This window comes from Salvelinus fontinalis, chromosome 8 (genome assembly GCF_029448725.1).
Source record: "Salvelinus fontinalis isolate EN_2023a chromosome 8, ASM2944872v1, whole genome shotgun sequence".
Classification (NCBI taxonomy): Eukaryota; Metazoa; Chordata; class Actinopteri; order Salmoniformes; family Salmonidae; genus Salvelinus; species Salvelinus fontinalis.
In genome coordinates, this window is record NC_074672.1 from 30,286,730 (window position 1) to 30,575,087 (window position 288,358).

Here is a 288,358-nt window from a genome sequence, read left to right on the forward strand (position 1 = left end):
ATTAATTAAAAATATACATTTTCCCATCTCAAAGAGATTACATTTAAAAAAAGACTAAGTGCCAAATAAAGTAACAGGGTTGACCGTAACGGGGTTTACGATTTAATCTTAAATCAGCCATAAATCCCCTTGTGATGGGGAATGGAAGCTTGTTGTGTGCAGCAAGGAATGGCCATTGAATCCAAGCTTCACAATAACAAAAAAAAAGCTAAAACATTTCTAGCCTGTCTATCTATGGGTAACAGTATTGACGTGTTATGCTTGACCAACTTCGTTTTCCACCACAAAACACCAGTAAATTGCCAAAAAGAGTAGAACCAGCTTACCTGCTTTTACACTGATATAACTATTCCGATGTTCAATGTTTCTTTTGAAAATTAATCGTTCAGTTCACGTAACAGGGTTGACCTTAAAATGAAGGACAGTTGTAAATGAATCACTAATCACATGACATAAATTGACTGTCAAAGCAACAAAATAACTAGGGCTTTACATTAATGGTCAAACGTTTAAATTAAGTAGGTTGAAATCTTCCAAGAAGTGACACAGGGTTGACAGGGAAATGTCAAAATGCAGTATTTTGGCACTTTAGCAATCCTTTATTCATATATATATATATATATTTTTTTTTAAATCAGATTTATTGAATTTTCCATGTGGTCTATATTAAAGGGCACTACATTTAGCAGGCATTTAACATACAATATTGGTGCACAATTTCTACATAACTAGCAAAGGGATGCAAAAGGCACTCTTCGTGGAATGACCCAATCGTAGTGAAATAACCCAGTTCAACACACACACGCAGCTACTTCAGTTACATATTTTTGTCGGCCACATGCTGTATCTACATACTGTATAAGGGCTATTAGCTACTTACAGTTGAAGTTGGAAGTTACATACACTTAGGTTGGAGTCATTAAAAATCATTTTTCAACCAATCCACACATTTCTTGTTAAACTATAGTTTTGGCAAGTCAGTTAGGACATCTACTTTGCATGACACGTACTTTTTCCAACAATTGTTTAAAGACAGATTATTTCACTTATAATTCACTGCATCACAATTCCAGTAGGTCAGAAGTTTACATACACTAAGTTGACTGTGCCTTTAAACAGCTTGGAATATTCCAGAGAATGATGTCATGGCGTTAGAAGCTTCTGATAGGCTAATTGACATCATTTGAGTCAATTGGAGGTGTACCTGTGGATGTATTTCAAGGCCTACCTTCAAACTCAGTGCCTCTTTGCTTGACATCATGGGAAAATCTAAAGAAATCAGCCAAAACCTCAGAAAGAAATTGTAGACCACAAGTCTGGTTCATTCTTGGGAGCAATTTCCAAACGCCTGAAGGTACCATGTTCCTCTGTACAAACAATAGTACGCAAGTATAAACACCATGGGACCACGCAGCCATCATACCGCTCAGGAAGGAGACGCGTTCTGTCTCCTAGAGATGAACGTTCTTTGGTGCGAAAAGTGCAAATCAATCCCAGAACAACAGCAAACGACCTTGTGAAGATGCTGGAGGAAACAGGTACAACAGTATCTATATCCACAGTAAAACGAGTCCTATATCGGCATAACCTGAAAGGCCGCTCAGCAAGGAAGAAGCCATTGCTCCAAAACCGCCATAAAAAAAGCCAGACTACGGTTTGCAACTTGTGGTGGCATATTTCTGCATTACCAAATGAGGAGAGTTACAAACTTCACACACCAGTCAGAGTTATACTTAAACTACATCTTTAATAATAAGAGATTTGCAATAGCCTTTTTTTACTTTCAATTCGCTATCTCTAATGATTCATTGAAAAAGTGCCAACAGAAAAGTACACAGATCTTTTATAGCCAAGATACACCCCTCTCAACCTACATGTCGAACCACAGATCTTAGGAACAGTTCACAAAGGTTAAGATTTTTATGAAAGATATCTATAAAACAAAGCAGACAGTTACTGCTGTGTCAGCAGTTTTCATTGTAAAGACCAGTGTCTGGACCTCTTACTCCAAAAGGGAACCGTCTCTCCATGGTACGGCATAGAACAGAACCATTAGCTCATGTTCTCTGGAATGCTCTTTAGGTTTTATCACCCAAAGACATCGTAAATCTCCTCTGTCAGTGCTATCTCATAGAGGCCCATCCTCAGTGGAACACACACACACAATAGTTAACAGAATACTCTATTCTGTCGAATAAAACAACCATTATAATGTAATACAAGCATTATAACATAATCTTGCAATTTTCCACGACAAACTGCACATGGGGACAAAGATTCTACTTTTTGGAGAAATGTCCTCTAGTATGATGAAACAAAAATAAAAAAAATTGGCCATAATGACCATCGTTATGCTTGGAGGAAAAAGGGGGGGGCTTACAAGCTGAAGAATACCATCCCAACCGTGACGCAGCATCATGTTGTGGGGGTGCTTTGCTGCAGGAGGGACTGGTGCACTTCACAAAATAGATGGAATCATGAGGTAGGAAAATAATGTGGATATCTTGAAGCTACATCTCAAATCAAATTTATTGATAGCCCTTCTTACATCAGCTGATATCTCTAAGTGCTGTACAGAAACCCAGCCTAAAACCCCAAACAGCAAGCAATGCAGGTGTAGAAGCACGGTGGCTAGGAAAAACTCCCTAGAAAGGCCAAAACCTAGGAAGAAACCTAGAGAGGAACCAGGCTATGAGGGGTGGCCAGTCCTCTTCTGGCTGTGCCGGGTAGAGATTATAACAGAACAAGGCCAAGATGTTCAAATGTTCATAAATGACCAGCATGGTCAAATAATAATAATCACAGTAGTTGTCGAGGGTGCAGCAAGTCAGCACCTCAGGAGTAAATGTCAGTTGGCTTTTCATAGCCGATCATTAAGAGTATCTCTACCGCTCCTGCTGTCTCTAGAGAGTTGAAAACAGCAGGTCTGTGTGCAGAACGGAAAAAACGTGTGCGAGCAAGGAGGCCTACAAACCTGACTCAGTTACACCAGCTCTGTTAGGAGGAATGGGCCAAAATTCACCCAATTTATTGTGGGAAGCTTGTGGAAGGCTACCCAAAACGTTTGACCCAAGTTAAACAATTTAAAGGCAATGCTATCAAATACTAATTGAGTGTATGTAAACTTCTGACCCACTGGGAATGTGATGAAAGAAAAAAAAGCTGAAATAAATCATTCTCTCTACTATTATTCTGACATTTCACATTCTTAAAATAAAGTGGTGATCCTAACTGACCTAAGACATTGAATTTTTACTAGGATTAAATGTCAGGAATTGTGAAAAACTGAGTTTAAATGTATTTGGCTAAGGTGTAAGTGAACTTCCGATTTTCCAAAATGTTTAAAGGCACCGTCAACCGTCCAGTAGACCTTCTGACCCACTGGAATTGTGATAAGTGAAATAATCTGTCTGTAAACAATTGTTGGAAAAATTACTTGTGTCATGCACAAAGTAGATGTCCTAACCGGCTTGCCAAAACTATAGTTTGTTAACAAAAAAATTGTGGAGTAGTTGAAAAACGATTTTTAATGACTCCAACCTCCACCTTTGCTATGAGACTCAAAATTGAGCTCAGATGCATCCTGTTTCCATTGATCATCCTTGAGATGTTTCTACAACTTGAATGGAGTACATCTTTGGCAAATTAAATTGATTGGACATGATTTGGAAAGGCACACACCTGTCTATATAAGGGCCAACAGTTGACCGTGCATGTCAGAGCAAAAACCAAGCCATGAGGTCGAAGGAATTGTCCATAGAGCTCCAAGACAGGGTTGTGTCAAGGCACCGATCTGGGGAAGGTACCAAAACATTTCTGCAGCACTGAAGGTCCCCAAGAACACAGTGGCCTTCATCATTCCTAATTGGAAGAAGTTTGGAACCACCAAGACTCCCTAGAGCTGGCCGCCCAGGCAAACTGAGCAATCGAGGGAAGAAGGGCCGTGGTCAGGGAGGTGACCAAGAATCCGATGATCACCCTTACAGAGCTGCAGAGTTCCTCTGTGGAGATGGGAGAACCTTCCAGAAGGTCAACCATCTCTGCAGCACTCGACCAATCAGGCATTTATTGTAAAGTGGCCAGACGGAAGCCACTCCTAATTAAAAGGCACATGACAGCCCGCTTGGAGTTTGCCAAAAGGCACCTAAATGACTCTCAGACCATGAGAAACAAGATTCTCTGGTCTGATGAAACCCAGATTGAACACTTTGGCCTGAATGCCAAATGTCACCTCTGGAGGAAACCTGGTACCATCCCTACGGTGAAGCATGGTGGTGGCAGCATCATTCTGTGGGGATGTTTTTCAGCGGAGTACAGCGAGCTCCTTGATGAAAACCTGCTCCAGAGCGCTCAGGATCTCAGACTGGGGCAAAGATTCACATTCCAACAGGACAGCCACCCTAAGCACACAGCGAAGACAACACAGGAGTTGCTTCAGGACATGTCTCTGAATGTCCTTGAGTTTCCAAGCCAGAGCCAGGACTTGAACCCGATCGAACATCTCTGGAGAGACCTGAAAATAGCTTTGCAGCGATTCTCCTCATCCAACCTGACAGAGCTTGAGAGGATATGCAGAGAAGAATTGGAGAAACTCCCCAAATATAGGTAATCGCTGAAAAGGGTTCTTCAACAAAGTACTGAGTAAAGAGTCTGAATACTTATGTAAATGTTATCACTTTAATGTGAAAATATTTATAAATGAGCAAAAATGTCTATGGGGTATTGTGTGTACTGTGTAATCCTGACAGGTGTGGCATATCAAGAAGCTGATTAAACAGCATGTTTATTACATAGGTGTACCTTGTGCTGGGGGACAAAAGGCCACTCTAAAATTTGCATTTTTGTCACAACACAATGCCACAAATGTCTCAAGTTTTGAGGGAGTCTGCAGTTGGCATGCTGACTGCAGGAATGTCCACCAGAGCTGTTGCCAGAGAATGGAATGTTAATTTCTCTACATAAGCCACCTCCAATGTTGTTTTAGATGATTTGGCAATATGTCCAACTGGCCTCACAACCGCTGACCACATGTAACCATGCCAGCAGAGGGCCTTCATAAGTGCTTCCTCACCTGCTGGATCGTCTGAGACCAGCCACCCAAAGAGCTGACGAAACTGTGGGTTTGCACAAGGAAAGGATTTCTGCACAAACTGTCAGAAACGTCTCAGGGAAGCTCATCTGCGTGCTCGTCGTCCTCACAAGGGCCTTGACCTGACTGCAGTTTGGCGTCATAACTGACTTTATTGGACAAATGCTCACCTTTGATGGCCACTGGCACGCTGGAGAAGTGTGATCTTCACGGATGAATCCCAGTCTCAACTGTACCGGGCAGATGGCAGACAGCGTGTATGGCATCGTGTGGGCAAGTGGTTCGCTGATATCAACATTGTGAACAGAGTGCCCCATGGTGGGGTTATGGTATGGGCAGGCAGGCAGGCAGAAGCTACACACAACGAACACAATTGCATTTTATCGATTCCAATTTGAATGCACAGAGATACTGTGACAAGATCCTGAAGCACATTGTCGTGCCATTCATCCGCCACCATCACCTCATGTTTCAGCATGATAATGCACAGCCCCATGTCGCATAGGATCTGTACACAATTGCTGGAAGCTGAAAATGACACAGTTCTTCCATGGCCGGCATACCCTCCAGACATGTCACCCATTGAGCACGTTTGTGATGCTCTGGATCGACATATTTGACAGCGTGTTACAGTTCCCGCCAATATCCAGCAACTTTGAACAGCTATTGAAGAGGAGTGGGACATTCCACAGGCCACAATCAACAGCCTGATCAACTCTATGTGAAGGAGATGTGTTGCGCTGCATGAGGTAAATGGTGTTCACACCAGATACTGACTGGTCTTCTGATCCACTCCCCTACCATTTTTGTTGTTGTTGGTATTTATGACCAACAGATGCATATCTGTATTCTCAGCCATGTGAAATCCAGGGCCTAATGAATATACACTGCTCAAAAAAATAAAGGGAACACTTAAATAACATAATGTAACTCCAAGTCAATCACACTTCTGTGAAATCAAACTGTCCACTTAGGAAGCAACACTGATTGACAATAAATTTCACATGCTGTTGTGCAAATGGAATAGACAAAAGGTGGAAATTATAGGCAATTAGCAAGACACCCCCCAAAACAGGAGTGATTCTGCAGGTGGGGACCACAGACCACTTCTCAGTTCCTATGCTTCCTGGCTGATGTTTTGGTCACTTTTGAATGCTGGCGGTGCTCTCACTCTAGTGGTAGCATGAGACGGAGTCTACAACCCACACAAGTGGCTCAGATAGTGCAGTTCATCCAGAATGGCACATCAATGCGAACTGTGGTAAAAAGGTTTGCTGTGTCTGTCAGCGTAGTGTCCAGAGCATGCAGGTCGCTACCAGGAGACAGGCCAGTACAGCAGGAGACGTGGAGGAGGCCGTAGGAGGGCAACAACCCAGCAGCAGGACCGCTACCTCCGCCTTTGTGCAAGGAGGTGCACTGCCAGCGCCCTGCAAAATGACCTCCAGCAGGCCAGTGGTGGCGGATGTAGGTATGTCTTGCTAATTGCCTATAATTTCCACATTTTGTCTATTCCATTTGCACAACAGCATGTGCAATTTATTGTCAATCAGTGTTGCTTCCTAAGTGGACAGTTTGATTTCACAGAAGTGTGATTGACTTGGAGTTACATTGTGTTGTTTAAGTGTTCCCTTTATTTTTTTGAGCAGTGTATTTCACTTGACTGATTTCCTTATATGAACTGTAACTCAGTAAAATCTTTGAAATTGTTGCATGTTGCATTTTATATTATTATTCAGTGTAGTTTCCTGGACAGAATTCAACATGTGTGTGTATGTATTTTGGTCTGTATGAGAGTGTGTGATTGGGAGAGCTAGGGTATGTGTGTGAGTCTGTGTTATGCTGAAAACAGGCGGGATAGTGTCTGCCTAAGTGTAGGAGAGGGAGCAGAAATAAATGCATTTTTCTGTCTGTGTGGGTGTTGTTGCAAGCAGAGGCTATTTTGTTTGAATGAATTTACTTGCTGTATGAGAGGAAGAGATGGAGGACCGATGTATGCATTAGTCTGTGTGTCCATAAGAGAGTAGCATATAGTGTCTGTGCTGCAGGGGCGCAACTTTGGTTTTAGAAGTGGGGGGGGGGGTATTATATATATTTTTTAATGCAGTCGGATAAACATTCCAAACAGCCTACCCAACCACTCGGAGGCATCCGCATGGTCCTAAAGCACCCCGTTGCCCCGTTTTGCATCACATTCCAATTATAAAACTGGGGGGGACAAAAATGCCATTTCGGAATGCCATTCCGTCCCCAGTGAAAGTTGCACCCCTGCTGTGCTGTGTTTGATCAGAGGTGTGTGTGTGTGAGAGAGATTTTAAACTGGAGGGCAAAGCATGACTTGAAGAGGTGTGTGTTGCATGTGTATGAAAGAGAGATGGAGAGCGAGAGCTGAACTGTGTATTTGTGTGAGAGAGAGCTGCTGTTTGTGTGTGTGTGTGTGTGTGTGTGTGTGTGTGTGTGTGTGTGTGTGTGTGTGTGTGTGTGTGTGTGTGTGTGTGTGTGTGTGTGTGTGTGTGTGTGTGTGTGTGTGTGAGATGGAGAGTTGGAGTGGCTGTAGGTAAATGATTGATGAGGAAGCACTGCGTGGTTCTTACTACCTCCCCCTCTGGCTTCCGTGGTATGATGGAATGGAGGGTGTTGAAACTGATATCACCTCTTGCTGTGGTAGACATTCCCAGTGCCCATAGACCAGTGATCCACACAACCCTCTGGTATACAGAGTGATAAACATTCCCTCAGCCAAACGTATCAGGGGAAACAGTATTAAACTATACAATAACATCTGTAAAACATCTTTCAAGCAAGACGTTCATCAGATGTAGGTAATTGTTTGGTAATTACCTTGTAAATACTATTACATTGATTGAAGTTCATTTTAATTGAGTTTATTCCCTTGCACCTGTAACTAAAATACCAGGTTTGCTGTTCCCAGATGGTGCAGTATACCACTCTCTACCATACCATCTTCTCAATGACTGTCACTAACCAACCAATGTTCAACAGAATATTATACAGTGGGGCAAAAAAGTATTTAGTCAGCCACCAATTGTGCAAGTTCTCCCACTTAAAAAGATGAGAGATGTAATTTTCATCATAGGTACACTTCAACTATGACAGACAAAATGAGAAAAAAAAATCCAGAAAGTCACATTGTAGGATTTTTAATGAATTTATTTGCAAATTATGGTGGAAAATAAGTATTTGGTCAATAACAAAAGTTTATGTCAATACTTTGTTATATACCCTTTGTTGGCAATGACAGAGGTGAAACGTTTTCTGTAAGTCTTCACAAGGTTCACACACACTGTTGCTGGTATTTTGGCCCATTCCTCCATGCAGATCTCCTCTAGAGCAGTGATGTTTTGGGGCTGTTGCTGGGCAACACAGACTTTCAACTCCCTCCAAAGATTTTCTATGGGGTTGAGATCTGGAGACTGGCTAGGCCACTTCAGGACCTTGAAATGCTTCTTACGAAGCCACTCCTTCGTTGCCCAGGCGGTGTGTTTGGGATCATTGTCATGCTGAAAGACCCAGCCACGTTTCATCTTCAATGCCCTTGCTGATGGAAGGAGGTTTTCACTCAAAATCTCACGATACATGGCCCCATTCATTCTTTCCTTTACACGGATCAGTCGTCCTGGTCCCTTTGCAGAAAAACAGCCCCAAAGCATGATGTTTCCACCCCCATGCTTCACAGTAGGTATGGTGTTCTTTGGATGCAACTCAGCATTCTTTGTCCTCCAAACACGACGAGTTGAGTTTTTACCAAAAAGTTATATTTTGGTTTCATCTGACCATATGACATTCTCCCAATCTTCTTCTGGATCATCCAAATGCTCTCTAGCAAACTTCAGACGGGCCTGGACATGTACTGGCTTAAGCAGGGGGACACGTCTGGCACTGCAGGATTTGAGTACCTGGCGGCGTAGTGTGTTACTGATGGTAGGCTTTGTTACTTTGGTCCCAGCTCTCTGCAGGTCATTCACTAGGTCCCCCCGTGTGGTTCTGGGATTTTTGCTCACCGTTCTTGTGATCATTTTGACCCCACGGGGTGAGATCTTGCGTGGAGCCCCAGATCGAGGGAGATTATCAGTGGTCTTGTATGTCTTACATTTCCTAAGAATTGCTCCCACAGTTGATTTCATCAAACCAAGCTGCTTACCTATTGCAGATTCAGTCTTCCCAGCCTGGTGCAGGTCTACAATTTTGTTTCTGGTGTCCTTTGACAGCTCTTTGGTCTTGGCCATAGTGGAGTTTGGAGTGTGACTGTTTGAGGTTGTGGACAGGTGTCTTTTATACTGATAACAAGTTCAAACAGGTGCCATTAATACAGATAACGAGTGGAGGACAGAGGATCCTCTTAAAGAAGAAGTTACAGGTCTGTGAGAGCCAGAAATCTTGCTTGTTTGTAGGTGAACAAATACTTATTTTCCACCATAATTTGCAAATAAATTCGTTAAAAATCCTACAATGTGATTTTCTGGATTTTTTTTTCTAATTTTGTCTGTCATAGTTGAAGTGTACCTATGATGAAAATGACAGGCCTCTCTCATCTTTTTAAGTGGGAGAACTTGCACAATTGGTGGCTGACTAAATACTTTTTTGCCCCACTGTATTTACATTGTGTTCAAATCGAGATTTATTTATACAGCATTTTTCAGACATGGAATGCAATGCAATGTTCTTCACAGGCAAAAACTCATAAAAACAATGAAAATAAAATATTTACAACAAAAAAACAATAGAATAACAATAAAAACTGAATGACTAAAAAGCTACCCAAGGAAAAACAAAGCTAAAATTATGTTTTAAGATCTCTTTTAAATATGTCCACAGTTTCGGCCCCCTCGGGTTCTCTGGCAGAGGCTGGGGGCATAAGAACTGAAGGCTGCCTCTCCATGCCTATTGGTTATAGGCTTTGGGATAGTTAAAAGGCCAGTGCCAGAGGACCTGAGGGAACTACTGGGTACATAAGTTAAAAGCATGCCTGACATGTATTGTAGTGAAAAATCGTGGATTGATTTAAAAACCAATAGAAGAATCTTAAAATGAATTCTAAAACTCACAGGTAGCCAGTGTAATGTGTGCCCCCCATCTGTTCTTGGTCAGTACCCATGTGGCAGCATTGTGTATGTTTTGGAGTTGACCAATGGCTTTCTTGGGTAGAACAGACAGGACAGTATCCATAAAAGCATGGATGAGTCTCTCTGTACATGGATGAGTCTCTCTGTATCACCCTTAGAGGGAAACGGCCACACCGTGGCAATGTTCCTCAGGTGGTAAAAAGGTATTTTGGTCACATTACTAATGTGTGATTCAATATTGAGTTCAGAATCTAAAAAAACACCTAGGTTTTTTACCTGGTGTTTTATCTTTATTGTCTGTGATGTAGCTGGAGGAAGTGTTGAGCCATCCAAGTATTTGAATCACCAATACAGTTTAATAATTTATCTGTGGAGCTAAAATCCTCTGGTGACATGGAAATGCAAAGTTGTGTATCGTCTGTGTAGCAGTGAAAATCAATGCTGTGCTTTCTGATAACGCTGCCAAGGGGTAACATATATAAACGGAACAGTACTGGACCCAAAATTTAACCTTGTGGAATACCACATGTATTTTCTCTGTTATGTTCACCAAGGGTGACAAAAAACTCCCAACCGGTTAAATAGGTCCTAAACCAATTTAGAACGAGACCGGAGAGGCCAAACCACCTCTCCAGTCTGTCCAGAAGGACATCATGGTCAGCATGGTCGAATGCAGCACTTGAATCCAAGCGCACAAGGACAGAGAGCTGTTTGGTGTTGGCTCTAAGATCATTTGCCAATTTATCTAAGGCTGTCTCTGTGCTGTGGTGGGCACGAAAACCAGATTGGATTTTTTTTAAATACAGTTGGCACTTAAAAAGGCATTTAGTTGTTTGAAAACCAATTTTTCCAGAATGTTGCTTGGAGATTGGTCGAAAATTGCTAAAAACTGAAGAATCTAGATGACTTTTCTTCAGAAGGGGTTTCACCATAGCAGTTTTTAGTACAGTGGGGAAAATGCCTGTGAACAGGGAGTGATTAACTATAGCTTGCACTTCTTTAGATATGCAATTAAAAACTGTTTTGAAGAAGGTGGTGGGGTGGGGATAGGATTGAGAAGGCAAGCAGAAAGCTTAAGTTGTGATATCACTTTCCTGAGAATGTCTGTATCAACCAGGGAAAATAAATCCGTAGTGACTTTGCATAGTAGGCTAGGGCACATATCAAACTTCTCATCAGGTCTTGTTTGTCTGATACCCAGCCTAATGTTTCATCTTTGAAATATGCTGTAAACTCGTCACATTTACATGTGGAGGAAACACGTTTGCAGTGTTGACATTTTCACATGTTTGTCTATAAGAGTAGGAATCATATGTCAAGCTAGATGTTTACATTTCATTTCTACACATTTGTATCAGCTAAGACCCGTGCTGTAGTGCTAAACCTGCACACACACTCATCCAGTTTTATGTATGTGATTAAAACACCGCCCACAGTGTTCCACTTGAGATGAATGACGGATGGGAGTCAGTATGGAGTCTCTGTGATGAGGACATAGCACTGCACAACACTGCCCTTCCTCCTACTCAGCATCCAACACACTAGTTACTCTATGGAACTGAACATCAGAGATAGATTTATTTGTAATTACAAGACACATTCTGAGACGGTCAATCATCAGATAATAACGTTCTATAAATCTGTTTAATTACACAGGAAACAGCTTTATCTACAGTAAAACAAATGAATCAGGAACATATTTTTTTCTCAATATACAGCACTACATTCTGCTGATCATACCATGCTCTGACCCATCACCCAGGACAATGGGGTGATGATGTAATACTCCAGGTAGCTGTGTTGGTTTTCAAGCACAGAAATATTAGATTGTTTTCCCTAGAAATATAATTTCATGAGGATTAGTCTGAGTTGATTTTTAATAGGTTTCAATACTGGCAAGCAGGCAGCATTCTTTAAAACCTTTGCCTTTCTGAATCCACTAAGCGATGCAGTAAGAGCAAGCACTGGAGAGAGGGGCAGACTAGATTCAAGAACCCACTGAGATGTTGGAGGCTATTGAGGGCAACAAGGATCACATTGTACAGCAATGCAGAAGAAGGAACTAGTCTTTAGATTCTGAGAAAAACACAGGCAGATGAATAGACAAAACCGCAGGTGTCATCCTGGGGAGAGGGTCCATTTGGGTATAGGCCTGCATACAGCACAGTAGCATTTTCAACACCCACCTGCAACAGCCCACGCTAAGTGCACAATGGTGTATGGCGTTTATCTGTGAGAACGTTACATGCAGGTTACTATCACACTATATCCTCTGACAAGGGGTTGTTTCTGAATACAATCTAGGCTACCAGTTGATCATAACTTAGGCCTATGCCCTCCAAACCAGAAGACATTGCCAATGTGATGTGAGGAATAGTTTTTTTTTTAGGTTTTATTGAGTAGGCTATGCACTGTAATTAGAGCAAGTTCACATTTTTGTATTAATTCATGTGAATTAAACATAGACCAAAATCCAAAATGTATATCCCAAGGAGTATGTTCAGTGTTTATTGGACCAATAGAGGTTCTGCAACCATTTTCTGATGGTGGTTGGCCTATTCTTCTGTAATTATCGGCTAGAGAAGCCTTACCACACCTGTCTTGGTTCCAGTAACTGATGTAGTCTAATAGCATATGCAGCTTGGTTCAGCAGATTCAATTTTAAGCGCAGTGAAATCAGATGCTGCCGAGGTAGCCCATGACCGTGAAAGCGCAGTTAGTGATAGATGCAATTGCCATCGAGTTACTCTCCGACAGTCCAATCTACATTTGCAAATGCTTGACACATCGGTATTGACTAAACGAGTCGTGATGACCATGAAGATGGCGCATTTTACGGTATATCGCAGTTTCTGAATTGTTCTTGCACCCCAAGACCAGTTTGGACCGGCGGACAATATCACGACTGCTAATTATCATCTAACGACTCAACTCTTCCGCCGGGAGTGGGACCCGATATCTGATTTGGTAGCTGAGCCATAGGCTAATGACTAACTGGGAAATAAATAAATAAACCTTTAAAAAAACTATTCCCGTTCCTATCGAGATGCTGCTGCAATAATAGCGTTCAGAGATTAGATTACCGTGTGTGTTGGGTAGGTGGACACAGAGACTGCATCAGTGTGTGACTAGGAGACGGCGAGCAGAGCAGACCCGGGAGATAAAGAAATCGCGGGTTAAGACATTTGTGGTCCTTTTTATGTTATAGATTTCTATGGAGATTATCCCGTTCGTATCGAAGGAGTCGGGGATATTCTTATAGCTTTCATTTAGCTACATTCTCCCACGATATCGACAGAATGAGGCTTGGTCTCCTGGTGGGAAAATAACAAAAAAATCCAAAATGTGGATACCAACAGAAGATGAAAAAATCGGAGTTGGTGAGTCCATTCTGTATTTATATAGACATTTGTCATTTTTGATTGCTTGTTTTCAATTTCATTGACTTTTCTCATTCAAAGCTGCTTATTTTCTAATGAAGAAGCGTTGTGATGATATCATGTTTGGTCATACAGGTTATTATAGGCTAGGCTACTGTAGGATATTCTCAGCTAACGATCACAATGTCTTTCAATTAATGTTTCATATATCATTAAATCATGTGAGCCTAATTATAGTTTACAAACCATATAGTTTATCAGCTGTGCTTAATGGCTGAAGATAACCGGTCAAAAATAAGATAATGCAAAGCCTAGGTTATTGCGTGGGATGATAGCCTTATACCCTTTTATGGGCTAGATGGGCTACCTCTATTAGACTGTATCACCAGTGTCTATACCCATATAACCTATAAGGCTACAGTATCCTTATCATTCATTCATATACTACATTTAATTTTTAGAGTTCTGTAAATGCGTCAATCATACTGTTCTATCCATGTGTTGAAGAGCGGCAGAGCCTATATCGCTGAAAAGGCTATTCGACTGGAAACCACGAGGGGGCAATGAGATAGCGTTCTGCCAACAGGTGTAGCTTACGTTTTAGAGTCTGACAATGCGTAGGCCATATACTTGTCGGCATTTATAACATAGCACCACGACTACCTCGCTACTACAATAGTTGCTACTTGCATACTACAACCAACGCTACCCCATCCCTCGTCTTCATGCTCGGTCCATGTAGGCCGAATTATTTGGAAAGTGCTAGTAGTGGTGTAAAGTACTTTAAGTAAAAATACTTGAAAGTACTACTTAAGTGTTTTTTGGGGGGGTAACTGCACTTTACTATTTATATTTTGGACAACTTTTACTTCACTACATTCCTAAATAAAATAATGTCGTTTTTACTCCATACATTTTCCCTGACTCCCAAAAGTACCCGCTACATTTTAAATGCTTAGCAGGACAGGAAAATGGTCCAATTCGCACATTTATCAGAGGAACAACCCTGGTCATCCCTACTGTCTCTGATCTGGCGGACTCACTGAACACATGCTGCGTTTGTTAATTATGTCTGAGTGTTGGAGTGTACCCCTGGCTATCTGTAAATAAAAAGAAACAAAATAAAATGGTGCCGTCTGGTTTGCTTAATATAAGCAATTTAAAATGATTTTTTACTTTTACTGATACTTTGGTATATTTTAGCAATTACATTTACGTTTGATACTTAAGTACGTTTAAAACCAAATACTTTTAGACTTTTACTCAAGTAGTATTTTAATGGGTGACTTTTACTTTTACTTGATGAATTTTCTATCAAGGTATCTGTACTTTTACTCAAGTATGATAATTGTGTACTTTTTCCACCACTGGTAACCCTAGAGGTAGTGGACAATCGTATCAGTAGTATTGGAGAAGTCTGTTCCTGGCAATTTGAATGAGTCATGTTGAATCAGTTCGCTCAAAATGCACGCACGGACGCGCGCGCGCGCACACACACACACACACACACTCTCACACACACACACACACACACACACACACACACACACACACACACACACACACACACACACACACACACACACACACACACACACACACACACACACACACACACGGCTTTGCATGTTTGTATTACACTGTAGATTCGAAAAATACCCAGACTCCAGAACTATTGATTGGTGTTCAACAAAGAGGAAACAAAGGCTGAAAACTATTGATTTGACATTGGAGGAGGAGAGAAGCAACAGTTTGATGAGAGCACGCAGCGTACTGTAGCCTACCCTTGATGCTTCAAGTTCAAACAGATGCTTTTTTTTGTCGATGTTCACGGAGCTGAAAATGACACTTAAACCAACTTCTGGCCGAGCCGCGTTTAGCGTATCGCTGTCCGTGGTGCTGAAAGTGCTGAAATGTGGAAGGCAGAGCATTTAAACCAGAGCCCGTTTCACAAAAGCATTTTAAGGCTAAATTGGTTAGGATCCTATGGTTCTAACGAAGCTTTTGGGAAGCCGCGTCCAGGTCATTTCCATATAAAATGACCCATGATCACCAACATGTGAAGTTCATAGGTGAATTTCAAATTGGGTGTCAAATGAAAACAAGGAGTCTATATTTTTGGGAAATGAAGGCATTGATATATTTTTCAACCATTTTCCATCTTAAAAAAGTAGGCATATGTAATGGCTTTGATTCCTGGTCAAACAGATGGAAAAGGGATCTACCAGAACATTAAAAAAAAGTTATTACAAACACAATAATGTTGAAGTAAAATTCTCCTACCAACTAATATCAACACTTCTAATTCATTTTGGATAAATTATTTGCCTTCTGTAAGTTAAAGAAACATTGCCTTGTGCCTTGTTATTCCGTTACCAAAAACCCACATATCTTTAAAATATTTTCAGATTTCTCTCCCTCATAAGGAGGATAATGAACGTTCACAGAAGTAAGTCGAAGTAAAGGGAGACTTACCATTTATTTAAATTGTTACTGATATCAATTTTGTTTATGAATTATTAAGTGATTCAAATGTGTAATGCTGTTACCAAATCGGTAACGGAATTACTGCAATTGAATTGAATACAATGGGAAATCATAGTAGTCACAAACGACAGTTGGGTCACCTGTTACTGCCCTTTTTTCAAAGTGTCATGTCATTTACATTTAAGTCATTTAGCAGACGCTCTTATCCAGAGCGACTTACAAATTGGAAAGTTCATACATATTCATCCTGGTCCCCCCGTGGGAATTGAACCCTGGTCCCCCCGTGGGAAATGAACCCACAACCCTGGCGTTGCAAGCACCATGCTCTACCAACTGAGCCACACGGGACCACACGGGGATGTCATAGCGGACACCCCATTCTTTCTGCAGAAATATTTTAATCTAAATTCGGAACAGATATTTAACAGAGTTTTTGGAAAACGTGGTCTCATAATAAGGGAAATTTTACCGTAATTCTGTTAACAAACTTTGCATCTGCATAGTTCTTTTAATAAATGTGTTTTTGTGAAATGTTTTGTGTAAATTGTTAAAAGTATTCCTTGTGCATAGATTTGTATGTTCTGTTAAACTTTTAAATCATTGTTTGTTGTTTGTCATATATTTTAGAGTGAAATATCTGAGTCTCAGTGTAATTCTGTTACCAAGGAATTGCCCAGCAGCGTTTTTCAATTCCGGTTGCACAATTTTGCTATCACAACATGGCAGTGCACAGACCTGATTCAGATAATCAACTGATAGTCACGTGTTAATGGTGTGGTGGGTTAGAACAAAATGTGCAACCCTGTAGGTAGGCCCACTTGACTTGAATTGATAAGCACTAATGCAGATGATTATGTAGGCGACAGCCGGAGGCATACACACTGTTAAAAGACCTGTCCATTTTGTTTTACTGCTCTGAATTTTGCCAGAGTAATCAAAAGGCACATCATATTCTTCAGATTGGTGGGCTGATGCTGAGGGTTGATGTTTGAAGCTGTTAAAACAATGTCCCATGTTGAAAGCTACAAACTGAAATTGAGATATCAGATTTGATTGGAAGCATCTCTAAAGAATCTACGGGCTATTTTAACAAACCTAATGCAATGGTAAATATTTGCGTATATAAGTCTGGGGGTGTGGGGGTGTGCCAGAAATATTTTTGCTATTTTCACTGCAGGAATTATGAGTGCAAGAGGTGGCAGTGGCGCGAAAGGGCTGGGTTTTGATGAATACATTAGTTGTAGGTGTGTCGAGGCATGACTCCTCACTGGCCAATCAGAACATGCTCCATGGCTAAATATGTGGTTGCTTCAAGTTGTTTATTTCCGTTTTGTTATGTATTGCACTGACAACAACTCCAATTCGAATGTTATTCCTTATAGGTTAGTTTTTTAAAAAGCCTACAGAAAGAACATTTCAAAATGTAAGCCTATCCCATCTTTGCTAAATATGTTTAACATGTTAGCAGTTCACATTGTTCTAAGTAATTGCATGGCTTCAATATGGAATTAGAGTTGAAGTCGGAAGTTTACATACACTTAGGTTGGAGTCATTAAAACTCGTTTTTCAACCACTCCACACATTTCTTGTTAACAAACTATAGTTTTGGCAAGTCGGTTAGGACATCTACGTTGTGCATGACACAAGCAATTTTTCAAACAATTGTTTACAGACAGATTATTTCACTTATAATTCACTGTATCACAATTCCAGTGGGTAAGAAGGTTTACATACACTAAGTTGATGGTGCCTTTCAACAGCTTAGAAAATTCCAGAAAATTATATCATGGCTTTAGATGCTTCTGATTAGGCTAATTGACATAATTTGAGTCAACTGGACTTGTACCTGTGGATGTATTTCAAGGCTTACCCTCAAACTCAGTGCCTCTTTGCTTGACATCATGGGAAAATCAAAAGAAATCAGCCAAGACCTCAGAAAAAAAATTGTAAACCTCCACAAGTCTGGTTCATCCTTGTGAGCAATTTCCAAACGCCTGAAGGTACCACGTTCCTCTGTAAAAATATTAGTACGCAAGTATAAATACCATGGGACCACGCAGCTTTCATACCCCTCAGGAAGGAGACGCGTTCTGTCTCCTAGCGTTCTTTGGTGCGAAAAGTGCAAATCAATCCCAGAACAACAGCAAAGGACCTTGTGAAGATGCTGGAGGAAACGGGTAAAAGTATCTATATCCACAGTAAAACAAGTCTTATATCGACATAACCTGAAAAGGCCGCTCAGCAAGGAAGAAGGCACTGCTCCAAAACCGTCATAAAAAAAGCCAGACTACGGTTTGGGGACAAAGATCATACTTTTTTGGAGAAATGCCCTCTGGTCTGATGAAACAAAAATAGAACTTGTTTGGCCATAATGCCCATCGTTATGTTTGGAGGAAAAAGGGGGAGGCTTGCAAGCCGAAGAACACCATCCCAACCGTGACGCACGGGGGTGGCAGCATCATGTTGTGGGGGTGCTTTGCTGCATGAGGGACTGGTGCACTTCACAAAATAGATGGCATCATGAGGATGGAAAATGATGTGGATATATTGAAGCAACATCTCAAGACATCAGTCAGGAAGTTAAAGCTTGGTCACAAATGGGTCTTCCAAATGGACAATGACCCCAAGCATTCTTCCAAAGTTGTGGCAAAATGGCTTAAGGACTTAAGGGCTTAAGGACAATGTCAAGGTATTGGAGTGGCCATCACAAAGCCCTGACCTCAATCCCATAAAATATTTGTGTGCAGAACTGAAAAAGCATGTGCGAGCAAGGAGGCCTACAAACCTGACTCAGATACAGCAGCTCTGTCAGGAGGAATGGGCCAAAATTCACCCAATTTATTGTGGGAAGCTTGTGGAAGGCTACCCAAAACGTTTGACGCAAGTTAAACAATTTAAAGGCAATGCTACCAATTAAGTGTATGTAAACTTCTGAGCCAACGGGAATGTGATGAAAGAAATAAAAGCTTAAATAAATAATTCACTCTACTATTATTCTGACATTTCACATTTTTAAAATAAAGTGGTGACCCTAACTGACCTAAGACAGGGAATTCTTACTTGGATTAAATGTCAGGAATTGTTAAAAACTTTAAAGTTTAAATGTATTTGGCTAAGGTGTATGTAAACTTCTGACTTCAACTGTATATACATAACATTTACACTGATGTAGGCAAAATACTTTTTTATCAAGTTCTAATAAAAACGAAACCACAACTTGTTTTAAGTAGACTATGTCTCAGTTAGGCCTACAGGCACCATAATTGCTGCCCATGGACATATAATATTAAGGCAACTTAGACGGGAGGGTTTTACACACATCCAAAGCTTTGACAGAAGCTGAACAAAAATCTAGGAGATGTAAAAAATAAATTAAAAACATTTTTACACATACGTATTTACCCCTAACCCCTTTTTTTGGGTAGGCACAAAACTATCTTCATACTTTCATTTGTTTTTTTAAAGCCGGTACTGGTTACCTTCAGAGGAGTCCTATGACAAGTGTGTGGGTCATAAAGCAAAAAGGAGAACACCATTGTGTTCAGGAGAATCTACCCTTTCCACCGTGGTGTCCCATTAGTAGCCCAAATGGTTCAGATGGTACAAAACAGAAGTTGGCACATCGACGAGTCTCCTGACAATTGTAGGGGTCATAGAAACAGAGAACACCATTTCCATAGAGTAGTCATAATAGTTTCTAGGTCAAACTGTTTGGACGCTACAGACGTTTAGTGAGAAGAAAGATTTTCAGGATGTCTCATGGTCTGACAAACACCTCTCTAGCTCTGTCACCTTTCACCGCAGATGCGGAAGTGTGACACTGGCCGGCGGCAGTGGTGATTTTAGCATGTAAATCTTGGTGGTGCAAACTCCCCAACTTTTTTTTTTAGATGCATGCCAGCAAAGCCACTACACAACACTAAACAATACATTAATTGCACTATAACGGCAACAAGCGATGCGCACAAACGTTTAGGGCTCACATAAAGCTGTCCCAACAGCAGAGCTTTCTTTTCATCACCATGGAGTGAATCCTTACCACTGCTACACCTGGCTATCAGCGGAGCCTTGTCTGGCAGCTAAACAGTTCATTCAGCCTCATATACTGACTTTTTAAAAAACATAGCTGATATGACTGACCATATCTCCCCGTCATATTACATCATTTCTGAAGCTGCATATAAGACATTTTTGGACTCAACTTGTTGTGCGCGACGGTCTTTTTATGGCAAATTTTGTCATCAAAGAAAAATATTTACAATTCCGAGTTGAATGATTGTTCAAAATATATTTTCCCAGTCTGACTTCCCAGTTGCAATGCTTGCACTTAGCCACTGTCACCGATTCCTTCCAAAGAACTCATTGTTGAATTTGCGATTTCCAACTTGTTGTGTAATGTTTATGTCTGCCACCGTCTCTTATGACCGAAAATAGCTTCTGGATATCAGAACAGCGATTACTCACCTCGAACTGGACAAAGATTTTTTCTTTAACAAGTCGGACGCAAAGGATTTACTCCAGATACCCAACCAGGCCCAAATTCCCACCATTCGCATGAAGAGAAGACACCGATACAAGGGACGCAGGTCAGGGTACATCCTGAGAATTAGTCAGCGAGATGAAATGAATATCCTACGTTTCACTGAGTCGTGGCTGAATGATGACATGGATAATATACAGTTGGCTGTTTTTTCCGTTGATCGGCAAGACAGAACAGCTGCCTCCAGTAAGACAAGGGTTGGCAGTCCATCTCTATTTGTCAATAACAGCTGGTGCGCGAAATCAAATATTAAGGAAGTCTCAAGGTTTTGCTCACCTGAGGTAGAGTATCTCATGATAAGCTGTGGACCACACAATTTACCAAGAGAGTTTACATCTATATTTTTCGTAGCTGTCTAATTACCACCGCAAACCGATGCTGGCACTAAGACCACACTCAGCAAGCTGTATAAAGCCATACGCAAACAAGAAAATACTCATCCAGAGGCGGTGCTCCTAGTGGAAAAACTAAAGCAGGAAGTACTAGTGACTCGCTCAATACGGAAGTGGTCAGAGGATGCAGATGCTAAGCTACAGGACTGTTTTGCTAGAACAGACTGGAATATGTTCCGGGTCTCATATGATATCATTGGAGTATACCACATCAGTCACCGGCTTCATCAATAAGTGCATCGATGACATTATCCCCACAGTGACTGTACGTACATACCCCAATCAGAAGCCATGGATTACAGGCAACATCTGCACGGAGCTAAAGGGGAGAGCTGCCTCTTTCAAGGAAATCCCGCTATGCCCTCAGACTAACCATCAAACAGGCAAAGCGTAAATACAGGACTAAGATTGAATCCTACTACACCGGCTCTGACACTTGTCAGGGGTGGCAGGGCTTGCAAACTATTACGGACTACAAAGGAAAGTCCAGCCACGAACTGCCCAGTGACACAAGCCTACCAGATGAGCTAAATTACTTATATGCGCACTTCGAGGCAAGCAACACTGAAGCATGCATGAGAGCACCAGCTGTTCTGGACGACTCTGTGATCACGCTCGCCATGGCGGGTCAACATTCACAAGGCCACAGGGCCAAACGGATTACCAGGACGTGTACTCAGAGCATACGCTGACCAACTGGCAAGTGTCTTCACTGACATTTTCAACCTGTCCCTGGCCGAGTCTGTAATACTTACATGTTTCAAGCAGACCACCATAGTCCCTTTGCCCAAGAACACCAAGGGAACCTGCCTAAATGACTACCGACCTGTAGCACTCACGTCAGTGGCCATGAAGTGCTTTGAAAGGCTGGTCATGGCTCACATCAACACCATCGTCACAGCAACCCTAGACCCACTCCAATTTGCATACTGCCCCAGCAGATCCACAGATGATGGAATCTCTATTGCACTCAACACTGCCCTTTCCCACCTGGACAAAAGGAACACCTACATGAGAATGCTATTCATTGACTACAGCTCAGCATTCAACACCATGGTGCCCTCAAAGTTCATCACTAAGCTAAGGACCCTGGGACTAAACACCTCCCTCTGCAACTGGATTCTGGACTTCCTGACGGGCGGCCCCCAGGTGGTAAGGGTAGGCAACAACACATCTTCCACGCTGATCCTCAACATGTGGGCCCCCCAGGGGTGCGTGCTTAGTCCCCTCCTGTACACCCTGTTCACCCATGACTGCGTGGCCAAGCACGACTCCAACACCATCATTAAGTTTGTTGACGACACAACAGTGGTAGGCCTGATCACCAACAACGATGAGACAGCCTGTAGGGAGGAAGTCAGAGACCTGGAAGTGTAGTGCTAGGACAACAAACTCTCCCTCAATGTGATCAAGACAAAGGAGATTATCATGGACAATAGGAAAAGGAGGACCGATCACGCCCCCATTCTCATCGATGGGGCTATAGTAGAGCAGGTTGAGAGCTTCAAGTTCCTTGGTGTACATATCACCAACAAACTATCATGGTCTAAAAACACCAAAACAGTCGTGAAGAGGGCACAACAACGTCTATTCCCCCTGAGGAGACTGAAAATATTTGGCATGGGTCCTCATATCCTCAAAAGTTCTACAGCTGTACCATCAAGAGCATCCTGACTGGTCTTATCACAGCCTGGTATGGCAACTGCTTGGCCTCTGACCGCAAAGCGCAACAAAGGGTAGTGCGTACGGCCCAGTACATCACTGGGGCCAAGATTCCTGCCACCCAGGACCTTTATACCTATCAGGAATCAAGGTATGACCCAGATGCAGACGCGTCGAATTGACAATGGTTTAATATTCCAACAGGGACAAGCAGCAGACAGGTCAATGCAGGCAGGGATTAGTGAACCAGAGGTGGGGCAACGGTACCGGACGGCAGGCAGGCTCAGTGTCAGGATAGGCCGAGGTCAACAATCCAGAGGTGGGGCAAAGGTGCAGGCAGGCTCAGGGTCAGGAACAGGCAATGTGATCAGGCAGGCTGGCTCAGAGTCAGGACAGGCAAGGGTCAAAACCAGGAGAGCGAGAAAAAGAGAGACTGGAAAAAGCAGGAGCTGATAACAAAAACACTGATTGACTTGACAAACAAGACAAACAGGCAACAGACAGACAGAGAACACATAAATACACAGGGGATAATGGGGAAGATTTGCGACACCTGGAGAGGGGTGAAGACAATGACAATGACAGGTCAAAACAGGTCATGGTGTGACAATACCCCCCCATCTAGGGTCGCCACCTGGGGTCCAGGTGAAAATCCGCGATGAGGCTTGGGTCCAGCATCTCCCTGGCGGGGACCCAGCACCTCTCCTCCGGGCCATAACCCTCCCAGTCAACCAGGTACTAGAACCCCCTGCCCCGAGGTCGAACCTTCAGGAGACGCCTCACCGTATAAGCCGGTTGGCCATTGATGAGATGGGGGAGACGGGTGGGCCATAGTCATAAGTCTGCTGAACAGTTAATCAAATGGCTACCGGACTATTTGCATTGACCCACCCCCCTTTTTTTCACGCTCCTTCTACTCACTGTTCATTATCTAATATCTATGCATAGTCACTTTAACCCTACCATGTACATATTAACTCAATTACCTCGACTAACCTGTACCCCCGCACATTGACTTGGTATCGGTACTCCCTGTATATAGCCTCATTATAGGTATTTTATTGTTGCTATTTTATTTTTTACTTTAGTTTATTTAGTAAATATTTTGCTTAACTCTTATTTTTCTTAAAACTGCATTGTTGGTAAGGTCATTTCACGGTAAGGTCTACACCTGTTGTATTCTACGCATGTGACAAATATCATTTGATTTGATATGGTAGGGGTAGAGATAGCTGTTGATATGGGAGGGCTAAAGATTGCTGTTGATATCGTAGGGGTAAAGATAGCTGTTGATATGGTAGGGGTAAAGATAGCTGTTGATATGTTAGGGGTAAAGATAGCTGTTTATATGGTAGGGGTAAAGATAGCTGTTGATATGGTAGGGGTACAGATAGCTGTTGATGTGTTAGGAGTAACGATAGCTGTTGATATGTTAGGAGTAAAGATAGCTGTTGATATGTTAGGAGTAAGATAACTGTTGATATGGTAGGGGTAAAGATAGCTGTTGATATGTTAGGGGTAAAGAAAGCTGTTGGTATGGTAGGGGTAAAGATAGTTGTTGATATGGTAGGGGTAAAGATAGCTGTTGATATGTTAGGGGTAAGGTAACTGTTGATATGGTAGGGGTAAAGAAAGCTGTTGGTATGGTAGGGGTAAAATAACTGTTGATATGGTAGGGGTAAAGAAAGCTGTTTATATGGTAGGGGTAAGATAACTGTTGATATGGTAGGGGTAAAGATAGCTGTTGATATGTTAGGGGTAAGATAACTGTTGATATGGTAGGGGTAAAGATAGCTGTTGATATGTTAGGGGTAAAATAACTGTTGATATGGTAGGGGTAAGATAACTGTTGATATGGTAGGGGTAAAGAAAGCTGTTGATATGGTAGGGGTAAAGATAGCTGTTGATATGCTAGGGGTAAAGATAGCTGTTGATATGGTAGGGGTAAAGATAGCTGTTGATATGTTAGGGGTAAAGAAACCTGTTGGTATGGTAGGGGTAAAGATAGCTGTTCATATGGTAGGGGTAAAGAAAGCTGTTTATATGGTAGGAGTAAATACATTTGTTGATATGGTAGGGGTAAAGATAGCTGTTGATATGGTAGGGGTAAAGATAGCTGTTTATATGGTAGGGGTAAAGAAAGCTGTTTATATGGTAGGGGTAAAGAAAGCTGTTTATATGGTAGGGGTAAAGAAAGCTGTTGATATGGTAGGGGTAAAGATAGCTGTTGATATGGTAGGGGTAAAGATAGTTGTTTATATGGTAGGGGTAAAGAAAGCTGTTTATATGGTAGGGGTAAAGATAGCTGTTTATATGGTAGGGGTAAATATAGCTGTTTATATGGTAGGGGTAAAGATAGTTGTTTATATGGTAGGGGTAAAGAAAGCTGTTTATATGGTAGGGGTAAAGAAAGCTGTTTATATGGTAGGGGTAAAGATAGCTGTTGATATGTTAGGGGTAAAGATAGCTGTTGATATGGTAGGGGTAAAGATAGCTGTTGATATGGTAGGGGTAAAGAAAGCTGTTTATATGGTAGGGGTAAAGAAAGCTGTTTATATGGTAGGGGTAAAGAAAGCTGTTTATATGGTAGGGGTAAAGATAGTTGTTTATATGGTAGGGACAAAGAAAGCTGTTTATATGGTAGGGGTAAAGATAGCTGTTTATATGGTAGGGATAAAGAAAGCTGTTTATATGGTAGGGGTAAAGATAGCTGTTTATATGGTAGGGATAAAGAAAGCTGTTTATATGGTAGGGGTAAAGATAGCTGTTTATATGGTAGGGATAAAGAAAGCTGTTTATATGGTAGGGGTAAAGATAGCTATACACATACTGTACTGTATGACTGCCACTTCTCACTCTGCCTCAGAAACATCTGCCCCTCGTGGCTCTGACATTGGCCTGCCCTTGCACCTCCACATGTAATGGCTCAAGTGCAACACAATACAGCAATAAACTTGAAAGTCATGGAAATTTGGAGCAATGCCATCTTGGACAATGATGTGGATGGACAGCCATAAGCAAGTACATAATGCAGGACATACAGCTACTGTTCCATTGTGAGGGGGATTACAGAGATTAGAGTACCCTAAGCACCATTTTTTCATGGTTTTAACCCCCTGAGGACACAACCATTGATTCTCTCCACCGCTGCAGGTTGGCCAGGCAGCCTTGTGGTCATCTAAAAAGTAATGAAAGGTAATGAGGTCATCATCAAGTAGTCATGTGACCTCCACTGCAGATGGGTGCCATGCTCACTCAGATAGCTGTGGCTGCTGTTCTGGAATCAGATCTGACAGAAGCGCTAGGGCACTCATGTGGCACAAGGTTAGCTTAGCAGAACCTGCGAACAGCGATACAATGTGTGTCTGAGTGAGTGAGCGTTCATTCAGGTCATGCTGAACAACATGACTCATTGGCGCCAAACAGAAAAGGCCCATTTGTAATTTTTAACTGAGCCATGTGGATCTGGGAAAGGGTTTCTCAAACTAGGAAAGAAGTAGAACTGGAAATTACCAGTATGTGATACAAGGAGCTGATATGATATGTATTGCAATTCTCACGATTCTATAGTGCGATTTTATATTGCTCACTATATGTCTTCTGCAGAGACGAGAGAGCATGAGAAAACAAGTTTTGATCAGTCAGGGAAATAGAAGTGCTGAAAACATGTTGGCTCACTATTTAAAAAGAAGATGGTGAACAAGCTATAGAATGAAAAATACCAGAGTTTTGGCGCAGGTACAGCTGAAAAACTCTAGCTAAGGTTACCTACAGTAGCAAACATTTTAAAATAAAATTGTATATATCATCTGTATAAAATTGTATAATCATCTGTATATATACACTATAAATACAAAAGTATGTGGACATCCCTTCAAATTAGTGGATTCGGCTATTTCAGCCACACCCGTTGCTGACAGGTGTATAAAATCGAGCTAACAGCCATGCAATCTCCATAGACAAACAATGGCAGAAGAATGGCCTTACTGAAGAGTTCAGTGACTTTGGCACCATCATAGGATGAAACCTTTCCAACAAGTCAGTTTGTCAAATTTCTGCCTTGCAAGAGCTGTCCCGGTCTGTCCTCGGTTGCAACACTCACTACCGAGTTCCAAGCATGCCTCTGGAAGCAAAGCATCATCAGCACAAGAACTGTTCGTTGGTAGCTTCATGAAATGGGTCTCCATGGCTAAATAGCTGCATACAAGCCTAAGATTACCATGTGTAATATCTAGCGCCGGCTGGAGTGGTGTAAAGCTCGTCACCATTGGACTCTGGAGCAGTGGAAACACATTCTCTGGAGTGATGAATCACCCTTCGCCATGACTGGTACTGTGTGTATGTATATATATATATATATACACACACAGTACCAATATATACATACACACAGTACCAGTCTCAACCAGCTTCATGAGGTCCCTACCTTGTCACCTGGAATGCATTTCAATTAATAGGTGTGCCTTATCAAAAGTTAATTTGTGGAATTTCTGTCCTTAATGCATTTCAGACAATCAGTTGTGTTGTGACAAGGTAGGGATGGTACACAGAAGATAGCCCTGTTTGGTAAAAGACCAACTTCATATTATGGCAAGAACAGCTCAAATAAGCAAAGAGAAACGACAGTCCATCATGACTTTAAGACATGAAGGTCAGTCAATCCGGAAAATGTCAAGAACTTTTAACGTTTCTTCAGGTGCAGTCACAAAAACCATTAAGTGCTATGATGTTACTGGCTCTCATGACAACCACCATAGGAAAGGAAGGCCCAGAGTTACCTTTGCTGCAGAGGATAAGTTCATTCGAGTTACCAGCCTCAGAAATTGCAGCCCAAATAAATGCTTCACAGAGTTCAAGTAGCAGACACAGCTCAACATCAATTGTTCAGAGGAAACCACTACTAAAGGACACCAATAATAAGAAGAGACTTGCTTGGGCCAAGAAACACGTGCAATGGACATTAGACCGGTGGAAATCTGTCCTTTGGTCTGATGAGTCCAAATTTGAGATATCTTGTTCCAACCGCCATGTCTTTGTGAGACGCAGAGTAGGTGAACGGATGATCTCCGCATGTGTAGTTCATGGAGGAGGAGGAGCATGAAGTAGGAGGAGGTGTGATGGGGTGCTTTGCTGGTGACACTGTCAGGGATTTATTTCGAATTAAAGGCACACTTAACCAGCATGGCTATCACAGATTCTGCATCGATACGCCATCACATCTGGTTTGCACTTAGTGGGACTATCATTTGTTTTTCAACATGACAATGACCCAAAACACACCTCCAGGCTGTGTAAGGGCTATTTGACCAGCAAGGAGAGTGATGGAGGGCTGCATCAGATGACCTGGCCTCCACAATCACCTGACCTCAAACCAATTGGGATGGTTTGGAAGGAGTTGGACCGCAGAGTGAAGGAAAAGCAGGCAATAAGTGCTCATCATATGTGGGAACTCATTCAAGACTGTTGGAAAACCATTCCAGGTGAAGCTGGTTGAGAGAATGCCAAGAGTGTGCAAAGCTGTCATCAAGGCAAAGGGTGGCTACTTTGAAGAATCTAAAATATGTTTTGATTTGTTTCACACTTTTATGCATACTACATGATTCCATGTGTTATTTCGTAGTGTTGATGTCTTCACTATTATTCTACAATGTAGAAAATAGTAAACATAAAGAAAAACCCTTGAATGAGTAGGTGTACAAACTTTTGACTGGTGCTCTATATACTGTATATAAACAAAGCAAAAAAAGAAACGTCCTCACACTGTCAACTGTGTTTATTTTCTGCAAACTTAACATGTGTAAATATTTGTATGAACAAAACAAGATTCAACAACTAATACATAAACTGAACAAGTTCCACAGACATGTGACTAACATAAATTGAATAATGGTCCCTGAACAAAATCAAAAGTAACTGTCAGTATCTGGTGTGGCCACCAGCTGCATTAATTACTGCAGTGTATCTCCTTCTCATGGACTGCACCAGATTTGCCAGTTCTTGCGTGAGATGTTACCCCACTCTTCCACCAAGGCACCTGCAAGTTCCCGGAGATTTCTCGGGGGAATGGCCCTAGCCCTAGCCCTCACCCTCCGATCCAACAGGTCCCAGACGTGCTCAATGGGATTGAGGTCCAGGCTCTTTGCTGGCCATGGCAGAACACTGACATTCCCGTCTTGCAGGAAATCATGTACAGAACGAACAGTATGGCTGGTGGCATTGTCATGCTGGAGGGTCATGTCAGGATGAGCCTGCAGGAAGGGTACCACATGAGGGAGGAGGATGTCTTCCTTGTAACGCACAGTATTGAGATTGCCTGCAATGACAACAAGCTCAGTCCGATGATGCTGTGTCACACCGCCCCAAACCATGACAGACTCTATACCTCCAAATTGATCCCGCTCCAGAGTACAGGCCTCGGTATAACGCTCATTCCTTCGACGATAAACGCGAATCCGACCATCACCCCTGGTGAGACAAAACCGCGACTCGTCAGTGAAGAGCACTTTTTGCCAGTCCTGTTTGATCCAGCGATGGTGGGTTTTTGCACATAGGCGACGTTGTTGCCGGTGATGTCTGGTGAGGTCCTGCCTTACAACTGGCCTACAAGACCCCAGTCCAGCCTCTCTCAGCCTATTGTGGACAGTCTGAGCACTGATGGAGGGATTGTGCGTTCCTGGTGTAACTTTGTTGCCATCCTGTACCTGTCCCACAGGTGTGATGTTCGGATGTACCGATCCTGTGCAGGTGTTGTTACACGTGGTCTGCCACTGTAAGGATGATCATCTGTCCGTTCTGTCTCCCTGTAGCGCTGTCTTAGGCGTCTCACAGTATTGTAATCTGTAATGTAATATGATTACTTTCCTGTTAAGAGGCATTAGAAGACATAAAGGATTTATCAAATGCATTCGTTGTGTCATCATAGTGGTCACTGACTTGTGGTCAGACTCGCTCAGGTGGAAAAAACTTTAACTTGCATCTTTTTTCAATGCTGAATTAAACATCATTGAGAAAACATCCTTTCTGAATTTAAAGGTAATCCTCTAGTTTTACATAAGTATCTGTAATCTTATTACAATATTTTTGCTGGAAACGTAACTGATTACAGTTTGTTTTTTTGTATTCAGATTACTCCCCAACCCTGTCTGTTAGTATACTCCCTTGTCTACATTCATCATGGTACCATAACGCCCCCTTAGAAACAATGTCCACCCTCACTGTACTGTCCTTACGCTGACCTTTCCAATATAATTACTATGTAAATACATTGCTTTAGCTTCTGATTTAGCTTCAATTCATATTGTACTGTTGTTATGCTGTCCCTGTCAATATAATTACTATGTAAATATTGCTTTACCTTAAATTCATATGAGGTAGGCCCAGCAGTTCTAAAATAAAGAGGGTTGTAATTTACTCTTGCTGGTGGGGTTTGATGCTTGCTGCCCTTTACACTGCAGAGTATGTCAGGTCTACAGGGCATATACAGTACAGTCTTGTACAGTCTCTCTCTCAGCTGCATGTTCTCCTGACCTGGTGTGCTAAATTATTCCATAATCAACACAGAATAAACATTTAACAGAGAAAACAGTAATCTAACTCCTGCATTTTCAATAAAGCTGTCTTTACAATGAGTGATGTCTGTCTGTGGTGAAAGAATAGATCATTCTTGGAAGACTGTGACTTCAGTCTGGAGTTCATTATCTATCTAATCACCAGAGAGGCTACTTTGATTTTCATTTTGATTTATCATTTTGTATTTCACAATTTTTCCACGTTGTGGCATTTTGATGACCACAAAAATTGTTGGATAATAATGATGATTTTGTGCGCGGTGCATATTTAAGTGAAGCTATTTGCATGGTTGATTGAGCCTGGGGACTAAGAGAGTGACACACACTGTAAAGGCCTAGATTCACTGGGTTGAAGAGATAGAGTCAACTGTACAAATGGCTTTGTAGATAGTCACTGTGATAGAAAAGTGAACAGTTCATGCACTGTTTTAAAAAAGAAGGTTCACCTCAAACTGAGCTTCTTTTTTTTCTCGTTCACTTTACAAACCTAACAAAGGATGACAGATAGGAGTCTGTAACATCACACCATGAGCTAACTCATTTACAAAGCATCACTGATGTAACCTTGATCTCTGTCTTCCGTGTAACCATGTCTCTCTCTCTGTGTTTGTGTGTGTTTGTGTGCATGCCCGAGTGTGTGTGTGTGTGTGTGTGTGTGTGCGTGCGTGCGTGTGTGTGTGTGTGTGCGCGCCCCTGTTTTTGTGTGTGTGGCTTATTCCGTGTCTGTTTTCACACAACAGGGAGCACAAAACTGCAGCATCTGCCATCATCGTACATTGTCATGTGGGCCCCACTGAAATTTTACCCTTAAAAAATAGCTTCAGCTGAATCTCTGCAAAAATAAGCTGTACTGAATTCCAAAGTTGAGGAATTAGGAACAACTCCCAAACAGAGTTATGCCATATTCAGACTTAATAGCTATCGTAAAGAGGCTCATGAACTAACACCGGTTGTGGCAAATCATCAACACTTCATGCAACCTAATACTCCATAACTTGTTCATCAATATAAATGTTTAGGCTATAAGAAGCCCATTTAGATATCATTGTTTCACTTTATTACTACTTTTAGTATAAGACTAACATTTCCTTTATTGTTTGTGTTTTTGTATGAGCAAGCCATTACTGTTCTGGTTGTCCTTCTTTTACTCACTCCACTTGATGATTATCATTGTGGAAATGCCTTGTAGGGCTGCACAATTAATCACATTTGAATCTAAATTAAAATATTATGATGTGCAATATCCACGTCGTTTCACTTTTTTTTATGCCATGAATGTAACATTCAAATGAAATAAGGGTCCCCTGGGAAACTGACCAACACTTTGGATCTTAAACTGTCACAACAACCTCTACTATACCTGTCTTTTTCATTAGTTGTCATGCCAAACGACACCAACCATAGAAATAAAATGAGTACTCCGATTCTATGATTCCCACAGTGTTTTGATCTAAATCGCAAGTACAATCGCAATAACAATATTTGGTAAAAAAAAAAAAAAAAAAGATTATTTGCCCATATCGTGCAGCCCTAATGCCTTGCTTTCGACAAAACTAACTAATCACACACCATAGTGTATCTTATTCACACCATCAACATTTTCAGTAAGCATCTGAACTCTGGCTGAACTCAACTGTTTGAGTAATTGTGACACTGCACACTGAGTGAAGTAACTGTACTGTTGGGGTGTTGACGGCCGGGAACTTTGGTGCCACAGACCATGTGATCCATTAAGGTTATGGCCTCTGATCAAAGACAATGTGTGTTACTAGTAAAGCAGCTTGAGGCAATTATTACAGTACATCATCATATATAGTAGGCCTGTAATAGAAAAGTGAAGTGAGTTCAATACTTTTAAACAATGCAGATTTGTTTGTTTGCTTGTTTTTGGGTCTGTGTCTCAAATGACACTCAATTCCCTATATAGTGAAATACGTTTGAGGCATAATATGGGGAATGGTGGTGAAATTGGAGATATGCTTTGGAGATAACTTCGCTCCAGATTTCAGCGAGTGAATCAGTGAGAGAGTAGTGTCAACATGGTCTGTGAAATAAAACCACACTCTACATTGAAACAGTACCATCTTGTTCTGACATGGGTGTCTCTGTTGAGGTTCTCATAATGGTTCCACTGTAATTTAGCCATTTAAATGAAGTAGAGGATGTTAATAGAAGAGGACTTGTAAGTAGAGAATGTTTATCCCTGTTTGGTAATAGCCTGAAGCAGAGTTTAAAAAAAGGTGACAAGCCCTCTTCAAGTCTCTTTCTCTCTTGTCACTTTTAGATGGTTAATGTTCAGATTCTCTCTCTCTCACTCCTTTCTCCATCTCTGTCTCCATCTGATCTATGCCCTGTACTCATGATTACATCACATCTATATTCCTGCCATTTTAAAATGCCCAGATCCCTGCAGCAGTTATACATTGAAGAAACCCCTACAGTTTTGTATGTGATCTGTTGCCATAACTACCGTAGCAGAGGAACTAAGCACTCATTTCCCATAAACAGAACAGGCGCCCTGCCCCCCCCCTCCCCCCCCTCTCCCATTGGGTCCCCTGACTGGGTCATTAGCATAATGACTCACACAGAACTCTCCTCCAAGGGCCACCATTTGTGGGTTTTGGAATCATCAATGGAGCCCTGTCATCGTCAAACATGTTTGTCTTATACTGAGGCTTTGTAGAAATTACAGCTATGTTCTGCTGTTAAGTTACTCTGCTACTCGACTGACATACCATTTAGACATATTAAGAGGTAGTACACTATACTGCCCTATCAAGCAAAAGAGTAGTAACTGCTCAGAGTGAAACTGAATAAAAAAAATTTGTCCAGACAAATTAACTGTAAGCTGATCAGAGATGTGGTTGTCTTACTATGAGTTATTTTTTTATTTATATTGACCGTGACCTTTGACCCTAGACGGCAGTTACTGCCTTCTTGCTTGATACACCCACTGTATACATTTCCATGAGGATTTTTTAAAACAAACTTGTGTTCATATATTTATATGTGACTGTCAGTGTCATAGTTTGATACTTGTATCAGCAAAGAACAGTAAAAAATACCAAGGTAAACCGTAGACACTGCAGCACAGAGCTCAGTGAAACCAAGGTTTTCCTTGTGTAACGAGTGCGCTGGGAGTCGGGAAGCAAGTTCAGGGAGTGAATAATTTAATAAATGAACAAAACATAATACAAAACAAGAAACACAAACGATGCACAGACAAGAAACAGAAATAATGATGACTGGGTAAGAAACCAAAGAGAGTGACATAGGGCAGGTAATCAAGGAGGTGATGGAGTCCAGGTGAATGTCATTATGCGCAGATGCGCGTAACGCTGGTGACAGGTGTGCGCCATAATGAGCAGCCTGGTGACCTAGACGCCGGAGGGAGCACACGTGACAGTACCCCCTCCCCGACGAGCGTCTCCGGCTGCAGGACGCCGACCAAGATGACCATCCCGGGGATCAGGAGCTGAGCGGTCACCTCTGCAAAGGCGCGGGAACCTGTCGATCCAGCTGAGGCACGGGAGCATGGCGACCTAGACCGCCGAGAGAGTATAAGTGACAGCACCCCCTCCTCGGCGCGGCTGGCCCCAGCCGCAGGACGCCAACCACAGGGTCAATCGCGGGGATCAGGAACGGACCAGACGCCTCCGCTGAGGTGCAGAAACCTGATGAACCGGCTGAGGCATGAGAGCCTATTAAGCCCGCTGAGGCATGAGAGCCTATCGAGCCCGCTGAGGCTTATGAGCCTATCGATCCCATTGAGGTATGGAAACACGTCAAACCTACCGAGGCAGGGGAACCCGTCAAACCTACCAAGGCATGGGAATCCAACAAACCGGCTAAGGCTTTCCAGGTAGCTCCGGTTCTGACACCTGGACCCGACAGCACCGCCAAAACAAAAACACTCCCTGATGCTTCACTTTGGTGAGGCGTCATTCTGTAACGATATGTGCTGAGAGTCGGGAAGCAAGTTCAGGGAGTGAGTGTTTTAATAAATGATTGAAACATAATTCAAAACAAGAAACACGAACAACACACAGACAGGAAAATGAAACAGAAACAATGACGCCTGGGGAAGGAACATAAGGGAGTGACATACAGTTGAAGTCGGAAGTTTACATACACCTTAGCCAAATACATTTAAACTCAGTTGTTAACAATTCCTGACATTTAATCCTAGTAAAAATCCCCTGTCCTAGGTCAATTAGGATCACCACTTTATTTTAATAATGTGAAATGTCAGAATAGTAGAGAGAATGATTTATTTCAGCTTTTATTTCTTTCATCACATTCTCAGCGGGTCAGAAGTTTACATACACTCAATTAGTATTTGGTAGCATTGCCTTTAAATTGTTTAACTTGGGTCAAACATTTTGGGTAGCCTTCCACAAGCTTCCCACAATAAGTTGGGTGAATTTTGGCCCATTCCCCCTGACAGAGCTGGTGTAACTGAGTCAGGTTTGTAGGCCTCCTTGCTCACATACGCTTTTTCAGTCCTGCCCACACATTTTCTATAGGATTGAGGTCAGGGCTTTGTGATGGCCACTCCAATACCTTGACTTGGTTGTCCTTACGCTATTTTGCCACAACTTTGGAAGTATGCTTGGCGTCATTGTCCATTTATAAAACCCATTTGCGAACTAGCTTTAACTTCCTGACTGATGTCTTGAGATGTTGCTTCAATATATCCACATAATTTTCCTACCTCATGATGCCATTTTGTGAAGTGCACCAGTCCCTCCTGCAGCAAAGCACCCCCACAACATGATACGGCCACCCCCGTGCTTCAAGGTTGGGATGGTGTTCTTCGGCTTGCAAGCCACCCCCTTTTTCCTCCAAACATAACAATGGTCATTATGGCCAAACAGTTATATTTTTGTTTCATCAGACCAGAGAACATTTCTCCAAAAAGTACGATCTTTGCCCCTATGTGCAGTTGCAAACCGTAGACTGGCTTTTTTATGCCGGTTTTGGAGCAGTGGCTTTTTCCTTGCTGAGCGGCCTTTCAGGTTATGTCGATATAGGACTCGCTTTACTGTGGATATAGATACTTCTGTACCTGTTTCCTCTAGCATCTTCACAAGGTCCTTTGCTGTTGTTCTGTGATTGATTTGCACTTTTTGCAGCAAAGTACATTCATCTCTAGGAGACAGAACGCGTCTCCTTCCTGAGTGGTATGACGGCTGCGGGGTCCTATGGTGTTTATACTTACGTACTATTGTTTGTACAGAAGAACGTGGTACCTTCAGGCGTTTGGAAATTGCTCCCAAGGATGAACCAGACTTGTGGAGGTCTACCATTTTTCTTCTGTGGTCTTGGCTGATTTCTTTTGATTTTCCCATGATGTCAAGCAAAGAGGAACTGAGTTTGAAGGTAGTCCTTGAAATAGATCCACAGGTACACCTCCAATTGACTCAAATTATGTCAATTAGCCTATCAGAAGCTTCTAAAGCCATGACATAATTTTCTGGAATTTTCCAAGCTCTTTAAAGGCACAGTCAACTTAGTGTATGTAAACTTCTGACCCACTGGAATTGTGATACATTGAATTATAAGTGAAATAATCTGTCTGTAAACAATTGTTGGAAAAATTACTTGTGTCATGCACAAAGTAGATGTCCTAACCGACTTGCCAAAACTATAGTTTGTTAACAAAAAATTAGTGGAGTGGTTGAAAAACGAGTTTTAACAACTCCATCTTAGGTGTATGTAAACTTCTGACTTCAACTGTATATAGGGCAGGTAGTCAAGGAGGTGATGGAGTCCAGGTGAGTGTCATAATGTGCTGATGCGCATAACGATGGTGACAGGTGTGCCCATAACCAGCAGCTTGGTGACCCAGAGGCCGGAGAGGGAGCATACGTGACTCCTTGTTTTCACTGTAACTTTTTGCAGTTACTGCAAACATGAACCCCCATTTTCTCCATAACACAACACAATGGAGGCAGAATATTTGTCCACATGAGAAAGCATGTATTTAATGTATACATTTTTTAAATATTCAGCGAGCAGTACTCTGTATAATTTAAAGGGCATTGGTTGAATTTATGCTGCTGCAAGAACACATTGTAGGCACACAGTTCAATTCAGCATTCAGCTTTTACCCCTACTACTTAGCAGCAGAATGTGTGCTTTGTGTGTGGGGTCTATATTTGGAGACAGTGTAATTAACTTAACATTGCATTAAAATCAGGACTTTTTAATAATGAATTGCCTATTAAAATGCCTACACTCTTAAGGGAGGGGAGTCTGTTTACAGTTGGGTGAGCTGTGTTGTTTAGATGTTTGCACAAAACAGCTTATTAAAAAAGCTGTGATCACCGCTCAGCAACAAACCAAAACACATGACATTGATGGGGAGGGATGCACCTTGTGGAAAGTAACATAAGGACAAAGCCAAGGACAGGGTACTGTATCTCATCCTCAGGCTGGGTACCTGTCTACCTGATGTTTACCTGATGTTTACGGGAAAGGGATATAGGGATGAACAGAGCTTTGTGTAATTTGAGCTTTGAGAAATCTCTTTTCACTGAAAAATAAACAATTGATCACAAAAAAAACAATGTCACAACTTTACCTTGACAACATGTTGGCTACAGCAGAAACGGAGATGACTTCATGAATGTAACATTGTTGACCCTTTACTTTCTCCTCTCAGTGATCTGCAACTTCCGGAGCTCAGTATGTCAGGCCCTGGTTCTGGAGATAGGAGAGACTGTGCAGATCCTGGAGAAGACTGAAGGTAAGAGCTGCTGAGTAACCCTTTATAGAGAATACTAGTGAGTAACATTGTAAAGTTTAACCACTTTACCTTAATCTAAAAACAGCACTTCAAGTTCAAAGTGTGTGTATGTGTATTAAGGGTAATAGTCATAGTCCTTGTTCAGCTGGTTGATATGCATCTTTAATCTGTCTTTAGGCTGGTACAGAGGGTTTTCCACCAAGAAGCCTTCCATCAAGGTAAACATATCAATCAATCAATCATATTCTCTTCATTTTGCAGAGGGGTCCTTTTAGACCAGGTAGCAATCAGACATCGTTTGTTTGAAGCTATTTATTTACAGCAACGTGCTTCCTAATGAAAACCTCCATACCAGCACAACAAGCTAAGAAAAGTAAGCATGTTTGGGTGCAGCAATTAGTATGTGTTGTTAGGTGCAATCAAGGATATTTTGTCTCTCTTTCCTCTATGCAGCAAATAATACAATACACATTTAGATTTCTGGAGGCGTTGTATTGGACGAGTAGTGGTTAACGTACAATAAGAGTTACACAATTTATTTTCTCAGTTCACCACCTTACAGAGCCACCCACATATACTATTAATTTACTACAGAGCAAGGGCTCGATTTTTGTCTGGTGTTAGACGGTGCCAGTGTCAAATGCAGGTTAGTTTGCAATTTTGTCATGTAAAAACTGTCGCACGGACATTTTCCAGCCCTAACGCCAGGTTCGGCAATTTACCTGTCTTACAGTATATCAGTTCCTGAAAAACGGATATACTGTTCCTATATAGTGTATCCTTAAAAACATGATCAAAAGTGCTAATGTCAGGCAGCGCTGATGTGGATATTTAAGACCAACCAAAAGCTGGTTTTAGCGGTAACGCAGTTGGTTATGGCATGAATTTGGACAGCGGAAACACAGCCTATCCAACCGTGACGCACACTGCACATGTGCGAGTAGTGCTTTTGGTGCCTGTATACTTCTTACTTAGAAACCCATTTCGTTTGATTTTATTAAAAAGCAAGCATAGCCTCCTCTCTTCTCAATGAAGGCTTTTTTTGTCTGCCCAATGCAATCGCGAAGTAGTCAAGACTGTCGATAAAGGAAGGGGTTGGCTCCTGAGACAGCTTGGAAATACATCTTAATCCCCAAAGCTTTATTAAAATATCAAATTTGAGAGGTGTAAAACAGTGAGCTGACGTTCCCTTTTTATCTATGTATTGTAGGCAGGCCAACATTATTTTTGCCATGCAGGTCCCGTTTTGGACGTGCGTAAAACCCGCTCCATGATGTAGGCTACGTGTCTATGCCCATCATGAAACAAAAGATGAGAACCTCGGTGAATACCGGTGAACCTCAGTATTTAGAAGTTATCTGTAACCTGTCAAAATAGCTTGTTTTCTGTTTCATATGTTCAAAACCCAAGCCCTCCCTTAGACCTACTATAACAAAGGCTGGTTCATCAGCAACGCGTGTCTTTTAGATCCTGGCGATTCTATGATATCATGAGATTTTACATACATTTCTTCTTGTTGTTGTCAATAAAAAACGCAGCTTGTTTTTCGTTTAATTTTATTACAACCAAACTTATTAGAATGATTCACCTTCCTGATTTTATGGTGACAATGTCCGTGAATCGCTTGCAATGCAACTCTCGGAGATGTGTGAATGCGATCTGATGTGTAAAATGGTTCCGATTATGTTCAGAAAACAGGCCTATTTGTGAGCAGTATAACGGGGAGTGGACGGGTATAACGGGGATTGGATCTTTGTCCAGCTACTGTGAAACGTTTGGATGTGTGTAAAACCCTCCATAGTCTGCGTTGTTTTAATGTTATATGCCCAAGGGGAGAAATGATGGTGCCTGTGAGTGAGACATAGCCTATTTAAAACAAGTTGTTGTTTTGTTTAGAATTTTATTCGAATTATTCATTATTTTTAGGCCTCATCAATAATTCATGTAATTTTGCTTATTGACAATGTTTGGCTGGTCCATGCTCAGCAATAATGCAATTTACAATAGGTCTAGGTGCCTCATAAGGATCCGGAGAAGGCGAGTGGGAAAGCTGCCGTTATCGTCAATATCACTCGGCAACGTACAATCATTGGACAATAAATTAGACGAGGTACGATCACGAATATCCTACCAACAGGACATCAAAAACTGTAACATCTTATGTTTCATGGAATCGTGGCTGAATGATGACATGAATATTAAGCGAGCAGGATATATGCTGCACCGGCTAGATAGATCAGCACACAGACGTGCATATTTGTAAACAACAGCTGGTGCACGGAATCTGAGGAAGTCTCTAGATTTTGCTCCCCTGAAGTAGAGTATCTTATGATAAACTGTAGACCACACTATTTGCCAAGAGTGATTTCATCTATACTTTTTGTGGCTGTTTACTTATCACCACAGGCAGACGCTGGCACTAAGACCGCACTCAGTCAGCTGTATGAGGAAATAAGCAAACAGGAAACTGCTCACCCAGAGGCGGCGTTCCTAGTGGCCGGGGACTGTAATGCAGGGAAACTAAAATCAGTTTGACCTATTTTCTATCAACATGTTAAATGCGCAAGCAGAGGGAAAACAATTCTAGATCACCTGTGCTCCACACACAGAGATGTGTGCAAAGCTCTCCCGTGCCCTCCATTTGGTAAATCTGACCACAATTCTCTACTACTGATTCCTGCTTACAAGCTAAAATTAAGGCAGGAAGCACTAATGACTCAGTCTATAAAAAAGTGGTCAGATGAAGCAGATGCTAAACTACAGGACTGTTTTGCTAGCACAGACTGGAACATGTTCTGGGATTCTTCCGATGGCATTGAGGAGTACACCACATCAGTCACTGGCTTTATCAATAAGTGCATCGAGGACGTCGTCCCCACAGTGACTGTACGTACATACCCCAAACAGAAGCCATGAATTACAGGCAACATTCGCACTGAGCTAAAGGGTAGAGCTGCAGCTTTCAAGGAGCGGGACTCTAACCCGGCAGCATAAGAAATCCTGCTATGCCCTCAGACGAACCATCAAACAGGCAAAGCGCCAATACAGGGCTAAGATTGAATCGTACTACACCGGCTCCGACGCTCGTCTTATGAGGCAGGGCTTGCAAACTATTACAGACTACAAAGGGAAGCACAGCCACGAGCTGCCCAGTGACACGAGCCTACCAGAAGAGCTAAATCACTTATATTCTCACTTCGAGGCAAGCAACACTGAGGCATGCATGAGAGCATCAGCTGTTCCGGATTACTGTGTGATCACGCTCTCTGTAGCCGACGTGAGTAAGACCTTTTAAACAGGTCAACATTCACAAGGCCGTTCGGCCAGACAGAATACCAGGACGTGTGCTCCGGGCATGTGCTGACCAACTGGCAGGTGTCTTCACTGACATTTTCAACATGTCCCTGATTGAGACTGTAATATCAACATGTTTCAAGCAGACCACCATAGTCCCTGTGCACCAGAACACTAAGACAACCAGCCTAAATGACTACAGACCTGTCGCACTTACGTCCGTAGCCATGAAGTGCTTTGAAAGGCGCTGGTAATGGCTCACATCAACACCATTATCCAAGAAACCCTAGACCCGCTCCAATTTGCATACCACCCAAACAGATCCACAGTTGACGCAATCTCTATTGCACTCCACACTGCCCTTTCCCACCTGGACAAAAGGAACACCTACGAGAGAATGCTATTAATTGACTACAGCTCAGCATTCAACACAATAGTGCCCTCAAAGCTCATCACTAAGCTAAGGACCCTGGGACTCAACACCTCCCTCTGCAACTGGATCCTGGACTTCCTGACGGGCCAACCCCAGGTGGTGAGGGTAGGTAGCAACACATCTGCCACACTGATCCGAAACACGGGGGGTCCCTCGGGGCATGCTCAGTCCCCTCCTGTACTCCCTGTTCACCCATGACTGCGTGGCCAGGTACAACTCCAACACCATCATTAAGTTTGCAGACGACACAACAGTGGTAGGCCTGATCACCGACAACAACGAGACAGCCATAGGGAGAAGGTCAGAGACCTGGCCGGGTGGTGCCAGAATAACAACCTATCCCTCAACGTAACCAAGACTAAGGAGATGATTGTGGACAACAGGAAAAGGAGCACCGAGCACGCCCCCATTCTCATCGACAGACCTGTAGTGGAGCAGGTTGAGAGCCTCAAGTTCTTTGGTGTCCACATCACCAACAACCTAGAATGGTCCAAACACACCAAGACAGTCATAAAGAGGGCATGACAAAGCATATTCCCCCTCAGGAAACTAAAAAGATTTGGCATGGATCCTCAGATCCACAAAAGATTCTACATCTGCAACATCGAGAGCATCCTGACTGGTTGCATCACTGCCTGGTACGGCAACTGCTCGGCCTCCGACCACAAGGCACTACAGAGGCTAGTGCGTTCGGCCCAGTACATCACTGGGGCTAAGCTGCCTGCCATCCAGGACCTCTACACCAGGCGGTGTCAGAGGAAGGCCCTAAAAATTGTCGAAGACCCCACCCACCCCAGTCATGGACTGTTCTCTCTACTACCGCATGGCAAGTGGTACCGGAGCGCCAAGTCTAGGACCAAAAGGCTTCTCAACAGATTTTACCCCCAAGCCATAAGACTCATGAACAGGTAATCAAATGGCTACCCGGACAATTTGCATTGCCTCCCCCCCCCCAACCCCTCTTTACACCGCTGCTACTCTGTTTACCATATATGCATAGTCACTTTAACTATACATTCATGTACATACTACCTCAATTAGCCCGACTAACCGGTGGCCCCGCACATTGGCTACTCGGACTATCTGCATTGTGTCCCACCACCCGACAACCCCTCTTTTACGCTACTGTACCTTAATATGGTTCCCAATCAGAGACAATGACAAACACCTTCCTCTGATTGAGAACCACATCAGGCCAATTGACAATCCCCACATAGAAACACAAAACATAGAATGCCCACCCAGCTCACGTCCTGACCAACACTAAAACAAGGTAAACACACAAGAACTATGGTCAGAACGTGACATGTTTACCATATATGCATAGTCACTTTAACCATACCTACATGTACAGTTGAAGTCAGAAGTTTGCATACACCTTAGCCAAATACATTTAAAATCAGTTTTCACAATTCCTGACATTTAATCCTAGTAAAAATTCCCTGTCTTAGGTCAGTTAGGATCACCACTTTATTTTAAGAATGTAAAATGTCAGAATAATAGTAGAGAGAATGATTTATTTCAGCTTTTATTTGTTTCATCACATTCCCAGTGGGTCAGAAGTTTACATACACTCAATTAGTATTTGGTAGCATTGCCTTTAAATTGTTTAACTTGGGTCAAATGTTTTGGGTAGCCTCTCACAAGCTTCCCACAATAAGTTGGGTGAATTTTGGCCCATTCCTCCTAACAGAGCTGGTGTAACTGAGTCAGGTTTGTAGGCCTCCTTGCTCGCACAAGCTTTTTCAGTTCTGCCCACAAATTGTCTATCGGATTGAGGTCAGGTGTAACGATCGACCTGTGCTTCATGGTTGGGATGGTGTTCTTCGGCTTGCAAGCCACCCCCTTTTTCCTTCAAACATAACGATGGTCATTATTGCCAAACAGTTATATTTTTGTTTCATCAGACCAGAGAACATTTCTCCAAAAAGTACGATCTTTGCCCCCATGTGCAGTTGCAAACCGTAGTCTGGCTTTTATATGGCGGTTTTGGAGCAGTGCCTTCTTCCTTGCTGAGCAGCCTTTCAGGTTATGTCGATATAGGACTAGTTTTACTGTGGATATAGATACTTTTGTACCTGTTTCCTCTAGCATCTTCACAAGGTCCTTTGCTGATGTTCTGGGATTGATTTGCACTTTTCGCACGAAAGTACGTTAATCTCTGGGAGACAGAACGTATTTCCTTCCTGAGCGGTATGACGGCTGCGTGATCCCATGGTGTTTATATTTGCGTACTATTGTTTGTACACATGAACGTGGTACCTTCAGGTGTTTGGAAATTGCTACCAAGGAAGTACCAGACCCTTTTTTTTCTGATGTCTTGGCTGATTTCTTTTGATTTTCCCATGATGTCAAGCAAAGAGGAACTGAGTTTGAAGGTAGGCCTTGAAATACATCCACAGGTACACCTTCAATTGACTCAAATTATGTCAATTAGCCTAATCAGAAGCTTCTGAAGCTATGACATCATTTTCTGGCATTTTCCAAGCTGTTTAAAGGCACAGTCAACTTAGTGTATGTACATTTCTGACCCACTGGAATTGTGATACAGTGAAATAATCTGTCTGTAAACAATTGTTGGATAAATTACTTGTGTCATGCACAATGTAAATGTCCTAACCGACTTGCCAAAACTATAGTCTGTTAGCAAGAAATTTGTGGAGTGGTTGAAAAATAAGTTTTAATGACTCCAACTCCAAAGTGTATGTAAACTTCCGACTTCAACTGTACATACTACCTCAATCAGCCCGACTAACCGGTGCCGATAAATAGCCTCGCTACTGTTATAGCCTCGCTACTATATATAGCCTCGCTACTGTTATAGCCTCGCTACTATATATAGCCTCGCTACTGTTATAGCCTCGCTACTATATATAGCCTCGCTACTGTTATTGCCTTGCTACTATATATAGCCTCGCTACTGTTATAGCCTCGCTACTGTTATAGCCTCGCTACTATATATAGCCTCGCTACTGTTATAGCCTCGCTACTATAAATAGCCTCGCTACTGTTATAGCCTCGCTACTATATATAGCCTCGCTACTGTTATAGCCTCGCTACTATATATAGCCTCGCTTCTGTTATTATTCACTGTCTTTTTACTGTTGTTTTTTATTTCTTTAGTTATCTATTGTTCACCAAATACCTATTTTTTACTTAAAAATTGTACTGTTGGTTAGGGCTTGTAAGTAAGCATTTCACTGTACGGTGCATGTGACAAATTAACTTTGATTTAATTTAGCCCCTGTATCAGTGTGAATGCCATGTGATTCCTTAGAACAAATGGGTTCAAGTTAACATATTTAGCAAAGATAGGTCTACATTTTGTTATTTTCGTTTCTGTAAGCCATTTAAGAAACTATAAACTAACATCTGAAATGGAGTTAATTCCAAGGCAATACATTAAAAAGTACCATAAAATACACAACTTGAAGCAACCACATATTTCGCCATGGAGGACGTTCAGATTGGCCAGCGAGGAGCCAAGCCTCGACACACCCACAACCCAGCCCTTTTGCGCCAACGCCATCAAGTGCGCGGGTAATTTCTGACAAAACTATTTCTGACACACCCCGCTACCGCCTGCACTTAGATTTACCATTACATTAGGTTTTGTTAAAATACAGCCACACGTGTTTTACCGCTCATACAAAGAGGCCTATATTGTGGCATCAAGTGTACTTTTCACCATTCATCTCTCTTCCAATGAGATGAGTTATAGGGTTGTTAAATTCCTGGAATTTAAATTTCCTGGTTTTCCCCGAAATCCCAGTTGGATGGTTCCCTGAATCGGGATGGAATATGCATGAAATCCGGAGTCCTCTAACCAAGATTTCTGGATAACCAGGGAATTTATTGAAAATTCCAAGAATTTTGCCACCCTACATGAGTGTAGGAGGAGAGTATGTTGGAGCATCTAAGATTAAAGTCTGCAGCAGTTTGTGTTTAGCTGTGAGATGAGTTAGAGGGGAGGAGGACGTGGTCTGAACCAGCAAGTATCTCCTGCCATCCCATCCAGAGAGCTGCTGTTCTGACATGCAGCTCCATGTAAATTGGCACACTTCTCCTCCAGATTGAGCTCGATTAACACAAGGCCTAGATAGGTACAGTAAAAAGAAAATACCCTTACAGCTGCTAAAATGATCCTATATTTTAATAGCAATGTTTTGATTGCTAAGTGTCTCTTTGTCAGGCTGACCACATTACTTTCGAAATCAAAGAGCATTCAAACATTGTGCAAGTATTCATCTTATTTTTTCTATGGTATCATTACATTTTACATTAACATTTTAGTCATTTAGCACAGTAGTTCCCAACCGGGGGTGCAAGGACCCCTGGGTGTACTTCGCCTATCCACAGGAGGTACAGTACTTAAGAAGACTCTTGAGACCATAGACCTACTGGTAAAATGCACAGGAGGGGGTACTTCAGGAGTACGCCAGTCAGAGCAAAATTCAGTTTGTGCTACAGTAACCAAAAAATGCTGGGATCCACTGATTTAGTAGACACTCTTATCCAGAGTGACTTACTGTTAGTGCATTCAACTTAAGATAGCTAGGTGAGACAACCACATATCACAGTTGTAGTAATACATGTTTTCCTCAAAGAAGTCAGCAAAGTCAGTGCTAGTAGGAAAAGTCAAGTGCAAGTTTATTTGTTATTTTTTGGGGATAGGGATAAGACTGAGATTTCTTATTTAAGATACTCGTTGAAGAGGTAGGGTTTCAGACATTTTCAGAAGATGGGTAGGGACTTTACTCCCCTAGCATCAGGGGGAAGCTGTTTCCACCAATGGAGTGCCGGGACAGAGAAGAGCTTTGACTGGGCTGAGTGGGAGCTGACCTCTGGTTGGGGTGGGACAGCCAAGAGACCAAAGGTGGTACTATACCTGCCTGCAGCTGTGGAAGTTTATTGGATGTGTGTACCTTGCGTACACTATGTTTGAACTAAATATGTACAGTACCTCCAAGCAATGCACCACCTTGGTTGCTGCCAATGATCAATATTCTGCACTGCAGTAAATTATTATTAAATATTACTGACACATCCTCTTCCGATCCAAACGATTGTTTAGTAAACCATGTCTATTACCGTACCCGTTCCTCCGGCTTCATATTCCAACTCAAAATGTCTGACATCTGATACCAGTCACTCAGTCAGTATCTTAATAAGCTGGGAAACCAGTGATGCCTTAGCCTGGCCCCGGTCCCCGATCTGTATGTGGTTTACTCGTCTACAATGTCATGACAGTGCTGGACAGAGGGATAAAGCACTAACCTACAGATCTGGGACCAGGCTACAGATACCTCTTTTGTCTCATCATTCTTTGAAACCGACCTGAAGTCAAAGGTCAGTAAGATTTAGAGTTATGTCAGAAAACATACTGTTCCAGAAAGACACACAAAAACTTCTCACAATCCTGGCAGATCTCTCAAGGTCTTATGTGATGCTAATGCCCGTCCTGCTTTCACTACTTTCATGAGCTATTTACAGTTCCCCACCAACATGCCTCCATTTTGTTATGTACTCTTCCTCCCACGCTCCCTCGCTCATACTCTCCCTGAGCTGCCACAATCAGCTGTGCTCACTGTGGCCAATTTATCACATCTGTCAGATTATAGCAAAAAGAGGAACTGCACGGGGGGCAGTTTGCACTGTTCTGTCGTCCCCAGCTCAGCTACAATTGGGCTGGCACTTCTGCATATGCAGCTTGTGTGTGTGTCTGGGTTTGTGTGTGTGCATGCGTGCTAGTGTATGTGTGTATGTCAGAGAGAGTTAGAGCAGTATTAAAATAGCCACAATCTAAGAGTAGCTTGTTGCTACAGTAGTCTGTCTCTGTCAACACAGCTCTATTCCTCTAACAACTGCTCCACATTACAGTTGACCAAAGCATAACAAGTACAACATAGGACACACATGCAACATGTGGGACATACTATTTACATGCATGTATAACACAGGACTATGGTCTTCAGTTGCAGGACCTTGCTACTCTCTTTTTAACACTTCTGCCCTATCCATCCAGCAGGGTATATTCCCAGCCAGCTATGTCCACCTGAAGAAATCCACAGTCAGCAACAGAGGGTGAGTCTCTTCCTGTTAAGTCATAAGACCACTGTGATAGATGAGATAAGTGGAACAGGAGCATTGGTTCATGGAGGTCAAAGGAAGCGTTGTCTTTCCCACAACATACTGTCGTGCTGCCATTGGGTCAGATTCAATGATGGGTGGTGTGTGCATGTCTTGCCCATTTCTGTTGCCTAATTTCCCTCATCACTGATCTGTGAGGATCTATACTTAAACAGCATTAGTTCTGCTTTGCCAGCGAAGCATGCCAGCACACACACACACACACACACACACACACACACACACACACACACACACACACACACACACACACACACACACACACACACACACACACACACACACACACACACACACACACACACACACACACACACACACACACACACACACACACACACCCTCCAATGGACACACAAGACAGCAGTGGTCATCAGAGCTGTTCAAGGCACAAAAGCTGTTCATGGCAGTGGAAGCAGAGAGCAGGCAGAGCAAAGACAGGCAGACAGGCAGGCAGCTATTTATCAGCTAGTGTTGATGGAGATTAGGATAGGATCAGTGACTTTACAGTGTGGACTGGGAGGATATTTCACAGTGTGGACAGGGAGGATACTTCACAGTGTGGACTGGGAGGATATTTCACAGTGTGGACAGGGAGGATACTTCACAGTGTGGACTGGGAGGATACTTCACAGTGTGGACTGGGAGGATATTTCACAGTGTGGACTGGGAGGATACTTCACAGTGTGGACTGGGAGGATACTTCACAGTGTGGACTGGGAGGATACTTCAGTGTGGACTGGGAGGATACTTCAGTGTGGACTGGGAGGATACTTCACAGTGTGGACTGGGAGGATACTTCACAGTGTGGACTGGGAGGATACTTCACAGTGTGGACTGGGAGGATACTTCACAGTGTGGACTGGGAGGATACTTCACAGTGTGGACTGGGAGGATACTTCACAGTGTGGACTGGGAGGATACTTCACAGTGTGGACTGGGAGGATACTTCACAGTGTGGACTGGGAGGATACTTCACAGTGTGGACTGGGAGGATACTTCACAGTGTGGACTGGGAGGATACTTCAGTGTGGACTGGGAGGATACTTCAGTGTGGACTGGGAGGATACTTCAGTGTGGACTGGGAGGATACTTCAGTGTGGACTGGGAGGATACTTCAGTGTGGACTGGGAGGATACTTCACAGTGTGGAATGGGAGGATACTTCAGTGTGGACTGGGAGGATACTTCACAGTGTGGAATGGGAGGATACTTCAGTGTGGACTGGGAGGATACTTCACAGTGTGGACTGGGAGGATACTTCACAGTGTGGACAGGGAGGATACTTCACAGTGTGGACTGGGAGGATACTTCACAGTGTGGACTGGGAGGATACTTCAGTGTGGACTGGGAGGATACTTCAGTGTGGACTGGGAGGATACTTCACAGTGTTACACCAACGCCCTCCAGTGCCGCTATAGCACATAGGACCTAGTCAGTGAGCTCTCGTTTGCTTTTAAAACAATTACATTTTAACATTTAAATTCACATTTCTGTCATTTAGCAGCCACTCTTATCCAGAGCAATTGGGGTTTAGTACCTTGCTCAAGGGAACATCGACAGATTTTTCATCTAGTTGACTAGGGGATTCGAACTAGCAACTTTTCAGTTACTTGCCTAACGCTCTTAACCGCTAGGCTACCTGACGCCCAATCATCAATTAACGGTGTAGAAGTTGGTATTGTGACACTTCCCCGCTCAGAGTTGCACTTGAGATATGTGCATTGCTGTTCAGTGTGGTTAATGATATGAAACACCCACAGATGTAGGAACTTAATTTGATCACTCTTTTGTTGCTGAGAACTTTCCTACACAGCATGAAATTGGAACTTGTAGTGTATTCAAGGTTTAAGAAGGCTTCTAAAGTTTGTAATTTCCACTTTAAAATGTCAGACTTGATTTGCCCTAAAGAAAAATGTATCAACCCCAACAAATAATGTCCATGAATTAGAAACCACATAATAATTCACATTTCATATTGCTGCAAGATTCTTTTCCTACTGTGGAAAACTGGCTCAAATTAACATCATACATCTGTACGGTTTCTCCTCAGTTCTCCCAATGCATCACATCTATGCTGGAGATATATAGTATCATTCTAACTTGTTATGTAATGGATGGACTGTCTTATGATTTTAACTAGACCCATTTTATAAAGAACAAAATGTAAAGGTAGGCAATGCATAGTTGTACATTATGGAATACAAAACCACAGTGCAGAGAACCACATCTCACAACAACCTGGTGTCTTCTCTCTTTGTCTTGCTGAAGGTCTTTCTCTTGTCTTACATGTAGTCAGTCTCATGGTTGGCACTCTGAACAATAAATGTCTATTGTGTTTTTGCTCTAATGATCCATTGTAATCCTCATTTCACAAAGTGAAAAGCTCATTACTGTGTAATGTTTTATTATTTTGAATCATGAGTTATGTCATTACAGTGTCAGCTCAGGGCAGTGATCTAAATGTCTGTGTATGTGTGAGTGAGTGTGTGCATACATGCTTGAATGTGTGTATGTATCCATGTGTGTTAGTGCGTGCGTTCAATCATTTGTGTTTTTGTTTCTCTATTTGTTTCCATCTCTGTCAAATCTGAATGTTTCTGAGTGTCTGACTCTGTTTCTATAACTGTGTGTCTCACCCTAGGGTGTGTGAGACGGTGGTGCCTCTGGAAGACCCTATCATCACTGAGACCACCTCCACCCTGCAGGAATGGGGCGTGCTGTGGAAGCAACTCTACGTGGTGAGTACCGTTTCACCTCTCACTGCGAGACCTCTGTCTAGTGGCGAGGAAACACTGGGTCCGTTTAGATGCAATATGCAGGGTTAGAAGATCATCAGAAAGGGAACAAGAAAAGAGCTGCATCCATCCTTGCATTACATACACAGCTCAGGGGATTTGATGAGAGACATTTTTAGCTACAGTATGCAGTTTTCATCCACCTCATTCAATACCTGAAAAACCCATGTCTATTTGCAAGATACTGTGGGATAGTAAGAAACAATTGCGGTTGAACACACTGTACTGCAAATACAGCCCCTTCCCATGAATCCCCATAACATGTCCTAAAGGCTGTCACTCCACTCTGTCTTCATATTACTGTAAAACCAAAAATAGTCATTGGCCATAAATAATGTCCTAGATAGCTAGCTGTCATAGGCAATTTCACTATATGTCACTCTGCTCTTACCACAGCTCTTTGTCTAGCCTCGTCCCAGATCTCTATGTGCAGTAGCCAACTCCTCTATCATTGGCATGCCATTCATACCAATGATAGTCAGAGGAGATAGCTAAAGCCCACACAGATCTGGCCCAGGCTAATGTTTACCTGTCATGGTCTATTATAACATCAACTTAAATCCCAATACAGTTCTGTACATTCAGCCAGCATCCTCATCCTCCTCTCACTTTATAAATGTTCCATGAGACCTAAATAAACCCTTATCATGCTAAGTGTAGAGGGGGCAGGAGCCAGGAGGATGTAGCTACATTCAGTAGCTGCAGCTTGAGCTGAGAGGAGGGAAATGTTGTCGAGCTGGCAGCGTGTTTTTACGTAACCTCTCACTGAGGACTGCTCATGCTCAGAGGAGCCAAGGAGCCTGGGGCAGGACTGTGGTGATGTAACTTCCTGTCAAGCACGACTAATACAAACCATTGATTTAACACTGCACTCATTCTGCCCCCTGTTTGGTAGCCAGTGTAGCCAGTCACCACCACGGTTACCATCCATAAAAAGCAGGATGTATCATTGGCTAGATGTTGACACGTTTATTCGATTTTTCCTTGAATGTTTTGCCCTCGAGGCATTTTGCTGTCAATTAGAATTCATAGTGGTACTTCAGGGAGCGATGGCTTGAGCATTAATGTGTATCTGTTGTAATGTACATAATTAGGCCTTACAGAACAGCCGTCCGAGATGCCTCATCAACTCTGACTAAAATCTTTGTTTTCCTACAGCCAGGAGCAGTTTGAGAACATGGAAGGTTTACCCTCATTAAATGTACATGAACGTTGTGGATGCGCTTAATCTTTGCACTTATTTAAACAAACCTTGGAAGTAGTGTGCGCTGCTCAATTAAAAGTGATGTCCTTGGTCATGGAGAAAAGTTTGTTCCATGAAGCTGTGGCTGATGAAACCCTGTATCACCTGTAGGTCAGCTGAGTAGGACTTAAAAAATATTATTTTCCTAATTAATTATGTTTGAACTCATATGGTAACTAGGTAGCCTCCAATGGAATTTATATGGTAACTAGGTAGCCTCCAGTAGAGCTCGTATGGTAACTAGTTAGCCTCCAGTGGAACTCGTATGGTAACTAGTTAGCCTCCAGTGGAACTCGTATGGTAACTAGTTAGCCTCCAGTGGAACTCGTATGGTAACTAGGTAGCCTCCAGTGGAACTCATATGGTAACTAGGTAGCCTCCAGTGGAACTCGTATGGTAACTAGGTAGCCTCCAATGGAACTCGTATGGTAACTAGGTAGCCTCCAATGGAACTCGTATGGTAACTAGGTAGCCTCCAATGGAACTCGTATGGTAACTAGTTAGCCTCCAATGGAACTCGTATGGTAACAAGGTAGCCTCCAATGGAAGTCGTATGGTAACTAGGTAGCCTCCAATGGAACTTGTATGGTAACTAGGTAGCCTCCAATGGAACTCGTATGGTAACAAGGTAGCCTCCAATGGAAGTCGTATGGTAACTAGGTAGCCTCCAATGGAACTTGTATGGTAACTAGGTAGCCTCCAATGGAACTCGTATGGTAACTAGGTAGCATCCAGTGGAACTTATATGGTAACTAGGTAGTCTCCAGTGGAACTCGTATGGTAACTAGGTAGACTCCAATGGAACTCGTATGGTAACTAGGTAGCCTCCAGTGGAACTTGTATGGTAACTAGGTAGCCTCCAATGGAACTCGTATGGTAACTAAGTAGACTCCAATGGAACTCGTATGGTAACTAGGTAGACTCCAATGGAACTTGTATGGTAACTAGGCCGCCGCCAGTGGAATTCATATGGTAACTAGGTAGTCTCCAGTGGAACTCATATGGTAACTAAGTTGCCTCCAGTAGAACTCATATGGTAACTAGGTTGCCTAGTAGGACTTAAAAAAAAATATATTCTTAATTGATTATACTAGTATTTTAGCTCTATCATATGGTATCATATGTAACCTCTAGTAGAAAGAAAGATCCTTGTTGGTTGTTAATAACAGAGAAATAGGCTTCACTGAACCATTTTCCTCAATAGTTGCATAATTCCGGCATAATTATTTCATGACACAGCCATGTCACAGTGTGTTTTATTAACACTCATTACACTTTCATAACCCTGACCTTCTACTCTCAGGAGGAACACCTGCACTCTGACAGTAGCTAGTTGGTTAGCTGTGTGTTTCATAATGGAAGTATATTTAAAACCAGGGATCGAATCATGAGGCTGCCTGGAGCTGGAGGTACTGGGTTCTCCCATAACAGACCAGTGAACTCTCATCAACATAGAGGTACTAACATGGAAACGTCATTGTTCAGACCAATATACAGTAGGCATACTATAGTGTGAGAGTCTCCAAGACTCAATGTGTATTGAACCATGTAATGTCATATGCAATGTTCTATGTTTTGATCATATTGTTGTGTATGTGATCCACACAGAAGCACAAGGTGGACCTGTTCCACAAACTGCGTCATGTGATGAATGAGCTCATCGACCTGCGCCGGCAGCTCATCCAGGGTCACCTGGCCCAAGACCAGACCAGAGAGATCAAACGCCACATCACTGTGCGCCTGGACTGGGGCAACGAGTGAGTTATTGTACTGTATTGCATAGGCAAGAGACCATATTGAGTGTGACCGCGTGTGTGTGTATAACACTGTATCATGTTACAGTATATAATGTAGATGTAATGTAATGACAGTCATTTAGCAGATGCGTCTATCCAAAGAGACTTCTAGTACCTATCATAGTACTTATGCAGTACTCTATAGTTGGCCCCAAGGGGAATGAATTGATCCCAGGTCCTTGGTGTTGCCAGCAACATGCTCTAACCATCCGACGGGTGCTCCTATGTTGTGCTCCTATCTTTTAAAAGTTTGGAGCACCAGTGCTACCAACGAAAATTGTAATTTAGAGCCCTGGACATGATGCTGTGCTGTTGATGAGAACATTGTCAACATCAGATATAAATTTCTGCTGTGCCCATAGAAGAGGAAGCAATGTGAATGATATTGCGCTTACTGAATGGTGTAAAGTGAGCTGTCCTTACTGATTGATCCTACGTTATCAACTAGATTAGTAGCCACCCGTAGAGAGAGCTCTCTGGGCTCCGTCCTCATCATCCAAGGAAGAGCTTAAAATGAAAAGGCCATCTGTTGGGTCAACTTGAACTTTTCCCTTAATCTTAGTTAAATGGATTTGGGTGAACTTTAGATACTTAAAAAATATGTATATTTAGCTAAACTGCATACAACATAAAAACACTGTTTAGTTGGGAAGTTGTATGAATGTTAACGTGCTGCCAATGAGCTAATTAGTTGTTCAGACAGTGCTTATTAATGAGGGTATTTTTTCGATGAGGAAATGCTTTTTGAAATAATTTTTTTGAATGTCAGTTGTGTTTTCTTGGATGGTTAATGTTATGATTTGTGGACTCCCCATCTCTCTCTCTCTCTCTCTCGCTCGCTCTCTCTTGCTCCTCTCGCTCTCTCTCGCTCTCTCTCGCTCTCTCTCGCTCTCTCGCTCTCTCGCTCTCTCTCTCTCTCTCTCAATAGGCACCTTGGCTTGGACCTTGTTCCTAGAAAGGAGTTTGAAATGGTGGATCCGGATCATATCAGTATATCTGAACTCTACAAATTGGTACTGTGAACATATGAAACTTTATCTGTAATTGGTGCATTCTGTACATGGCCATATTATGTGGGTGTTATGTGTGAATGCAAATGTATTACACATCGTTACCTCTGTCAACCCCCTGGCCATTATCGTTACCTTTGTCAACCCCCTGGCCATTATCATTTACCTTTGTCAACCCCCTGGCCATTATCGTTAGCCCTGTCAACCCCCTGGCCATTATTGTTCTCCCTGTCAACCCCTGGCCATTATCGTTACCTTTGTCAACCCCCTGGCCATTATAATTTACCTTTGTCAACCCCCTGGCCATTATCGTTATCCCTGTCAAACCCCTGGCCATTATTGTTCCCCCTGTCAACCCCCTGGCCATTATCGATATTTCTGTCAACCCCCTGGCCATTATCTTTACCTCTGTCAACCCCCTGGCCATTATCGTTATCTCTGTCAACTCCCTGGCCATTATCGTTAGCTCTGTCAACCCCCTGGCCATTATCGTTATCTCAGTCAACCACCTGGCCATTATCGTTATCTCAGTCAACCACCTGGCCATTATCGTTAACTCTGTCACCCCCTGGCCATTATCGTTATCTCTGTCAACTCCCTGGCCATTATCGTTATCTCTGTCAACCCCCTGGCCATTATCGTTATCTCAGTCAACCACCTGGCCATTATCGTTAACTCTGTCACCCCCTGGCCATTATCGTTAACTCTGTCACCCCCTGGCCATTATCGTTAACTCTGTCACCCCCTGGCCATTATCGTTATCTCTGTCAACTACCTGGCCATTATCGTTAACTCTGTCACCCCCTGGCCATTGAGAAAACAGTGACCCTCAAGATGCAGGTCACGAATCTTGTTCTAGAGGCAGCTCTGGTCACTAGCTGGCACAGCCACAAAGTCATCAATTATTACTATTTTTTTTAAACCTAACCCTAACCACACTGTTAACCTTAATGCCTAACCCTAACCTTAAATTAAGACCAAAAAGCAAGTTTTTTTTCTTTCATGAATTTTTACAATATTGCCAATTTTGTCTTTGCAGCTCAGTTCTGCCTCCAGGACAAGACTCATCCCAATAAAAGTCAACCTGCCCTCAAGATGTGCATTTACTATGTATATACAAGCATAGTGTTCTTCCACATATATTATACATGCATAGTGTACTTCCACAGATATTATACATGCAAAGTGTACTTCCACAGATATGACTCTTGTGTGTGATAGTATTTTAATAGAAGTGTGTGGGTGTTAATTATTTATTTGTATGGTACACTGACACAGAGAGTGTTTATGCAAATTAATGTTGGATTCTGTTTGTGTGTTTGTGTGTGCATGTACGTGTGCGTGTGAGTGTGTGTGTGCATATGCTTGTGTGCTATATGATTTTGTGTGTGTCTGCCTTCTTATGAACGTGTAAATGTGTGTGTGTGTGTCTTGTATGCATTTTCTGAGTGAGGGTTTTGGAGTGCATGTGTGTGCGTGTGTGTGTGTGTGTGTGTGTGTGTGTGTGTGTGTGTGTGTGTGTGTGTGTGTGTGTGTGTGTGTGTGTGTGTGTGTGTGTGTGTGTGTGTGTGTGTGTGTGTGTGTGTGTGTGTGTGTGTGTGTTAGGGAATGTGCCGATTTATCAAATCATCCATAGGAAGGTGACTCATGAGAGGCGCGACTCCGCGGTTGTCGATCTAACCATTTCATCCCCCCTATTCTTTAAGCGCACGTTGCTGTCATATTGAGTTTGTCCCTCTCCCAGCACGCACGTGACTCTCACAAGCGAGAATGCGCTGTGACAACCTAGAAGAGGTTTTGTAAAAACACACACGTTGAGTTATTGTAAATTAATTACATGTTACAGTCTGGGTTACGTAAACTAATCCCATCTCCAGTTAAGAAATAATAAATAAATTATATCTAAAATGTTCTCTTGGGATTTTCAATAAGCTGTAGTAACGTAGGAGGGAGTTCTAAGCTGTAGTAACGTAGGAGGGAGTTCTAAGCTGTACTAATGTAGGAGGGAGTTCTAAACTTTAGTAACGTAGGAGGGAGTTCTAAACTATAGTAATGTAGGAGGGAGTTCTAAACTATATTAATGTAGGAGGGAGTTCTAAACTATAATAATGTAGGAGGGAGTTCTAAACTATAATAATGTAGGAGGGAGTTCTAAACTATAGTAATGTAGGAGGGAGTTCTAAACTATATTAATGTAGGAGGGAGTTCTAAACTATATTAATGTAGGAGGGAGTTCTAAACTATAATAATGTAGGAGGGAGTTCTAAACTATAATAATGTAGGAGGGAGTTCTAAACTTTAGTAACGTAGGAGGGAGTTCTAAACTATAGTAATGTAGGAGGGAGTTCTAAACTATAGTAATGTAGGAGGGAGTTCTAAACTTGAGTAATGTAGGAGGGAGTTCTAAACTATAGTAATGTAGGAGGGAGTTCTAAACTATAATAATGTAGGAGGGAGTTCTAAACTTTAGTAACGTAGGAGGGAGTTCTAAACTATATTAATGTAGGAGGGAGTTCTAAACTATATTAATGTAGGAGGGAGTTCTAAACTATATTAATGTAGGAGGGAGTTCTAAACTATATTAATGTAGGAGGGAGTTCTAAACTATAATAATGTAGGAGGGAGTTCTAAACTATATTAATGTAGGAGGGAGTTCTAAACTATATTAATGTAGGAGGGAGTTCTAAACTATAATAATGTAGGAGGGAGTTCTAAACTATAATAATGTAGGAGGGAGTTCTAAACTATAGTAATGTAGGAGGGAGTTCTAAACTTGAGTAATGTAGGAGGGAGTTCTAAACTAGAGTAATGTAGGAGGGAGTTCTAAACTATAGTAATGTAGGAGGGAGTTCTAAACTATAGTAATGTAGGAGGGAGTTCTAAACTATAATAATGTAGGAGGGAGTTCTAAACTTTAGTAACGTAGGAGGGAGTTCTAAACTATATTAATGTAGGAGGGAGTTCTAAACTATATTAATGTAGGAGGGAGTTCTAAACTATATTAATGTAGGAGGGAGTTCTAAACTATAATAATGTAGGAGGGAGTTCTAAACTATATTAATGTAGGAGGGAGTTCTAAACTATATTAATGTAGGAGGGAGTTCTAAACTATAATAATGTAGGAGGGAGTTCTAAACTATAATAATGTAGGAGGGAGTTCTAAACTATAGTAATGTAGGAGGGAGTTCTAAACTTGAGTAATGTAGGAGGGAGTTCTAAACTGTAGTAACGTAGGGTAGGAGGGAGTTCTAAACTGTAGTAACGTAGGGTAGGAGGGAGTTCTAAACTGTAGTAACGTAGGGTAGGAGGGAGTTCTAAACTGTAGTAATGTAGGGTAGGAGGGAGTTCTAAACTATAGTAATGTAGGAGGGAGTTCTAAACTGTAGTAACGTAGGGTAGGAGGGAGTTCTAAACTGTAGTAACGTAGGGTAGGAGGGAGTTCTTAACTGTAGTAACGTAGGGTAGTAGGGAGTTCTAAACTGTAGTAACGTAGGGTAGGAGGGAGTTCTAAACTGTAGTAACGTAGGGTAGGAGGGAGTTCTAAACTGTAGTAATGTAGGGTAGGAGGGAGTTCTAAACTGTAGTAACGTAGGGTAGGAGGGAGTTCTAAACTGTAGTAACGTAGGGTAGGAGGGAGTTCTAAACTATATTGACGTAGGAGGGAGTTCTAAACTGTAGTAATGTAGGAGGGAGTTCTAAGCTATAGTAATGTAGGAGGAAGTTCTATACTGTAGTAATGTAGGAGGGAGTTCTAAATTAGGTTTACACCTCCAGTGAAATAATACTCAGCCAGATCCAGAATTAGCTAAGTGTAGTCACTGCTCAGATAGATGCCCATGTCATGTTTTGGGGGAAGCCATCTTGGAAATGGTAGAGCCAGTCTGACCAATAGTAAAGGGTCCAACTTCCCAGCGGTCGCCTATTATACCTGTGCCGTTTTTTGCGGCTTTGCAGGAAGATTGTTAGTGCAGTAAGTGCTTGGCCCAGAAACAACAGTGTGGAGCATCCCTGCCAAAAAGCCTCCACACTCTGTCGATGAAAGTGAGCTTATTTTTGGCGGGATACACAGGCCGTGGCGCCTCTTCAGGCAGGAGTAAAGGAGAGCTCTAAGGTTGCAGAGCACAGTGGTGTGTGTGTGTGACTATGTGTGTGTGTAGGTGATACAGGCTTTGTCCTCTTGTCTCCCACGGGCTAACGTTCTACCTCGTGGGCTTATTTTAGTGATACAGCTCACTGAAGCAGCCTCTTGGCAAAATTGGTGGGCGCCTTTTTATCAGATTTCATGCATCAATTGCACTATCCTACACAACAGGTGTGGGTTCTTTGTGAGGCCCGATTTGAGGTGTACACACAGAACTAGTTTATTGATCATGAGTAAGAAGGCAATAAAATGGGTTGACTAAACTGAAATCTCTCTCTCTTTCCCTCTGTGTACCCCACAGCATGCATCCAGCCGACACAGTGGCCAGCCAAGCACAAACCAGGTATGACCTCAATTAAATCTACAACGCTAGATAACCAGTGGAGATACAGCATATGAGAACTTGACACGTCACCATTTTTTATGATTACCAACACTTTGTCACTCATTCAATTGAAAATATAATTTTACTGATAAAACACATGGCACCATTTTGAATGATCAACTTCGCCATCAACACTGCCATAAACACAAGACAAACACAAATCCATTCAATGTGAACGATCACCTACCTTGCAAACCACATCCACTATAATGTCTACTACACGGTGACAACCTTCACAGGGTAGATACACGTAGCATGTGTGCAGCGCAGTCGGAGCTTTGCCCCGCAATAAGGACCTGTCTTGTTAGTGTTCGTCGTCCGTTCGTTCTCAGGGCGACAGCATGCGTCAGCGTCATGGAGACGGTTGCCATGTTCCGGTGCAGCACCACCTCTTCATCAACTTGAAGAGCTTCACCTATAACACCATCAGCGAGGACGCAGACGTCTTCTTCTCCCTCTACGACACCCGCGACAACAAACAGATCAGGTCACTACATGCACAGTCAACACTCTATACACACACAGGACACACACACAAAGGACACATTCACACACAGGACATATTCACACACCCATTATTTTAGAGAGGGCATGAATTACACACGGGTGGGGGGATGATAGGATATCAGAGAATTTAGAATTTTTCAAACAAATGAAACAGCTTTTTCCAGCACTCTTAACGCCATAATCATTGTGGCTAATTCTATGTAAAAGAAAATATGACAATTGTTCAATGACAATTGAACTTTGCCTGTTCAATTGTCATTTTAATTTATCAATCAAATTGATTCTTTAGCAACTTGTATGCCTAGGAGTTTCTACAACTGCCACCCTTGTATATAGTCTCATAACCCAAGAATTAAAGCACATTTTGTATTTTCTAAAGTCTAGCAACCTTGCCAGCAGGCATGGCAGCTAAGATAATTAGACAAGCTACTCTAACTTGATTGATAGTCTGAAATGGCTTGATAGCTAGTTATGAGATTGGGAGATTGGGAACCTATCTGGGCTAGCTAAAGCCACGAGGCTAGTATTATAGAGAGACAACCAAACATTTGAATTTGATTTATTCATCAAGAAGGTGTCATTGGCTAAATCAGGAATTCCAAAACTTTTTGGGCCAACGACCCCATATCTGAATATTCTCGCGACCCCATCCATGTGAAAGAAATTATGTAATTAACAGCCGGTGTTTACTTTTTTATTTGGGGCTATTGCAGCCAATTGAAAAACATTCTAACAGTATTTCTGATTTTCTCAACTCATACTCACATACTTTTAATGTTGGGCAGTTAATTGCAAATTAGTCTGACATAATGTCTGTTATCTCACCACCACTAATGAGATGGGTGTGTTTGATGCGTGTCGCATCGGAGCTTCTCAAAGTCAGGGGGCGTGGTCGACAATGTGCACCTCATCTTTGCTGTCACATCCAGCCTGGATCAATATTTGGTATTAATGCAGATGAGAGCACTGAATCCAGCTTCACACAGATATGGGCTGGCAAAGGGTAGCCTACCATTGCATTTTTTATTTTATTATTATAATTTTTTTAACCTTTATCCCTTTTTCTCCCCAATTTCGTGATAGCCAATTCGTAGTTAGTCTTGTCCCATCGCTGCAACTCCCCTACAGACTTGGGAGAGGAGAAGGTCGAGCGTCATGGGTCCTCCGAAACACGACCCTGCCAAGCTGCGCTGCTTCTTGACACACTGCTCACTCAACCCGGAAGCCAGCCGCAAGAATGTGTCGGAGGAAACACCAGCTTGCAGGCGCCTGACCTGCCACAAGGAGTCGCTAGAGTGCGATGGGATAAGGAAATCCCGGCCGGCCAAACACTCCCCTAACCCGGACGATGCTGGGCCATTGTGCGCCGCCTCATGGGTCTCCCATGAGACCAGGTATCTTTAGGTTGGAAAGTCAGAACTCTAGAAAGAGGCACGAGTTCCCGAGTTGGAATTCCGAGTTGGGTGACTGTTCAAAAGGATTTTCTTTCCGAGGTCCCAGTGGTTTCAAGTGCACTGAAGTCAGAAGTCAGATATTTTCTAGTTTCCCAGTTCTTTTTGAACACTATTTATTCCCTTTGTGTCAGGAATTGAAAATCCTCCGTAGTGACCCTTGAATGCGTTGTCTACATCATTTGGTCCAATGACATCTCGATCAGCTGTTCGATTTCACTTACCGGCATGTCAACTGAGCCAGGATCACAGTGAAACGTATTGGGAAGTAGGTCCGTCCCAAAGTGGTCTTCAAAGCGTTGGATTTGAGCAGTCATCATACTGATACTGTTTTCTGTTATTTTCTATTCATTACACAGAAAGTCAACCAAGTCTGTTTAAAAAAAATCCATTGTGAATAACAACAGTTCCTCTCTCAATGTAAAAAATATTTCCATCACCCCCCCCTCAATAACCACCAAGCCTCAGTGTGAAATAGAACATTATCATGCTCTGATCCCATGTTTCCACAGAGTTTTGTGAACAGGCGTGCGCTCAGTGGATGTGGTTTGATGTAGTTTACAATCAAAGTTACCTGCTGTAGTATATCTCCCAGTTCTGTGCTCACAGCTCTTTTGCCACCAGTTGCTCTCAGTGGATCATACAATGCGTCCATATGGGAGAACTTGAGTGCAGAGGACTGGCCGCTCTCCCGTGATAGATGGAACCCCATCTGTGTAAAAGCCCACCATTCGATCCCATATGGAATCAGTTTTTTGTCAATATAGCCATCCAGCACACTGAAAATCCCATATGCGTTTCATGCTCAGGAATCCTGACACAAAACAATATGTCCTTGTGAAAAGCATCCCACGACATGTACAGTGCCTTCGGAAAGTATTCAAACCCCTTGAATTCTTTCCACATTTTGTTATGCTACCACCTTATTTTAAAATGGTTTAAATAAAACCATTTCCTCTGCAATATATACACAATACCCCATAATAACAAAGCAAAAACACATGTTTTTTACATAAGTATTCAGACCCTTTGCTATGAGACTCTAAATTGAGCTCAGGTGCATCCTGTTTCCATTGATCATCTTTGAGATGTTTCTACAACTTGGAGTCCATAGGTGGCAAACTCAATTGCTTGGACATGACTTGGAATGACACACACCTGTCTATATCAAATCAAATGTATTTAAATAGCACTTCTTACATCAGCTGATATCTCAAAGTGCTGTACATAAACCCAGCCTAAAACCCCAAACAGCAAGCAATGCAGGTGTAGAAGCACGGTGGCTAGGAAAAACTCCATAGAAAGGCCAAAACCTAGGAAGAAACCTAGAGAGGAACCAGGCTATGAGGGGTGGCCAGTCCTCTTCTGGCTGTGCCGGGTGGAGATTATAACAGAATATACAAATATGTTGACATCCCTGTTAGTTTACATTTCTCCTTTGCCAAGATAATCCATCAACCTGACATGTGTTGCATATAAAGAAGCTGATTAAACAGCATGATCATTACATAGGTGCACCTTGTGCTGGGGACAATCAAAGGCCACTCTTAAATATGCCGTTTTTTCACACAACATAATGCCACAGATGTCCTAATTTTGAGGGAGTGTGCAATTGGCATGCTGACTGCAGCAATCTCCACCAGCGCTGTTGCCAGAGAATTGAATGTTCATTTATCTACCATAAGCGGCCTCCAACGTCGTTTTAGAGAAATTGGCAGTACTTCCAACCGGCCTCACAACCGCAGACCAGGCCCTCCACGCACAGCTTCTTCACCTGAGGGATAGTCTGAGACCATCCACCAGGACAGTTGATGAAATTGAGGTGTATTTCTGTAATAAAGTCCTTTTGTGGGGAAAAACTCATTTTGATTGGCTGGGCCTGGCTCCCAAGTGGGTGGGCCTATGCCCTCCTAGGCCCACCCATGGCTGCGCTCTGCCCAGTCATGTGAAATCCATAGATTAGGGCCTAATACATTTATTTCAATTGACTGATTCCCTAATATGAACTCGAACTTAGTAAAATCGTTGAAATTGTATCATTTTTCTGTTCAGTATATATATATATTTAAATATATACAGTAAGAGTCAAACGTTTGGACTTACCTACTCATTCAATGTTTTTTATTTATTGTACTATTTTCTACATTGTATAATAAATGTAAAGGCATCAGAACTATGAAATAACACGTATGGAATCATGTAGTAACAAAATAAGTGGTAATCACATCAAAATACATTTTAGATTCTTCAAAGTAGCCACCCTTTGCCCTGGTGACAGCTTTGCACACACTTGGCATTCTCTCAACCAGCTTCATGAGGTAGTCACCTGGAATGCATTTCAATTAACAGGTGTGCCTTGTTCAAAGTACATTTTTAGAATTTCTTTCCTTAATGCGTTTCAGCCAATCAGTTGTGTTGTGACAAGGTAGGGATGGTATACAGAAGATAGCCCTATTTGTTTACACCCCCCCCCCCCCACCCACAACATGTCATCTTTACTAGAGGGCATAGTAGACATCCCCCCCTACACACAACATGTCACCCTTACTTAGTGCAAGGCCACTTCGCTCATGTGTCATATTTACACACGATACAGGACTGCTCAGGGTTCCTTTCACTTTGTAAATAGATGATTTATCTCAATGGGGCTTCCTGGTTTTAATAAGGATTAAATTAAAAACAATGTGCCTTAATTCATGTTATAATCTGTATGTTGTATCTCCCTTCTTAGTGAGAAGTTTATGGTGAGACTAAACAAAAATGGAGGGCCAAAGAACCCAGAGAAAGTGGACCGTCTGTGTGCTCTCTTCACGGTAACACTTCGCTCTCCTCACTCACATGATGCCACTGATAGACACTCATAGGATTTTAGTTTTGGATTAGCTATTCATGGATTATGTGATTCAACAGCAATAACAGTAAAACAGCAATAATCCAAATAAATAATGTAGTTACCTAATGTGGGAACATCCATGCACTGTAAGTCGGCTACAGTGTTTTGTGTTAATGGTTGTTTTGTCCTTAGGATCTGAGCAGTAAGGACTTGAAGAGAGACCTGTACATTGTGACACATGTCATACGAACTGGTAAACCTTGTGAAACGGAGTAACAGAAATATCCCAATGTGATTTCCAGGAAAGCTATTACTCATATGGAGCTAATGCATTGTTGTTGTTGTTGTATCCAGGTCGTATGTTGTTGAATGACTCAAAGAAGGGTCTGCCCCACGTGCAGTACAGGAGACCGTACGGCTGTGCTGTCCTGGCCATGAGTGACGTGTTCCACACCATCACTGACCTCAAAGAGGAGAAGGACTTTGTACTCAAAGTTTACACGTGAGTCACAGTCTACATTTTAGTCATGATCTTATCCAGAGCGATTTACAATTAACCAGCGTTTTTCTAAATACTAAAGCAATATTTAGCTGACACCACATACTACATGTAGCTGGAGTCCTGGTAAATATGGACGCCATCTAAATGGATGTTAGTAGCCAGAATAACTGACTACTAACAATGTAATGTGTCATCAGCCTTTTACAAAGATATCTCCATTAAAATGACTGTGAAAAGACTCCAAAAACAGCGCCATTGGTTGGAATTCCACTGTGTTTACTGAGGCATGATGTTCTACCAATGTTCTGTGAATGTTCCCAACCAAGTGCTTGACTGTGTTGATGCGCTTTGTTTTTGGACCAGAATGATAATGAAGTGTCCTCTGGAAAATCAATATCTGTTCAACCAGGGCCTAAGATTGTGCTCCTGGCGTGATGGGAATCTGGCTCCCTCTGTTAGGCACCATGCAAGAGACACTCCTGTAACCCGCCAAGCAATGAAGGCATGAGTGAGCAACAGAGAAAGAGAGTGTGAGAGTGCAAGTCAGAGAGATAGACAGAGAGAGTTAGAGATAGAGAGAGTGTGTGTGTATGAGAAAGGAGGGAGATGACACTTAGACAAATGCACTTAGACAAAGTTAGAGGACAAAGTTTGAGGAGTAGTAGAAGGGAAAATAACACTGAGCTAAGCATTCTGAGGCAGTGACTCAACAGATAGCTATAACGCATGTGTGTCCTCCTATCCTCCTTCCCTCTTTCCCCTCTCCTCCTACTCTCCTCCTCCTCTTCCTCAGCATTCGGCCTCCTCTGTCAGGACTCTGTGTCAGGGCTTTTGGATGTGGTCTAGATAGCCCGACGCTACTGATATCTACTTTTTTCGATGCCCTTTTATCCACATTGCAGAAGGACATCCAAAAGAGCTTGCCCTACACTAAATTAATTATAGAAATGATTTGCAGTATAACGTTAACTATTGTTATGATGCTGATTATTATCAGCCCTATGCACGTCTCCTCAGAAGAAAAAGCGAGCAGCGTTTTGAGTGTAGAGCAGAGCTGCCACTAAACTGTCCTCCCTATAAGGGTCTCCCGAGTTGCGCAGCGGTTTAGGCACTGCATCTCAGTGCAAGAGGCGTCACTATAGTGACGAATCCAGGCTGTATCATATCCGGTTGTGATTGGGAGTCCCATAGGGCGGCGCACAATTGGCCCAGCGTCGTCTGGGTTTGGCCAGGGTAGGCCATCATTGTAAGTAAGAATTTGTTCTTAACTGACTTGCCTAGTTAAATAAAGGTTATATAAAAAATACAAATAAATAAGGCTCCAGCCAGTGCTTTCCCCCCATTCCTCTCCCGGGGGCCCACGGGCCTACAGTAATGAAAAAGCCTGGTGGAGAGGAAAGGAGAGGAGGAAAGGAGAAGACAGAGAGCTGTCTGTCAACTCAGCTTAGAGGCCTGTGCTTTTGGGGTAATGTGCTGCTTGATAGCATGTCCCCCCCACTGGTATCTTTTCTCCAGGAGGAAAACGCTTCAGGGACACAACCGTCCACATCTGTCCATCTCTCCCCCTCTAATGTGTGTGTCATTAATGCTTCTCTCTATTTTCTCTCTATTTTCTCTCTTCTCTGTATCTTCTCTGTATCTTCTCTCTATCTTCTCTGTCTTCTCTCTACCATCTCTCTATTGTCTCTTTGTCTTCTCTCTGTCTTCCCTCTGTCTTCTCTCTATCTTTTTCTCCAGATGTAACAATGAGAACGAGTGGTTTCAGATCCACGAGAACATCATACGCAAGTCCAGCACAAAGTACTCGGCCCCTAGCACCAACTATGGTACATATGATGATCATTCATCCTCTGGGGCCAGGGTTTTGGTCCGTTCCATTTCAATGGCAATCAATTCAGGAAGTAATTGGAATTCCATTTCAAGAACTTGAGAAATCCTCATTGAAGAAAAATGGCAGTTTTCCATTTTTTTAAATTGAAATGCCAATTAGTCTCCTAAATTGACTGAATTGAAATGGACTTCTAGGACATTACATGTTAAAGGATGTGAATAACCAACTGACAAAGAAGGTAAAGTATATAGAACGTTTCGTTTCAGCTTTGAGACATAGACGTTACTGGCCATATCTGTCTTAGAGGTCCTCCAAGGTTAAATCAGATATTCAGTGTCATAATGGCGTCTTGATCACCATGACTATGTCAATCAGCATTAAGGACAAGCTGAAGGAAAGGGCTCTCATTATTGACGTTTCACTGCACATGTACAGGATACATCCACAATGTGATGATGCAGAGGAAATGTGCTCTGTGGTTCCACATGTCAGTTCAAACAGACCTCCATTTTAGTTAGACTGATAGAATGTCTGTGTTGCATGCATCTTCATGTTGCTCAGCGTTGTCTTTCTTGTGTTTCACACTGGTATATTTCTGTAGCATAAATGAGTCACTGAATTCCGTCATCTTGTCTTGTTCCATACCCTTTTCTCTTTTTCTATTCCTAATGCCACCCCACCTTTTTTTCTCTCTCCTTTCCTCGCTGTGACTTTATCTCTCCATCCATGCTCCTGTCTGTCTCTTCCTCCCCCGCACTCTGACTAATGTCCCTTAAATACCCCTCTATTCCTCCCTCCCCTCGTTCTCTCTTTCATTCTCTCTCTCCTCTCTCTTTCTCTATCCCTTATCCTTCTCCTCCTCTTCCTATTTCCCTCCCTCCCTCCCCCCTGCCCCTGTCCATGCCTCCTCTCTCCATCCCTTCATTCCCTCCCTCCCTCCCCCCTGCCCCTGTCCATGCCTCCTCTCTCCATCCCTTCATTCCCTCCCTCCCTCCCCCCTGCCCCTGTCCATGCCTCCTCTCTCCATCCCTTCATTCCCTCCCTCCCTCCCCCCTGCCCCTGTCCATGCCTCCTCTCTCCATCCCTTCATTCCCTCCCTCCCTTCACTCCCTCCCTCCCTTCACTCCCTCTCCATCCCTTCATTCCCTCCCTCCCTTCACTCCCTCCCTCCCTTCACTCCCTCTCCATCCCTTCATTCCCTCCCTCCCTTCACTCCCTCCCTCCCTTCACTCCCTCTCCATCCCTTCATTCCCTCCCTCCCTTCACTCCCTCCCTCCCTCCCTTCACTCCCTCTCCATCCCTTCATTCCCTCCCTCCCTTCACTCCCTCCCTCCCTTCACTCCCTCTCCATCCCTTCACTCCCTCCATCCCTTCACTCATTCTCTCTCTCCTCTCTCTTTCTCTCTGTCCCTTTTAATTCTCCTCCCTCTCCCCTCTCTTCCTCTTTCCCCCTCTCACTTCCTTCCCCCTTCCCCCTGCCTCTCTCCATCCCTTCACTCCCTTAAATCCCTCTCTCCCTCCCTCTCCATCACTTCCCAGGCCTCATCATCTCTCTACAGCTGCTGCGGGGGGAACTGGATCAGATCAGGAGGGAGAACCAGGCTGTGTTCAGCAGGTCTCTGGCCATCACACGCAAACTGGGCTTCCCTGATGTTATCATGCCAGGTGAGGGGTAGGGGATAGGGAGTAGTTGGTAGGGGATAGGGAGTAGAGGGTAGGGTGTAGGGGGTAGGGAGAAAGGAGGAGTTCCAGAAAATATGGCTTGTGTTTCATTCAAGGGAAGTGATTATTTAAGGGGGAATAAGCAGATGTTCAGAAGGACACCAGTTGCATTGACACAGTTGGACACCAGTCTCAGTCCAAAATGCTCAAAATCAGATGTTTCACTTGAAATAAACACTCAGCAGGAGTTAGGCCTGTACTGAAGAGAATGTAGGCTAGGTGTTTCCTACTTTCGACAACATTTGGGTCAGAGGCTGAAAGAGATTCTCTGGTGCTTTTGTATACTTTTTAGCCAGTAGTTCTGACAGTAGCACCCACGAGCCAAAAGTGGTCTCGGAAAATTGCGTACTATGTCACATATATGCAGATATGTTCTCTCTCTTTCTGTCACATATATGCAGATATGTACTCTCTCTTTCTCTCTCAATTCAATTTGCTTTATTGGCATGACGTAACAATGTACATATTGCCAAAGCTTACTTTGGATATTTACAATATTAAGATAATAAGAATCATAATGGTCAACAGGACAACAGTAACAACAATAACCACGGGTCAAAATAACCATACATTGAATAATAACAATAAGCATACAATAGAGGACATGTGCAGGTTGATTGGTCTGTCAGACACTGTCCCTCATCTTATGGCAGGCAGCTCCCTCTCTCTCTCTGCTGTGTCCATTGAGCCGTTGGGCCTGCCCTGCAACCTCATTGGATAACGCTGGGCAGCCCTCTTGATTACTGTCACTCAAATTCTGTCACTCAATGGCTATAACTCAAATTACTAGGGGGCTGGCCCACGTGGGGGGGAACGTAGGGTAACTGCGTGGCACAGCTTTGGGAAATTAGTTGCTTTCAAACTAGGGATTTTGTGGCTAAATGAGGTAAGACAGTAATTATTATTATGGATTATGCATGTAGGAACAACACATTGACACATCCAGCCCAAAGCGGGAGATTTAAAAAAGTATTTCTTAGTCTCCAAAGTACCGGAGCATGTCTTTAAACTGTGACCATTTGTAAACAAACAACAAAGATCTTCAAAGATTCTGTAAAAGGAGTGAAGGGCCATAAAGTGTGTGTTTGTTTCATTATTTGGCATCACTCTTTTAGGGTTCCACTTGGATGAATACTACAGTGTACACACACACACACACACACACACACACACACACACACACACACACACACACACACACACACACACACACACACACACACACACACACACACACACACACACACACACACACACACACACACACACACACACACACACACACACACACATACACCCCTCCACTTCCTTTCACTCCGATTTAAAATACCTCCCAATACCCCTGTCAGTGACTCATCTGTCCCCAAGGAAATGAGTAAGATATAAATAACAGTAATCTGATCTTATAAATAACTGCAATATCTTCTTTCACTGTAGTCATTGATATCTTTTCCATTAAGCACTGACTCACATAGGGTGCTGAGACAGTTATTATGAGCTACTGTGTATATTAGAACTCAGGAGGGCCATTTTTTATTGACAAGAACAATAATGTTTGGTGTCAGCGCCGCATCCTAATTCATAATGTCCACACTCATCTGAGCTACCCCAGGATCCCTTAGTTCTTCCAGCCAGATGGCTTACTTCCGCAATTTTTTAAAGACGTTGCCTATAGGCATGCGTAGCTCCACGTTCGGGGATATCCCAGACTTAGGATCACTTGAGGCTGAGGTAAATTATAGAAGGCAAAAACCACAGAGTATAAAGTAAAGATAAACTAACAATTCCGTGCACATGAAACATTCATTTGGTTCTGTCATAGGCTTGGAACTTGTGGAGATGTTATTGTCTCGTGAGCATTCTAAGGCCTGTTCCTCTGAACTGTAGGGACACTGTAGAGAGAGAATTCTCTAGAACAGAACACTGTCATTGCTTGACTGTGTGTCCTTATCCTAGGTGACACTCGTAATGACCTGTACCTGACCCTGGAGCGAGGGGACTTTGAGAGGGGGGGCAAGAGTGTCCAGAAAAATATTGAGGTCACTGTGTATGTGCTTTACGCCGATGGGGACACACTCAAGGTAACAGAGAACATTTCTGTTGGTTTGTCGTAATTGATTTGGATTTCATGATTTCAACCATTTGTCAGACCATTACACCATTATCCATCTATCTATCCATTCACCCACCCATCCATCCATTCTAAAGAGTGCCTGTCCTCTCTCTATTCCCCACATCAGGACTGTATCAGTCTGGGTAGTGGGGAGCCCAACACCAGTGAACACCGCTCTTTTGTCCTGTACCACAACAACAGCCCTCGCTGGAGTGAGATGATTAAACTACCCATCCCCATAGACCGCTTCAGAGGATCACATCTGCGCTTTGAGTTCAGACACTGTTCCAGTATGTCAACAACACTGGACAGGATTTAGAAATTAAGTTATTATTGTTATCATTATTGTTAACTTGATAGCAATACAGAATTGTGTCTGTTATTGTTTATGCTGTGTAGATGGCATAAACTATACAGTAATTCCTTTGTGTCTCTCCTCAGCTAAAGACAAAGGGGAGAAGAAGCTGTTTGGTTTTGCCTTCACTCCTCTTATGAGGGAGGATGGGACCACGTTGTCAGACGAGAGCCATGAGCTCTATGTCTATAAGGTGGGGTCATAGGCGACACAGACATGCACACACAGGCTTACATATTCTACATTATTCTCTGTAATTTCTATCTAACACGTTTCTCTGTTGTGCCTCTGTTGCCCAGTGTGATGAGAATGCAACGTTCAGCAACCAGGGCCTGTACCTGAGCATGCCCTGCTGTAAAGAGGACTTCAACAGCTGCCCCAACCTGCCCTCCACCCTGCCCTTCCAGAGGAACCCCAAGGAGACCTTCTGGGTCTCCACACAGCTCTGCTCCACCAAGCTCACTCAGAACGGTAAGGCCAGCTCACTACACTGTATTGTACATCCCACCACACTCAATAACAGAGAATTCACTAGCCTAGCCTCGAACTTTACCCAGAGCTTCACACATGTTTTTGTGTCTATTCTATTCTGCTCTTTTTCCAGTGGACCTCCTGGCTCTGCTGAACTGGAAAGCCCACCCTGACAGGGTGTTAGACATCTTGGGTCAACTACGCCACATCAATGGAGAGGAGATTGTCAAGGTAACTCTTATTCAATCAATACATCTAGGAAAGACTCCTCTTTGTTGTTTGGCCAAACACTAACAGATCTGTGACTAGCCTATGTTATTGGGTTTGGGGAACTATGATGGTGTAATGCACGTGTCAAACTCATTCCACGGATGGTGTCTGCAGGTTTTTGCTCCTCCCTTGTACTTGATTGATGAATTAAGGTCACTAATTAGTAAGTAACTCCCCTCACCTGGTTGTCTAGGTCTTAATTGAGAGGAAAAAACAAAAACATGTGGACACTAGGGCCTCCATGGAATGAGTCTGACACCCCTGGTTTAATGATTGAGCTGGCTCTTCTCCCCTGCAGTTCCTACGAGATGTCCTGGATACACTATTTTGTCTCCTGGATGACAACACAGATAAATACGGACCACTGGTTTTCCAGTCATTGGTATGTCAAGATGGAGAGACCAACCTCATTCAATGTAATGGAATGTCGTGTGTGTGTGTGTTTATGTGTGTGTGTGACTCACATGTGTGAGTGTGCACACATGCGTGAATGCATGTGGTGTGGCTGCAGCATACTCACATTTTCTCCAGTATGTTTAAACCCTATCTTTTTTTTTTTTTTTTTTTTTTTTAAACTAGCCCCTTTTTCTCCCCAATTTTCGTGGTATCCAATCGCTAGTAATTACTATCTTGTCTCATCGCTACAACTCCCGTACGGGCTCGGGAGAGGCGAAGGTCGAAAGCCATGCGTCCTCCGAGGCACAACCCAACCAAGCCGCACTGCTTCTTTAACACAGCGCGCCTCCAACCCGGAAGCCAGCCGCACCAATGTGTCGGAGGAAACACCGTGCACCTGGCCCCCCTGGTTAGCGCGCACTGCGCCCAGCCCGCCACAGGAGTCGCTGGAGCACGATGAGACAAGGAAATCCCTACCGGCCAAACCCTCCCTAACCCGGACGACGCTAGCCCAATTGTGCGTCGCCCCACGGTCCTCCCGGTCGCGGCCGGCTGCGACAGAGCCTGGGGGCGAACCCAGAGACTCTGGTGGCGCAGTTAGCACTGCTATGCAGTGCCCTAGACCACTGCGCCACCCGGGAGGCGGTTTAAACCCTATCTTATGTTTAAACCCTATCTTATGTTTAAACCCTATCTTATGTCTGTCTGTCTTTGTGCACTCAGGTGTTTATCATCAACCTGCTCAGGGACAGTCGTTTCTACCACTTCCGGCCTGTTATGGAGGCATACATACAGAACCACTTTGCAGGAGCTCTGGCCTACAAGTAATGTACCACTTACGGTCAGGTCCAAAATTATTGGCACCCTTGATAAAGACGAACAAATAAGACTGTATAAAATAAATTATTAATATACTGAGCTATAGTGCATTAGGAAAGTATTCAGACCCCCTTGACTTTTTCCACATTTTGTTACATTACAGCCTTATTCTAAAATGGAGTAAATTGTTTGTTTTCTCATCAGTCTACACACAATACCCCATAATGACAAAGCAAAACCAGTTTTGTAAAAACATTTTTGCACATTTACAAAAATTTTTTTTTTTTTAAATATCACATTTACTTCGGTCTGTTGACAGACCCTTTACTCAGTACTTTGTGAAGCTCCTTTCGCAGCGATTACAGCCTCGAGTCGTCTTGGGTATGACGCTACAAGCTTGGCACACCTGTATTTGGGGAGTTTCTCCCATTCTTCTTTGCAGATCTTCTCAAGCTCTGTCAGGTTGGATGGAGAGCGTCGGTGCACAGCTATTTTCAGGTATCTCCAGAGATGTTCGATCGTGTTCAAGTCCAGGCTCTGGCTGGGCCACTCAAGGACATTCAGAGACTTGTACCGAAGCCACTCCTGCATTGTCTTGGCTGTGTGCTGAATGTCATTGTCAGACCAGAGAATCTTGTTTCTCATGGTCTGAGAGTCTTTAGGTGCCTTTTGGCAAACTCCAAGCGGGCTGTCATGTGCCTTTTACTAAGAAGTGGCTTCCATCTGGCCATTCTACCATAAAGGCCTAATTGGTGGTGCTGCAGAGATGGTTGTCCTTCTGGAAGCTTCTCCCATCTCCACAGAGGAACTCTGGAGCCTTGTCAGAGTGACCATCGGGTTCTTGGTCACATCCCTGACCAAGGCCCTTCTCCCCCGATTGCTCAGTTTGGCCGGGCAGCCAGCTCTAGGAAGAGTCTTGGTGGTTCCAAACTTCTTTCACTTAAAAATGATGGAGGCCACTGCGTTCTTGGGGACCTTCAGGTCCAGGTTTTTGGCTAAAATGTCCGGGTACAGGCTGATATCTCCTAGCATGTTCCTAGCATGTAGACAAAGGGCATTGCCAAAATCCTGAAGTATCCCTTTAATAAGGGCCCCAGGACCAGTGGAAACAAAAGAGCCCAATAACATCAAATATCCAACACCATATTTTACAGTAGGTATGGGGTTGTTTTCTGCTCATGCGTTCTCATTTCGATGCCTTACCCCCCCCCCCCCCACAGGGCACAGACGTCAATTCAACACAGACGTCAATTCAATGTCTATTCCACATTGGTTCAACAACAATTTCATTAAAATGACGTGGAAACAACATTGATTCAACCAGTGTGTTCCCAGTGTCATCCAACAAATATAAATGCCTGGAGTTTGCTAAAAGGTATTGGCACTTGGATTCGAAGCGGTGCGTGCTATGGTCAGATGATATGAAAATAGAGCTCTTTGCCCATGCAAAGACTGATGGATGCCAAGATTTGGCATCAACATGAGAATGCATGAGCAGAAAACAACCCCATACCTACTGTAAAATATGGTGTTGGATCTTTGATGTTATGGGGCTATTTTGCTTTTTAAGGTCATGAACTCTACTCTGTACCAGGACAAAAACCTGATTGCCTCTGCCAGGAGGCTAAAACTTGGCCGCAATTGGATCTTCCAGCAAGACAATAACCCCAAGCACACATCAAAATCCACAAAAAAATTGTTCATTGGCCGGAAAAATAACATTTACAATGACCATCTCAGTCTCCGGACTTGAAACCCCTTGAAAACCTGCGGTTTAAATTGAAGAAGGCAGCCGGAGGAAATCAAGGATCTGGAAGGATTCTGTATGGAGGGAGGGTCTAAGATCCCTCCCAACGTGTTCTCCAACTCAGAAAACTTTAGACATTATAATCTAAAGTCACAGTGGATCAGAGGAGGTTTCCAGATGGAGGAAGAGTAGAGATATCTTATGACAGAGAGTCATCAATATGTATTGATATGTTTGCATTGCAGAATACTGACATGAATTATGATACAAAGGTTTGCGCTTTGATACTGTAATGGTCATGTAAAGGGATATTGTAAGGCCTAAAGAAAGCACACAACCAAACTCAAACCACCACACTACACATAATATATAATAATATCTTTATCAAGGGTGCCAATAATGTTGGACCTGACTATGACACCAGTGTACATTTTCTTTGTCTTATATGGCCATGAAATACCCCATGTTTAACACTCTTTACTCTGTGCTCTTGTAGAGAGCTGATTCGCTGTCTGAAGTGGTACATGGACCGCTCTGCTGAGGTTGTCAGACAGGATCACATCCAGGAGGCCATGAGGGTAAGGCTCACATCACATCTGAGGTTGTCAGACAGGATCACATCCAGGAGGCCATGAGGGTAAGGCTCACATCACATCTGTTGTCAGACAGGACCACATCCAGGAGGCCATGAGGGTAAGGCTCACATCACATCTGTTGTCAGACAGGATCACATCCAGGAGGCCATGAGGGTAAGGCTCACATCACATCTGTTGTCAGACAGGACCACATCCAGGAGGCCATGAGGGTAAGGCTCACATCACATCTGTTGTCAGACAGGACCACATCCAGGAGGCCATGAGGGTAAGGCTCACATCACATCTGTTGTCAGACAGGATCACATCCAGGAGGCCATGAGGGTAAGGCTCACATCACATCACATCTGAGGTTGTCAGACATGATCACATCCAAGAGGCCATGAGGTTAAGGCTCACATCACATCTGAGGTTGTCAGACAGGATCACATCCAGGAGGCCATGATGGTAAGGCTCGCATCACATCGAAGGTTGTCAGACAGGACCACATCCAGGAGGTCATGAGGGTAAGGCTCACATCACATCGAAGGTGGTCGGACAGGACCACATCCAGGAGGTCATGAGGGTAAGGCTCACATCACATCGAAGGTTGTCAGACAGGACCACATCCAGGAGGTCATGAGGGTAAGGCTCACATCACATCAGGACATGAGAGGAGGTCTGGACAAACAGAGTGAACCCACACACTGTTAGACACTCCCAACATGTATTTCTTTACCAAACATGGAACGTTTAGACCTCACACCTATAGATGAAAGGAAATATGACATGAATGTCAAAATAGACAGTATAATCTAAAGCCACGGTAGATCAGGGGCGGTTTCCAGATGGATGAAGACTAGATATATCTTATGACAGGGAATCATCAATATGTATTGATATGTTTGCATTGCAGAATACTGACATGAATTATGATACCAAGGTTTGCTCTTTGATGCTGTAGTGGTCAAATAAAGGTATATTGTATTACAAGGCCTAAAGAAAGGAACACAATCCAACTCAAACCACCACACTACAGATAATATAAAGATACTTGTATTTTACAGGTAATTGTATCCTGTTTCGTCCTCTGTCCACCCTCCAGGCTCTGGAGTACCTGTTGAAGTTTATCGTCCAGTCTCGGATCCTGTACTCGCGAGCGACCTGTGGTATGGAGGAGGAGCTGTTCAGGGCCAGCATCCAGGAGCTCTTCCAGTCCATCCGCTTTGTGTTGAGTCTGGACAGCCGCAGCTCAGAGACCCTCGTCTTCACACAGGTCAGAACATCAGCACTTCCGGTCTGTCTCTAGCTTGTCTTTATCCCCGAAGGCCGAGATGCCCTCATATTCTACATAGACAGATCAGTGCATTTTGACTGGACTATTATGAGCTTATCGGCTCCTTTGTTCTATCTTTGTGGTAATTTAGCTTTGATTCAATTGATTCATTTATTACTAATTTGTCATTAATTTAATGTAGTTTCATTTCTTTCTGTTGCTTTCCTGTAAAGCACCTTAAAGGTTAAATCTGGGAACGAAAAACGGTCCACCTCTTTCTCCAATTGTATTTTTTATATTTTAATTGTATTCTGTAAAAAAAAAAAAAATCCCCCTTCTTGTGATATCCAATTACGATCTTGTCTCATCGCTGCAACTCCCCAACGTGCTTGGGAGAAGCAAAGGTCAAGTCATCAGTCGTCCGAAACATGACCCACCTAAACAGCGCTTCTTAACACCCACCCGCTTAACCCGGAAGCCAGCCGCACCAATTTGTCGGCGGAAACACCATTCAACTGACAACCGAAATCAGCCTGCAGGCGCCCAGCCAGGCAAAATCGAGTCGCTAGAGCGCGAAGAGCCAAGTAAAACCCCCCCGGCCAAACCCTCCCCTAACACGGATGACGCTGGGCCAATTGTGCTCCGCCCTATGGGACTCCTGGACACGGCCGATTGTGACACAGCCTGGGATCGAACCCAGGTCAAGCACCTCGATGCAGTGCCTTAGACCGCTGAGCCACTCGGGAGGCCTCTCTTTCTCAATTTTCAAACAGAAATGTGGTGTGCCTTTGTCTATGCTATGATCAACATAGCTAGTTCATTATCTACCCTAGCCACTGTAGCTAGCCAGTAACTCCTCCAGTATGTGTTGATGTCATTTCACAGGATTTGTTTTTGAACAGAAGCTGTAGAGATCGATGTGACACTTCTGTAGCCAAATATCTTATTACTCTTTTTTTTTAAAGCATTAAATTACCTGGTCTAATGGTGCATTGATCAGTTATACAGTTTAAAGCTGTTATTTTTGAATTTTTGCCCAAAGTCGACCTTTAATGCATATATAATTCAGTGGAGGCTGGTGGGAGGTCGATATAGGAGGACAGGCTCATTGTAATGGCTGAAATTGAATAAATGGAACGGTATCAAACATATGGACACCACATGTTTGACTCCGTTCCATCAATTCCATTTCAGCCATTACAATGAGCCTGTCCTCCTACAGCTTCTCCCACCAGCCTCCGCTGATATACTTTGTATAATTTTATTTTTGTTCTGATCCCTCTTTTTAATGTTGTGATCAACTGCATGCTTTTCTATGGTAGACATGCTCCAGGTCTCTCTCGTCTCAGTTAGCAGTTGCTCTCTGTCAGCTGTCAACCTCCCTCGATAAGATATTTGTTACCCTGCCCTGTTTTGGCTTACGTTCTTCTTATGGTCCATTTAAGACGTATGTATCCCTGTTTGGATGTTATAGTCCTATAACTCCCTTATGGCATAGTGTCATTTATAGAATGGAGGAATACAAAATGATCTAGACCTGCTTCTCCCTGTCTCTCTGCCATTCTCTCTTTGCCTCTCTGTCTCCCTCTGTCTGTCTGTCTGTTCTCCTTTTCTCTCCCTCCCTTCTTGTCTCTTCTCCTTGACCCTGTCAGGCGGCGTTATTGAACAGTTTCCCAGACATCTTTGACGAGCTGCTGCAGATGTTCACAGTGCAGGAGGTGGCTGAGTATGTCCGGGGCACCCTGGGGAGCATGCCCAGTACGGTGGACATCGGTCAGTCTATGGACGTGGTCAAACTGCAGTCTATCGCCCGCACCGTCGAGAGCAGGCTCTTCTTCTTCCCTGGTAAGACTGAAGACTACAGGACAACTTTACTAACACCAAATGAAACTGTGAACACTGTTAGATGCTCCTAAAGTGGGAATGTAATAGATTGTTTTACCTGTAACTGGTTCTTTGTCAGGACAAAGAATCTAAAAGGCAAAGGCTAAAGCTGGTTAAAATCTTTCTACAATTGATCCTTCACTCTCTCCCCCTCTCCCTCTCTCTCCATACTCCTCCCATTCTCTTCCCCTTTTCCTCTCTCTCCCCCTCTCAGAGTCTCGTAGTATTTTGCTGCCGGTGGTCCTGCATCACATCCACCTGCACCTGCGCCAGCAGAGGGAGCTGCTGATCTGCTCAGGAATCCTCACTAGCATCTTCTCCATCATCAATACCAGCGCTATGGTACATCACATCACCACTGAATCTACTGCAGTAGAAGAGATTGGAGTTGAAGTTGTCCTAATCCTCATCATTAGGGGGATGAAATTATGTCTGACCTTGTATCAGTGGTTAGGGGCTACTTCTCTGTAACGAAAGCTGGTACCATAACTGGTTACTAGAACACCTACAGTATTGTATCTATAGTATCCCAGCTAAACAATGTTTTCACATTTCTTGTATCAAATGGAATTAAAGATGGGATGACAGACTAGTTGGTAAAACTTTATACACTGCCAAGGCTGGTTAAGGCAATTATAATACCATGTCATTGTTCAGACATTATTGTCAAGACATTATTTTGTAGGCCACTTTACGTTGTGTGCTGAATTAATATTTTATTTGGTCTGTCGAGCGGCTTATACAAATTAATGAATTATTCATTCAATTCCTTCTCACTCGACCTCTCTCTCTCTTTCCTCCTCTTCCACCCTTCTCTCTATCTCTCTCTCTGCCCCTCCCACTCTCTCCTTCCTATTTCCTCACCTCTCCCCCATCGTTTCTCTCTCCCCCTCTTCCTAGGAGTCTTCTGTTCAGGAGGAGGTAGAGATGATGGTGGAGAGCCTGTTGGATGTTCTGCTCCAGACTCTGTTGTCCATCATGTCCAAGTCTCAGTCTCTGGAGACAGCTAGGGGGCAGCGCTGTCCCCAGTGCACGGCTGAGATCACGGTCAGAGACTCTCCTCTCCTACACTACATGAAAAATATCATGTTTTGTAATGCATGGAACCTCACTGATATGGAAGTGTTTCTGCCTGTCCAGGGGGAGTATGTGTCCACTCTGCTGTCTCTACTTAGACAGATGACAGAGGTCCACTTCCACCACCTGCTCAACAACTTCCACAGCAAAGAGGAACTCAAGGTGAGAGCTACAGTCTCAGTCTGATTTAGGAACCCGGGGCTGAGCTATAATATGTAGATGATAATGTACACAATACTCACTACCTCCATTGACTTCCAGGAGTTCATGTTGAAGATCTTCTGTGTGTTCCGGAACCTGATGAAGCTCACCATCTTCCCCCGAGACTGGAGTGTTATGAGGCTTCTGACCAGTCAGTAAGTCTGACTCACATTAGCTGTAACACTGCCTTCATATGGCCTCCTATAGGAGATAAGGGAAAATATGCAGCTATGAGATGAAAGTCCTTACGCTGATAGCACGGGACGTTTGTGTAGACGTTGCATCGTCTTTTTTTATCCTAAAGTTTTGCTGTGACTTCTTCTGCAGTGTCATTGTGGTGACAACACAGTACCTGTCCCCAGCGTTACACAATAACTTCTCTGAGGCGGATTTTGACTTCAAGGTGCGTGCCTCAGTAGAGAAACGAGAAGTGTCATGTTGAACAACAGCAGTAAGCAAGTAAACAATAGAGCCTTAAATATCCCGGAGAAGTCGACCCTGAACCTGCTGTTCTTTCCATGTCTTTCTCTGTTCACAAAGGACTCTGTCTCTCCATGGTTTCCTAACAACATTATGCTGCCATTCTGTGTTGCACCTGTCTCCAGTCTTATGTGTCTGAGTTGGTTCAACCTGGATTTATGACTGCAGAGAAACTATGGAAATGCATAACCTGATGGTGAAATGTATAAAGTGACAACCCTGCTAAGATGTAGGCCTACATGGATAGATGGATAGATTAACAGATAGATAGATCTATGCCATTAAAGGGAATTTGAACACGTGTCTGATGTGCATGTTCTCTCTCAGGTGTGGAACTCTTTCTTCAGCCTGACGGTCCTGTACATCAACCAGCCCAGTCTGCAGCTGGAGCCTCTCACACAGGCCAAGAGGAAGAAAGTCCTGGACAAGTAAGAACCTCTCCATCACGTGTGTTTGTATTTATCTGTGTGTGTGGTCAGTAGTTATATGTTTTCTACAATACCCCCCCTCTTCCTTCCTCTGTAGGTATGGAGACATGAGGGTGATGATGGCCTTTGAGCTCTTCAGCATGTGGCAGAAGCTTGGTGAGATAAAATGACATTCAGATGCTTTGTTGTCATTCTAGCCTTCATGGGTAATGTTGTGTGTTTCTATAACATCTGTGTTGTGCCCTCTCTGTGTGCTCCAGGTGAGAATAAGCCCCACTTTATCCCTGGAATGATGGGTCCGTTCCTGGGAGTGACGCTTGTGCCTCAGAGCGAGGTCCGGAATATCATGATTCCCATCTTCCATGACATGATGGACTGGGAGCAGAGGCAGAACGGCAACTTCAAACTGGTCAGTGCTGTCTGTCCCCTGCTGTGTGCCACCACTCATCCTCTGTAGGCCTTGTTTAACTTCATGTTATAACCCAATACCATATCTATGTTATGGATCTATGATTTTAGTGCTACTGTAGAAGTGTGGTGGTTGGTTCCTTATGCACTAACCTCTCTCTCTGTGTGTGTGTGTGTGTGTAGGTGGAAGCAGAGTTGATGGACAAGCTGGAGAGTATGGTGTCAGATGGGAAAGGGGATGGCAATCACAGAGAGCTCTTTGGTCTGCTGTAAGCACCAACAACCTCAGTCGTATTCATACACAATATTACCTGAGTCAGTGTGCTGTAGTAGAGATGTAGGATCTTCAGTTGAGTCAGTTTGCTACAGCAGGAAAATTATCTTGCAGCAACAGTGTATTATAATTAATGGCATTTTTTGTAAGAGTTGATACTTTTTCATTAGGGCAAATCAAGTCAGACATTTCAAAGTGACAATTACAACATTTAGAAGCCTTTTTAAACATTGAATACACAAAGTTTGCATATCCTTCTGTACAGGATAATTCTCAGAAACAAAAGAGTGATCAAATGAGTGATTCTACGTACAATTCTACGATTGTAATGTTCTTTTGTATGCTCCTGACTTCTTGTGTCTTTTTCTGCTGCGTCTTTCAGGACCCAGTTGTTTGGGCCTTACCCCAGGTAAGATATCAGTTTCCCCACAGCCCAAGCTTTTAGCTCTACCACTATCATGGTCCTCAAACAAATAAGTATTTATGGTTTACTGTCCTTATAATAATGTGCACGTGTAACATAGAGCTTGTTTGTCTGTAGCCTACTTGAGAAAATTGAGCAGGAGACGTGGAGAGAGACGGGCATCTCATTTGTCACCTCCGTCACAAGACTGATGGAGCGGCTGCTAGATTACAGGTAGATTGGATTACTCATCACAAGCAACATGTTAATATCATAACATTGACTGTTGATACATGGATGTACTGTAAAGACTGGAGAGACATTAAAACCCCTCTCTACTTTTAGGGAGTGTATGAAAGGAGATGAAATGGAGAACAAGAAAATTGGTGGCTCTTCCAACCTCATGGTGAGACATCGTATGATTTATTATACCTTATAATTGATATACCAGTTATGCCAGAGATGTGTTGAGACAAGTGCAAATGTACTTTGGTTTTTGGTTCTTGGTTCTTGTAGTAATCTTGCTTCCTGATAACATTTCCTGCCCTCCCCAGAATTTCTACAAGTCTGAGATGAACAAGGAGGAGATGTACATCCGCTACATCCACAAGCTGTGTGACCTGCATCTGCAGGCAGAGGACTACACAGGTAACACACTTGTCAACCTGCTCACACTGTATAGTATTGGAACCCCGTGACAGTCAGGATTACCACGTAAGGTCAATGTGGTGAATTGTGATGACCTTTGTGTTCCCCACCAACAGAGGCAGCGTTCACCCTGCTTCTGTACTGGGAGCTGCTGCACTGGGAGGACCGCCCCCTCAGAGAGTTCCTCCACTACCCCACACAGAGCGAGTGGCAACGCAAGGAGGGCCTCAGTCGCAAAGTCCTCCACTATTTCAACAAGGGAAAGGCAAGTCAAGCTAAAAGAAGTCAAGCTAAAAGAAGTCAAGCTAAAAGAAGTCAAGCTAAAAGAAGTCAAGCTAAAAGAAGTCAAGCTAAAAGAAGTCAAGCTAAAAGAAGTCAAGCTAAAACAAGTCAAGCTAAAACAAGTCAAGCTAAAACAAGTCAAGCTAAAACAAGTCAAGCTAAAACAAGTCAAGCTAAAACAAGTCAAGCTAAAACAAGTCACGCTAAGTCAGGTCAAGCAAAAAAATACAAGTCAAACTAAAACAAGTAAAAATAAGTAATTCAACAAAGGAAGTGCAAGGCTTTGTCTAGCCACTTCAGGTAGTACTTAAATGTGAGATCCTTGAATTTGGCCCAAATTAAACCATCATTTTATTTGATAAAGTCCCAAATGGATATACATCTCAAGTCAAAATCTCAAGTCTAAGCACTTCTGCATGTGTCATGATTTCCCTTCAAAACCTCCTGAGATTGATATTCCATAGACATGATATTGTATACCTATAATGAGAGATTCCATATGAGAGCTCTGTCTCTGTCACTTTCCAGTGTTGGGAATATGGAATATCACTCTGTCGGGAACTGGCTTTCCAGTATGAAACCTTATATGATTACCAGAGTCTGAGCTGGATAAGGGTGAGTCTGCCTGTATGCCTGTCTGCCTGTCTGCCTGCCTGTCTGTCTGTCTGTCTGTCTGTCTGTCTGTCTGTCTGTCTGTCTGTCTGGCTCTCTCTCTGGCTCTCTCTCTGGCTCTCTCTCTCTGGCTCTCTCTCTCTGTCTCTCTCTCTCTCTCTCTGGCTCTCTCTCTCTCTCTCTGGCTCTCTCTCTCTCTCTCTGGCTCTCTCTCTCTCTGGCTCTCTCTCTCTCTCTCTCTGTCTCTCTCTCTCTCTCTGTCTCTCTCTCTCTCTCTGGCTCTCTCTCTCTCTCTCTCTCTGTCTCTCTCTCTCTGTCTCTCTCTGTCTCTCTCTCTCTGTCTCTCTCTGTCTCTCTCTCTCTGGCTCTCTCTCTCTCTCTCTCTCTGGCTCTCTCTCTCTCTCTCTCTCTGGCTCTCTCTCTCTCTGGCTCTCTCTCTCTCTGGCTCTCTCTCTCTCTCTCTCTGGCTCTCTCTCTGTCTCTGTCTCTGGCTCTCTCTCTGTCTCTCTCTCTCTGTCTCTCTCTCTCTCTCTCTCTCTCTCTCTCTCTCTCTCTCTCTCTCTCTCTCTCTCTCTCTGGCTCTCTCTTTCTTTCTTTCTCTTATTCTCCCCTTGTCTCTCTGTGTTCTCCCTGTCTCTTTAAAAAAATTGTTGCATCAGAGCCATTACTTTCTCTCCCAGTCACTACTCATCATCACAAAGATGGAAAGTAAATAGAAAGGAATGGAATATAATATCAATATTTTATTGTCCTCACGTTGTGGAAATATATTTACATTGCAATACACTGACAAAATATCAAAACCATTATGACCACTTTGTCATCAAGGGAACCTCGTTGATGTGTGTTGCTGAGAAAGATCAAGACGCTCTCTGAGGGTTGAATCAAGTATTTTTGTCTTTATAGAAAATGGAAGCTGCGTACTATGACAACATCATAGAACAGCAGAGGATTGAACCAGAGTTCTTCAGGATGGGCTTCTATGGCAGGAAGTTTCCTTTTTTCCTCAGGGTGAGATGAACACACACACACGCATGCGCACGCACATTGTCTTGTTTAACTAACCTTGTGGTTTTCCTATACCCTAACCCTAACCTTAAACCCAAAACCTAACCTTAACCCCAAACCTAACCCTAGCTCCTACTCCTAATTCTAACCCTAACAATAATTCTAATTCTAACCTTAACCCTAAACCCCCTAGAATAACATTTGACCTTGTGCGGACTAACAAAATGTCCCCCATTGGTCCAATTTGTTTGTTTACTATTCTTGTGGGGACTTTTGTTTTTGTAGGGACATCTGATCCCCACAAGTATAGTTAAAACATGTGCACGCACGCACGCACGCACGCACGCACGCAGGATCTTTTATCTATTTGCTATTTTTTTGTACCTATCAATTGGATGACAACTCTTCTCTCCAGAATAAGGAGTTTGTGTGCCGGGGTTATGACTATGAACGACTTGAGGATTTCCAGCAAAGGATGCTGGGAGAATTCCCACAGGCCATTGCCATGCAGCACCCCAACCAACCAGATGACGCCCTCCTACAGAGTGATGCTCAGTGTATCCTAACCTAACCATGATCTGTGTGTGTGTGTGTGTGTGTGTCAACTCAACTGTCAGCCTATTTGGCTATGTTTACCTTAACACGTGGCCTCAGACCTGCAGATCTATGCGGTGACCCCAGTGTCAGACATTACTGACGTGCCTCAGCTGGAGCACGTCCCAGAGAGGATCAAGAGCTTCTACCGCATCAACAATGTCACTCGCTTTCACTACGACAGACCCTTCCACAAGGGACCCAAGGACAGGGAGAATGAGTTCAGAGTATGTGTGTGTGTCTTTTATGTCCAAGTTGTTGCTTTGTAGGTCTAAATAGAATGAATGACAATGGAAGGTAATTATATTGTCTATATACTATACAGAAGGTGATTCAGTGTTTTATGTGTGTGTTTTCAGAGCCTGTGGATTGAGAGAACCACCCTGATTCTGTCTCGTCCCCTCCCTGGAATCTCCCGCTGGGCTGAGGTGGAGAGGAGAGAACTGGTGAGGAGCACTGTCATCTCATACTGTCGTCTCATAGGCTATTGTCATCTCTTGCTGTCATCTCATGATGTCATCTCAAACTGTTGTCTCATACTGTCATCTCAAACTGTTGTCTCATACTATCGTCTCAAATTGTCATCATCATACTGTCGTCTCAATTGTCATCTCATACTGTTGTCTCAAACTGTTGTCTCAAACGTCGTCTCAAACTGTCATCTCATACTGTCGTCTCATATTGTCATATTGTCAAACTGTCATTTCATACTGTCATCTCAAACGTCATCTCATACTGTTGTCTCAAACTGTCGTCTCAAACTGTCGTCTCATACTGTTGTCTCATACTGTTGTCTCAAACGTCGTCTCAAACTGTCATCTCATACTGTCGTCTCATATTGTCATCTCAAACGTCATCTCATACTGTTGTCACAAACTGTCGTCTCATATTGTTATCTGAAACGTCATCTCATACTGTTGTCTCAAACTGTCGTCTCAAACTGTCGTCTCATACTGTCATCTCAAACGTCATCTCATACTGTCATCTCATTCTGTCGTCTCATACTGTCATCTCATACTGTCGTCTCATACTGTCGTCTCATACTGTCGTCTCATACTGTCGTCTCATACTGTCGTCTCATTCTGTCGTCTCATACTGTCGTCTCATACTGTCGTCTCATACTGTCGTCTCATACTGTCGTCTCATATTGTCATCTCAAACGTCATCTCATACTGTTGTCACAAACTGTCGTCTCATATTGTTATCTCAAACGTCATCTCATACTGTCGTCTCAAACTGTCGTCTCAAACTGTCGTCTCATACTGTTGTCTCATACTGTTGTCTCAAACGTCGTCTCAAACTGTCATCTCATACTGTCGTCTCATATTGTCATCTCAAACGTCATCTCATACTGTTGTCACAAACTGTCGTCTCATATTGTTATCTGAAACGTCATCTCATACTGTTGTCTCAAACTGTCGTCTCAAACTGTCGTCTCATACTGTCGTCTCATACTGTCGTCTCATACTGTTGTCTCATACTGTTATCTCATACTGTCGTCTCAAACTGTCGTCTCAAACTGTCGTCTCAAACTGTCGTCTCATACTGTCGTCTCATACTGTCGTCTCATACTGTCGTCTCAAACTGTCGTCTCAAACGTCGTCTCATACTATCGTCTCATACTGTCATCTCATTCTGTCTTCTCATACTGTCATCTCATACTGTCATCTCAAACGTCATCTCATACTGTCGTCTCATACTGTCATCTCAAACGTCATCTCATACTGTCATCTCATTCTGTCGTCTCATACTGTCATCTCATACTGTCGTCTCATACTGTCATCTCATACTGTCGTCTCATACTGTCGTCTCATACTGTCGTCTCATACTGTCGTCTCATTCTGTCTTCTCATACTGTCGTCTCATACTGTCATCTCATACTGTCGTCTCATACTGTCATCTCATACTGTCGTCTCAAACTGTCGTCTCATACTATCGTCTCATACTGTCATCTCAAACTGTCATCTCATACTGTCGTCTCATACTGTCATCTCATACTGTCGTCTCAAACTGTCATCTCATACTATCGTCTCATACTGTCGTCTCATTCTGTCGTCTCATACTGTCGTCTCATACTGTCGTCTCATACTGTCGTCTCATTCTGTCGTCTCATACTGTCGTCTCATACTGTCGTCTCATACTGTCGTCTCATACTGTCGTCTCATACTGTCATCTCATACTGTCGTCTCATACTGTCATCTCATACTGTCGTCTCAAACTGTCATCTCATTCTGTCTTCTCATACTGTCATCTCATACTGTCATCTCAAACGTCATCTCATACTGTCATCTCATTCTGTCGTCTCATACTGTCATCTCATACTGTCGTCTCATACTGTCGTCTCATACTGTCGTCTCATACTGTCGTCTCATACTGTCGTCTCATTCTGTCTTCTCATACTGTCGTCTCATACTGTCATCTCATACTGTCGTCTCATACTGTCATCTCATACTGTCGTCTCAAACTGTCATCTCATACTATCGTCTCATACTGTCGTCTCAAACTGTCGTCTCAAACTGTCATCTCATACTGTCGTCTCATACTGTCGTCTCATACTGTCGTCTCAAACTGTCATCTCATACTATCGTCTCATACTGTCATCTCAAACGTCATCTCATACTGTCGTCTCATTCTGTCGTCTCATACTGTCATCTCATACTGTCGTCTCATACTGTCATCTCATACTGTCGTCTCATACTGTCGTCTCATACTGTCGTCTCATACTGTCGTCTCATTCTGTCTTCTCATACTGTCGTCTCATACTGTCATCTCATACTGTCGTCTCATACTGTCATCTCATACTGTCGTCTCAAACTGTCATCTCATACTATCGTCTCATACTGTCGTCTCAAACTGTCATCTCATACTGTCGTCTCATACTGTCATCTCATACTGTCGTCTCAAACTGTCATCTCATACTATCGTCTCATACTGTCGTCTCATTCTGTCGTCTCATACTGTCGTCTCATACTGTCGTCTCATTCTGTCGTCTCATACTGTCGTCTCATACTGTCGTCTCATACTGTCGTCTCATACTGTCGTCTCATACTGTCGTCTCAAACTGTCATCTCATTCTGTCGTCTCATACTGTCGTCTCATACTATCGTCTCATACTGTCATCTCATACTATCGTCTCATTCTGTCGTCTCATACTGTCGTCTCATACTATCGTCTCATACTATCGTCTCATACTGTCATCTCATACTGTCGTCTCAAACTGTCGTCTCATTCTGTCGTCTCATACTGTCGTCTCGTACTATCGTCTCATACTGTCATCTCATACTGTCGTCTCATACTGTCATCTCATACTGTCGTCTCAAACTGTCATCTCATTCTGTCGTCTCATACTGTCGTCTCATACTATCGTCTCATACTGTCGTCTCATACTGTCATCTCATACTATCGTCTCATACTGTCATCTCAAACGTCGTCTCATTCTGTCGTCTCATACTGTCGTCTCATACTGTCGTCTCATACTGTCGTCTCATACTGACGTCTCATTGGCTTCTGTTGTCTCATACTGTCGTTTCATGCTGTCATCTCATAGGCTGTCGTCTCATACTGTCGTCTCAAACTGTGACATCAGACTCCTTAGGGAGATGATGCAAGCGAGTGCATCATTTGTGTTTGTCTCTCTCTCGTGAGTGTCATTATGGATTAAAATCTATGTGTGTGTGTTCAGGTGGAGGTGAGCCCTCTGGAGAATGCCATCTACGTGGTGGAGAATAAGACCCAGGAGCTGCGGACCCTGATCAGCCAGTACCAGCACCGGCAGCACCATGGCAACATCAACCCCCTCAGCATGCTGCTCAACGGGGTCATAGACGCTGCAGTCAACGGGGGCATCGCCAGATACCAGGAGGTACTGACAGAGAAGGATGGAGGGAACATTCAGTGTTATCTGCTATAGACCCAGTTGGTATTCGATAGAACGTTGCGACCCTGCCCGCCTGTGGGGAAACCAGGCAGGTTTTGAAACTGCAGTAAAAGTGCAGTTACTGCAGTCGACTGTAGTATTTTGGATACTGTAATTGCAGAATAACTGCAGTGTACTGCAGTTGAAGTACAGTTGTACTGAACTCTAACTGTAGTTACACTGCAAAATTACTGCAGTAAAAAAAGGTGTTGTTTTGGATGCAGTATTTGTAGCATACTGCAGCTAGTGGACTGAGTGGAGTTACAAACGGACTGTACTAAACAAGTTAAATGTCTTACTTGTGGTGAAATGTTTTCCACACACATAGATACGTGCAGTCTACTTCGACACAGCGTCCCTCCATTTCCCACACCGAATAGCTTGAAGCCACAGGGCTCTTCTTGCAGGCTCTATTTCCCTATGTGGGAGCATTCGAACCATTGGTCGAGATTTTTGACCTGGCTTCATGTACATTGAACAACACAGCAGCTTTTCGGCATGTTTTGTTCTTTCTGTACAACAAAAAAATCTACGACCAAGTTGGCTCTTTTACAATAGGGGCTAATAGGAAAGAATGTTTGTTTCCCCAATTTGTGGGCATATTATTATTATTATTATTATTATGTGAATATCGACTTGGAGTATGCCTTGTAACTCATTCATATCCCATCTTCCTCCTCCACAGGCATTCTTTGATAAGGAGTACATCAACAGTCAACCAGAGGACACAGAGAGGATAGCTCAGCTAAATGACCTGATGCAGGAACAGGTCAGACGCAACTCTTAGCTCCTCACTGCCCACTGGTCAAGGGTCCATACAGTGTACATGGGTATAGAGGACAGATAAACCATATGTTCTCTCTTTCCTACATGTTGTTTCATTGTCACAGGTTCACATCCTTGGAGTGGGGCTGGCTGTCCACGAGAAGTTGGTGCACCCAGAAATGCGTCCTCTGCACAAAAAGCTGATAGATCAGTTCCACATGATGAGGGCTGGTTTACACCAGGTAAGTGGTTCTACATGCTCTTCTGTTCGTGTGTGTGTGTGTGTGTGTGTGCGTGCGTGTGTACGTGCGTGTGTGCGTAGTCAGTGTAAATATTCAGAGCAGTCTTTATATGTGGCCCAACAGGGGTTGCCAGCGGCCTACACAGGGGTCAACTCTCCCAGAGGCATCCTGACCACTCACAGCCACATGAGCCCAGAGAGCGTTCGTCTGATACACAGACACAGGTCAGTCACACATTATACCAGGTTTCACTTGAGAAAGAGATGTTACAGTAATCTCAATGTGACCACCTTTTAAAACATGATTTTCTCTCTCTCTCCCTCTATTTTAGCCCTATGAACCTGCAAGGTTCTATCCGCCAGTCCTCCTCCTCCCTCTCTTCTCACACCTCCAGCGAGGCGGGAGGAAACTTGGTCATCCTGACAGATGGCCTGATGGGAGAGCCCCCTGAGGATACAGCACACATGCAGGTGGGTTTAACATGCACGCATACACACACGCAAGTTTTGTACATTTTGAAATACGTTTGAACAGATGTTTTATTTTCCAGCCAAGCCCCTCCTCCTCCAGTCTGAGCTCCATTCGCTCTACCTCCTCCCAGATAATCAACTCCACCCCTTCCAGCGCTAGAGGTGAGTGACTCCTGCACCAGAAAGTAAGTATTTTATTTAGGAAACATGCTAATTCACAGTTGTGACTATAACTGTCAGTCAGTGTATATCCAGTGTTTATCAGTAGGTCTCTGTTGTCCATACAGTCTACAGCAGACCTGTCCTATCCCCCTCCCTCCCCCAGGCTCTCCGTCCCTACCGGATAAAACCAAAAACAACCGGGAGGTGATGATTCTGCTGCCCCCTCACCAGAGAACTAACAACACCATGTACTACAGCATGACTGACAACGGACAGGTACTGACGTTACAGGCAAAACCATTCAATTACTGCTGCCAAATGGACTGACGACATTGCTGCATTAGTTATTTAAGGAGAAGAAGACAGTTAGTTCACTGAAGCATTGGAGCAGCAAATTGGCCCGAAGCAGAAATATACTGGTACTGAGACTACAGAGCATACGGTTTGTTCTTCTACTTTACCCTTATCTTTAGCCTCTGTTGTCTCTCGGTTTGCAGAGCAACAATCTGCAGCGTGCCTTACTCCAACAAGTGAGCCCCTGTAAGCCATGCATTGACCCTCACATGGGCTTGCCAGAGAAAGGCAAGTATACTGAATGTATGTGGTAATATTGGTTAATGATGCTTTTCTCTAGTGTTGAGCTAAGTAGGACACAACTACACATACAGTAGGAGGATTTCCTAGCTCTGTAGTGAACATGTGGTTTTCTGGTGTTCCCCCAGTGTTCCCTAGTGCCCCCAGCAGCTGGAGTCTAGATGGGGAGGGTAGGGAGACAGTACCCTACATCCAGGGACCTAGTGTTATCATGCCCCCCGTCCCGCCCAGGTCCTTCCCACCAGGTAAGAACAATCATGTCATAATATACACCTTATTTATGGGTAAGAGTCCCTTAGCTGTCATGTACACTAGATAGGAGGTTTTCTAAAGTACATGGGAAGTTTATTCTGATGTGAACGTTTTTACTTCCTCTCTCTAGGTCACTTCCTGATGCACTTTGATGCGTTCCACCACCAGAACAGTGACCCACCCCCAGCACTGCCCATTCGCTCTCTCAGAAAGGTTAAAGAGTCATGCATACTGCAGCAGTAAATAATGCTATCCTCTTAACTTGGTCAACAGATGTCAACTCATTTCGTATCTTCCTCTCTCTCTTTATCTAGTCTCCTCTCCACCCCATACCAGGCTCCCCTACCAGTCCTCAGTCAGCCCTGGGGGGCAGTAACTCCACCCTCTCGGGCAGTGCCAGCAGTGGCGTCTCCTCTCTGAGTGAGAGTAACTTTGGGGGCCAGTACCCTGATCCCCCCGTGCGAAATGATGCCATGGAGCCCGTCCCCAGCCACCTGTGGACCCCTGATGAGTACTTGGACTCTCCTTACCTCCACATCCACTGCAGCGGGCCAGAAGCAGAGTCCCTCGACCAGGTCCGACCCTTCCACTACCGCAACCCTGTCTCACACCTCCACCCTCACTCCCACCCCCACTCTCATCCCCAAACAGCCGGCCTCGACGGTCACTCCCACCCCCAGTCTCACCCCCAACCGGCCGGCCTTGACGGTCACCCCCACCCTCACTCCCACGGGCCCACCCACCACCAGGTACCACTCCACGGCCCCCACCGCATTCCTTACCGGCGCCCCCAACCCCCGGCTGTGCCCCCCAAGCCCTACCTGAGGGAGGGGTGCATCCCTGAGGAGGACCTGAGCTCTCTGTTGCCCCAGCCCATCCCCCTGCCTCGTAGGATCTTCCACTCCCCCCACAGCCACAGAGAGGAGCAAGCTAAGGCTGCATGGGAGCAGTGCATCAGCGAGGAACACGAGGAGACACCATGAGGAGACCATCTTTGGCTTCATCTTAATAGTCTATTATATTATAGTACTAAAGTTCTGGGCCTCTTGGAGATTTCAGTCACCTCGGTGCATCTAAATAGTCTGAAGTGACTCCCTGTCTCCTTTCCTTCAGCTGCATTGATGTGAAAGATCATGGGCTGTGGAATCATGCAAATACATTGTAGTCATTGACTATATTTCTTTCATGCTTACATCCATCCCATGTTTTCATATCAGTACAGGTAAAGGGGAGGAAACAAGGAGAGGAATCCACTTTAGACTATTGAGATACGCCCTCACTCTTCTCACTGTATTCAGACGGTCTGATTCTGAATGGAGGAAGCAGCCTCATAGGAATTAATAAGGGAAATATTATCTGTTGGACAGTGTGACCGATAATAATGACTTTGTTTAAATTAATATTGATTGTACACTCTTCTACAACTAGTATGTGAGCATGTTTAGTTTTTTTTCATTTGAGAACAATATACAGCCGTTTTGTGAAACATGACGATCTCGATCAACATGATCAAACGATACAAACTCCGAAAGGACCTCCCCTCTTTTCCACAACAAAAGGCACCTACAGAAAGTTATATTCTTAGTAAAGTGATGTTGTCTTTTCTGCTTTCAATGCTACATATATCTAACCTATTATTTCCATAGCTTTGCTACAGTATGTATGGGGTTTTCACGTACACTTTCCATGCTCTTTTTTTACAAAACACTGTTTAGTCCTTCACCATATGGCATTCTCCAATACTCTGTTCTGATACCTGGTTCTCATTGAAAGCAAGTCTGTTGTTTGACCAGGGTCGCTGTTCTCAACCCAAACCTCAAAGGACATATAAACCTCAGTTTAGGAGTATTCATCCTTACGGTACGTATGGAAAACCAATGGGAATGTATTTAAACAATATGTGCTATTTGTATTCCACAAGTGGCAGGTCTTATTTTCTGTTCAAGTGCATTTATATTTAAGTTATGTCTCTATTCCAGTCTTCTCATCTTTTGTGTGCCAGATAGAAATATCTCATGAGAGGAGCATGAGTGTTCTCTGACTGACAGATCTGATCAATCCTTGGGAGGAGTACAAGGAAGGGGTAAAATTGTCAGGTGCTGGAACAACAGTGAGTTCCAATTTCAGTTGCATAGGTTGAGCTGGATCCAATAGGACTGGATTGATCCCTGAAAGTAGATGGTGATGGAGACTAAGATGCAGTAAGAGGAGAAGTAACGAAGAATAACGACTTAACAGTACCTCAATCACCTATTGGACTAACTATACTCAGAAAACCAGTATCACACCCTCTCTCTGCCTCTATATGTTTCAGGCCAATGTCAACCAACAAGTACTAAATATGGACCGTGTGTAAACGGACTGATGGCAATGACATTGCTTCTGTCTGATTTACAGTACATCTTACCTGTTCTACTCACCCCCACACCCTCTGCGCACCCCCCTCCACCCACCTGCCTTAAGTGCACTGAATTGCAGTATCAATCTCTCGCTCAGACAACTCACTTGACTGGTTCTGAGACACTCATGAAAATGACAGCTCTCCTTTCTCGTCACTTTCTCAACACTCTCCGAACAAAGCAGATAATATCAATGTGTGACATCTGTTTTGTCCTGCCTTGGTTGACGATGTGGTGCTACAGTAATACTTTCTGCCTGCATCTCCTCTTCACCCTGATCTGCAATATGGACATGTTTGTGTATAGAAGATGAGTATGAGAAGCTCAGACAGGACCATGAGTTTGATCTCCTTGGGGAATGAAGGTACAGACAGTTACGAGATGTAACCCCAGTGGATTGGAAAGTGGAGGTCATTGTTCCAACGACAGCTCTTTGTTTCACACAGTCGTTTTCTGCAGGTAAATGCTTGGTTTTGTGTTCTTGTAAATCAGGTTCTCCACTGATCAGACAACATCTATTTTTGTATGCAGGTTCATCAGTGTTGACGTTTTTCACTGAAGTACCATGAAAGGATGCAGGGTATGTTTAGCAGTGGAATTAGTATGGAACAGCAGAGCTATAGATTAAATAAGATGAATATCAGGTGTAGGGGCAAGCTGATGTTGAGAAGTGTGATACTCAATCAAATATAGGTACAATAGAATTGTTCAATATAAATTATGTTACTGTACATACAGCGGTATTGTGAAATATTTTTGAGAATTATTGCAGACTCCCCTAAAATAAGTGTATTGTTGTTTTGTGTAAATACATCTACTCCAGAAATGGATATAATTGATGAATATCTATAATCAATGTTTAAAGAAGACCAATCCATTAGACTGTGGTTGTCTGCATTGTTGACTTCGTCTTCAAATATAAATACTTTATACACTTTTCAATGTGCTTTCTTGTACATATGGTGTTAGCATGATCAAACAGTGTTTGGTTGTAAAAGTGGTTTGCCTACTCCCATAACTGCTGTGGTATGGATTCATTAACAATGCCAAACATTAAAGACAATCTTTTATCATCCTCATCTCTGTCATTTCCATTGCTTGCTGCTCTGTGGAAAATAGCAACAATGATTGGCAGTATGTTTGGCTGGGAATGGAATTTGACAGAGGCAGATATATACACAAAGGCAGGGTAAAGTGTCTAGGCATCCGGATAATAATACGAGTAAAATAAGAGTAGCAGTAGCAAATGATGAGTGTACAAGTGTGGTAGTTTCTCCTATTCTTTTCTGCAGATCCTCTCAAGCTCTGTCAGGTTGGATGGGGAGCGTTGCTGCACAGCTATTTTCAGGTCTTTTCAGAGATGTTCGATCGGGTTAAAATACGGATTCTGGCTGGGCCACTCAAGGACATTCAGAGACTTATCCCAAAGCCACTCGTGCGTTGTCTTGGCTGTGTGCTTAGGGTCCTTGTCCTGTTGGAAGGTGAACCTTCACCCCAGTTTAAGGTCCTGCAGCAGGTTTTTGTCAAGGATCTCTCTGTACTTTGCTCCGTTCATCTCTGCCTCGACCATGACTAGTCTCCCAGTCCCTGCCGCTGAAAACATAGCCACAGCATGATGCTGCCACCACCATGCGTCACCGTAGGGATGGTGCCAGATTTCCTCTAGACTTGACGCTTGGTATTCAGGCCAAAGAGTTCAATCTTGGTTTCATTAGATCAGAGAATCTTGTTTCTCATGGTCTGAGAGTCCTTTAGGTGACTTTTGGCAAACTCCAAGTGGGCTGTCATGTGCCTTTTACTGAGGAGTGGCTTCCATCTGGTCGCTCTACCATAAAGGCATGATTGGTGGAGTGCTGCAGAGATGGTTGTCCTTCTGGAAGGTTCTCCCACCTCCACAGAGGAACTCTAGAGCTCTGTCAGAGTGACCATCGAGTTCTTGGTCACCTCCCTGACCAAGACCCTTCTCCCCTGATTGCTCAGTTTGGCCAGGCGGCCAGCTCTAGGAAGAGTCTTGGTGGTTCCAAACGTATTCCATTTAAGAATGATGGAGGTCACTGTGTTCTTGGGGACCTTCAATGCTCCAGAAATGTTTTGCTACCCTTCCCCAGATCTGTAAGTCGACACAATTCTATCTCGGAGCTCTATGGACAATTCCTTTGACCTCATGTCTTGGTTTTTGCTCTGACATGCACTGTCAACTGTGGGATCTTATATAGACAGGTGTGTGTCTTTCCAAATCATGTCCAAGAATTTGAATTTACTACAGGTGGACTCCAATGAAGTTGTCTAAACATAAAATATGATCAATGGAAACAGGATGCACCTGAGCTGAATTTCGATTCTCATAGCGAAGGCTTTAAGTACTTATGTAAATAATTGATTTCCATTTTTAAAAAAATGTCATTGTGGTGTATTGTGTGTGTATTGTGTGTAGATTGCTGAGATTTTTATTTATTTAATCAATTTTAGAATAAGGCTGTAAAGTAACAAAATGTGGAAGAAGTGGTCTGAACACTGTACGAACTGTATGTATTTAGGGCAGCAGCCTGGTGCAGGGTTGAGTAACCGGGTGGTAGCCGGCTAGTTAAGGCTATTTAAAAGTCTGATGGCCTTGAGATAGAAGCTGTTTTTCTGTCTCTCGTCCCAGCTTTGATGCACCTGTACTGACCTCGCCTTCTGGATGATAGTGGGGTGAACAGGCAGTGGCTCGAGTGGTTGATGTTCTTGATGATCTTTTTGGCCTTCCTGTGACATTGGGTGCTGTAGGTGTCCTGGAAGGCAGGCAGTGTGCCCCCAGTGATGCGTTGGACAGACCGCACCACTCTCTGGTGAGCCCTGCGTTTGTGGGCAGTGCAGTTGCCCTACCAGGTGGGGATACAGCCTGACAGGATGCTCTCAATTGCGTATCTGTAAAAATGTAGGGGCCGAGACGAATTTCTTCAGCCTCCTGAGGTTTAAGAGGCGCTGTTACGCCTTCTTCACCACACTGTCTGTGTGGGTGGAACATTTCAGATTGTCAGTGATGTGTACGCCAAGGAACTTGAAGCTTTCCACCTTCTCCACTGCGGTCCCGTTGACGTGGATAGGGACATGCTCCTTCTGCTGTTTCCTGAAGTCCCCTGTGTTGAGGATCAAATCAAATCAAAGTTTATTTGTCACAGGTGTAGACCAAACATTGAAATGCTTACAGCGAAGTGGAGGTGTTGTTTCATAACTTCACCACCTGGGGGCGGCCCGTCAGGAAGTCCAGGACCCAGTTGCACAGGGCGGGTTTCAGACCAAGGGCCCCAAGCTTAATGATGAGCTTGGAGGGTACAATGGCTTTGAAGGCTGAGCTATAGTCAATGAACAGCATTCTTACGTAGGTGTTCCTCTTGTCCAGATGGGATAGGGCAGTGTGCAGTGCAATGGCGATTGCATCGTCTGAGGACGATAAGCAAATTGAAGTGGGTCTAGGGTGTCAGGTAAGGTAGAGGTGATATGATCCTTAACTAGCCTCCCAAAGCACTTGATGATGACAGAAGTGAGTGCTACGGTGCGATAGTCATTTAGTTCAGTTACCTTTGCTTTCTTGGGTACAGGAACAATGGTGGACATCTTGAAGCATGTGGGGAGATCAGACTGGGATAGATATACTCTGGTACCATTTGTCAGATGGTAGCAGAGTGAACAGTCTATGGCTTGGGTAGCTGGAGTCTTTGGCAATTTTAGGGGCCTTCCACCACCTGATATAGAGGTTCTGGAAAGCAGGGAGCTCAACCGCAGGGATGTAGTGGGCTGTCTGCACCACCCTTTGTAGCGCTTTGCGGTCAATGGCGGTGGAATTGCCATGCCAACCGGTGATGCATCCAGTCAAGATGTTCTACTATAGATCAGGGGTGGGGAACTCCTTGAGGGCCTGATTGGTGTCACACTTTTTTTCTCCATCCCTAGCAAACACAGCTAATTCATCAAATTGCATTCTAAACTGAAGATCATGATTAAGTGATCATTGGAGTCAGGTGTGTTAGCTGAGGTTGGGGCAGAACTGTGACACCAATCAGGCCCTCAAGGAGTTCCCCACCCCTGATCTATAGTAGAACATCTTGACTGGATGCATCACCGCTTGGCATGGCAATTCCACCGCCCACCCCTGTTCTAGATGGTGCAGCTGTATGACTTTTTTAGGATCTGAGGGCCCATGCCAAATTTTTTCAGCCTCAAGAGGGGGAAGAGGTGCTGCCGTGCGGGTGTGTTTGGACCATGTTAAGTGATGTGGACGCCAAGGAACTTAAAGCTGTCGACCAGCTCCACAATAGCCCTGTCGATGTGGATGGGGGCGTGCTCTCCCCTCTTTCTCCTACAGTCCATGATCAGATCCTTGGTCTTACTGACTTTGAGGGAGAGGTTGTTGTCCTGGCACCACACTGCTAAGCCTCTGACCTCCTCCCTGTGGTCTGACTCAAAACAGGAATGTCTAAAGTTGTCCCAAGTGCGCCAGGTTGTATGCGAGGGAGAGGCAACTGCTCCGACAACATACCTAGGGAGAATCTATTACATACTCATCATGTCCTCCCTCTCAACGGAAACGGTACTGTACCGAATGAACAGTTGAAAAACTTTATTATGGTGGCCCAGAGGGTGATTACCGTATGGTGTGCTGCCTGAGTTTTGCGATTTCAAATGGTCACACCCATATTGCACATGCCACACACACAAAATGAGACCAAACCAATGTGTATATATAATTCACTGGAGGAAACGTACCTCAAAGCAGGGAGGATGAGGCGAAGGCAGAGTATTTACTCTGCCCAAACTCTGTCCAAGTGAGAGAAGCCCTTTTTTTGGAAGTCTATGAGAGTGTTGAATTACGTGAGGCTTGTTTGATCAAATAGAAGTTTTGTAATATTTAGGCTGTTACAAACGTACTGATATAAGTGGATGCAAGTGGCAATCCGGCAACTTTGAGAAAAACAACTTAGTTGTAACTCCTGTTCACACAGGTATCTGCCCTCTGATTGGCTAGAATGTTCCCACCTGATCTCACCTTCCATAGTAGAGGACATACTTCCCCTTCCCCTTAGAGCGATCTCTTGAATATCTTGTCAATATAATAGATAATCTTTGCTCAAAGACTGTTGAAGAACGGTGCGTACCGTTTTGGGAAAACGTGCTGTTCAGTTGGCTACAAAACATCACAACGTTACAAAGGCTGAAGCAAACTAAACGCACCCCAGGTAAATAAGTCACATGATTACATCTAAAGCCTTTACTTAATACCCATCCCAGATCCGGGATCCTCCTCATCAAAAAAGCTGACTAGCAAAGCCTAGCCTAACAGGACAGGGATATCGTATAATATAATTTTCATGAAATCACAAGTCCAATACAGCAAATGAAAGATAAACATCTTGTGAATCCGGCCAATATTTCCGATTTTTTAAGTGTTTTACAGCGAAAACACAATATAGAATTATATTAGCTTACCACAATAGCCAAACACACAAACACATTTATTCACCGCAAAGGTAGCTTTCGCAAAAACCGGCAAAAGATATAAAATTAATCACTAACCTTGAACAAATTCATCCGATGACAGTCTTATAACATCATGTTATACAATACAATTGTGTTTTGTTCGAAAATGTGCATATTTAGAGCTACAAATCCTGGTTATACATTGTGAATACGTAGCATCGATTCACCAGAATCTCCGGAGATATTTTGGACACTCACCTAATCTGACCAAAGAACTCATCATAAACTTTACATAAAAATACTTGTTGTATGGCAAATGAAAGATACACTGGTTCTTAATGCAACCGCTGTGTTAGATTTAAAAAAATAACTTTACCATAACACACTTTACCATAACACATAATACAGCTTGCGTTATTGTGAGACAGCGCTCACCAAAACGGCGGAGAATAGGAGTCAACATTTTACACAGAAATACGAAATAACATCATAAATGTTTTCTTACCTTTGCTGAGCTTCCATCAGAATGTTGTACAAGGAGTCCTTGGTCCAGAATAAATCGCTGTTTGGTTTTAGAATGTCCATTTCTTCTGTCGAATTCGCGCCACAATGCTAGCCAAGGTTGCTAACATTCCCATTCTCTCTTGACGCAAAGAACGGAAAACTCCAAAAGTCCCAATAAACGTTGAATAAACTGATAAAACTCGGTTGAAAAAACCTACTTTATGATGTTATTAGCATATGTATCAAATAAAATCAGAGCCGGAGATATTCGCCGTGTATACCAAACGCTTTTCAGAACACAATGTCGAGCTCCGCCGCGCGCCTTCGAAGACAAAGACAATTCCGGACCTGTCACTCCAAAAGCTCTTGTTTGGCCTCAGATCAAGCTAGACACCCCATTCCACCTTCCACTGCCTGTTGACATCTAGTGGAAGGCGTATGAAGTGCATGCATATCGATAAATAAAAGCCAGTTGAATAGGCAGGCCCTGAAACAGAGCCTCGTTTTCAGATTTTTCACTTCCTGTATGGAAGTTTGCTGCAAAATGAGTTCTGTTTTACTCACAGATATAATTCAAACAGTTTTAGAAACTTCTGAGTGTTTTCTATCCAATAGTAATAATAATATGCATATTGTATGATCTAGAAAAGAGTACGAGGCCGTTTCATTTGGGCACGATTTTTTCCAAAGTGAAAACAGCGCCCCCCCCTATTGACAAGAAGTTTTTAAACAAGAACATTTCCACAACATAGAATGCATTTTAAATTCTCTTTATGTTTTAAATATACATTATTGATCATTTATTCCATATATATAAATGCAACTTGCTTTAATGGTCATATTAGACAAGACAATGAAAACAAGGGTTAACTAAAACATTTTATAAATAAATTACTGCGGCTGCCGCTTAGAGATGTCTTGTGAACTGTGCACAGTCAGTGGAGGAAAGTTATAGGCCTAGCTTCTCCACAATCTCCACCTATAAAATTGATCAATACATTATGTAAAGGTACATGATGTAAAGGTTTTTTATATTTGTTAAAGCAGCAATGACCAGTTGAAACAACAACAAAGCCACTCCCCGCCCCTGTTTCGGTAAAAAGCTGAGGAATGGTACTGGAGAATATGTAACCACTCTCAAATTCATAGACAGAGCTATGGATGCAAGGATTGACCATCCATGATATCAATATGATAGTTTTAGCCATGGTTTGAGGCTATACAGTGTTTATTTACATCTACTTTGCTTACAAACATTGGAGTAAAACAAGCTTATATTTTGGGTTCTGATGGGGTATGGCAGTTGAAATAAGCTCATGAGGCATTTACACGTTATATTCTTCAGGAATCAATAGGTACATATAATTAATTGTCCAAAAGTGGATGTAGCAACTGCAGATTGCCCCTTCATGGTACACATTTCACGATATATTCAATACAAAATTTATACTAGATCCCCCATCAGAATAGAGAGAAGGAGATTAATAACATCTATGTTCTTCCCTCTTATCTCATTCTCCTTCTCCTCCATGAAGACTTCTCTGCCTGGCTGCCTTTTCCAACTCAGTTTGGCATCTTGACACCTCTTCTCTGTCATTTTCTCCAGGATCTGCTGTAAAATTGCCTCTAACAAAGCCAGATAAGTCATGGTCACAGAGGAGTTAGCTTCACTCTCACTACATACTGTATCTGTTCATCATACAGAGGGCACCATGGGTATGACATTTCACATCAACTTCCCATTGCCATGTGTCTGTAGAAGACGCAACACATTTGTGGGTCACTTTGAATTGAGGTTGTCCTTGCTTCCAGTTTTTGAATGAGTAGGCATTCTGATTTGACCACTTGAAAGAGTCTCTGTGCACAACCTGGTCTCAGAACATTTCGTATAATATTCTGTATGTAAATCAGGACACGTTTGGTATGGTTACATAAGACAGATGGTTACTTAAGGCAAAAACAAAAGTAGGGTGGTTGGTCGGGTGTATTCCGCAAACTTCTAACAACCCAAAGGTTGCGAGTTTCAATCTCATCACGGACAACTTTAGCATTTTAGCTAATTAGCAACTTTTCAACTACTTATTACTTTTAGCTACTTTGAAAATACTTAGCATGTTAGCTAACCTTTCACCTAACCCTAACCTTAACCCTTATACCTAACCCTTCACCTAACCCTAACCTTAAGCCTTTTAGCTAACCCTTCACCTAACCCTTATACCTAACCCTTCACCTAACCCTAACCTTAACCCTAATTCAAACAACACAAATCTCATAATTAAAATTCCTCAAACATACATGTATCTTATACCATTTTAAAGGTAATCTTGATGTCCCACCAAAGTGTCCGATTTCAAATAGGCTTTTCAGCGAAAGCACCACAAACGATTGTTAGGTCACCACCAACTCAAAGAAAAATTCAGCCATTTTTCCAGCCAAAGAGAGGAGTCACAAATAGCACAAATAGAGATAAAATGTATCACTAACCTTTGATAATCTTCATCGGATGACACCCATAGGACTTCATGTTACAAAATACATATATGTCTTGTTCGATTAAGTTCATATTTATATCCAAAAACCTCCTTTTACATTGGTGCCATGTTCAGAAATGCTAAATGCTACAAGATACATGTTTTACATAGAATTAAAGATACACTTGTTCTTAATGCAACCGCTGTGTCAGATTTCAAAAAGCTTTACGGCAAAACACAATATTCAATCATCTGAAAACAGCAGTCACAAAAGCAAGCAATACAGTTACCCGCCCAAATTGTGCAGTCAACAAAACTCATAAAAAGCATTATAAATCTTCACTTACCTTTGCTGATCTTCGTCGGAATGCACTCCCAGGACTCCCACTTCCACAAGAAATGTCCGTTTTGTTTGGTTTTGTCCATCATTTATGTCCAAAAAGCAATTTTTGGCGCGTGTTTGGTATACAAATCCAATGTCAGGGAAGCGCGTTCACTAAAACCTGACGAAATGTCCAAAAGTTCCGTAACAGTCCGTAGAAACATGTCAAACGATGTATTTAATCAATCTTTAGAATGTTTTAACATAAATCTTGAATAACGTTCCAACTGGAGAATTACATTGACTTCAGATGAGCGATGGAACGGAGCTCCCTCTCATGTGAACGCGCATGGTCAAAGAATGGTCACCTCATGGCAGTGGTGACTCATTCCTGTCTCCTTCGTCCCCCCTTCACAGTAGAGTCATCAGACAAATTTCTACAGACTGTTGACATCTAGTGGAAGCCGTAGGAAGTGAAAACTCATCCATATCTCGCTGTAATTTCAATGGGAGCTTGGTTGAAAATCCACCAGCCTCAGAGTTTCAACTTCCTGATTGGATTGTTTCTCAGGTTTTTGCCTGCCATATGAGTTCTGTTATACTCACAGACATAATTCAAACCGTTTTAGAAACTTCAGAGTGTTTTCTATCCAATACTAATAAAATGCATATATTAGCAACTATGACTGAGGAGCAGGCCGTTTACTCTGGGCACCTCTGTGCACATTTCATCCAAGCTACTCAATACTGCCCCTGCAGCCATAAGAAGTTAAACTTTTGAAATAAAGCCTACCTACATGTACAAATGACCTTGACTAACCTGTACCCCCGCACATTGCACCCACTGTATGTAGCCCTGTCATTGTTCTTTTATTGTGTATTGTTTTTTTAGTTCAGTTAGTAAATATTTTCTTAACTCTTATTTTCTTAACCAACATTGCAGTTTTAAGGGCTTGTAAGTGTCACGCCCTGACCTTAGAGATCCTTTTATTTCCCAATTTGGTTAGGTCAGGGTGTGATTAGGGTGGGCATCCTAATTTCTCATTTTCTATGTTGGCCTGGTATGGTTCCCAATCAGTGGCAGCTGTCTATCGTTGCCTCTGATTGGGGATCATATTTAGGCAGCCTTTTCCCACCTGTTGTTTGTGGGATCTTGGTTTTGGATAGTTGCCTTAAGCACTGCAATACTGCACGTTTGTTATATTCTTTGTTGTTTTGGTTGTAAATTTCATTATTAAATATAATGTGGAACTCTATGCATGCTGCGCCTTGGTCCACTCATTTCAAGAAGCGTGACAGAAGATCCCACCACCCACGGACCAAGCAGCGTGCCCAGGAGGAGCAGGGATCCTGGGCCTGGGAGGAAAGCCAGGAGTGGAGGACATCTTGGACGTGGGACGAGATTATGGCAGGAGACAGAAGCCTGCCATGGAAGCAGGCGGAGGCAGCGAAGGAGCAACAACAACGACACCGGGGTTCGCGGCCATGCCGGAAGCCCGAGAGGCAGCCTCAAGAAAATTGTTTTGGGGGGGCACACGGGGTGGTTGGCAGAGCCAAGGTGGGAACCAGAACCAACTCCCTGTACTCACCATGTAGAGTTGGTCACTGTTCAGGTGCCATGTTTTCCGGTTTTTACGCACCATGTTTCCAGTTCGCCTCTACAGCCCGGTGCATTCTGTGCCAGCTCCCCGCACTTGTCGTGCTAAAGTGGGTATCTGTCCAGGACGGGTTGTGCCGGCTCAGCACTCCTGGTCTCCAGTACGCCTTCAGGGTCCAGTATATCCTGCGCCGGTTCTACGCACTGTGTTCCCATTGCGCCTTCACAGCCCAGTGCGTCCTATGCCAGCTCCCCGCACTTGCCGTGTGAAGGTGGTCATTTGTCCAGGACGCGTTGTGCCAGCTCTACGCTCAAGAACTCCAGTGCACCTCCAAGGTCCAGTACATCCTGCGCCGGCTCCACGCTCCAGGCCTGCTGTGCGTCTCCCCAGCCCGGTACGTCCTGTGCCAGCTCCACGCACTAGGTCTCCAGCGACAGTCTGCAGTCCAGAGCCTCCAGCGACGGTCTGTGGCCCGAAGCCTCCAGTGATGATCCATGGCCCTGAGCCTCCAGTGATGATCCATGGCCCTGAGCCTCCAGTGAAGATCCATGGCCCGAAGCTTCCAGTGAGGATCCATGGCCCGGAGCCTCCAGTGATGATCCATGGCCCAGAGCCTACAGAGACAATCCAAGGTCCAGAGCCTCCAGCGACCGTTCCCAGTCCGGAGCCTTCAGCGAAGGTTCCCAATCCGGACTCTCCGGCGACGATCTACGGTCCGGAGTCTCCGGCGACGATCTACGGTCCGGAGTCCCCGGCGACGATCTACGGTCCGGAGTCCCCGGCGACGATCTACAGTCCGGAGTCCCCGGCGACGATCCACGGTCCGGAGCTTCCGGCGACGATCCACAGTCCGTTTCCTCCGGCGACGATCCACGGCCCGGTTCCTCCGGTGACGATCCACGGTCCGGAGTCTCTGGCGACGATCCACGGTCCGGAGCTTCCGGAAACGATCCCCGCACCAGAGTCGCCACCTAAGTTGGCGGATCCGCGAGCGGAGCGGGGTCGACATCCCGCACCGGAGCTGCGTGCCCACCCGGACCCTCCCCTATAGAGGTCAGGTTTTGCAGCTGGAGTCCGCACCTTTGGGGGGGGCACTATCACTGACCTTAGAGATCCATTTATTTCTCTATTTGGTTAGGTCAGGGTGTGATTAGGGTGGGCATTCTATTTTTTTGTTTTCTATGTTGGCCTGGTATCGTTCCCAATCAGATGCAGCTGTCTATCGTTGTCTCTGATTGGGGATCATATTTAGGCAGCCTTTTCCCACCTATTGTTTGTGGGATCTTGGTTTTGGATAGTTGCCTTGAGCACTGCAATACTGCACATTTGTTATATTCTTTGTTGTTTTGGTTGTAAGTTTCATTATTAAATATAATGTGGAACTCTACGCACGCTGCGCCTTGGTCCACTCATTTCAACAAGCGTGACAGTAAGTAACAATTTTACGGTAAGGGCTACACCTGTTTTATTTGGCATGTGAAAAATAACATTTGATTTGATTTGGAACTCCAACATATAGATTGGATAATTCTGAACATAGTTTAATTTAGAAATTACTAACTACTTGTGTATGCTCAGGTCGACTTTAACACAGAAGCGCCCAGCTTTTCTTCTTCAGTGGAAGATTATTAAGCTTGTTCCCATGCAATGAGTACAGAAGGAAAATGACAGCCACTTTACATGTAGGAAGTACCAGCTAAGGCCTCTCTAATCAATGTCACAGCACTAGCACACTGCCTCATGGTGGGCTGGTAAAAAGATGTGCAACCCTAGGCGTCTCCAAGGGACAGATTGGGGAAAACTGACTTATACATCAATGTATACGTAATACTTTAATGGGTCGTTGCGGACAAGTTTCCATCATATGTCATTCTTTAATTTAATCAGCAACTTAATAAGAGCTGCTATCCATAATCATTTTGGAAAACATTTTTATTGACTATTGACTAACAGAAACAGCAACCCGTTATCTGTAATTTAAGGCCTTTGTAAAGGTGTGGTATATGAATGTTGTACATCCAATGTTGCTCAAGAAAATGCAGTCTCTGTCTCAAGTTCAAGCTGACCAGTAGCCTATGCAAAACGACATCGGAACTCTCCTATTGGACATGCAAAAAATTTGCTTTGCATAAAGCAAGATGTTAGTGGAAATGTCCTTAGCTACTCAACTCCATTCACCTTTTAAAGTTTGCTATGCTTTGTGTTTGCAGGAACAGTGGAGAATCTGTCAGGTCTCTGATAAATAGGCAAAGCTGTCATTGATGCTTTTGTGATGATGATGCCATTTTTGTGATGGTGGTGCTTTTGTGATGATGATTCCATTTGGTGGTGGTTATGCTTTTGTGATAACAACTACACAGCGGTTATAGCCGCCCATCAGTGGAGGCTGCTGAGGGGAGGACGGCTCATAATAATGTCTGGAACGGAGCAAATGGAATGGTATCAAACCATGTGTTTGATGCATTTGACACCATTCCACTGATTTTACTTGTGCCATTACCACAAGCCCGTCCTCCCCAATTAAGGTGCTACCAACCTCCTGTTCCACCCATACTGCCTGTGTGCGTTGCGCAATCATAAGAAAGTATGTGTGTGTGTGTGTTATAGCAGACATGAGAAGGTTCACGTCAGGCCTCTGGGTCCATAGCAGACCCTAGAACATGAAAGGGAAATGACAAACGCCTTTCCACTCAAGGTCACTACAATCTGCCTGGAAATTCTCACTAGGACTTGCATTGCTGTTTCAAATGCTTGAGAGAGAGATCAAACGGAATTAGGCTATGTACTGTAGCAGAAGGTACAGTGAATTCAATGGTGCTATGTGCACTTGTTCCTGCAGGTGGCACAAGTGTATGAGGGAACGTATTGCTCCTGTGCTTTCTCATTCATATCTAGGCAAATGTACAGAGTATACTGTATGAAATACATTTTCAATGTTTGTTGATGATGTAGAGTGTTGGGATGTAAACATAATCAAAGATAGAATCGTGTCTGATAAACATTAGATACTGTAGATAACACAATATAATCATGTTTTGCCTTCAGCGTATGTATGAATAGATGTTTTGTGTAATTATGTGTAGTGAGAGATCTTAGTAAGAGGATGAGAGAGAGGAAAATAAAGAGGGTTTGAGTGAGGAGAGAGAGAGAGGGGGGAGAAGAAAGAGGGAGAGCGAGAGAGATGCGGGAGGTACAGAGACCCCTACTGAGGGCATGGATATTTTAGGACCTTTTTTCAGGGAGCTGCATTAGGCAGTAAAGAGGAGAGAAAGAGACACAGAGAGAGCGAGGGAGAGGGAGGGAGAGACAGAGAGAGAGGGAGGGAGATATCCTTTTCTACAGTAGGCAACTCAGCCCACACTAACAAAAGCTCCTTCATATCAGAGGTGTAAAGAGACAGAATTTGAAAACTCTAACGACCCTTGCATATTTAGCATAGAAATTCCGCTGTTGTGATGTCAAAGTCTGGTGAAAGGGTAATATTGTTGCATGCCTCTGAGACCACATGTAAGTGAATATCTATGGCAACAGCAAGGACACGTTGCTGTCAAGGCCTCCTGTCGTTCCCACTGAGGTCTTCTAAGAGTGGAAGGAAATAAGGCTGGCTTTCTCTCCAGAGGATGACGATGCTGTGGTGCATGTTGATGCTGTCACTGCATGTTCCCTTATCTTCCATACTCTCTCTCCCTTACCTTCGTCTCTGAGCGTCAGTTACTGTGTGTGTGTGTGTGTGTAGGATCTGAGCATGTGTGTGTGCTTTTGTGTGTGTGGACACAGTGTCTGAGTGTGTGTGTGTGTTCAGTATCAGAATGTGTGTGTTTACGCACAGTGTGTGGGTTCAGCATCTGAGTGTGCGCACACAGTGTGTGTGTATATAGTAACTCTGTGTGTGTGCCCTGTATTTGTGAATGCAGGCGGAGCCCTCTGCTCCAGTGGGGTTGTGGAGGAGCCTGCCTGCCTCACACTGCAGTTATTGTTCGGGGACAAAGAGCACTATGATGTGAAGAGCATCCCTCATAAAACCTGCCATTTGGAATGACGTGCCACCCACCGGCTCGTGACAGCTAGGGGAAAATAAAAAATAAGCTGGCAGGAGGAGAACTGGTGTTGCGTCACTTTTAATATGATGTGTATTTTCAAAGTGGCTTTACAAGTGCAGTCTTCACTGTGGTTTCAAATAGATGACTTATCTCTAAAAGAAAGAAAGACACTCTTTGGGTTGTTTCATGTATTGTGCAATATGTTTGAAGCGCGCTGATTGGCTTACATTTGATTTTGAGTGTGTGTGTTCTCGTTCATTGATTGAGCATTTCATCTCGTGTCCACAGGCGACAAAGAAGTTGCAGATTTCCCCTTTAAAATGGACAAAGGTCAAATTTAAAGGGAGACTCAAACCTGCAGCCATTTCAAGAAAAAAAAAGTTTAATAAACAAATCAATATACATAAATAAAACAAGTTGCACATTTCAAACATAACAAACATAACACTCAACATTAGATTCCTATAGCAGAAAACACTTAACTTTTTCCTCCCAAGCACTTACAGATTTTCTTAAAAACTTCAAGAAGCAAACATAGACATTGTATAAAAGCATCATACAGTGAGCATCCATCCGCATCAGAGTATAATTTATAAACTTACTGAAGGATAAATACTTTTGGGCCTATTCCTAACTTGAGAGACAAAAACATACCATCACATCAGTGCATGATTTACATGAAAATCCAAGTTAGTGCATTTCCCAAGTTAGGACTGTGCCCTTTATTAGTGATAAATAACAGTACAATGAAGTGGAGGTGAAAGCAGTCCATAATTTCATGGGGAACTCACAAATCATCTATATATGTAATGTATAGTATACCTTATGATAGTTATCCTTTCTTCCATGTGGTGAATCATAAAGTCAAGACCATCTCTGGCAGCAGATATGGCGTGAGTGGATGAACATCTGACATGACACCCTATTCACCATATAGTGCACTATGTAGGGAATAGGGTGTAACTGGAGATGGAGCCATTATAGAAAGCTGTCCTTCATCCAGAAGAAGGCTGAGACTAGCCTGGTGTAGCATGTAGCATCAGTAGGGTGCGAACTTCTGTCTGTCGGGTTTCTTGATGCAGTTGGCTGAGGAGATTTTGGTAGTGTAGGCTGCCAGGGTGGTGTGGGAGGGGGCTGCGGTGACAGCGACCTGGGGCGTGGGGCTAGAGAGAGTCAGGAAGGGGACAGACTTGACCCCTAGCAGGCTAGAAAAGGGCAGAACGCCGTAGGGGTGGCCCATGACGGGGGTTGGGGAGAGGGCACTCATGGCTGCCAGGGTGGAGGCGGAGTGGGGGGAGGTGGCCTGGGAGACGGGCTGGGTGAAGGCCATGTTGAGGTCAGCCATGTTGGGGGAGGCCATGGGCGCTGCTTGGGCCGTGGATTTAGCTGTCTCTAAACTATGGAGAGAGAAGAGTAGAGGACGAGTGGCTTTCGATAGAATAGAATACAGTACAATGCAATACATTGCAATACAATACAGATCTATGAATTCTCTAAGGGATTATTACCAGAACAAGAGCACAATGACATCATTACCGCATATCACCATGTTATTTAAAGGTCCAATGCAGCCATTTTATCTAAATAAACAATGGTTGCAACAATGAAGTACTGTTATTTTTTTCAATTAAAATGGTAAAAAAAGATCCCAAAAAAATACTGCATGCAACAATGCAACAATTTCAAAGATTTTACTGAGTTAAAGTTCATATAAGGAAATCAGTCAATTGAAATAAATGAATTAGGCCCTAATCTATGGATTTCACATGACTGGGAATACAGATATGCATCTGTTGGTCACAGATACCTTAAATAAAAGGTAGGGGCGTGGATCAGAAAACCAGTCAGTATCTGGTGTGACCACCATTTGCCTCATGCAGCGCAAAATATCCTTTGCATAGAGTTGATCAGGCTGTTGATTGTGGCCTGTTAAATGTTCTCTCACTCCTCTTCAATGGTTGTGCAAAGTTGCTGGATATTGGCGGGAACTGGAACACGCTGTCATATACAACATTCCAGAGCATCACAAACATGCTCAATGGGTGATATGTCTGAGTATGTGGGCCATTGAAGAACTGGGACATTTTCAGCTTCCAGGAATTGTGCACAGATCCTTGTGACATTGGGCCATGCATAATCATGCTGAAACATGAGGTGATGGCAGTGGATGAACGGCAAGACAGTGGGCCTCAGGATCACGTCACGGTATCTCTGTGCATTCAAATTCAATAAAATACAATTGCGTTCATTGTCCGTAGCTTATGCCTGCTGATACCACAACCCCACCACCACCATGGGCCACTATGTTCACAACGTTGACAAAAGCAAACCGCTTGCCCACGACACCATACACGTGGTCTGTGGTTGTGAAGCTGGTTGGACGTACTGCACATTTTGGTGGTGGCTTATGGTAGAGAAATTAACATTAAATTCTCTGGCAACAACTCTGGTAGACATTCCTGCAGTCAGCATGCCAATTGCAGTCAGCATGCCAATTGCATGCTCCCTCAAAACTTGAGACATCTGTGGAATTGTGTTGTGTGACAAAACTGCACATTTTAGAGTGACCTTTTCTTCAAATCAAATCAAACTTTATTTGTCACATGCGCCGAATACAACAAGTGTAGACTTTACTGTGAAATGCTTACTTAGAAGCCCTTAACCAACAGTGCATTTCAAGAAGAGCTAAAAAAAAATATTTACCAATTAGACTAAAATAAAAAGTAATAATAAAAAGTAACACAATAAGAATAACAATAACGAGGCTATATACAAGGGGCACCGGTACCGAGTCAGTGGGGGGGTGGTCAATGTAAATTGTCCGGAGACGATTTTTTAAATGAATTGTTCAACAGTCTCTTATGGCTTTGGGGTAGAAGCTGTTGAAGAGCCTTTTGGTCCTAGACTTGGCACTCCGGTACCGCTTACCATGCAGTAGTAGAGAAAACAGTCTATAACTTGGGTGACTGGAGTCTCTGACAATTTTATGGGCACCCCTCTGACACTGCCTATTTTATAGGTCCTGGATGGCAGGAAGCTTGGCCCCAGTGATGTACTGGGCCGATCGCACTACCCTCTGTAGGGCCTTACGGTCAGATGCCGAGCAGTTGCCATACCAGGCGGTGATGCAACCGGTTAGGATGCTCTCGATGGTGCAGCTGTAGAACCTTTTGAAGATCTAGGGACCCATGCCAAATCTTTTCAGTCTCCTGAGGGGGAAAAGGTTTGGTCGTGCCCTCTTCACGACTGTCTTGGTATGTTTGGACCATGATAGTTTGTTGGTGATGTGGACACCAAGGAACTTGAAACTTTCGACCTGCTCCACTACAGCCCTGTCGATGTTAATGGGGGTCTGTTCGGCCCACCTTTTCCTGTAGTCCACGATCAGCTCCTTTGTCTTGCTCACACGGAAGGAGAGGTTGTTGTCATGGCACCACACTGTCAATTCTCTGACCTCTTCCCTATAGGCTGTCTCGTCGTTGTCGGTGATCAGGCCTACCACTGTTGTGTCGTCTGCAAACTTAATGATGGTGTTGGAATCGTGTTTGGACACGTAGTTGTGGATGAACAGGGAATACAGGAGGGGACTAAGTACACACCCCTTAAGGCCCCCAGTGTTAAGGATCAGCGTGTCAGACGTGTTGTTGCCTACTCTTACCACCTGGGGGCAGCCCGTCAGGAAGTTCAGGATCCAGTTGCAGAGGGAGGTGATCAGTCCTTAGCTTAGTGATGAGCTTCGTGGGCACTATGGTGTTGAACGCTGAGCTGTAGTCAATGAACAGCATTCTCACATAGGTATTCCTTTTGTCCAGGTGAGAAAGGGCAGTGTGGAGTGCGATTGAGATTGCGTCATCTGTGGATCCTTTGGGGTGGTATGCGAATTGGAGTGGGTCTAGGGTGTACGGGAGAATGCTGTTGATGTGAGCCATGACCAGCCTTTCAAAGCACTTCATGGCTACCGATGTGAGTGCCACGGAACGGTAATAATTTAGGAAGGTTATCTTCACTTCCTTGGACACAGGGACTATGGTGGTCTGCTTGAAACATGTAGGTATTACAGACCTGGTCAGGGAGAGGTTGAAAATGTCAGTGAAGACACTTGACAGTTGGTCAGCACATGCTTTGAGTACACATCCTGATAATCCGTCTGGCCCAGCGGCTTTGTGAATGTTGACCTGTTTTTGTTCACATCGGCTACCGAGAGCGTTATCACACAGTCATCCAGAACAGCTGGTGCTCTCGTGCATGTTCACTGCATGCTTCAGTGTTGCTTACCTCGAATCGAGCATAAAAGGCATTTAGCTCGTCTGGTAGGCTTGAGTCACTGGGGAGCTCGCGGCTGTGCTTCCCTTTGTAGTCTGTAATAGTTGTCAAGCCCTGCTACATCCGACGAGCGTCAAAGCCGGTGTAGTAGGATTCAATCTTAATCCTGTATTGCCGCTTTGCTTGTTCGATGGTTCATCTGAGGACATAGTGGGATTTCTTATAAGCGCCCGGATTAGTCTCCCGCTCCTTGAAAGCGGTAGCTCTACCCTTTCCGTGCAGATGTTGCCTGTAATCCATGACTTCTGATTTGGGTATGCACGTACAGTCACTGTGGGGACAACGTCGTCAATGCACTTATTGATGAAGTCGATAACTGAGGTGGTGCACTCCTCAATGTCATTGGATGAATCCCGGAACATATTCCAGTCTGTGCTAGCAAAACAGTCCTGTAGTGTAGCATCCGCGTCATCTGACCACTACTGTATTGAGCGAGTCACTGGTACTTCCTGCTTTAGTTTTCGCTTGTAAGCAGGAATCAGGAGGATATTATTATGGTCAGATTTGCAGATTTGTGTGTGGAGTAAAGGTGGTCTAGGATTTTATTTTCTCTGGTTGCACATGTGACATGTTGGTAGTGTGATTTAAGTTTGCCTGCATTAAAGTCCCCGGCCACTAGGAGCGCCGCTTCTTTGTGAGCATTTTCTTTGCTTATGGCCTTATAGAGTTGGTAGAGAGCGGTCTTAGTGCCAGCTTCGTTCTGTGGTGGTAAATAGGCGGCTACAAATAATATAGATGAGAACTCTTGGTAGATAATGCGGTCTACGGCTTATCATAAGGTACTATACCTCAGGCGAGCAATTCCTCAAGACTTCTTTAATATTAGACATCGCACATAAGATGTTGCAGTTTTTAATGTCCCGTTGGTAGGACAATCTTAATCGTAGCTCATCAATTTTGTGCACAAAATTTGAGAAATTAGCCTTTTGAGCTTCTGGGATCTTTTATTTCAGCTCATGAAACATGGGACCAACACTTTACATGTTGCGTTTATATTTTTGTTCAGTGTAGATTCTTAGCAAATAACAATTTCTCATGCAATAATTTAGCTAGGACTGTCTGAGAGTGGTCTGAGTGGAGAGGGGGAAACTGAAAACTAGCCGTTATTGGCAGAGAGGTTTGGAACTCTTTCTTATTGGTCCCTTAACTAATTTAGCGCCTGGTGATGTCACAAAGCAGGCCAAAACTCTACCCAATCAAAACAGGTAGAAATTTCAGTCGGTTTTACAAACAGCTCTTACACTAAAAGGGCATATCACAATTTTCACCCTATTAATCCTCATAGCGTGAAAATATATATAAAACACAGAAAAATCACGTTTAACCTTTGCCCTTAACAGTTATGGAGACAGAATCCCCTCTCCCTCCCCCGGCACTGATTGGTTAGCCTGGATCGCATCGGCCAATGGCCTTACCAGGAGGTGATGAGGTACTGGGCCAGGTTGATGCTGATTGGTGTGCCTGTAATGGTGACGTGACGGTCACTGGTCCCTTCTAGCTGGCTGCCAATCTTGATCTGAGCCCCCGACATCTGCCTGATCTCATTGATCTTAGCGCCCTGCCGGCCGATGATCGAGCCTATCAGCTGCAAGAGATAGATGGATGGAGGAGTGGAGGGGTGGATGGGTGGACAGCTATATGCAGTGGATATCTGTGCAGAGTCTCAGCACTTGATTGCATTCAGATTGTCTAAGAGTTATTTATTACGTTGCAATTGTTTCGAGAGTTGTTTCAAAAGTCTCAATATTGCAATACATCAAACAAAGCTACTGTAGGCTATATGACAGTGGTGTTGATGATGCTTATTATGCTAACTATTAATAATGATAAACTGCAGACAATACTTGTGAAAGCTTGTGCTGAGAATGTGTATACATGTTATTATTGGCCTTCTACAGTCAGTGTATGAAATACACACCTCTCTAAACATTGTGATCACATTGTTTGTCTGCAATGGCCCCGTCATCTATCATGTATGCCAAACACACAGTTTTTCCAACCTCTTCCTTAATTGCAGTGCTCCATGCCCCAGTAAAACAAACAGGAGAGAGAGAGGGGGCACATTTGCCTCTCATTAATCTGAATGGCTAAAAGGTTATTGATTTCCATCACCGTGGCGACTTCGCAAACAAATCACTTCCCGAACACGACCCAGAATAGAGGTATCTCTCGGCTAATAGAAAACCTAATGGGAAAATAATTCAAAACATAACACCCGGCTGGTTTGTGTAGTCTCTTTTTATCTGACATTAGATTATAAGATGCTGACATTAGTTTATATGATGCTGACATTAGTTTATAAGATGCTGACATTAGTTTATATGATACTGACATTAGTTTATAAGATGCTGACATTAGTTTATAAGATGATGACATTCGTTTATATGATGCTGACATTAGTTAATAAGATGCTGACATTAGTTAATAAGATGCTGACATTAGTTTATAAGATGATGACATTAGTTTATAAGATGATGATATTAGTTTATAAGATGATGATATTAGTTTATAAAATGCTGACATTAGTTTATAAGATGCTGACATTAGTTTATAAGATGCTGACATTAGTATATAAGATGATGACATTAGTTTATAAGATGATGATATTAGTTTATATGATACTGAAATTAGTTTATATGATACTGCAATTAGTTTATAAGATGATGACATTAGTTTATAAGATGATGATATTAGTTTATAAGATGCTGACATTAGTTTACATGATGCTGACATCAGTTCATTCGGGGTCTTAGCTGATTTTTAAAATTGGTTTCTGTTGTCTTGGAGCTTTGCTCTGTTGGAGAACAATACATTCTCAGCAGGGCCAAGGCCAGAGAATAATGCTAGGTTTAGGTTAAAAGAAATTGCACCAAAGAAAATAAATGATAAACAACAATACAGATAAAATAAAGTTTTTAAAAAAGGGTGCAGGTGTGGTTGGAAGCCCAAGGGCTTATATGAAAACCACACCACAAAAAAACTATTTACAATATACAGTACTAGTCAAAAGTTTGGGCACATCTAATCATTCCAGGGTTTTTCTTTATTTTTACTATTTTCTACATTGTAGAATAATAGTAAAGACATTAAAAATATGAAATATCACATATGAATTCATGTAGTAACCGAAAAAGTGTTAAACAAATCAAAATATATTTTATATTTGAGATTCCTCAAAGTAGCCACCCTTTGCCTTGATGACAGCTTTGCATTCTCTCAACCAGCTTCATGAGGTAGTCACCTGGAAGGCTTTTAAATTAAAAGGCCTTGTTAATTTGTAGAATTTCTTTCCTTCTTAATGCGTTTGAATCAATCATTTGTGTTGTGACAAGTTGGGGGTGGTATATAGAAGATAGTCCTATCCTGAGTGGCGCAGCGGTATAAGGCACTGCATCTTAGTGCTAGAGGCGTCACTACCGGCCGTGATTGGGAGTCCCATAGGGCGGTGCACAATTGGCCCAGCGTCATCCGGGTTTGGTCGGTGTAGGCAGTCATTGTAAATTAGAATTTGTTCTTAACTGAGAGTTGCTTTAACTCTTTGCCTCGTTAAATAAAGGTTCCATTTTAAACTTAAAAAATTTGGGAAATTGGCTAAAAGACCAACTCCATATTATGGCAAGAACAGCTCAAATAAACAAAGAGAAACGACCGTCCATCATTTCTTTTAAGACATGAAGGTCAGTCAATCTGGAAAATTTCAAGAACTTTGAATGTTTCTTTAAGTGCAGTCGCAAAAACCTTCAAGCGCTATGATGAAAATGGCTCTCATGAGGACCGCCACAGGAAAGGAAGACCCAGAGTTACCTCTGCTGCAGAGGATAAGTTCGTTAGAATTACCAGCCTCAGAAATTGCAGAAATTGAAAATAAATTCTTCACAGAGTTCAAGAAACAGACACATCTCAACATCAACTGCGTGTATCAGGCCTTCATGGTCGAATTTCTGCAAAGAAACCATTACTAAAGGACACCAATAAGAAGAAGAGACTTGCTTGGGCCAAGGAACACAAGCAATGGACATTAGACTAGGTGGAAATCTGTCCTTGAGTCGGTATTTGAGATCACAACTGGTTTGCGCTTAGTGGGACTATCATTTGTTTTTCAACAGGACAATGACCCAATACACCTCCAGGCTGTGTAAGGGCTATTTGACGAAGAAGGAGAGTGATGGAGTGCTGCATCAGATGACCTGGCCTCCACAATCACTCAAACTCAACCCCAAGATGGTTTGGGATGAGTTGGACCGCAGAGGGAAGGAAAAGCAGGCAACAAGTGCTCAGCATATGTGGGAACTCCTTCAAGACTGTTGGACAAGCATTTCAGGTGAAGCTGGTTGAGAGAATGCCAAGAGTGTGCAAAGCTGTCATCAAGGCAAAGGGTGGCTACTTAGAAGAATCTCAAATATATAATATATTTTGATTTGTTTAACACTTTTTGGTTACTACATGATTCCATTTGTTTTATTTCATAGTTTTGATCTCTTCACTATTATTCTACAATGTAGAAAATATAAAAAATTAAGAAAAAACATTGATTGTGTAGGTTTGTCCAAACATTTGACTGGTACTGTGTAAGTATATAAAAAAGGGATGTTAAATCAGATAACAAAACCTACTAATTATAAAGGTACAAATGAACTGATCAGCAATCACCCACCCCCCAAAAAACAAACAATACATGTTTGTTTAAATAGTCTGGTTCTTCAGGTTGACCCCCAGTTTGGCTTGAAGTTATTGAAAGAGGGTGAGGTTTTTGCAACGTGAAGATAAGGATTCCAGAGTATGGTACCTCTGTATCTGATAGATAATTGACTATGTGAGGTGCGGCAGTGGGGAGGGTGAAGGATATCGCAATGTTTTGTGTTATATAGATGGGTTTCAGAAATAATCTGTCAAACTCCATTGAAGGATTTAGGTAAACTGTCTGGGAGGTATCCGTATTTGTCGATGAAAATGCACAGTTGGCGTACATTGATGTCGTAAATAGACAAGATATTGAGTTTCTTCAACAAAGGTGCAGATGGAACCAGATAATTAGAGGAGGTGGCATATGTAGGTAGGAGGCATATGTAATGGCCCAGACAATATTACAGCAAATGAGATATGGGTAAGTTAAGCTATAGTAAAGAGTTAGGAAGCAAGCCTCATAAACCAAACCACTAATCTTTCTGATGATACCAACAACATTTAATCACTTTGTTGCAGACAAATGTAATATGATCTTTCCAGGATAACTTTTCATCAATTAGAACATCAATTAGGAATCTAGTGGATGTGACTTGTTCCATTTCATTCCCACCAGTTTGTTTATCTGGAACCATTCTGAAACCTAGGCTTAAGGATCAGTGTATAGGCCCAGGGTCTAAGCCTGAGAGCAGGGTGTCAGGCCCCAGAGGTAGAGGTTATGCTGTCAGATAAACGGCGAGAGGCCTAGACGGTGATGGAGTACTTCCAGTATGTGTGCTTTGGCAGCTTAACAACGGATGACTGATAGTGGCCACTGCGCCCCACACACACACTGTTCTCCTGCTCCTGTCCTTCTCCCTATAATTCATATTCCTTCCTGAGAAGTCACTGTCCTGCTCAGCAGCATTTCATTGTTCGCACAGCATCATGGTTGGTCTCCCTGGCTATTATTGGCACATCATATTATTCAGGGAGCAGCTAGCTAGGTGTTGGTACAGCCCAGCCAGGCTAAAGAGCAACCCAGGGAGACGATGAGCAGCACTAGCACAGACCTAGGATCAGAGATAATGACCAGGACTCTCCCCTGCTGGGAGGGAGAATCAATACATCAGAACAATACATTAGTTCTGAGCAACTTGAATCAATTTGTCTTGATGCTTAATTGATTGTGAAAAACAAACTGCATTGGAAGTATAGGAAGACTTCTGTCTAGGCCATTGTAATCCCAAAACAATGTTGAGTAGAAGGCTTGTTTTGAATGTTTTCAGAGGTAGTGTAGGATCTCTAGGGGCTTCCGGATTTAGTGTAGAGCCAGCATAATAACATGCAGGTAATAGACCACTGTGTTCATTAGTGATTACCATTGCTAAGCAGGACATACACAGTACAGTAACACTGCATGCATCACCTCAGCTGTTACTGTAACTGGCCTATATTCTCCTACAATTCCAGCTGAATTTGAAATTTGAAAGGACACAGGAAGAAGGATGGGGTGGTGGGGGAGTCACCATTTTTCTCCAGGCTAAATCTTCCCTGGGCAGAAGTACTGCTGACTAAAGCTCTTCCTCAATCTTTCTCTCTCTCTCTCTTTCTCTCTCTCTCTCTTTCTCTCTCGCTCATCTATGTAGCCTCCTCCCTCCTTCTCTTTCTCTTTATTCAGCTGCACTAGTATGGAAGGGAAAGACAGGGGAAAGCAAATACCTGGTGTGTGCACACCGTATCGCTTTCACCGCTTCTATGTATTCAGATCAGAGCAGATGAAGATAAAATAAAGCAGATGAGGAGAGGAAACCGTTTTAGAATATTGAGATGCACCCAGCCTAAATCTCCCACTGCACCTCTGAGAATGGATCCTAAATCCTCCACTGGTCTGCGGTCTTTGGTTTCTGCTATGCCTGAGAGAGCCAGAGACACAGAGACAGAGGGCTCATCCATGGCTATAAGTCCTCTCTGGAACAATGGCTGGAGCTTAGACTCAGCTGTCCCTGTCATGCACCCCACTCTACAGTACCAGCCATTCCACTGACTGATTGGAAGGTTTGATACTTAAGGGTTTCCTGGAGAGAAGTGGTGACATTGTTCAAGAGTTATTTCTGGTTGGTTGGCATGTCATCTTAAACAGGAGAGCTTATTGCACTCTGTCATGGAACGATTCAGTTCAAGATTGTAGAGTATATGAAGTCTGATCAATTCACACAGTTGGACAGACTATGCCAGTCAGTGCTAGATCATCACAGAGGACAAATCTGGGTAGTGCCTTTCCCAATGTTTTCCTGCATCTCTTGCTCTGTGATTGGAGAGGCATCACATGCTGTGTCTGAGTGAGAGGGAGAGGATCTCTGGCTGTTTTTTATTGTCTGTTTTGACAGCAGAGAGAGAGTGTGTAAGTAGGTCAGGGAACAAGAGAGGATTAACTGGGTACTCATGGGAGTCACTCCGAGACACTGCAGCTGGAACCCAGACAATAACACCAACGGATCCATATCGGTTCAAAATGCCCACGACCTTGGGTTACTCTGGGGTTAGAATGACTTGGGTAATTTGTATGTTGCCAAGATGTTTCCCTTTCCCACCTTTGATGTTACCCAAGACCACAGTCTCTCGCACGCCTTGAACCTTTAAGCATCGGAGTTGTTTACATGTGTGATATGATGTTCCTGCTTCTGCTGCTGTTTGGTGTGTTTGGTATTAAGCCTGCAATAGACTTCTGTTGCTGTTTGGTGTGTTTGGTTTTAAGCCTGCAGTAGACTTCTGCTGCTGTTTGGTGTGTTTGGTATTAAGCCTGCAGTAGACTTCTGTTGCTGTTTGGTGTGTTTGGTTTTAAGCCTGCAATAGACTTCTGCTGCTGTTTGGTGTGTTTGGTATTAAGCCTGCAGTAGACTTCTGGTGCTGTTTGGTGTGTTTGGTTTTAAGCCTGCAGTAGACTTCTGTTGCTGTTTGGTGTGTTTGGTATTAAGCCTGCAGTAGACTTCTGCTGCTGTTTGGTGTGTTTGGTATTAAGCTTGCAATAGACATCTGCTGCTGTTTGGTATTAAGCCTGCAGTAGACTTCTGCTGCTGTTTGGTGTGTTTGGTTTTAAGCCTGCAATAGACTTCTGGTGCTGTTTGGTGTGTTTGGTATTAAGCCTGCAGTAGACTTCTGTTGCTGTTTGGTGTGTTTGGTATTAAGCCTGCAATAGACTTCTGCTGCTGTTTGGTGTGTTTGGTATTAAGCCTGCAATAGACTTCTGGTGCTGTTTGGTGTGTTTGGTTTTAAGCCTGCAATAGACTTCTGGTGCTGTTTGGTGTGTTTGGTTTTAAGCCTGCAATAGACTTCTGGTGCTGTTTGGTGTGTTTGGTTTTAAGCCTGCAATAGACTTCTGGTGCTGTTTGGTGTGTTTGGTTTTAAGCCTGCAATAGACTTCTGTTGCTGTTTGGTGTGTTTGGTTTTAAGCCTGCAATAGACTTCTGTTGCTGTTTGGTGTGTTTGGTTTTAAGCCTGCAATAGACTTCTGTTGCTGTTTGGTGTGTTTGGTTTTAAGCCTGCAGTAGACTTTTGGTGCTGTTTGGTGTGTTTGGTTTTAAGCCTGCAATAGACTTCTGTTGCTGTTTGGTGTGTTTGGTTTTAAGCCTGCAATAGACTTCTGGTGCTGTTTGGTGTGTTTGGTTTTAAGCCTGCAATAGACTTCTGTTGCTGTTTGGTGTGTTTGGTTTTAAGCCTGCAATAGACTTCTGCTGCTGTTTGATGTGTTTGGTATTAAGCCTGCAGTAGACTTCTGGTGCTGTTTGGTGTGTTGTTTGGTATTAAGCCTGCAATAGACTTCTGCTGTTGTTTGGTATTAAGCCTGCAATAGACTTCTGCTGTTGTTTGGTATTAAGCCTGCAGTAGACTTCTGGTGCTGTTTGGTGTGTTTGGTATTAAGCCTGCAGTAGACTTCTGGTGCTGTTTGGTGTGTTTGGTATTAAGCCTGCAGTAGACTTCTGTTGCTGTTTGGTGTGTTTGGTTTTAAGCCTGCAATAGACTTCTGCTGCTGTTTGGTACTAAGCCTGCAGTAGACTTCTGGTGCTGTTTGGTGTGTTGTTTGGTATTAAGCCTGCAGTAGACTTCTGTTGCTGTTTGGTGTGTTTGGTATTAAGCCTGCAGTAGACTTCTGTTGCTGTTTGGTGTGTTTGGTATTAAGCCTGCAATAGACTTCTGTTGCTGTTTGGTGTGTTTGGTATTAAGCCTGCAGTAGACTTCTGTTGCTGTTTGGTGTGTTTGGTATTAAGCCTGCAGTAGACTTCTGGTGCTGTTTGGTGTGTTTGGTATTAAGCCTGCAGTAGACTTCTGTTGCTGTTTGGTGTGTTTGGTATTAAGCCTGCAGTAGACTTCTGCTGCTGTTTGGTGTGTTTGGTATTAAGCCTGCAGTAGACTTCTGCTGCTGTTTGGTGTGTTTGGTATTAAGCCTGCAGTAGACTTCTGGTGCTGTTTGGTGTGTTTGGTATTAAGCCTGCAGTAGACTTCTGGTGCTGTTTGGTGTGTTTGGTATTAAGCCTGCAGTAGACTTCTGCTGCTGTTTGGTGTGTTTGGTATTAAGCCTGCAGTAGACTTCTGTTGCTGTTTGGTGTGTTTGGTATTAAGCCTGCAGTAGACTTCTGTTGCTGTTTGGTGTGTTTGGTACTAAGCCTGCAGTAGACTTCTGCTGCTGTTTGGTTTGTTGTTTGGTATTAAGCCTGCAGTAGACTTCTGTTGCTGTTTGGTGTGTTTGGTACTAAGCCTGCAGTAGACTTCTGCTGCTGTTTGGTGTGTTTGGTATTAAGCCTGCAGTAGACTTCTGCTGCTGTTTGGTGTGTTTGGTATTAAGCCTGCAGTAGACTTCTGTTGCTGTTTGGTGTGTTTGGTATTAAGCCTGCAGTAGACTTCTGTTGCTGTTTGGTGTGTTTGGTACTAAGCCTGCAGTAGACTTCTGCTGCTGTTTGGTTTGTTGTTTGGTATTAAGCCTGCAGTAGACTTCTGTTGCTGTTTGGTGTGTTTGGTACTAAGCCTGCAGTAGACTTCTGCTGCTGTTTGGTTTGTTGTTTGGTATTAAGCCTGCAGTAGACTTCTGCTGCTGTTTGGTGTGTTTGGTACTAAGCCTGCAGTAGACTTCTGCTGCTGTTTGGTTTGTTGTTTGGTATTAAGCCTGCAGTAGACTTCTGTTGCTGTTTGGTGTGTTTGGTACTAAGCCTGCAGTAGACTTCTGCTGCTGTTTGGTTTGTTGTTTGGTATTAAGCCTGCAGTAGACTTCTGCTGCTGTTTGGTGTGTTTGGTATTAAGCCTGCAGTAGACTTCTGTTGCTGTTTGGTGTGTTGTTTGGTACTAAGCCTGCAGTAGACTTCTGCTGCTGTTTGGTGTGTTGTTTGGTACTAAGCCTGCAGTAGACTTCTGCTGCTGTTTGGTGTGTTGTTTGGTATTAAGCCTGCAGTAGACTTCTGTTGCTGTTTGGTGTGTTTGGTACTAAGCCTGCAGTAGACTTCTGCTGCTGTTTGGTTTGTTGTTTGGTATTAAGCCTGCAGTAGACTTCTGTTGCTGTTTGGTGTGTTTGGTATTAAGCCTGCAGTAGACTTCTGCTGCTGTTTGGTGTGTTTGGTATTAAGCCTGCAGTAGACTTCTGTTGCTGTTTGGTGTGTTTGGTATTAAGCCTGCAATAGACTTCTGCTGCTGTTTGGTGTGTTTGGTATTAAGCCTGCAGTAGACTTCTGTTGCTGTTTGGTGTGTTTGGTACTAAGCCTGCAGTAGACTTCTGCTGCTGTTTGGTTTGTTGTTTGGTATTAAGCCTGCAGTAGACTTCTGCTGCTGTTTGGTGTGTTTGGTACTAAGCCTGCAGTAGACTTCTGCTGCTGTTTGGTTTGTTGTTTGGTATTAAGCCTGCAGTAGACTTCTGCTGTTGTTTGGTATTAAGCCTGCAGTAGACTTCTGGTGCTGTTTGGTGTGTTTGGTACTAAGCCTGCAGTAGACTTCTGTTGCTGTTTGGTGTGTTTGGTATTAAGCCTGCAGTAGACTTCTGGTGCTGTTTGGTGTGTTTGGTTTTAAGCCTGCAGTAGACTTCTGGTGCTGTTTGGTGTGTTTGGTATTAAGCCTGCAGTAGACTTCTGGTGCTGTTTGGTGTGTTTGGTATTAAGCCTGCAATAGACTTCTGGTGCTGTTTGGTGTGTTTGGTACTAAGCCTGCAGTAGACTTCTGCTGCTGTTTGGTGTGTTGTTTGGTACTAAGCCTGCAGTAGACTTCTGGTGCTGTTTGGTGTGTTTGGTATTAAGCCTGCAGTAGACTTCTGGTGCTGTTTGGTGTGTTTGGTATTAAGCCTGCAGTAGACTTCTGCTGCTGTTTGGTGTGTTGTTTGGTATTAAGCCTTCGGTAGATTGTTCTGGTTAAAAGCATTCAGGTTGGTAGTAAATTCCATTTCATGAAGTAAATTTAGGAGATAAACTGAAATTCTCATTCAATGATTGAAAAGTGGCAGTTATGTTCTATTAGTATTTTTCCAATTCCAATCCTAGAATTTAATTGGTATTTCAATTCACCTCCGGAGTAGGCTTAACCCGAAGGAGGTCTGATAAAATAACTGAAATGTAAAATGTAATATTGTTTAATTAACTGCTTACATCATTTGGAATAAGGAGCTCCTGCGATGAGTTTGAGTCCATTCCTAATGAGAGAGAGAATACGTGACTTAACAAACCCTTTCATACAGTCATTCATATACTCATCTTTTACATTTGGTTTGCAGGTCAAGCAAACCAGCAAAACTGACATGATACATGAGAAATATTTTCGGTGGTATAACGACTAGATTTAGCTAAGCAGCTCATTTCCATTTGAATAGACTTCTGTTTAACATGCCAGGTTATCTTTTATTTCTCCAGGCTCTATGATACTGTGGTGGAACACATCATTTCTTATAATAGTTCCCCTTTTCACTGCCAGATATGGAGAGCCATTTATGAGAGAACTGTTGGGAGCTTCTTCACATCTTCACTCCCACAAGCACATAATCAGCTGGGCTAATGACATGGATCCCTTCCCTCTCACTACTGGAGAAAGAAATACTAGATCTTAACAGGAGACGTTCTATCTCTGCTCATTCTTCCCTGACAAACTGTTGATGCGACTGATATTTGGCAGCTGATAGGACAACATTACTAATAGAATGAAAGACGATTACAGTAAATATCAAGCCAAAATCTAGCTCGTGTAGTTAGTGTAACAGGTTGGCTTTGAGTAAGATCAGCATTCAAGAGAGGGCATTAGTTCTGGTCTGGATGTATACTGTCCGATGCCTAAGTCTCCTACAGCTTTAACTATTGCTACTCACACCTACACCAACTATTATCCTTGTGAATATCCATATAGTTAAATGTAAACTCATACCGGGTAGAATAGTTGTAGCCTGCTGGCACATGGTACTCTGCTGCATGTTCTGCTGCATGTTCTGCTGCATGTTCTGCTGCATGTTCTGCTGCATGGATAGCTGATGTAGCTTGGCCAACTAGGACACAAAGGGAGAAAGAACATATCAAATGACAGTGGGATTGTAAGGTTATTCGTAACAGTTCAATAGCAGTTTGGATACTTTGCGGTATAATAAATAAATGAAAGTATATTTATACTGCTAACGGTAACTACAGTATATATAACCCCACTTACCTCTGTATGAGGAATGCCATATTGGTTTTGTACAGTGTAGGCCTGGAAGAGATCACTCTACATTAGGCAAATGACAGTAATAAAACAGTGTTATGCCAATAACCACTTAGCAGACAGTGTATATAAGTGCATCACTGATATATCATATTTATACAGTTTACTATATCAACAATTGCTAAGTACACTACATATATAAAAATGTGGACACCCCTTCAAATTAGTGGATTTGGCTATTTCAGCCATACCCGTTGCTGACAGGTGTATAAAATTGAGCACACAGCCATGCAATTTCCATAGACAAACATTGGCAGTAGAATGGCCTTAGGGAAAAGCTCAGTGACTTTCAACGTGGCACCGTCATAGGATACCACCTATCCAACAATTCGTCAAATTTCTGCCTTGCTAGAGTTGCTCCAGTCAAATCGAAGTACTGTTATTGTGAAGTGGAAACATCTAGATGTAACAACGGCTCAGCTGTGAAGTGGTAGGCCACACAATCTTACAGAACAAGACCACCGAGTGCTAAAGCACGTAGCACGTAAAAATCGTCTGTCCTCGATTGAAACACTCACTAGCAAGTTCCAAACTACCTCTGGAAGCAACGTCAGCACAATAACTGTTTGTCGGGAGCTTCATATAAGGAGTTTCCATGGCCGAGCAGCCGCACACAAGCCTAAGATCACCATGCGCAATGCCAAGCATCGGCTGGAGTGATGTAAAGCTTGCCGCCATTGGACTCTGGAACAGTGGAAACACGTTATCTGGAATGACGAATCACGCATCACCATCTGGCAGTCTGACTGACCAATCTGCGTTTGGAGGATGCCAGGAGAACGCTACCTGTTGGAATCCATAGTGCAAACTGTGTATGGTTTGGTGGAGGAGGAATAATGGTCTGGGACTGTTTCTCATGGTTCGGACCCCTTAGTTCCAGTGAAGGGAAATCTTAATGATATAGCATACAAGGACATTCTAGATGATTCTGTGCTTCCAACTTCGTGGCAAAAGTTTGGGGAAGGCCCTTTCCTGTTTTAGCATGACAATGCCTCTGTGCACAAAGCAAGGTCCATACAGAAATGGTTTGTCGAGATCAGTGTGGAAGAACTTGAATGGCCTGCACAGAGCCCTGACCTCAAACCCATCGAACACCTTTGGGATGAATTGGAATGCCGACTGCAAGCCAGGCCTAGTCACCCAACCTTACTAATGCTCTTGTGGCTGAATGGAAGCAAGTCCCCTTAGCAATGTTCCAACGTCTTGTGGAAAGCCTTCCCAGAAGGATGAAGGCTGTTATAGCAGCAAAGGGGGGACCAACTACATATTAATGCCTTTGATTTTGGAATGAGATGTTCGACGAGCAGTTGTCTACATACTTTTGGTCATGTAGTGTGTGGGGCAAATACTTCTAAGATTTAGAATAGAAACACAGAATGCCTTATGAAGGTCTTATAATAACTGCCATTTAGCAGACACTTTAATCAAAAGCAACTTACAGTCATGTGTGCATACATTTTACATTTGGGTTGTCCCAGGAATTGAGCTCGCCACCATGCTCTACCAACTGAGCTACAAAGGATCACAGTTGGTCATACTTTTTATGAACTTCATTATGAATTCCATAAAATGCATGAATGTAATAAGCACAGCACAGGTAGCACATATAAGTTGGACATCATCAGGGGGTTGCCATTTAACCAACCTCCATACTCTGTAACGTGCCTCCTGTAGTAACTCCACTCTGTTACCTCAACTCTCTCGCACTCTCTCTCCTTTCTTCTCCCTTTACTCTCTCTCTCATCCCCTTCCCTGACTTCCCCTCCTTTCTCTCTTCTCCATCTCCTCGTTCTTCCCCTCCTCTCTCATCCCTCTCTTCCCCTCCTCTCTCTTCCCTTCCTCTCTCTCCCCTCCTCCCAGCCCTCAGTTCTATCCTCCTGCTCTCTCATTAGTCAGGGTGGTGTCCATGTATCCCCATGGTCAGGCCAGACAGCACTTAGCTAAACTAAATTCTGAACGCCGGCAGCAGTCTGACTTGTATTACCACTCCATGGCCATAATCTGGAGGAGAGGTTGTATACGCGCCCCTACTATGCACCAAAACCACACAATAAACTGGAAGAACAGGAAACATGGTCAGACCATGGCCAATACTGTCATATTTTGAGCACTAGGAGACACAGCAGAATCAATAATCAGAATTGACAGAAGGGACCAGATCTAACCACTGGAAATGTTTATTTTTTACAATTGTTTGTTCAGTTATGTATCAGAACAACCGTGTGGAGGCTCCCAGAGCCATTCTGAAATAAATGATTACAATAGCTAGCTAAGGTGTGAATCACCACAGGCTGTTTCACCTCCCCGAGAACATCAAGAAGAGACAAGAAGAGATGTGTTGCTTTACATAAAGTATCCATGTATGTACTGTACAGGGCCAGTCAGGACCCTGGTGGTCCAGTGTAGGTGCTGGTTTTGCTGGTGACCAGTCTATGCTGTGGTTTTGCTGGTGACCAGTCTATGCTGTGGTTTTGCTGGTGACCAGTCTATGCTGTGGTTTTGCTGGTGACCAGTCTATGCTGTGGTTTTGCTGGTGACCAGTCTATGCTGTGTTTTCGTGGTGCCTGCAATGTGTTTTTATGGTGACCAGTCTTCACAGTGCATTGCTGTGTTTTTGCTGGTGACCAGTCTTCGCTGTGTTTTTGTTGGTGACCAGCCATTGCTGTGTTTTGGACACTGGTGACCAGCTTATGAAAAACCAAGTCACATCATGCTGGCTTGCAAAGTGATGTTTAATTCCTATGGAATGAGCCAGAGTGGGGATATCCAACAATTGGAACTTTTTCCCCTCACAAAAAAAAAGTGTAATGTCTGCCAGGGATTTTTTTTATATTTAAATAAATAAATAAACAAGACTACCAAACCATCTAAACTGGAACAACTATTTCAGTTACGGTTTGAATAAGTCCAACTAACAGATTGGATTAGTTTAGAAAAATGAATGTTATTTACCTTTGTGTAGCATAAGATTACATAACAAATCAATGTACAGACAATTCAAAATATCAACTGCAATAGAGCATGCTGGGAAATATGACAATGATGAGACATCTGTGGCATTGTGTTGTGTGACAAAATGGCACATTTTATTGTGGCCTTTTATTGCTACAGCACAAGGTGCACCTGTGTAATGATCATGCTGTTTAATCAGCTTCTTGATATGCCACACCTGTCAGGTGGATGGATTATCTTGGCAAAGGATTTAGACAAATTTGTGCTTAACATTTGAGAGAAATATGTTTTTTGTGCGTATGGAAAAGTGATTTTTCTTTTTTCAGCTCATGAAACATGGGACCAACACTTTACATGTTGCGTTTATATTTTTGTTGACTGTAAAATCCAGTGTCCAAAACACAGCGAAGGCTGGTCATCAGTGTCCAAAACACAGTGAAGGCTGGTCACCAGCAAAACCAGCTAGACCATGCTGGTCAGACCACCTTGACCATGCTGGTCAGACCACCTTGACCAACTAGACCATGCTGGTCAGACCACCTTGACCAACTAGACCATGCTGGTCAGACCAGCTCTGACGAGCATCCAACCAGCACTGACTAGCATAGTTTCTAGAGTTATAAACTCCAGGTCCCTATAGCCTCTTTGTGACAGTTAGACTGATATGAAAAGATGAGGGGGTATTATGAAATGGTTGGTAGAGGGGTAATGGAGTGCTTTGTGGTATTTAGTCACAGCAGTTATCATGTTTGTGATGCTATGTTGGAACAATGGCTGCAGATTAGGCTCAGCTGTTGTTTTAGAATATCATGCCAATGATGTGTTACCCACTTTTTGACATCCCAGATTCACTTTTCAAACCCTACACCAGGGGTGTCAAACTCATTCCACGGAGGGCCTAGTGTCTGCAGGTTTTTGGTTTTTCCTTTCAATAAAGCCCTAGACAACCAGGTGTGGGGAGTTCCTAACTAATTAGTGATGTTAATTCATCAATCAAGTATAAGGGAGGAGCGAAAACCCGCAGACACTTGGCCCCCCGTGGAATGAGTTTGACACCTGTGCCCTACACCAACCTCATACACTGAGCTGTGAAGATTATTCTAGAACACCATGTAGCCTGTCAACTGCTTCATGTACTTCCCACATCAAATGTACTTCGTTTAATCCCTTTTAATCAAATGGTTATTTTGTTCAATGTTATTATAGCTCAAAGTTCTACTTTGGACCACTTTTGTATTCATAGTTTGAGATGTTAGTGTAACCTCAGTTCATCTATTACTCACCTGCTGCAGGTCAAGCCCCCCCTGGGAGACTGAGTACAGAGGGTGGGGGGTAAAGTCTGATGCCTCAAACACCTGAACATACACACAGGACACACATGGAGAACATATATTAATTTAGCTTATGAAGGAAGCTCATTCGTTACATACTGTAAAGCAGAGGAGGCTAGTGGGTTGAGCTATAGGAGGATGGGTTCATTGTAATGGCTGGAATAAACGGAATGGAGTAAAACATGTGGTTCCCATCTGTTTGATGTGTTTGACTCCGTTCCATTAATGCCATTACAGCCATTACAATTAATCTGTCCTCTTATAGGTCCTCCCAGCATCCTCCTCTGCTGTAAACACAGAGTACCTAGGATAAGCAAAGCAGGCATACTAATAGTAAAAACATGGAAGCTAAATTAATGTAATAAATCAAGGAGTACTAGCCTTTTAAAGTGCCATCCCAGAGCATTTTCAACATCATAAAACCATACAGATATATTGGTAAATCCCACAGACTACATTCATTTTCCAACTGAAATGTAAACTAATATATAATGTTTTTCTTCCTTCTGGAGTGTATTAACTGGACTAAAGATCAAATAGGGCCATAGTGGTCCTTTGAGCTCCATGTCTAACTCTCTTTGTCTGGCTAATGGTATGAATTACCATCAGAGGAGGCTAATGGAAAGAGCTATAGGAGGATGGACTCATTGTAATGGCTGGAATGGAATCAATTGAACTGAGTCAAACACATCAAACATATGGAAACCGTTCCATTCCAGCCATTACAATGAGTCCGTTCTCCTATAGCTCCACCCACCAGCCTCCTATGGTCACGATCCAGCTGAGTGTTTCCCATTCCAGTTCATTTTTCTACTCTGACAAATTACACGTTTAAACACTCCTTATCACTGCTCTGTATTCATTAAAGTGCTTTATCTTCCTCTGACCATAGCTTCACCCTGCAGTTTAATTTGATATCTTATTATGAGCACTCTCAACTCAATACCATATCAGAGGCTCAGACAGCTCATATACTGTAAAGGGGTTTGGATCCCCAGGACAGGCAGGCATAGCAACCAGGCTCCACCGCGGTCCAGCCCAACACTAGAGGTCTATAGACAGTGGCTAAAATGTTTTAATCTATGGCGGTCCTGACATCTCCCCCACCCCCAATCGCATCCTCTGACACTCACACAAGTACATACAACCCCCAAGTCTCACACAAGTACATACAACCCCCAAGTCTCACACAAATACATACAACCCCCAAGTCTCACACAAATACATACAACCCCCAAGTCTCACACAAGTACATACAACCCCCAAGTCTCACACAAATACATACAACCCCCAAGTAGCAAAATAACCTCTAGTATTCACACTGGGTCATGAACCATATCAAGAGATCTTACATAGAATGGTGCTCTAAAGTCCCTCAATAAGTACACTGGACTATATTTCACACGATACGTCTATACAGGGATGTGTTTGTGGCGTTATCACCTGGTTGCCAGAGATGAGAAGTGCTCCTGGGGAGAGGCTGGGCCGGTAAGGAATAGTAGCACCTTTCGGAGGAGACTGGGGAGTCAAACATAGGACAAGGGGTCTGGTGTGGTGACGTATCGAAACACTTTTATCACTAAAATAAATATGACAAATGCAAGTAAAAAATGTGTGTGATGGATTTGATCTTTTAAATGTAGCTAATGTTGTGTCACTTATGCTGTGTGGGAGGGAAAGAAATGGAGCAAATGGCATTGAAGCAGGATTACAATGAATGGTGTATTAAACTACTAATGACATTTACATGACATTTGTCACCTTGTTTTTCTCATGGTGGCATTAGTCATTAATTGAACAGTTCAACCATTGAAACAGCAGCTCTTTGGGGTTGATTGGATTGTTCTTGGGTTTGTAATCTCAGCCTTCAACTCAAATTGTTCAACATCCCTTTGGATATGTCAAATGCACTGCACCCCCCCCCCCCCCCCCCCCCACACACACACGCGTGAGTACGCACACGCACGCACGCACGTACTTAACTGACAAAAACCTAATCCCATTCAGAGAGAACTCATAAACTCACCAATTACAAAATGAGACAAAAATTGGGTTAAACAACACACAGGAAGTTGTATAATTTATCATAAGGATGCATGGTCTTCTGGAAATGTGGAGCATCTTTTCTGCGGGAGCATATTCTTTGTATAACTTTGCATAATTTACATCCTGAAGCCAAAAGCAAGACCCCGCTGGAAGAGAATCCTAATGAAAGTTGTATGCCTTTTGAAGAAAGCCCTGGAAAACTGGATCAAACTAGCTGTTAGGCAGTCAGGTCCATGCAAAAAGGACTTGTACACGGCACGTACGCATTGGAAGGAAATACTGCTCTGGGTAGTTTTTTTCCCTTTCCCCCCACTCCTGTTTCTCAAGAGAACAGTTGTTAAAAGGTGAACACACTTTGATGCAGGTCAGTTTGTTTTTGGGTTGAGAGGTTGATGTTCTTTTCCAACAATGGAAAACTTGAGCCAGGGTGCTTTCCTCTGTGACTGCCTCATCACGCTGCTCCATAATAACGTTTCTCAGAGTCTAATAGGGTCCGCGAGCAAAGACCAGAGGATGCTGACTAATGTGTTCTGAGCCGAGGAGAAGTTAACTGTAGCTGGCTCTTCAGGACGGATGCTCCACATTTCCCTAAGGCTCAGATTAGTGGAACTGTTAGTGGCTATTATTACCTCTCATCTATATTCTTGGTATGGCAGTAATTCAATCAAATCAACACTATGGATAACACCCAAGCTGGACAAATATAACATTGCTCTTGTGCCACAAATGCAGAAACACTGTTATTGTTACTCCAGTAACAGTGTAGGTTTGATTGAATTCCACCCATGGTTATGGATGTGTGTGTGTGAGGGGGATAGGAAAGGGAGAAGGAGAGAAATGGCGCCCTACCTCCAGGATTACAGTGCAGATGAGCTTGACACACTGGATTACAGAGTCCTGACTCCCCGATATCGTCACCCCTCGCTCAGTAGAGTTTGGCAGCAAATCCCCTGCCACCTGTATCTGTGCTCCGGTACTCTGCCAATGATAGGGGTTTAAGGAAAGGATTACACCAATTCAGAAAGATTTGGCATTCTAATAATCACACTGACATTGTTCCATCTCTATGGTTTGTTGACCTTTTAAAAAAATGTATGCTGTTCTTGTCCATTGATATTCTGTATTATGTCATTCTGTATTATGTTTCCTGTTTTGTGCGGAACCCAGGAAGAGTAGCTGCTGCTTTTGCAACAGCTAATGGGGATCCTAATAAAATACCCCAAAAAATGGAAGGGTCGTTTCACAAAAGGAGTCCCGTTTGGGTAGTGTAACTTAGTAAAAAAAAACATTTATTTCACCTAATTTTTACATTCTGTCATGACGAGCATATGTTCAATTTAATAAAAAATATATTTTCCCATCTCAAGAGGCACATTTATTTTTTGACAAATAAAGTAACAGGGTTGACCGTAACAAGGTTGACCGTAACAGGGTTGACGATTTCATCTTCAATCAGCCATAAATCCTCTTGTGACAAGGGAATGGAAGCTTGTTGTCACGCCCTGATTTGGGTGGGCATTCTATGTTCTTTTTTCTATGTTTTGTATTTCTTTGTTTTGGCCGGGTATGGTTCTCAATCAGGGACAGCTGTCTATCGTTGTCTCTGATTGGGAACCATACTTAGGTATCTTTTTCCCACATGGTTTTTGTGGGTAGTTAATTTCTGTTTAGTGTTTTCACCTTACAGGACTGTTTCGGTTATTCTCTTGTTTATTTTTGTTATAGTGTTCAGTTTTAATAAAACAAGCATGAACACTTACCACGCTGCGCTTTGGTCCGATGATTCTTCTTCTTCAGACGACAAATACTGTTACACTTGTTGTGTGCAACAGGGAGGGGCAATTGAATTCAAGCTTCACAATTGATTGATTTCTTTAAAAATGTCTAGCCTGTCTATCTGTGGGTAACAGGGTTGACGAGTTATGTTCGCCCCGCTCAGTTTTCCACCACAAAACACGAGAACATGTCCAAAGAGAGTAGAACCAGCTTACCTGCTTTTACACTGATTTAACTATTAGATGTTCAATGTTTCTTTAGAAAAATATATTTAAAAAGGAATAGTTACAACATATTAAAACAAGAGTTCAGTTCATGAAACAGACCTTACAATGTGGGACAGGTGAACATTTTTTTAACCTTAAAATGAATCACTAATCACATGAAATAAATAACAATCTTCAGAAATGACTTTGTCAGAGTAACACAATAACTAGGGCTTTACAGTGATGGTGGAGTTAAGTGGATTAAAATCTTCAGAGAAGTCACAGAGAGTGCACAAAGAGAAAATACTGAATTTATTCATAATAAAAATCATATTTATTGAATGTTCCATGTGGCCTATATTAAAGGGCACTTCATTTAATATAACAGGCTTTTACAATCCAACATCGGTGCATAATTTCTACTTAAAATATCAAAGGGGACTCATTTTGTGGAATGACCCAGAGATGAAAAAAGGGGTTTTCCCCCTCATTTCACAGAGTAAGCTTAGTGACTTTGTGATAAGCTTAGCACTAAACCTTGGGTGGTCATGGATGGACGGATGGAAAGACCTGCATACAAATAGCAGTGCTCTGCAAGTAAAATCAGCTTGCAGTAGAGTCAAAGCACAGTGCAACTGCCACTCTATTTGAACAAACAGAATACACAACGCATCCTGACCACAGGATATCGTGTTTGGTTCCCGATAGTAGCTTAGTGCCCCTGAGATAAACACAAACCAGACATGAAACAGACTGGCATATAGTCGCCTGGAGTGCTGATCAGGGAAGGGACTAGCTATCTCCCCACTCTGGCTACAGTCACATAAAATGGCTGCCTTTTTTTAAACTCTAAAGGGACTTGTTTCTTGCCTCAAGTCAACAATCTTTTTGATATTTTCCACCAACTCAATCATCATCCCTTTATTGCAGCTTTCTTTAAACAAGTGTCAGCTCATCCAGATACGAAGCTGTGGACAGAGGTGATAGGGAGGTATGACGGGGATGCTCAATTTAGCTAGCCTGGGTGCCAGTTTGTTTTTGCTTTAGGGCTCTATTCGATCTGTATTGCTGAAACATTACAGATTATGTGATAGAAATGTAAGGGTAATTTCCGATTGAGCTGACATATGCAGCATATACCATGAATGCAGTCTCTGCTAACGTGGGAACATTGCCTTCAATTTTCAATCATGCTGTAACGCTGAACTTCCTCGATATGGATTGAATAGAGACCATAGTTAACTTGTGGTAACTGAATGCAGGTAGTTATTCTGAAGTCTCTCACCTCTCTGATCTCCCTGATCTTGGCCCCTCCCTTGCCGATGAGGGAGCCACACTGGCTGGCTGGGATGACTAGTCGTAGGGTCACTGGGGGTTTGCTGCTGATGGTGCCGTTGGCCACCAGTGTAGTGAGGTCCTGGAGAGAGGGTTGACAAGGAGGGGGAAAGATAGAGACAGGGACAGAGGAAGAGAGAGAGAGAAAGATGGATGATAAGTCATTGATGGCATAATACCTAAAAACCCGAGCTTCGATTGAACGGGGGTCTTGAGTGGCCCTGTAAAGGTAAAGCCTTGGCCTCAGTCAGGTTGTTTAAAATGTTCCTTAATTTGACCAGGTAATAAACCAGGTAGTAAATAGCCTCTCCTTCACTCCGCTGTGGGTCGGAGATTGAGCTGGTAATTAATGAACAGTCAGGCTCCCTAAGCCTTTGAAATGTAAATGTCCCTCGCTATCTCTATGTCCATCAGCGAACATCCCAATAACTCAGCCTGAATACAAGTCTCTCCCCCTCTCTCTCCATATGCCCTGGCAGAATGCAAAGCACACCGCATGTATTTCAAACAGAATGCGTTAACTAGGCGGTGTGCAATAATAATTTCACGTACTTTACAGAGTTGCCCTCCAGGTGATTTGAGCAAAAAAACATTTATTTCTCTAACAATTCCTGTAGGCCTACTTTTTAAATAGAAAACCCATGTATCTTAATGCAGCTATGATCCTTGGTTTTCTCTCAGTGTCTATATTAAGTGAGGTGGAAAGATCTAGGCAACATGGCTGACGTGGAGTTGTCTCATTATATGAGGAGCACGTAGCTCGTCAGTGGGATCGCAGGGCTCTGGGCATCATCTACCAGATTTGATCTAAAAATATGCGTCATATCTTAACAACTGTGAATGGCACGATCCTTGCTCACTCACCAAACTCGGTGAACAACTCACAAGCAAATTGGCGTAAATACGTCCGGGGGTTACAAGAATCTGCAGTCACACAAAGAGGCCTGGGCATAATCCCCCGTGTTTGCTGTGGTTAGGATGATGAGACATCAATGGAGAATGACTAAACTGCTCCAAATAAAATCTCCTTTCCAGGGAGAAACAAGTAAAGTACAACATGTACAGTTGAAGTCGGAAGTTTACATACACCTTAGCCAAATACATTTAAACTCAGTTTTTCACAATTCCTGACATTTAATCCTAGTAAAAATTCCCTGTTTTACGTCTCAGTTAGGATCACCACTTTATTTTAAGAATGTGAAATGTCAGAATAATAGTAAGGATTTATATAGTAATAAGGATTTATTTCAGCTTTTATTTCTTTCATCACATTCTCAGTGGGTCAGAAGTTTACATACACTCAATTAGTATTTGGTAGCATTGCCTTTAAATTGTTCAACTTGGGTCAAACGTTTTGGGTAGCCTTCCACAAGCTTCCCACAATAAGTTGGGGGAATGTTGGCCCATTCCTCCTGACAAAGCTGGTGTAACTGAGTCAGGTTTGTAGGCCTCCTTGCTCGCACACGCTTTTTCAGTTCTGCCCACATTTTCTGTAGGATTGAGGTCAGGGCTTTGTGATGGCCACTCCAATACCTTGACTTTGTTGTCCTTGGGCCATTTTGCCACAACTTTGGAAGTATGCTTGGGGTCATTGTCCATTTGGAAGACCCATTTGCCACCAAGCTTTAACTTCCTGACTGATGTCTTGAGATGTTGCTTCAATATATCCACATACTTTCTTCCCTCATGAGGCACTCTATTTTGTGAAGTGCACCAGTCCCTCATGCAGCAAAGCACCCCCACAACATGATGCTGCCACCCCTGTGCTTCTGAGGCTGGGATGGTGTTCTTCGGCTTGCAAGCGTCCCCCTTTTTCCTCCAAACATAACGATGGTCATTATGGCCAAACAGTTTTATTTTTGTTTCATCAGACCAGAAGACATTTCTCCAAAATGCACAATCTTTGTCCCCATGTGCAAACTGTAGCCTGGCTTTTTTATGGCGGTTTTGGAGCAGTGGCTTCTTCCTTGCTGAGCGGCCTTTCAGGTTATGTCGATATAGGACTCATTTTACTGTGGATAAAGATAGTTTACACCGGTTTCCTCCAGCATCTTCACAAGGTCCTTTGCTGTTGTTCTGGGATTTATATGCACTTTTCGCACCAAAGTACGTTCATCTCTAGGAGACAGAACGCGTCTCCTTCCTGAGCGTTATGACGGCTGCGTGGTCCCATGGTGTTTATACTTGCGTACTATTGTTTGTACAGATGAACTTGGTATCTTCAGGCATTTGGAAATTGCTCCCAAGGATAAACCAGACTTGTGGAGGTCTACAATTTTTTTTCTGAGGTCTTGGCTGATTTCTTTTGATTTTCCCATGATGTCAAGCAAAGAGGCACTGAGTTTGAAGGTAGGCCTTGAAATACATCCACAGGTACACCTTCAATTGACTAAAATTATGTCAATTAGCCAAACAGAAGCTTCTAAAGCTATGACATCATTTTCTGGAATTTTCCAAGCTGTTTAAAGGCACAGTCAACTTAATGTATGTAAACTTCTTACCCACTTGAAATGTGATACAGTGGATTATAAGTGAAATAATCTGTCTGTAAACAATTGTTGGAAAAATTACTTGTGTCATGCACAAAGTAGATGTCCTAACCGACTTGCCAAAACTATAGTTTGTTAACAAGATATTTGTGGAGTGGTTGAAAAACGAGTTTTAATGACTCCAATCTAAGTGTATGTAAACTTCCGACTTCAACTGTATGTGTGAAATTTGTTTTGATTTAGAATGGATCATTATCATGCACCTATATCGGAACAGGGGCAGCGGAAAAAAATACATGTTATCTATGCACTTAAATAGCGATGGAGGATGCTTTTCCAGTTGTTTATTTTCATGCCAGCCAGGTAGGCTTTTATCCTGTTATAAATATAAGCAATGTGCTTAATCTTAGGAAAGTTGAGGAATAAATATAGTAAGCTTCACTCTGTTTTCATTGCATAGCCTATAGAAATGTTTTTTATTACTTTTGCATTGATGTCAGAGTGATTAGAGGAACAATAGGGTGCTGAGTACCAGGCAGTTAGCAAGTTTGGTAGGCTACAAATGACTGGAAGCAGCATCAGAGCCTGGAGAAGCCTCATTACTGTGACTAAATGGTCAAGTGGAATTTGATTGCCTTCATGACTAGTGACTGATGATGTGGCGGTAATACGGTCACCGCAACAGCCCTAGGTGGAAAAGTACACATTTCCTTTCTCAAAACCGATAGTAACCTTTGACAAAAATAGCTAATTCAGCTGTACGCTTTCAATAAAACAACGACTTTGTCTACACTTTGTGGATTTCTGAATCATGAATTCACTGGCAACGGAGCAGAGCGAGGCCTGCATCCAGCAACATCACCAGTCACATGAGCCGTTTTTTGCAGTTGTTTCAGTACAGCACTACACGGAGCGAGAGGAGGAAGGGCAAACTTCCCTGAACTAGTTTCAATGTATAAAATCACTTGGGAGTCTCTGGATTTTGGGTGAACTTCTCATTTAATAACAGTAGGGAGTAGCAGAAGACAGACAACAAAATCAATTCTTTACAATACCCATTGGCCAATTATTTTTTTCTTCTTTCTATCCTTTAATTAAAGATGTCAGACACATACCACTCAGGCGTGGTGAGAGGCATGCCGTGTGCTGTAGGTCAGCCAACAGGTTGCTATGACAACTCTGTAGTTTCGGCTGAATGTAGGGTTGGGAATAGGTGAGAGCTTAAGATCTTTAATGAATGCTGCACGGCGCCCTCACAGCCAGCGTGTGTTTACTGACTGCAATGAAACAAGGCTCTGTCGACTCGACTACGCGGGGAGCGACTGTTCCAATGCTAGGCCAACCAAAATGTCCCTGAATCTATCCTGTTAATTAGTTTGCTGATGAATAAATAGCTAAATGTTCCACAGGTCTGCCATTATCTGTAGCTCATTAAGGGATTAAACACAAACCTCATCTGTTTAATTAATTAGCACGTTAACATATTGTCATCTGCTCTTTCATCAAAAGGCCTGGAGCACTGGCGCATGTTCTCCCTCAAAACAATATGTTTTCCAGAAACGGCATGGAGCCACTCCACTGTTACTCTCCTCCTGTCAGTGCTGTTCCAATGCCAAGCTCAATTTAATAAGTCACTATGCTGCTGCATAAAAGGCCGGGTGATAAATGTATTCATCAATGTGCTAGCTACACTTCACACTGCAATATACTAAATGAGAAACGAAAAGGCTCTTGCACCAAGAGCAGCCACAGTCTAACTCCTAACCAACGTCAAATTCATCTGCAGTAGATGCGAACCTGGGAAGAAATTATTTTCAATGATTAATTTACAGGATGAACTGTATAAATAAAAACATATAATTGAATTGGAAACCAGGAAATTATACATCAAATAATTTGTGCAGCTGTGCCCTGCCTAACGAAATCTCTAAGGGAAACGCTGATTGTGTTGTCTTACCTCTTCTAGTTTGTATGTGATCATGGTGAAGGCTCTGAAGACACAGTCTGTAGAACCAGTGATGGTGATGATCCTCTCTGGACAGGAGCCCTCTGAGATGTTCACCCGTGCATTGCTCTGTAGGGGGATAGACCAAGAACCAGGGTCTAGCTTTATTTACGTTCTATTAGATGAGGAGAGCATGGTTATAGCATGTGGTGGATGGCGCAAATAAGGTGCACAGGTAAGAGGGCAGAGAGGTGAGGAGGACACAATGAGGTTAGTATGGATAAGAAGGGGTATGGTTAAATAGACGGAGGCCAAACTCTAGACCAGTTAAAAACTTCTTAGAGCTAGGCCTCTTTTTTCTCAACTTCCACCTGAATGACGTGCCTAAAGTAAACTGCCTGTTGCTCAGGCCCTGAAGCCAGGATATGCATATAATTGGTAACTTTGGAAAGAAAACACTTTGAAGGTGTAGAAAGTTAAAATAATGTAGGAGAATATAACACAATAGATATGGTAGGAGAAAATCCAAAGAAAAACCAACCAGAATTCTTTTTTTTGAGAGAGACCATGCTCTTACAATGGCAAGCATAAGTGCATATGGTGCATAAGTGCATAAAATTAGCTCCCAGGATGCAATCCCTATGGCTGCCACAGGGTGTCAGCAGTCTATGTTCAAGGTTTCAGGCTTGTAACTTCAAAAACAAATAAGAAATATCACTTTTAGTACAGGGTCACAGTCTTGGAAATTCGTGTTTGGCGCGCTACGAAGACAGGACGCACCTGCTAAAATCGGTTTCCTATTGAACATACTTCTTTCCGTTAGAAATATTATAGTTTGATTAGATTTTAGGGTATCTGAGGAGTAAATAGAAACGTATTTTGACTTGTTGAAACAAAGTTTAGGGGTAGATTTTTGGATTCCTTTCTCTGCAAGTTGAACGAGTGTCGATAGCGCCAACTAAACAGACTTACGGGATATAAAGAAGGATTTTATCTAACAAAACAACACTACATGTTATAGCTGGGACCCTTTGGATGACAAATCAGAGGAAGATTTTCAAAAAGTAAGTGAATATTTAATCGCTATTTGTGAATTTATGAAACCTGTGCCGATGGAAAAATATTTTGATGTGGGGCGCCGTCCTCAAACAATCGCATGGCATGCTTTCGCTGTAATAGCTACTGTAAATCGGACAGTGCAGTTAGATTAACAACAATTTAAGCTTTCAACCGATATAAGACACTTATATATACCTAAATGTTAAATATCCATAATTTGTATTATTATTTATTTGAATTGCGCGCTCTCCAGTTTCAACCGGAAGTTGTCCCGCTAGCGGGACGCCTAGGCTTAATACACCCTGCTCCACAGATAACTAACAATATATACTGGAGCTGGATCACCCTACAGGGAGTTGACCTTGCTGTAACTAAACTAGGCTGGTACTCTGATTTCTCCATCAACTGTCCCTTAATTTTTCTCCAGAGCCCTGGGGTCTGGGGATTGGAGAGTGGACATATGGGGATTGGAGAGTGGACATATGAGTATTAGAGGTATGGTGGTACTTTAACAATGTTGATTACAGTCATCTTATGGAGTCATTCTGGCACTGTGAGGACAGACAGGGCCTGGGGAGGAAGCCAGAGAGCCTCATATAGGGGAACTAACTAAAGGCCTGCCTATTTGTCTGACTGACTGACTGGGTGGGTGGGTGGAGAGCTAACTAGCATGGGTGACTGGTTTACTGGCTAACTAGCATGGATGATTGGTTTACTGGCTGACTGGGTGGACGACTGACTAGCATGGATGACTGATTTACTGGCTGACTCATCGTGGCCCTACAGAGCTACATGCTCACCCAGTCTAACCGCCTCTCTGTGTCACATTCTGCTTCATAAAGTACAACATAATTGTTTTACACCAGGAGTCAGAGGGACGAGAACCAACACAATGGCAATCAAATTACTTTTTATACAAGGAGTTAATCAAGCGCCATCGGATCAACTGCAGCCTTGATGTTTATGAGGGAGAAATAGAAGAGACATAAAAGAGAGAAAAAGGGGTAGGAGACAAACTGAGAAATGGGGAGAGAGGGTGGTTGAAAAAGCTTGACAGGGGCAGGCAGAGACAGAGAAAAGGGGGGAGAGGGAAAGACAGAGAGAAAAAAAGAGAGCTTCAGAGAGAGAGAGAGAGAGTGCAAAAAAGGGAGAGATGAAGCCACCAGTGGCCAATAGGCAGGTCAGACTATGTGGCTGTTCTGTATGCTATCCCAGTCACTCTTCCCAAACATCCAGAGAGGGTTTGAGTTTAATATTAATGCAACACAACCAATATTAGACACTGTCTCCGGTTTGATTATGTTTTGCCTTGAACTATAACCTTTTCGTGATGGTACACTTCTGGTCTACACAATAACTGGAAAATAAAGATTGCATATTGAATGCATATTGAGGCAGAAACAAGATGTGATACTGATAGCTTTGGAGCTAGTTGATATACATGTATTTCATCAACCAATGACAGGCTCTACTTTGCATGGATTAGGGTAATATGGAGTACACAGATAATGAACAGTGGTGATAAGAAGCTGGTAACATACCTCTTCTCGTATTCTTTTCACCGTCTCTCCTTTCTGGGAAAGAGAAGATGAAGGACAACTTTGAAGTGAGGTGTGTGTCTGTGATTTGTTAAAGTGGTGTCCTCAACTTGAAATATCATATCCGAAATCCGTCTGTACTTCAAATCCCTATTAAACAGATACTTTTCTTCACATTGACTACATTTCCCCTCCATTGAAAAGTAATCTGAGCTAACACGGCATAGAAAAGTAGAATCCTCGACCAATCTGAGATGGATAGCACCATGCTGACATTCAGTATTCTCATCCCATCCACATCTGAAATGTTAATAATATCTATCCATTTTCACTTCAATCTCTTCCTTTATGTTCACATCTATAGCCCTCTACTCTTCTAGTATCAACTCTTAATGTCTGTCCTGTCTTTGTGTGAGATCCTTTCTGTGTGGCCCGCAGCCAGCCAGCCTGCCAGGCAGAGTAGAATTAAGTCACACCTCTGTCATACATCCTCTGTCAGCTTTAGATTGCCTCCCCATCTGTCACTTTTATATTGGCCTCAGCCCATCATTCTCTCCTCCCTTCTCTAAGTGATTCTACCACCTACGCCTATGACATTGACAACCAGATGTGTTCTAATAAAAACACAACGATGCTATTTTGTGTACTTAGCCACACTGTTATTTCATTCTAAATAGTATGCTAGTGTGTAGTTTGGGAAATTTTAGAGGTTGTGGTTCTGGAGGCCAGCAGAGATAGAGATGAGGAATGAGAGAGGGGGAAGGGAGCAAATAACACAAGTGCTTTGGATGAAGAGCCTGGTTACAGGTCTGTTTCAGCATGGTATGTGCAAAACAGAGCATTTCTCGCCCTCTCATCTCCATCTCTATGTATCACCTTTTCTTCTTCGTCAGTCTGTCTTTTCTCTCTCCCCTCTTTCTTATCCCCTCTTTCTCTAAATATTTCATACCCTCTGTGTTGGTTTCCTCATCCCCCCTTCTCTCACTCTCACTCTCACTCTCACTCTCACTCTCACTCTGTACCTGTTCTATTACAGGGCAAGTGAGAGTCAGCGAGGGGGTAGAGAGCAATCTACACCCGCCCTAGTAGACACTAAACTGGAAAAGAGCAGCCTAAACTCCTCCTAGTACACACTAAACTGGTAAAGAGCAGCCTACACTCCTCCTAGTACACACTAAACTGGTAAAGAGCGGCCTACACTCCTCCTAGTATACACTAAACTGGTAAAGAGCGGCCTACACTCCTCCTAGTATACACTAAACTGGTAAAGAGCGGCCTACACTCCTCCTAGTAGACACTAAACTGGTAAAGAGCGTTCTACACTCCTCCTAATAGACACTAAACTGGTAAAGAGCAGCCTACACTCTTCCTAGTAGACACTAAACTGGTAAAGAGCAGCCTACACTCTTCCTAGTAGACACTAAACTGGTAAAGAGCAGCCTACACTCCTCCTAGTAGACACTAAACTGGTAAAGAGCAGCCTACACTCCTCCTAGTAGACACTAAGCTGGTAAAGAGCGGCCTACACTCCTCCTAGTAGACACTAAACTGGTAAAGAGCGTTCTACACTCCTCCTAGTAGACACTAAACTGGTAAAGAGCAGCCTACACTCCTCCTAGTAGACACTAAGCTGGTAAAGAGCGGCCTACACTCCTCCTAGTAGACACTAAACTGGTAAAGAGCGTTCTACACTCCTCCTAATAGACACTAAACTGGTAAAGAGCGTTCTACACTCCTCCTAATAGACACTAAACTGGTAAAGAGCAGCCTACACTCCTCCTAGTAGACACTAAACTGGTAAAGAGCAGCCTACACTCCTCCTAGTATACACTAAACTGGTAAAGAGCAGCCTACACTCTTCCTAGTAGACACTAAACTGGTAAAGAGCGTTCTACACTCCTCCTAATAGACACTAAACTGGTAAAGAGCAGCCTACACTCCTCCTAATAGACACTAAACTGGTAAAGAGCAGCCTACACTCCTCCTAATAGACACTAAACTGGTAAAGAGCAGCCTACACTCCTCCTAGTAGACACTAAACTGGTAAAGAGCAGCCTACACTCCTCCTAGTATACACTAAACTGGTAAAGAGCAGCCTACACTCCTCCTAGTAGACACTAAACTGGTAAAGAGCGTTCTACACTCCTCCTAATAGACACTAAACTGGTAAAGAGCAGCCTACACTCCTCCTAGTAGACACTAAACTGGTAAAGAGCAGCCTACACTCCTCCTAATAGACACTAAACTGGTAAAGAGCAGCCTACACTCCTCCTAGTAGACACTAAACTGGTAAAGAGCGGCCTACACTCCTCGTAGTATACGCTAAACTGGTAAAGAGCAGTCTACACTCCTCCTAATAGACACTAAACTGGTAAAGAGCAGCCTACACTCCTCCTAGTAGACGCTAAACTGGTAAAGAGCAGCCTACACTCCTCCTAATAGACACTAAACTGGTAAAGAGCAGCCTACACTCCTCCTAATAGACACTAAACTGGAAAAGAGCAGCCTACACTCCTCCTAGTAGACACTAAACTGGTAAAGAGCAGCCTACACTCCTCCTAGTAGACACTTAACTGGTAAAGAGCAATCTACACTCCTCCTAATAGACACTAAACTGGTAAAGAGCAGTCTACACTCCTCCTAGTACACACTAAACTGGTAAAGAGCGGCCTACACTCCTCCTAGTATACACTAAACTGGTAAAGAGCGGCCTACACTCCTCCTAGTAGACACTAAACTGGTAAAGAGCGTTCTACACTCCTCCTAATAGACACTAAACTGGTAAAGAGCAGCCTACACTCCTCCTAGTACACACTAAACTGGTAAAGAGCGTTCTACACTCCTCCTAATAGACACTAAACTGGTAAAGAGCGGCCTACACTCCTCCTAGTAGACACTAAACTGGTAAAGAGCGTTCTACACTCCTCCTAATAGACACTAAAATGGTAAAGAGCGTTCTACACTCCTCCTAGTAGACACTAAACTGGTAAAGAGCAGCCTACACTCCTCCTAGTAGACACTAAACTGGTAAAGAGCAGCCTACACTCTTCCTAGTAGACACTAAACTGGTAAAGAGCAGCCTACACTCTTCCTAGTAGACACTAAACTGGTAAAGAGCAGCCTACACTCTTCCTAGTAGACACTAAGCTGGTAAAGAGCAGCCTACACCCCGTCCTATAGCAGCAACTAAACGGGCTGACAGTAATATGCCTTATGGAGTGCCGTTTCAACCGGAGGTTTGCAGTCAATGCACTAATGTTTCTGTTTGATGGATTACTGTATTACATTAGCGGATAGAGAGGTCTGAAGTGGGTTGGTTTAAGGCAATTACATTTACAGTCAGAAATCTGTGTGTCAGGAGGCCTTATGTCTGTTGTGCTTTTACAGTAGAATGGAAAGACATAGACTGATTAGAAAAATCATTCTACATAGATTGGTTTATGAACACTTACAAAATGGCATGGTGTGAAGCGTCTATTTTTAATAGAGGATAATTCCCATCACTTGTGTTAGTACAATATTAATCTAATTCTAGAAAACGTCTTAATTTATTCTGAAAATAGGCATCCCTTGTGATAACAGCATGTCTTGGATCAGAAAGCACCTCTGAATACTGTATCTCTTCAGATATGAGTTTTAAATAACATTTATATGATAGAAGAAAAAGATAAGCCTTCTTACCTTGCCTATGATGCTGCCAACCTCCTAAAAATACCAGGGGATAAAGAAAATATAGATTCCTGAATTAAAGAAATACAAGATTCTGAGAAATATCTACCTCTGCTTTCCAGAGACTCCTATCATCAACAGCGTCATTTTTTGTGCTAAATCGACATACAGTGAGCTCCAAAAGTATTGGTACATTGACATATTTTTTGTTCTTTTGACTCTGAAATCCAGCACTTTGGATTTGAAATGATACAATGACTATGAGGTTAAAGTGCAGACTGTCAGCTTTAATTTGAGGGTATTTTCATCCATATCTGGTGAACCGTTTATAAATTACAGCACCTTTTGTATATAGTCCCCCTATTTTAGGTGACCAAAAGTATTGGGACAAATTCACTTATGTGTATTAAAGTAGTACAATGTTTAGTATTTGGTCCCATATTCCTAGCATGCAATTTTTACACCAAGCTTGTGACTCTACAAACTTGTTGGATGCATTTGCCAGTTGATTAGGTTGGGTTTCAGATGATTTGGTGCCCAATAGAAATGGATGGTAAATAATTAATTTACTTTTATTGTAAAACTTTTATTTTTATGTAACCTTTATTTAATTCGGCAAGTCAGTTAAGAACAAATTCTTATTTACAGTGAAGGTCTACCCCGGCCAAACCTGGACGACGCTGGGCCAATTGTGCGCCGCCCTATGGGACTCCCAATCACGGCCGGATGTGATACAGCCTGGATAAGAATAGACTATGTTTCTAAACACTTCTACATTATTGTGGATGCTACCATGATTAGGATAAACACTATTTCATTCATTTAAAAAAAGGCTGTAATGTTACAAAATGTGGAAAAAGTAAAGTGGTCTGAAAACTTTCCGAATGCACTGTATTATCAGTATACTGTCTTAACCAAATCTCGCATGTACAGTTGAAGTCAGAAGTTTACATACACCTTAGCCAAATACATTTAAACTCAGTTTTTCACAATTCCTAACATTTAATCCTAGTAAACATTCCCTGTCTTAGGTCAGGTAGGATCACCACTTTATTTTAAGAATGTGAAATGTCAGAATAATAATAGAGAGAAGAATTTATTTCAGCTTTTATTTCTTTCATCACATTCCCAGTGGGTCAGAAGTTTACATACTTGGTAGCATTGCCTTTAAATTGTTCAACTTGGGTCAAATGCTTCGGGTAGCCTTCCACAAACTTCCCACAATAAGTTGGGTGAATTTTGGCCCATTCCTCCTGACAGAGATGGTGTAACTGAGTCAGGTTTGTAGGCTTCCTTGCTCGCACACGCTTTTTCAGTTCTGCCCACACATTTTCTATGGGACTGAGGTCAGGGCTTTGTGATGGCCACTCCAATACCTTGACTTTGTTGTCCTTAAGCCATTTTGCCACAACTTTGGAAGTATGCATGGGGTCATTGTCCATTGGGAAGACCCATTTGCGACCAAGCTTTCACTTCCTGACTGATGTCTTGAGATGTTGCTTCAATATATCCACATAATTTTCCTGCCTCATGATGCCATATATTTTTGAAGTGCACCAGTCCCTCCTGCAGCAAAGCATCTCCACAACATGATGCTACCACCCCCGTGCTTCACGGTTGGGATGGCGTTCTTTGGCTTGCAAGCCTCCCCCTTTTTCCTCCAAACACAACGATGGTCATTATGGCCAAACAGTTCTATTTTTGTTTCATCAGACCAAAGGACATTTCTCCAAAAAGTACGATCTTTGTCCCCATGTGCAGTTGCAAACCATAGTCTGGCTTTTTATGGTGGTTTTGGAGCAGTGGCTTCTTCCTTGCTGAGCGGCCTTTCAGGTTGTGTCGATATAGGACTTGTTTTACTGTGGATATAGATACTTTTGTACCTGTTTCCTCCAGCATCTTCACAAGGTCCTTTGCTGTTGTTCTGGGATTGATATGCACTTTTCGCACCAAAGTACGTTCATCTCTAGGAGACAGAACGCGTCTCCTTCCTGAGCGGTATGATGACTGCGTGGTCCCATGGTGTTTATATTTGCGTACTATTGTTTATACAGATGAACGTGATACCTTCAGGCGTTTGGAAATTGCTCCCAAGGATGAACCAGACTTGTGGAGGTCTACAATTTTTTTTCTGAGGTCTTGGCTGATTCTTTAGATTTTCCCATGATGTCAAGCAAAGAGGCACTGAGTTTGAAGGTAGGCCTTGAAATTCATCCACAGGTACACCTCCAATTGACTCAAATGATGTCAATTAGCCTATCAGAAGCTTCTAAAGCTATGACATAATTTTCGGGAATTTTCCAAGCTGTTTAAAGGCACAGTCAACTTAATGTATGTAAACTTCTGACCCACTGGAATTGTGATACAGTGAATTATAAGTTAAATAATCTGTCTTTAAACAATTGTTGGAAAAATTACTTGTGTCATGCACAAAGTAGATGTCCTAACCGACTTGAAAACTATAATTTGTTAACAAGAAATTTGTGAAGTGGTTGAAAAACTAGTTTTAATGACTCCAACCTAAGTGTATGTACACTTCTGACTTCAACTGTATATTATTTACATTCTACAAAGAACAGCAGGAGCACGAGTCAGGAGGGAAATCATATTCCAAAATTATATTCTTAAAATCCAACATTTGAATCCGAAAACTTTAACTAATCCCTAAGCATTCATTCCTACAGTTATTCCCATACAATTACTCTTATTTATTCCCAGTTATTCCCATACAATTACTCTTATATATTCACAGTTATTCCTATCCACTCAAACTGTACCTTGCCGTGCATGAGCAGTCGGAGTGTAAGGGTCACACCCAGGCCCCCGTCTCCGAAGTCCTGCTCACAGTTCATAGTGATGTGGGAGTTGCACACAGGGAGACGCATGAACAAGGCTCATCCAATGGTCACGCTGTCAGATGAAGACTGCTGCTCTCTCTCTTCTCTGTCACTCCCCAGTCCTTCAAAGCTCTGCTGAGACAAAGTAAAGGAAATGCCATTCGTTAGACTTGATATCTGTTTGGTAACAATACAACTAGATTTCAATACAAACACTCTTACTCATTTGTTGTGATATTTCACCTCAACATCTTTATGATGTGATATCAACTAGAAGGTCACTTTGCAATAGGAAGTCAATGGATACAATCTCCTGTTTGCATGACAAGACAGAGCCACCATCACATCTCAATCTCACAATGCAGGATGCTTGAAACAGAAATTGTTAAATTCAAATCAGTCACTCTCAGTGAGTCCTTCTCCATGACCATTGTGCTTTCTGTAGCTGTTCAAGGTCTAACCCACTGAACACCTGCATTGTGGGCTTCACAGAAAGTGAGTATAGTATGCAGACTGATGTCTATCTCTAAGGTTACCATTATGAACTAATTGAACAGGGCATTGAGGACAGCATAAAGCTCAAACAAGTTCACAATATCCTGTTGAACGTAAGGTTTGCCCATCAATGTGCACATTAAAGACATATATCTCAACCCACTGATAATGAAGCAGCAATGCCCCATCCTTCTGAGGTATTTGTAAATTGGTGGTCATCCATAACTAACATTCTGACCACACTGCTCACGTCACGTTGCAAAATACATTTACACATACATGTTATTCAATCATTGCACCCACACTGCTCGCTCGTGTCAATGAGCATCTGCGTAGCCAGGCGCTAAAATAGAGCTTGGATCTATTTGTGACGCTTGACGCACTGCAAGTCCCGCCTCTCCCATCTCCTCATTGGTTTTTAGGAGCATATAACCATGTGCCATCTCCTCATTGGTTTTTAGGAGCATATACCCAAGTGGGTGATTGAAAGATTAACTGAGGTCCACACTCCAGTCCAGTTGTTGGTGCTAATGCACCTTAAAGTTGGTTGCCAACCGCCATATAAAGTCCAAAGAAGAAGAAGAAGCCTGAAGTCTGCTAGAAACTAACTCTGTTTACCCTTTTATCTGTGGATTAATCTAGTCAGCATGTAAGTCAGAATGATGAAGAAATAATGTGTGAGCCGGCTATTGACTCCCAGCAGTGCTGCTGTCAGCTGCAGGGTTCCAGGCCACTCTGCCTAGCGGGGAGATTGGGCCCTAATAGACAACGAGTGGGTGTTAGTGAGTACAGGATGAGACTGACTGGCCCTTGATTAACTGGCAGCCGACTTCCCTATAATCAGAGAGGTTGGAGAATGACAGCACAAAATGGCCTGGTTTCCTTGCGTACATGGGTTATGTGACAATTGTTCCTTTCAAACATTTTAATTGATGGTTACAATAGCACTTTGGTTTCAAAAAGTGCATTTAATTAGATTACAGCTTGCAGTTGTTTCAGTTCTTCAGCTTATTAAAAAACTGTGCTGTGATGTGCTCCAACAATGTGAAGACTAGGCTGTTGTACACAGAAATAGATAAGCTTCAGCACCAGTGAGAAAGAAACGGGTAAGATGGATGGTGCAGAGATTTGAACATGTTCACCACATCAGTAACCAATGAGACGCCTTTCCACTGAATCCAGTATGACAGTGCACTACTGGGTACACTGCGTGCATGTCAGTTCTTGTGACATATTGTGAGTCACCTGGGTGCTCAGCAGTCTAGGCACACAGGGTGTATAATTAGCTTATGGAGATATTTACGTTTCCTCTTGATTTATGGTGGATTCTGACTGTTGTCAGCTCAGACAGAGTAAGTACAGGGTTGGTTATATAAATAGCTGGCTGCTGCACCAGTAGAAGTAATCAAACTAAGCGCACAATCCCTAAGAGCAAATGAAGAGCTGCAAAATTACCACATAATATTTGGGTGATTTTGACAAATCATCTTCATCAGTTATTCTCCAGATTCATTCACTCAATGCCATTCCAGACACAGCCATTTCAGGAAGTAGTAAATGGAAATTGCCCATGTTTTTTCTATTGGTATTTTCAAGTGATGTATGAAATTGCATTCATTTCCTGAAAGGAATTAGAATCGACGCAAACTCTGGCACTGTACTGCAGTCCACATGCACACACACATAGCCCCAGCCCTCTGCACTAACACTAATAATGATACATCTAATTTCTATGATGTTTTTTGAGTAAGTCAGAGCAGTCCAGCTGACGATGCAGTCGCTGCATATGGATTCGATTCTGCACTTGTCCCCTGTAGAGTGGCTCGCATATCCCATCGTCCCTGTTTGTTCAAGGCCACTTGTTTTAATAGGAACGCTGCTGACCGTCAGCCAAGTGCATTCCACCTAGCCTTCAATACCCGGTATGCTGCTGCTCGGCCTACTGATGAAGACATCACTGAGAAACCCAATCGCTCCCTCCGGCTTCAAGCAGGTTCCTTGTTTATTAACCTGCCTCTTCACATCGCTTCATACATTTTTCAAACTGTTTTAGGGTGGCATGTGGGTGTGAATTTTTGTAAGTGTCCATGTTGTTTTTGTGCAGGCAGGTTAGAGTATGTCATATGTGTGGAGATCATGGTTAATCAAAGGGAGTCTGCTGTTTGACAAAATGCTATTCCTCAGAGGCCCCTTCTAGACAGGTTTAATAGCCAAGGCTGCTAGCTATCTGTTTATTTATGTACAGTATGCATGCAGAGGCTCTTTAAACCCAACATGCCATCCCTCTCTGACTATCATGTGGTAACTTGGCTGCTACTTGCCTAAGCCTGTGGTGTCTGATTAATTACCACGGCACAGCCTTGCTGGCCTGTCAGCAACGGCCAGAGAGCAAAGCAGAGTGGCGGTGATAAGGTATGAACTGGGCTAGAAACAACTTCATCTGCTTTTAAAGAGACACAATGGATTGACTTGACAACATTATCTAGGCTAATTTACTCCTTTATATTAAAGCCTCACACAATTATCTCCAAGATGTTACACAAAATAGTGGCCCAAGGGCTGACTACAGATGAACTGAAAAACAAACATTCCCTCTCTTATCTTTGAAAGAGACGAAATGCGGAGTTTACTCCTGCGTGCATCATGCTCCAAAACACATCTGATTATCATGACACACACATTTAGGTAACGGCGCGCTAACTTCATTATGCTGTAGGGCACGGCTAAAATGTTAGCGCTTTATTGCATTAGGAGTTAATGATTGGAGGGATCATTATGTGCTGCTCTCTGGGCTGATAACAAGGCATGTGCTATGTCTGTGAGGCGAGGGGGCGGTGTGATGAGCCTCTGAACTAACCCATTCTCAGAATCCCAAGCACCAGTGTTCCAGAATGAACAAAGCCCCTCTGTTCTAAATTAAACTCAGTTCTACTCAGAACTCAGGGCAGGGGAATTAGAGAGGTACCAGACTGCACTGCAGGGTGAGGACAAGGCAGAGGAAGGGTGGACAGCAGCTACACAGTCCTGTAGGTCTGTCTCTCTGTATGTTCGTTGAACCTCACACAGTACTGTTGCTCTGTCTAATTGGACAATCTGATGATTGGTTCAATTGTGATTAATTACTTGGGAGGATCTCAATATTCACAAAAATAGTAAAAAGTAATAATATCAAAAACACATTCCAAGAACCCCAAAATACATGTTACTTTCCTCTTGGTTATTACACTAACAAGTATAACTACTCATTTTTAGGCCCCTTTAACAAAAAGTAAAAAATGTCTTTGTTGAATTGTTTTTTCTTCTCTCCTTTCTTGGAGCGCACATCAAAGACGTGACAGATAAAAGCAGCTGTCCTGACATCCCTCGACAGTGATTGTTTTCTCTCTGTCTGTGTTTCCAGGAGTGTCCTGAGAGACTGCTGAAGATGAAAAGAATGGTGTTTGGCCCACTTGTCTCACCGATTGGACACCAGTTCTGAGACTAGGATGGCACTAACACAGCGACACAACAGCAGGCTTGGGCATGGCTCTGGATCTGGGCCTAGGCCAAGGGGAACAGAGGGGGAACAGAGGGGGTAAGGAATGGTGACATACCTCATCACCATGGAGAGAAAAGAAACAGGGTTCCCTCTGCATACTGTACATATAAAGGCTGAGGGGTATAGGGTATCCAGAGGGATAAGATAGTGTTTCCCTCTTAAACACACGGAGGGGAAAGGGTGTCAACTTGCATACACGAGTTGTGTAAGGGCAGAGGGCACAAGGTAGACCACTTCACTGTTTACACACACCACACGCGTGCGTACACACCCATACCGTTGAAGTCGGAAGTTTACATACACGTTAGCCAAATACATTTAAACTCAGTTTTTCACAATTCCTGACATTTAATCCGAGTAAAAATTCCCTGTCTTAGGTCAGTTAGGATCACCACTTTATTTTAAGAATGTAAAATGTCAGAATAATAGTAGAGAGAAGGATTTATTTCAGCTTTTATTTCTTTCATCACATTCCCAGTGGGTCAGAAGTTTACATACACTCAATTAGTATTTGGTAGCATTGCCTTTAAATTGTTTAACTTGGGTCAAACGTTTTGGGTAGCCTTCCACAAGCTTTCCACAATAAGTTGGGTGAATTTTGGCCCATTCCTCCTGACAGAGCTGGTGTAACTGAGTCAGGTTTGTAGGCCTCATTGCTCACACACGCTTTTTCAGTTCTGCCCACAAATTTTCTATAGGAATAAGGTCAGGGCTTTGTGATGGCCACTCCAATACCTTTTGTTGTCCTTAAGCCATTTTGCCACAACTTTGGAAGTATGCTTGGGGTCATTGTCCATTGTGAAGACCCATTTACGACCAAGCTTTAACTTCCTGACTGAAGTCTTGAGATGTTGCTTCAATATATCCACATACTTTTCCTGCCTCATGATGCCCTCTATTTTGTGAAGTGCACCAGTCCCTCCTGCAGCAAAGCACCCCCACAACATGATGCTGCCACCCCTGTGCTTCTGAGGTTGGGATGATGTTCTTCGGCTTGCAAGCCTCCCCCTTTTTCCTCCAAACATAACGATGGTCATTATGGCCAAACAGTTCTATTTTTGTTTCATCAGACCAGAGGACATTTCTCCAAAAAGTACGATCTTTGTCCCCATGTGCAAACCATAGTCTGGCTTTTTATGGTGGTTTTGGAGCAGTAGCATCTTCCTTGTCGATATAGGACTAGTTTTCCTGACTAGTTTTACTTTTGAGATACTTTTGAGATATATAGATACTTTTGTACCCATTTCCTCCAGCATCTTCACAGGGTCCTTTGCTGTTGTTCTGGGATTGATTTGCACTTATACAGAATGCGTCTCCTTCCTGAGCGGTATGACGGATGCGTGGTCCCATGGTGTTTATACTTGCGTACTATTGTTTGTACAGATGAACGTGGTACCTTCAGGCGTTTGGAAATTGCTCCCAAGGATGAACCAGACTAGTGGAGGTCTTGGCTGATTTCTTTAGATTTTCCCATGATGTCAAGCAAAGAGGCACTGAGTTTTAAGGTAGGTCTTGAAATACATCCACATGTCTACATCCACAGGTACACCTCCAATTGACCCTATCAGAAGCTTCTAAAGCCATGACATAATTTTCTGGAATTTTCCAAGCTGTTTAAAGGCACAGTCAACTTAGTGTATGTAAACTTCTGACCCACTGGAATTTAGATACAGTGAAATAATGTCCTAACCAACCTGCCAAAACTATTGTTTGTTAACAAGAAATGTGTGGAGTGGTTGAAAAACAAGTTTTAATCACTCCAACCTAAGTGTATATAAACTTCCGACTTCAACTGTACATGATAACACACCCGCACCACCACCACACGCACAAACACACAAAGGGAGAGGGTGTCCACTTTTAACAAGGGAGAGGATAAGCTTTGATCACAAGGTCCTCAGCTGTTGAGATGTTAGAAGGGAAAAAGTCATCTAGCGGCCACAGCAACTGCCATAATGCCTTTAGTACTGCAGATAAGCAGCACTAGGGCTGGAAGGGATAAATTCTATTTCAATCCCATTTCAGTCATTTCAAGGGATTAATTGAAAATAACCCAATTTCAATGAACCTCTAGAGTTAACTGAACTGACAGAATTAATCCAGAAACTGAAGATGAATTACTGAATAAAAGCACAACTAGTGAGTTAATGTAAAAATAAATAAAAAATAAACATTGCCATTGTTAGAGCAAGAACATTAAATATATTCATAATTCATGTCTTAAATTATGTAGTACTGCCAACGCTATTTCCGAGGGTCAGAGAGACCTCGGCACCACATTAACCAACAGAAATGTATTCGTCTCCCTATTTTATAGAGAGAGCAGAGCACCCAACCCAACCAGCTTCTCTTCAGCAAACAACAGTGGTCAGACAGACACTTAGGTTCTAATGGCACCACTCGTCCACTCCAAACTCTAATGAGGTCTATAGGGAACACGCTTCCTCCATTTCCTCTGACATCATTCATACCCCATCAAAATGCCCGGCCTGTCTTTGTGTTGCAGTAGGGTCCAAACATGAGGGAAAGGGTAAAGGCTCTAATTATGAAGGAGAGACGGGGTAATCAAAAGCCTAACGATAAAAGGGGAGTTCATTCAGACAGGGTTGACTTTTGGAACAGATAATCCGCCACACAAAGTGAGGATGGTGATGATTTGATGTTGTTTTTGGCTATATTTTCATAGGTACAATTGGGTACCATAGGTACACACTGAAAGTGATGGAATTGAACCTTAAAGGTACAACCCAGTCTTTGGCTACAACCCAACAGGTTGTCCAGATCCTGATCCACCATTTGGTAAACACAAGTCAAAATAACCTATTTCACACAACCAAACCTTATTTGATATTTACTGTGTCAGCAGCATGTCTGTAGCTGCAGCTGTACACAGCCTTCAGCGATGTCAGGGCCATGCCCAGACATATTCAGAATAATTGTAGGAATACGTACTTAAGCAACCGGCTGGAATGGGTCAAATCGAATGCGTATGTAAAACTGAGGCCAGTCTCTTTTAACCTTTTACTGCAGTGGGCTAAATCAGGGTCATACAGTGTCGAGGGATGGCAGGACAGCTGCTTTTATCTGTCACATCTTTGATGTGTGCTCCAAGTAGTCTTAAACAAATATACTTTGAAACAAAAGTATACAGCTCACACACATGGTTATGGACTTAAAAGAAGAAGACTTCTGTACCATGTCAGATATATAATGGAAATTTATTCAATTTTGAGTTTGCATGCAAATATTACACTTTATATACATCACAGAAGATTGAAATATAACAAAATAGTTTGACATAGAATCACCGGATTTTTGGCATTAAAATAAATAACTAATGTTAATTAATTATGAAAAATATGATTATATATAACTAGATTTTTTTACCAGGTAAGTTGATAAGAACACATTCTCATGTAAAGCAACAACTGGGGAATAGTTACAGGGGAGATGAATGAACCAATTGGAAGCTGGGGATGATTAGATGGCCATGATGGTATGAAGGTCAGATTGGGAATTTTGCCAGTACACCGGGGTTAACACCCCTACTCTTACGATAAGTACCTAGGTGTCTGGTTAGACTGTAAACTCTCCTTCCAGACTCACATCAAACATCTCCAATCCAAAGTTAAATCTAGAATCGGCTTCCTATTCCGCAACAAAGCATCCTTCACTCATGCTGCCAAACATACCCTTGTAAAACTGACCATCCTACCAATCCTCGACTTCGGTGATGTCATTTACAAAATAGCCTCCAAAACCCTACTCAATAAATTGGATGCAGTCTATCACAGTGCCATCCGTTTTGTCACCAAAGCCCCATATACTACCCACCACTGCGACCTGTACGCTCTCGTTGGCTGGCCCTCGCTTCACACTCGTCGCCAAACCCACTGGCTCCAGGTCATCTACAAGACCCTGCTAGGTAAAGTCCCCCCTTATCTCAGCTCGCTGGTCACCATAGCAACGCCCACCCGTAGCACGCGCTCCAGCAGGTATATCTCTCTGGTCACCCCCAAAACCAATTCTTCCTTTGGCCGCCTCTCCTTCCAGTTCTCTGCTGCCAATGACTGGAACGAACTACAAAAATCTCTGAAACTGGAAACACTTATCTCCCTCACTAGCTTTAAGCACCAGCTGTCAGAGCAGCTCATAGATTACTGCACCTGTACATAGCCCATCTATAATTTAGCCCAAACAACTACCTCTCTACCTACTGTATTTATTTATTTTGCTCCTTTGCACCCCATTATTTCTATCTCTACTTTGCACCTTCTTCCACTGCAAACCAACCATTCCAGTGTTATTTTTTTACTTGCTATATTGTATTTACTTCGCCACCATGGCCTTTTTATATTTTTATTTATTTATATATATATTTTGTTTGCCTTCACCTCCGTTATCTCACCTCACTTGCTCATATTGTATATAGACTTATTTTTCACTGTATTATTGACTGTGTGTTTGTTTTACTCCATGTGTAACTATGTGTTGTTGTATGTGTCGAACTGCTTTGCTTTATCTTGGCCAGGTCGCAATTGTAAATGAGAACGTGTTCTCAATTTGCCTACCTGGTTAAATAAAGGTGAAATAAAAAAATAAAAAAATAAAATAAAAAGTGCCATGAGATCTTTAGTGACCACAGAGAGTCAGGACAACCGTTTAACATCTCATCCGAAAGACGGCACTCTACACAGAGCAATGTCCCCAATCACTGCCCTGGGGCATTGCCTCCAACTGGCCCCCCAACACCACTTCTAGCAGCATCTGGTCCCCCACCTAGGGACCAACCAGGACCAACCCTGCTTAGCTTCAACAGCAACAGCAAGCCAGCAGTGGGATGCAGGATGGTATGCTGCTGGCAAATAACATTAATAACGTTCCACCCATGAGGCCACTATGACATTTGACTGCAGGAAAGGGCTAGTAGTTATTTAAGTTTGCTTCGTATTACCAATATACTGTTAGCCCCTATGAAAACTGTGAAGCTTTTTCAGCAAAGTGGAATATAAGTCTATCCTCTAGAAATAAACACTCAGTTGAGTTCTAAACTTAAAGACATTAGAGACATTTAGTTCACCCTCAAGGATGAAAAGGTTACTTGAGCATGGCTGCTTTTGACTTTCTCTCCACAGAGGGGGGAGAGAGAGAGAAAGAGAGCGAGCGAGATAGAGAGACACGAGGCTGCAAAGAAACAAGAGGCTTGAAATTAAAGACCAGTGTTAGATCTCTCAGCATCTCTGTCTCCTTCTCTGTCACTTAGACCCCTGTTTTATCTCTCAGAGTCTCTGTCACTTCTAACTGGAGGGGTCAAGCCTCGGCACAGGGGGGACTTCCTTCTTCCATCCTTCCCTCTGTATCAGATCCAGCATTAATCTGGAACTGTGTCTGTCTGCCTGCCCAGCCAAACCCAAACCCCTAGAGAGGGTTACAAGACCCCTGACTGTCTCCTACTTTAGCCAGTTTACTGGCGCAGAGAGGAGTCCAGCAGCCCTGCCCTGGTACACTGCTGGCTGGCCACCTTAGCCATATGATCCTTAGCTCACTGTGTGCTCTTACTGAAGCAGTATATTTAACATGTCATCTGAGTTCATTCTCAGGCAAGTGAAGTCAGTGAACATGTTCTCCTGTAGCAGAATCAACAGGGGATATGGGATTGATAAAAAGGTGCTATCTATCGGCTGTCCCTGTAGGAGAACCCTTTGAAGAACTCCCTTTGGTTCCAGGTAGAACCCTTTTGGGTTCCATGTAGAACCCTTTCCACAGAGGGTTCTACAATAAACCCAAAAGAATCCAACCTGGAACCAAAAAGGGTTCTCCTACGGGGACAGCCGAAGAACCCTTTTGGACCCTTTTTTTCTAAGAGCGCAGGGAATCAATGAGGGGAAAGGATGCATTATGGCAACTGGTAGAGATATCAATCCATCTCCACTCTTTTGAAAGACATCATCTCCTTAGAAACACATCAGATGAGATGAAGCTGGAGAGGAGAGAGTGACACCCCTTTGACACTATCATTAGAAGGGTTTGTTTGAGCTTGATAAGTATTATTAGTGAGTTGGGTTGACAACTGATGCCATAAAGTCAGTATGACACTATGTCATTACATTAAATGACAGTTGTCTCTGGTTGTCAGTCTGGTGCAGTCCTGTCAGCCATTAATCCATGCTAGCTCATGCATGTGAAACGAATTCGTCATTTGCTAGCAATTAACTGTCTGGTTGACATTCACAATATCAAACGTCTCCGGTGATCACGTGATGACGCCACTCGTAAGGTATTTGCTTTCATGGCGTGTCCGATGTCAATATTAAGGAAACCATAGTTTCTCTCATTAAAGCATGAGAAAAGAGAACAACAGAAGGCAAACATCCAGATTGCTATTGATCATTAGAGAGGGCACGTTTCTGTGTTGTCAGCCCTTAGCTCTGAGTGGCTGCTTGTTCCAGACACACAGCAACACAGTGTCAGAGGCTGCAATTATGCTAGCTTTGGTTGTAGTGGGGACAGCAGTGGCAGTGCAGATGATCTCTACACTGTAGTCATCTAGGATGCTTCAGTTCTGCTCTAATGCAAACTCATCTTTTGAGAATCAGAGATCACTTCGGATGGCTTAAAAAATAGGGTAATCCTTAACTGGTTTAAAAAAAAACGCTGATACAGCTGGATTCTGATTTGGGAAAACGGGTTCCTATCTACTAATCAATAGTTCAACGCTAGCCTTCACTTCCAATGGCACATCTCCTATTAGAGGGCTTGTGTTTGCACCATACATATTTCTGAATACACTTTGGCATCGTACTGAATACACTTTGGCAAGGTATTAACTCAAGCATTTATCCCACTGGACGAAGGCCATTCTCTATTTCTTCAAAATGACATTCCCCCTCTTCATCTGCTCTTTCATCCTTTCTTCCCTCCTCCCTTCCTCCTTCCTCCCATCCTCCGATCCAGAGCATGAGTCAGAGAATCTGACATCTCACTGGAGAGCAGTCAGGAGAGGAGAGAGAAGAGAGAGAGAGAGAGAAAAAGAGAACGAGAGAAAGAGAACGAGAGAGACAAAGAGAACGAGAGAAAGAGAGTGAGACAGAGAGATATATAGAGAGAGCGAGACAGAGGGGAGGAGACACAGAGACAGGGAGAGACATACACAAAGACAGAGAGGCAGATCAATAGTTTCCAGAAAAAAAGAAGTCAAGAATATGAGAAGCTTGAACTGTGAAGTATGAATAGATTAACTGATCGTCAGATGGACTTTCAGTGTGGACTGACTTTTCCAGCACAGTAGACCTATAACATATGCTTCAGAACTTTGATTTAATTTGATAGATAGCTTTCAGCGTATATGTTGTTCTGAAATGTAACACAACAATTTGCCCAGAGAGGCCCAAAACAGCCAGCGAGAGATCAACTTACTTTGTAAAAGGCCAAACAATACTAAAATACCTTCACATTAAATAGAATGGAATGGCATTCGGCGCCACATACTGTACATTCTAAACCTCTGCCCTCATTCAAAGTAACCTTGCATCATATTGACACTGGCATTACACCCCTCATTGGTAAAACACACTTTGCCTCAGTTTGCCAAGCAAGTGTTTGTCTGAGAATGGCATACGTACACCAAAAACCACCATTTGCGGTGGGATGAAACACAACGGGTTATTATTACATAAGCTTCAAAACAAACGGAGCACAAATCCAAAAATAGTGCAGTCCATGTTAAATATTTCAGGCGCTCAGCAGCTGAGGATGGGGGGGAGATAAAAAGCTCCACCCCACCCGCCGATGCAAAACCACGCGCTGATGGAGATGGCCGGTTGAAAGAGAAACCTTCACTGCCTTGTAGACTGTCTCCACAGAGAAAAGCGGATTACTGCCACTAAGACTCATGCCCTTCATATATACACACTACTCCATCCCCATCACTTACTTTTGAAGTGCTGTGGTGTGTATTGTAGCAGTTTAGCCCCCTCACTGTGGGCCTATGCACTGCTTGTAAGTCCATCTACATAATAGTGTCTGCTGACTAATTTAAAATTGTAAAATACTGCCCTGTATAAACCATCCTCATGGTATTGGAATTCAATCATTAAGTTGGAATTTAATTCAACTTAAGTAGCAGAAGCAGTAGTAGTAGTAGAAGTAGTAGTAGAAGCAGTAGTAGAAGTAGTAGTAGTAGCAGCAGTAGTAGTAGTAGCAGCAGCAACAGTAGCAGCAGCAGTAGTAGTAGCAGCAGCAGTAGCAGCAGCAGTAGTAGTATTAGCAGAAGTAGTAGTATTAGCAGCAGTAGTAGAATTAGCAGCAGTAGTAGTAGTAGCAGCAGCAGTAGTAGTAGTAGCAGCAGCAGTAGTAGTAGTAGTAGCAGCAGCAGTAGTAGTAGCAGCAGCAGTAGTAGTAGCAGCAGTAGTAGTATTAGCAGCAGTAGTAGTATTAGCAGCAGTAGTAGTATTAGCAGCAGTAGTAGTAGCAGCAGCAGCAGTAGTATTAGTATTAGTAGTAGTAGTAGCAGCAGCAGTAGTAGTATTAACAGCAGTAGTAGTAGTATTAGCAGCAGTAGTAGTAGTATTAGCAGCAGTAGTAGTTGTATTAGCAGCAGTAGTAGTATTAGCAGTAGCAGTAGTAGTGTTAGCAGTAGCAGTAGTAGTATTAGCAGCAGTAGTAGTAGCAGCAGTAGTAGTAGTAGCAGTAGTAGTAGCAGCAGCAGTAGTAGTATTAGCAGCAGCAGTAGTAGTAGCAGCAGCAGTAGTAGTATTAGCAGCAGCAGTAGTAGTATTAGCAGCAGCAGCAGTAGAGGTACTGGCAGCAGCAGTAGTAGTAGTAGTATTAGCAGCAGTAGTAGTAGTAGTATTAGCAGCAGTAGTAGTATTAGCAGTAGCAGTAGTAGTAGTAGCAGCAGTAGTAGTAGTATTAGCAGCAGCAGTAGTAGTATTAGCAGCAGCAGTAGTAGTAGTAGTAGTAGTAGTAGTAGTAGTAGTAGTAGTAGTAGTAGTAGTAGTAGTAGTAGTAGTAGTAGCAGCAGTAGCAGCATCAGTAGTAGTACTGGCAGCAGCAGTAGTAGTAGTAGTAGTAGCAGCAGCAGTAGCAGCAGCAGTAGTATTAGCAGCAGTAGTAGTAGTAGTAGCAGCAGTAGTAGTATTAGCAGCAGTAGTAGTAGTAGTAGCAGCAGTAGTATTAGCAGTAGTAGTATTAGCAGTAGTAGCAGTAGTAGCAGCAGTAGTAGTAGTAGTAGCAGCAGCAGTAGTAGTAGCAGCAGCAGTAGTAGTATTAGCAGCAGCAGTAGTAGTATTAGCAGCAGCAGTAGTAGTATTAGCAGCAGCAGCAGCAGTAGTAGTATTAGCAGTAGTAGTAGTAGTAGTAGCAGCAGTAGCAGCAGTAGTAGTATTAGCAGCAGCAGTAGTAGTATTAGCAGCAGTAGTAGTAGTAGTAGTAGCAGCAGCAGCAGCAGCAGTAGTAGTACTGGCAGCAGCAGTAGTAGTATTAGCAGCAGTAGTAGTAGCAGTAGTAGTATTAGCAGCAGCAGCAGCAGTAGTAGTACTGGCAGCAGCAGTAGTAGTATTAGCAGCAGCAGTAGTAGTAGCAGCAGTAGTAGTAGTAGTAGTAGTAGTAGTAGTAGTAGTAGCAGCAGCAGTAGTAGCAGCAGCAGTAGTAGTAGTAGTAGCAGTAGTAGTAGTATTAGCAGCAGCAGTAGTATTAGCAGTAGTAGTAGTAGTATTAGCAGCAGTAGTAGTAGTATTAGCAGCAGTAGTAGTAGCATCAGTAGTAGTATTAGCAGCAGTAGTAGTAGTAGTAGCAGCAGTAGCAGCAGCAGCAGTAGTAGTATTAGCAGCAGCAGTAGTAGTAGCAGCAGCAGTAGTAGTATTAGCAGCAGTAGTAGTAGTAGTATTAGCAGCAGCAGTATTTGCAGCAGCAGTAGTAGTATTAGCAGCAGCAGCAGTAGTAGTAGCAGCAGCAGTAGTAGTATTAGCAGCAGCAGTAGTAGTATTAGCAGCAGCAGTAGTAGTATTAGCAGCAGCAGCAGCAGTAGTAGTATTAGCAGTAGTAGTAGTAGTAGTAGCAGCAGTAGCAGCAGTAGTAGTATTAGCAGCAGCAGTAGTAGTATTAGCAGCAGTAGTAGTAGTAGTAGTAGCAGCAGCAGCAGCAGCAGTAGTAGTACTGGCAGCAGCAGTAGTAGTATTAGCAGCAGTAGTAGTAGCAGTAGTAGTATTAGCAGCAGCAGCAGCAGTAGTAGTACTGGCAGCAGCAGTAGTAGTATTAGCAGCAGCAGTAGTAGTAGCAGCAGTAGTAGTAGTAGTAGTAGTAGTAGTAGTAGTAGTAGCAGCAGCAGTAGTAGCAGCAGCAGTAGTAGTAGTAGTAGCAGTAGTAGTAGTATTAGCAGCAGCAGTAGTATTAGCAGTAGTAGTAGTAGTATTAGCAGCAGTAGTAGTAGTATTAGCAGCAGTAGTAGTAGCATCAGTAGTAGTATTAGCAGCAGTAGTAGTAGTAGTAGCAGCAGTAGCAGCAGCAGCAGTAGTAGTATTAGCAGCAGCAGTAGTAGTAGCAGCAGCAGTAGTAGTATTAGCAGCAGTAGTAGTAGTAGTATTAGCAGCAGCAGTATTTGCAGCAGCAGTAGTAGTATTAGCAGCAGCAGTAGTAGTAGCAGCAGCAGTAGTAGTAGTATTAGCAGCAGCAGTAGTAGTATTAGCAGCAGCAGCAGCAGTAGTATTAGCAGCAGCAGTAGTAGTAGCAGCAGCAGTAGTAGTATTAGCAGCAGTAGTAGTAGTAGTATTAGCAGCAGCAGTATTTGCAGCAGCAGTAGTAGTATTAGCAGCAGCAGTAGTAGTAGCAGCAGCAGTAGTAGTAGTATTAGCAGCAGCAGTAGTAGTATTAGCAGCAGCAGCAGCAGCAGTAGTAGTAGTAGTAGTATTAGCAGCAGCAGCAGTAGTAGTAGTAGTAGTAGTATTAGCAGCAGTAGTAGTAGTAGTATTAGCAGCAGCAGTATTTGCAGCAGCAGTAGTAGTATTAGCAGCAGCAGTAGTAGTAGCAGCAGCAGTAGTAGTAGTATTAGCAGCAGCAGTAGTAGTAGTATTAGCAGCAGCAGTAGTAGTATTAGCAGCAGCAGCAGCAGCAGTAGTAGTAGTAGTAGTATTAACAGCAGCAGCAGTAGTAGTAGTAGTAGTAGTATTAGCAGCAGCAGTAGTAGTATTAGCAGCAGCAGTAATAGTAGCAGCAGCAGTAGACGACCATGGCCGTAACCTCACCGAGAGTCTCACGAGGAGTTGGATATGCAAAAAACACATTTCCAATTCACACGTGCGTATAATAAGTATTTCTACACGTGGGAAATAGGACAAATATACGCACCCACTTAATTATTATTATCACAAGTAGTAGTAGTAAAACAATCTGTGATTTATTTGACCAAAGAACTACTCTGTAAATACCGCAGAGCAGGTTTGTAACAGTCCTGACCTGTTTTATGTTGTTTTTTATGTGTTTATGGTCAGGGCATGTGTTTTGGGTGGGCAGTCTATGTTATCTGTTTCTATGTTGGTTTCGGTGTGCCTGGTATGGCTCTTGATTAGAGGCAGGTGGTTTGCATTTTCCTCTAATCAAGAGTCATATTTAGGTAGGGCATTATCACTGTGTGTTTGTGGGTGATTGTCTCCTGTGATGTCTATCGTGTTGTCGATGTTTTTTCACATTTGGAGCTGTTTTGCTGTTCGTTCGTTTTGATGTTCGTTCCTGTTCGTGAGTTTACGTTCCAGTTATGTAAGTTTATGTTCAGGTTTTCGTTCTACGTCGTTTTGTTATTTTGTAGTTTGAAAGTGTTTTGTTTAGTTTTCGTGTTACCATCTTCATCATTGTAATTTATAATAAAGATGGCATATTTCCCTGAACCCGCATTTTGGTCAGAAGATCCTTCTCTCCTCACCTCATCTGAGGATGAGGAGAGCGACAGCTCTAACAAGGTTAGATTGAATTGAGCCCTTAGTGCATCTACAGAGGAGTGATGGGGTTTGGCTGTGCAGGGTGAGGAGCCTAGCAGAGACACATTAAATACAGGAAAGTGTTGTCATGGGAAACTCCCATCGGCTATGTCAGCTATTCGGGTTCATACCTGGGATAGTGAAGGGAGCAAGACTTTCACGTTGCATTTCGCAAAGACTAACTCCTCATAGCCAAACAAGATGGTCTAAACATTTAGTTGCCTTTATTGTGCACTGCTCAAGCCTTATGACAAACAGTTCACATATCAATGCATTGTGAATCAGTAGTATTTCATAGTGGAGCTCTTAAACAAGGCTCACACATCTTGTCAAAATATGTGATAAAGAAATCAGTACTTGCAACACAAAATCTATTTCCATTGACGATGCTGTGTGTGTGGGAGGAATTGGAGTCTACACCTAGTATACACAACATTAAGAACATCTTCCTAATATTGTGTTCCACACTAACAAACACAGGTAAATGGACTTACTGTAAATACAGGTTAATTGCTACAAGGGTTTTTGCCTCAAATACACAGAGAAAAAATTATGTGTAATATGAAAACCCCTGTGACAACAAATAATACAAGACTGAACATAACTGACTGTAACTATTCATGTTCTGCTGTCACGTCAACAGGGTCGAACCTTTATATTTTAATACAAGTCAACAATCTGGACATAATGAGGGCTAGAACAATAAAATACAATTGATTATAAACTGGGTGGTTCGAGCCCTGAATGCTGATTGGCTGACAGCTGTTGTATATCAGACCGTATGCCACGGGTATGACAAAACATTTATTTTACTGCTCTAATTACGTTTGTAACCAGTTTATAATAGCAATAAGGCACCTCAGGGGTTTGTGGTATATGGCCAATATACCATGGCTAAGGGCTGTATCCAGGCAGTCCGCGTTCCGTCGTGCAAAAAGAACAGTCATTAGCCGTGGTATATTGGCATATACCACACCCCTTCGTGCCTTATTGCTTAAATTGAATCTTTGAATAAAATCTGTATGACTCAGTTTAGCTTGTATCCCTTTCACCTAATAAGCCTGCATCCTTAAAAACAAATCTCCTCAAGACCTACACATCCCTTCTCCTCCTTTTCTGAAACACTATTAAAGAGATTCTCTGGAAGAAAACAGTCTCCTTAAAACTAGGGATTTCGTGTCTTATTGAGGAAAAACAGTAATTCTTCTCAAAGATTATCCATGTATGAACTACACATTGACACATCCAGCCCAAAGCGGGAGGTTTAAAAAGTACTTTCTTAGTCACCAAGCACCGGAGCATGTCTTTAACCAGTCACCATACAGATGGCCATGGTCTGCAGCTTACGATAATTAAGCAGAGTTACTGTCTACTGTACTGTATAGCATTACAGAGACCATGATGACTTCATTCCCATTTACTAGGACAGTACTTTTTCTCCCGGACGGTGCAGGCAGGGCCTGGTTGTAAATGAGGAAGGGTATTAGCAATTCCCAGCCTTTGGAGAAGCATGTGTCAGGCCTAGAGTCTGTTATTTATGAGTCCTCTCAACCCTCAGCCCTTCCTCTGCTGCTGCTGCAGAGATGCTGCTTGGGATTCATTATTGAAGAGGCCCTTCCACTCCTTATTAGATCTTTGATTTTTGGAGTGCATTAAGGAATTACATTCAGACTGAGAGCGTCAGCCATGGCTGATGGTCTCTCTCCCTCTCTGAGTGAGTAGTGAGCCTCCGTCTCTCTCAATTTCAGAAACAGACAGACAGACATACAGGCACGGAAAACATTTTCCTTCTCTCTGTCTTTCTCTCTCCCTCCCACTCACAAACAAACACACGCACGCATGCACGTACACAGACACACACACACAGTTCTGTCCTTTATTGATCCTCACGATCTGCCAGGGAGAGTCTGGCTCACGTATCTCTATGGGGGTATTCTATCCTATCCTCATATTCCCTCAATGAACAAACATCCCTGACAGAGAATGATTTAAATCAGGAGCTAATACTGTGTTTTCTGTGTTGGCACACTATGTAAGCATGCATTAATACCAGGTCACTCAAAAATGAGGATCTAAACCTCAAGAGATCTCCTGGTAGAATAAGATCATGTTAAAAACTCAGCTTGCAGAAAGATGAGATAAGGTAGATAGAGGAAGGTAATCCAGATGACTGATATAGGATCATTGATATGCATGATTTATTTCTCTCATCATACAGGTTTCCAGCAGTGTAGGATTTACCAAGCTGAAAACAGACACAAAAACAGAATACAGGAAGCTCTGTTCATCTCCAATTGCACCAGGAAGTGTTGGTTTGTACTAAGCTTTCTCTAATCATCCACATGTGGATGTTATTTCATTGACCTCATTGTCCTGGAAAGTCCATGGTGATTGACTCACAGAAATCCAATGGTTCCTTTTGTGCTATGATTGGCCTAACTTACTAGGTGTGGACGTCCTTGATACATCTGGTAAACACACACAGAATGTCATAGAAAAATAAATCATCAACATTTTAGAGGACTTTGAACAGTATTAAATATCCTGTTTGTGAGCAGCCTCAGTATGAGATCCAAACCTCTAATGCCAACGTCAAGCTGATTTTTGATATTGGTAGCAGCATTGCAGCATTTTAACAAAGGCCAGATTATAAATATAAGTGAATGCTCAAATATCACTAAAACATTTTCAATTCTAACTAGGGATTTTGTACACGCCTGACTGTGACTGTTCACTGTAAAGCTTCTGCTGGATTACAATTCTCCTAAATGGAAAAAGATTGAAGAAGGTTGAGAAGCAGTGAGCCTACAGCGCAAAGAAAAAAATGATGGTCCACACACACACACACACACACACACACACACACACACACACACACACACACACACACACACACACACACACACACACACACACACACACACACACACACACACACACACAATGTAACAATACTGTCCTGTGTATTTCAGAGAATCCACTACATCAGAATTGCTGATTAAAATATATGCTTGGTAGAAAACAATTGCATGAGTCAAATGATAAGTGTTTTTGGTAGCTTGTTCTGTACACAACAACCCTGTTTGTTACCCCTAGTTGTACCTAGTTAGGCAATACAAAAAACTATTGCCATTCTCTCTCTGCTTAGGAGAATGCCAAGAGTGTGCAAAGCTGTCATCAAGGCAAAGGGTGGCGACTGAAGAATCTCAAATATAAAATATATTTTGATTTGTTTAACACTTTTTTGGTTACTACATGATTCCATGTTATTTCATAGATTTGATGTCTTCACTATTATTTGATTTCTTCACACTTCACTATTATTCACATTTATTCTACAATGTAGAAAATAGTCTAACTAAAGAAAACCCATAGAATGAGTAGGTGTGTCCAAACTTTTGACTGGTACTTTATAAACGTAACATGCAACAATATCAATGATTTTACTGAGTTACAGTTCATGTAAGGAAATCAGTCAATTGAAATAAATAAATTAGGCCCTAATCTATGGATGTTACATGACTGTAAATGGGCACAGCTATGAGTGGCCTGAGAAGGCATAGGCCCACCCACATGGAAACAAGGCCCACCCACTGGGGAGCCAGGCCCAGCCAATCAGAATTTTGTTTTTTTATTACAGACAGAAATACTCATCAGTTCCATCAGCTGTCCAGGTGGCTGGTCTCAGACAATCCCGCAGGTGAAGAAGCCAGATGTGGAGGTCCTGGGCTGGTGTGTTTATACGTGGTCTACTGTTGTGAGGCCGGTTGGACATACTGACAAATTCTCTAAAACAACGTTGGAGGCGGCTTATAGTAGAGAAATTAACATTCAATTCTCTGGCATCAGCTCTGGTGGACATTCCTGCAGTCAGCATGCCAACTGCAAGCTTCCTCAAAACTTGTGGCATTTTATTGTGTGACAAAACTGCACATTTTAGAGTGGCCTTTTATTGTCCGCAGCACAAGATGCACCTGTGTAATGATCATGCTGTTTAATCAGCTTCTTGATATGCCCCACATGTCAGGGGGATGGATTATCTTGGCAAAGGAGAAATGCTCACTAACAGGGATGTAAACAAATTTGTCCACTAAATTTGAGAGAAATAATATTTTTGTGCATATGGAAAATTTATGGGATGTTTCATTTCAGCTCTGAAACATAGGACGAACACTTTACATGTTGCGTTTATCTTTTTGTTCAATATATAAATACATATGTGCCAAAATCTAATTCTGATGGTGTAATCTGGGTCATCTTTCATTATCATAAAGACGTCTATTAACAAGGGGCCAATTGTCTCCTCAATCCCAATAAACTAGCCCACTGTTGTTCATTGAACGCATCTGTCGGGATTGCAGCATATGTCGTGGAGTTCAGCCCAAAAGCATTGTCTTTACATAGCAACAACCATTTCAGGTTTCTTTGAATACTGTGTGTATGCAACACATTATTATCTTAGAAACAATAAAAAAAAGGTGTAATTTTAATGTCTAAAAATGCCTCGACCACATTTATGCTAGACTATAAAAATAAATATAAAAATACCATGATAGTCAGACAAAGAAAGGTGTTCTGTGATTTATTTAATATATTATGTGGTAAGCATAGGCATAGGCTACATGAATGGTCCAATATACACCCCAAGGGAGTTTTCAATCACTAATTTAAATGGTTCAGCATTTGAGAATAGGAAGACACAGCAAGACATTACATGAGAGGTGTTTGAAGTTTAACAAATCACTGCACATTCACCAGAAAAATAACAAGTGACCACTTGAATCAATAATACAAAAATCGTATCTTACCTGATAACATGTAGGGTCGTCAAGATTTCCTCTAAAGTATCCCCATGAATCTTTAAAATCCGAGTTTTGCATCCACATTAGATTCCACAGTGTGCTGATACGGATTCTCCTCCCTGTATCACGCTGAAAGAATAAAACAGGACTGAGTACAAGGCGCCTGTGCGTGAAGAGTGGGACGGCTCGATGGTGCGTGATGCATGCGGCTCAAAACGAATGACAGACTACCCTTCCGGACCGCTATGCTTACCAAGGTGAAGGTTTCACTGTGTACCCTACAGTGCACTCTGGGTAAAAGACTCTGCCCAACTATCTAACCACTACTGACTCCGCTGGCGATCTGTCCCCGGAGCCTGTGTGATGGCTATCCCATGGAACCCCTGCATAAATTCCGCGACATCTCACGCTTCCCGCTGTGCGTCCCATGACCAATCAGGCTTTTCGATTGATGGGACCCTAATTGACTCGCATGTTGAATAGGATGACTTTTAAAATGTGACTGGTCATAAATGACAATAACTGTCACCTTTGAATAGCTTCATATAGCTCCTGGGAAATAATGATTCATACTGTATGTTAATTAAGGCCGTGGAAATTGGGACCAGTGCCCATCAGTTCACAAGGCTTACTTGATGGCTTGCATTCTGTTGATGTAAAAAAGCTTTGGCGGAGTTAAAAATAGTAAAAGGGTTGTGGAGGTCTGTTGTGTGCGGTCCAGAATTATGACTGCGCTATCACACTATTTGCCCTCATATACTGCCATCTAGTGAATGTCTCAGCTATTGTTTTGAAAAATGTCCACGCAGATTGCACTGTAACTTTTATTCTGCTAATACAATAACATTTCATTGCACATTCTTAATTTGCTATGGATCAAGTTAGAGAGTTACTATATGATATGGACTTGAATGATGTTGTTTAATGATGTTTAACTCTGTGGAATGTGATTTCATATCAAATAAAATTGTATTGATCGTGTACACATATTTTGCAGATGTTATCTATCGCAGGTCCAGCTAAATGCTTATGTATCTTGCTCCAACAGTGAAACATACCTATCAAGTAACGTTAGCAATACGAAGCAATACACACAAATCCCCAAAATAAAATTAAGAAATTAAGAAATATCAGAACAAGCAACATCGGAGTCCAAAATAAATAAATACAGAAATATATATTCAAGGGTTTTAATTTGTTTTAAGTTATTTTCTACAGTGTAGAATGATAGTGAATAAATCAAAACTATGAAATAACACAAATAGAATCATGTAGTAACCAAAAAAGTGTTTAAAAAAATCTAAATTAATTTTATATCTGTCAGGACTTCCGCCGAAGTCGGCTTCCCTCCTTGTTCGGGCGGCGTTCGGCGGTCGACGTCACCGGCCTTCTAGCCATCGCCGCTCCATTTTTCATTGTTCCATTTGTTTTGTCTTGTTCCCCGCACACCTGGTGTACATTCCCTAATCAACTGCATATATATATTCCTCTGTTCCCCCCATGTCTTTGTGTGGGATTGTTTTGTTACGTGTTTTGTATTGATGCACCTAGCTGGTTTTTCCCCGGGTACTATGTTTCAACCCGGAGTATGTTTAATTGTTAAACATTTCTTGCTTATTTGTGACTTTGTCGCGCTTTGCACTTTTGCCTTTGGTTGGAGGTTTTTTGGACACTGTTGCGTCGTCTGTTGTTTGCTTCTGCCGAATAAAGTGTCCGCCTGATCACATCTCTCTGCTCTCCTGCACCTGACTTCAACACCAGTAGCGCATTCACTGACAATATCTGAGATTCTTCAAAGTAGCCACCCTTTGCCAGTCTTGAAGGAGTTCCCACTTACGCTGAGCACTTGTTGGCTGGTTTTCCTTCACTCTGCGGTCCCACTCATCCCAAACCATCTCAATTGGGTTGAGGTCGGGTGAATGTGGAGGCCAGGTCATCTGATGCAGCACTTCATTACTCTCCTTGTTCGTCAAATAGCCCTTACACAGCCTGGAGGTGTGTTGGGTCATTGTCTTGTTGAAAAACAAATTATAGTCCCACTAAGCATAAACCAGATGGGATTGCGTATCGTTGCAGAATGCTGTGGTAGCCATGCTGGTTAAGTGTGCCTTGAATTCTAAATAAATAACAGACAGTGTCACCAGCAAAGCACCACCAAAAATCTCACATTTGGACTCATCAGACAAAAGGACAGATTTCCACCAGTCTAATGTCCATTGCTCCTGTTTCTTGGTCCAAACAAGTCTTTTCTTCTTATTGGTGTCCTTTAGTAGTGGTTTCTTTGCAGCAATTCAACCATGAAGGCCTGATTCACGCAGTCTCTTCTGTACAGTTGATGTTTAGATGTGTCTCTACTTGAACTCTGTAAAGCATTTATTTGTGCTGCAATTTCTGAGGCTGGTAACTCTAATGAACTTATCCTCTGCAGCAGAGGTAACTCTTTTATTTTTTTAATTTCACCTTTATTTAACAAGTTAGGCTAGTTGAGAGCAAGTTCTCATTTACAACTGCGACCTGGCCAAGATAAAGCGAAGCAGTGCGACACAAACAACAGCACAGAGTTACACATGGAATAAACACACGTACAGTCAATAATACAATAGATAAGTCTATATACAGTGTGTGCAAATGAGGTAGGATAAGGGAGGTAAGGCAATAAATAGGCCATAGTGGCAAAATAATTACAATATAGCAATTAAACACTGGGATGATAGATGTGTAGAAGATGAGTGTGCAATTAGAGATACTGGGGTGCAAAGGAGCAAAATAAATAACAGTATGGGGATGAGATAGTTGGATGGGCTATTTACAAATGGGCTATGTACAGGTGCAGTGATCTTTGAGCTGCTCTGACAGCTGGTGCTTAAAGCTAGTGAGGGAGATATGAGTCTCCAGCGTCAGTGATTTTTGCAGTTTGTTCCAGTCATGGCAGCAGAGAACTGGAAGGAAAGGTGGCCGAAGGAGGAATTGGCCTTGGGGGGTGACCAGTGAAATATACCTGCTGGAGCGCATGCTACGGGTGGGTGCTGCTATGGTGGCCAGTGAGCTGAGATTACCTAGCAAAGACTTATAGATGACCTGGAGCCAGTGGGTTTGGCGACGAATATGAAGCAAGGGCCAGCCAACGAGAGCATACAGGTCGCAGTGGTGGGTAGTATATGGGGCTTTGGTGACTAAATGGATGGCACTGTGATCGACTGCATCCAATTTGCTGAGTAGTGTTGGAGGGTATTTTGAAAATGACATCACCAAAGTCAAGGATTGGTAGGATAGTCAGTTTTACGAGGGTATGTTTGGCAGCATGAGTGAAGGATGCTTTGTTGCGAAATAGGAAGCCGATTCTAGATTTAATTTTGGATTGGAGATGCTTAATGTGAGTCTGGAAGGAGAGCTTACAGTCTAACCAGACACCTAGGTATTTGTAGTTGTCCACATATTCTAAGTTAGAACCGTCCAGAGTAGTGATGATGGACGGGCGGGCAGGTGTGGGCAGCGATCGGTTGAAGAGCATGCATTTATTTTTACTTGCATTTAAGAGCAGTTGCAGGCCACGGAAGGAGAGTTGTATGGCATTGAAGCTCGTCTCGAGGTTAGTTATCAAAGTGTCCAAAGAAGGGCCAGAAGTATACAGAATGGTTTCGTCTGCATAGAGGTGGATCAGAGAATCACCAGCAGCAAGAGCGACATCATTGATGTATACAGGGAAAGAGTCGGCCCGAGGATTGAACCTTGTTGCACCCCCATAGAGACTGCAAGAGGTCCGGACAACAGGCCTCCGACTTGACATACTGAACTCTGTCTGAGAAGTAGTTGGAGAACTAGGCGAGGCAGTCATTTGAGAAACCAAGGCTGTTGAGTCTGCCGATAAGAATGTGGTGAGTGACAGAGTCGAAAGCCTTGGCCAGGTCGATGAATACAGCTGCACAGTATTGTCTCTTATCGATGGTGAGTCTTCCTTTCCTGTGGCAGTCCTCATGAGAGCCAGTTTCATCATAGTGTTTGAGGGTTTTTGCGACTGCCCTTGAAGAACCTTTCAAAGTTCTTGAAATTATCCGGATTGATTGATCTTCATGTCTTAAAACTATTGATGAACTGTCGTTTCGCTTTGCTCATTTGAGCTGATCTTGGAATAAAATGGACTTTGTCTTTTATCAAATAGAGCTATCTTCTGTATACCACCCCTACCTTGTCACAACACAACTGATTGGTTCAAGCGGATTAAGGAAAGAAATTCCACAAATGAACTTTTAACAAGGTACACCTGTTAATTGAAATGCATTCCAGATGACTATCTCATGAAGCTGGTTGAGAGAATGCCAAGAGTGTGCAAAGCTGTCATCAAGGCAAAGGGTGGCTACTTTGAATAATCTCAAATCTCAAATATATTTTGATTTTTTTAACACTTTTTTGGTTACTACATTATTCCATATTGTTATTTCATAATTGTAATATCTTCACTATTATTCTACAATGTAGAAAATAGTAAAATTAAAGAAAACCTTTGAATGAGTAGGTGTGTCCAAACTTTTGACTGGTACTGTATATACACACCAGACTATGACATTACTCGTTCTGATAACTTATTTTGGAATTTGTGTGTGTGTGTGTGTGTGTGTGTGTGTATGTGTGTGTGTGTGTGTGTGTGTGTGTGTGTGTGTGTGTGTGTGTGTGTGTGTGTGTGTGTGTGTGTGTGTGTGTGTGTGTGTGTGTGTGTGTGTGTGTGTGTGTGTGTGTGTGTGTGTGTGTGTGTGTGTGTGTGTGTGTGTGTGTGTGTGTGTGTGTGTGTGGATGTACATAATGGTGTGTAGACAGTATGCATAGTATATGACTAGGAAAGGTGTGTACAGCAGTAGTTATATGTGATGACCCATTACTAGAATACAGTATATCTCGTCATGGTAACTCTGTGCACTCAAATTGCCATCGATAAAATGCTATTGTGTTCGTTGTCCATAGCTTATGCCTACCCACCGCCACCAAGGAGCACTCTGTTCACAACGTTGACGTCAGCAAACCGCTCACCTACATGTCGCCATTCAGCTGCCATCTGCCCTGTACAGTTGAAACAGGGATTCATCCGTAAAGAGTACACTTCTCCAGCATACCAGTGGCCATCGAAGGTGAGCATTTGCCCACTGAAGTTACGACGCAGAACTGCAGTCAGGTCAAGACCTTGGTGAGGACGACGAGCACGCATATGAGCTTCCCTGAGACGGTTTCTGAGAGTTTGTGAAGAAATTCTTTGGTTGTGCAAACCCACAGATTCGTCAGCTCTCCGGGTGGCTGGTTTCAGACGATTCTGCAAGTGAAGAAGCCAGATGTGGAGGTCCTGGGCTGGCGTGGTTACACGTGGTCTGAGGTTGTAAGGCCAGTTAGACGTACTGCCAAACCTATCTTATGATAGAGAAATGAACATTGCATCTCTGTCAAAAGCTCTGGTGGACATTCCTACAGTCAGCATGCCCATTTAACACTCCCTCAAAACTTGAGACATCTGTGGCATTGTGTTGTGTGACCAAACTGCACATTTTAGAGTGGCCTTTTATTGTCCCCAGCACAAAACGCACCTGTTTGATAATCATGCTGTTTAATCAACTTCTTGGTATGCCGCACCTGTCAGGTGGATGGATTATCTTGGCAAAGGAGAAATGCTCACTAACAGGGATTTAAACAAATTTGTGCACAAAATTTGAGATAAATACGCTTTTTGTGCTTATGGAACATTTCTGGGATCTTTCATTTCAGTTTCATGAAACATGGGACCAACACTTTACATGTTGCGTAGATATTATTGGTCAGTATATGAAGTGGGTAAAACAGTATGTAAACATTATTCAAGTAACCAGTGTACAATGACTATGTACAAAGGGCAGCAGTCTCTAAGAATCAGGGTAGAGTACCGGGTGGTAGTTGTGTAGTAAGAGTGACTAAGTTCAGGGCAGGGAACTGGGCGGAGGCCAGCTATAGTGGTGACTATTTAACAGTTTGATGGCCTTGAGACATAAGCTTTTTTTCCATCTCTCGGTCCCAGCTTTGATGTACCTGTACTTTCGCCGCCTTCTAGATGGTAGTGGTTTCTTGATGATCTTCTTGGCCTTCCTGGTGACAGGTCAGCAGCTAAACTAAAATCTCAGTTGTTTCCATTTCGCCAAAATGCACATAGGGCAGTCATAAATTCTCAGTCTACTCTGTAATGGCTTAGTAATATCTTGACTGTGACGCATGACATAGCAGCCTCTGTCTGTCCCTGTCGGTCTCCCTCAGTCAAAGAAATCTCTAAGAAATCTCTTCCCAATTTCATCACAATAGTTTCCGATTCAACACCTGGGTAATTGGAAGATGACAGCTTCATTTATTTAACTGATTACACACCGACACACTTTGCTTCAGATGTGGAACTTCAGTGCTCACTTTGTGACTAAAAAATGGTTGTTGAGTATATATTAAAATTAGTCAATGTCAACAGTTTGTGGAATTTTGAATACACAAAATACATTTTATCAAAACAGGTAGCAACTCTGTCGATGATTTTACAGTGTAAGACAGTGTAATACTTTTGTAACAAATAATCAGAAGTCCACAACACATTGTTTTAAATTGCACTGTCAGTGGTGTCCATTGGAATTTTACACATTGACTTGTTTCACCCTTCTGTATTCACTGGCATCCAAGGAATTGGAAGATGTCTGTCTCTCTGCATACAATGACATTAACTCAGAACTGTAGGAAACAGCATGGTACCGCTTATATACTCTATTTCATGTACAGTATTCCGTTGCAGACTACTGATAGATCTCAATCGTTTTTTTCTTTTGAACCAAAGTATCCAAAGTAAAATACTTTGAAATATAATGCAGAATGGACCTACACGTTGTCTTCGGCAACGTCAAAAGTAGTGTAACGCTCGTCGTCAGTGGAAGGAAGAGTGGACCAAAGCGCAGCGTGGAAGTGTTCATGATATTTATTACAAGAAACACTCAAACAAAAATAACATATCAAAAAACGAAAGCGAACAGTTCCGTCAGGCACAGACACTAAACAGAAAAAAATACCCAGACAAAACTCAAACGGAAAATCACAACTTACATATGATCCCCAATCAGAGACAACTATAGACAGCTGCCTGTGATTGGGAACCACACTCGGCAAAACAACAAAGAAATAGAAAGCATAGATTTTCCCACCCGAGTCACACCCTGACCCAAACAAACATAGAGAATAAATAATGATCTCTAAGGTCAGGGCGTGACAAGTAGCTTATTACAACTCTTGAGTTTTGTTTTATAAATCTGAGGTCCACTGTGAGCTCTATACTTTCACACTAATACAGGCTTCTAGAAGATACACACCTCTCTCAGAGAGAGCGAATGAATGGTATTTCTTTCTAGCAGTAGGAGGTGCTGTGTGATTTCTAATCTCTCTTGCAGAAAGATAGAAAGTGATGATCTTCTTCTATGTAAAAACAGTGAGCGCTGTTGCTACCATCGCTGGAGCAATGGTGCTTAGATTGCTGGATAGCTGCTGTGTATATATATCACTCAAACAGATGGTGGTTGTACAACAACTCAAGTGTGGAGCTGGGAATGAGACAGTCATCAATAAGGATGAGGAATTGTAGCTGTACTGAAACATGACTGCTGGTTAGGCTGAGAGAGACACGCACGCACACAGACATACACACCTGCACTTAAACATGACATTTGACTAAGATTACATTGCAGGGCTCTGCGTGGGATCATGACAGAGCACTTCATCAAATTTGCCCCCTGGTTAGATGTGTGTGTGTGTGTGTGTGTGGAAGGGATTTGGTTGTCGTAGTTCTTGGTATGAATGGTCTTTAATTTTGAACCCTTGTTGTAATAGGTTGGGTTTTACATTTATATGATTATAAAGTTCAACAATGGATCGCGGATCCAGGCCTGTTTTCCAGGGTTTTCCATTCACTGATTTCACTCCTGGAAAAGGCCTGTTTATTGAAGATGGTGGTGTTCATATTGAAGTTGTGCTGAATGTAGTCATAGTATGAGAATTACCTCAGTATATGATTTCGTGTATGACTTCCATAAGTACTTTAGTGTTTTGAAGGTGCCACATTTCATCCACATTCTCTGAAATTTCTTTCAAAAAATGTAAACTCATTGTTTTCACCTTAGATTATTTTATCTGTGATGGGTTGTTCCCTTTAGTATTAGGAAAAAAATCAGCCCTGTTATAATGACAACCCCAACTTACTTTGGCCTACATAATGTATGTGGCCCATATTCTTGTCTAGAGGCATTCAGGCCTAATAAATGCCTCACACTAAATGGCACTGAAACATCAAGAGATGGCACTAGGGCGGTGATTACTCAGCCATGGAACATCTCTCCTTTTTCTTTCCAATACTCTCACAGACAAACAAGCACAAACATGATTTAACATTCCCAGCATTGAATTTCCTGGAGTGTCTCACCACGGCCCTGACAAACGTTTACACCTCAGAACCAACGTGGTATTGTCTGTCTTCACTTCCCTGATCCCTCGTGGTTTCTGGTTTTCTCACTTGTTATTTTTGTAGAGGTTAGCCTGTGGTGAATCTCTCATCTTTTTAGGAGGAAGGCAGTGGAAAAATGTTGGCATGCTGCTTTGATGTTCGCAGCTCAACCATGAGACGAACATGAAAGGGAGGCTGTTTTCCCTCCCGTACTCATTACCATAACTTATCATCATTTAAGAAATTACATTTAACATAACACTCTTGATTGCGGCATTATGTGTAAACAGTCTCCCATTATTCAATTCCCTCTCAGTATTCTAATCTTCTAACAAACATTTGTGTGTGACCCACTGTAGGCACATTCGCAACACATTGGCTGTAATGTATCAAAATGTGGAAAAGGGTAAGGGGTCTGAATACTTTCCGAATGCACTGTATGCATCATATTCCAGCTCACACATACAGGCATGCAACAGCACACACATGCACAATAATCAGAGTGTTGCTTCTGTTCAAGTTAATAGCTCAAATATGCTATATAGTAGCCATTATTTAGATGCATCAGCTCAGCCAAATTGTAGGTTAAATATGGATTATGTATGTCTTTTTAGTTGATAATGTAAGGTCCTGCTTTGAAGCTGGCTTTTGAAAGTAATCAAGACAATGTCAGGACAGAACCCGTTGTTGACGGAATACTAATATATGGTTTAGTATTAAGTAAATGAAAAAGGCTTCTTGCATGTCACATCTTTTCATCAGGATTTACTGTAGTGTGTAAGCGCCTGGGCACAGAGTGTACAATCACACAAACAGTTTAATTAAACTATCACAGTGATAGGGAGAAAGGAACAGAACACTTGTATTGTCTTGTTTAATTAAGTCTGAGTCAATTTCCCATGACTCGCGATCAAAGAATTTTACCATACCCTTTCAAATCACTAACCTAATTTGTCAATTGCATCCAATTTTCGAGTTGAAACAGTTGATGAGTTGAACCATAAAATTAGGCCTATTACTTCTACAACATTTTTTTATTAAAGGCACAAAACTCTAACCTGAACTGCAACTGATTACTTTAAACAATAACTCAAGAGTTAGTTTATTTTCTCCCCCAGTGACTTTCCTGTTGTCCACTCTATAATGGTGGACTGAGCACATCAGCCAACAAGAAAACATGAATAAACTAAATAATGGATTGTCAGGCTGTCAGATGGCTCATGACAGAGAAACAACTGAAAGTTGGTTTCGAAAACTGTTCATGGACCACAATATTTTGTGATTTCCATGGTTCTGTGAGAAGTACTAGATGGTAAAGAATGGTGAAGGCGGAGATTGAAAGCCTGTGGCATCTGCTGTCCAGGGACATAACACATGAATCACATTCATATTTTCAGTTATTTACAATTTGTCAACAAACGCCACATAATGCTCAAGGACCCCTTGATTTAAACAGTGAGATGGAAAAGAAGGGTTCTACTCTTCCTGAAAACTGTAGGCTGCCTCCCAGTTCTATAACCACACTGTATATTCTACCACAGTTATAAGAGTATAAGGGCACAGGGCGAGACCCAGATGCAGACACGGGAGGCAGATGGTTCGAGTCTCTGATATTTATTAGAATCCAAGGGGCAAGCAAGAGAATTGTTGTGGACAGGCAAAAGACCATAAGGTCAGAGTTCAGGAGGTACAGAGTGGTCAGGGCAGGCAGTATGGTCAGGCAGGCGGGTTCAGAGTCAATGCAGGCAAGGGTCAAAACTGGGAGGAGCTGCAAAAAACAAAGGAAAAAGCAGGAGCACAGAGTAACACGCTGGTTGACTTGACAAATCAAGACGAACTGGCACAGACAGAAAACACAGATGTAAATACCCAGGGGATAATGGGGAAGATAAGTGACACCTGGAGGGGGTGGAGACAATCGAAACAGATCAGGGTGTGACAGTACCCCCCCCCCCCCCCCCCCCAGGGGCGCATACCTGGTTGACCAGGGTGCTGGCGGTGGAAGTCGGCGATGAGGGCTGGATCCAGGATGTCTCTAGTGGGGACCCAGCACCTCTCCTCTGGGCCATAACTCTCCCAGTCAACCAGGTACTGGAAACCCCTGCCCGCAGTTTTACACTCAGGAGACGTCTCACCGTGAACGCCGGATGGCCATCGATGACACGGGGCGGAGGTGTGGGCCTGGAAACAGAAGACAAAGGGCTGTGAGACACAGGCTTAATCCTAGACACATGAAACGTAGGGTGAATACGGAGGGTACGGGTTAGTAAAAGACGCACAGCAGTGGAACTAAGGACTCTAGAGATGGGGAAAGGGCCAATGAAATGGGAGAAAGTTTGCGGGAGTCCACCCGAAGGGGCAGGTCCCATGTGGATAGCCATACCCTCTGCGATAGCGAGGAGCTGGAGTCCGATGGCGGTCCGCTTGTCGACGATACCTGGAGTTGGTCTTGAGAAGTGCCACCCAGGCACTTCTCCAGGTACGCCAACAGCGGCAGACGAACATCTGGGCCGAGGGTATGTTGAGTTCCTGCTCTGGGAAGAGTGGAGGCTGATACCCCATGAAGCATTTTAAAGGGGAGAGTCTCGTGGCCGGACAGGGAAGAGTGTTCCGGGCAAACTCCACCCAGACCAGTTGTCGGCTCCAGGTAGTGGGGTTGGTCGAGACAAGGCATCTTAAGGTTATTTCCAGGTCTTGATTTGCTCGCTCCGACTGGCCGTTGGATTGGGGATGGAATCCGGAGGACAGGCTGGTCAATGACCCAATAAGAGTGCATAAACGCCTTCCAGAACTGAGACGAGAACTGAGGACCCCGGTCGGAGACCATGTCCACCGGGCGTCTGTGGATCCTGTAGACGTGCTGCACCATGAGCTGGGCCGTCTCTTTGGCAGAGGGTAGTTTGGGGAGAGGGATGAAATGGGCGGCCTTGGAAAACCGATCCACGACCGTCAGAATGACAGTGTTGCCATCAGACGGAGGGAGCTCAGTGACAAAGTCCTAAGATATATGGGACCAGGGACGATGAGGGACAGGTAGTGGCTGAAGGAGGCCGGAAGGGGCTTGCGGCAGAGTCTTATTCTGAGTACAAACGGTGCATGCGGCGATGAAGGCAGAGGCGTCAGGAATGATTGTGGGCCACCAGAAAGGTTGTCTGAGGAAGACCAGCTTTCGACGGGAACCCAGATGACAGGTAAGCTTGGAGAAATGAGCCCATTTCAGGACTGGACTGGGGACGAACAATGGGTTAGCCGGGCCCCCTCCAGGGGCAGGCTAGGAACGTTGTGCCTTGCGGACCAGGGTATCAATACCCCAGCCCACAGCAGCCGCAAGGCATGAGGTTGGGAGGATGGATTCGGAGTCAGAGGATGTGGCAGCGGGATTGTACAGGCGAGAGGGGGCGTCAGGTTTAACATTCTTGGACTCTGGGCGATAGGAGGCACTGAAGGACTTGTTGAACATGGAGGACGTATTCTTGGGCAGAACGGGGGGGGGGGGGACAGGATGTCGTTGAAGTAGATGAACACAAAACGATTTAACATGTCCCGGAGCACATTGTTAACCAGGGCCTGGAATACCGCGGGGTCCAAACGGCATGACCAAGTACTCATAATGTCCACTGGCAGTGTTGTGAAGGCTTTCTTACGCTCTACCCCTTTGATTATCCGAACCAGGTGGTAGGCATTCCGAAGGTCCAGCTTGGAGAAGATGGTAGCCCCCTGGAGAGGTTCGAAAGCCGAGGAGAGGAGTGGTAGGGTGTAACAATTCTTGATCATTATGTCATTCAGGCCCAGGTAGTCATTGCATGGACGCAGGGTCTTGTCCTTCTTTTCCACAAAGACTAACCCTGCACCGGCAGGAGATGCAGATGGACGGATGCCTCCAGCAGCCAGAGAGTCCTCAATATACTCCTCCATGGCCTTGGTCTCTGGGCCGGATAGGGAATATAGCCGACTACGAGGCAGTGTGGTGCCTGGGAGAAGGTCAATGGCACAATCGTAGGGATGATGCGGGGGAAGAGAAGTAGCCCGTGCCTTGCAGAAGACCTCCAGGAGGTTATGGTACTCTGCGGGGATGGCAGAGAAATCCGAGGCTTGACTTAAGCCCTGAGGAGGCCGTCTCGGGGAAGGCTGCGCTGCTTTGAGGCAATGGCAGAATGGACTCCAACCCAGGATTGAACTCGTGGTCCAGTCAATAACGGGGTTGTGTTTTGGAGCCAAGAAAATCCCAAAACAGGGACAAGGGGGGACTCATTGAGGAGAAGCTGTATAGCCTCACTGTGATTTCCTGTAACCCGCAGATTAACAGGATTAGTGCTGTGGGTAACTCTACCAATGGAGCGGCCATCCAGTGCTCTAGCGTCCATGGGAACAGAGAGGAGATGAGTGGGGATACCTAATTCAGAAACTAGGGTAGCGTCCATAAAGCTCTCATCCGCGTCAGAGTCAATGAACACCCGGAGAGACATAGACTGGTCTCCCCACAGCAGTGTCACAAAAAAAGGGAATTAGAGGATTCCCAGTCTGGCTCACCAGAGTACTTATACCTACTAAAGAAATAGGTCTCTTAACCCGGGCAGGTGGCTATATAATGTCCCACAGTACAGACAACTGTTGGAACTTAGCCTATATGAACGTTCCCTAGGCAATAATCTAGCTCTGCCCAGTTGCATAGGTTCCAGTGTATCTGACTCACCCTTCGCCAATGATTCGAGGGAACTCAGGTGGCTTCGGGTCTTCTCGGAAATACAGCCTTCGGGGACTTCAGAAATTCCTTCGGAGATGAACGAGCAGCAGGGGATAAACGAGTGTGCCGAAGACCAGACCTCCTCACTCGTGCTTTCCCGTAGACGCCCATCAATCCTAAGAGCGATACGGGAATCGAGGCTCAGCGGTAACTCCCGAGCTGCTAGCTCGTCTTTTATTTCCTCTGAAAGTCCGTGAAGGAAGGTATCGAATAGGCACTCCGGATTCTAGGCATTCTCAGCAGCCAATTTGTGAAATCTACTGCGTAGTCTGCCACACTACGGGAGTGTTGACGTATTTCAAGTAGTTGTCGGGCAACCTCTCTCCCGGATTCCGGAGAATCGAACACCTTCCTCACCTCTGCAATGAAATATTCCAGATGACGACAAATGGCGGATTGTTGCTCCCAAACTGCCTTAGCCCAGGAGAGCGCCCTTCCCATCATTAGCGTAATAATATACGCTATCTTCGACCGGTCCGAAGGGAATGAAGATGGCTGCAGCTCAAAAATAAGAGAGCACTGAGAAAGAAAACCCTGGCAGAATATCGCTCCGGAGGTGGTGGGCGGGGTTCTCGGGGAGCCGGGGTAGGCTGTACAAACCCACCACTGATAGTAGACAGGTTACTGGGTGGTTCGGGGTTCTCAGAATTGACAGGCTGCCTATGAGCCAACTCACTGATTTGCTCCATAATAGTTTTGAACCCTTGGTCATCGCGTTCCGTCAGGGAACAAAGCCCTTCCAAAAGGTCCAGCAGTAGCTCCTCATGCCTCCCAATAGTGGCTCCCTGCAGGGAGACAGGATGGCGGAGCTGGTCCAAGTCTGCTGCGTCTGTCATGGCCAGTTCGTACTATAAGGGCACAGGATGAGACCCAGATGCAGACACGGGAGGCAGATGGTTCGAGTCGCTGATATTTATTAGTATCCAAGGGGCAGGCAAGAGAATGGTTATGGACAGGCAAAAGATCATAACAAGGTCAGAGTCCAGGAGATAGAGGTCAGGCAGGCTCGAGGTCAGGGCAGGCAGTATGGTCAGGCAGGCGGGTTCAGAGTCAAGGCAGGCAAGGGTCAAAACTGGGAGGACTAGCAAAAAATGGAGAAAAGGAAAAAGCAGGAGCACGGCGTAACACGCTGGTTGACTTGACAAAACAAGATGAACTGGCACAGACAGAAAGAAACAGACAGAAAACACAGGTATAAATACCCAGGGGGGTAATGGGGAAGATGGGTGACATCAGGAGGGGGTGGAGTCAAGCACAGTGACAGGTGAAACAGATCAGGGTGTGACAAAGAGAGGTAGCACTTTGTTTTTCTCTTTCATTATATTGAGCTCTTCAGAGACTTAGATAATACAAATTTTCTTCAAAGGAAACACACAGTTTTTAAGTATGGATGTGTGAGTCACTGGATAGCAAAGGCAACAGGCCAACAGCTGTGTGTTTAGCTAGGATTAGGTCTGAGATTTGAAATAAGGTTTGGGCTAAGGCATGTTCTGGGGATATATTTATTACAATGGCTATGTAGCTACAGCTGGAGTTTGGTCAGATTTAGGGCTCAAGTATGAGTAAAGATTAATTTAAGGGTTACATAAAGTATTGCTTTAATTGTGGCTAAAGTAAATACAGTGCATTCGGAAAGTATTCAGACCCCTTGACTTTTTCCATATTTTGTTACATTACAGCCTTATTCTAAAATGTTTTTTAACTCAGCAATCTACATACAATACGCCATAATGACAAAGCAAAAACATAAGTATCCATTCCCTTCGCTATGAGATTCAAAACTGAGCTCAGGTGCATCCTGTTTCCATTGATCATCCTTGAGATGTTTCTACAACTTAATTGGAGTCCACCTGTGGTAAATTCAATTGATTGGACATGGTTTGGAAAGGCACACACCTGTCTATATAAGGTCCCACAGTTGACAGTGCATGTCAGTGCAAAAACCAAGCCATGAGGTCGAACCAATTGTCCATAGAGCTCCGAGACAAGATTGCGTCAAGGCACAGATCTAGGGGAAAGGGTAACAAAACATTTCTGCAGCATTGAAGTTCCAAGAACACAGTGGCCCCCATGATTCTTAAATGGAAGAAGTTTGGAACCACCATGACTCTTCGATGTTCACTCTGACAGAGCTCCAGAGTTCCTCTGTGGAGATGGGAGACCCTTCCAGAAGGACAACCATCTCTGCAGCACTTCACCAATCAGGCCTTTATGGTAGAGTGGCCAGACAGAATCCACTCCTCAGTAAAAGGCACATGACAGCCTGCTTGGAGTTTGCCAAAAGGCACCTAAAGGACTCTGAATGCCAAGCGTCACGTCTGGAGGAAACCTGGCACCATTCCTACCGTGAAGCATTGTGGTGGCAGCATCTGTTGGGATATTTTTCAGCGGCAGGGACTGGGAGACTAGTCAGAATCGAGGCTAAGATGAATGGAGCAAAGTACAGTGAGATTCTTGATGAAAACCTGATACTGTGCACTCAGGAACTCAGACTGGGGCAAAGGTTCACCTTCCAACAGGACAATGACCCTAAGCACACAGCCAAGACAATGCAGGAGTGGCTTCGGAACAAGTCTCTGAATGTGCTTGAGTGGCCCAGCCAGAGCACGGACTTAAACCCGAACGAACATCTCTGGAGAGACCTAAAAATAGCTGTGCAGCGACGCTCCCCATCCAACCTGACAGAGCTTGAGAGAATCTGCAGAGAAGAATGAGAGAAACTCCCCAAATACAGGTGTGCCAAGCTTGTAGCGTCATACCCAAGACAACTCGAGGCTGTAATCGTGTCAAAGGTGCTTCACAAAGTACTGAGTAAAGGGTATGAATACTTACGTAAATGTAATATTTTCTATTTTAATGAAGTCGCAAAAATTTCTAGAAACATGTTTTTGCTTTGTCATTATTGGGTGTTGTGTGTAGATTAATGAGGTGAAGGTAATAAAATGTGGAAAAAGTCAAGAGGTCTGAATACTTTCTGAATGCACTCCAAAGTAATGCTGTAATTGTGGCTAAAGTAAATAGCCCTACACCTACACAATCATATCCCAAACACAGATCACACCACATTGAATCACAATACACCCCTAAATGGTTAAAGTGACATTTAAGCCTCTTCAGAAAGATTCAAGATTCAAACCACTGCCCAGTGCCAGAGGCCTTTGCAGGTCATCCAGTTTTTGATAAGAGAGAAAGAATGAGGTCATGACAGATCGGGGAGAGAGTGTTCCTGCAGGCTACGTGTAGCAGACTGTCTAGTACAGACCAGCGGATACCGTATCATCCACAGGTTCACTAAAATGCAGCATTTGACTAGGGTTTGCTCTGTTGTGGTTGTAAGCAGTAATGAGATCAGATAAGGGGACAGTTTGGAAGAGGGTGTGTTCTAGCTACAGAATTGTAATGGGATATGTGATACTCCATTACCTGTTACAGCTTGCTTAGCTAGACAAGTGTAAAGCCTTGGAAGGAATTACTCAACTAACCTGTCCTTGGCAATATTTTTGTTCTCAATTTGGAAGAAGTGTGTCTTATAATATCCATGTCCAGTAGCAGGTGGTTCTCCAAAAACCAGAGAATATTCTGAATGATTTTAAATCCGCGTTTTGCGCCAAGTGGGGAGTTCCCTCCCCCATTTTAACTGCCAGACATATATATATTTTTTTTTTGGGGGGGGGGGACATTCAAGTAATCAATATTTTGCTAACTAGCAACAAGATAATGTGTAGAGTTTGTGATCTAGTTAATGATTAGCCCAATGGGGTAAATGCAGATGGGCAACCCTCAGCCTATTTATTTATAGCCACTATGCTGCATTAGGTGGGCTACATCAGGTGATAATACTTATTGCTAAATAACACACCTACCTGATAATAATGTATGGACCACTATGTTATTGGGCTCATTTCAAGGAGGAAATTATATTTTAGAACTTTCTTTTATCATTTTTGGAGTAGAATATCCTTTTAAAATGTCACCACAACTGACCTTCTGACAATGATTCTCACCCCCAAAATGTTAGGTCCCTCTGTGGCCTATAGTATGCTGTGATACAGTGAGCTCCACAAGTATTGGGACAGTGACACATGTTGTTTTGACTCTGTACTCCAGCACTTTGGATTTGAAACAATACAATGACTAAGAGGGAAAAGTGCAGACGGTCAATTTTAATTTGAGGGTACATCCATATCAGGACAACCATTCAGAAATTACATCACTTTTTGAACACAATCTCCCCATTTTAGGGAACCAAAAGTATTGTGACAAATTTACTTATTGGTGTTTTAAAGTAGTAAAAAGTTTAATATTTGGTCCCATATTCCTAACGTGCAATGACTACATCAAGCATTTGACTAAACTTTTTGGATGTATTTGCTGTTTGTTTTGGTTGTGTTTCAGATTATTTTATGCCCAATAGAAATGAATGGTACATAATTTATTGTGTCATTTTGGACTCACTTATATTGTTCATAAGAATAGAAAATGTTTTTGAACACTTCTACGTTAATGCGGATGCTACCATGATTATGGATAGTCGGCAAATAATGGGGAGTTCTTCAGGATAAAAAGAAGCTGGATGGAGCTAAGCACAGGCAAAATCCTAGAAGAAAACCTGCTCCAGTCTGCTTTACATCAGAGACTGGGAGAGGAATTCACTTTTCAGCAGAACAATAACCTACAACACAAGGCCAAATCTACACTGGAGTTGCACATCAAGAAGACAGTTAATGTTTCTGAGTGGCCAAGTTAAAGTTTTGACTTAAATCTCCTTGAAAATCTATGATAAGACTTGAAGATTGCTGTCTAGCCATGATCCCCAACATCTTGACAGAGCTTGAAGAATTTTGAATATAATAATGGGCAAATATTGCACAATCAATGTGTGCAAAGCTCTTATAGACTTACCCAAGAAGACTCACAGCTGTGATCGCTGTCAGAGGTGTTTCTAACATGTATTGACTTAGGTAGCTGAATACTTATGCAACGACCATCTGTAACGGTACTCCTCCTCGTCTGTAGACGAGTATGAAAGATCGGACCAATGTGCAGCGTGGTAAGTGTCCATTTTAATGAAATCCAACTGAACACTGAATGACAAAACAACAAAAGAGAATGAACAAGACTGAAACAGTTCTGTATGGAAAACCACTGACACAGAAAACAACTACCCACAAATCATAGTAGGAAAACAGGCTACCTAAGTGTAACGGATGTGAAATGGCTAGCTAGTTAGCGGGTACGCGTTAATAGCGTTTCAATCAGTTACGTCACTTGCTCTGAAACCTAGAAGTAGTGGTTCCCCTTGCTCTGCAAGGGCCGCGGCTTTTGTGGAGCGATGGGTAACGATGCTTCGTGGGTGACTGTTGTTGATGTGTGCAGAGGGTCCCTGGTTCGCGCCCGAGGTCGGGGCGACGGGACGGTTTAAAGTTATACTGTTACATTGGTGCCGTGACCCGGATCACTGGTTGCTGCGGAAAAGGAGGAGGTCGAAAGGGGGGTGAGTGTAACGGATGTGAAATGGCTAGCTAGTTAGCAGTGGTGAGCGCTAATAACGTTTCAATCGGTTACGTCACTCGCTTTGAGACCTTGAAGTGAAGTAGTGGTTCGTGGGTGACTGTTGTTGATGTGTGCAGAGGGTCCCTGGTTCGCGCCCGGGTCGGGGCGAGGGAACAGTCTAAAGTTATACTGTTACATAAGTATGGCTCCCAATCAGAGACAACGATAGACAGCTGCCTCTGATTGGGAACCACACCAGGCCAAACACATAGAAAACCAACAACATAGAAAAAAGAACATAGACTGCCCACCCTAGTCACACCCTGGCCTAACCAAAATAGAGAATAAAAAACCTCTCTATAGCCAGGGCGTGACACCATCTTTATTACATTTTTATGAATGTTTATAATTTTTCTTCCACTATGACATTACAGGGTATTTTGTGTTGATTGGTGACAAAAAAAAGCCAATTAAATCCATTTTAATCCCGCTTTGTAACAAGAGTTCTGAATACTTTCGCAATGCGCTGTAACTCGTAGGCATATGTACTGTATATGTACTGATATGTACTGTATATGTACTGATATGTACTGTATATGTACTGATATGTACTGATATGTACTGTATATGTACTGAATATGTGCTGATATGTACTGTATATGTACTGTATATGTACTGATATGTACTGTATATGTACTGATATGTACTGTATATGTACAGTATATGTACTGTATATGTACTGATATGTACTGTATATGTACTGATACGTAATGTATATGTACTGATATGTACTGTATATGTACTGATATGTGGGTAACTGTCAGTAATATGTTTATTGTTCTTATTTAAAATTTGTGTAGTTCAGTCCTTAAGCTGTTCTTGACTATTGATGTTCTGTATTAAGTCATGCTTAACTGTATATCAGATACCTACAGTATATTGTAGAAAACACTGACCTCTCTCTACATTCTCAGATTAACCTGTAGCCCCGCACATTGACTCGGTACCGGTAACCCCTGTATATTTCCTAAATATTGTCATTTTATTGTGCTACTTTTTATTTGATTGTTTATTTAGTAAATATTTTCTCAACAGTATTTCTTAAACTGCATTGTTGGTTAAGGGCTTGCAAGTAAGCATTTCACGGTCAGGTACACCTGTTGTATTCAGTGCATGTGACAAGTAAAATTAGATTAGATTTGATTCAAACAGTCAACTCAATAACCCTTAAGAAAACCAGATCATTCTTTCACGGCCTATTCCCTTGTGCATCTCTGTAACGCAAACGATAGAGGAGGTTGAATAATGGAATAACCACATTTACATATGAGAAAATTTGAATACCAATCTGTTTGAGGTATGAAGCCATGAGAGAAGATGAAAAGATATCCCCAAGGCTTTGTTTGTCTGCACATGTCTGTACACATTCCCAGGAATGTTGAGAAATTCTAGGGAATGACAAGAGAGGCCTTGTCTCTGAAGGTCTCTCTTTCTCTGCCCACCCCTGTAGATTACAACCTCTTATCTGTTAAATGAGACGGTGCCAATGGATCTGAATACCAGGAATACATGGATTCTTTCTGTAGTGTACTGAGCTCTCTGCTCTCCTACAGTGTAAACACAGTGTGAGAGCGTATAGCTAGTGAAACCAGGCAACACAGACAGACAGCCTTTCACCAAGAGGTGGGCAGATATAGGGAGCCACATAATAGGTGTCTTCAGACATTGTCATTTATTGTCCTTGAAGGTTTTTTAGTCAGATTTTATCATTAAAAATGGTAACTTAGCGCTTAGAGCACTCAAACTCGACTCTGGAACTCGAAGCCAGTTCCACTGCTTTTTTCCATTGTTCCCCTCTAACCAGGGACAGATTTTAACCTGGGACACCAGGTGGGTGCAATTAATGTTCAGGTAGAAGAGAAAACTATCAGGCTCCGGACCTCGTAGGGTAAGAGTTGAATACCCCTGGCTTAGAAGATTGGGCCAGTAGCTGAAAGGTTGCTATTTCCAATCCCCGAGTTGACAAACTGAAAAATATGTTGATGTGCTCTTGAGCATAGGTTAATAATGGCAGACCCTGGCCTTGACCCCACTCTCCGATGGTGTCTCAGGGGGAGCTGGGATATGCAACAACAACAAAAACATTTTGAAATAGGACAAATATAAGCACCCACCAAATTAATTATTATAAATATGATTGTCACCTGGGGAGGGATATGCCCTAACTTTTTGCTCTCCCTCCAACACATGACCTGGATGTTATGGTGGGTGCTGCTCCCATGTGACTCATTCCATCTCACTCTGTCCTTGTACCATGTGACCGCACAAGCAATCAGCCTGGCAGAAATGCCTCCTGAAGCTCGGACTCATGATTTGATCTGGCTGTAGCCTCTCTCAACCTGAAATTGATAGGTGCTCTCCTCCCATCCCCATCCATCCTCTATCCCCTAGCCCAGGAGGGCCACAGACTGACACGTCAGCACAGATATAACGAACGTTAAGCGTGTGTGCCAGACGCAGTCATCTACAATGGCTGAAACTGGAGCACATTCCTGAGCCCTTACGCAGGCTCTGGGGTTAATACATCTACATGCCTCTTCAGAGAGAGAGGGGGGGGGGGGGGAGCGAGGGGGAGAGAGAGAGAGAGAGGGGGGGGGGGGGAGAGAGAGGGGGAGAGAGGGAGAGAGGGAGAGAGGGGGGGAGAGAGACAGGGAGAGAGAGAGAGAGGGGGGGGGGAGTGGGAGAGAGGGAGAGAGGGAGAGAGGGGGGAGAGAGACAGGGAGAGAGAGACAGGGAGAGAGACAGAGAGAGAGATAGAGGGCGAGAGGGCAAGAGGGGAAGCGAGGGGGAGCGAGGGGGAGAGAATGAGAGAACAGATGATCATTATCTTAACTTGAGAGGTAACAGGAGAGGACTGGGCTTCATGTTACCCCAGACAGGCATGTCAAACCGTGTTGGAATTTAAGACGCAGAGGTATGTAAACCTATTGAGATTAGATTTACATCCAAACTCGATGTCAGGATTGTAGAGTATACTACAGGGAATAGGGATGTCATCTTTCCTGCCCAGATAGTAATCTGAAATGGACAAAGTTCATTTGCTTAATTCCTTTTTTTACTAGGATTTTTTATATATATATACATATATATATATATACAGTACCAGTCAAAAGTTTGGACACACCTACTCATTGAAGGGTTTTTCTTTATTTTTAATATTATAAACACTGTGGAATAATAGTGAATACATCAAATCTATGAAAAAACACATATGGAATCATGTAGTAACCAAAAAAGTGTTAAACAAATCAAAATATATTTGAGATTTGAGATTCTTTAAAGTAGCCACCCTTTGTCTTGATGACAGCTTTGCACACTCTTGGCATTCTCTCAACCAGCGTCATGAGGTAGTCATCTGGAATGCATTTCAATTAACAGGTGTGCAAAGCTTAAAAGTTAATTTGTGGAATTTCTTTCCTTCTTAATGCATTTGAGCCAAACAGTTGTGTTGTGACAAGGTAGCGGTGGTATACGGAAAATAGCCCTATTTGGTAAAAGACCAAGTCCATATTATGGCAAGAACAGCTCAAGTATACGGAAAATAGCCCTATTTGGTAAAAGACCAAGTCCGTATTATGGCAAGAACAGCTCAAATAAGCAAAGAGAAATGACAGTCCATCATTACTTTAAGTGTCATGTTCCTGACCTTATTTTCCTTTGTTTAACTTTGTTTAGTTGGTCAGGACGTGAGCTGGGTGGGTAGTCTATGTTATGTGTTTCTATGTGGGGTTAAATGTGTTGCCTGATATGGTTCTCAATTAGAGGCAGGTGTTTGACGTTTCCCCTGATTGAGAACCATATTAAAGTAGGCTGTTCTCACTGTTTGTTTGTGTGTCTGTGTCCGTTGCACCACACGGGACTGTTTCATTTGTTTATTCGTTTGGCTAGTCTTACCTGTTTGTGCGTTCTTCGTGTCTATGTAAATTCTCAAGTTCAGGTCTGTCTACGTCGTTTTGTTGTTTTGTATTTTCCAAGTGTTTTTCGTGTTCGTCTTGTCTTTAATAAATATTCATTATGTCATCAAACAACGCTGCGTTTTGGTCCGACCCTTACTCCTTCTCCTCATACGAGGAGGAGGAATTAGACAGCCGTTACATTAAGACATGAAGGTCAATCAATCCGGAGAATTTCAAGAACTTTGAAAGTTTCTTCAAGTGCAGTCTCAACGGGTATGGCTGTCAGCAAAGGGTGTGGCTGAAATAGTCGAATCCACTAATTTGAATGGTGTCCACATACAGTGTATATATACACTGAATGATATACAGAGTGCATTCAGAAAGTATTCAGACCCCTTTCCTTTTTCCACATTTTGTTACATTACAGTCTTATTCTAAAATGAATGGGAAAAAAATCCTTCATCAATGTACACAAATATTTATTTTTGCAAATATAAAGAAAACAATTAAGATTTCCTTAATAACTTACGTATTCAGACCCTTTACTATGAGACTCGAAATTGAGCTCAGATGCATCCTGTTTCCATTGAACATCCTTGAGATGTTTCTACAACTTGATTGGATTCCATCTGTAGTAAATTCAATTGATTGGACATAATTTCGAAAAACACACGTCTATATAAGGTCCCACAGTTGACAATGTATCTCAGAGCAAAAACCAAGCCATGAGGTCGAAGGAATTGTCAGTAGAGCTCAGAGAAAGGATTGTGTCGAGGCACAGATCTGGGGAAGGGTACCAAAAACAATTCTGCAGCATTCAATGTCCCCAAGAACAAAGTGGTCTCCATCATTCTTTAATGGAAGAAGTTTGGAAGCACCAAGACTCTTCCTAGAGCTGGGCGCCTGGCCAAACTGAGCAATCGGTGGAGAAAGGCCTTGATCAGGGAGGTGACCAAGAACCCGATGGTCACTCTGACAGAGCTTCAGAGTTCATCTGTGGAGATGGGAGAAACTTCCAGAAGGACAACTATCTCTGTAGCACTCCACCAATCAAGCCTTTATGGTAGAGTGGCCAGACAGAAGCCACTTCTCAGTAAAAGGCACATGACAGCCCACTTGGAGTTTGCCAAAAGGCACCTAAGGACTTTCAGACTATGAGAAACAAGATTCTCTGGTCTGATGAAACCAAGATAGAACTCTTTGGCCTGAACGCCAAGCGTCACGTCTGGAGGAAACCTTGCACAATCCCTACGGTGAAGCATGTTGGTGGCAGCATCATGCTGTGGGGATGTTTTTCTGGGAGACTAGTCAGGATCGAGGGAAAAATTATTGGAGCAAAGTCCAGAGAGATCCTTGATGAAAACCTGCTCCAGAGTGCTCAGGACCTCAGACTGGGGCGAAGGTTCAACTTTCCACAGGACAACGACCCTAAGCACACAGCCAAGACAACGCAGGAGTGGCTTCGGGACAAGTCTCTGAATGTGCTTGAGTGGCCCAGCCAGAGCCTGGACTTGGAACCGATCAAACATCTCTGAAGATACCTGAAAATAGCTGTGCTGCGACGCTTCCCATCCAACCTGACAGAGTTTGAGAGGATCTGCAGAGAACTATGGGAGAAACTCCCCAAGTATAATTGTGCCAAGCTTGTAGCGTCATACCCAAGAAGACACAAGGTTGTAATCACTGACAAAGGCATTTCAACAAAGTACTGAGTATAGGGTCTGAATACTTATGTAAATGTGATGTTTCAGTTTTGTATTTGTAATACATTTACAAAATTTTCGAAAAACCTATTTTGCTTCGTCATTGTGGGGAATTGTGTGTAGACTGATGACGTAAAAAACAATTTCATCCATTTTAGAATAAGGCTGTAAAGTTTTAAAAAAAATGGAAAAAGTGAATACTTTCCGAATGCACTGTATGTCCTACAGAATGTCAACCTAAATAATTACAGAATAAGAGGTATTTTGGTCCCACTTCAATGAGCCACAACGTATAACGCCTTTATAGAGCATTCACCAAGTCTACATGTCAGTTAGGCTGACAGGTACAGTACAGTCGTCTTTTTCTGTAGGAATGGTTTGCAAGCGCTGTTAAATACCCACATTTTACATCCAATATCATCCTCTGTCGTAAGTTCTGTTATGTGCATTTCTGTGTCTTTCCTATAGTAGTGAGAGAGTAAGAGCGCTCATTCGGGGCTTATAGAGCTCCCATTTACTTGTGACTGTAATCAAGGATTCAATTTCTTTGTTTTTCATGAGGGTCACTCAGTGGCCATCCCCTTGATCTGTGCCTTTGCTGATGTCCTCTTGATGTATTCTAGAAGCATTAGGCCCTTTTGTCTCTGATAACACAATCTATTATGCCAGTCACAGAAACCCATTATGGGGTTTCTACCAGCCTCCATTTAACATGATTGGAAATGCACATTGCACAGGGCTCCTGAAGAGAAAGTTGTTTACTCTGTAATGGAGAGACCTTCTCCTCCGGCTCTGGTCTAATGTACTGTTAATGACCAATCCCCTGTAATTGCCTTCCGGGTCTCTGATGGTGGATTAATTGTGCAGTGTAATTTGCAAATTATCAGCTAACTTGTCTCAGCAGGACTTGGACTTGGAGTTTAAATTACACTGAGATGTATGTTAATGGTGAGGAAAGGAAATTGTATCACTGCTAGAACGCTATTCAAACAAACCCAGGTTGGGGGGGTGTTGCTGTTTACCGGATTCATGGTTTGTTTGAATAGTACACTGTTTCAAACACCCCCACCCCCCTATTTGAATGTAAACACATGGAACTGATGACAGACCCTCTTGGGAAATCACATTTTTTTGTGCTAAGACTTGTGCCGAGAATAACTTGGGGCAGGTACAAACAGGTACAGCAGTCTCTGGGCCCTCTGAGACTATGCAATCCTCTTAATCCTCCTGTTCCTGTTATAGTGTCACATAACAAATAATAGCTCAACCGATGTCCAGTCTTTAAAGTTTTTCCTCAATCCCTTTGGCTCATTTTTTGAAACAGTCTTAACATTCTCTAAACTGTAAGTGCAATTGTCACAACTGTTTTACGGGACATCACAACTCTATTGCATGTCTGCAAACTGTAGTAACTCACCCAAAACATTTAATTCATGCTTCAAAACATAGTTGTGTCAGTAAATTGGCCAATACCAAAATGAAAAGTTTTGTCATCGTGTGAGCCGTACTGGTCAAAATGTTCAGATGTTTTTTCACCATGGCAGTCAACCCTGGAAATGTTTGTGATACAAATGTCAGTTTTGTTCTACTTTTTTGTTGACACTGACTGCTTACTGTACTATACCAGAATGTCAGTTTTGTCTAGCTGAATGCCATTGTGTATCACACTGAGTTTTTAGAAACCGATTTCAACAGTAGGTAAAAGTTTACTGGGAAAAGTCAATACTGTAGTACACAGAAAAATGACATGCCCATTTGTATGATGATCGCCTGTGATGTCCTCACAAGCAGCATTCATGGCATCTAACGGAGACATCTGATCTCGTGCCTGATAGTCATATACTTTCCACTTCCATGCTGAAAAACTATTGTATCAGATTCAGGAATGGAGAGGATGGTGGAAGGAACTCCATTGTTATCCTTTCATGCGCAGCAAACCATTCCCTAACAATGTTGGTTCGGTGGAAGTTGACATTATCCCACACAATTACATAATTTAGCAAATCTGGTCTAACTAAACCTCTCTGGTGTTCTGGTATTAGGTCTCTGTAAAGTGTATTTAGGAAGGCCAGGAGAAGTTGGGTGTTATAGGGCCCAATGTGTGGAATATGTGCACTCACACCATTTGCAGAAACGGCAGCACACATTGTAATATTGCCCCCACGTTGGCCTGGTGTGCCAATTGTGGCTCGGTGTCCAATGAGATTACGGCCACGTCTCCTGCCTTTGGCCAGATTGAACCCAGCCTCGTCCACAAAAACAAGAATATAGGTCATTTCATGTCCTTCCAGCATCATTATTCTCTATATAGTAACACAGAAACAAAATATAAAGTTAGCCTAATCTAGAATCACAAAGCTTAGTAAAGTAGAAATGTTATGTTCTTATGGGCATCTACAACTTCAAGAAGTATATACAGGCATCATTGAAGTAGCATTCCATGTGTAACTCTGTGTTGTTGTTTGTGTCGTACTGCTTTGCTTTATCTTGGCCAGGTCGCAGTTGTAAATGAGAACTTGTTCTCAACTAGCCTAACTGGTTAAATAAAGGTGCTTTTAAAAAAAAAGTACAGTAAAACTCCCTGTACAATATACCATGCGCACACCAATGGTTTACCTGAACATACTGGTACTGCAGCTCCTTCACCCTGTCACTATTCCTCTCAAATGGCACCTTGTAGAGTGGTTTCATAGTCATTAGATTTTTTTTCAAAACTCTGTCTATAGTGTTAATGCTGACAGAATTGATATTTTCGAAGATATTGTTGTCATTTATGATTGCACTTTGGCTCTCTCTTAGCCTGATGGAATTGTTGGCTATGACCATGTTGCAAATGTCTTGTTCTTGCTGATGGCTGAATACTGCTGCTCTGTCACCAGCATGAGGTCGTTATGTAGTCCTATATATGACATGTAGAGCTGCTCTGTCACCAGCATGAGGTCGTTATGTAGTCCTATATATGACATGTAGAGCTGCTCTGCCACCAGCATGAGGTCGTTATGTAGTCCTATATATGACATGTAGAGCTGCTCTGTCACCAGCATGAGGTCATTGTGCAGTCCTATATATGACATGTAGAGCTGCTCTGCCAACAGCATGAGGTCGTTATGTAGTCCTATATATGACATGTAGAGCTGCTCTGCCAACAGCATGAGGTCGTTATGTAGTCCTATATATGACATGTAGAGCTGCTCTGCCAACAGCATGAGGTCGTTATGTAGTCCTATATATGACATGTAGAGCTGCTCTGCCAACAGCATGAGGTCGTTATGTAGTCCTATATATGACATGTAGAGCTGCTCTGTCACCAGCATGAGGTCGTTATGTAGTCCCTTATATGACATGTAGAGCTGCTCTGCCACCAGCATGAGGTCGTTATGTAGTCCTATATATGACATGTAGAGCTGCTCTGCCAACAGCATGAGGTCGTTATGTAGTCCTATATATGACATGTAGAGCTGCTCTGTCACCAGCATGAGGTCGTTATGTAGTCCTATATATGACATGTAGAGCTGCTCTGCCACCAGCATGAGGTCGTTGTACAGTCCTATATATGACATGTAGAGCTGCTCTGCCACCAGCATGAGGTCATTGTGCAGTCCTATATATGTCATGTAGAACTGCTCTGCCACCAGCATGAGGTCATTGTGCAGTCCTATATATGACATGTAGAGCTGCTCTGTCACCAGCATGAGGTCGTTATGTAGTCCTATATATGACATGTAGAACTGCTCTGCCACCAGCATGAGGTCATTGTGCAGTCCTATATATGACATGTAGAGCTGCTCTGCCACCAGCATGAGGTCATTGTGCAGTCCTATATATGACATGTAGAACTGCTCTGCCACCAGCATGAGGTCGTTATGTAGTCCTATATATGACATGTAGAGCTGCTCTGCCACCAGCATGAGGTCGTTATGTAGTCCTATATATGACATGTAGAGCTGCTCTGTCACCAGCATGAGGTCGTTATGTAGTCCTATATATGACATGTAGAGCTGCTCTGTCACCAGCATGAGGTCGTTATGTAGTCCTATATATGACATGTAGAGCTGCTCTGCCACCAACATGAGGTTGTTATGTAGTCCTATATATGACATGTAGAGCTGCTCTGTCACCAGCATGAGGTCGTTACGTAGTCCTATATATGACATGTAGAGCTGCTCTGCCACCAGCATGAGGTCATTATGTAGTCCTATATATGACATGTAGAGCTTCTCTGTCTCCAGCATGAGGTCGTTATGTAGTCCTATATATGACATGTAGAGCTGCTCTGCCACCAGCATGAGGTCATTGTACAGTCCTATATATGACATGTAGAGCTGCTCTGTCACCAGCATGAGGTCGTTATGTAGTCCCTTATATGACATGTAGAGCTGCTCTGCCACCAGCATGAGGTCGTTATGTAGTCCTATATATGACATGTAGAGCTGCTCTGTCACCAGCATGAGGTCGTTATGTAGTCCTATATATGACATGTAGAGCTGCTCTGTCACCAGCATGAGGTCGTTATGTAGTCCTATATATGACATGTAGAACTGCTCTGCCACCAGCATGAGGTCATTGTGCAGTCCTATATATGACATGTAGAGCTGCTCTGTCACCAGCATGAGGTCGTTATGTAGTCCTATATATGACATGTAGAGCTGCTCTGCCACCAGCATGAGGTTGTTATGTAGTCCTATATATGACATGTAGAGCTGCTCTGTCACCAGCATGAGGTCGTAATTTAGTCCTATATATGACATGTAGAGCAGCTCTGTCACCAGCATGAGGTCGTTATGTAGTCCTATATATGACATGTAGAGCTGCTCTGCCACCAGCATGAGGTCGTTATGTAGTCCTATATGTGACATGTAGAGCTGCTCTGCCACCAGCATGAGGTCGTTATGTAGTCCTATATATGACATGTAGAGCTGCTCTGCCACCAGCATTGCGTCGTTATATAGTCCTATATATGACATGTAGAGCTGCTCTGCCACCAGCATGAGGTCGTTATGTAGTCCTATATATGACATGTAGAGCTGCTCTGTCACCAGCATGAGGTTGTTATGTAGTCCTATATATGACATGTAGAGCTGCTCTGCCACCAGCATGAGGTCATTATGTAGTCCTATATATGACATGTAGAGCTGCTCTGTCACCAGCATGAGGTCGTTATGTAGTCCTATATATAACATGTACAGCTGCTCTGCCACCATCATGAGGTCGTTATGTAGTCCTATATATGACATGTAGAATTCACAAATCGACCATGTTACAGATAGTATATTGTATTCAAATTTAGCTTTGTTACTGTATTACTGTATTACTGTATATTCCTCATACATATCTTACGGTACATTGTGATTTTCAGACTTGCATTTACCTTTACAATAGTTGCTGTATTGTTGTGAATGAAATGCTGTAACAAAAGTAGAGAACAAATACATATTGACCTGTTTCCCCTACGGAATGTTTGCACAATTGATGACACTGGACATGTTTACAATAGGCTGTACTCTCCGACCAGCCTCTTCCATTGTAAGACCAGGGTTTATGACATGGTCCACAATTGTGGCTCTGATTTCATCAGGGACTCTTATTCTTTGCCTTCTACCTCTTCCTCTATTATGTCTTCCCCTAACACCACCACCACGCATTCTTACACCTCTTCTTATTTCTCTTCCACCAGCATGTAGCTACTGTTCAGAGTTGTGATGTACCTCCATGTTCAAAAATGATAGCGATTGTGCTGTGGGCAAGCTCCATATATATATACTTCCAAACTTGATTGGTTGATTGGTAAGATTGTGATTCCTATTTCATTACCATGTCACCTGGCAGGTAATTTGCCAATTTAGCAGACATCACAAACATTCCATGTCATAGATATTTATGGTATATGTCACGTTCTGTCCATAGTTCTTGTGTGTTTTGCTTGTTTTAGTGTTCGTCAGGACGTGAGCTGGGTGGGCATTCTATGTTGTGTGTCTAGTTTGTCTGTTTCTATGTTTGGCCTAATATGGTTCCCAATCAGAAGCAGGTGTTTTGTGTTGTCTCTGATTGGGAATCATATTTAGGTGGCTTGTTTTGTGTTGGGGATGGTGGGTGGTTGTTTCCTGTCTTTGTGTTTTCTCTGCACCAGATAGGGCTGTATCGGTTTGCCACATTTGTTATTTTGTATCGTGTTAAGTGTTCACTGTTTATCGTTTTATTAAGCATGTTGAGCACTGGCTACGCTGCGTGTTGGTCCGGTCCCTGTTACACCCTCTCTTCTCGTGAAGAGAGGGAAGGCTGCCGTTACAGTATATACATGTATGTCTGACCTGATTTTGATAATTTTATGAATAATTTTGCATGTGATGGCTCACACGATGAAAGAATGTTTAGAAGTTGTGAAGAGTATGATAATTTCACTGAGAATCAACTCATTAGTTCGATCAGCAAGCCATGTGCATGTAGTTAATATCTTTTGCTGGTTTTGTCGCTATCGCTACTGTTGCCTTGAATCAATGCTGTTGTGTGGTTGGCTATTGTAGTAAGCTAATATAATGCTATATTGTGTTTTCGCTGTAAAACACTTAAAAAATCTGAAATATTGGCTGGAGAAAGGAGATATATATATATTGTGGCTGACCAGGGGGTTTGGTCAAGACGTTTACTTAGATCAGACACGGACAGAGAAGGATTAGCTCAGTTTCAAGGGTGTTTATTTAAATAATAGATCAAAAAGAAAAGGATACGTCTCCCCCATGAGACCCTCTCTGGGATACCGTCTTCGGGGTTCCGGGTCTGGCTGTAACCTGTCGGGCACAAAACTGAACTCCCTCTTGTTACCTCTGCAACCGTCAACAATAACACGGGAGTCCTTTCTTCCCCCACCCTCTCTGTGTGCTGCCCTTCTGGCAGCTTTACGGGCCTCGCACAGCTGGTGACCAATCCGCCCTTGATTACTCACCAGCTCCCAATCAGCCCCAATTAGTCCTGGCTGGAGAGCCCGTCGAGACCTGCCATCGCCTCGTGATGTATACTCCATCTGTTACCAGGCCTAGATGAATCTCCCCCTGGTGGCTGACCTGCTGTACGCCACCCCCCCCCCCCACCCCCCCCCCTTAGCTCTGTCGGGGAGGGGACTGTCATCAGTGCAACGTAGGTCTCCCTTCTCGATAGGGCATCTGCGTTTCCATGCTTCGCCCCTGACCTGTGCACAACAGAAAAAGAGAAGCGTTGAAGGGACAAGAACTACCTGGTGACCCAATCGTTTGTGTGCTTTCCCCTGGTCATCCAGACCAGAGGAGCATGGTCCGTGACCAGCGTGAAATGTGTACCTAGCAGGTAATACTTGAGAGTGTCTTGCGCCCACTTCACCGCTATACACTATTTCTCAACGATAGAGTATATATTTTCCCTAGGCATCAGCTTTCGCCTGATGTACATGATGGGGTGCTCCTCCCCCTCGTGTACCTGGGACAGAACGGCCCCTAGTCCCGTATCACATGCATCCGTCTGGACCACCATCGGCACCTGGAAATCGGGCGTTACGAGAATCGGATGGGAGCACAGCGCTTCCTTCAGACTGTTGAAAGCCGCTTCTGTCTCGTCCGTCCATTTCACTGTTTTCAGGAGGCGGGCCCTGGTTAGATCGGTGATGGGGGAAGCTATAGCCGCAAAGTTGGGGATAAACCGGCTATAGTATCCTGCCAGTCCCAGGAAGGACATGACCTGTGTCTTGGTGCGTGGAACGCGCGTGAACCTTCCTCTCCTGGGGCTTGACGTTCCCCCGTCCGATCAAATACCCCAGGTAGTCCACCTCCTCGAATGCTAGCTTGCATTTATTGGGGTTTGCGGTCAACCTGGCTTGTCTGAGCGCGTACAGCACCGCCTGGAGGCGCGTCAGGTGCTCTTCCCAACCGTGGCTGTGGATGATGATATCATCCAGATATGCTGCTGCGTACTGCTGGTGGGGTCGAGGCACTCATCAGCCGTTGGAATGTGGGCGGAGCTCCGTGGAGACCGAACGGGAGCACCCGGTACTGATACAACCCGTCTGGTGTTGAAAACGCCATCTTCTCCCGGGAGGAGGCTGCCAACGGTACCTGCCAATAACCTTTGGTCAGGTCAAGGGTGCTGATGGGCCTTTCCCAATCGGTCGATGAGCTCGTCCACCCTCGGCATGGGATATGCGTCGAACAAGCTGATGTCGTTCACCCCCCCAAAAATCGATACAGAAGCGGAGGCTACCGTTCGGTTTGGGCACAAACAGCAGCATCTGTTTGAGCGTTTTGTTAAAGCGCTCGACGAGCCCATCCGTCTGCGGGAGAAAAACGGAGGTCCGGATCGGCTTGATCTGCAGGAAGGCACACAACTCTTTTATGAGGCGGGACATAAACTCTGTACCTTGGTCTGTCAGGATTTCGTTCGGGATGCCCACCCGGCTAAAGAGGTGGAACAGCTCCCGGGCGATTCCCTTGGTTACCGCCACCCGTAGGGGAATGGCCTCGGGATACCGGGTGGCATAGACTACTATTACTAAGATGTACCTATTTCCTCGTGCAGTCTTTACCAGGGGTCCAACTATGTCCATGGCGATGCGTTCAAAGGGCACCCCGATGATCGGCAGGGGGACCAGAGGGTTTCGGAAGTGTGCTTTCGGGGCAGTGAGTTAACACTCCGGGCAGCTGCGACAGTAGTCTTCCACGGCCCTCCTCATCCCGGGCCAGTGGAACCGGGCGGCGATCCGTTCCCGGGTCTTCTCCATTCACAGGTGCGCCCCCAACAGGTGGGTGTGAGCCAGCTGAAGAACAGTTCCTACGTACCGTCGGGGCAGCAACAATACCTCTCAAAGTTCCCCCTGTTGGCGCGACACCTGATACAAAAGGTTATTCTTAATTTGGAAATGGGGGTATCGCCAGTCACTCACCCCCGGAAGTAGCTGTCCATCCACCGCTATCACTTGGATGGCGGCAGCTTTCAAATTCTGTTACCAGGCCTAGACGGTTGGCCCCCAGCGGGGGTCTCGACTGGCCCCTCGAATTCGAGGAGGGGGAGGCTGGAGTCCTCCTCCAGGGGTTCCCCAAGGGGTTCGGGTTCTGGCTCCCCCTCTGACTCTGACTCCGGAGCTGTAGACACCTGCTGGTTATCCGGTTGCCTCCGGGCCGCACAGGCTATTGGTCATCCCCGCTCTCTTCTTCGGCCGGCTCGTACCTTCATCCTCAACTCGTGCCCCCATAAGGCTGCGAACAGTGGACAATCCCGTCCTACTAGGAGAGGTACCGGCAACTGTGGCACTGCACCCACCGACATCTGGCAGCTCCCTTGTGGCGTCATGATGTTGGTCCATACGGTGGTATACTGCTTTGTGTCACCGTGAACACAAGGAATGGACATCTCCCTACCCCTTTCAGTCTCCTGGTTCAGCAGGCTCGTGGTTATGAGCATAACCATACTTCCGGAGTCCAATAGCGCTTCTGTCGTGTCCGTCCACCTTCACCGGGACCATGGGTGCAGTTGATTCGGGGTGCGCCCAACAGGAGGTAACATAGTTCACGGCGTGACCCACCTTGCCGCCGGGGCTATTCCAGGCAATGTGTCCCCAGGCGCCACACTGAAAACACCTTTGGACTCCATCTACCTGGGGTCATCGGGGACGGGTCGGCCCTACCCCAGCCGTTTCTCCGTGGGTTTACGGTCCTTTGGCCCTGCCGACTGTCGGTTCGGGGTACCCCGCGGTGGGGCTGTCCTTCCGTCCCCTCGGACGGGTCGCCGATTCGTCCCGGGCTCCCACTCAACAGGGCCTGCGTGTTATGATACATCTCCACTGCTTCCAGGAGGCCCTCCAAGGTCTGGGGCGCGCATAGACTCGCTGCCCTCTTCATGTCGTAGGGTAGCGCCCGTAAGAAGCAATCCAGGACCACTTTGTCGAGGTTGGAGAGGGTGGATACGTCGGTTAGGAGCCATGCCCTGGTGACGCGCAGTAGGTTGCTCATCTGTGCTCGGGGGGGATGTGTCGGCTACGAACCTCCAGTCGTGGAACCGTTGAGCCTGATGGGTCAGGCTGTACCCGTAGCGGCTGAGTATCTCCCGTTTGAGTCTGTTGTAATTCGTTGTTCAGGTCCCAATAAGCCTTTTGGGCATTCCCAGAGAGGAACGGGGCCAACAGACTGGACCACTTCGGCCTTGGCCATCCTTCCCGTAGAGCTGTCCGTTGAAACGTACAGAGGTATGTTTCGACGTCATCGTCTTCCGTTAGTTTGAGTAAAAACTGGTTGAGATGTGGTTTAGGTGTCACGATCGTCGTATGGTGGAAGAGAGGAGGACCAAAGCGCAGCGTTGTTAGAATACATTCTTCTTGTTTAATGACACGAAAACGAAGAACACTTTACAAACTAAACAAAACAACAAACCGATGAACGTGAAGCTATATAAACAATGTGCAAACATGCAACATAGACATAGACAATAACCCACAAACTACCCAATGAATATGGCTGCCTAAATATGGTTTCCAATCAGAGACAACGATAGACAGCTGTCTCTAATTGAGAACCAATCTAGGCAACCATAGACATACATACACCTAGACTAGACGCTGCCCCATAAACATACAAAACCCCTAGACAATACAAAACACATACATCCCCCATGTCACACCCTGACCTAACTAAAATAATAAAGAAAACAAAGATAACTAAGGCCAGGGCGTGACCCCCCCCCCCCCCCCAAAGGGGCGGACTCCGGCCGCAAAACCTGACACAGAAGGGGAGGGTCCGGGTGGGCCTTCTTAAGGCGGCGGCTCGGGTGCGGGACGTGGACCCCACTCCACCATAGTCAATACCCGCTTTGGTGGCGCCTCTGGAGCGAGGACCCTACAGCGAGTCCCGGACTGAAGACCATCCTAGAGGGTGCCACTGGACTGAGGGGCAGCTCCAGACTGAGGGGCAGCTCCGGACTGAGGGGCAGCTCCGGACTGAGGGGCAGCTCTGGACTGAGGGGCAGCTCCTGACTGAGGGGCAGCTCCGGACTGAGGGGCAGCTCCTGACTGGCGGGCGGCTCTGGCAGCTCCTGACTGGCGGGCGGCTCTGGCAGCTCCTGACTGGCGGGCGGTTCTGGCAGCTCCTGACTGGCGGGCGGCTCTGGCAGCTCCTGACTGGCGTGCGGCTCTGGCGGCTCCTGACTGGCGAGCGGCTCTGGCGGCTCCTGACTGGCGGGCGGCTCTGGCGGCTCCTGACTGGCGGGCGGCTCTAGCGGCTCCTGACTGACTGACGGACGGCTCTAGCGGCTTCTGACTGACGGACGGCTCAGGACAGACGGGCGGCTTTGACGGCTCAGGACAGACGGGCGGCTTTGGCGGCTGCCTCCATACGCCGGTATCCCTCCTCATACTGCTCCAGAGAATCCCAGGCGGGCTCTGGCACTCTCCCTGGGTCGATCGCCCACCTGTCTATCTCCTCCCAAGTAGTGTAGTCCAGATTCTGTTCTCATGTCCATAAATCCTGATTTCGCTACTGCTGCGGCTGCTGCCCGTTACCTTTATATCGTCTCCGTTCCTCCCTTTCACGCTGCTTGGTCCTTGTTTGGTGGGTTATTCTGTCACGATCGTCGTATGGTGGAAGAGAGGAGGATCAAAGCGCAGCGTGGTTAGAATACATTCTTCTCGTTTAATGACACGAAAACGAAGAACACTTTACAAACTAAACAAAACAACAAACCGACGAACGTGAAGCTATATAAACAATGTGCAAACATGCAACATAGACATAGACAATAACCCATGAACTACCCAATGAATATGGCTGCCTAAATATGGTTCCCAATCAGAGACAACGATAGACAGCTGTCTCTAATTGAGAACCAATCTAGGCAACCATAGACATACATACACCTAGGCTAGGCACTGCCCCATTAACATACAAAACCCCTAGACAATACAAAACACATACATCCCCCATGTCACACCCTAACCTAACTAAAATAATAAAGAAAACAAAGATAACTAAGGCCAGGGCGTGACATTAGGAGACGCTCCTCCTTGCAGCTTCCTGATTTCCTCAACGAGGTGGATGTTTTGTAATCACTGTTCCTCCAGCGTTCGTTCCTGAACCGCCTGTTGTGCTTGTTGGGCCCGGACGAACGCCACAATATATGTACGCCACAATATATGTACGCCACAATATATACAATGCTTTCGAAAAGTATTCAGGCCCCTTGACTTTTTCCACATTCTGTTATGTTACAGCCTTATTCTAAAATTGATTAAATAAAACATTTTCCTAAGCAATCTACACACAATACCGCATAATGACGCAGCGCAAACAGATTTTTTGAATTTTTTGCAACTGTATATAAAAAAAACAGAAACACCTTAGGTAGCTTAGCGGTTAGAGCGTTGGGCCAGTAATTGAAAGGTTGCTGGATCGAATCTCTGAGTTGACAAGGTCAAAATATTTTGTTCTGCCCCTGAACAAGGCAGTTAATTAAACCACTAATCCCCGGTAGGCCATCATTGTAAATAAGAATTTGTTCTTAACTGACTTACCTAGTTAAATAAAGGTTAAATAATAATAATCCTTTACATATGTATTCAGACCCTTTGCTATGAGACTTGAAATTGAGCTCACATGCATCATGTTTCCATTGATCATCCTTGAGATGTTTCTACCCACCTGTGGTAAATTCAAGTGATTGGACATGATTTGGAAAGGCACACACCTATCTATATAAGGTTACACAGTTGACAGTGCATGTCAGAGCAAAAACCAAGCCATGAGGTTAAAGAAATTGTCCGTAGAGCTCCGAGACAAGATTGTGTTGAGGCACAGATCTGGGGAAGGGTAACAAAACATTTATGCAGCATTGAAGGTCCCCAAGAACAGTGGCCTCCATCATTCTTAAATGGAAGAAGTTTGGAACCACCAAGACTCTTCCTAGAGTTGGCCGCCCGGCCAAACAGAGCAATCGGTGGGGGAGAAGGGCCTTAGTCAGAGAGGTGACCAAGAACCGGATGGTCACTTTGACAGAGCTCTAAAGTTCCTCTGTGGAGATGGGAGAATCTTTCAGGACAACCATCTCTGCAGCACTCCACCAATCAGGCCTTTATGGTAGAGTGGCCAGACGGAAGCCACTCCTCAGTAAAAGGCACATGAGAGCCCGCTTGGAGTTTCCCAAAAGGCACCTAAAGACTCTCAGACCATGAGAAACAAGATGAATGGAGCAAAGTATAGAGAGATCCTTGATGAAAACCAGCTCCAGAGTGCTCAGGATCTCAGACTGGGGCAAAGGTTCACCTTCCAACAGGACAATGACCCTAAGCACACAGCCAAGGCAACGCAGGAGTGGCTTCGGGACAAGTCTCTGAATGTGCTTTTGTGGCCCAGCCAGAGCCCAGCGCTTCAACACTGAGTAAAGGGTCTGAATACTTATGTCATTGTAATATTTCAGTTTTTTTATTAAATTAGCAAACATTTCTAAAAAACTGATTTTGCTTTGTCAGTATGGGGTATTGTTTGTAGATTGATGGAAAAAATGTTTTAATACATTTTAGAATAAAGCTGTAACAACAATTTGGAAAAAGTCTGAATACTTTCCGAAGTTGCTATGTGTGTATATACACTGCTCAAAAAAATAAAGGGAACACTAAAATAACACATCCTAGATCTGAATGAATGAAATATTCTTATTAAATACTTTTTTCTTTACATAGTTGAATGTGCTGACAACAAAATCACACAAAAATGATCAATGGAAATCAAATGTATCAACCCATGGAGGTCTGGATTTGGAGTCACACTCAAAATTAAAGTGGAAAACCACACTACAGGCTGATCCAACTTTGATGTAATGTCCTTAAAACAAGTCAAGATGAGGCTCAGTAGTGTGTGTGGCCTCCACGTGCCTGTATGACCTCCCTACAACGCCTGGGCATGCTCCTGATGAGGTGGCGGATGGTCTCCTGAGGGATCTCCTCCCACACCTGGACTAAAGCATCCGCCAACTCCTGGACAGTCTGTGGTGCAACGTGGCGTTGGTGGATGGAGCGAGACATGATGTCCCAGATGTGCTCAATTGGATTCAGGTCTGGGGAACGGGCGGGCCAGTCCATAGCATCAATGCCATCCTCTTGCAGGAACTGCTGACACACTCCAGCCACATGATGTCTAGCATTGTCTTGCATTAGGAGGAACCCAGGGCCAAACGCACCAGCATATGGTCTCACAAGGGCTCTGAGTATCTCATCTCGGTACCTAATGGCAGTCAAGCTACCTCTGGCGAGCACATGGAGGGCTGTGTGGCCCCCCAAAGAAATGCCACCCCACACCATGACTGACCCACCACCAAACCGGTCATGCTGGAGGATGTTGCAGGCAGCAGAACAATCTCCACGGCGTCTCAAGACTCTGTCACGTCTGTCACGTGCTCATGTGCTCAGTGTGAACCTACTTTCATCTGTGAAGAGCCCAGGGCGCCAGTGGCGAATTTGCCAATCTTGGTGTTCTCTGGCAAATGCCAAACGTCCTGCACGGTGTTGGGCTGTAAGCACAACCCCCACCTGTGGACGTCGGGCCCTCATACCACCCTCGTGGAATCTGTTTCTGACCGTTTGAGCAGACACATGCACATTTGTGGCCTGCTGGAGTTCATTTTGCAGGGCTCTGGCAGTGCTCCTCCTTGCACAAAGGCGGAGGTAGCGGTCCTGCTGCTGGGTTGTTGCCCTCCTACGGCCTCCTCCACGTCTCCTGATGTACTGGCCTGTCTCCTGGTAGCGCCTCCATGCTCTGGACACTACGCTGACAGACACAGCAAACCTTCTTGCCACAGCTCGCATTGATGTGCCATCCTGGATGAGCTGCACTACCTGAGCCACTTGTGTGGGTTGTAGACTCCGTCTCATGCTACCACTAGAGTGAAAGCACCGCCAGCATTCAAAAGTGACCAAAACATCAGCCAGGAAGCATAGGAACTGAGAAGTGGTCTGTGGTCACCACCTGCAGAACCACTCCTTTATTGGTGGTGTCTTGCTAATTGCCTATAATTTCCACCTTTTGTCTATTCCATTTGCACAACAGCATGTGAAATGTATTGTCTATCAGTTTTGCTTCCTAAGTGGACAGTTAGATTTCACAGAAGTATGATTGACTTGGAGTTACATTGTGTTGTTTAAGTGTTCCCTTTATTTTTTTGAGCAGTGTATATATATGAGAGAGAAAGCAAGCTTCCACAAAGCTGTGAACGATCTGAGAGACAAGGCAAGAGTGGCGCAGCGGTCTAAGGCACTGCATCTCAGTGTAAGAGGTGTCACTACTATCCCTGGTTCGAATCCAGGCTTAATCACATCCGGCCGTGATTGGGAGTCCCATAGGGCGGCATACAATTGGCCTCGGGTCGTCTGGGTTTGGCCGGGGTAGGACGTCATTGTAAATAACTTTGTTCTTAACTGACTTGCCTAGTTAAATAAGAAAATGTAATAAAAATGTTTTAAAAGAAGGACCTTCTACGCCATCAAAAGGAAAATAACTGTAACGGCGTTCCTCTCTCTCTTCATAAGAAGAGGTGGAGTAGTGATCGAGCCAAGGCGCAGCGGGTTGTGAATACATGATGATTTATTAAATAAACAAAACAGACAAAGACGAAAACGAACTATACTTGATATAACTAACAAAATAACAAAACGATGTAGACAGACCTGAACAAACGAACTTACAAATACACGAAGCACGCTGACACAGGAACAGACTACATAAACGCACGAACAAACCGAAACATTCCCGTATGGTGTAACATCAACACAGACACAGGAGACAATCACCCACCAACAAACAGTGAGAACACCCTACCTAAATATGACTCTTAATTAGAGGAGAACGCAAAACACCTGCCTCTAATTAAGAGCCATACCAGGCAACCAAAACCAACATAGAAACAGATAACATAGACTGCCCACCCAAAACACATGCCCTGACCTAAACAATATACAAAAACAACATAAAACAGGTCAGGACCGTTACAGAACCCCCCCCTCAAGGTGCGAACGCCGGGCGCACCAGCACAAAGTCCAGGGGAAGGTCTGGGTGGGCAGTTGACCACGGTGGTGGCTCCGGCTCTGGGCGCTGTCCCCACACCACCATAGTCACTCCCCGTTTCTGTCTTCCCCTCCCAATGACCACCCTAAAACTCACATCCCCTAAATAAACGGCCAGCACCAGGAGAAGGGGCAGCACCGGGACAAGGGGCAGCACCGGGACAAGGGGCAGCACCAGGATAAGGGGCAGCACCAGGATAAAGACCAGCACCGGGATAAGGGGCAGCACCGGGACAAGGGGCAGCACCGGGACAAGGGGCAGCACCGGGACAAGGGGCAGCACCGGGACAAGGGGCAGCACCGGGACAAGGGGCAGCACCGGGACAAGGGGCAGCACCGGGACAAGGGGCAACACCGGGACAAGGGGCAGGTCCCGGCTGATATACTCTGGCAGATCCCGGCTGTGGGACTCTGGCAGGTCTATGCAGGCTGAAGGCTCTCGACGCTCATGGCAGGCTGACGGCTCTCGACGCTCATGGCAGGCTGACGGCTCTCGACGCTCCTGGCAGGCTGACGGCTCTCGACGCTCATGGCAGGCTGACGGCTCTCGACGCTCATGGCAGGCTGACGGCTCTCGACGCTCATGGCAGGCTGACGGCTCTCGACGCTCATGGCAGGCTGACGGCTCTGGCTGCTCATGGCTCGCTGGCGGCTCTGGCAGATCCTGTCTGGTTGGCGGCTCTGGCAGATCCTGTCTGGTTGGCGGCTCTGGCAGATCCTGTCTGGTTGGCGGCTCTGGCAGATCCTGTCTGGTTGGCGGCTCTGGCGGCTCCTGTCTGGCGGGCGGCTCTAGCGGCTCCTGTCTGGCGGGCGGCTCTAGCGGCTCCTGTCTGGCGGACGGCTCTGTAGGCTCATGGCAGACGGGCGGCTTTGCAGGCTCATGGCAGACGGGCGGCTTTGCAGGCTCATGGCAGACGGATGGCTCAGATGGCGCTGGGGAGACGGATGGCTCAGATGGCGCTGGGGAGACGGATGGCTCAGATGGCGCTGGGGAGACGGATGGCTCAGATGGCGCTGGGGAGACGGATGGCTCTGGCCTGATACGGCGCACTGTAGACCTGGTGCGTGGTGCCGGAACTGGAGGCACCGGGCTAAGGATAAGCACCTTCCTACTAGTGCGGGGAGCAGGGACAGGGCACACTGTATTCTCAAAGCCCACTCTATACCTGATGCGAGGTACCGGCACTGGTGACACCGGGCTGAGGACAAGCACATCAGGATTAGTAGGGGGAGAAGATACAGTGTGTTCAGGGCTCTGGAGACGCACAGGAGGCTTTGTGCGTGGTGCCGGAACTGGAGGCACCGAACTGGATACACACACTACAGGGAGAGTGCGTGGAGGAGGAACAGGGCTCAGGAGACGCACTGGTAGCCTAGTGCGTAGTGTAGGCACTGTAGGTACTAGGCTGGGGCGGGGAGGTGGCGCCGGAAATACCGGACCGTGGAGGCTACTGGCACTCTTGAGCATTGAGCCTGCCCAACCTTACCTGGTTGAATGCTCCCGGTCGCCAGACCAGTGCGGGGAGGTGGAATAACCCGCACCGGCCTATGTAGGCGAACCGGGGAAACCATGTGTAAGAAGAGGTGGAGTAGTGATCGAGCCAAGGCGCAGCGGGTTGTGAATACATGATGATTTATTAAATAAACAAAACAGACAAAGACGAAAACGAACTATACTTGATATAACTAACAAAATAACAAAACGATGTAGACAGACCTGAACAAACGAACTTACAAATACACGAAGCACGCTGACACAGGAACAGACTACATAAACGCACGAACAAACCGAAACATTCCCGTATGGTGTAACATCGACACAGACACAGGAGACAATCACCCACCAACAAACAGTGAGAACACCCTACCTAAATATGACTCTTAATTAGAGGAGAACGCAAAACACCTGCCTCTAATTAAGAGCCATACCAGGCAACCAAAACCAACATAGAAACAGATAACATAGACTGCCCACCCAAAACACATGCCCTGACCTAAACAATATACAAAAACAACATAAAACAGGTCAGGACCGTTACAATAACATTTGACATCCCAATTCGGATCTGGGAAAAAAATACTTGAATCTGTTGTAGAACCCATTGCCCTTTATGGTTGTGAGATCTGGGGTCCACTCACCAACCAAGAATTCACAAAATGGGACTAACACCAAATTGAGACGCTGCATGCAGAATTCTGCATAAACATCCTCTGTGTACAACGTAAAACAGCAAATAATGCATGCAGAGCAGAATTAGGACGATACCCGCTGACTATAAGAATCAAGGAAAGAGACTGTCACGTTCTGACCATAGTTCTTGTGTGTTGTGCTTGTTTTAGTGTTGGTCAGGACGTGAGCTGGGTGGGCATTCTATGTTGTGTGTCTAGTTTGTCTGTTTCTGTGTTCGGCCTAATATGGTTCTCAATCAGAGGCAGCTGTCAACCGTTGTCCCTGATTGAGAATCATATATAGGTGGCTTGTTTTGTGTTGGGGATTTGTGGGTGGTTGTTTCCTGTCTTTGTGTTTTGTCTCCACCAGAAAGGACTGTATCGGTTTGTCACATTTGTTATTTTGTTTTGTAAGTGTTCACGTTTATTTGTCGTAATTAAACATGTTGAGCACTGGCTATGCTGCGTGTTGGTCCGATCCCTTCTACATTCTCTCTTCTCGTGGAGAGGGAAGGCTGCCGTTACAGAGACGTTAAATCCTACAACCTCCTAAAAAGAAGCGATTCCCAAACCTTCCATAACAAAGCCATCACCTACAGAGAGATTAACCTAGAAAATAGTCCTTTAAGCAAGCTGATCCTGGGGCTCTGTTCACAAAGACAAACAGACCCAATGGATGGATAAATAGAGAGGGTCAGGTAAAATATAGCAGAAGGAGAACCAGTCACAGGAGCCTACACCCTTAGAAAAAGGGTTCCAAAAGGGTTATTCGGCTGTGCCCGTAGGAGAACCCTTTTTGGTTTCAGGTAGAACCCTTTTTGGTTCCAGGTAAAATTATTTGGGGTTCCATGTATTTGGAGAAAGGGTTTGACATGGAACTCAAAAGGGCTCTACCTTGAACCAAAAAGGGTTCTTCAAAGGGTCTACCTATGGGGACAGCCTAAGAACCCTTTTAGGTTCTAGATTTTTTCTAAGAGTGTAGGAGCAGGAGTCTGCCTGTAGGAAGCAATAGGATCTTTTCCCTTGATGTTGCTAATGAAAGTTGGATAGTTTGTCAACAGTAATCTCACACTGTCAGAGCCGTGTGTATAGGTGGCAGGGAAGTCAGGCGCAGGAGAGTTAAACTGAGTGTAAATGGAGACTTTTAATAAATGTCCACTTAACATGCTCCAAACACGAAAATGTACATACATAAAATAAACATGGGTACGAGGACCCGTCGCGCACCTATACACCAATAAACAACAGTTGACATAAAACAATCTCTGACAAAGACATGAGGGGAAACAGAGGGTTAAATACACAAGAGGTAATGGATGGGATTGAAAACAGGTGTGTGGGAAGACAAGACAAAACCAATGGAAAATGAAAAATGGATCGATGATGGCTAGAAGACCGGTGACGTCGACCGCCGAACACCGCCCGAACAAGGAGAGGCAACGACTTCGGCAGAAGTCGTGACAGTACACCCCCCCCCCCCCCCCCCCCCCGACGCGCGGCTCCAGCAGCGTGTCGACACCGGCCTCGGGGACGACCCGGAGGGCGAGGTGCAGGGCGATCCGGATGGAGGCGGTGGAATTCTTTTAACATGGAAGGATCTAAAACGTCCTCCACCGGAACCCAGCATCTCTCCTCCGCCCCGTACCCCTCCCAGTCCACGAGGTACTGAAGGCCCCTCGCCCGACGTCTCGAATCCAAAATGGATCGAACAGAGTACGCCTGGACCCCCTCGATGTCAAGAGGAGGCGGAGGAACTTCACGCACTTCAGCCTCCTGGAGCGGGCCAGCCACCACCGGCCTGAGGAGAGACACATGGAACGAGGGGTTAATACGGTAATTAGTGGGCAGTTGTAACCTATAACATACCTTGTTCACTCTCCTCAGGACTTTAAACGGCCCCACAAACCGCGGACCCAGTTTCCGGCAGAGCAGGCGGAGGGGAAGGTTTCGGGTCGAGAGCCAGACCCTGTCCCCTGGTGCGAACACCGGGGCCTCACTGCGGCGACGGTCTGCGCCAATTTTCTGGCGCCTTATGGCGCGCTGAAGGTGGACGTGGGCTGCCTCCCAGGTTTCCTCAGCGCGCCGAAACCAATTGTCCACCGCAGGAGCCTCGGTCTGGCTCTGATGCCAAGGAGCCAGAACCGGCTAATACCCTAATACACATTGAAAAGGAGTGAGGTTAGTGGAGGAGTGACGTAGCGAGTTCTGGGCCATCTCTGCCCAGGGCACGAACTTTGCCCACTCCCCCGGCCGGTCCTGGCAATAGGACCGCAAAAACCTGCCCACATCCTGGTTAACCACCTGGTTAACCACCTGGCCCACCAGTACCTCCCATCAAGACAGCGCATCGTCTGACCTATCCCAGGATGACCAGAGGAGGGTGACGTGTGAGCCCAATAGATCAATCGGTCGCGGACAGCAGACGGAACGTACAGACGACCAGCTGGACACTCAGGAGGAGAGGGCTCTGCACGTGACGCCCGCTCAATGTCTGCGTCCAGCTCCCACACTATTGGCGCCACCAAACACGAAGCTGGGAGTATGGGAGTGGGATCCATGGACCGCTCCTCTGTGTCATACAGCCGAGACAATGCGTCTGCCTTGACGTTCTGGGAGCCTGGTCTGTAAGTAAGGGTAAACACAAAACGAGTGAAAAACATGGCCCACCTTGCCTGGCGAGGATTCAGTCTCTTCGCCTGCCGGATGTACTCCAGATTGCGGTAGTCAGTCCAGATGAGAAAAGGGTGTTTAGCCCCCTCAAGCCAATGCCTCCACGCCTCCAAGGCTTGTACGACAGCTAACAGCTCCCGGTCCCCCACATCATAGTTTCGTTCCGCCGAGCTGAGCTTCTTCGAAAAGAAAGCACAGGGGCGAAGCTTCAGTGGCACACCCGAACGCTGAGAGAGCACTGCTCCTATCCCAGCTTCCACCTCCACTATGAATGGCAAAGAGGGATCCGGATGAGCCAACACAGGCACCGAGGTAAACAAAGTCTTCAGGTGTCTAAAAGCCCTGTTCGCCTCAGCCGACCACTGCAAGCGCACCGGGCCCCCCTTTAGCAGTGAGGTAATGGGAGCAGCCACCTGACCAAAACCCCGGATAAATCTCCGGTAGTAATTGGCAAACCCTAAAAAACGCTGCACCTCCTTTACCGTGGTTGGAGTCGGCCAATTACCCACGGCTGTAATGCGGTCGCTCTCCATTTCCACACCTGAAGTAGAAATCCGATGCCCTAGGAAGGAGATGGATTGTTGGAAGAACAAGCATTTCTCAGCCTTGACATATAGATCATGCTCCAACAGGCGACCAAGCACCCTGCACACCAGGGACACATGCTCGGCGCGTGTAACGGAGTATATCAGAATATCATCGATATACACCACTACACCCTGCCCATGCAGGTCCCTGAAGATCTCATCTACAAATGATTGGAAGACTGATGGAGCATTCATCAACCCATATGGCATGACAAGGTACTCATAATGACCTGAGGTGGTGCTAAATGCCGTCTTCCACTCATCACCCTTCCGAATACGCACCAGATTGTACGCACTCCTGAGATCCAATTTTGTGAAGAAGCGTGCCCCGTTCATTGACTCAATAACTGTATTTATCAGAGGTAACGGGTAACTATATTTCACAGTGATTTTATTGAGACATCGATAATCAATGCACGGGCGTAAACCGCCATCCTTCTTCTTCACAAAAAAGAAACTCGAAGAGGCTGGTGAAATGGATGGCTGAATGAACCCCTGACGCAGGGATTCAGAGATATATGTATCCATAGCCACCGTCTCTGCTTGTGACAGGGGATACACGTGACTCCTGGGATATGCAGCGTCTACCAGGAGATCTATCGCACAATCCCCCCGTCGATGGGGTGGTAATTGAGTCCCCTTCTTTTTACAGAAGGCGAGAGCCAAATCGGCATATTCAGGGGGAATGCGCACGGTGGAGACCTGGTCTGGACTTTCCACCGTAGTAGCACCAACGGAAACCCCTAAACACCTACCTGAGCACTCTCGCGACCACCCTGTGAGAGCCCTCTGTGGCCAAGAAATAGTGGGGTTATGACAAGTTAACCAGGGTAGGCCTAGCACCACAGAATACGCAGGAGAATCAATAAGGAAAAGACTAATCTTCTCCTTGTGACCCTCCTGCGTTATCATACACAAAGGTGCGGTGACCTCCCTGATAAACCCTGAACCTAATGGTCAACTATCTAAGGCATGAATAGGGAAAGGCACATCCACAGAAACAATAGGGATCCCTAAACTATGAGATAAATCTTTATTAATGAAATTCCCAGCTGCGCCTGAATCTACTAGCGCCTTATACTGGGAATGCAGGGAAAAATCCGGAAAAGTAACAGAGACAAACATTAGTGCGACAGAGGGCTCTGGATGAGAATGGTGCCTACTCACCTGGGGTGATGCCAGAGTGCCCTGCCTGCCTTCTCTATTCCCAGAGGAACCAACCCGGCACCGACCAGCAGTGTGATCTCTGCAACCATAGATGGTGCTCGAGCGGGAACCCCCTCCGGTCTCCCTGCGCACCATCCCTCCCAGTTCCATAGGTTCGGGAGAGAGGGTGCGGGAGGATGGAACAACCAGACCCCGATCTAGACGTCCACGAGTAGCCTGATGGACATGTCCACCAGCTGATCGAAGTTGAGGGTGGTGTCTCTACAGGCCAGCTCCCGACGGACGTCCTCGCGTAGACTACAACGGTAATGGTCGATCAGGGCCCTGTCGCTCCATCCAGCGCAGGCAGCCAAGGTCCTAAACTCCAAAGCAAAATCCTGTGCACTCCTCGTCTCCTGCCTCAGATGATAGAGGAGCTCACCCGCTGCTCTGCCTTCGGATGAGTGGTCGAATACCATCCGGAAATGGCGGATGAACTCCTCAAAATGGTCCAACGCTGCATCCTCCTCTATACGCACAGCGCTGGCCCACTCCAGGGCTTTCCCGGTGAGGCATGAGACGAGGGCGTAACTCTTCTCATGGTCCGATGGTACTGGAGAGACCGTGGCCAGATACAAGTTCAGTTTTAGGAGAAAACCCTGGCAGCTGGCAGTATCTCCATTGTATCCCGTGGGTAGGGATAAATGGATCTTGTTATGTTCAGGAGAAGAAAAAGCGTTCAACGGAAATACCGGTTGTGGTGGTGGAGGCGCTGGAAAAACTCCCTGTCTCTCCAAGCGATCCATATTCTGGACAATGCGATCCATGGCAGCGCTCAGACTGTCAATCTCCTCCGCTTGTTCCATGACGCGTTTCTCTACCTCCATGAGCGAAGTGTCTCCTCCTGCTGACTTCATAGTTTAGGTCAGAGATTCTGTCAGAGCCGTGTGTATAGGTGGCACGGAAGTCAGGCGCAGGAGAGTTAAACTGAGTGTAAATGGAGACTTTTAATAAATGTCCACTTAACATGCTCCAAACACGAAAATGTACATACATAAAATAAACATGGGTACGAGGACCCGTCGCGCACCTATACACCAATAAACAACAGTTGACATAAAACAATCTCTGACAAAGACATGAGGGGAAACAGAGGGTTAAATACACAAGAGGTAATGGATGGGATTGAAAACAGGTGTGTGGGAGACAAGACAAAACCAATGGAAAATGTTAAATGGATCGATGATGGCTAGAAGACCGGTGACTTCGAGAGGCAACGACTTCGGCAGAAGTCGTGACACACACACAGAGCATGGGGAGAAAAGAAGAATTGGTTCCAGTGAGTCTCACATACTAACGCCCCCTCCCACCCCAACAACAACCCCCCTACTCCCCTAGTCTCACATACTAACCCTCCATCCCACCCCAACAACAACCCCCCTACTCCCCTGGAGTCTCACTTCCTAACCCCCCATCCCACCCCAACAACAACCCGCCTACTCCCCTAGTCTCACATACTAACCCCCATCCCACCCCAACAACAACCCCCCCTACTCCCCTAGAGTCTCACTTCCTAACCCCCCATCCCACCCCAACAACAACCACCCTACTCCCCTAGAGTCTCACTCACTAACTCCCCCTAACCATCACACCCTAACAAATAACAACCCCCCTACTCACCCTAGCCCAATAGTCTACTCTCTCTTACCCTCCCAATAAGTCTCTTGTAAGGAAATGTGGGGAGTTAGCTGATTCCTAATCCGCTCCCCTTCTTGTTTTGCGCTCACACATCAAGAGTCAGATTGATCTATGTGATCACATGGAAGCCCTTTGACTGTGGAGCAATCATGCTCTGTCAGACCTGCGAGAGGAGAGTGTGTGTGTGTGTGGTGGGGGAGAGATCTGATTTTTACAATCAAGTGAAGCCATTTACATGTGACTCACTTGTCCCCTGTGTATCGAGGGAGGTGTAATTGGCTGGAAGACAAAAGTTTGCAGATTGATTTCAGTCACACGCCATACTTTGAACCGTAACCCACAAAGAGATCAAGCACAAAAATCGTACCCTTAGAATTGTAACAGAAGCCATATGCACAGCTGAATGTGGTATTGTTATATTAAGAACAAGGACCTACAGACCACTAATCGTTATGCACATTAGAAGAAGGATGATAAGTCAGGGCTCTGGCAATCGTATCATTCGTGCACAGTACAGTATAGTTATGTCATTATTTAATGCTATATAATGTTAGATAATATTCTCTCTATCTCTCTCTAACAAAGAGTCACAGATCCAGTTTAGTGACTGGCCACTGAACTGTTATAGACAGGTTGTTTCCCTGTCTTAAAATCACATTTATGCCCATCAGGACTTGCATTAGCCTTTGAAGGCCTAGTCATTCTATGGTCAGTGCTCTGCTATTCATGTACTGTATCATATTACTTTTTAACGGTGAAGGGCAACTGTGATTCCTGTCAGTACGCAGATGATTACTGTTTACAGTCTGGAATATTGTCATTTATTTGGCATTTGTTGGCACTCAATAAATGACAAGAAGAAATGCCTATTTTCAAGGTCAGTGTGCGTTTGATGCACATTGGGTATTGCTGTCATAGTTTGAGGATGTGCTGCCTGTCTGTCTGTGAGATATCATTCTGCCTCCAAACTGTCCCTCCCTCTTTCTTGCGGCATTCCCAGCTGAGCTTATGTCCTATTTAAAAACATAATAATGTGCTGGCTAATATAACCAGCCACTCACATCAACTCAAAAAGCCCCTTCTGAGCCAATAACTGTCATTCGCCCTATCTGGAACCACTCAATTTAAAAAACGATGCTAATTTTTAAAATATATATATATATTGTTTCTAAAGAGGAAACTAAACATTTATTGATGTAGTAGGGTAGGGGTAAAGTGAGAACAAACCTAGATAGAGTATAATGGGTAACACTTTCATTAATAAGTCATTCATAACCGTTTATAAGTAATGTATGTACTACTAATACATGACAAGTGTTACTGGATGTTGATTTGACAGTAAGACCAAATAGGCACACTAAGGGCAATGACCGACCAGCATGAAAACAGTTTCAATCTGATAAAACTGACTAACTGAACCTCGCTCCCAATGAATTGCTGCACTGATCAATTAATGAGTGTCTTACAAGTAAGTGATGTCCCACTTGACAGAACAATCAATAGCATTATTCCTGGCTAATAAGACAACAATGTCTCCCATGTCTGTTTGACAAGCCCTGACCAGCTACACAGCCACAATTTAAGACACCTTTCCCTTCCCCAGAATGGCTTGTTAAAATAGAGAAGTCTCACTACAGACAATTGTGCAGTTGCTCAAGTATTCAGGAAGCATATTGAGATATTGTGTACCATGGTTTTTAGTGCACTACTATGAGCTTACTTTTCTGATGACTTGGAAAGTCAATGTGCACCGCAGCGATGGTTTGCCTTTAGACCTTTAAAGAAGATAGTGACAAGTTTCAATATCCACATCGTCTTTGCACCTTCTGACCTCTCAAAGAAGTGTTCACTCAGCCCATAACTGCCTTTCTGTGATAGTACATATTGATCATGCATGTATTGATTTGCACAGCATCCTATGCTTGTTATCATCTCTCAGAGCAGATAAAGGTAAATCAATGTCTTGATAGTGAATATGACTTCATCTGGACATTTGGGACTTTTCCTCCACAACCCCAGGAGAGTCCTATAGATCGATTAACAAGTGTGTTTAGTGGTGATGTTTATAGGAAAACACCTATTGAGTAACCACAATGGAATGTTTGCATAATTAGTGAAATGACAAGGCACTGGCCATAAGCACCGCCCAAAACTTAACTTAAAAAATATATACCACTCCCCTTGTAAGTATTTCCTCATCTTCTTTGACAACAATAGCCGGACATAAAGCTCAACCTTTGGACATAATGGTCAACTTGTTTCTCTGTCTATAGGGATTTTCCAGAGGAAGGAATGATCAGGGCTGACAAGTTGTTTGATGACAAGCAGTAGATTTCAACCTAAGAAACCTAAGAGTCTATATTAATATCCAGTTACCCTTTAACTTTGAAAATAACAGAAGAGATTTCAGTTTCCTCTGACATGACATCAGAGAGGTGTCAAGTATTTTATGTAAGGTAAAAAAACAACTTTATTTATTTTCTTAAAAAGGGGGTGGTCATTCAGCTATTTTATTTAGAATTTTAGGCCCCTTTAAAATAAGTATTATTAAAAAAATATATATTTGGCCTTTACTACTACAGCCCATAGAAACGCATTGAATAACACATTCATAAATGACAACAACAAAAAACAGGTTTTGATTCAGATGCAGCCCATGTAAATAAACAGATATCCCTAGCTTAAACTGGTGGATTTTGATGGGGATTTTTCATTATGTCACTTAGATTGATGCACGGGTGCGTCAATAGACTCTTAAGGATTTTAAATGGGTCCAACAGTAGCTTTCATTTTCACATCATGTTCCTCAATTATGAAGTACATAAGTGTTCCACTCAAGGATTCCCAGGCTAAGTACAAGTGCACCTCTTATTAAGTGCATGTTCAAAGTCATTGTGCAATCATTCCTAATCACATTTGAATAAAACATATTAAAAAAAAAATCAAGTGTGTTATGTTAGATGCTAATAAAGGCTGTACGGTTAAAAGTCCCTTGTTAAGTGCTCTTACAAAGCATCCGCAGACTGTATGCAGCCAGGCTATGTGGTAACTTGTGATCGAATCTCTAAGCAAAATAAAACAATTAACTTACATTTCATAGATCAATAGATTTATCAAAAAAGGATTTGTATCAAATAATGTTGGCTAAATGTTGTACCAGCATATATCTTTTTCTCAGACTATAGTGTTGCAATAATGTTACAAGCTTGGTTGAGGATAATTTTTTTCTTTCATGTAGATGCAGTTATGCAATTATGGCCCATTTTACCTAGACCCTGTCAAAAACAAATTAGCAGTGGTGTAAAGTACTTAACTAAAAAATACTTTAAAGTACTACTCAAGTCGTTTTTTGGGGTATCTGTACTTTACTATTTATATTTTTGCCAACTTTTACTTTTACTTCACTTACATTCCTAAATAAAATAATGTACCTTTTACTCCATACATTTTCCCTGATACCCAAAAGTACTCGTTGCATTTTGACAGGAAAATGGTCCAATTCACATACTTATCAAGAGAACATCCCTGGTCATCCCTACTGCCTCTGATCTGGCGGACTCACTAAACAAAAATGCTCCGTTTGTAAATTATATCTGTGTTGGACTGTGCTCCTGGCTATCCGTCAATAAAAAAATATGAAAATTGTCGGGTTTGCTTAATATAAGAAATGTAAAATGATTTCTACCTTTACTTTTACTTTTGATACTTAAGTATATTTAAAACCAAATACTTTTATAATTTTACTCAAGTAGTATTTTACTGGGTGACTTTCACTTGAGTCATTTTCTATTAAGGTATATTTACATTTACTCAAGTATGAGAATTTAGTACTTTTTACACTACTGCAAATTAGGGTGTGAATCTGAAAACGGGAGGAGTTATGTGATATAGCGAGATTATAACAAACCTGAAGCTCCAAGAACAGGGTGGGGAGAGCAGCAGTGTGGGAGGACGAGGAGACGTGTGAAGTGGCAATCTTTTCCAGCTGATTAACAATGTTGAACATATGTTTAAAAATACCTTGACAACTGAGCTGGATAGCGGCGACTTTTCGGGGTTGGCCTACCAATTTGTCTTTATTTCCAGTGACACTAAACGCGTAAACGATGGCTATTTAGGTTTTTGAGTTTATCGCGGTTTTCTTTTCACACCGATGAGGAACTGAAAGGGAGAAAAGAGGAAACATTCTTACCTAAATTTACAAGGTCAGTTTTCATGATTATTTATCTCTCAATATAATAGCACATTTTCAAAATAAACAAAATCAATCCGTTTTTATTATTCATCAGTGTCATTTATTTCCTAAATTGTTAGTGTCTTTCGTCACCATCCATTCTAAAGACTAAGCTAGCACATTCGATTAATCGAGACTAGCTTCTACTGCATCTTCTCGACGGAAGGTTAACAACAGTGGTCATTCTTCGGTTCTCGTCGTCATCTTAAAATAATGGATGGAACGGGAGAAAGGAGGCAAACGTTCGTATTTTTTATTGAATCAATTGTCTGTTTTAATAACTAACTTCGCTAGCTACATTGGGCAAGATAGAGTTTTAGTGAAGCTCGAGCCTAGATCGAACACACGACTAGCTAAAACCGCGAGTCCTTTCCGTTTACGGTTAGAACAGGTGCATCTCGCTCGAGCGCTATGATGGTCGTGTCGGCTTGCGGTTCTTGGCATATTTGTTACCAAAACAATCAGTTCGTGTTAAAAAAAAATGTATCATCACTGTTGGAAGGATTGCTTTGCGATTGATGTTTGTAAGTGTCTGTAATATGTTGAAGTCCAATAAAGCTAGCTAGCAATGGCCTGCTTCTCTAACGTTATCTAGCTAGCTACTTAGCTTGCTGTAGCTAGGTAGTTAGCATACCACCCGAAACGGGGCAGGCAGGGCCCTCCTTGTAATGGAATGACAGAATACCTTTTATTTTTTTTGTATCAGGACTTTTTCGATAATTCAAGGTTCAATTATTTATTCTGCTAACATTCTTGCTGACCTAATTTAGTATCTAGCTGTGTTTGTTTGCCACTGCTGAGAGTATTGTCTGTCTTCACAGCAGCTATGGCGAATATTAATGTATTTTTAGCGCTCATATTTTAAATACAGGGAACCTTTATTACTTTGAACTAGCTACGCTAGCACGTAACGTTAAGTAACTAGTTAGTAGTACTAGACTACGTTACATTGTCTCATCTTGCTACTGTTGATAATTTGGTTTTAAGACCTGACTAACTAAATTAGTTGTTCGCTCAACTTCCCTTGCCATATTGGCTACTGACTACTGTCTTATAATTTGAATCACATTAAATTGCTGCTTGATTGGATTTCACAGCAACATTAGCTAAACATTTCCCGTTTACACTTAGTTAGCCTACATATCCTTATACGAAGGTCAACATTTGAATAGCCTACTAGCTAGTTAAATTACTTTCAGCTATGTTCAGTGGTTGGGGTCTGACTGGGTAACAGAGGGAACATCCAATCGTCTGAGATTGCAAGGCAAGCTTGTCTTGTGGAAATGTTTAATATTCAGATCATGTACTATCCAGTGGCTGCTTTGGTGGACTTTGGATACGTCAATTCAATTTGCTCTGAATGCCACTGTGCATTTGAGGCCTAATTATTTTGGATGGTTTCAAGTTATTTCCACTGCAAATGATTGTGAAGAGGAATTACGGATATAATTTTATGTAAACGTTTCCTCTTTGGTTGGAACTGGATGGAGCAGACATCCTTTCTACATGGGGATGAACACGGCTATATTATTCTGACTGTAAATATGGTAGGAAATTGTCAGCATGGTAATAACATTTGCTATAATTTTCACAAGGCTTTGAAGGCCTAACAATGTGCTCTGCCACACTGCATTTTTCAATTTGTAAAAAAAAAGAATTAATTTTAGTTTAAAGTTAGTTGAGCCAATTATTCTGTGTTATTGTGTGAGGAGTTGAGATATAGTAGCTGTTTGGTTATGATTTAGGCTACTGACAGACCTTCCCAAAATGAAAATGTTCCCTAATTGCAACCTTACCAAACTTAACTTTGCATTCTTAGAAGTATCAATTTTACAAAGATAGTTTCTTTGTTAGGTGCTCCTTGGCTTTTTGTTGAATTTTAAGCACCTGCTGTTTAACAGATTTCCAAGACTGGGCTAATTGAGGCTTCCAACTAGGGTTTATGTCAAAGGGGATCGTGCCATCGCTGCTCTCAGGGATGGCACGACTGTTGGTTATAGGCTACAACGGAAATGTTAGAATCTACTGACAAGTCTTCACCATTTAAACTAACGTCTCAGACTCCTTAAGAAATTCACTGCTTTTGTGTTTTTCGTTGCATCATATTCCTCCTTGCTATTGCACTGTAGCTAGGTATGGCGCGAACAGAAACACATCAAATACTTTTCTTGTTTGTTTGGGAAATGGGCCTTGAAATGAATCCTTGGTTTGAACACATGATTGAATCATGTTCAGGAAATTGGAACATAATAGAATCTAGGCCACAGTGAGTAGCGAGCTCACTTTGATGCACACTGTCGCACAAATAGCTTTTTTGCCTGTGTAGATTATTGCAAGGTGTAGGTATTGGCGGAATTAAATATAAACACTTTTGTGTAAACATGGCAGGTGTGTTACTTGTTTGTGCTGTTACATAATAAGCAGAGGGAAAGTGAATTGGATGTTTGAGCCTAGCAGTCCATTTTGTAGGCCTGTTTTTTTTTTTTTTTTTTTGTGGACTTCACCAGCCTCTTCTAATATAGGCCATCCCCTGCCAGTTTGCCATCTTGGCCGTGTCTCTCTTAAGGAGGCAGCTATAGAAAGTGTGACTGTACAGTGTTTTCTATTCAGACTGCTCTGAGTCAGGGGCTCCTAGCGGAAGGAAGGAGAGAGCCTCATGCAAGGAGGGAGTGTACAGGGAGAGTGCAGACCATAGAATTGTCTCTGGTAGTGGTTTGATTGGGATCTCTGATCTAACCTACATCTGCATGTCTCAGAGTTATGGAATAAGTCATCAGATCAGACTGGTTTTAGGTGAAACGAGGATGACTAACTAGTTCAGAGTATTAAGCTACAGCTGTCATGCTTTACAGCTTCAGAAAAGTTAGGTAGTGAACCTAAACACCATAGAGACATCTACTGGTCAAACAAATGGTTAAATTATCTCAAGTTGAAAGTAGATGACTGATTACTCAGCCAAAGAGGGATTTTACGAACTTGTGAATTGTACAATTGCTTCAAATTAGGCAACATCAGCAATTGAGAAATGTGTAGCTGACCTTGCAGCAGTAAATAAAATTAAAATAAGCCATGCATTTGAGATGGTGTGTGTTCCTGCCTGCATCCAGCATTGCAAATTATATGCAGGATAGTGCCGAGCAAAGGAACCCTGTGGATGGGGCTTAATGGAACATTCCCTCTCACCCAGCTGGTGAGCTAGTCATAACAATCTCCTTCTACAGCAAAAACGGCAGTGCATTCTATTATCAATGGTCTACCTGTTTCTGTAGAGAGATCCATCTCTACCTGTTTCTGTAGAGCGATGCATCTCTTTAAAATGTAGAAAGTATGTAAATGGGGCATAACTGACATTAAAAGTCTGAAATATAGAGCCTCCTGAGTGGTGCAGCGGTCTAAGGCACTGCATTGCAAGTGCTTGAGGCGTCACTACAGACCCGCGTTCGTTCCCAGGCTGTGTCGCAACTGGCCGTGAACGGGAGTCCCATAAGGCGGCACACAATTGTCCCAGCGTTGTTAGGGGAGGGTTTGGCCGGGTGTGCTTTACTTGGCTCATCTCGCTCTAGTGACCCCTTGTGGCGGCCCAGGTGCCTGCAGGCTGACTTTGAATGTCAGTTGAGCAGTGTTTCCTCTGACACATTTGTGCGGCTGGCTTCCGGGTTAAGCAGGCGGGTGTTAAGAAGCGCGGTTTGGCGGGTCATGTTTCGGAGGATGCATGACTTGACCTTCACCTCTCCCGAGCCCGTTGGAGTTGCAGCGATGAGACAAGATCGCAATTGGATATCACGAAAAGGGGAGTAAAATTAAAGACCCAGTCCATTACACACACATTACACACATGCAAAATGCAAAGTTTTGCTGCGATGAGACAAGATTGAAATTGGGAGGAAAAGGGGGGCTAAAAAAATATCTGAAATATTGAATGAATAGGCCTAAAAACGTAACTTTTCATTTCCCACTCAAACGATCGACTGAGTCGCTATGAGTGAAGGCTCCCTTGGAAAACACTTGGCCCTAACTTTAGACGATTTGCTGACTTTGCATCTAAGTTGAGGTTCTGCAATCGATCACGTCTGATCTCGAAAGCAATGTGATGACAGGGTTTGGCCTCTGAGCAGCGTTAGCCAGGCCGGCGGAGCATAGTGAACAGACCAGAGATCCTGACCCTCCCTTCTCTCTTTTAGTTTCTTTACAGAGGCTGAATGATGTTGGCATGTGTTTTTAAAGGGGAGAGAAAATGCTTAGATCCATTTGTATGGTAAGCCTTATCAGTTGCCTGTGGGGTTTGATGAAGGCAGAATGACTATTGTAGTGTCAGATAGACAAAAGGGGAATCAAAGCTGTGCTTGTTTGTGGTGCTGAACTCTCTCATCCCCTTTTAATTGGCTTTTCTGAAAGGAACTGTAAGGGCAGGCTTTTAAAGATCCCTCTGAATAGGGTTGCACATTTTGGAGAATATTCAGAGGTGGAAACTTTCCTTGGGAATATATGCAAATTAATATTAACAATAACCTTTTATCTTATCATAAGTAGACATTGCAAATGATTAAATCCTTCCAATATAAATAAAAAACACAATTTAGTTGCCAATTGAACTTTAAATGAGTTGACTCTTCACATGGGATGATTTCACTGAACAACAAAAGAAAGGGAATATTGAATGATCCCCAATGATCCATCGCATCTCCCAAAAACGTTTTCAACATACATCTGTAAAATGATAGTCTAGAAACTAAAGATTTGGTTGTCTTCCTTTCAGGCTTTCATGTCTTCTCCCTGGACCTACTCAAAGTCCACCTCTTCAACATCAGACTGAGGCCTCATCTTCACTATCACTTTCCAACCTTGTTGAGGATGGCTCGTCAGGCTCAAATTTGTCCAGATGGCCACCAATTTTTCAACTCTTGTATTGGTCAGCCTGTTGCGTACTTTGGTGTGTGTGTGTTCCCAAATAAGGACCAGTTGCACTTTGAGGCGGCTGATGTTGGTGGGATTTGGAGGATGATGGAGGAAAGAGCCTCAGATCCACTAAGTCCCTTACACCAGGTGGCTGATGAGATGTTGGCATGAGTGCCATATTGCATCTCCATCCCAAAGCCCTTGCTTGGAAGTGTATTTCGCTAGACTGCCAAGAACCTTGCCCTCATCCAGGCCAAGTTGGTGTGACACGGTAGTGATGACACCATAGGCCTTATTGATCTCTGCACCAGACAGGACGCTCTTGCCAGCATACTTGGGGTCCAACATATACGCTGCGGCGTGTATGGGCTTCAGGCAGGAGTCTTCACGCTTTTTCATGCATTTCAGAACTGCAGTTTCCTCTGTCAACAGTGAAGTGGGCAGGGCAGTATGGATTTCTTCTCTTACATCTGCAAACAGAGTCTGAACATCAGACAGGATGGCATTGTCTCCCTCAATCTGTGAAATGGCTACTGATATAGGTTTCAGGAGTTTCAGGCTGCTTACCCCTCATAAAAATGCATCATCCAGGAGGATCCTCTTGATGGGGCTGTCCATATCGGCATACTGTGATATGGCCATTTCATGGAGAGACTCCTTCCCCTCCAGGAGACTGTCAAACATGATGACAACACCACCCCAACGGGTGTTGCTGGGCAGCTTCAATGTGGTGCTCTTATTCTTCTCACTTTGCTTGGTGAGGTAGATTGCTACTATAACTTGATGACCCTTCACATACCTAACCATTTCCTTGGCCCTCTTGTAGAGTGTATCCATTGTTTTCAGTGCCATGATGTCCTTGAGGAGCAGATTCAATGCATGAGCAGCACAGCCAATGGGTGTGATGTGAGGGTAGGACTCCTCCACTTTAGACCAAGCAGCCTTCATGTTTGCAGCATTGTCTGTCACCAGTGCAAATACCTTCTGTGGTCCAAGGTCATTGAATGTCTTCAGCTCATCTCCAATGTAGAGACTGGTGTTTCTGTTGTCCCTTGTCTGTGCTCCTGTAGAATACTGGTTGGGGGGTGGAGATGATGTAGTTAATAATTCCTTGCCCACGAGCATTTGACCACCCATCATAGATGGTTGCAATACAGTCTGCTTTCTCTGCCTTGCTTGACCTTCACTTGAACTCTGAACTCTGCATCCAGCAACTTAGTAAAGAAAGCATGTCTGGTTGGAGGGGTGTATGCTGGGTGAAGAACATTCAGAAATATCTTCCAATACACATTGATTGTGAGCATCAAGGTGAACCAGTTGCATACACAGCTCGAGCAAGACATTCATCAGCATTTTTCTGACTACGTTCTTCTATAGCTGTTGCTATCGATAAGGTGTCTGGTTCGTCATTTTCACCTCGAATAGAAGTAGAGGGACTTTTGTCAGAGGTTGCTTGTTGTGAGCGCTGAGGGAACGTTATGCACTTGGCCAGATTCTGCATCTTTGTTGCATTCTTCACATATGATTTGGCACAATATTTGAGAATGTACACATCTTTATTAGCTGCAGTAAAATGTCTCCACACATCAGATAGTGCCTGTAGCATTTTCCTTTTAACTTCTTTGGGGTACCCCCCCCTTCTCAATTTCCACCTAAAGACATACCCTAATCTAACTGCCAGAAGCAAAGATATGTATATTCTTGGTATCATTTGAAAGGAAACACTCTGAATTTTGTGGAAATGTGAATTGAATGTAGTAGAATATAACACTAGATCTGGTAGAAGACAATACAAGGAAATAAACATACGTTTTCTGTTTTTTATTGTTGCTGCATCATCTTTCAAATGACCAAGAACAGCCAAACATACAGATAGGATGATTTGAATGAAGAACATAAGATGGCAACAATAGCTGAGCAAAGTTTTAGACGAAACTTCAAAAATAAGCGAGCTACATGACATTGAGCAAGTCACCCAGGTGTTCCACACAAATGTACCCAAATGTGGCCGAATTGGTACAGTGATACATTTTGAAGGAAAGAACTATATACAAAATGCATAAATGCTATTCTAACACCCCCCCCCCCCCCCCCCCCCAAAAAAAAAAATAATAATTATATATATGAAAAAAATAATAAACAAATAACAAGGGTAACTATTTACACATTTTCTATTTACAATATGGTATATTTTATAAATAGATAAATATTGTGAAGACCCTCAGTCCTCCTCACAATATTGTGCTGCTGGTGCCATGGCCCATAGCAGTCTCTTTCTGCTGTAAAGCAGAGGCTTACTGAACAGGTGGTGCAGGTGATGGGGCATTTCCTGTGACAAAGGGCACAACGTCGCCTCCCCACTGCCCTTTTTGCCCTGAGGCACATTCATGCCTGCAGAGATGAATCTGGGCAGGTGAACACCACTGGTTGACGGAGCAGAAGGTGCTGCAGTGGACTTGCTGTAGCTAGCAAGCTCCTGGATGAGCAGCTCCCTGAAGGTTAGCTGTGAGATGGGGGGCTGTCTCTATCAATTTCCTCTTTAATTTGGGTTAAATCTGTATACTTAGACTTTGTTTTAGCTTTTCCTGATTTATTCGCCATAATTTAAATATATAAACTTGTAGAAAATGCTATTGAATATGTACTGCTATACGTAACACGCGTGGCTCCGTCAAGTAGGATTTGCAATGGCGAATTAACCTCTTTTACGCCAGAGTTTACCACAAAGGCTGGTCTTCAAACGTATAACCATTACATATTGCCGTTTTACCTCAGCTCATTGGCTATCTTCCAAGCTAGATTTCAAGATGATCAGTGGTCATTGGGCCAAAATACAGTCAATCAACGATAGACCGGTCATACCATTGGTGCGCAATGAGGTCATTGATTGGTGTCTCCAAATCGGTTTGTTTCGGTCAATACGTCCCGGGAAAAGAGCCATCATGTATGCTTGTGTTAGTAACAACCAGAGGATTGCAATGAAACCAACCATGACTGGATAAACGTTTGTTTAGTGTGTGTAATTACCACGAACGCTTCATCCAAAGTTGAATGAGACGGAAATCACGACGCAACCGGTTTAAAAATGTTTCGTGTTAGGCTATAAAAATAGATTTTATCAAACAAAACAAACATTCACTGTGTAGTTAGGACACTTGGCATTGCCACCAGAGGGAGATCTTCAATGGTCAGCGATTTATTTTATTGTTATTTCTGACTTTCGTGACCCTAATGCTTGGTTGGAAAATGCTAGTAATACTTGTGTGTGTGTGTGGGGCGCCGTCCTCAGAAAGTTGCATGTTTGCTTTTGCAGTAAACCTTTTTGAAATCTGACACAGCGGCTGGATTAATAAGACGTTCATCTTTTAAATGATGTAAGATACATGTATTTACAAGAATGTTTAATACAACGAATGGTGTATTTAAAATGTTAGCTCTCTGCAGTTTCACCAGATGTTGGCCTGGTGGGACGTTAGCATCTTACCTACCCTGGAGAAGTTAAGATTTGTTTTAAATAACGTACAATGATAAAGACAGATAAATAGTTAAGCAGTTAGATTAAACAACTCCTTTGTAAGGTAAATGTTTTAACATGTATGGAAACAGGTGAATTAACACTCTTTTAGCAGGCTCAAGCAAGCTAAAACCCACTTGAATAGCAAAAACTAACTAGCAGAAATTGAGTTAGAATGATTTAAACACACTTTGCTATAGGCTTCTATTTACTAGTTAACAAAAAAATCATTTATGTCATATAAAATATATTCACCCCACCCAATATTGTAATCAAAACTTACCAGAAAGCATGTAGTCCTTTGCTCAGACAGTGTAGTAGTGTGTGCTCAATAGCATCTCATTAGTGTGCAAGATCTTGAGAAACATCTGTAGAGGGTTGCAATTCCATTGAATTGGGGATAGTTTAGCCAAAATATGCTACAAGACCTAGAATTGCCTTGTGTATCTCACAAAGGTTCACTGTTTATAATAGAGGTCGACCGATTAATCGGAATGGCTTATTAATTATGGCTGATTTATTTAGGGACGATTTCAAGTTTTCATAACAATCGGTAATTGGCATTTTTGGACACCAATTATGGCTGATTACATTCCACTCCATGAGGAGACTGCATGGCAGGCTGACTACCTGTTACGCAAGTGCAGCAAGGAGCCAAGATAAGTTGCCAGCTAGCATTAAACTTATCATATAAATAAAACAATCTTAACATAATCACTAGTTAACTACACATGGTTGCTGATATTACTAGTTTATTTAGTTAGTAGTCTGCGTTGCATATAATCAATGCGGTGCCTGTTAATTTATCATCAAATCACAGCCTACTTCACCAAACGGGTGATCATTTAACAAGCGCATTCGTGAAAAAAGCACTGTCGTTGCACCAATGTGTACCTAACCATAAACATCAATGCCTTTCTTAAAATCAATACACAAGTATATATTGTTAAACCTGCATATTTAGTTAATATTGCCTGCTAACATGAATTTCTTTTAACTAGGGATATTGTGCCACTTCTCTTGCGTTCTGTGCAAGCAGAGTCAGGGTATATGCAGCAGTTTGGCCTGCATGGCTCGTTGTGAATTGTGTGAAGACCATTTCTTCCTTACAAAGACCGTAATTAATTTGCCAGAATTTTACATAATTATGACATAACATTGAAGGTTGTGCAATGTAACAGCAATATTTAGACTTAGGGATGCCACCCGTTAGATAGAATACGGAACGGTTCCTTATTTCACTGAAAGAATAAACGTTTTGTTTTTGAAATTATAGTTTCTGGATTTGACCACATTAATGACCTAAGGCTCGTATTTATGTGTGTTATATTATAATTAAGTCTATGACTTGATAGAGCAGTCTGACTGAGCGGTGGTAGGCAGCAGCAGGCTCGTAAGCATTAATTCTAACAGCACTTTCCTGCATTTGCCAGCAGCTCTTCGCTGTGCTTCAAGCATTGCGCTGTTTATGACTTCAAGCCTATCAACTCCCGAGATTAGGCTGGCAATACTATAGTGCCTAGAAGAACATCCAATAGTCAAAGGTATATGAAATACAAATGGTATAGAGAAATAGTCCTATAATAACTACAACCTAAAACTTCTTAACTGGGAATATTGACGACTCATGTTAAAAGGAATCACCAGCTTTCATATGTTCTCATGTTCTGAGCAAGGAACTTAATTCAGTATTGTTGTAATTGTCATTATTTTATATATATATATATATATATATATATATATATATATATATATATATATATATATATTACTCAAAATTATAAAGGGAACACTTAAACAACACAATGTAACTCCAAGTCAATCACACTTCTGTGAAATCAAACTGTCCACTTAGGAAGCAACACTGACAATACATTTCACATGCTGTTGTGCAAATGGAATAGACAACAGGTGGAAATTATAGGCAATTAGCAAGACACCCCCAATAAAGGAGTGGTTCTGCAGGTGGTGACCACAGACCACTTCTCAGTTCCTATGCTTCCTGGCTGATGTTTTGGTCACTTTTGAATGCTGGCGGTGCTTTCACTCTAGTGGTAGCATGAGACTGAGTCTACAACCCACACAAGTGGCTCAGGTAGTGCAGCTCATCCAGGATGGCACATCAATGCGAGCTGTGGCAAGAAGGTTTGCTGTGTCTGTCAGCGTAGTGTCCAGAGCATGGAGGCGCTACCAGGAGACAGGCCAGTACATCAGGAGACGTGGAGGAGGCCGTAGGAGGGCAACAACCCAGCAGCAGGACCGCTACCTCCGCCTTTGTGCAAGGAGGAGCAGGAGGAGCACTGCCAGAGCCCTGCAAAATGACCTCCAGCAGGCCACAAATGTGCATGTGTCGGCTCAAACGGTCAGAAACAGACTCCATGAGGGTGGTATGAGGGCCTGACGTCCACAGGTGGGGGTTGTGCTTACAGCCCAACTCAGTGCAGGACGTTTGGCATTTGCCAGAGAACACCAAGATTGGACAATTCGCCACTGGCGCCCTGTGCTCTTCACAGATGAAAGCAGGTTCACACTGAGCACGTGACAGAGTCTTGAGACGCCATGGAGAACGTTCTGCTGCCTGCAACATCCTCCAGCATGACAGGTTTGGCGGTGGGTCAGTCATGGTGTGGGGTGGCATTTCTTTGGGGGGCCGCACAGCCCTCCATCTGCTCGCCAGAGGTAGCCTGACTGCCATTACGTACCGAGATGAGATCCTCAGACCCCTTGTGAGGCCATATGCTGGTGCGGTTGGCCCTGGGTTCCTCCTAATGCAAGACAATGCTAGACCTCATGTGGCTGGATTGTGTCAGCAGTTCCTGCAAGAGGAAGGCATTATTTCTATGGACTGGCCCGCCCGTTCCCCAGACCTGAATCCAATTGAGCACATCTGGGACATCATGTCTCGCTCCATCCACCAACGCCATGTTGCACCACGGACTGTCCAGGAGTTGGCGGATGCTTTAGTCCAGGTGTGGGAGGAGATCCCTCAGGAGACCATCCGCCACCTCATCAGGAGCATGCCCAGGCGTTGTAGGGAGGTCATACAGGCACGTGGAGGCCACACACACTACTGAGCCTCATTTTGACTTGTTTTAAGGACATTACATCAAAGTTGGATCTGCCTGTAGTGTGGTTTTCCACTTTAATTTTGAGTGTGACTCCAAATCCAGACCTCCGTGGATTGATAAATTTGATTTCCATTGATCACTTTTGTGTGATTTTGTTGTCAGCACATTCAACTATGTAAAGAAAAAAGTATTTAATAAGAATAATTCTTTCAGATCTAAGGCTGTGTTATTTTAGTGTTCCCTTTATTTTTCACAAACAAGCATCGGACGATTTTAATCGGTATCGGCTTTTTTTGGTCCTCCAATAATCGGTATCGGCTTTAAAAAATCATAATCGGTCGACCTCTAGTTTATAAGCAAACTTTTTAAAAGGAATTTAAGATACATTCCCAGGCTTAACTTCCCATGGAAAAATTGTGGAAATTTACCGGAAAGTTTTCGACCCTTTGCAATCCTACCTGTGAATAAGTTCACGCAGAACACAACTGAATGGAGAAAATTAGACATAGGAACAGTACAACCAGGCAATAACAGCTGTCAGTTGTAAATAGGAATTTTCCTGTTTAGGCAATATAAATGCTCATTTCCATTCAAATTCTCTTGTGAAAAATGGTCTGGTATAGTCCTGATGAGCTGACGTCACAGCCTATGTTTGCTTGGCATTAGGATTCCAGGCGATTGGCCGACCCTGGACTACCCGTCTCTCAGCGTTACAGAATTGGGGTTGGCTGGGTCAGCACAGTGGAGGCTCTAATTCCCACCCCCAGGGCACCTAATTAAAACTTACAACCTAGACAAACAACCTTTGACTCTGTCTGCCATCTCATGAGAACTGCTATTCTGAAAACTCCATGACATGCGAAGAGATCAGTGGGAGATCAACATACCCTCTTAGCAAATAATTATGTCAGTGTCTGTATCGGAATACTACTTCATGCTTGGTCTTCTGTATCAAAGCCTGTTTTTAGATTCTGCGTGTTCATTTAGTCAGGCCTCACACTAGATTGCTAGTTCATAACTGCTCTGATAAAGGCAAAAAAACAAACGTCTCTATCCTGGGAATGCAAAATGTTTTAGCACTCAGTTTTGCCCCAGTCGTTTTGTTTTGTCATTGTTACGTTCGCCCACTTCATGGAACATTGCATTGAAATATTGTTAGTTAAATCTCTTTTGCGCTCAATATTTTGTAAAACCCAACACAATGGGTGCAGAGAATTTCTTTGTTATTATACAGTATTGAAAAATGGACTCACCCGCACAGGCTTGAGAGGTCTTTTGTGGAGACAAATAACACTTGATGAGTTTATTAATTAAAAAAATGATATCAGGTTTTTACAGTGGTTCTCTTTCTTTGCAGTGGCTGACTAACATGGCTGACTAACTACCTGCCACAGACTCTCTTCATGGATAACAGAGGAAGACGACAAAGGAAACACAAAATAAAACCTTATTAATTATCAACAAAGACAAACATCCAGAGGAACCAATCCACCACTATTGTTCCACCACTCTGACTTCCGGTGCATGTGGTCCTGAAATCGTCCTAAGGAGGAGGCGGGGAACGCATAGGCCTACCACTATGCACTGTAAACAGAGCTGTTGGGACTGTGGAGGTGTGGGGAGAACCAGACCTCCCCCAGGCAGGACTATCCCCCTAGTGCTGGGGCTACTGGTGGCCTTGGTCCAGGGCAGTGTGCCTAGGAGACAACTGGTGGAGGGCCTGGGGGAGATGTTGTCGGTGGACCTGGAAGCCTCCATGCACTCCTCTGTCCTCTCTGACCTGCAGACTGCAGCCTCTGTCACCACAGCGGGACCTCCCACGGGTATCCCAGAGTTCCTGGCTGCGGTCACAGAGGTGGCCCCTGCAGGAATCCCTGACTCTTCAGCGGTGGTGGGCCAGGGTTTCCAGTTGAGGATTCCGCCCAGGGCGAAGAATGGCAGTTGCAATGTTAAGGTAAGCATTGTCATGACTAGGATGTTACTCCTGATTTGAATATAGTGACCCACCCCACATACTGGTGGTGGATCTAATGGTGATAATCAAACCACCGCTGTAATGTCCATATGAACATTGATAGTAATAAATAGGGCTGAACCCAATTAGTCAACTGGTCGATTGTTTGGTCGTTAAGCTGTCGGTCAACCAAGATTGTTTTAGTCGAGCAGTAACACAGATATATATTTGGCCCATCTCAGTGAACTAATCCATTGCGGAGGCCTAGACTAAAAGCTAATTTAAGCTTGATCCAGAAATGTGGTAAGGAGGCTCCATGTGGAGGGTGGGGACAATGTGGTAGGAGGCTCCCAAATGTTGTAACAATGCAGAAGGCTCTGTATAGCTCAATGCATTTGAAAAATCTTTCCAGCTCTCCCTTTTGATAACCTCTCAGCGTGAAAGGGAAAACTGTCATGCTGTCTGATCCAATGGAGGAGCTCAAGCAGTAGAACATTTGATGTGCCGGTCATCGGCTCCAGTGAGTTCTTGCCCAAGTCAAGCACTGCTTCTTATCCCTTGCGCAAATAGCCTACAGTTTTCTGTCCTGAGCTCACTGGCGGGGAAACTGAGGGCCAAGAATATTTTATGCAATGTTGCAAAGTGCAAGCGTCGGGCTGGACCCAAGTTAATAGTTGATACAGTGCTTTATGTTCGTTGCAGACTCGCTCGTCATAGCTCACATTAGGAAACCTGGTTATCGGTTTTGATTGAACAGGGCTCTCTAGAACGGACCTTTTAGTGTATTCTTGTATTTCAATGAAAAGGAAATGTATGATGTCCTGAATGCGATCGTGCCATTGAATACATGTATGCAATTTAACTTTGATGTTAAGCTGCTCAGATGTTTGACTTCCTTTATATGATGTAATATGACAGTTTATATGTAGGGTTGCAAAATTACTGAAACTTTCAATAAATGAGGAGATCTAGAATCTTCCAACCAGGACTTCTGGAAAAGCAAAAAAAAAGAAGGAATTTATTGAAAGTTCCTGTAATTCTGCAACCCAAGTTATACTGAGTGAACAAAATATTAGGAATACATGCTCTTTCCATGACCTAGACAGACCAGATGAATCCAGGTGAAGGCTATGAACCCTTACTGATGGCACTTGTTAAATTCACTTCAATCATTGTAGATGACAGATTAAAGAAGGATTTTTAAACTTTGAGACATGGATTGTGTATGTGAGCCATTCAGAGGGTGAATGGGCAAGACAAAAGATTTAAGTGCCTTTGCACAGGGTATAGCAAGTGCCAGGCGCATCAGTTTGAGTGGTTCAAGAACTGTAACCCTGCTAGGTTTTTCATGCGCAGTTTCCCGTGTCTATCAAGAATGGTCCACCACCCAAAAGACATCCAGCCAACTTGACACAACTGTGGGAAGCTTTGGAATCAACTTGGGCCAGCATCCCTGTAGAACGCTTTCGACACCTTGTAGAGTCCATGCCCCAATGAATTAAGGCTGTTCAAAAGGGGGTGCTACTCCATATTAGGAAGGTGTTCTTAAAGTTTTGTACACTCTGTGTATAACATTCAACATGTCACTCTGTATGCTCCTCTACCTCATTTCTGTAATCCTTTGTGCCCAGAGGCTTGATCACAATAGTGCCTTTTTCAGTCTTCCTGTCCATGTTGAAATAGCAATGTGAGGAGGTTACCTTGCACATAAGACATCGCTCAAATTCTCTTTGGATTTTGGGAACAGTTATTACAGCTGAACAGAAAATTGCCTTCAATCTGTGTGGATGGAGAATGGAGGAAACAAAGCCTTTTTGGGCAGCATTGTAGTCCTGCCCAATAGGCTTAACTTTACATAACCCCAACCCTTTCATTCTCTTCTATTTCCGATTCAGTTTTTCCTCCGCAAGCTCGTATGGACATTTTGAACCCTTCTGCAATGATTTCTATTGGATATTAAACGTACTCTAGGCTAGATCATTCTGTGGCAGCAATTTGTTTTAGCCTTTACGCTTCTTAACTAGCCAAATATTTACATATTTTCAATGCTATGTATGGAATGGATATGCATAATATTCATGCCTCTCAGTACATTATCTCTCACTGTATCAATGTTGATTTTTATTTGACTGTTGTGCAATTTGTTCCTTGAGGAGTTTGAATTGAAAGATATTATTTTTGGCTCCTTGTATTATTGGGAATAATATCCTGACAAATCGTAATGTCTCAAAATGAAGGGGAGATGACTCAGGCGGCTGTCATTTTGTGAATAGGGGCTCACTGGGAGCAGAGCTTCCTGCTCACGTCGATAGAGACCGCAGTACAGATGGACGAAATGAGTCAAAGAAAAATGTGAGACTGAGTTTTCCACATCAGGATCAGCCTCTTGTGTGAAACACCCTGTCCTTTCAGAGTTTTTTGATCTATGAGCCCTATCTCTAAACCTTTCTTCTTCTCTCCTATTGCAGTTAACTGAGGTGGGAAAGGAACACTTACCCTCCTGGCTGTACTGGGCCACAGGGAGCTGCATCCTACGAGGCCTGGCCCTGGCGCAGGACAGAGGTGTCTACCATATCTCCCTCTCTGGCTCTGAGATGGTAAACAGTGGCCATGGCCTAAACGTCTTCTCTATTGAGGTGCACCCAGAGGAGTGGGCTGACGGTGAGCCGGCCCTGTTGGCTCTCCAGGCTGAAGCCAACAACCTCCAGCCATTCACCTGCGGCAGCGAGGAGCCCGTCACTGTTCTCACCATCATCCTGGATGCCGACCTCACCAAGATGAACGCTCATCAGAGGGTAGGCCTGCTGGCAAGCATGAAGAAGTTTTCCGGTGTCCCCCTGGAGCACATGAGGGTGGTCCCTGTCATCAACAACCGCCTGTTCGACATGTCCGCCTTCATGGCTGGGCCCGGAAATGCCAAGAAGGTGGTGGAGAATGGGGCCCTGTTGTCATGGAAGCTGGGCTGCGCCCTGGACCAGTCTAACATTCCGAACATCAACAGCGTCCAATCGCCTGCCAAGGATGGGTCCATGTCGTCCAAGCTAGGCTACCCAGTGGTAGGCTGGCACATCGTCAACAAGAAACCCCACTTGGTGAAACGGGTCAGGAGGCAGCTGGGAAACACCCCCACCCCTGTACCCTCCCTGCTCCCCCCAACCACTTACCCTGAGCCCCCTACTCGCATTGTTCCCACCCCCACATCCCCTTCCATCTCCCCAGCCACTGACAGCTCTGCTCCTCCTGTCCGTGGACCCTTGCCCCTGCCGGTGAAGCCCACTAACAGGCTGAGAGATCAGATAGCCCACACTCCTACTATAGGGGCTCCTCAGCCTACTAGGGTCCTGGGCACCACCAGTACCATCCCCATCCAGCCTACTTTGACCCGGCCCGCTATTCCAGAGGCTACTGCTCTTCCCACCCCACCAAGCACCACTAGAAGGCCAAAGACCTCCACCACCAAGAAAACCAAGAAGGCAAAAACCTCCACTCCAGTGCCCAGAGAACCTAAGACCACCACGGCTAAGCCACCCAGACGCACCACCCCTCTGTCTCCTGTTCCTGACTACAACAATGAGAAGCCCCAGCTACGCAACCCCATCGACGAGGTGAATGCCTGGGTCGGGACCTACTTTGAGGTGAAGATTCCTCCAGATACCTTCTTCGACAAAGAGGACGGCACCACAGACAAGCTGCGTCTGACTTTGAGGAAGAACCACAACGAAGTGGTGAGCGAGACCTCTTGGATCCAGTTTAACAGCACCATCCAGCTCCTGTACGGTCTCCCAGAGAAAGAACACGCAGGCAAACACGAGTACTTTATGCTGGCCACCGACAAGGCAGGCATGAGCACCATAGATGCCTTTGAGGTCCATGTCAACCGCTGGCCAGCCACCGATAATCCCTCTGTTGTTTTTGCCGCCCGTTTTCATGGTGAACCCAAGACATTGGCCAACAACGTCCACAAAAAGATCCTCCTGACTAAGAAGCTGGCATATGCACTGGGTGACCGGAACACCAGCACAGTGACCCTGCGGAGTATCACCAAGGGCTCCATTGTGGTGGAGTGGACCAACAACAGCCTCCAGCAGAGCCCCTGTCCCAAGGACCAGATCACCGTCCTCAGCAGAAAGATCTCCGACCCCCAGGGCAGGCCCACTCTGGCCTTCTCCAATGCCATGGAGCCAGACTTCAAACCCATCAACATCTCTGTCCGCGGCACCAACAAATGCCAGACCTACACGTTCGTGCCCCCAGGAGAGGTGACCATCCCAGTTCCCCCTCCAGCCACTCCTTCCCCTGGCACTGGTCGTAGCACCAGTGACGATGTTTACCTGCACACAGTTATCCCAGCTGTGGTGGTGGCGGCGCTACTGCTGATTGCCGGCGTCATCGCCATGGTCTGCTACCGCAAGAAGCGCAAGGGCAAGATGAGCATTGAGGAGCAGGCCACCTTCATCAAGAAAGGCGTGCCCATCATCTTTGCAGATGAGCTGGATGACTCCAAGTCTCCCCCGTCCTCCAGTATCCCCCTCATCCTGCATGAGGAGAAGCCACCCCTGCCCCCTCCGGAGTACCCCAACATGGCTGGCCCTCACAGCACCCTGCTCAACCAGGATCTCCTGATGGAGGAGTACTCCATCTACCATGATGATGACCCCAACGCACCCCCCTATCAGCCCCCGCCACCCTTCACCGTCCCCATCGAGGGGAAAGGGTCCCGCCCCAAGAACATGACATCCTACAGGTCACCACCTCCCTACGTGCCTCCCTAACGCTTACAGGAGCCTTGGGTTTGGGATGGAGGAAGAGGGGCTGTGGTGACCTTTCTTTTGAAGACAATTTCCGTAGGGATTTTACACACACTGTACAGTGGGATGGCTTTGACATAGCCAGAGTAGACGACCACGTCTGTGTAAGTGACCACTATGGATAACGTACTGTATAAGTCTAACACTGGCACAGGAAAACTGGACAGAGACCGTTTGTAAACGCCAGCTCTCGTTTCTTTTGTTGTCCTTCATAGTTATGCTTTCGACTCTTGCGTAATCTTTTTTTAAAATTTTGATCTGTTCTTGCCAAGAATAATAATTTTTATCTTTGAAGATGTACTGTTTCTATTGTATAGAAAATAATGCAAAAGCGAGAGACTGTAGGCTGCAAAGGCCTTGGAGCAAATGTCACCATGACAACAGACTTGTAGGCTCTCAATCACAAAGTTAATCTTTATACCAATTACAGTATATCACTTATCGGTCTTTGGGTTAGCTCTACTAAGATTTTGCTCCTGTTATTTTTAGAAGGTCGTCTAAGACAAAGTCAAACTAAAAACATGAAACCATCGTTTATTTACATCATAACCTTACATTTTATATTCTCCTCTTAATGTTACCCCTTTCTTTCTTTTACGTTATATCCCCTCTTAAAAATAACAGGTGTAAAACGTTCATTGGTGCAGATGCCTAATAAAACTAGCCCTTTGTGTCCGGCAGAACTGAACATTCTAACTGGTAGCCTAAAAAGGACACTTTTTATTTTTTATGCATAATGGGACTGAAATATCCTCTGCTATACAGGTACTGTACTTGATCAACAAGTAAATCATAGACTGATAGTGAGTGACCACACTTCTTAATGTAAGGGGATTACAAAACAGGAGTAATAACGACGTCAATATACATCGGTGTATTAACTTGCCCCTGAAACAGAGAGATCACTATACAGTGCCTTTTGAAAGTATTCACACCCCTTGACTTTTTACAGCTTGAATTTGAAATGGATTAAATTTAGTTTGTCACTGGCTTACCCACACTAGCCAATAATGTCAAAGTGGAATTATGCTTTTTCAAATGTTTTTCAAATTAATTAATGAAAAGCTGAAATGTCTTGTTTAAGTATTCAACCCCTTTGTTATGGCAACCCTAAATACGTTCAGGAGTAAAAATGTGCAGTACAGTGAAACTGCAAAAAATGTGGCAAAGAAATTTGACCATGTCCTGAGTACAAGGCTCTTAGACTTATCCAAAAAGACTCACAGCTGTAATTACTGACAAGTGATTCTAATATGTATTGACTCAGGGGTATGAATTCTTATGTTACATTTAAGAAATTAGCAAACATCTCTAAAAACATGTTTTTACTTTTGTCATTATGGGGTATTGTGTGTAGATGGGTGAAGGGGAAGAGAGAAAAAAATCTATTTTTAAATTGTAACACAAAATGTGCACTAATGGTATGAATACTTTCTGAAGGCACTATACTATTCCAGGGTTGCCAAGGTAGTGATAAAGCAAAGCATTCCTGTTTTCTTTTTCATCATAATGCTGGGTCAATGAGATGCTGTAACTAGGCAGCAGAGTGTACTGATGGAAGTAAATAATTAGGCTACTAGATTGATCAATTGTTTTAGTATTGATGTAAGTTTTGGGGTTCAGGTCTCCCTTGGACCAGGTCTGTTGCAGAAGAGATTTTATCACAATAAGAAAATAACCTTAACTTTTAAATAAATGAAATAAGAAAAGTGAGGGGGAACGTACAGTTCTGCAATATCCGTGCTCTCTGCCTCTATGCTGCTGCACTGTATCGTTAGTCTCTCAGTCATCAGTTGTGAGACAAGTGTATGTACATAATGGTGTGCCTGTGAAACTGAAGATCTCATAACGTTAATGTGTTTTATCAGTAGAGTTATGCTAGTGGGAGGGAAATTTTATTCTCAATTTTTTGTCTAGATTTATGATCACGATGTCATAAATCATAGTTTGAAGGGGGCAAAAAAAGTTGACTTTCCCATCAGTGAAAATATTGCATCCTGTAAAGAATACGATGTGGGAGGAAGACGAGTGAATAATGTACGTTTCATATCTGATATCACCATAAGGAAAAATGGTTGAGAAAAAAAATCTAAGGTTTTTACTGAATTTTTGATACGGTCTCAAATTGTTTTATGAAAATATATTAATAAAGATGTACTACTATTTGTAAAGCCTCAAAGACCCTGTATTTTCCCTTTGGTCACTTGTTCCTCTGTGAAAAATGAATTGGATCACTATTGGATGTGATTTAATCACGTTACCATTTTCTTCTATTTCACGCTTTGTAAACATTTTTTCACAATTCCATGAGATTGGGTTATTATCTCTGGTTAATGTCTAGAAGATTAATATATATTACAGTATGTGTAGTTAAGACATTTTACATTGTTTCAGAATGTCAGTCACAATCATGATTGGAATCCATATCTGATGAGAATCTCTTGCGGTTGAATGAATCAGCAACACATTTCTCGCTCCACAAACTAGCTATTAGTATTTTAAATCATGTCTCATATTACTTTTCATAATCCTAAACATATGTGTAGCTACACGTACCATCTGCTCGTTTTTGATTAAACTGGGTACCAGTCTTTTTAGCTAATGTTTCACTCCTTGCCACTCCTGTCTTTGGCAAATTCCAGGAGTGGAATGATATCTAAAAAGACTGGTACCCAGGATAGTTGTCATGGGCCTAATGCTGCACAACCTCTTAATAGTTTAATGTTCACATGAACAGTTTACAAATATGTATAATGAATGAAAATCTGAATCATTTAATCATCACACACATTGAACAAAGATGTGGAGCTACTGTAAACCAGAGGAGATGTAGCACTTGAAAAGACCATATTAAGCTTGCCCTACTTTGGCGGTTTAATTAAACCTGCAGGTCTTTTGTACCTTTAGCACTAAATGTTGTCCTCTTGTGAGAAACCACAAATGGAGTGACCCTGCGGACAGATACTCTGCGTTATTCATGACGATGGATTGGAAAGGTCTTTGTATTTGACAAACGCCACTGTTTAAGTGCAAGTCCAATGAGTGATAGATTAGGGCCAGTCAGGACCGGCTCTAGCCTTTTGGGGGCTCTAAGCGAGATTTGGTTGGTTGGTCCCCACGCCAAGCAGGCCTAGAAAATGTTTGACCCCCCTCTTAAGGGTGGAGATTTTTTTGGGAAAATGTTTTAAAGTTCATTTCCTGCAATTCTACACATTTAATCATTGGGGCTTAGAGAAAATATACATTTTTAAAGCAGTTTTCTACAGTTCTACACATTTTGCCATGGGTTGGAGAGATATTGTGACATTTTATAGCAAATGTCATGCAATTCTACTCATTTAGCCATGGACAGAGATTTTTTTTGCTGTTTCAAAGTGAATTACCTGCAATTCTACACATTTTGCCATGACTTATGCCATGTTAATGTCAGAGTGACTAAGAAAATCAATGGGGCGTGCCCTTGAGCACGTGCCCGGTTGATATTCGGCCATGATTACTACAAGTTTAGATAACTGGCTAGACTAATTTAACAATCGAAAAATTGTTAGCTGACATGGCTAATTGAGTGATTGTCAGTGACTGACAAAACAAGAGAAAAACTGCTGATGCACAACTACATTTTGAACTTGCACCTTGTGTATTCTACTATTCTAACGCTCAACTGTAAGTTGAGACACCGACTGAGTTCGTCCAAAAATTATATATAATAATCATTGGGTCTGGGGCCCCCTAGCAACTGGGGACCCGAAGCAACAGCTCATGTTGCTTATAACCACTATCCAGCGCTGCTACACGTGCTGTTACCAGGCACAGGCAGGACCTAGTAAGGACTAAGTACACCACTTTCCTTAGGAATTACTGAAAGAGGGGATTTGATTTACTGATATTTCTGACCAATCTGTAATTGCTGATTGTTTGACCCTAGAAAATCCGGACGGCCGATTCTCACACCTGTATTTTACAATCTAAGTGGACCGATAGCATTTACCCATGATTGTCTTTATTTTGACGATCACATTCCTGATTATACTGTATGTCTGACTACTGTAGGCTTACTATAAAAACAATATGGGGGAACCCAGTTCCTAGCTGGCTACTGCGAATGGGTTTCCACATACAAGCTCCACACATTTGTAGAAGAAACTACTGTATATTTATGTAATATAAATCTATTTAAATCCAATGTAAAGAGAAGAGCCAGAAATATAGCCCTATATTCAGTATGTTTGTTCTAACAGCAGTTTTCCTACTATGTTTTCAGGTGGGAGCCCTCTCTTCCAGTGCTCTTGGCTCCTACCTCTTTGCCGGGTTATCTATTTATAACAATGACTAATCATTGCCTTACGATTCTAACATTAGAGAGCTTTTGTTATCATGGCTTACTCTGGAAAGGTCAGAAGCAATTCAATTAGCTGTTGGTGTTGCATTTCAGACCCATACCTCATTGACAAACAGATGTTTTTCAGTAGAAAATGTCCACATTTTGTCATTTGTCCTCTTCAGACACAATACAGTGCCTGAGAGAAATTCCACTTTTCCTCTTCCTCAGAAAGCCCCAGTTGGTAGAGCATATTGAGTCACCATGATATGGGAGTCTTATGTGAAAATGTCTTGTTATAGTGGCTATCTCTCCTCCGCAATACTGTAGTGTTTATACTTACAAATGTAGGATCTTCATTTGATCACTATTTTCTTGCTGAGAATTGTCCTGTGCTGCAGGAAATGCAGAAGAGCTTTGTGATTTACATAAATTCACTGAAAACCTGCACTAACACACGGTTATATTAACAGTATTCCACTTTTCATGTAGCCTCATTTTGACCAGCTAATAACCTAACCACCGGTCAAGCAACATTATGGACTTAAGGTTAAAATCCTATTACTGCAGGATTATTTTGCTGCCAAAATACAGGTGAAATTATGACCCTACACCTGTAAAGTGAGTCAAGCAACATTATGGACTTAAGGTTAAAATCCTATTACTGCAGGATTATTTTGCTGCCAAAATACAGGTGAAATTATGACCCTACACCTGTAAAGTGAATCATACTATCATACTTTGCTTAATCGGTTATTCAAAGTCCAGGGTTTATTTTCATGTTGATCCTCCACTCCTCCTTAGAACCAACATAGATCCACTGCCGTATGTTGTGAGTATGCAATGGAGGAGGAGGGTCCAACATTACACAGAATTCAGATAGAAATGAGTTGAACTGAACAGATATTTATTATGTATGACTGACTGTCATGGTGAATAGGGGGTCATGTGAGGTCTATTAATTACAGTTCTGCAGTATCTGCCACCTGAATGTTTCACCTCACAGTTGAATCAGTTAAAGTCTCTTTCTCTTAATTGTCAACTGATTTGAACAGAATGCCAATCAAAGTAAATTCACATTATACCTTTATGAAACTGCTTTATGGAATTACTTATGGGGAATAGTCCATTATTGTAGCTCTTGAGTGCGCAGGGTTTGTCAGACTGACTGCAGCACTGCATTGTGCTGTAGCTAAAGTACAGCAGGGTTTTGTTGGGATATGATGTAAAAACTTGAAGATTAGGCTTTTTCATATCCCGCCTACCCCCACTTCATCAAAACTCTATGCACTCATTAATAATGTACTGGGAATGAAGGTTAATGCATGTGATGAAATATTGATGAGTTTTATAAGAGCCTAGGCAGAGCTGACCTTTCAGTTGTCAATGCCTCTGATGCACTGCCTCTTGGCAGTTTGAGCTTGTCCTGTTTAGGTCCCTTTCACTGCTCTGTGCACAAAAACCACCATCTTCTACCACTCTATGTCACATTATTGTCAGTGAAGACATGAGTTTATTCAGATTGAAGTGAATGGGGATATGCAATCAACCCTAACCCTGAAGGTCCATTAATGAGGTTTGCGTGTTGGGTTACATTACATGAGTTGAACAAAAATACACTTTTTAGACAAAATTGTATTTTCTCGGCTAGCTACATAGCTTTGGGACAGAAGCCATTATACAACTACATTACACACAGAACATACATACATTTTATAAGTGTACAAGCCCTTGAGAAATGAGTTTCAACAACAAAACACACATCCAGAGATATATCTACTATATGAGAATAGCTTTAAATAGGTTGTTAGTACTATCAGGTATAATACAACCCACTAAATAAGATATTTATTTTTTCAGGGTGAAATTAGCTGTCAAATTAAATCTCTCCTTTCAAGTGTTCGGCTGTTTCTCTGGAATCATAACAAATGCTCATTAGCCACATGATGCTTCCAGGGCAACCTCTCCCTGAGAGAGACTGCAATTATTCCACTGTAATAACGCGCTCTCTCTCTCCAATTGACACAAACTGTCAAATTATTCTAAAAAGACACTAATGACCCAGCTTCATTTGCAAGCAATCCAGTGGTTGTTGAAGCTATTATAGCTGATCTCCTAATTAACATTCCTGGTAACGCAGTATCTGCATGGTGCTATGTGTCTTTGTCTCAGTTAAGTGCAGTACTTTTGAATGGGGTGTTATTTGGGACAGATTCTATATAATTTGGGCTAGCTCCATGGGTTGTTGTTGACCTTTGCCCTTCTGTCAGAGATGGCTGTATCAGTGCATTCCCACTAAAAGTAGCACTCTACTTGGTGATGTGGTGCACTGACTCCTCTGTGACCCAGTGTAAATACATTTTTCATTCTGCCTTTCTGAGGCAGGGATTCTTACTTACTGGGTAAAAAAAGATGGCTGGATTGGGGTATAGTACAGTATATATATATATATATATATATATATATATATATATATATATATATATATATATATATATATTAGATGTCTGGCAGGGGGCGCTGTGTTGAAGCCACTGTGCCTCCATCTTGGTACTCCTCCACCATTGTACAGTTTTTGGGGGAAGCCATATCATATCTACATTTGTTTTTGACACATTTATTCCAATACATACACCTTAATGCATACATTTCAATTATATTGTGTGATCTAAACATAGAAATACAAGGTTTAAGTATACTTTTTTGAAATCCTACAACAACAAAAATTGTTAAATACATTTCATTTTGTCCATGAAACATGAAATACTGTAGAATTCCATTCATTCCTATGGAGGACTGCTGCTTATGGGGAGTGATAATATGGTTGACCTGTGGATTCAAAGCCTCTCACTGGCCAATACATACTAGCATGAGCAATACACGATTTATATAAATCATTTGGGTGCATTGGATTAGTTTTTTTTTGCTTACCAATTATTTCATACAGTATGTTCTTCAATGTCTTTGATATGCAATACTTCATGATGTAAAGGATATTGCATATAAAAGTGTGATATATTGAGTGTACACTCCTCTCTCTTCCACATAATGGAGAATCTTGTCAGTTATGGTCATTAGACGTCTGCTGTTGAGTTCTGAACATCGCACAGTACTGAATATCCCCCTGCGGATTTCTGCTTATGATTCATATTTATGGCACAGATTTATTAGCCCATTCATCTAGAGAACTGATAACCTTCAGGTCAAGGGAAAACAAAAAGACAGAGTTGGAGAAAAAGAGGAAAGTGAAGATGAAGAAGAGATTACATTTGGCAATTGACCAACTGTACTCCCCATACTCCACTGTCCTCGAAATGAATTAATTTGTTTAAAATCAGAGATTGGATTAAATCAGGGATATTCAACCGGGGGTACTGCAGGGGGTTCGAAAATAAATTAAAAGGTGATTTTTGCTAAGTATTGATTGATTGACTATGACATTTTAAGTCATCCAGCATTGCTTTTTGCAGACTTAGCTCCAGTTAAGTGTTCCAAATCTTCAGCAATTCCTGATCCTGCGACCAAAAACAAGCTACATATGGACAGCGCCAAAACAAATGATCTAATGATTCTGTCTCTTCTCAGCAAAATCTGCAGAGCTGGGATGGTTATACACCCCATATATATACAATCAGGTCCATAAGAATTTGAACAAAATCAAATCAAATGTTATTTGTCACATGCGCCGAATACAACTAGACCTTACAGTGAAATGCTTACTTACAAGCCCTTAACCAACAATGCAGATTTAAGAAAATACCTACAAAAAAAGTAAGAGATAAGAATAACGAATATTTAATGAGTAGCAGTAATTAACAATAGGGGGGCTATATACAGGGGGTACCGGTACAAACTCATTGTGTGGGGGCACCGGAGTCGAGGTAATTAAGGTAATATGTATATGTAGGTAGAGTTATTAAAGTGACTATGCATAGATAATAACAGAGTAGCAGCAGCGTAGAGGAGGGTGGGTGGGGGGGAAATGCAAATAGTTTGGGTAGCCATTTGATTAGCTGTTCAGAGTCTTATGGCTTGGAGGTAAAAGCTGTTTAGAAGCCTCTTGGACCTAGACCGTGCCTTCCGGTACCGCTTGCCGTGTGGTAGCACTCCAGCCACCACTAGGGCCTTCCTCTGACACCGCCTAGTATAGAGGTCCCGGATGGCATGAAGTTTGGCCCCGGTGATGTACTGGGCCGTAAGCACTACCTTCTATAGTGCCTTGCGGTAGGAGGCCGAGCAGTTGCCATACCAGGCAATCCGTCAGGATGCTCTCAATGGTGCAGCTGTAAATCCTTTTGAGGATCTGAGGACCCATGTCAAATCTTTTCAGTCTCCTGAGGGGGAATAGGTTTTGTGGTGCCCTCTTCACAACTGTCTGGGTGTGCTTGGACCATGTTAGTTTGTTGGTGATGTGGACGCCAAGGAACTTGAAGCTCTTAACCTGCTCCACTACAGCCCCCGTCGATGAGAATGGGGGCGTGCTCGGTCCTCCTTTTCTTGTAGTGCACAAACATCTCCTGTGTCTTGATAACGTTGAGGGTGAGGTTGTTGTCCTTGCACCACACGGTCAGGTCTCTGACCTCCTCCTGTCTCATTGTTGTAGGTGATCAGGCCTACCACTGTTGTGTCATCAGCAAACTTAATGATGGTGTTGGAGTCGTGCCTGCCTGCGCAGTCATGAGTGAACAGGAAGTACAGGAGGGGACTGAGCACGCATTCTTGAGGGGCCCCTGTGTTGAGGATCAGCGTGGCGGATGTATTGATGCCTACCCTTACCAACTGGGGGCGGCCCGTCAGGGAGTCCAGGATCCAGTTGCAGAGGGAGGTGTTTAGTCCCAGGGTCCTTAGCTTAGTGATGAGCTTTGAGGGCACTATGGTGTTGAACACTGAGCTGTAGTCAATGAATAGCAATCTAACATAGGTGTTCCTTTTGTCCAGGTGTGAATGAGCAACGTGAAGTGAAATAGAGATTGCATCATCTGTGGATTTGTTGGTGTGGTATGGAAATTGGGGTGGGTCTAGGATTTCTGGGATAATGGTGTTGATGTGAGCCATGACCAGCCTTTCAAAGCATTTTGTGGCGACTGCCTGAAGTCTGGAACCCATAGACATCACCAGATGCTGGGTTTCTTACATCTTGTGGTAAACCCTCTGTATTTACTCTGGTGAAGTCTTCTCTTGATTGTTGACTTTGACACATACAGTTGAAGTCGGAAGTTTACATACACTTAAGTTGGAGTCATTATTAAGTGTCCTAGAAAGGTTAAAACTCGTTTTTCAACCACTCCACAAATTTCTTGTTAACAAACTATAGTTTTGGCAAGTCAGTTAGGACATCTACTTTGTGCATGACACAAGTCATTTCTCCAACAATTGTTTACAGACAGATTATTTCACTTATAATTCACTGTATCACAATTCCAGTGGGTCAGAAGTTTACATACACTAAGTTGACTGTGCCTTTAAACAGCTTGGAAAATTCCAGAAAAGGGTGTCATGGCTTTAGACCACAGGTGTCAAACTCATTCCACGGGGGGCCGAGTGTCTGCGGGTTTTCGCTCCTCCCCTGTACTTGATTGATGAATTAACATCACTAATTAGTTAGGAACTCCCAACACCTAGTTGTCTAGGGCTTTATTGAAAGGAAAAACCAAAAACCTGCAGACACTAGGCCCTCCGTGGAATGAGTTTGACACCCCTGCTTTAGACCATTCTGATTGGCTAATTGACATCATTTGAGTAAATCCGAGGTGTACCTGTGGATGTATTTCAAGGCCTACCTTCAAACTCAGTGCCTCTTTGCTTGACATCATGGGAAAATCAAAAGAAATCTGCCAAGACCTCAGAAAAAAAAATTGTAGACCTCCACAAGTCTGGTTCATCCTTGGGAGCAATTTCCAAACGCCTGAAGGTATCACGTTCATCTCTATAAACAATAGTACGCAAGTATAAACACAATGGGACCACGCAGCCGTCATACTGCTCAGGAAGGAGACGTGTTCTGTCTCCTAGAGATGAACGTACTTTGGTGTGAAAGGTGCAAACAAATCCCAGAACAACAGCAAAGGACCTTGTGAAGATGCTAGAGGGAACAGATACAAAAGTATCTATATCCACAGTAAAACGAGTCCTATATCGACATAACCTGAAAGGCCGCTCAGCAAGGAAGAAGCCACTGCTCCAAAACCGCCATAAAAAAGCCAGGCTACGGTTTGCAACTGCACATGGGGACAAAGATGGTACTTTTTGGATAAATGTCCTTTGGTCTGATGAAACAAAAATAGAACTGTTTGGCCATAATGACCATCGTTATGTTTGGAGGAAAAAGGGGGATGCTTGCAAGCCGAAGAACACCATCCCAACCGAGAAGCACGGCGGTGGTAGCATCATGTTGTGGGGGTACTTTGCTGCAGGAGGGACTGGTGCACATCACAAAATAGATGGCATCATGAGGGTGGAAAATTATGTTCATATGTTGAAGCAATATCTCAAGACATCAGTCAGGAAGTTAAAGCTTGGTCGCAAATGGGTCTTCCCAATGGACAATGACCCCAAGCATACTTCCAAAGATGTGGCAAAATGGCTTAAGGACAACAAAGTCAAGTTATTGGAGTGGCCATCACAAAGCCCTGACCTCAATCCTATAGACAATTTGTGGGCAGAACTGAGAAAGCGTGTGCGAGCAAGGAGGCCTACAACCTGATTCAGTTACACCAGCTCTGTCAGGAGGAATGGGCCAACATTCACCCAACTTATTGTGGGAAGATTGTGGAAGGCTATCCAAAACATTTGACCCAAGTTAAACATTTTAAAGGCAATGCTTCCAAATACTAATTGAGTGTATGTAAACTTCTGACCCACTGGGAATGTGATGAAATAAATTAAAGCTGAAAGAAATCATTCTCTCTGCTATTATTCTGACATTTCACATTCATAAAATAAAGTGGTGATCCTAACTGACTTAAGACAGAGAATTTTTACTCTGATTAAATGTCAGGAATTGTGAAAAACTGAGTTTAAATGTATTTGGCTAAGGTGTATGTAAACTCCCAATTTCAACTGTATACGCCTACCTCTTGGAGAGTGTTCTTGATCTGGCCAACTGTTGTGAAGGGTTTTTTCTTCATCAGGGAAATAATTATTCTGTCATCCACCAGTTGTTTTCCATGGTCTTCCGGGCCTTTTGGTGTTCCTGAGCTCACCAGTGCATTCTATCTGTTTAAGAATGTACCAAATAGTTGATTTGGCCACACCTAATGTTTTTGCTATCTCTCTGATGGGTTTGTTAAGATTTTTCAGCCTAATGATGGCTTGCTTCACTGGCAGCTCTTTGGACTTCATATTGAGGGTTAACAGCAACAGATTTTTTTTAAATAAATAAACTCTAGACCTTTTATCTGTTTACTTGTAAATTAACTAATGACGGAATAACACACAACTGGCCATAGAACCGCTGAACAGTCCAATTACTTTTGGTCCCTTAAAAAGTGGAGACCACATATAAAAAGTGCTGTAATTCCTACAACGTTCACCGAATTTGGATGAAAATACTCTCAAATTAAAGTGGAAAGTCTGCACTTTCAGCTCATATGCATTATTTAATTTCAACTCCTATATGCTGTGGTAGACAAATATTCATGGACCTGACTCTATAAGGTTCTATTGTTTGCAAGAATTTTGTAATAATTCTGTAATAATAATAATTTAAATTGTAAAACTAAGTTTTGAATCCAGCATTTTGTTCATGAGTTCATAAACCATGTGCAATGGAATCTAAAATCTTTTCCCAACTATTTTGCAGTCTATATCGCACAGCTGTCAATCTTTTGGTCCTTAGAAACTGGTATACTTTTTTTATTGATCACAATTTTCTTTACCCAATTTTGGTCTTTAATACAGGGCCGACAGACTTTCCCCCGCTTCCTCTTGCCTCTTCCATTGTTGCAGTAATGCTGCAATTAGTTGTAATTTTGATAGAGCAGACATTTCCATAAACACTGAACAAAAATATAAATGCAGCATGTAAAGTTTTGGTCCCATGTTTCATGAGCTGAAATAAAAAAATCCCAGAAATGTTCCATAGTGACAAAAAACATATTTCTCTCAAATGTTGTGCAAAAATGTGTTTGCATCCCTATTAGCGAGCATTTCTCCTTTGCCAAGATAATCCATTCACCTGACAGGTGTGGCATATCAAGAAGCTGATTAAACAGCATGATCATTACACAGGGGCACCTTGTGCTGGGGACAATAAAAGGCCACTCTAAAATGTGCAGTTTTTTTCGTTTTCAGGGAGCGTGTAATTCTTGAACATGGGGTGAGACATTCTTACTAATCTGCTAGAGAATCAGTTCAGATTTAAATATAACTTTTGTATGACTGAAGCCTTTAGTGAGAGGTCTAATGCTTTAATATTTAATCATTTCTGCCTTCCGAATTCATATATATTATGGAAATAGGCCTGTTTAATTTTGTCTGGCAAGCCGTTCCAAATAAAATTGAATATTTTTTTGCTCATATAATTTAAAAAACAAGTCACTAGGTGTAGGCAAGGCCATAGGTAAATATATAAACTGGGATATGAGTAAAGAGTTAATCAGGGTGATTTTTCCACAAATAGACAGGTATTTTCCTTTCAATGGTAGGAAGATCTGACCTATTTTTAACTTTCTAATGACATGTATTGTAGTGAGATCATGTCTGTCTTTTGGGATATGAATACTGAGTATGTCCACTTCACCGTCAGACCATTTTATTGGAAAACTACACGATAATGTAAAGTAAACATTTTTGTGATCCAATATGTAATATTTAGTACAATCCAGAGAGGTTAACAATTATCTATATCCTCTATGAGGCTGTGGTGAGATCCAAATTGTGGATTTAAAAGAAAACAAGAATCAGCGTACAATGACACCTTCGTTTTTAAGCCCTGTATTTCTAGTCCCTTATTGTTGGATCTGATTTTCATAGCTAACATTTCGATGACCATAATAAATAGATATGTCGATAGTGGACAACATTGTTTTACTCCTCTTGATAGTTTAATAAAACTTTCTGAGAAGTAGCCAATATTTACTATTTTACACCTATAGAGTCACTATACATAACTTTAACCCACTGTATAAGAGATTCTCCAAAATTGAAATATCCCAGGCAATTACAGTGCATTCGGAAGGTATTCAGACCCCTACCCCTTTTCCACATTTTGTCATTATTCTAAAATGATTCTAAAAAAGATGAACGTACAGAGAAAGTACGTTCCAAGTACAGAGAGATCCTTGATGAAAACCTGCTTCAGAGAACTCAGGACCTCAGACTGAAGCGAAGATTCACCTTCCAACAGGACAATGACCCTAAGCACACAGCCAAGACAACGCAGGAGTGGCTTCAGGACAAGCCTCTGAATATCCTTGAGTGGCCCAGCCAAATCTTGGACTTGAACCCGATTGAACATCTCTGGAGAGACCTGAAAATAGCTGTGCAGGGACGCTCCCCATACTACCTGACAGAGTTTGAGAGAATCTGCAGAGAATAATGGGAGAAACTCCCCAAATACAGGTGTGCCAAGCCTGTAGCGTCATACGCAAGAAGACTCAAGGCTGTAATTGCTGCCAAAGGTGCTTCAACAAAGTACTGAGTAAATGGTCTGAATACTTACAGTACCAGTCAAAAGTTTGGACACACCTACTCATTCAAGGCTTTTGCTTTATTTTTACTATTTTCTACATTGTAGAATGGTAGTGAAGACATCAAAACTATGAAACAACACATGTGGAATCATGTAGTAACCAAAAAAGTGTTAAACAATTCAAAATATATTTTAGATTTTAGATTCTTCGAAGTAGCCATTCTTTGCCTTGTTGACAGCTTTGTACTCTCTTGGCAATCTCAAATATAAAATATATTTTCTTTTGTTTAACACTTTTTTGGTTACTACATGATTCCATATGTGTTATTTTATAGTTTTGATGTCTTCAATATTATTATACAATGTAGAAATTAGTCAAAATCAAGAAAAAATCCTTGAATGAGTAGGTGTGTACAAAGCTTTGACTGGTACTGTATGTAAATGTGATATTTAAAATAAAATAAAATATTTACATTTGCAAAAATATCTAAAAACATGTTTTTGCTTTGTAATTATGGGGTATTGTGTGTAGATTGAAGAGGAAAAAAACAATTTAATCAATTTTAGTATAAGGCTGTAACGTAACAAAATGTGGAAAAAGTCAAGGGATCTGAATGCTTTCCGAATACACTGTATATATAAATTCCAGTCGTCAGTTATGAATGCCAGGCCCGATTTCCCAGATTTGTTATACTGTTCTATTGTTTCCAGTACATGTCTTATATTATCTCCAATTTAACGACCATGTAAAAAATCTGTCTGATTAGAATGAATAATGTCCGACAATACCTTTTTATCTTCGGTTAGTGGAGACGGAAACTGAAACAAAAACATATGCTTTAAGTACTTTGCTTCCTCTTTCAAAATATAGTTTGGTGAATCATGGGTGACTGTCATTTGTAACAAGTTTCAGTAAATTATTTTTTGTAGCATTTCTATGTTGAAGATAAAAAAATCAACATATTCCATCCACTTCGCTTTATTTGTATAATATATTACACTTGATCTTTCCTCAATTTCCTTTTGTTTTTCCTCTAACTTATTATGTACCTCTATGGTACAGTTTTTATTTTATCTATCTGTACTGTTAGTCCCTCTGTTTCCTTTGTTGATATTAATTTATTTGACCTAAATTGCTTCTGTTTTAAAGATGATTATTGAATTGCATGGCCTCTAAAGACACATTTAAAAGTGTCCTGTACAATAAGGGGATCTGCTGTACTGTATATTTTGTTGAAAAAGCAAGTTATAAGTTCTTCTGTCCTGGTTAAAAACAAGCTTTGATTACATTTCCTATTTACTCGCTCACGTGGAAATTCTGTAAGAGTTATGTATATGCCAATTATTTGATAGTCTGACCGCATTCTATCCCCTATCAACATTTTTTTAACTATTGGTGCCAGCGAGAATGACATAAGAAAGTAGTCAATACGACTAGCTTGATTGAGCCTCCGCCATGTAAAAGTGCATAAGGATGATAGTTTGTAGTATGATTTCCTTTACAGTCCATTGAGGTATTTAAAAAACATTTTATAATCTCCCACCATTATAATAGTCTAGTGTTGCTTGTAGACTTGATACATTATTATATATATTTTCAAAGAAGCATCATCATTATTTGGAATGTATAGGTTAATGAGACAAATCTGTTTATGGTCCAATGACATCTTTACACGAATCCATCTACCTTGCGGATCTGTTTGAATCATTTGCACATTCAGATCAAAATGGTTAAATAATATCATCACTCCTTTTGAGTTTCTTTGCCCATGGAAGAAGTATATTTCGCCCCCCCAGTACCTTTTCCACACAACTTCATCAGAAATTGTTAAATGAGTTTCCTATAAACGATATATATTATATTTGTTCCCTTTAGCCTTCTAAATACTGATCGTCTTTTCTTATTATCTGCTAAGCCATTACAATTATAACTGGCTATACTTATTTCACCATTTACCATAATGAGATACAAGTTTCAATTGTATTTATCATAATATATTTTTTGAAAACTTACCATTAAAAAGTAAAAAGTATTATGATAATTGAGTGTCCATACCATGGTATTTGCACTGTTACTGAGTAAACCACCAATTGTTCTCCACTCTTCCACCGGCTAAAACCTCCCCCTATCCCAAGTTGGATTCTCTTCAAAGTGATTGGCAGACCACCCCTGTCCACCTGTATCCTGGACCCATGCTTTAAAAAGAGCACCCAGTGCCACCCACAGAACTTAAGTAGATTAGCCACCAAAAGCATTTCCAAACTCACTCACCTTGATTGTATTGTATACCTCCATTTAAAAATACAGTATGAGTCAAATGTGTGGATACACCTACTCATTCAATGGTTTTTCTTTATTTTTTACTATATTCTACAATGTGGAATAATAGTGAAGATATCAAAACCATGAAACAACACATGTGGAATGATGTAGTACCCAAAAAAGTGTTAAACAAATCAAAATATATTATATATTTGAGATTCTTCAACGTAGCCACTCTTTGCCTTGATAACAGCTTTGCACACATTTGGCATTCTCTCGACCAGCTTCACCTGAAATGCTTTTCCAACAGTCTTGAAGGAGTTCCCAAATATGCTGAGCACTTGTTGGCTGCTTTTCCTTCACTCTGCGGTCCAACTCATCCCAAACCATCTCAATTGGGTTGTGGTTGGGTGATTGTGAAGGCTAGGTCATCTGATGAAGCACTCCATCACTCTCCTTCATGGTCAAATAGTCCTTGCACAGCCTGGAGGTGTGTTGGGTCATTGTCCTGTTGAAAAACAAATGATAGTCCCACTAAGCGCAAACCTGATGGGATGGCGTATCACTGCAGAATACTGTGGTAGCCATGCTGGTTAAGTATGCCTTGAATTCAAAAATAAATCACTGACAGTGTCAACAACAAAGCACCCCCACACCATCACACCATCACACCTCCTCCTCCGTGCTTCATGGTGGGAACCACACATGCGGAGATCATCCGTTTACCTACATTGCATCTCACAAAGACATGGCAGTTTCGAAACCAAACATCTCACAAAGGACAGATTTTCACCGGTCTAATGTCCATTGCTCGTGTTTCTTAGCCCAAGCAATTATCTTATTTTCATTGGTGTCCTTTAGTAGTGGTTTCTTAGCAGCAATTCAACAATGAAGGCCTGATTCATTGTTCACTGATTCTTCTGCCACAGAGGAAGCTCTGGGTCTTCCTTTCCTGTGGCGGTCCTCATGAGAGCTAGTTTCAACATAGCGCTTGATGGTTTTAGCGACTGCACTTGACGAAATGTTAAAAGTTCTTGAAATTTCCCATATTGACTGACCTTCATGTCTTAAAGTAATGATGGACTGTCGTTTATCTTTGCTTATTCCACAAATTCACTTTTAGGCACACCTGTTAATTGAAATGCATTCCAGGTGACTACCTCATAAAGCTGGTTGTGAGAATGCCAATAGTGTGCAAAGCTGTCATCAATGCAAAGGGTGGCTACTTTGAAGACTCTCCAATAATTTGATTTGTTTAACACTTTTATGGTTACTACATGATTCCATATGTGCTATTTCATAGGTTTGATGTCTTCACTGTTATTCTACAATGTAGAAAATAGTAAACATAATGAAAAACCCTTGAATGAGTAGATGTGTCAAAACTTTTGACTGGTACTGTATATATATAAAAAAATCTTGCATATGTTATTTATTTCCACAATTAACAAATAATATGCGTAATAATGTAGGCAGTTCATACGAAGGATTGTTACCTGTAACCAGGATTGGCATTACAATTTTGGGGGGCAAATAATTAGTGTGATTCATCCTGTATTGTCCCTAACATCATTACACCATTACAACAGATGTGGGACACATAAACCCCACCCACCCTTCCCTCACAAACAACCACAAGCTCAGATATTCAACAGTTGTTCCATCCCTGAGCCCAACTCAAGAGAAGACTTGATGTGTGAATGCATACAGTATATAGTTGTAGTTGTTTGAGAAGGCATTCAAAATTGAGCAAGAAAGGGGAGATTTGATTAACCAATGTCAAGTTCTAGCTGATGGAGCTCAGATACACCCCCTTACCCTAAAACATACGCTGGTCCTCAGTTGTGACCATTTTCCCAAGCATCTCTGTGCAGTCAGACTTTTTTATTATTTTGTGGCTCCAGGATCACATATATTTTCTTTCTAATGATGTCAATTTAATTTCTCAACTCCTAATATTGAGCGAATTACACTCATTGTAGCTAATTACAGTCATTGGAGTATATGGCTATGAAAAAACACATGCGAATAGGCTACCAGTGCAGCTGGTAAGCTTTATTTTTTGTTGTACTTTTACAGCTTTTTGTGATATCCAATTGGTAGTTACAGTCTTATCCCATCGCTGCAACTCCCCTACGAAGTTAAGAGCCATGCGTCCTCCAACACGACCCTGCCAAGCCACGCTGCTTCTTGACACACTACTCGCTTATCACGGAAGCCAGCAGCACCAATGTGTTCGAGGACACACCATCCAGCTGGCAACCAGAGACAGCTTGAAGGCGCCCAGCCCGCCACAAGGAGTTGCTAGAGCACGATGGGACAAGGAAATCCCAGCCGGCCAATCCCAGCTGGTGGAATTATGAGGGAATTAAGTCAGTCAGTCTTATCTGTAGACACACCTCCGCCAGACCTTCATTTCTTTGATCTCCATCCCCAACGAAGAGCGGGTGAAGAGCATGCTATTCTGATGCTTAAGTTCAAGGTCAGACTACCGTAGAGAGAAAAGGCATAAAAGAGAATTATGTTCCATTTACACACACTTACCTTAGGTCGGAATCGGCCCCTTGGCAAAAAAGTGTTTGACATTACCTTTCTAGCTAATAGGCTATGTTAGAGTTAACACATCCTCTTCCATGTATAATGTGGGGAGGTCAAAATAATGAAGAAATATCAACCAAATCTATTCATTTTAGAATGTTGATTACTTCTTGCCATTATCATTCATCTGATGATAAGATCAGACATAATAAAAAAAATTGGTAACGTGTGATGGGGTCCCTGGGTTGCTGGATTGCCCTGGGTAAGAAAAGGTTGAAGACCCCTGGTTAAAATTCACTAGACACTCTTTTCACGGAACCATTAGCTGCATGCGATTCTCCACTCCTCTCCACACTTTGTCACATGGGTTTGTACCTCCAGCCAAAGTTTGCACCAATCCTATGATTTATATCTATGTACACAGTTCTGGAAAAGGGTGGAGAATCAGGACATAAGGACATTTACTTTTCTGCTCTTTTGCACACCAGTATTTCTACTTGTACATCATCATCTGCACATCTATCACTCCAGTGTTAATTTGCTAAATTGTAATTACTTGCTACTATGGCCTATTTACTGCCTTACCTCCTCACGCCATTTGCACACACTGTATATATACTTTCTTTTTTTTCTATTGTGTTATTGACTGTACGCTTGTTTATTCCATGTGTAACTCTGTGTTGTTGTTTGTGTCGCACTGCTTTGCTTTATCTTGGTCAGGTCGCAGTTGTAAATGAGAACTTGTTCTCAACTAGCCTACCTGGTTAAATAAAGGTGAAATATATATATTTTTTAAATAACCAGAGACAATTCATTGCCACCAATATGGATTACATTATTATCTATTGGTAGTGAACATAGTGCCATCTAGTGAAAAAGGTAAATGTTGCATGAACCCTTTCCACACCCCAGGCATTATCACTGAGATAAACACAAACCAGAAGATGGCAGTAACACACCTTTGAAAGAGAATGGCTTCCAAACCAGAGCAACACAACAAAACGCAGGTTGACTTTTGTTATCATGAGTCTTGTCCTGGAGGCAGAACATGGCCATTTCAAAATTGGCTATATTGCTGCAAAATCTAAATTGGCTACATTGTAAAATTTAATGACATCAAAAATGTGCTTTTTAGTCTTAATTTAAGGTAAGGGTTAGGCATGAGGGTTAGCAGTGTGTTTAAGGTTAGGGTTAAGGTTAGGATTACGTTTTAAATCAGATTTTATGATTTAGTGGCTTTGCCAGCTGGTGACCAACATGCAGAGCTGCCTCCAGAACAAGATTAAAGACGAAATACTCTAACCTGCAAACAAAACACAAAATAATAATTTGTATGAGTCAAACATAAAATACAGTACTTCAGAAATATCATAACATGAAGTCACATTGAAAATGGATAGCAACAGTAGGAACTGGGATTGATTTACACAATTTATTATAGGTGTTAATACGATAATAATGCAGATTATAATTATTCTGAGGACGGCTATGTCACTCAAAATTATGTGGTTGTCACCTTAAACATTTCTGCTCTTAATTTCATCCAAAAGCAACAGAAAGTGTTACCCAGAGGGCCATGCTGCACAACCACATCTTCTCAGCAGTATATCACTGTTGTTATCACATTCAACTCAAACTCACACTTGTTCCTGAAATGAGCCATTTGTTAATAGCCTAGAAGTAATGAAAGGATTCCCCTTTAATTCACCACACAATAACACTTGTAAAGTCATCTCCGGAGTGACAATTATAATCAGAAAAATGTGATAAATTGGAACAACTGTGAAACTTCCTCTGTAATTCCCTTACATATTTCAATAGTTTAGGCTAATTGCATTTTCCATTCTTATCTCGTAAATTGGATCCATTCCAGAGTCTGGAGAGAATAATGTATTGTCACTCATAGAAGAACAGTAAAGCTCCCATTCATATGAACGTTGTGAATTGTCTTGGAAGTGGGCTCATATGGGAGGAAAACATGACATAGTCTTGGTTGTACTGACTACTCCCCCTGGTTTATAAGGCGTGAGCCACATTCCGAACTAGACAATACCTTATTGGAGGCCACGGCACGAGTTTGAAGCAACAGTACAAACTGTCATGTGAAAGGTTATTGGGGAATTTGCCTGGGATTAGAACAGGGGGAGGAGAACACTGCAATAATAATGAGTCGGCACTAAGGTCATGTCAGCACCAGCTGTTAAACCATCTTCAACCTTTAGAAATGATGTTCAACAGATCATCACTATTGCAATGTGTTTACACTCTGTTCTTTTTAGATATTAAACCACATTTATCTCCCCAACATCCACATATTGTAGTAGGGTTGTCCTGTGCATCTCAAAACAAAATCCTCCAAATTTTCTTCCCAAAATGTTACTCAACATTAGTTTCTATATAGCACCAAGTGCTAACCGTCAGTATCTAGATAATGTGTGTGAAATGTTTAATGGTGTGTGTGACCATAACATTGTGCCAATAACAAGGAAAGCCAAAGGGCCAATGGTTGGGCCTAAAGTAATTTATAAGAGATCATTCAATATACACTGCTCAAAAAAATAAAGGGAACACTTAAACAACACAATGTAACTCCAAGTCAATCACACTTCTGTGAAATCAAACTGTCCACTTAGGAAGCAACACTGATTGACAATAAATTTCACATGCTGTTGTGCAAATGGAATAGACAAAAGGTGGAAATTATAGGCAATTAGCAAGACACCCCCAAAAAAAGAAGTGATTCTGCAGGTGGTGACCACAGACCACTTCTCAGTTCCTATGCTTCCTGGCTGATGTTTTGGTCACTTTTGAATGCTGGCGGTGCTCTCACTCTAGTGGTAGCATGAGACGGGGTCTACAACCCACACAAGTGGCTCAGGTAGTGCAGTTCATCCAGGATGGCACATCAATGCGAGCTGTGGCAAAAAGGTTTGCTGTGTCTGTCAGCGTAGTGTCCAGAGCATGGAGGCGCTACCAGGAGACAGACCAGTACATCAGGAGACGTGGAGGAGGCCGTAGGAGGGCAACAACCCAGCAGCAGGACCGCTACCTCCGCCTTTGTGCAAGGAGGTGCACTGCCAGAGCCCTGCAAAATGACCTCCAGCAGGCCACAAATGTGCATGTGTCTGCTCAAACCGTCAGAAACAGACTCCATAAATGACATAAATGACATAAAACACAATGGGAAAATATTTTGGAGTACCTTAAATTATATAATTGGCAGAACAAAACCTTTAGATATTGCCCATTATTTCAATGACTATTTCACAAATTAAGTGGAAAAACTGACAAGTGAAATGGCAACATTGAACAGCGAACAATCCTTTTTTAGTAAAAAAAAAAAGAACAATGAAAGAGAAGGATTGCTGATTTGAATTTGGTCAAGTTCATGTGGGAGAGATGGAAATAATATTGTTATCCATCAATAATGATAAGCCGCCAGGTATAGACAACCATGATGGGAAACCATTGCGAATCATTACAGACTGTATTGCCTCCCCTATTTGCTATATCTTTATCCAAAGCATAAAGGAGTGTGTCACATACGTGGAAGGAAGCTAAAGTAATTCCACTGCCTAAAATGAGTAAATCACCCTTTACTGCCTCTAACAGCCACCAAATCAGTTTGTTGCATGTTCTTAGTAAATTGATAGAGTTGTGTTTGACCAATTGAATTTTTTAGAAAACAAGTTAACTAGTTTAAAACGTCTTCGGGATCGGTGTCCCTTCCACAGGACGGTTGAGCTAATGTGGGCTGATGTGATTAGCATGAGGTTGTAAGTAACAAGACAATTTCCCAGGACATAGACATATCTGATATTGGCAGAAGGCTTACATTCTTGTTAATCTAACTGCTTTGTCTAATTTACAGTAGTTATTACAGTGAAAGAATACCATGCCATTGTTTGAGGAGAGTGCACAATTTTGAGCATGAAAAGTTATTAACATTAGTTTATCTAGTGGCGGCAAGTAGCCTTAGCTTTGGGCCAGAAACCGAATTGTCGCTGGTTTGAATACCTGAGCCGACAAGGTGAAAAATGTGTGGATGTGCCCTTGAGCAAGGCACTGAACCTTAACTTGCTCCAGGGGTGCTGTACTACCATGGCCCTGTAAAACAAGACATATCACTGCACCTATCTGGTGTATGTGACAATAATATATATATATATATATATATATATATATATATATATATATATATATATATATATATATATATATATTTATATAACACAGTACTCAACACAGTACTGTGATGGTCCACCCTCCTGTTCCATGTTGGCCGAGTGCTTTAGTGTGTGTCCTCTGTTTCCCGGGGCCCTGAGGGCCAGATGGGTATGTTTGGGTCAGTGAGTGTGGAAATTGGACTTCGCCAGGCCCCTTCTGTTCTCTGTGTGGGGCCACTCAGGGGACCGCAACCCTGGGGAACAGGACTCTAGAAGCTGGATCATAGGATGGATGGATCAAAGGGAAGGACAGACACACAGACACACACACACACTACATGAATAGATAAAAAGTTGCTAGATTAGAAATATGGTACGTAGATTGTATCATATGCAGTATAGAGAAGATAAATGAAAATTCTACTCTCTATCCTTCTTCACAGACGATGTGGAAGACTGCTCCATTCCAATAATTTAATATTTGAGATCATGTCATGAGGAATTTTTGTGAAGTAATTTTCAATTGGTACTCTGGTCCATTATCTCCATTGTGATGATACATAATTAATGTAGCCTTTGTGAAGAGTTTAATCAAATCTAGAGTGATCTATACTTCAGAGACAACTGAAAAATGTGTCACACTGAATTTCAATTTGACATTACAGTACATTTCATGGCCAAATTCAGACTGGTATTATAGGAGCACTTAATTCAAACTTTCACATGAACCATGCAAAATTATCAATAGGTTTGAGTAAAATTCAGAGTTATGTGCACATAGTTCAAGTCAAGATCTGGCCGCAGTGTCCAAGAGCGAGATATATTACAGTATATAAAACCTTTCGCTGCAAACAAAATATGCTTTATTGTAATTGTCACGGTTCTCGTCCTCTTCGTCTGAGGAGTAGCAAGGATCGGACCAATACGCAGCATGGTAAGTGTCCATTTTAATTTATTAAAACTGAACACTGAAAAATACAAAATAACAAAGTGAATAATACCGAAACAGTCCTGAAATGTGACACAAACACAACAACAGGAAACAATCACCCACAACACACAATGAAAAACAGGCTACCTAAATATGGCTCCCAATCAGAGACAACGACAGACACCTGCCTCTGATTGAGAACCATACTAGGCCCAACACATAGAAATCTAACAACAGAACAAAACATAGAAAAACAACATAGAATGCCCACCCCAACTCACGCCCTGACCAAACTAAAATAAAGACATTAAAAAGGAACTAAGGTCAGAACGTGACACTAATTATAAACATCTTTTCTTCCTCTGCTTTAAACTTTTAGAATAAAAGGTGCCATCAAGAACCTAAAATTGTTCTTCACCTGTCCCTATTGGAGAACCCTTTGAATAACGTTATTTTGGTTCTGGGTAGAACCCTTTTGGGTTGCATAAAGAACCCCTTCCACAGAGGGTTCTATTTGGAACCCAAAAGGGTTCTAACTGAAACCAAAAAACCGGTTCTACCTGGAACCAAAAAGGGTTCTCCTCTGGGGACAGCCGAAGAACAATTTTTTTCTAAGAGTGTACATTCCTCTTATTTCTCCAGTTGTTTTCTAGTTCTATCTAACCTTTTATTCCTTTCCCCTTGAAAAGTGGTGACTTGTGTGGGTTGTGGAAATGCATTGTTTTTGCCATGCTCCTTGAAATCAAGGGCTTAGGTCTAATCATATTTCACAGCCAGCGCGTACTTATCTCTGTCACCTCTTGTTTAGGCCACAGATGTATCTGCCTTCACATAAACGCTGTTGGCTGTTGCTTTGCCATGGACCTGTGTTATGATTCGCTTTTAAAAATGCATGACTTTTTGCAGTACATGTGCAGGCTCTGGCCATGTGAACAACAGATTTTATTCAGCCGACAGCAAAACAAATATGCAGCATATTCACAGAAATCATAATGTCAACACGCGGCAGTCATTTTCTCAATTAATGGATTTCTTTTTTTTTGTGGAGGGAAAAGCGGTTTGCATCTGCGCTACTGCTACAAATAGAATGAGTTTTCTTTCTCACACAGCCAATCTTAATAACACAATCAGTCAATTATAGCCATAACGTCAGATATGTGATTTCCAAATTATCATTAGCAGCTAGACGCTAGAGAGAATGAAATTAGCAGTCATGGAGTGAGGGAAGGAGAGGGAAGTAGAGAGAGAAGTAAAGAGAGAGAGCGAGAGATATGGAGAAACCCATCCTTTCGTCCATACAGAGCAGAATAGACTCCACAGCCAAGCAGCCAAGCCCGGGTGAAGATAAAGGAGATGACTGAGTTAATTGCAGACTGTCACAACCCATATCTCTAATGAATGTCAAACCAACAGATTTCAAACGTATTCTCTCCACCCACTAAACTCCTCTCGGAAGCAAAGGGAGTAAAACAGAGACAACTAAATATATACCAGGAGACAGTAATGTAATGAGAATAATGCCTGCTCCGTTCCCCTGGTTAAAAATGCAATAACGTTATGACACACTCTCTGTACAGTGTCAGCAGAAAGGGAGAGATGGGTGGACCAGGGGATGGAAGTGGGCTGACACCAGAAGACCCCACAGCCATTAATAGAGAGAGTTGGAGAGAAAAAGAGGGAACTTTCTCTGGTATTGCTCAATTAGAGATCCCTATTCCCTGAGCATTGTCATTATCCTCCATTTACTGTAACTGATATGTGGAATTGCATTAATGGGCAACAGGGCAACTGGGTGATTCTATTTAGCTACTGTAGCTACTGCATGGTAAGTACCTACAGACTGATCTCCATTAAAAAGATAACATTTTACACCTAGCTGATAGCTAGATAGATAAAGATAGATGGAGGGAAAGACAAAGACAAAGGGATAAAGAGAGCGAGAAATAAAGAGAGAACGGAAGAGTGGCTTAATCCACAGGAAGTTGCTCTATCTGGCCCAGTCGTCCAGTGAGGGAAGCAGATAAGGTTTCACTCTGGCTAGAGTTGGATAATTGGATATTTATGGAGAGATAGGAGAGTGGAGAGAGTAGGAGCCTTGAAACAGAGCTAATTTGGACTCATCACTGGTAAATTGTCTGTGAAAGAGCACATCAGAGTTCTGACAACATGAGGAAGGCTTTCCTCAAAGGCCGTGCTTGAATAAATGCCGATATGTGGAGAGTCTGAGGGGAAACCTTGAGTTGTGTTTGTGAGTTCTGCAACTTAGATGTGGTATAAAGAAACAGCAGACACAAGTGAAGATTGGATTCTAATGTAAAAGTCAAGATAACAGAAAGCTTTAAGCCAGGTCACACCCACTCCAGAAATTGTGGGTGTCCATTCTTCTTTAGAACACTTCTTTGGTGTCCAACAAGAAGGTGAAAACACCTTGCGACCTACAGCCTTAAATAGCCTTTTTAAAGTATTTTTAAGTTTTTGGCCTAAATGTATAACCAGTAAAACTGTCTACAAAATTTAAAGTTAAATTGGCTACAAAATAAAAACTATTGGCTAAAAGTTTTCCCTTGTGTAGGCTTATAGCTATCAGACTACCATGATTACTTTAGTTTCTCTGATCTCAGCCTACTTGAATCTCCCACTAGACTCAAGTGGGCTATCTACATAACGGGCTCTTTAGCACATAAAGAGTAAATACTATTCTATGAGTCTTTAGTGTAGAACGAAAACGGAACCTGATTTCCATTCTTCTGAAGTGGTAGGAATTTCCAAAATGCACCTTGTCTTGAATATCAAAGATCAATTCCTCTTAAGAATATTACTGCCACTTCTTCAAGTCTGCCGTTTGTTTTTGAGATACTGAAGAGTATTGTTTGAGGTGCAGATTGTTCAAAACATCCAATAAAATGGCATTTTTTTGTTTTGTTTGTTCTTTCATTAACTCTTGGAGTTTGTTTGATTTGTTGTAGTTTTTCCCCAGAGGGTCACAAATCCAAATGTGGGCCAGCCCCTACCGATTGCCTCCACACAGACACTGACAAGCTGGAGGAGGAGAGGCTAGTATTAATTGAGCATAAGTGGGATTTTTCTTGGCTGCACGCGAGAGGAATGACAGACTATACATTTGAGAAGTAAAGACCATCTGGTCTCAAAGGAACCTGGGAGTTGCCAGACGCAGCTAATGGGAAACAACAGAAAGTCTGTGCTGAGAATGGATCCTCTCTCTCCCTCTCTTCTCCTCTCCCTCTGACACACACACACACAGGCAGATTACTGCAGCAGTAGCAGCAGCAGCATGCCCAGTCATACGTCATGTCATGTGTCTATGTAACAGACTCCAGGGGACTTTACATGGTAAGCAAACAGGTTTACTTCGTGTTTCTCAGGGGGATGTAGCTATTGTGATGCATTGTAGTTAATAAAGAATAATGTACATTTACAGGCACATTCAAGAGGTGAATTGTGTTTAGCTTATTAGGGGTTCAGCAGCTAAGCTATTGAAACCCTTTTGTATTTATTTAGTTCATTATTATTATTCCTCTTCTTCCGACAGGCCAAATTAAAATACAAATTATCTTGAGATGATAAGGCCTAGGAAGGTGCAACCTGGCATGATGGTAAAGGGTCACACCCTCTCATGCAATACCATGCCAACAGGCCACATGGTGGCGCTATAACAATCGATTTAACATGCAAACTTTGACCTAGCGTCATAACATTCGGTACGTAGGTCCCTCTCCTTACAACGAACAAATTTGCCTCAAGGACCATCAAGGGCCGCCATTATGGATTTCCCACCATTTAGAATTTTGTGAAAAACACTTAAAATGCTACTCCTCTGGCAACGAATGACAGATCTGTACGAAACCTAATATGTGGCATCTATGGACAAAGTTCTCCCAACGCAACATCCAGACTAGTTCCTAAAACAACATGGCCGCTATTGACCAATAAGCATTCATGTGGGCATGGTCGGGCACATAAATGCATATAAATCAGTCACGGATATTTGTATTGTAACAAAACTTGGTACACATGTTCCAAATACTGTGAAGACTCAACATATTCAAGCACAGTCAGATCAACCACATGTTGGCACTATAACGGGTACATGTTTATATCTCTTAATCTGTTTGATTCAGAGTGATGTAATTTGGCACACACGCTCAGGGTTATGAGTCTAGCTAACCTGTGAAGTATGGTTATGTTATGCCACTGTTGGAATTGAAAAAACATTAATGGAAGCTTATTGGCTCATAGCGGCCATATTGTTTGAGCTAGAGTCCTGGAAAATGTTGCGTTTAAAGACATGGGTACATAGATGATATATATACCACATTTGGTGCCAAATGTGTCCAGCAGTCCTGAAGAACAAGACGTTTAAAATAGTAACCATCATTGAAAATGGTCCAAAATACCACAAAAGCATAATATTGAATGACCTGTTTGATGTTGAGTTCTGATATCTGGCAAGCGTTCTAAACAGTACAGAAGTAGTTCATCCCTGGGCAATGTGTCCAATTTGTCCTGATGGTGGCACAGTGGACACACAGCTGAACCCCAGCAACGCTGCTTGCAGCTTTTTTGTATGTAGACAAATTGTTCTGCCATATTTCATTTTCAACATACAGAGTATTGGTGTTGGGAAAAGAGGAGGCTGAGGGAGAGGCTGAAAAGGGAAGAGAGTCCGGTTGGGAGAAAACGAGGGTGAAAGAGAGTGAGGGTGGAAAAGAGGGAGCGAGAGGATGAAGAGAGAGAGGCATAAAAAGAGAGAAGCAGAAACAGAGGGGGCAGTGGAAGAAATGGGCCAGCTAGTGGACATAGTTTATCTATCTCCCAGGAACCCATCTCCTCTGCATGACAGCGTAGCTCAGTGAGCCTGATAATATGGCATTCACAGGGTGAGACACAAAATGAGCAGATTACATTGTCATCAGTTTACGTGAAGCCATAAACAAAACACTGATTAATGGTATTTACCCATGCATCAGTGCAAACACAGCTGTCAATCTCTCTATTAGACACACGTGCAAACACAAACACATGCATGTGAATGCATGCAAGCACACACACACACACACACACACACACACACACACACACACACACACACACACACACACACACACACACACACACACACACACACACACACACACACACACACACACACACACACACACACACACACACACACACACACACACACACACACACAGACACACACACAAATAAGCATGCACACATGCCCCCTCACGCCACACTCACGCCAATACAGGAATATTGGCACAAACACACACACATGCACACAAATAACGATTAAGTTCCGCTTTGTTTAACTGTATAAAAGATAACAAAATGATTTTATTACATGTTGATAATTGGACAGACAACATCACAACATACTTGCATGATTGTTCAGATAGGTTTTCTTCCCACACCATTGATAATTAAGCATAAAGTACAAAACTATATAAAACCAACATGCTGACAGATGCAGAGGGGTTCATTTTAATAACAGATTAAAGCCATATTCTGTTATGAATCAAGTCATTTCTTTAAAAGAAATTAATACACTTCAGAATGATGCTTAAGATCATAGTCATTTCAGAATTTATTTATCTTTTTTTTGTTTTACATCAAATAGAACAGACATACATTCGCACATGCAATGTGAACAGTTTGTGCTGCTTTTTAATTACCATCCAAAGCCAATGAACATATACTGGATATTTTTGTTGTTGTTATCCAAACATGAAAATACTCTCAGATATTTACAAAAAATATAGATACATTGCTCATCACGCTGACATAGTTATTCATGTTAAAATGATTGATGTCAGTGGATTTCATAAAAACAAAACACATGTGGCAGAGCTTGCTAGTCATGGTGATTCAGTCAAGGTCGAAATTCAACATAATATTCTGTTGAAAAAAATGTAAGATCAGGCACAAGGAACTCAGAAGAAACCTCACTTAACTTAAAAACAAACCATGGGCACTGCAAGAGAATATGGCTTTAATGGATATTACAACAACAAAACATTGAAATAAACTGTCCAGTCTTCTTTCTCTCAGGGATTGCTTAGACTGACTCCTGAATCAGAGGTTGTTCACATCACTGACTGTTTCAGAGATAAGGGAGCACACTACAGAGGTTCTAAGAACCCACAGTCTGGTTCTAGAACAGATCAGAACAGAACAGCATGGATCAGGGCCCAGTTACGATTCTACAGCTAGCTATCTCTTCATCATTCACTGCTCATATCAAATATCTCCATCCCTCCATTTTTCCTTCCCCCTTCATCTTCCTCTTCAGAAGACAAAAATGATAAAGGTTGACACCATCCCCAGTCCTGGAAACCATAGTACTATCTAGGCAGCCTGTCCCTGCCCCTACCCCTGCCAGTCTTCTCTTCCTGTGCTCCCCAGTTATGGTCATCATCCCAGAGTAAGGACACGGAGCATTCCCTGGGAGGCCATTAGATCCTGAGGTTGTTGTAACTCACATATGTTTTCTTCGTAGCTTGACCTGAGAAGCGAGGTAGGTCAAAGATTATAATGATTATAAGATTATTATAACAGTGCAACAAAATACAATAAGCAATGGACAAACATACGCAGACATACAGTGCCTTCAGAAAGTTTTCATACCTATTCACTTATTCCACTTTTTGTTGTGTTGCAGCCTGAATTCAAAATTGATTAAATTGATTTTGTTCTCACCCATCTACACACAATAGAAATGTTTGCAAATCTATTGAAAATGAAATACAGAAATATCTAATTTACATAAGAATCAGGTGCATCCAATGTCCTTTGATCATCCTTGAGATGTCATGACAACAGTATTGGAGTCCACCTCTGTTCAATTCAATTGTTTGGACATAATTTATGAAGAAACACACCTGTCTATATAAGGTCCCACAGTTGACTGCATGTCAGAGCAGAAACTATACCATGAAGTCCAAGGCACTGTTCATAGATCTCTGAGATAGAATTGTGATGAGGCATATATCTGGGGAAGGGTGTAAAACAATTTCTAGAGTGTTGAAAGTTTTTAAGACCACAGTGGTCTCCATCATTGGGAAATTGAAGAAATATGGAATTACCCAGACTCTGCCTTGAGCTGGCTGTCGACTAAACTGAGCAACCGGGCAAGAAAGACCTTGGCCAGGGAGGTGACCTTGGCTGAGATGGAAGAACCTGCCAGAATGACAACAATCTCTACAGCACTTCACCAATCTGGGCTTTATGGGAGAGTGGCCAGACAGAAGCCACTCCTGAGAAAAAGACACGACAGCACACCTGGAATTTGCAAAAGGCACAAGAAGCATAGGGCAAAAGGGGCATAGGGCAAAATATTCTGTATTCTGAATGCAAAGCTCTATGACTGGAGAAAAGCAGGCACAGCTCATCACACGTTGAACATCACCCTTACCGTAAAGCACGGTGGTGGCAGCATCGTGCTATGGGATGCTTTTCAGTGGCAGGGACTGGTAGACTGGTAAGAATAGAGGAAACAATAAATGGAGCCAAATACAGATTAAATCTTTGATGAGAAACTTCTTTAGAGTGTAAACGACCTTAGACTGGGGCGAAGATTTACGTTCCCACAAAACAATGACCCCAAGCATACGCCAAAGCAATGCTGGGATGACTTCAGAAAAATAATATAAAAGTCCTTGAGTGGCCCAGCCAAAGGCCAGACTTGAATCCCATTGAAAATCTGTGGAAAGACTTGAAGATTGTGGTTCAATGCTGCTCCCTGTCTAACTTAATAGAGCTTGATCAAATCTGCAAGCAAGAATAGGAGAAAATCCCCAAATCCAGATGTGCAAAGCTGATACAGACAGAGTGTTTAAAGACTCAAAGATTTAATTGCCGCCAAAGGTGCTTCTACAAAGTATTGACTTAGGGGTGTGAATACTTACTGTACACCCGACAAACATATAAATGCAACATGTAAAGTGTAGGTCCAATGTTTCATGAGCTGAAATAAAAGATTCCAGAAATTTTCCATACGCACAAAAAGCTGATTTCTCAACAACAAAAAATCACATGTTTGTTTACATCCCTTTTAGTGAGCATTTTTCCTTTGCCAAGATAATACATCCACCTGACATGTGTGGTATATCAAGAAGTTGATTAAATAGCATGATCCTTACACCGGTGCACCTTGTGCTTGGGGACAATAAAAGGCCACTATAAAATGTTCTGTTTTGTCACACAACACACATTTGAGGAAGTGTGCAATTGGCATGCTGACTGCAGAAATGTCCAACAGAGCTGTTGACAGATAATTGAATGTCCATTTCTCTACCATAAGCCGTCTCCAACGTTGTTTTAGAGATTTTGGCGGTACGTCCAACCAGCTTCACAACCGCAGACCACGTGTAACCACACTAACCCAGGACCTCAATATCCGGCTTCTTCACCTGCAGAGTCGTCTGAGAACAGCCACCTGTACAGCTGATGCAACTGAGGAGTATTTCTGTCTGTATAAAAGCCCTTATGTGGGGGGAAAAAACGCATTCTGATTGGCTGGGCCTGGCTCCTAAGTGGGTGGGCCTATGGCCTCATCGTAAGCCAACAAAATGTGAAATAAGTCAAGGGGTATGAATACTTTCTGAAGGCAGTGTAAATAGAGAAGACATAAAGTACATGCATAATATATAAATACCCTGCAACTCTATCATACATTCATGCATTGCATGTGAACGTGCACCGTTAATAATCGTTGCACAATCGCTGTCTGGTTTAGTGCATTGTTTAATTTCAGCAACACCCCTGAGTCAAACTCTCTATTTTCAGATACTAACTAGCGATACAACAACACAAATACCACACAAGTGGGCACCTAACAAATGCTAGGGCATTTGATGTGATCCCTGTCTCTACATTGCCATGGAAACGGACCTCAACTTTGCTGATCACCAAGGTAGGTACAATGGTATGTCTGTGTTGGGTACTGCACTACTCCACCTATGCAGTGTTCTCTCCTGTTTAATGGAGGTCGATGCACATTGCGTTTCTTAAAGCAGAGAAATACTCTACACGACCAAAAGTATGTGGACACATGCTCATCGAACATCTTATTCCAAAATCATGGGCATTAATATAGAATTGGTGCCCCCTTTGTTGCTATAACAGCCTCCACTCTTCTTGGAAGGCTTTCCACTAGATGTTGGAACATTAATGCGAGGACCTGCTTCCATTCAGCCACAAGAGCATTAGTGAGGTCTGAAGTTGGGCGATTAGGCCTGGCTCGCAGTCGAACGTTCCAATTCATCTCAAAGGTGTTCGACGGGGTTGAGGTCAGAGCTCTGTGCAGGCCAGTCAAGTTCTTCCACACCGATTTAGACAAACCATTTCTGTATGGACCTCGCTTTGTGCATGGGGGCATTGTCCTGCTGAAACACGAAGGGGTCTTTCCTAAACTGTTGCCACAAAGTTGGAAGTACAGAATCGTCTAGAATGTCATTGTACGCTGTAGCATTAAGATTTCCCTTCACCAGAACTAACGGGCCTAGCCTGAACCATGAAAAACAGCTCCAGACCATTATTCCTCCTCCACCAAACTTTACTGTTGGCACTATGCATTCGGGCAGGTAGCGTTCTCCATGGTATCCGCCAAACACAGATCTGTCCATTGGACTGCCAGACGGTGAAGCGTGATTCATCACTCTAGAGAACACGTTTCCACTGCTCCAGAGTCCAATGGCGGCGAGCTTTACACAACTCCAGCTGACACTTGGCATTGGGCATGTTGATCTTAGGCTTATATGCGGCTGCTCGGACATGGAAACCCATTTCATGAAGCTCACGATGACCAGTTATTGTGCTGACGTTGTTTCCAGAGGCATTTTGGAACTCGATAGTGAGTGTTGCAACCGAGGACAGCTCAGCACTCAGCGGTCCAATTCTGTGAGCTTGTGGCCTACCACTTCGCGGCTGAGCCATGGTGGAAGTTTCCACTTCACAATAACAGCACTTACAGTTGACCGGGGCAGCTCTAGCAGGGCAGATATTTGTGGAACTAACTTGTTGGAAAGGTGGCATCCTATGACGGTGCCACGTTGAAAGTCACTGACCTCTTCAATAAAGCCATTCTTCTGCCAATGTTTGTCTTTGGAGATTGCATGGCTGTGTGCTTGATTTGATACACCTGTCAGCAACGGGTGTAGCTGAATTAGCCAAATTCACTAATTTGAAGAGGTGTCCACATACTTTTTTATATATAGTGTAGCTCTGTAAACCTTTTTTCTTACTGCTCTAAATCTTGCCATGGTGACCAACTCCCATGGGTTATGCAATTAAAGTCCTACCACTTCCTTCCAGACTTATTTTGTAGTCTTGGCCAGTGACTATGATGAATAAAACATGTGGAGATGTACAACATGCTTTTGCAGTCTTAGCTGTATATGTGTGCAGTTGGTCAAAAAAGTTTATATTTTCAAGAAGAAAGCTATGATTTTGTTTGTGTGTGTGTGAGTGTGTTATTGTGTTTTTGGTTTTACTATCTTTGTGGGGACCAGAAGTCAGTACAAGGGGGGACATTTCGCTGAGCCACACAAGGAAAAAGGCAATTTTAGGCTTAGGTGTTAGTTTAGATTTAGATTTGGAATGGTAATCAATTGTTTGGTCCCCACAAGGATAGTAAAACAAATGTGTTTGTGGCACCCATGGGTACAATTTCCCTTGTCATGGTATTGATTGATTGGTCATAATACAAAAATGTACCTACAAATCGTTAATTCATCTACACATGCCTGATGTGGTCAATATATACTTGCTCATAATCACTGCCGGGACAGAGAGGAGACATCGCCAATATTTCTAAATTACAGGGCAAATCCTTACATCTCTGTAAGGGACAGTCATAGAGATATTTTGACTAATATCGATAGTGATGTCCTGTAGAATCTTCAGAGCTACTAATTCTCTTACTTAATAACTCTAAATCATTATGAGTCAGATCAGTGAGAGGGGATCCCTCCTGAAAGGTACTATTTGGTACTTTGACGGTTATAGGGGCTGATGTACATTACTGATGTGAATTTATATACATGACCTCCCCTGAACTGTGGCTCCACAGTTCAGGGGAGGTCATGTATATGAATTCACCATTAATAAATGTCACTTCCACTGCTGCTAAAAGAGAAGGGTGAGGGGAGGAGAGAGGAAGCAAGAAGAGAGGAGAGGAAGCGAGGCGACATGCGTGTAGGGAGACAGAAGGTTAGAGACGCACAGAGCAGATAACACAGTGAACTTTTGGGAGGGCCTCTCGGAGATGAGCCCCGTTCGGGCTCTGCTTGGGGAATTTGGATGCGCTGCTACCACAGCTGTTGAGGTTGTCCCCCCTACGCAGTGTGTTCGCTCCACAAGCCACATGTGTGACTGGCAGAGAGACGCCATCCTGATGACACAAGCTCTCTCCCACTCACTCTCCCACTCACTCACACACACACACACACACACACACACACACACACACACACACACACACACACACACACACACACACACACACACACACACACACACACACACACACACACACACACACACACACACATACTCCAGCTCATTACACAGATGACAATGACAATCACAGGACGTTAGGAATAGCTGTCATATGAGCCGGAATTGAGAGAAGGCCAGCACCTGTTGATGACATGTGCGGTGTGTGCCAGGTGATTAGTAGAGATGGAGAAAATAAGGCCGATGGGAACCGTGATGTGTTACCATGGCCTGTCAAACATTTCTTGATTTAGTCTAGAAAAATGAGGCAAGCATGGAGATAGTATAGGGCGATTTAAACTGGCTTACGTTAATCCTGTCCATCACAGGTACAGTTAGGTCCAAAATGATTGGCACACTTGATAAAGATGAGCAAGAAAAATTTGCAAAAGACTATGTATATTTTATATTAACACAACTGCTCAGAGCAGTTGTATTAGGTGTTCAGGAGTCTTATGGCTTGGGGGTAAAAGCTGTTTAGAAGCCTCTTGGATCTAGACTTGGCGCTCTGGTACCACTTGCCATGCGGTAGCAGAGAGTACCATCTATGACTAAAGTGGCTGGAGACTTTGAACATTTTTAGGGCCTTCCTCTGACACTGCCTGCTATAGAGGTCCTGGATGGCAGGAAGCTTAGCCCCAGCACTACCCTCTGTAGTGCCGTGCGGTCGGAAGCCGAGCAGTTGCCACACCAGGCAGTGATGAAACCAGTCAGGATGCTCTCGATGGTGCAACTGTAGAACCTTTTGAGGATCTGAGGACCCATGCCAAATCTTTTCAGTCTCCTGAGGGGGAATACGTTTTGTCGTGCCCTCTTCACGACTGTCTGGGTGTGCCTGCACCGGAGGGCCAGTTGTCCGGACCTCTGACAGTCTCTATGGGGGTGCCACAGGGTTCAATTCTCGGGCCGACTCTCTTTGTATACATCAATGATGTCGCTCTTGCTGCTGGTGATTCTCTAATCCACCTCTATGCAGACGACACCATTCTGTATACTTCTGGCCCTTCTTTGGACACTGTGTTAACTAACCTCCAGATGAGCTTCAACGCCATACAACTCTCCTTCCATTACCTCCAACTGCTCTTAAATGCAAGTAAAACTAAACGCATGCTTTTCAACCGATCGCTGCCCGCATCTGCCCGCCCGTCCAGCATCACTACTCTGGACGGTTCTGACTTAGAATATGTGGACAACTACAAATACCTAGGTGTCTGGCTAGACTGTAAACTCTTCTTCCAGACTCACATTAAGCATCTCCAATCCAAAATTAAATCTAGAATCGGCTTCCTATTTCGCAGCAAAGCATACTTCACTCATGATGCCAAACTTACCCTCGTAAAACTGCCCATTCTACCGATCCTCGACTTCAGCGATTTCATTTACAAAATAGCCTCCGACACTCTACTCAACAAATTGGATGCAGTCTATCACAGTGCCATCCGTTTTGTCACCAAAGCCTCATATACTACCCACTGAAACTTAGCCGCAAGTGGATCTTCCAGTAAGACAATAACCCAAAGCACACATCAAAATCGACAAACAAATTGCTAATTGACCACAAAATCAACATTTTGCAATGGCCATCTCAGTCTCTGGACTTGAACCGCGTTGAAAACCTGTGGTTTGAATTGATGAGGGCAGTCCATATGTGCAGACAAAGGATATCAAGGATCTGGAAGGATGCTGTATGGATGACTGGTCTAAGATCTTCAACCTAATGATGTTCTCATTATGAAAACCATCAAACCCACTGCACCACACAAGCAGTAGTGCAGTGTGGTGTCAACGACACACAGTCGGTGTCACAGATTACCTTTCCTCATTTACCAGTCTTCAACACAGACCTCCTGTGCTCTTAGATACCAGCTACACAACAGACAAAGCCACCCATTTTGGTCTTGTCTTGGTCTCTGCTAATCTAAGGCTAATTTATGCATTTAACTAGATAACCATTAATTAAGTAATCAGAGATGATCCCCCAAGACCAGTGGACCTATAATATAGCACCCCACATCATATGACCGGAATGTGAATTATACCACTGACACAATACGCGATTGGAATGAGATGGGGAAGGATTAGACAGTGATGTCATAAATCTCAATCTTCTTCAGGAAGTCAGTTTACACTGGGAGTCAGAACGGCAGAGCCAATGAATAGGACTGAATGGCTGGCTCCCATGTGCACTTCCTGATGTCTTTGATTAAGTCATCTCTGTCTAATACCTCGTTATCTCAATCTAGGCACAACGGGCTATGCTGCGTGACTGACTCATGGTAAGCAGGGTTCTCACTGCTCTCAGTATGTGTCATGGGATGTAACAGATACCATGGAGTTACATGTACAGTACACAGTAACTAGGAATATGTTTTTTTAATTTGAAACAGTTTGTGTTGCTACTTCCACTACTACAGATACTAAATAGTAGTTATATGGTCAGTAATTTTTTTATTTAACAAAGTAGTTACAGAATACGTTAATGGCCATGTTGTGTGACTCACTCATGGGGTCGGTGGGTGCGGTGGGCAGGTTTTCACACAACTCGGTCTTGGCCTCTCCATTGGGCCTCTCGCTGGGCTTCACAGAGATGCGGGAGGACATGGTGGCGGCGGTGACCATGGCCTTGAAGCTCCTCTTCCTCTTCTGGACATTGAGCTCCGGGTGGAAGATGATGACGTACACCTTGGGCATGTAGAGCATCCCGAGAGCTACAGATGCACTGAGGTTCATAGAGATGGTGAGGGTGGTTGTCTGGATGTACAGCTGTGGAGGAAGGGAGAAAGAAGATGGACGAAGAGAGAGAGAGAGAGAGAGAGAGAGAGAGAGAGAGAGAGAGAGAGAGAGAGAGAGAGAGAGAGAGAGAGAGAGAGAGAGAGAGAGGGAGAAGCAACATTAATTAGAATGTACTCTCATATAGTAAAACTGCCCCATAGCCCTTATCAAGCACTTATCTACAGGCGGTCAGGTCTATGCCTGTGGAGGGAAATGGACAGAGAAAAGAGCCACACCATTGTACTGTACTGTTACAACACTGATCACCTACTTCCATAGCTGTTAGACTCTGTTAGACTTATTGGCTATAGGGTGGTCTGGCTACACTACTGGGGAGAGAAGAGCTCTCACAGCACTTACCCCTATCTACAGGTTGGGCTTGATGTAAGGCTGATGGAGAGAGGGAAGAGCAGAACCTATCATGGTCATACCCCAGAGATCTTGTAGGTGGTCTTGATGGATTTCAATGTAATCACTGAGAGAAATTGGCCTTGCCTACTGTAAAGCAAAAAGAGCAACACATTCATTTATCATGCATTGCTCCATGAGTGGTCTGGGTGTGTGCATTCTGATGCTGTGGGGGAAAATATCAATCCAACCACTCGTACTCCCATAGCATTTATTCAAATCAAATCAAAGTGTATTGGTCGTGTACACAGATTTGCAGGTGAGAGTGAAATGCTTGTGTTACTAGCTCCAACGGTGCAGTAGAATGTCCTATGTTTCTAGCTCCAACGGTGCAGTAGAATGTCCTATGTTTCTAGCTCCAACAGTGCAGTAGAATGTATTTTGTTCCTAGCTCCAACAGTGCAGTAGAATGTCTTATGTTACTAGCTCCAACAGTGCAGTAGAATGTCTTATGTTACTAGCTCCAACAGGGCAGTAGAATGCCTTATTTTACTAGCTCCAACAGTGCAGTAGAATGTCTTATGTTACTAGCTCCAACAGTGCAGTAGAATGTCTTATGTTACTAGCTCCAACAGTGCAGTAGAATGTCTTATGTTACTAGCTCCAACAGGGCAGTAGAATGTCTTATGTTACTAGCTCCAACAGTGCAGTAGAATGTCTTATGTTACTAGCTCCAACAGTGCAGTAGAATGTCTTATGTTACTAGCTCCAACAGTGCAGTAGAATGTCTTATGTTAGTAGCTCCAACAGTGCAGTAGAATGTCTCTCAAATACAATACAAATACACAAATAATCTAAAATCTAAACAATAATCTAAAGACTAAACACCTCCCTCTGCAACTGGATCTTGGAGTTCCTGACGGGCCGCCCCCAGGTGGTAAGGGTAGGTAACAACACATTCGCCACACTGATCCACAACACAGGGGCCCCTCATGGGTTCGTGCTCAGTCCCCTCCTGTACTCCCTGTTCACTCATGACTGTACGGCCAGGCACGACTCCAACACCATCATTCAATTTGCTGATGACACAACAGTGGTAGACCTGATCACCGACAACATCGAGACAGCCTATAGGGAGGTCAGAGACCTGGCCGTGTGGTGCCAGGACAACAACCTCTCCCTCAACGTGATCAAGACAAAGGAGATGATTGTGGACTACAGAAAAAAGAGGACCGAGCACGCCCCCATTCTCATCGACGGGGCTGCAGAAAAGCAGGTTGAGAGCTTCAAGTTCCTTGGCGTCCACATCACCAACAAACTAACAGTCGTGAAGAGGGCACGACAAAACCTATTCCCCTTCAGGAGACTGAAAAGATTTGGCATGGGTCCTCAGATTCTCAAAAGGTTCCACAGTTGCACCATCATCCTGACTGGTTGCATCACTGCCTGCTATGGCAACTGCTCGGCCTCCGATTGCAAGGCGCTACAGAGGGTAGGGCGAACGACCAAGTACATCACTGGGGCCAAGCTTCCTGCCATCCAGGACCTCTATACCAAGCGGAGTCAGAGGAAGGACCTAAAAATTCTCAATGACTCCAGCCACCCTAGTCATAGATGGTTCTCTCTGCTACCACACGGCAAGCTGTACCGGAGAGCCAAGTCTAGGTCCAAGGGGCTTCTAAACAGCTTCTACCTCCAAGCCATAAGACTCCTGAACATCTAGTCAAATGTTTACCCAGACTATTCACACACCCCCCCCCCCCCCCTCTCCACACCACTGCCACTCTGTTGTCATCTATGCATAAGTCACTTTAATAACTCTACCTGCATGTACATACTACCTCGACTAACCGGTGCCCCCGCACATTGACTCTGTACCGGCACCCCCCTGTATGTATTGTTATTTTTTACTGCTCCTCTTTAATTACCTGTTACTTTTATCTCTTATTCTTATCCGTGTTTTTTGAAACTGCACTGTTGGTTAGGGGCTCGCTCGTAAGTAAGCATTTCACTGTAAGGTCTACACCTGTTGTATTCGACGTATGTGACTAATACAACTTGATTAGATTTGAAATGACAGAACGAGTCCAATTAACAATCCAGAGTACTGTAAATAAATATTTGTTTTCTCAAAAAGGTAAGTGTAAAAATGATTTACACCCCTAAAGATTCGTATAAATAAAGTAGTCAAAAGTTCAGTGTTTGGTCCCAAATTTGTAGCATGCAATGATTACATCAAGCTTGTAACTCTACATACTTGTTTGGATGCATTTGCTGTTTGTTTTGGTAGTGTTTCAGATTATTTTGTGCCCAGTAAAAATGAATGGTAAATAAAATAAAACATTTTTTTGTACTTTTAATTGTAAATAAGAATAGAATATGTTTCTAAACACTTCTACATTAATGTGGATGCTATCATGATTAAGGATAGTCCTGAATAAAAGTTACAAATGCACAAATATCATAACCCCCAAGACATGCTAACCTCCCCTTGTCACGTTCCTGACCTTATTTCCTTTATTTTGTCTTTGTTTAGTATGGTCAGGGCGTGAGTTGGGGTGGGCATTCTATGTTATGTGTTTCTATGTTGGGTTCAATGTATTAGCCTGATATGGTTCTCAATTAGGGGCAGGTGTTTTACGTTTCCTCTGATTGAGAACCATATTACGGTAGGCTGTTCTCACTGTTTGTTTGTGGGTGATTGTTCCTGTTTCAGTGTTTGTACCACACGGGACTGTTTCGTTCGTTCGTTCGTTCGTGTGTGTGTGTGTGTTCCGTTCCGTCCTGTTCGTGCGTTCATGTGTTTTGTTCTCAAATTCAGGTCTGTTCACGTCGTTTGTTATTTTGTAGTTTGTTCAAGTGTTTTTCGTCTTCGTTTAAATAAATGTGATTATGTCTTTAAACTACGCTGCATATTGGTCCGATCCTTGCTCCTCTTCAGATGAGGAGAAAGACGAGCGTTACACCCCTGGTATAGTAATAGGGAGAGGTTAGTTAGAATGTCTTGGAGGTATGATATTTGTGCGTCTAACTTTCTCACTTATCATTATTCACGATTCATTAAGGACTATCCTTAATCAAGCCATTGTATTATTTCAAATCCAAAGTGCTGGAGTACATAGCCAAAACAACATAAAATGTGTCACTGTCCGAAAACTTTTGGAGCTCACTGTATATTAGACACTTGCCTACTCTCCATAGTGTACTGTATGTATCAGCAGTAACTAGCAGTTTCTTCAGTATTGCATGACTCACTTATCGCCTCTCCACTGCAATAGCTGATGTATATTGAGCTTTCTGGCGCAAAATGGATGCTGTAGCATCACGCATGTGGATGTTAAATGGCGTTATAACTTGTCTCATCTCACTCCTTGGTGAACCTTGACCTAGAAAAAGTGAATTAGCAAATGTGACTCTTTATCTCTCTGTACTCTCAGCACCTTTAGATTAGTCATTGGACTGTCCTCGGCCTGACTGAGGTATTTAACTGTACATTTAAGAAGATTACGATTAAGCTCAACAAGACGGACACCATAACACCATTCATACTTGAATTTTCAAACACTCTGAGCTTGCATAACCTTTAATTAGGCTATAATTTCAGTTTGTTCTGAATTATGTAACCGTATTCTTAGAAGGCAATCATTGTTCAAGCAGCTATGTAGTTCACATACCCGCAAGAGGCACTTGTTTCCTTCAAGAGTCTTAGATTAGGCTGAAACACGTAAGAGGGCACATATCTGTGTTTGAAGAGCAGTCCATGAAAAATCTACTTAAAACTGAGCTATGGTACTTAAAATATTGAAATGCCACTTATTTTCTGACACCCTGTAGTGAGGGACATACAGTAGTAAATATCTGTATGGCAGTAAAACTGACTGAATCTGTATGAGAGGAAATGTCACCATTTGCATAGTGTTTTCCTCAGCGAATGGCACCAGCCATGGTAACGCCTTGCACACATTCTACACAGACATTTACATGCCAGTCATGGCTTTTTCGTCTGATCTCAGCAACTCATTCAAATACCAACACTATCAACATCATCTCTCTCTCTCCACTCTCTTTCCTTCTTTCTCTCTCTCTCTTTCTCTGCGGAGCGACATCAGAGCGAGAGATCTGTCTCACCATGCATTAATAACCGAACGAATATCATGGTGCTCATACAGTATCAATGCCTTTTGTTCCACACCATTAGAAACAGAAGACAATGGAATTGTTGCACGTATTTTCCCGATTGCGTTGCTGTCAATTTACAGCGTGTGTAATTGGGTATATTGATCAAACCCTGCAGTGTTCCATGCATTATAATTGCTCATCACCAGAGGATCTCCACCGCTAGCTATGTTTCCATGTCTGGTATCCATAGCAACACCATCACCATCACCACACAGAGTTTGGTGCGAGCTATTAAAACACTGCTAAAATAAGCTTGTAATGAGACTATCTACTGCATTGCTGACCCTATCAGAGATTCATTGACTATGTAAGAGACCTGATTTCTCTACAGTAGCCCACAAGAAGTGTAAGATGCATACACGTACACACACATACATATGCACATGCGCATACAAATACACTAGCACGCACCGTTATTGGTAGTTAGCTGCCCAAGCTCCTGTAACACAGACAGGGTTCTTTAGAGTGCTTCAGTGGGAGCTTGAGCCAAATTTGCATCCCTCTCACACACCACAGGAATGCTAAGTTTGTCACAGAGCATGTATAATGAATTCCTATTGCTTTAACATAAATAAATACATGAAGCCAATTTCCCAACTGCTTGGCAACTCTCTATTTATAGCTGCAGTAATGATTTATTAAGATAATCATCAGGAATCAAATGACTGAGTCTGAATTTTAACTTCTCAATGACAAGCATCGTCAAACCCCAACATACAGATAACAGGGAAGCAAACCGTCAACAGCCTTCTATCTGCACAGACAAAAATCTGGGGAAGGTTTTTAGATAATTATACCCACGGGATGTACAGCACAAGCAATTTAGTCTGGTATAAATTGGGGATCATAAATGCACACAGAGATAAAGACACCATTCAGTAGAGTTACAATTAGGATGCTCTCCTGCCCTGTTGGAAAACACCTTCAATAATGGATCTGGGGGATTTGCATTGTCCTCTCATCTACCTGCAAGTCTCTTGTTGTTTTGGGGTAGCCTACTTTTTCAGTCAGATCAGGAGGAAGTGTATGCTGCTGCTCTAGGGACCCTTCCTCTCTGCTCATGAATGGTCCTATCATAGACTGTCTGACTGGCTGTCTTTCGCATGCTGTAAATGCATGGGCTAATGACACTGGCACAGAGATGACGTTTTGGGATATTACAGGAGGTGATCAAACATCAGCCTTGTTAGGCTGTAAGTGTAAAAAAAAAAATACAGTCAGAAGATCTAGACTGCCATAAATGTGATTGGAATATAGCTGTTTGTTTAACACGCCAAAAACTGTAGTATACTCAACGGCTATGTCTATTTATATGATTGTGAAGTGCTGTAGCACTTGGATCTACTGACTTGATGCAACAACAAAATAAGAATGTCACACACCGGATAGGTGCAGTGAAATGTGTTGTTTTACAGCAATGGTAATATGGCACCCCTGGAACAAATTAGGGTTAAGTCCCTTGCTCAAGAGTATATCAAAAGATTTTTAATCTTCTCGGCTAGGGTGTTCAAACCAGCAACCGTTTCGGTTACTGGACTAACGCTCTAACCACTAACTTGCCACCCATGCACTTTAGGCTACTTACAGTATAGTTGTTATCGTCATGTGCTCAGCTTAATGCATCCTTTAAGGTTGCCCTCTTGGCCTGGTATTATCTTGTTAAAAAGATATCCCTCCTTTAAGAACATATTCTCAATCTCTAACCACTATAATAAGGCTAGAGCTTAATTTAATGCCCCTGCTTCCCACAGTTCTCCTTCTGTTGATTGTAAAATGTTGGTGTGCATTGAATGCTGTTCAAGGTTCTAGATATGCAAACTCAGGCAGAGACAGTAAGCATCCAAAGTACAGTATAAATTCAGGAAGGCAAAGTGCCTTGACAAAGAAAATGCCAAGTCTATTTCTTGTCAAATTTGCTAAAAGACAACCGTATTGCAGACTGTGTCGTTTTTCTGCCCCTAAAGTTGGGAGGATATGCTTCAACGCTTCTTGCCTTAACCACGTAATCTAACTTGGCAGCTTGCCCTGACTTTAAGAAGTTCACATTTGCACAAGTGCCATTTTACAAGACTTGAACTGCTTGTTAAGACGTGTTGAGGTAAAGAAGTTTGATTTAACACAAGTTTCCTTTTCCGAGTGAGGTTAACCCTTGTGGAAGTTTATATGGTTTTAGGGGAAAGTTTGTTTTGTGTCAGGAGTTCTTTACACAGGTGGTTTTCACTCGGTCAAAATTGAATGAATGATATAGAGTTAGAGATTACTCAGAGATTCTAACTTGAGACATTCAAATGAAATGGGTAAACTTGGTGTGCTTGGACCATGTTCGTTTGTTGGTGATATGAACACCAAGGAACTTGAAGCTCTCAACCTGCTCCACTGCAGCCCCGTCGATGAGAATGGGGGCGTCCTCGGTCCTCTTTTTCCTGTAGTCCACAATCATCTCGTTTGTCTTGATCACGTTGAGGGAGAGGTTGTTGTCCTGGCACCACACGGCCAGGTCTCTGACCTCCTCCCTATAGGCTGTACACTGATACCTGATCCCTCCAGAATGTTAGACATTTTGGTTAAAAAAAAAACAGACAATATGGCAACAATTAATTGACCAATGTTATTTGCCGGTTTGCTTGAATAAAACCCAGTTACACATGCTTATTACAGAATTTCTCACAATCCCTTATATGTAGTTTCATTCCAACAGTTATATTCGGTTGGATCATTCCCCATTCCTACTGAGTGGATGGCAGTGGAACATTAAACAAATTGCATTTGGAAGCTGGTTATTTATTTGTATTTAACTTTTGATTTATTCAGGGGACATTGAGACCAGGGTCTCATTTACAATGGTGTCCTGAGGACAACAATATAACACATTCAAAATGATCAATAAATTAAGATAAACTACAAATTGCAGAATCAACACTACAGCTTCAAACACCCCAAATAAAATAGTATACATTGAATCCAAACAGTTTAAAATGAAATTCACTCAACATTAAAGCCCCAAACTGCCCTAGATGCACCAGAAAGTTGAGATGTAGGGAGTTCTGTAGGCTATTCCAAAAATGGGGGGATTTATCTAGATCGGTACGTACTAGTGGAACCCCGAGAGTTAACCATCCCTGTGAACGGGTTTGGTGTCTCATATTTTTAAAGTGAGGTAGGTCGGACGCTTGTGTAGTAGAACTTTGTAAACAGAAAGGGAATAATGGAGTAATCTACAGGATTTTAATGAGGACCTGCCAACATTTTGATACAGGATGCATATTAAAACGCCTCTATGGTAGACGGCATCCAAAGGTTTATGGTGACTCCATTTATCGGAATGCAGCAGGGACTACTCTAGTCAAGAACTGTCAGGAAATCTAGTTAAATAAAATAAGTTTACTTTAAACCTCAGCTAATTATGTCACGCCCTGACCATAGAGAGCATTTTAATGTCTCTATTTGGTTTGGTCAGGGTGTGATTTGGGTGGGCATTCTATGTTCTTTATTTCTATGACTTGTTTTCTATGTTTTGGCCAGGTATGGTTCTCAATCAGGGACAGCTGTCTATCGTTGTCTCTGATTGGGAATCATACTTAGGCAGCCTGTTTTGCCACCTTAGGTTGTCGGATGTTGTTTTTTCTTAGCTCTGTGTAGCCTTCAGAACGTGACGTTTGTTGTTCTTTTGTTGTTTTGTTTGGTGTTCGGATTTAATAAAGAAGCATGAACACGTACAACGCTGCACCTTGGTCTCATCCTTCCGACGAGCGTTACAAATTAACTAGCTCATCCGTATGTTTTTTAAACGTCAGATTATTGTCAATCCAAAAGCCCAGATATTTATAGGCCGGAACCTGCTCAATGAAAGAACCATCCAATGCATAAATGTGTAACCCAGTGGTCACCAACATTTTCTGAGTCAAGATCACTTTCGAGGTATAAAAGCAAGCCAAGCTCTACCGCGCAGATTTGAGTAGGCCTAATACGTTATCACAACATAGCTATGCTTGGCCTGACAATATTGTTCTTCTGAGATCATATTATATTTGAAAACTCTGATAACAACATTTTGATAACAAAATGTATTTGTTGGTGTAGCACTTGCGAGGCACAGCTGAGCATAAATTTAAATAATTTGTAAATAATTAGTTTTTATATTTTACTGGACTGATGTTACCTGCATCTGATGGTCATAGTGCTTTCAAGACAACTGGGAACACGGTGGGGAAAACGAGGTAAAATCATGACATAAGTGATCTCCATGTTAGAAAGTCGGAGTTCTGGAAAGGTGCTAGAATTTCCAACTTGGAATTCCGTGTTGGATAACTGATCAAAACCATTTTTCCCCAGTCGGATTTCGTTTTTTTCAGAGTTCCCAGTTGTCTTGAACGCACTGAAGTCGAAAGTTGGATATTTCCGAGTTACCAGTTGTTTTGAACACGGCATTAGTCTCAGGGAAGGGAGGGACAGAGCAGCAGAGGGTCCGTCTGTCATTGTCCCTGCTCTCTCCTTCCTTTCCTCTGGTAAGACTGATCAGAGAGAAGGGAAACTGTCTTCCACCTGATGGCGAAACTCGAGTCACACCGCATCTGCCTCATGCACAAATTAATGTTCTTCCTATGACCAGAGAAAGTGAAATATTCTTCAATACTAAAATAGACACAAGCTGCTAATAAAAATTTAAATGCATGGCTATCGATACACTTGGTTACTCATTCACTGCAGCTGCAGAGCGAGTTGAAGTAGGGAGAAGAACATTTTATGTTTTGAAACAGTGTTGACAGTGCTGAATTCAAACTTAGACATAAACTCAGTCATAAAAACAGCAGCTCTTTGCTGTATTTTTTGCCAGTCTCTCTCTGGCTGGGTAGTTTGTCTTTTCACATAAATGAAATGGTTCAACATGGGAACACTTTACCTACCCAGTGGGCTTCTGAATCAATTGCAGCGAACGCCAACAAGAAACGTAGTTACAAAGGTGCAAGCCTTTATTGTTGGCTTTTCTAAAGAGATGTTTGGTGATTGACAAAGAATGTCTTGAAGATTGACTGGTTGGTGACCACTGGTGTAAGACATCTGAAATATTTCTATGGGAATCAGAAAACAGTATCAATTAAATTTTTTTCTGCATTAGGTACACATTTTAAATCAACAAAGAGCTTCTGCAAGGTTACAAAATCTGATTACAGTTCCAGCATAGCCTGGTCAGCCATAGGGGAAATAGCATACATAACAGTGTCATCTGCATACAGATGAATGTTTCAGGTTTTGCAGATAGACCAATATTATTTATATACAGTACCAGTCAAAAGTTTGGTCAAGGGTTTTCTATATTTTTTCTATTTTCTACATTGTAGGATAATAGTGAAGGCTTCAAAACTATTAAATAATACATGTGGAATCATGTAGTAACCAAAAAAAATGTTAATCAAATCAAAAAATATTTTAGATTTTCGATTATTCAAAGTAGCCACCCTTTGCATTGATGACAGCTTTGCACACTCTTGGCATTCTCTCAAACAGCTTCACGAGGAATAATTTTCCAACAGTCTTGAAGGAGTTCCCTGATATACTGAGAGCTTGGCTGCTTTTCCTTCACTCTGTGGTCCAACTCATCCCAAACCTGTAAGAACCGACGCTGGAGATGAGAAGCAGGTATGGAGAGTGAACATTTAATTTACACAGACATGGAACAGGACAGGAACAGTGTCAGAACCGGGTAAAACAGTGATATGACAATCAATGCAGAAGCGGGGAGCAGAGCTGGGGAACAGACAGATATAGGGGAGGTAATAACACGGTGATTGAGTCTAGGTGAGTGCAATGAATCGCTGATGCACGTGATGAGGGAAGCAGGTGTGCGTAATGATGGTGGCAGGAGTGCGTAATGTAGGGCAGCCTGGCACCCTCGAGCATCAGGGATGGAGAGTGGGAGCAGGCGTGACTAAACATCTCAATTGGGTTGAGATCAGGGGATTGTGGAGGCCAGGTCATCTGATGCAGCACTCCATCACTCTCCTTCTTGGTCAAATAACCTTTACACAGCCTGGAGGTGTGTTGGGTCATTGTCCTGTTGAAAAATAAATGATATTCCCACTAAGTGCAAACCAGATGGGATGGCATATCGCTGCAGAATGCTGTGATAGCCATGCTGATTAAGTGTGCCTTGAATTCTACATAAATCACAGACAGTGTCACCAGCAAAGCACCCCCACACCATCACACCTCCTCCTCCATGGTTCATGGTGGGAACCACACATGCGGAGATCATTTGTTCACCTACTTTGCGTCTCACAAAGACACGCCGGTTGGATAGAAAATCTCAAATTTGTGACTCATTGCTCGTCCATTGCTCGTGTTTCTTGGCCCAAGCAAGTCTCTTCTTCTTATTCGTGTCCATTGCTTGTATTTCTTGGCCCAAGCAAGTCTCTTCTTAATATTGGTGTCCTTTAGTAGTGGTTTCTTTGCAGCAATTCAACCATGAATGCCTGATTCATGCAGTCTCCTCTGAAAGTTGATGTTGAGATGTGTCTGTTACTTGAACTCTGTGAAGCATTTATTTGGACTGCTATCTGAGGTGCAGTTAACTCTAATGAACTTATCTTCTGTAGCAGAGGGAACTCTGGGTCTTCCTTTCCTGTGGCGGTCCTCATGAGAGCCAGTTTCATCAATGCACTTGATGGTTTTTCCGACTGCACTTGAAGAAACGATAAAAGTTCTTGAAATGTTCCGCATTGACTGACCTTCATGTCTTAAAGTAAATATGGACTGTCGTTTATCTTTGCTTATTTGAGCTGTTCTTGCCATAATATGGACTTGGTCTTTTACCAAATAGGGCTATCTTCTGTATACCACCCCTACCTTGTCACAACACAACTGATTGGCTCAAACAAATGAAGAAGGAAAGAAATTCACCAAATTAACTTTTAACAATGCACAACTGTTAATTGAAATGCATTCCAGGTGACTACCTCATGAAGCTGGTTGAGAGAATGCCAAGAGTGTTCAAAGTTGCCATCAACGGTGGTGCCTATTTGAAGAATCTCAAATCTCAAATATATTTTGATTTATTTAACACTTTTTTGGTTACTACATGATTCCATGTGTTATTTCATTGTTTTAATGTCTTCACTGTTATTCTACAATATAGTCAATATTAAAAATAAAGAAAAACCCTTGAATGTCCAAACTTTTCACTGGTACTGTTTAAATAGTAAAGAGGATAGGTAACTTAACTTGACACCATCAGAAAGCATAAATTGTGTCCTGTCTGACAGATAGTTAGTTCCCAAACCAT

At 43.0% G+C, this 288,358-nt stretch overlaps 4 protein-coding genes across 11 annotated transcripts in view; 2 read left to right on the forward strand and 2 right to left on the reverse strand.

Annotated features, from left to right (window-relative positions):
- Positions 1–12,772: 12,772 nt before the first annotated feature.
- On the forward strand, positions 12,773–93,242 carry LOC129861085 (dedicator of cytokinesis protein 3-like). Of its 3 annotated transcripts, none has more exons than XM_055932189.1 (54): positions 12,773–13,550; positions 36,867–36,950; positions 37,128–37,168; positions 46,703–46,761; positions 49,471–49,567; positions 52,476–52,624; positions 53,592–53,676; positions 58,116–58,157; positions 58,508–58,686; positions 62,889–62,970; positions 63,183–63,243; positions 63,345–63,492; positions 65,230–65,318; positions 66,863–66,988; positions 69,002–69,126; positions 69,286–69,448; positions 69,600–69,706; positions 69,813–69,984; positions 70,118–70,215; positions 70,553–70,636; positions 71,374–71,474; positions 73,713–73,794; positions 74,894–75,064; positions 76,717–76,909; positions 77,163–77,290; positions 77,849–77,995; positions 78,089–78,187; positions 78,287–78,381; positions 78,554–78,629; positions 79,034–79,134; positions 79,232–79,290; positions 79,395–79,543; positions 79,726–79,811; positions 80,199–80,225; positions 80,358–80,453; positions 80,565–80,625; positions 80,774–80,867; positions 80,984–81,132; positions 81,678–81,764; positions 82,668–82,772; positions 83,185–83,326; positions 83,424–83,590; positions 83,723–83,809; positions 87,046–87,225; positions 87,965–88,048; positions 88,170–88,286; positions 88,389–88,510; positions 88,618–88,756; positions 88,837–88,918; positions 89,082–89,194; positions 89,416–89,515; positions 89,641–89,757; positions 89,895–89,977; positions 90,079–93,242. In XM_055932189.1, exons 1-54 carry the CDS (start codon positions 13,514–13,516, stop codon positions 90,745–90,747), a joined length of 6,336 nt encoding a protein of 2,111 aa, XP_055788164.1. In that variant the 5' UTR covers positions 12,773–13,513; the 3' UTR covers positions 90,748–93,242. The 3 variants fall into 3 exon arrangements, with proteins under 3 accessions (XP_055788164.1, XP_055788165.1, XP_055788166.1); XM_055932190.1 differs by having other exon boundaries at positions 12,775–13,550; positions 46,706–46,761; positions 89,416–89,500; XM_055932191.1 differs by having other exon boundaries at positions 12,775–13,550; positions 46,706–46,761; positions 58,532–58,686; positions 89,416–89,500.
- Positions 93,243–106,915: 13,673 nt separating this feature from the next.
- Positions 106,916–167,710, reverse strand: LOC129861086 (poly(rC)-binding protein 4-like). Of its 3 annotated transcripts, none has more exons than XM_055932192.1 (14): positions 167,250–167,710; positions 146,380–146,571; positions 143,615–143,638; positions 139,937–139,969; positions 137,349–137,465; positions 132,853–132,984; positions 130,435–130,563; positions 128,983–129,057; positions 127,492–127,563; positions 123,203–123,259; positions 122,927–123,044; positions 122,161–122,204; positions 112,294–112,463; positions 106,916–107,952 (listed from the first exon to the last, which is right to left on the reverse strand). In XM_055932192.1, the coding sequence occupies exons 2-14, from the start codon at positions 146,485–146,487 to the stop codon at positions 107,595–107,597; spliced, it is 1,437 nt and encodes a 478-aa protein (XP_055788167.1). In that variant the 5' UTR covers positions 146,488–146,571; positions 167,250–167,710; the 3' UTR covers positions 106,916–107,594. The 3 variants fall into 3 exon arrangements, with proteins under 3 accessions (XP_055788167.1, XP_055788168.1, XP_055788169.1); XM_055932193.1 differs by having other exon boundaries at positions 146,380–146,574; XM_055932194.1 differs by having other exon boundaries at positions 123,203–123,244; positions 167,250–167,700.
- A 52,137-nt stretch (positions 167,711–219,847) lies between these two features.
- On the forward strand, positions 219,848–240,578 carry LOC129861087 (dystroglycan 1-like). Of its 3 annotated transcripts, none has more exons than XM_055932197.1 (3): positions 219,848–220,144; positions 233,009–233,605; positions 236,074–240,578. In XM_055932197.1, the coding sequence occupies exons 2-3, from the start codon at positions 233,231–233,233 to the stop codon at positions 238,375–238,377; spliced, it is 2,679 nt and encodes an 892-aa protein (XP_055788172.1). In that variant the 5' UTR covers positions 219,848–220,144; positions 233,009–233,230; the 3' UTR covers positions 238,378–240,578. The 3 variants fall into 3 exon arrangements, with proteins under 3 accessions (XP_055788172.1, XP_055788170.1, XP_055788173.1); XM_055932195.1 differs by lacking the exon at positions 219,848–220,144 and adding an exon at positions 220,290–220,415; XM_055932198.1 differs by lacking the exon at positions 219,848–220,144 and adding an exon at positions 220,483–220,697.
- Positions 240,579–267,847: 27,269 nt separating this feature from the next.
- LOC129861088 (metabotropic glutamate receptor 7-like) overlaps positions 267,848–288,358 on the reverse strand; it is a 120,107-nt gene continuing 99,596 nt past the window's right edge. For both annotated transcript variants that reach the window (XM_055932199.1, XM_055932200.1), the window contains 2 exons: positions 276,282–276,543; positions 267,848–268,789 (listed from right to left, as the gene is read on the reverse strand). In XM_055932199.1, the coding sequence (XP_055788174.1) occupies positions 268,740–268,789; positions 276,282–276,543 (312 nt within the window). In that variant the 3' untranslated portion in view covers positions 267,848–268,739. The remainder of the gene's footprint in view (positions 268,790–276,281; positions 276,544–288,358) is intronic.

Excerpts from the sequence above, each read along its gene's own strand:
- LOC129861085 (XM_055932189.1), top strand. The coding sequence starts at position 13,514 with ATGTGGATACCAACAGAAGATGAAAAAATCGGAGTTG. Across the intron at positions 36,951-37,127 it reads GATCCTGGAGAAGACTGAAG|GCTGGTACAGAGGGTTTTCC; the intron begins GTAAGAGCTGCT and ends ATCTGTCTTTAG. Across the intron at positions 88,511-88,617 it reads CGTCTGATACACAGACACAG|CCCTATGAACCTGCAAGGTT; the intron begins GTCAGTCACACA and ends CCTCTATTTTAG.
- LOC129861086 (XM_055932192.1), bottom strand. The coding sequence starts at position 146,487 with ATGCGTCTCCCTGTGTGCAACTCCCACATCACTATGAACTGTGAGCAG. Across the intron at positions 127,564-128,982 it reads TTCTCATCTCTGGCAACCAG|GTGTTTGAGGCATCAGACTT; the intron begins GTGATAACGCCA and ends GTGTATGTTCAG. Across the intron at positions 123,045-123,202 it reads ATGGCATTCCTCATACAGAG|TTGGCCAAGCTACATCAGCT; the intron begins GTAAGTGGGGTT and ends TTTGTGTCCTAG.
- LOC129861087 (XM_055932197.1), top strand. The coding sequence starts at position 233,231 with ATGCACTGTAAACAGAGCTGTTGGGACTGTGGAGGTGTGGGGAGAACC. Across the intron at positions 233,606-236,073 it reads ATGGCAGTTGCAATGTTAAG|TTAACTGAGGTGGGAAAGGA; the intron begins GTAAGCATTGTC and ends CTCCTATTGCAG.